General features: G+C 48.5%; 1 protein-coding gene across 5 annotated transcripts; it reads right to left on the reverse strand.

Annotated features, from left to right (window-relative positions):
• Positions 1–83,140: 83,140 nt before the first annotated feature.
• LOC140413105 (protein phosphatase EYA3-like) lies at positions 83,141–206,872 on the reverse strand. 5 transcript variants are annotated; one of them, XM_072500876.1, is made up of 19 exons: positions 206,615–206,872; positions 178,347–178,457; positions 176,823–176,872; positions 172,766–172,881; positions 167,738–167,815; positions 148,042–148,108; positions 136,854–136,990; positions 135,614–135,736; positions 134,639–134,733; positions 134,359–134,539; positions 132,254–132,393; positions 118,516–118,599; positions 114,531–114,620; positions 101,427–101,485; positions 94,583–94,743; positions 94,349–94,463; positions 93,193–93,314; positions 89,159–89,259; positions 83,141–84,267 (listed from the first exon to the last, which is right to left on the reverse strand). In XM_072500876.1, exons 2-19 carry the CDS (start codon positions 178,377–178,379, stop codon positions 84,187–84,189), a joined length of 1,833 nt encoding a protein of 610 aa, XP_072356977.1. In that variant the 5' UTR covers positions 178,380–178,457; positions 206,615–206,872; the 3' UTR covers positions 83,141–84,186. The 5 variants fall into 5 exon arrangements, with proteins under 5 accessions (XP_072356977.1, XP_072356979.1, XP_072356981.1 ...); XM_072500878.1 differs by lacking the exon at positions 206,615–206,872 and adding an exon at positions 206,479–206,534; XM_072500879.1 differs by lacking the exon at positions 83,141–84,267 and adding an exon at positions 85,935–86,351.
• Positions 206,873–288,358: the final 81,486 nt, after the last annotated feature.

Genomic DNA, 288,358 nt, shown 5'->3' on the forward strand with positions numbered 1-288,358 from the left:
AAAAAGTAGCACCCAGGAACTAATCACTGATTGTTGTCAGGCAGAATACTGTCCAACCCACAGGATGTCAGCCAGCCAATCGAACTGACTTCTTCCAAAGCTGATTCCTGAGATTCACTTGGCACCGAGTCAGTTTCCTCCTCTCCAAAATACAAAACTTGGACCACGCTGTCCTGACTAGCAAGCCACATCAGCTTGAGTCTGCTACTTAAAGGCATATTCTGATTATGGGTCCATGGACCAAAAATAATGAAATAAAATAAACGTGTAAAATAAAATAAAATAAAAGTAGTAACAGGAAAGACTCTTACATAATGACTGTACAAGACATCAATCAGCAGAGCACCAGATGCCACCTGCAGCTGCTGTGTGCTGTTTGAATCATGGCACTAGTTAAGTTTTAAAAGCCAATAGGAGATTTAGAAGCGAGATCAAAGGCTCCATACCTTCCAGGAGGTTGCGGAGCCATCTGATTTTAGCTGGAATGGTGCCACAACTATCCATGGCACTCTTGGGATGAGGCAGGAACAGCAGCCCATAATTCCTGCCGTGGATTTAGTTAATAAATCCAGAATGTACCTAATATCACACAAGAGTATTAAATTTAGATGGGATTACATTTGCAGTTGAATAACCTCATCCCATTTACTGTCAGGTTTCACCCATGAAAAGCAGTCATTTGGACAGGGTATTAGCAGGCACATGGAGTTGTACCATAGTACGGAGTTGTTCCCATCAGGAGATGATGAGGGAAGACTATAATTTCTTCAGTTGACCAAAAGCAGCATGTTAGTTGCTAACTTTGAGAATAGAGATTGATCACAATGAAAACAGTACTTCATCATAAGACCAACTTACTGTTCACAATTTACATAGATGATTTGGATTTGGGGACCAAGGGCAATGTGTCCAAGTTTGCAGACAACACTAAGATAAGTGGTAAAGCAAAAAGTGCAGAGGATACTGGAAGTCTGCAGAGGGATTTGGATAGGCTAAGTGAATGGGCTAGGGTCTGGCAGATGGAATACAATGTTGACAAATGTGAGGTTATCCATTTTGGTAGGAATAACAGCAAAAGGGATTATTATTTAAATTATAAAATATTAAAACATGCTGCTGTGCAGAGAGACCTGGGTGTGCTAGTGCATGAGTCGCAAAAAGTTGGTTTTCAGGTGCAACAGGTGATTAAGAAGCAAATGGAATTTTGTCTTTCATTGCTATAGAGGGATGGAGTTTAAGACTAGGGAGGTTCTGCTGCAATTGTATAAGGTGTTAGTAGTGAGGCCACACCTGGAGTATTGTGTTCAGTTTTGGTCTCCTTACTTGGGAAAGGACGTACTGGCACTGGAGGGTGTGCAGAGGAGATTCACTAGGTTAATCCCAGAGCTGAAGGGGTTGGATTACGAGGAGAGGTTGAGTAGACTGGGACTATACTCGTTGGAATTTAGAAGGATGAGGGGGGATCTTAGGTTTTAAAGTACTGGTGGACAAGGATAAGAGTGGTCCGAGGATGAATGTGCTAAATTGGGGGAAGGCTAATTATAACAATATTAGGCGGGAACTGAAGAACATAGATTGGGGGCGGATGTTTGAGGGCAAATCAACATCTGACATGTGGGAGGCTTTCAAGTGTCAGTTGAAAGGAATACAGGACAGGCATGTTCCTGTGAGGAAGAAAGATAAATACGGCAATTTTCGGGAACCTTGGATGACGAGTGATATTGTAGGCCTCGTCAAAAAGAAAAAGGAGGCATTTGTCAGGGCTAAAAGGCTGGGAACAGACGAAGCCTGTGTGGCATATAAGGAAAGTAGGAAGGAACTTAAGCAAGGAGTCAGGAGGGCTAGAAGGGGTCATGAAAAGGCATTGGCAAATAGGGTTAAGGAAAATCCCAAGGCTTTTTACACTTACATAAAAAGTAAGAGGGTAGCCAGGGAAAGGGTTGGCCCACTGAAGGATAGGCAAGGGAATCTATGTGTGGAGCCAGAGGAAATGGGCGAGGTACTAAATGAATACTTTGCATCAGTATTCACCAAAGAGAAGGAATTGGTAGATGTTGAGTCTGGAGAAGGGGGTGTAGATAGCCTGGGTCACATTGTGATCCAAAAAGACGAGGTGTTGGGTGTCTTAAAAAATATTAAGGTAGATAAGTCCCCAGGGCCGGATGGGATCTACCCCAGAATACTGAAGGAGGCTGGAGAGGAAATTGCTGAGGCCTTGACAGAAATCTTTGGATCCTCGTTGTCTTCAGGGGATGTCCCGGAGGACTGGAGAATAGCCAATGTTGTTCCTCTGTTTAAGAAGGGTGGCAGGGATAATCCCGGGAACTACAGGCCGGTGAGCCTTACTTCAGTGGTAGGGAAATTACTGGAGAGAATTCTTCGAGACAGGATCTACTCCCATTTGGAAGCAAATGGACGTATTAGTGAGAGGCAGCACGGTTTTGTGAAGGGGAGGTCGTGTCTCACTAACTTGATAGAGTTTTTCGAGGAGGTCACTAAGATGATTGATGCAGGTAGGGCAGTAGATGTTGTCTATATGGACTTCAGTAAGGCCTTTGACAAGGTCCCTCATGGTAGACTGGTACAAAAGGTGAAGTCACACGGGATCAGGGGTGAACTGGCAAGGTGGATACAGAACTGGCTAGGCCATAGAAGGCAGAGGGTAGCAATGGAGGGATGCTTTTCTAATTGGAGGGCTGTGACCAGTGGTGTTCCACAGGGATCAGTGCTGGGACCTTTGCTCTTTGTAGTATATATAAATGATTTGGAGGAAAATGTAACTGGTCTGATTAGTAAGTTTGCAGACGACACAAAGGTTGGTGGAATTGCGGATAGCGATGAGGACTGTCTGAGGATACAGCAGGATTTAGATTGTCTGGAGACTTGGGCGGAGAGATGGCAGATGGAGTTTAACCTGGACAAATGTGAGGTAATGCATTTTGGAAGGGCTAATGCAGGTAGGGAATATACAGTGAATGGTAGAACCCTCAAGAGTATTGAAAGTCAAAGAGATCTAGGAGTACAGGTCCACAGATCACTGAAAGGGGCTACACAGGTGGAGAAGGTAGTCAAGAAGGCATACGGCATGCTTGCCTTCATTGGCCGGGGCATTGAGTATAAGAATTGGCAAGTCATGTTGCAGCTGTATAGAACCTTAGTTAGGCCACACTTGGAGTATAGTGTTCAATTCTGGTCGCCACACTACCAGAAGGATGTGGAGGCTTTAGAGAGGGTGCAGAAGAGATTTACCAGAATGTTGCCTGGTATGGAGGGCATAAGCTATGAGGAGCGATTGAATAAACTCGGTTTGTTCTCACTGGAACGAAGGAGGTTGAGGGGCGACCTGATAGAGGTATACAAAATTATGAGGGGCATAGACAGAGTGGATAGTCAGAGGCTTTTCCCCAGGGTAGAGGGGTCAATTACTAGGGGGCATAGGTTTAAGGTGAGAGGGGCAAAGTTTAGAGTAGATGTACGAGGCAAGTTTTTTACGCAGAGGGTAGTGGGTGCCTGGAACTCACTACCGGAGGAGGTAGTGGAGGCAGGGACGATAGGGACATTTAAGGGGCATCTTGACAAATATATGAATAGGATGGGAATAGAAGGATACGGACCCAGGAAGTGTAGAAGATTGTAGTTTAGTCGGGCAGTATGGTCGGCACGGGCTTGGAGGGCCGAAGGGCCTGTTCCTGTGCTGTACATTTCTTTGTTCTTTGTTTGTTCTTATAGAAACATGTAAGATTATGAAGGGAATAGATAGGATAGATGCGGGCAGGTTGTTTCCACTGGTGGGTGAAAGCAGAACTAGGGGGCATAGCCTCAAAATAAGGGGAAGTAGATTTAGGACTGAGTTTAGGAGGAACTTCTTCACCCAAAGGGTTGTGAATCTATGGAATTCCTTGCCCAGTGAAGCAGTAGAGGCTCATTCATTAAATGTTTTTAAGATAAAGATAGATAGTTTTTTGAAGAATAAAGGGATTAAGGGTTATGGTGTTCAGGCCGGAAAGTGTAGCTGAGTCCACAAAAGATCAGCCATGATCTCATTGAATGGTGGAGCAGGCTCGAGGGGCCAGATGGCCTACTCCTGCTCCTAGTTCTTATGTTCTTATGTACTGACCATTTACTGGAAAAACTTGTCAACTTTATAAATAAATGTGAGGTTTTGCTTCTTCTGAGGAACCAGTCATTTAATAAGTACCCTATTCTTGGATTGTGGCGAGTTATTGGGCGAGATCGTCCGCTTAACCGACAGCGCACTCACGGCTGCGGATTTCCCGACGGTGTGGGGGTGCCCACAATGGGAAACCCCATTGGCCGGCTGCCGGGATGGAGAATCCCGCTGCCAGGGGGACAGCGCCGCACCAGAAAACAGGTACAGCGGGACGGAGAATCCCGCCCCTTATGTTTGATGTTGAATGTTAATAGGAATTTATTTTGTTGCAAAAATATACTTTATTCATAAAATCTCTGAAAGAAACATTATAAAAACATTTCAAGTTATAACAGCAAAGTGCAATGATATTCACATTTTCTCCAGAGATGAAGATGTTCTGAGATGCTTCAATTCAGTAATGAGAACATTACAAACATTGCATTATTTTCACTACAGAGAGTACAATTCTGTTCAAACTACATTCATCGGTCATGTTGAACTCTGCAGTGCTTCAATACAGTTAGAGGGTTAGAATTAAGCTCAGAGGGGTTTTACACGGTTACCAGCCCCTCGGCGTACATTGGCTGAAAGGCCTTACACAGCGGCCTTTCCCTGGCCACCCCACGTTGGAATTTGCAAGTCTTCAAAATTTGGTCGAGGACCACTCTTTGCACTGGAAGATCAACAGGTTTCGGGCAGACCAAAGAGCGTCTTTCACCAAGTTTAAAAAAAAATATTTAGAGTACCCAATTCATTTTTTCCAATTAAGGGGCAATCCACCTACCCTGCACATATTTGGGGTGTGGGGGTGAAACCCACGCAAACACGGGGAGAATGTGCAAACTCCACACGGACAGTGACCCAGAGCTGGGATCGAACCTGGGACCTTGGCGCCATAAGGCTGCAGGGTTAACCACTGCACCTCCATGCTGCCCCTTTCTTTCACCAAGTTGATGGTTCTCCAGCAACAGTTGATGTTTGTCTTGGTGTCCCCCGCTGGGAACAGCCTGTAGAGCACAGAGTCCTGAGTCACAGAGCTGCTCGGGATGAATCTCGACAAATACCACTGCATTTCTCTGCAGACCTTATTTGCAAAGGCACATTTCACAAGGTGTTGCGCGACAGTCTGCTCCCCCTAAATGTCAATTGGAATAGGCACAAGACTAGTCGTACAAATTGTAACATGCCATTGGTCACCAAAATAATTATTTTCTAGTTAACATTCAGGAGTAGTTCCTTACAATAACATTCCGTCATTTAGGACAGACAAAAGCATAGGTGAAGGGGAACAAGTGCTTTGCTGAAAACAATTAATGGAGAAATGCATTTTTAGAAAAAATGAAGTTGTCAGAACATTTGTCTTCAAATTGAAATTTGTAAGAATATGGGGCAGGATTCTCCATCGGCCGACGCTGAAATCGGGAAAGACAATTGGGTGGAGAACCAGTTCTGACGCTGAAACCATGGTGGCGTGACCCATGTAAAGTAAAAATGGGAAAATATGTCATTTGAAACATGGAAGTCTGGCAAAACCTGACCTGAGGATACATGAGAAAATGTAGGGGAAAATCCCACGAAGGGTTAACAGCAGCTGCAAAAGAAGGTTTTGAAATGCAGATAGCCTTTATCAAACAGGCGTTAAGAAAACAGCTTGTGACTGCTCGAGCTGTAAAACTGATGCCTGTCTTTCAAGTCAAAGCAGATTGAACTTTTAGTTAAATGGAAAAAAAAAATATTTCGCACCGTCTTTGAAGTTAATTATTTTAGTAATCAGCTAAAAAAGAATTGTCAGGATCTTCAGTTGGATTGGGTGACAAATGTTTAGGTGTGAAATCCTGCTGACACCAGTTGAATATGGGAAGCTGGAAACAACATGTCCACGAGAACACACATTAACCCCAAATTGGAGTCAGAGTTCTGACAAGCTAAGGGCACTATTTGGTAATAAAGCAACTTTAGAAGTGACAGGAACCAGATGTAACACTCCTCTAGGATCAAAGCACTTTTGAACATCACAAGGGAAAAAACGTAATCAGAATTTGATGAGCTAAAGTCATGCTCAACATGAATACATAGTCGTATTCGACAGCCAGCAGAGTCAGCTCTCATAGCTCGGTACATGGGACGAATAGAACACAGAAACCGAGCGGAACAGCGAGTTCATCTGAGGAAGACCAAAAGCTAAAGAAGAGAGATTGTCAAGGTAGACCTGAAGGTCTTTTCAACCAACCAGGAGAATTCAGAAGCAAGATATTTTTACTTTTCTGTAAAATAAAAAATTTTTTAAAAAATAACTTGAAAGTTTTAACCTGAAACAGTGGTTATTACAAAGTCTACTTTACTTACTTAGCAATGCGGGACCCAGGATCGATGCTACTAAGTGGTAAGTGAAGTGTTAAGTAAGTTTCATAGAATTTACAGTGCAGAAGGAGGCCATTCGGCCCATCGAGTCTGCACCGGCTCTTGGAAAGAGCATCCTACCCAAGGTCAACACCTCCACCCTATCCCCATAATCCAGTAACCTCACCCAACACAAATTTGGATACTTAGTGCAATTTATCACGGCCAATCCACCTAACCTGCACATCTTTGGACTGTGGGAGGAAACCGGAGCACCCGGAGGAAACCCACACACACACACGGGGAGGATGTGCAGACTCCGCATAGACAGTGACCCAAGCCGGAATCGAACCTGGGACCCTGGAGCTGTGAAGCAATTGTGCTATCCACAATGCTACCGTGCTGTCCGTTTTTTTTGAAAAATAGACCTCAGTGCCGTGAGACAGCAGTGCTAACCACTGCGCCACCTAATGGGCCCTACTCATACCCGGGTCAACTTCCAGCCCTTAATATACTTATATAACACCATTGGATTTTCCTGTATTTTACCTGCCAGTGCTTTTTCATGCACCCTCTTCGTTATCCTAATTTATTTTTTAAGGAACCCCCTGCACTTTCTGTACTCCTCTAGGGCTTCTGCTGTTTTGAGCTCACCGTGTTTGCCATGAGCTTCCCTTTTTGCCCCTTATCCAACCCTGGATATCCCTTGGCTTCCAGGGTTCTCTGGACATTTTGCTCCCACCTTTCACTATAACAACATGTTGGCCCTGTACCCTCTCCATTTCCTTTTTGAATGAGGAATCATGTTTTAACATCAGTCAAAAAGCAACCAAATAAATGAGTAGGTAATGCACACTACTGGGTTTGCATTTCTGCAACAATCAGCATAGATGCACAACAATAGTAATTCTGTACTCCTGAGTTTTCACTTCCGGTTCGGTAGCCAATAACTAGATTACTCTTGGTTCAACGTTGACTGCAACTGGATGCAGTGAAACTAGAAACAGGCTTCTGACACAGGAGATGGTCCAACACTGTTTTATTGAACTTCCTGATTGCTGTACATAGTCTGCTGTGAGTTGACACTCTATCAATCTAACTGATAACCTCCTACTGTCTTGACCAGACTAACTCTCTACTTCATGGTGATAATGCTCACTGGCTTGTGCACTCTTACTATCTCAGTAGCTGTGTCCTGTAGAGAGAGGGAGAGTCTTAATGCCCTGTGTGCTTTATAGTGGTGGTGTCCTGTCTGGTGATTGGTTGTTATGTGTCATGTGTGTTCATTGGTTGTCCTGTGTGTCAATCACTGCCTGTCTGCATCTCATTATATACATGAATAGATATTATGACATCTCCCCTTTTTGAAGTAAATTTTGGAACGTGGCGATATATATACATGCATGATTATATACAAGTGGTGAGTGAATGAACGTATGTACATGGGAAGGTGTCTATCGTGCAGATAGAGCAAACTGAACAAAATTTACAAGATTTAAGTCTATAGATTCAGTCTTTGTGGCGGGCGCCGAATTCTTGTCGATCACCTCAGAGGTGGGGGGGGGGACGCCGGAACTTGGACAGGTGGGATTGCTGCCATGTCGGTGGCCTCATGGAGAGGTGGGATCGCTGCCAGATCAGTGGCCTCGTGTTGCAAAATGTCCGGAGGAGGCATGATGACATGCGGAGAAGTGCGGCCAGCGGTGGGCAGAGAACTTTTCGTAGTGCCCTCCTGTTGCGCCGTAGAATGGAGCCATCAGCCATTTGGACAACGAAGGACCTGGGGGCAGCCTGCCTGACAATAGCTGGGGCTGACCAACCTCCCTCAGGCAACTGGACACGAACAACATCGTCTGGAGCCAGCGCAGCTAGATCCTTGGCATGAGCATCATACGTGATCTTCTGCTGGTCCCTGGATCGCTGCACATTCTGCAGCACTGTGAGGCGGTCAAGGTCTGGAACATGGATGGCTGGAACAGTCGTCCTCAGGTTGCGGTTCATGAGCAGCTGCGCTGGAGACAAACCAGTCGACAGAGGGGTTGCCCTGTATGCCAACCGCGCCAGGTCGAAGTCCGAGGCTGAGTCTGCAGCCTTGCACAGCAACTGCTTGACAATATGGACCCCTTTTTCGGCCTTCCCGTTGGATGTGAGGTCCGACAGTTTCACCACTTCCGAGTAGCTGGAGAAGTAGTCGCCCAAGAGCACATAATCATGCCCATTTGCGTGAAAGAGGTCTATCCCCACCTCGGACCGTGGAGAAGTCACGATTTCGTGCTGTTGCAGTGTTTCCTTGGGCTGAGCTGGTTGAAATTTCTGGCATGTTGTGCAGTTGAGGACCACGTTGGCAATGTCCTGGCAGATGCCAGGCCAGTACACTGCTTGCCAAGCACTGCGTTGACATTTTTCGACCCTGAGGTGACCCTCATGAATCTGTCTGAGCACCATGGCTTGCATGCTTTGGGGAATGACGATTCTATCTAGTTTAAGAAGGATCCCCTCGACAACCGTTAACTCGTCCTTAACGTTGAAGAACTGGGGACACTGCCTCTTTTGCCAGCCATGGGCAAGGTGTTGCATCACGTGCTGCAGTAGAGGATCTTTGGCAGTTTCTTCGCGTATCTGGACAACTCGTTCATCAGTGGCTGGGAGGTTGCTGGCACAAAACAGCACCTGTGCCTCGATGTGGCGAATGAAGTCGCCTGGTTCACATGGCATGGTGATGGATCGGGATAGGGCATCCACGACGATCAGCTCCTTGCCCGGGGTATAGACGAGTTCGAAGTCATATCGGCGGAGACGAAGAAGAATTCGCTGCAGCCGAGGTATTATGTCATTTAAATCCTTCTGGATTATGCAAACTAAAAGCCTGTGGTCGGTTTCCACCGTGAACTTCGGCAGACCGTATACGTAGTCATGAAACTTGACTATTCCTGTCAGGAGACCCAGACACTCCTTTTCGATCTGGGCATACCGTTGTTCGGTCGGAGTCATGGCCCTGGAGGCATATGCCACTGGAGCCCAGGACGAGGAATCGTCTCGCTGGAGGAGCACTGCCCCAATGCCGTCCTGGCTTGCGTCTGTGGATATCTTGATATCCTTGGTTGGGTCAAAGAACGGCAGTACTGGGGCTGTGGTGAGTTTCGCCTTCAGCTCAAGCCACTCCGCTTGATGTGCGGGAAGCCACTGGAACACTGTCGACTTTTTAACGAGATATCGGAGGGCCGTGGTGTGGGATGCCATGTTGGGAATGAATTTTCCGAGAAAACTTACCCTCCCGAGGAAGCCGAGGATTGCCTTTTTGTCCTCGGCACCTTGTCGGCGTCAGGTTGCACACCTTGCTGTAAAATGTGGTCACCTAAAAACTTGATAGCGGACCGCCCAAACGAGCTTTTGGCCCTGTTGAGCTGGAGGTCATTTTCATGAATCCTCTGGAAAACCCGTTTGAGGCGAGCAATGTGATCCTCTGGCGTCGTGGACCAGATGATCACGTCGCCCACATAGACTCGCACCCCCTCGATGCCCTCCATCATTTGCTCCATCATGCGATGAAATACTTCTGAAGCGGATATGATACCAAAAGACATGCGGTTGTAGCAATACCTGCCAAACGGAGTGTTAAACGTGCACAGCTTGCGACTGGACTCGTCCAGCTGAATTTTCCAGAAGCCACGGGAGGCGTCCAGCTTGGTAAAGAATTTGGCATGAGCCATCTCACAGGTCAATTCTTCACGCTTCAGGATCGGGTAATGCTCTCGCATGATGTTGCGATTCAGGTCTTTGGGATCAATGCAAATGCGGAGTTCGCCAGAGGGTTTCTTGACGCAGACCATGGAGCTGACCCAGTCTGTGGGTTCCGTGACCTTTGAGATGATGCCCTGGTCTTGGAGCTCTCATAGCTGCATTTTCAGACGATCCTGGAGAGGAGCCGGCACCCGGCATGGTGCATGGATGACTGGGGTGGCATTCGGCTTGAGCAATATCTTGTAGCGATATGGGAGTGTGCCCATCCCATCAAAAACACTGTGGTATTGTGTGAGAATGTCGTCCATCTCAGCCTGGAGATTCGCATTGGGTGAGGCCGTCGCCGGTGTCGAGGACATGACATGAACTCGCTGTACCAGATTTAGGAGTTTGCATGGGCGAGCACCGAGCAGGGATGCCTTGTCAGGCCCGACAATCTTGAATCTCAACGTCGCCTAGATTTTGTTGTGAGAGACACCTAGCTGACACGACCCACTGGCAGCTATGGCATTACCATTGTAGTCAAGGAGCTGGCAGGCTGGTGGAAGAGTGCTAAGTTGGTGTCGGATGCTGTCAAGGTCCGACTGTGATATGAGGTTCGCAGACGCACCAGTGTCCAATTTAAATCGGATGCAAGACTGGTTGACCGTGTTGACGGCACACCACTCGTCGTCACACACTGAGGATTGAAAAGCGGTTGGCAGGCACGGTAGAGACCAACTCGCGTGTGGTGATGATGCCCACCTGATGTGGAGACTCGAGGCAGTCAGCTTCGGGGTCCGTTGATCAGAATCCTGCATGCCTTGTTGTACGCAGCGGACACGTCTGCGCTGCAGCTGGGATCGCTGGCTGTTGTTCGGTGGAGCGGACCTGCAGAAGGCCGCATAGTGGCCAGGCTTTCCACACTGTAGACATCGCCTGCCTTTGGCTGGACATTGCCACTTTAAATGGGCGGAGCCACAATTCGGACACGTCATGACGCTGCCGTCAGCACATTCTGTGCGCCATCGCGCATGTGCTGTGCGGTCGGCCGACGTTCGCGCATGTGCCTCAGGGTCTTCAGCCTCATCATCCACCCGGTCGTGGCGCGCAAGCGTGGGGACCCGAGAAAGGCGCGCGAAGTGGCCACTCTCCTCGATGCTCAGGCCTTGCATTTTCACTATAGCCTGCACCCTTTCTGCCTCGTGGGAGGCCCATTTTGCAGATTCTGCCGCCCTGATGCGGGAGTAGCAATGTCTGGCATGCTCATGGACAACGCACGTTTCGATGGCGACGGAGAGGGTCAACTGTTTGATTTTGAGGAGCTGCTCCCGCAGGGAGGCGGACTGGACCCCGAAAACGATCTGATCCCAGATCATGGAATCAGTCGTCGAGTCATAATTATATGACTGCGCTAGGATGCGGAGATGGGTCAAGAAGGACTGAAAAGGTTCATCCTTACCCTGAAGCCTCTGTTAGAAGATGTACTGTTCAAAGCTCTCATTCACCTCAATGTTGCAGTGGCTGTCGAATTTCAGCAGAGCTTTCTTGAACTTTGTCTTGTCTTCGCCATCGGCAAACGTAAGCGAGTTATAGATGTGGATGGTGTGATCTCCCACAGTTGACAGGAACAGCGCGATCTTTCTGGCATCTGATGCTGCCTCGAGGTCGGAGGCCTCGGTGTACTGGAGGAACCTTTGTTTGAAGAATTTCCAGTTGGCGCCGAAGTTGCCGGAGATCCGGAGTTGCGAAGGAGTCTGGATCCTTTCCATGCCGCTGGATGGCTGCCTGCTGGTTGTTGCAGATGCATTCGAGGTAGGTTGGTACCATGATGTGTTAACTAAGTTGGTTCAACGTTGACTGCAACTGGATGCAGTGAAACTAGAAACAGGCTTCTGACACAGGAGATGGTCCAACACTGTTTTATTGAACTTCCTGATTGCTGTACATAGTCTGCTGTGAGTTGACACTCTATCAATCTAACTGACTTGACCAGACTAACTCTCTACTTCATGGTGATAGTGCTCACTGGCTTGTGCACTCTTACTATCTCAGTAGCTGTGTCCTGTAGAGAGAGGGAGAGTCTTAATGCCCTGTGTGCTTTATAGTGGTGGTGTCCTGTCTGGTGATTGGTTGTTATGTGTCGTGTGTGTTTATTGGTTATCCTGTGTGTCAACCACTGCCTGTCTGCATCTCATTATATACATGAGTGGATATTATGACAGCAAGTAGATGAAATCGCCTATGAAGATATGGGTTATACCGGGGGATAACTTGAAAATATAGATTGACCCGAATAGCACCCACCATGTCTGCATAGGCGTCAGGGAGTGAGAATCCCTGTTCACCATTTAGAATGTCTTCTTGACCCTTTTTGGTATAGGGGAAATTCTAAGAATAGTGGTGAGTTTTTACTTCATGGCGCCCAGCGTGGAGGCCTAGAATATTAGAAGTTTCTAGGTAAAGTGAGCATAGAATATTAGAAGTTTCTGGTTTCCAAACAACGGTTAGATTATGAGAAGTCTCTAACCGGCACAAAGGCTAGAATATTAGAAGTTTCTAGTCTATGTGTGAGTCAAACTTTACCTGCCAAGTTTAGTTTGGAAAGTCATGTGTGATTGACTTTTGTAAGGATATTCTTTGGATCGGGGGACATAAAACTCAGATTGGGTGTGAAAATCAGTAGACTAGAGATACTGACCCTGAGAAAAAGTCTGCAAGACATCTTGGTGATAGCACTAAAAATCTTGCATCCATTACTGGTAAAAGGAGGCCAAAAAATAAATCATCCTTAGAGTCAGGCAGATTGTGAGGGAAAGCCTAGAGAAATAGGGACACCTGGAAATCTTTCGAGACCAATAACCAATCGACCCTGAACTAAATGCCTTAGTGACTTCCGGTTGCGGCTATGCGGAGCTAAGCCGCACGATTCGGCAGCTCCCGCTACCACGGACATTCGGGCTTGCTAGAGGAGCCCCAACGGAACTTTTTTTTGACGCAGCACGTGGGGAAGGGAAGAGAGAGGTCCCCCTCCAACTTCTATGAAACGGACCAGAAGTGCAACGGCCAAAGGAGCGGCACTGGAGCAACGGGAGAAGCGAGGGAAAGAAAACAAAATGGCGGTGGCCAGGGACAAAGGGGAGCTGCATGAGTTCATCAAGCGCTGCTTCGAGGAGCAGCGCGAGGAGATGCGCAAGGAGATGTTGCCGCCTATGCTCTCGGCAATTGAAGGACTCGGGATCACCCAGAAGGCCCACGAAGTTAAGATCCAGGAGGTACAGAAAAGAGTCAGTCAGAACGAGGACGAGCTCATGGGCCTGGCGGTGAGAGTGGAGCAGAACGAGGCGCTACACAAGAGGTGGGCGGGAAGACTCGAAGACCTGGAGAACAGGTCGAGGAGAAAGAATCTGCGGATCCTGGGTCTCCCTGAGGGAGTGGAGGGGGCCGATGCCGGGGCATACGCGAGCACGATGCTCGAGGCGATGATGGGCACGAAGGCCCCTTCGAGGCCGCTGGAGTTGGACAGGGCACATCGGGTGCTAGCGAGGAAGCCCCAGGCAAATGAGCCGCCAAAGGCGATGGTGGTGAGGTTTCACCGGTTCACGGACAGAGAGTGGGTCCTGAGATGGGCCAAGAAGGAGCGGAGCAGTAAGTGGGACAATGCAGAGATCCGAATATACCCGGACTGGAGCATGAAGGTTGCAAAGCGGAGAGCGGGTTTCAACCGGGCCAAAGCGGCGTTGTACCGGAAAGAAGTGAAATTCGGAATGCTGCAGCCAGCCCGACTGTGGGTCACATACAAGGGTCAACACTATTACTTCGAAACGCCTGAAGAGGCGTGGAACTTTGTACAAGCCGAAAAGTTGGACTCTAACTGAGGATTTGTGAGGGTGGGGGGATGTTTGAGGTTTGATGTGTGATGGTTGTTGTATATAGAGGGTCAATCACGCGCAGGAAATGTTACATGGGCTGGAAGAGAGACAAGGCCGCGACAGGAGCTGCGCCAGAGGGGCGGAGCGGGCTTTGGAAAGCATGGTTTTTTTTCCCGCGCGCGGGAAGAAAGGCGGGAAGGGGAACGAAGGAATGCATATTGATTGGGAGACTCCCACACGGGGAGGTCAACGGGACGGCGGGGGAAGCCGGGGTCAGCAGGCATCAGCTGACTTACGGGAGTGACATGGGGGGGAGCAAAAAAGCTAGACGGGGTCTAGAGGGGGGGAGGGGAGGGGGGGGAAGGGTGGGGAAAAAGGGTTGCTGCTGCACTGGCCGAAAGGGAATGGGACACAGAAGAGGTGGTCGGGATGGGGGTCCCCCGTTTGGGGGACTGGAGGGTGAGGGAGACGTGGACACGGGACTGGCCCAGAAAAGGAGATGGCTAGTCGGCGGGGGGTGGGGGGGGGGGGTGGTGGTGAGAGCCCCTCCAATCCGGCTGATAAGGTGGAATGTGAGGGGCCTGAATGGGCCGGTGAAGAGGGCTCGAGTGTTCGCGCACTTAAAGGGACTGAAGGCGGACGTGGTCATGCTCCAAGAGACACACCTGAAGGTGGCGGACCAGGTCAGGTTAAGAAAGGGATGGGTAGGACAGGTATTCCACTCGGGACTGGACGCGAAGAATAGAGGGGTGGCAATATTGGTGGGAAAGCGGGTGTCATTTGAGGCCAAGACTATTGTAGTGGACAATGGAGGGTGATATGTAATGGTGAGCGGTAGGCTGCAATGGACGTGCGTGGTGTTGGTAAACGTATACGCCTCAAACTGGGATGATGCAGGATTCATGAAGCGCATGTTGGGGCGCATTCCGGACCTGGAGATAGGAGGCCTGATAATGGGAGGGGACTTCAATAGAGTGTTGGATCCAGCACTGGACCGCTCCAAATCAAGGACTGGAAAGAGGCCGGCAGCGGCCAAGGTACTTAGGGGGTTTATGGATCAGATGGGGGGAGTGGACCCATGGCAGTTTGCAAGGCCGCAGGCTAGGGAATTTTCTTTCTTCTCCCATGTACACAAAGCCTACTCCCGGATAGATTTCTTTGTTCTGGGTAGGGCGCTCATCCCGAGGGTGGAGGGGACGGAGTATTCGGCTATAGCCGTTTCGGACCATGCCCCGCACTGGGTGGAACTGGAGCTGGGAGAGGAGAGGGACCAACGCGGCTGGATGTGCGACTGCTGGCGGACGAGGTGGTGTGTGGGAAGGTGACGGGGTGTATCGAAAGGTACTTGGAGGCTAACGACAACGGGGATGTGCGGGTGGGGGTGGTATGGGAGGCGTTGAAGGCGGTGATCAGGGGAGAGCTAATCTCCATTAGGGCTCATAGGGAGAAGACAGAGGGTATGGAAAGGGAGAGGTTAGTGGGGGAGATTTTGAGAGTGGGCAGGAGATACGCAGAGGCCCCGGAGGAAAGATTACTTGGGGAAAGACGACGGCTCCAGACGGAGTTTGACTTGTTGACCACAGGGAAGGCGGAGGCACAGTGGAGGAAAGCGCAAGGGGCGACCTACGAGTATGGGGAAAAGGCTAGTCGGATGCTGGCACACCAGCCCCGTAAGAGGATGGCAGCGAGGGAAATAGGGGGAGTCAAAGACGGAAGGGGAGCCACGGTTCGGAGTGCGACGAAAATAAACAAGGTATTTAAGGCCTTTTATGAAGAGCTGTACAGGTCCCAGCCCCCAGCGGGGGAAGAGGGGATGAGACGATTCCTAGATCAACTGAGATTCCCGAGGGTGGAGGAGCAGGAGGTGGCTGGTTTGGGGGCACCAATTGGGTTGGAGGAGCTGAGCAAGGGTGAGGTACCCTCAATAATTATGCTTAGAGATTAAGCTGTAAAGAAGGCTTTATTAGACTAATAACTATGCTACAGCTATGGACGAGAGCTGACTGCTATACAGACCATGAGGCAGGCCTTTATGTATGGCTCCCAGATGGGCGGAGCCAGAGGCGGAGTCCCCAGGGTTCCAAGCCCAGTCTTAAAGGGGACATCACCTTACATGATGATAAGGCAGTAACCGTTCATCACATTCACCCCCTGTTTAAAAAGGAGTCTGGCGGGGGTGAAGTGCCATCATAGGTCCATCCGTCTCGGTGGCCGGATCATCCTCCTCGACCTCCTCAATTAGGGCGGTGGTGCGGCGGGCACGGGCGTCCCGGTTGAGGGCACATCCGGGAGCACAGCGGTCGGAGTTTCGGTCCTGGTCGGGGCAGAGGAACTAGGCAGGGCCGAGGGGTAGCGGAGCCGGCGTCGGCGAGGTGTGTAAAGGGGGGGGCGCACGGTAGGAGCTCACCAACGGGTGGTAGGGCCGGAAGGGGGTGTGTTGTAGGGGGCGACGGGTCCTGCAGGGGAGCGGCGCGGGAAGGGGCGTCTGTGGTGGAGGATCCAGCGGGCGCCAGATCCCGGAGGGAAACCGTATCTTGCCTGCCGTCGGAGTACTCCACGTAGGCGTAACTGGGGTTGGCATGGAGCAGTCGGACCTTTTCAACTAGGGGGTCCGTTTTATGGCTCCTCGCGTGCCTCCGGAGAAGAACAGGTCCCGGAGCCATCAGCCAAGGTGGAAGCGAGACCCCGGAGGTAGACTTCCTGGGGAAGAGAAACAATCGGTCGTGAGGGGTCTCGTTCGTGGCCGTGCAGAGGAGTGACCTAATGGAGTGTAGGGCATTGGGTAGGACCTCCTGCCAGCGGGTGGTTGGGAGATTTCTCGACCGCAGGGCCAGAAGGACAGCCTTCCACACGGTCGCGTTCTCCCTCTCCACCTGCCCGTTTCCCCGTGGGTTATAACTGGTCGATCTGCTCGAGGCGATGCCTTTGCTGAGCAGATACTGACGCAGTTCATCGCTCATGAACGATGTACCCCGGTCGCTGTGGATATAAGCAGGGTAACCGAACAGGGTGAAGATGCAGTGCAGTGCCTTAATCACCGTGGCTGAGGTCATGTCGGTGCAGGGAATGGCGAATGGGAAACGGGAGAACTCATCGATCACGGTGAGGAAATAGGCATAACGGTTGGTGGACAGGAGGGGCCCCTTGAAGTCCACGCTCAGTCGCTCAAAGGGGCCCGAGGCCTTCACGAGCCGAACCTTGTCTGGCCGATAGAAATGCGGTTTGCACTCCGCACAGACCTGGCAGGCCCTGACCATGGTCTTGACCTCCTTGGTTGAGTAAGGTAGGTTGCGGGACTTGATGAAATGGACGAGCCGGGTAAACCCCGGGTGGCAGAGGTCATTGTGGATGGCTTGCAGGTGGTCCTCCTGCGCGTTGGCGCATGTGCCGCGGGACAGGGCATCTGGGGGCTCGTTGAGCTCCCCTGGACGATACTTGATATCGTACGAGTAGGTGGAGAGTTCGATCCTCCACCTCAAAATTTTATCGTTTTTATTTTGCCCCGTTGCGTGTTATCGAACATATAGGCGACCGACCGTTGGTCGGTGACGAGGGTAAACCTCCTACTGGCGAGGTAGTGACTCCAGCGCCGCACAGCCTCCACAATGTCTTGTGCCTCCTTTTCGACTGCAGAGTGTCGAACTTCGGAGGCGGTGAGGGTTCGGGAGAAGGATGCTACTGGTCTGCCTCCTTGATTGACGGTAGCAGCCAGGGCGATGTCTGATGCATCGCTCTCTACCTGGAAAGGGATGGTTTCGTCCACCGCGTGCATGGCGGCCTTGATGATGTCGGCCTTGATGTGGTTGAAGGCCAATTGAGCCTCAGCCGAGAGGGGAAAATTGGTGGTCTTTAGGAGTGGGCGGGCTTTGTCCGCATACTTGGGGACCCACTGGGCGTAATAGGAGAAAAGCCCCAAGCACCGTTTGAGGGCCTTGAGGCTGCGGGGGAGACGGAGTTCCTTAAGGGGGCGCATGCAGTCGGGGTCGGGACCTAGGACCCCGTCTTCCACGACATAGCCGAGGATGGCCAGCCGGGTGGTGTGGAAAATGCATTTGCCCTCATTATAGGTCAGGTTAAGGGCTCGGGCGGTCTCGAGGAACTTTTTGAGGTTAGCGTCATGGTCCTGCTGATCATGGCCGCAGATGGTGACATTGTCCAAGTACGGGTATGTAGCCCGCAAACCGTACTGGTCCACCGTTTGGTCCATCGCCCTTTGAAAGACGGAGACCCCATTTGTGACACCAAAGGGGACCCTGAGGAAGTGGAAGAGCCGGCCGGCTGCTTCGAAGGCAGTATAGGGGCAGTCTTTTGGTCGGATGGGGAGCTGGTGGTAGGCAGATTTGAGGTCGACCGTGGAAAAGACTCGGTATTGGGCGATCCGATTTACCATTTCCGCGATGCGAGGAAGGGGGTACGCATCAAGCTGCGTGAATCGGTTTATGGTCTGGCTATAATCCACGACCATCCGTTTCTTCTCCCCAGACCGGACTACCACCACTTGCGCTCTCCAAGGGCTGTTGCTAGCCTCGATGACCCCCTCTCCCAGTAAACGCTGGACCTCTGACTTGATAAAAGCCATATCTTGGGCACTGTAGCGCCGGCTCCTGGTGGCGACGGGCTTACAGTCAGGAGTGAGGTTAGCGAATAGCGAGGGGGGTGTGACTTTCAGTGTCGCAAGGCAGCACACCATGAGGGGGGGCAAGGGTCCGCCGAACTTCAGTGTCAGGCTTCGGTGGCTGCACTGGAAATCCAGTCCGAGCAGCAGGGGGGCACAGAGGTGAGGGAGAATATAAAATTTGAAACGGGTGTATTTGGCACCCTGGATCGAGAGATCTGCAATACAGTACCCCATGATTTTTACCGAGTGGGACCCAGATGCGAGCGCTATGGTTTGGGATGCGGGATGGGTGCGTAGGGAGCAGCGCCTTACCGTTTCAGGGTGGATAAAGCTCTCCGTGCTCCCGGAGTCGAAGAGGCATGCAGTGTCGTGCCCGTTGACCTGGACCTGCATCATGGAGTTCTGCAGGTGCTTTGGCCCAGTTTGATCGAGGGTGATCGCACCCAGTCGCGGGTAGTCGGAGGCGTCAGCCGAATTGGACTCGTAAAATGGCCGCTGCCGTCGGTCGCACGTGTCGGGTTGAGAAGATGGCCGCCGACAAGATGGCCGCTCCCATGATTCGCACGAGGCTGATGACGCGTCAGAAGAGGGCGTGTCGGGTCGGTGAGCAGCAGCATTGCGAGGCCTGCGGGCCTGAGAGCCTGATTTTCGGGCCGGCTGTTCTTTGTTTTTCTGGCCCCTGGGTCTGGTCAGGCAGACCCTCACAAAGTGCCCTTTCTTCCTGCAGTCGCTGCAGATCGCGGAGCGGGCTGGGCAGCGTGGGCGTGGATGCTGGCCCTGCCCGCAGAAATAGCAAGGCGTGCCCCCATGGTGAGCGGGTCGCCGCGTGGCGCAGGCCTGTAATACGGGTGAGTCTGAGGAAGTCCGGGGGGGGCTGGCAGAGTCCGCGGGGTACGTACCCAAGTTGTGTCGGGCCACCTCCAGCGAGGAGGCGAGCGTTCGCATCTCCTGGAGGTCTTTTGCCCCGTTTTCGAGCAGCCGCTGCCGGATGTAGGTCGAGCAGATTCCGGACACAAAAGCGTCTCTGATGTGCAGGTTCATATGGACTTCCCCTGTCACATCCTGATGGTCACAGTCCCTGGCAAGCGCGGTGAGTTTTTCAACAAACTCGTCGAGCGATTCCCCCGAGCGCTGCCGGCAGGTAGAGAGCAGATGCCGGGCGTGCACCTAATTGACGGGTTTGACAAACCGCTTGCGGAGCAACTCAATCGCCGCATCATAAGTTGTCGCCTTTTTGAGCGTGGCGGAGATTCTGTGACTCACCCGGGCGTGGAGTAGACGCAGCTTGCGTGGCCCCAGGATGGGCGTCTCTGCGGAGTCCAGGTAGGCCTCGAAGCCCCGCAGCCCGTATTTAAAAATTTCCTTTGCCTCCGGGGTTCGTGCTTCCAGATTGAGCTTTTCTGGTTTTAGGCCTGCGTCCATCCTGAATCTAGTTTAGTCTAATAAATTGAGGTACCCTCAATAATGATGCTTAGAGATTAAGCTGTAAAGAAGGCTTCATTAGACTAATAACTATGCTACAGCTATGGACGAGAGCTGACTGCTATACAGACCATGAGGCAGGCCTTTATGTATGGCTCCCAGATGGACGGAGCCAGAGGCGGAGTCCCCAGGGTTCCAAGCCCGGTCTTAAAGGGGACATCACCTTACATGATGATAAGGCAGTAACCGTTCATCACAAAGGGTTTGGGCAGTATGCAGGCGGGGAAGGCCCCAGGACCGGAAAGATTCCCGGTGGAGTTCTACAGGAAGTACGTAGACCTGTTGGCCCCGATCCTGGTGAGGTCCTTTAATGAGGCAAGAGAGGAGGGGACCCTGCTCCCGACAATGTCGGAAGCGACAATTTCTTTGATCCTAAAGCGGGACAAGGACGCACTGCAATGTGGATCATACAGGCTGATCTCGTTCCTCAATGTGGATGCAAAGTTGCTGGCAAAAGTGCTGGCCGCGAGGATTGAGGAATGTGTCCCGGGGGTGATCCATGAAGACCAGACGGATTCGTAAAGGGCAGGCAATTAAACACTAACGTGCGGCGGCTCTTAAATGTGATGATGATGCCATTGGAGGAGGGAGAGGTGGAGATAGTGGCAGCCATGGACGCGGAGAAGGCCTTTGACCGAGTAGAGTGGGAGTACCTCTGGGAGGTGCTGCGTAGGTTTGGGTTCGGGGGAGGGTTTATCAGTTGGGTTAAGCTCCTTTACAGAGCCCCGATGGCAAGTGTAGTGACGAACCGGCGGAGGTCGGAGTACTTTCGACTGTACCGAGGGACGATGCAGGGGTGTCCCCTGTCCCCGCTTTTGTTCGCATTGGCGATCGAACCATTGGCCATGTCATTGAGGGAGTCTAATAAATGGAGGGGGGTGGTCCGAGGGGGAGAAGAGCATCGGGTGTCGCTATATGCGGATGACCTGTTGCTGTACGTGGCGGATCCAATGGAGGGGATGGTGGAGGTCATGCAGACTCTAAGGGAGTTTGGGGAGTTTTTGGGCTATAAGCTCAATGTAGGGAAGAGTGAGCTCTTTGTATCACAGGCGGGGGACCAAGAAAGAGAGATAGGGGACCTACCGCTGAGGAGGGCGGAGGGGAGCTTTCGGTATCTGGGGATCCAGATAGCCAGGAGTTGGGGGACCCGACATAAACTGAATCGGACGAGGTTGGTGTTGCAAATGGAGGAGGATTTCAAAAGATGGGACATATTACCGCTCTCGCTGGCGGGTAGAGTGCAGTCGGTCAAAATGGTCGTCCTTCCGAGGTTTCTGTTTGTGTTTCAGTGCCTTCCCATCGTGATCACTAAGGCCTTTTTTAAGAGAGTAGTAGGAGTATTATGGGGTTTGTGTGGGCGAATAAGACCCCGAGAGTAAGGAGAGGGTTCCTGGAACGCAGTAGGGACCGAGGAGGCCTGGGGAGCTACTACTGGGCAGCAAATGTGGCGATGATCCGCAAGTGGGTTATGGAGGGAGAGGGGGCGGCATGGAAGACGATGGAGATGGCGTCCTGTAAAGGAACGAGCCTGGGGGCGTTGGTGACGACACCGCTGCCGCTCTCGCCAACAAAGTATACCACGAGCCCGGTGGTGGCGGCAACGCTAAGGATCTGGGGCCAGTGGAGACAGCACCGGGGTGCAATGGGAGCATCGGTGTGGTCCCCGATCAGGGGTAACCACCGGTTTGTCCCAGGGAAGATGGATGGGGGGGTTCCAGAGCTGGCATCGGGCGGGTATTGGAAGAATGGGCGACCTGTTCATCAACGGGAAGTTTGCGAGCCTAGGGGCACTGGAGGAGAAGTTCGAGTTACCCCCGGAAAATGCCTTTAGATATATGCAGGTGAGGGCTTTTGTGAGGCGACAGGTGAGGGAATTCCCATTGCTCCCGGCACAGGAAGTTCAAAATAGGATGATCTCGGGGGTATGGGTAGGGGAGGGCAAGGTGTTGGAAATACACCAAGAGATGAAAGAAGAGGGGGAGGGCTAGTAGAAGAGCTGAAGGGTAAATGGGAGGAGGAGCTGGGGGAGGAGTTAGAGGAAGGGCTGTGGGCTGATGCCCTGGGTAGGGTTAATTCCTCCTCCTCGTGTGCCAGGCTCAGCTTGATACAATTTAAGGTGGTTCACAGAGCGCACTTGACGGGGGCGAGGTTGAGTAGGTTCTTTGGGGTAGAGGACAGATATGGAAGGTGCTCAGGGAGCCCGGCGAACCATGTCCATATGTTTTGGCCATGCCCGGCACTGGAGGAGCTCTCGAGAGGAGTGGCGGGAGCAATATCTCAGGTGGTGAAAGTCCGGGTCAAGCCAGGCTGGGGGCTAGCAATATTCGGAGTAGTGGACGAACCGGGAGTGCAGGAGGCGAAAGAGGCCGGCATTCTGGCCTTTGCGTCCCTAGTAGCCCGGCGAAGGATCTTGCTAATGTGGAAGGAGGCGAAGCCCCCCAGCCTGGAGGCCTGGATAAATGATATGGCTGGGTTCATAAAGTTGGAGAGGATTAAGTTCGCCTTGAGAGGGTCTGCGCAGGGGTTCTACAGGCGGTGGCAACCGTTCCTAAACTATCTCGCGGAGCGTTAGAGGAAGGTCGGTCAGCAGCAGCAGCAACCTTGGGGGGGGGGGGGGGGGGGGGGAAGAGAGAGACAGAGAGGGGGGGGGGGTGGGGGGGACTGCCTGGGAGGGTGGATGAGCAAGAGATAACATGAAGGGTTGGGGAAACTGGCACGTACGAGAGAGGGCCAGTGTACAAGGCTGTGTAAATATATCATTTTGCCATGTATATATCTTGCTCTGCGCGACTCTCATTTTTTTTGTTACGGGGGGGGGGGGTTACTGTTTGTAAGGGAGAAAAATTGTGTTAAAAAACTTTAATAAATATATATATTTTTTTAAAAACTAAATGCCTTAGTACCCTTGGATAGGGCCCAGACAGGGTACTTATCCTTAATTTCAGAGTGCATCCGAAAGGGACAACCAGGAACAGAAAGTTAGAAATCCAAAAAAATGGCAATTACGGTAATTCTCTTGCCCTGGAATACAGTCAAGAGAGATGAAGCAATGAAATAAGAGTGGAAGAATTTAAAAGAGTTTTTAAAAATCCTGGAAAAGAGAGACGTAGAAAGACGGAGACGTCTCATTCTTTGTTAGAGTGCCTAAAGTCCTCCAATATAGAGATCCAATCACGATTCTTAAAGTACTGTGTAAATTTGCATTCAAAAAGCAAGCTGAATCACTAATTTTGTTCGGACACAGACAGAAGCATGCAGCTGCTCAAGTGGGCAAAGTGTGCTCCAACCTGGTTAAAATCATTGGCGAGGAAAACATGAAAGAAATAATACAGATTCCTAGTGAACACAAAAGTAAGTCTGAAGTGGCAATAAGAATATAGAAAACAGCTGCAGAAAAATAAAGTAATGGAGAATGATGAGTAATCAGTCCTAGAATCAGATAGCACAGTAAAAACAGTAGGGCTTCAAACAAATGCACTAATTGAAATCGAAGTTGAATGGGAGCAGACGAGACTCATTAAAATATTGCACGTAGGCGGAAAGCAGGTCCACTTAGTGGAAGGAGACTTTACAAATGCCCAAAAGGACATACAGGTTAATCCTTCCAATAGAAAGGGGAAAATAGGGGCAGGAATTTCAGGGGTATTGGCTCATAGATACAACCTGGAGCTACAACTAAAAATGGATGAGGAGGTAGCTCTAAGAGGAGAATTTAAAGAAGGGATAGCTAGAGCTACAATTCTGAGCCACGGGACAATGATTATACTTGTGGTATCACTAAACAATTCCAGACAGCAGTATAGTATGATAGAAGAGACAGAAGTAAATCAAGCGAATATGGAAGGAATCCTGAGACATAGTGTAGGGAGAGATGTTGATATGACATTATTAGGAGACAGAATATTCAAAAATAACTCAAGGGAAGCTCTGAGAGCAATAATAAAGGCATGTGCATTCACCCCTCTGGCTAGGGCAGGTCAGATAATAAAGATTTGGCGACAGCAATGGCCACAAGTCCTTTTAGACACAGCAGGACCAAGACAGCAATCTGAATTTCAATTCAACCAAGTTCCAGAACCCCTGTCAGAGAAAAAAAAACACGTCCCAGTGCCCCAGATAACCAAGGGTATTTGGACCCCTTTGAAAATTTTCCAAAGGGATACCATTCTCAATACCCAGATTTAAGTCAGTTTCGGGAAGAAAATTGGCCTAGGCAATCTGCCACAAATAAAGAAGGAGCTTTTATAGATTATTTTGAACCACAAGAAAGTGAGGAGGAACAAAGCCTAGTTGGGATTATTGCACCCCCTGCATTGGGACAGAAAGAATCATCGTCCTCATCAGAGAATGAGGAAATATTAAAACCTAGGAGAAGAAAAGGGAATAGAAAAAATTCTAAACCATTAGAAATAGGGGATTACTGGAAACAACAACCTTCCACTTATCGACCAATAAATAAAGATTTACCATATTATATGTATAATCCAAAGGCAAAAAAGGTACACCACAGAGACAGGAAGGATGGGAAAGAGAGGTTATATCTAGGAGACTTAAAATAGGAGAAATATTAGGAGGAAGTCAACAAATTGATTCTACAAAATTACTGGGATTACCAAATGTTACCCCCAAAGCTAAAACTTGGCAAATGAGCAAAGGGTATGATACTTTCGGAAGAGCCATGAGTAGAGTAAGGTACAGCACCGAAACACAAGGCCAGATAATAGCAGCATTAAGACCACAAGAAAGGATACAGAATCTCCCAAGATCCCGAATAACTGCACCTACTCCCATAGATGGGGTACGTTTCGCTCCACAGGATAGCCATGTACCAATTGCAATATCCGATGAATATATAGAACCGGTGGAAGATTTTGTACAACATATTACCCCCTATCTTGAAGAAGAACCGGTACAATGACAAATACATTTCTCAGAATATAGGGAACCAGATAGAAGTGCCCCTTTAAGAACGTCGTGCCCCAGAACTGAGAAAGTAGTTCAGTCATTTACCCCAGGCCCAGAAGGACAGGGAGGTATGGTACCGTATTGTAGCCACCTAAAATGGCTGATTCCCTATTAATTTGGCCAAAACCCGATTTAAAATGGCTAACCGAAAAGGCTGATGGGAAAAGCAGCCAACAGGACACAAACGGACAGCTGCAGACAGAATAGCGTATTCGGCTCTGGGGAAGTCGGCCCAGATCGATACTCAAGACTATTAGCAGCACATCAACCCAGACATCTGCAGTTTAATCGGCTATCCCCGGGAACAATTGCAACATATTAGCAATTGAATGCCTGGCCAGACCTGTCGGCGCCTGCAGTGGCAGAAACAAAGACAGGTGAACGACCACGCCCCGATCGAGGAATCGCCCCGTTATTGGACATATCGAACCCAGTGATTGTGAACAAGTCCAATCACTTGGGACTCAGGGTCAAGGGCCGCCCCGAGAGGCGGGAAGCCCCTGGGCCCTATAAAGTGAGGGGCCAAGTTCAGAGCTCTCTCTCTCCCTTCTTCTTCTGCTCGAGAACTTCGCAAGAACATCAACCAGAAACAGTAAGTCTGACTCCAGCGATCGCTACCCGATAAAGACTCCTAGCCATCAACCCGTATCAGCCTTTTTGAATCCCGCGGGCCAGATCCAATTCGATAATCCATTCGTTTCCCTGACCTGGTGGGCCCTTCCTAAAGTTAAGTATTGGCCAGTAGTGATAGGTATCTATATAGATAGTAGGATTATTGTGTAAGCATTAAATGTTGTATATAATAAATGACCGTTGATTTCAATCTTACTAAGCGGTGTGCTGACTTATTAATCATAACTCGAGCTTGAACCACGTGGCGGTATCAGAAAGATACCTGGCGACTCGTGAGCAAAGGTGACAGAATCAGAGGTAATAAAACTATGGCTAAAAAGAGCAACAGTATAAAATAGTAGCAGCAGTAATGAAGACAGCAGGCCCAAAGAAAGATGGGGAGAGTAGAATTGAGTCTTCACAGAGGGTAAAACAGTTAGCAAAGAAAATGGGGGCATCGGGAGAATCCACCCAATTAATTGATTTACATACGGTGGGAGAAATAGTTACAGGCGAAGTCTCAGATTTAATAAATGAATTGGATTTGGGAAATGAGAGAGCTAAATTAGTGAAAGAAATGACAGAGGCAGCATATGCAGGGGAACACTTCACAACATAAGTCGACCAAATATATGAGGTCAATAAGGAAGAGGGGGCCGATGTAGTCAGATTCCTGAGGGAATTAGGACCCAGCTTCTCAACAATACTGCTAACAACCCCCAGAAAAGAAATAGGAAATGAACTGGTCAAATTTGATTTGGCTGGGAAAACAGTTAAAGATAAACAAAAGGGGAACAAAGAAGAGCAGCTGCTGCCCAAAATAATGTTTCAACACAAAACACTCAGACCAGACCGCCGAATCGACAGATACTCGACAGAACGGGACAAAATCTAGTCCAACCAGCAATGCCACAACAAAGGTATAATCTGCAGTCACAAGGACCATCCCCACCACAAAATCTAAATTACTTACCAAGGGAACAATTCCTAGCACTCAGTCGGGAGGAAAGAGACAGATTCATTGATGATAGGAGAAGAAGAGCAGCTGGTCAGGGGAGGGTTGAGCAAGATAGATATCAACCACCAGAGTGGTACTCAGGACCCTTGAGAGGGGGATTCCGAGGAAGAGGCAGAGGAGGCCCCGGTATAAATTGAACGGATTTGGCTTCTCCCCTTAAACAGGCTATCCAAAATCAAACAACAGAAACAGATAAAGGGGAATTAAAAGTAGAATACGGAGGAGGGAAATTTATAGTGGACACAGGGGCTGAGGTATCAATGATAAGGGAAGAAGCTGGAAATCTCACAGGAAAAGAATACTTAGTAGAAGGAGCATTAGGGAATAAGGATATTAGACCAGAAATTAGATTAGGAGTATCAGGAAATGAGAATCTGATGCAGGGAAAGATTTAATAAAAATAGATGCAGGAAAAATTATGATATTAAAACCAATTGATAACCCAGAGGAAGTTCGGGTGAAGCTACCAACTAAAACCACAGGCAAAGTAATCAGTGAAGCTGTAAAATGTAAAGACAAGATCGTTCAGAATCTGGGTAAACATACAGTTGAATTAGAGAAGCATGGCGTCTGGAGCAAAATAAATTGTATCACAACTAAAACACATCGCCCAATTGGATAATAATAGAGGGATCAATATACTCCTTAGGTAACCCATCGGCAGCAAACGAAGAAACGTATTGAGTAAGGAATTGTATATGGGATGGTATGATAATGACAAACTGTAATTACTGTAGAGCAAACCTAGCTGACAACGAGGTAATTCTGAAAGGATTGTGGATAAGTGACAAACCTATAGTCCCAATTAGTGAGGGAGTACATAGTTTAAAAGATGTTGGGATGACCCAGGGACGTAAAATTAGCTTAACAGTGTTTAGAGACTGTGTCATTGCAATGATGCCGTGCCACAGAATAGATCATATCCCCAAACCAATTGGACAAGGGAAAAATAAATGTTTGGTTATGAGTGTCAGGGGATTACTGCACGTACTAGTATTATGTGATGAAGTAGAGTGGGAAAACAGTGAATTAAAACTCATTAGCAGCATTGATAGGACAGATGATAAAGTTAAAATGTCATGTTCGGAACTTACCTTTCATAAAAATATGATCATAATAAAAAATAAAGAAATTGAAGTAAAAGCAGTAGCAATACCCGAAATGTATCAGGATAAGTTTCGACCAGATTGGACCACTGAGCGAGCAAAGGAGGAGGAGTTTGAGATTCTTCGAATCTCACTCATGGTGCAATGATAGAAAGAGGAGGCTTAACAGGCCTTAATTGTATGATGTACATAAATGATAAGGAAAACAAACCAGTTTAAAAAAAGAAAAAAGAAAGAAATGGTGGCAAAGGAAATCCAGAAGTCCTGGAGAGGGCACTTCTGGAGTATCCAAACAAAAATATAAAAAATAAATTAAAGAATAGGGCCCTCTTCACCCTTGACCTGTTCGTTTGATTTTTCAGATGGAAAAAATAATACAGACATACTTGTTCGGACGAAGAAAGAGAACTACATTCCAGAGAAAAATAAGGATCAAGTTTGAAGAAGGAAGGGAAAAAGCTAGGACTAGGAGTAGGCTAGATGAGTTAAAATGTGGGGAGCACTTACAAGCAGCCTGGGATACGTACTAAACTTATCAGATAAATTAAAGATTTTTAGACAGTATTCGGGGAAAACTAATGATACTCAATGGGACCCCGAGAAAGGGTAAATTAAGATAGGAAATACGTTACAAAACAAAACCACTAGTAGGAGTAATAGTCGTTGCATTGCTCTGGAAATTGGGAATTTTAAAATTAAGTCAAAACTTATGTTGCAAATGTTGCAATAAAATTACTCAACGGAAAGACCAAAAAATGATACAATTGGCTGCATATTTGAGAGAATTAAATGACAGAGCCCGGAGGAAAACTTTACGGGTTAGAAACAAATCAAAATATCAAATTATTACTGAGCAGTGAAACCTTCGGTCACACATCTCTAACTGGACATGTGTCCTGGGCATCAGCTGATGGATGATCTGCGGTCTCCACGGGGCACGTACTACGTGGTGGAGTTACTAAGGATCTCGGCAGACAGAATCGACTGACGAGGAACCCCCACATGCTAAATGACAATAGTTTAAATCTTTTGCAGCTTGATGCCACGGCGGGAAATTTGTAACCAATGCAGCAAACAATATTGCATTGGAGAGCTGTAATAGTTATTAAGGAAGAAATGCCATGTAAATTGTTGGAGACTGTTATGTGTGTATGATAATGGGGGTATGTGTGCCGTTCAAGAACTTAATCAGCAATCACCAAGGGTGAGGATTTTTCTGAACTGTGTGACTGTTTTAATAGAGGGGGTAAACATGGGATAAATAAACAAAGTATAATAGTGTAGTTTAGTGTGTTTTCTTGATTTAACTGCACGCAACATCATGAATAATATTGATGTTGTTAACACGCCACATTTTGTATGTAATAACTATTGGTCCCAAGTGCTGGCGCATAAAGCACGCAGATAGAGCCAAGAAGGGATGTGTCGATATTGTACTTTATCTTTTAGTGTTGAAATTGTGATAACTGCTGATAATATGTAAAGTTGTAACACAAACTATTTGTGTGGTTAGGTAATGAGCAATGTGTTAAGATAAGACTTTTTTTTTTTACTGTATATTTAACAATAGGGAGAATTTATTTGGAAGAAGAAAAAGTGATGGTTCGATGTGAGAGAAGAGGATTCAATTGGGTTGTACCCCCAAAAGTTGAATGCATTAAATGTGCCTACTGATGTCCGAGGGGTGGTTTTGCGACCATTGTTGGCTTATTAAGTTGCAAATGATCAAATGCACATATACACTTCATGTGGTAAGGGAAATGATAACAGAAGAAAGGGATTTGAAGGAAACTTGGCAGAAAGTTATTATCTCATGTAAACCAGAGCTGGCAGATGTACATGGTTCAGAACAATGTTAGACATCAATGTGAGGAAGTCAGGAACAGAAGCAGGATCGATTGAACCTTTTAAATTGATGAAGCAAAGGAAACAGTGGATGGTACACAATATCATAATTTACGAATGCAATGAGAAACGGAAAGCAATTTAGACGACGGAAAATGGGGCACTAGACAGCCAGTGATGAACAAAATATCTTTTTGGTTACTGATGGACTGAGTTGGCTGCTATTTCTAAGGGACACGAGGAAGCTTCTACGGTGCTGCTACCCCAAGGAAGTAAAATGCTTTGGAGGTAGTGGGACACACGGATATAGCTGCTGGGTTATCTTCCTGAGCAGCTACAGCTATGGTTCACGGTGATTGGACTTGAGGAAAGAACTAAAAAAAAGAGTCTATCAACTCTCGTCTGAGATATGGATAAATTTACAATTGATTTTGGTGCACAATTTAAAATCATAACATGTACATATAAATGACAAAGATCGGGGATATATGTTAGTCAGTACAATTGGATGGGGGATAATTGACCGAAAGATATAGTTATGTTTCAAATGCCAAGAGGGGGTGTAAAGTAAAAATGGGTAAATATGTAATTTGAACCATGGAAGTCTGGCAAAACCTGACCTGAGGATACATGAGAAAATGTAGGGAAAAATCCCACGAAGGGTTAACAGCAGCTGCAAAAGAAGATTTTGAAATGCAGATAGCCCTTATCAAACAGGTGTTAAGAAAACAGCTTGTGACTGCTCGAGCTGTAAAACCGATCCCTGTCTTTCAAGTCAAGTAAGAAGTCTTACAACACCAGGTTAAAGGTTTGTTTCAAACACTAGCTTTCGGAGCTCAGAAAGCTGGTGTTTTAAACAAACCTGTTGGACTTTAACCTGGTGTTGTAAGACTTCTTACTGTGCTCACCCCAGTCCAACGGCGGCATCTCCATTTCAAGTCAAAGCACATTGAACTTTTAGTTAAATGGAAAAAAAACAATATTTTGCACCTTCTTTGAAGTTAATTATTTTAGTAAGCAGCTAAAAAAGAATTGGCAGGATCTTCAGTTGAATTGGGTGACAAATGTTGAGGTGCGAAATCCTGCTGACACCAGTTGAATATGGGAAGCTGGAAACAACATGTCCACGAGAAAACACGTTAACCCCAAATCGGAGTCAGAGTTCTGACAAGCTAAGGGCACTATTTGGTAATAAAGCAACTTTAGAAGTGACAGGAACCAGATGTAACACTCCTCTAGGATCAAAGCACTTTTGAACATCACAAGGGAAATAATGTAATCAGAGTTCGATGAGCTAAAGTCATGCTGAACATGAATACATAGTCGTGTTAGAAGTAATTCAGATTGAAGGTACCTTGAACAATCAAGAGTAATATAAAGTTACTTTACGATAATGTCATATAAACTTAATAACTGCTAGAAGGAGAATATAAACCCTTAAATCGGGGACGGTCAGCAGAGTCAGATCTCATAGCTCGGTACATGGGACGAATAGAACACAGAAACTGAGCGGAACAGCAAATCCATCTGAGGAAGACCAAATGTTAAAGAAGAGAGATTGTCAAGGTAGACCTGAAGGTCTTTTCAACCAACCAGGAGAATTCAGAAGCAAGATCTTTTTACTTTTCTGTAAAGACAATGATTGCATCTTTTAAAATAAAAAAATAAAAAATAACTTGAAAGTTTTAACCTGAAACAGTGGTTATTACAAAGTCTACTTTACTGACTTAGCAACGCGGGACCCAGGATAGATGCTACCAAGTGGTAAATAGATGAAATCTCCAATGAAGATATGGGTTATACCACTTCCGGTTGCGGCGATGCCCAGCTAAGCCGCACGTTTCGGCGGCTCCAGCTCAAACGGACCTTCGGGGAGCCCCAACGGGGAATTTTTTCAGGACGAAACCCGGTGTCGGGTGAGTTAACAGGGAGTCCCCCCCAACGAAGGAGAAAAATATCGGCGGCGGTGGCTACATCGCGAAGAATCCTCGAGGGTAGGGACAGGAGGAAAAAAGAAGCAAGATGGCGGCGGAGAAAGCCCAGGCGACATGGGGGCCCGATCAAGACGAATTCTTAAGACGGTGTGTGGAGCTACTTAAGAAGGAGGTGCTGACACCGATGCTACAGGCAATTGAGGGGCTTAAGGAGGCACAAAGGACCCAGGAGATGGAGCTCCGCGTGGTGGAGCAGAAGGTGACGGATAATGAAGACGAGATCCTGGGCCTGGCGGTCAAAACACAGACGCACGAGGCACTCCACAAAAAGTGCATTGAAAGGATTGAGGCCCTAGGAAATAGAGCACGAAGGAAGAACCTTCGGATCCTGGGTCTCCCCGAGGGAGTGGAAGGAGCGGACTGCGGGGCTTTCGTAAGCACGATGCTAAGCTCGTTGATGGGAGCTGAGGCCCCTTCGGGCCCCTTGGAAGTGGAAGGGGCTCATCGGGTCCCTGCGAGGAGACCAAAGGTGGGAGAACCACCTAGGGCGACAATCGTGCAATTTCATCGCTTCAATGATAGAGAAGTGGTTCTGAGATGGGCCAAAAAGGTACGGAGTAGTAGATGGGAGATGCGGTGGTACGGGTGTACCAGGATTGGAGTGCGGAGGTGGCGAGAAGGAGGGCGAGTTTTAATCGAGCCAAGGAGGTGCTACACAAGAAGAAGGTGAAGTTCGGGATGCTGCAGCCGGCGCGACTATGGGTCACGTACCAGGAGAGACATCACTACTTCGAAACGGCGGAAGAAGCATGGACCTTTATTAAAGATGAGAAACTGGATCGGAACTGAGGGACTGATCATAGAGGGGAAATGACACTGTCGATGTATATAGGGATGTAAATTGGGAAGGGGGGGGACACTAAGAAATGTGGGCGCCAGTGGGGGGAAAGAAGAGACATAGGCGGGGGATGAGGAATGAGAGTGGGGCGGTAGAGGGAGCTGCGCCACACGGGGCGGGACAACTACAGAGAATATGGGGCCTACTGTCCTTGTTCCCGCGCCAGAAAGGTGATGGCGGGGAGATAGGCGCAAGGTAGATGGGAGTTCCCCACACGGGGGGGTCAAGGAGTGAGCGGGAGAAGCCGGGGTCAGTTGAAGTCAGCTGACTTTCGGAAGTAATATGGGGGGAGCAATCACGCTAGATGGGGATCTAGCGGGGGTGGGGGGGGGGGAGGATAACTGGGTTGCTGCTGCAGAAATCAAAGAGGAACTGGTTAAAGAAAGGGTGGTCGGGGCTGGAATGCGCCACCTGGGGAACGGGTGGGAGCGCGGAATCGGGACGTGGGACTGGCCTAGAGAGGGTGGTGGCTAGTCGACACGGGAAGGGGGCAGGTAGCCCCCTAGTGCGGCTGATCACGTGGAACGTGAGAGGCCTAAATGGACCAATTAAAAGGGCCCGAGTGTTCGCGCACTTGAAAGGACTGAGGGCAGACGTGGCTATGCTTCAGGAGACGCACCTGAAGGTGGCGGACCAAGTTAGGTTAAGGAAAGGATGGGTGGGACAGGTGTTCCATTCAGGGCTGGATGCAAAGAATAGAGGGGTGGCCATACTGGTGGGGAAACGGGTATCATTCGAAGCTAGGAGCATTGTAGCAGATAGTGGAGGCAGATATGTGATGGTGAGTGGCAGACTGGAGGGAACGGAGGTCGTGTTGGTTAACGTATATGCCCCGAATTGGGATGAAGCGGGATTCATGAAGCGGATGCTGGGACGTATCCCGGACCTGGAGGTAGGAACCTTGATAATGGGGGGAGACCTCAACACCGTGCTGGACCCAGGGTTAGATAGATCTAGATCTAGGACCGGAAGAAGGCCGGCAGCAGCCAAGGTGCTTAAGGGGTTTATGGACCAAATGGGGGGAGTGGATCCATGGCGATTTGTTAGACAGAAGGTCAAGGAGTTCTCCTTCTTCTCCCATGTTCACAAAGTGTACTCCCGGATAGATTTTTTTGTTTTGGGAAGGTCGTTGATCTCGAGGGTGGAAGAAACTGAGTATTCAGCCATAGCTATCTCAGATCGTGCCCCACATTGGGTGGACCTGGAACTAGGAGAGGAGAGGGAGCAGCGTGCACTCTGGCGATTAGATGTGGGATTGTTGGCGGATGAGGGAGTTTGTGGAAGGGTGCGGGGATGTATCGAGAGATACCTGGAGGTCAATGACGACGGGGAGGTATGAGTGGGAGTGGTATGGGAAGCACTAAAGGCGGTGGTCAGAGGAGAGCTGATCTCCATCAGGGCCCACAAAGGGGAAACAGAGGCCAAGGAAAGGGAAAGATTACTGGGGGAGATTTTAAGGGTGGATAAAGAATATGCGGAGGCCCCGGAGGAGGGACTATACAGGGAGAGACGACGACTCCAGACGGAGTTTGACCTTCTGACCACTAGGAGGGCGGAGGTGCTGTGGAGGAAGGCACAGGGGATGAGATATGAGTATGGGGAAAAGGCTAGTCGCCTGCTGGCCCATCAGCTGCGAAAGAGGACAGCGGCGAGGGAGATAGGGGGAATTAGAGATGAAAAGGGAGCTACGGTGCGGAGAGCAGGGAAGATAAACGAGGTGTTTAAGACCTTTTACGAAAGACTTTATAGGTCCCAACCCCCGGAGGGAAAAGAGGAGATGCGGCAGTTTTTGGACCAATTAAGGTTCCCGAGGGTGGAGGAGCAGGAGGTGGAAGGCCTGGGGGCACCAATTGGGGTGGACGAGGTTACCAAGGGGCTGGGGAACATGCAGGCAGGGAAGGCCCCGGGACCAGATGGGTTCCCGGTGGAATTTCATAGAAAATATGTGGACTTGCTGGCCCCGCTGTTGGTGAGGACTTTTAACGAGGCCAGGGAAGGGGGGGACTCTACCCCCGACAATGTCGGAGGCGACGATATCGCTAATTTTGAAGCGGGATAAAGATCCGCTGCAGTGCAGGTCCTATAGGCCTATTTCACTACTAAATGTGGACGCCAAATTGCTAGCAAATGTGCTAGCAACGAGGATAGAGGACTGTGTCCCGGGGGTGGTGCACGAAGACCAGACGGGATTCGTAAAGGGGAGACAACTAAATGTCAACGTGCGACGGCTATTAGGGGTGATAATGATGCCCCCAGCAAAGGGGGAGGCAGAGATAGTGGCGGCAATGGATGCAGAGAAGGCATTTGATGGGGTGGAGTGGGAGTATCTATGGGAGGTGCTGAGGAGGTTCGGGTTCGGGGACGGGTTTGTTAGCTGGGTCAAACTCCTCTATGGGGCCCCAACGGCAAGTGTGGTCACGGGTCGGCAAAGATCGGAGTATTTCCGACTATGCAGGGGAACAAGAGAGGGATGCCCGCTATCTCCATTACTGTTCGCGGTGGCAATTGAACCACTGGCCATGGCGCTGAGAGACTCCAGAAAATGGAGAGGGGTGATTAGAGGGGGAGAGGAACACCGAGTGTCACTCTACGCGGATGACCTACTGCTGTATGTGACGGACCCAGTGGGGGGGATGACAGAGGTCATGCAGATATTGAGGAAGTTCGGAGATTTCTCGAGATATAGGCTTAACATGGGAAAGAGTGAACTTTTTGTGATACACCCTGGGGACCAGAGTAGAGGGATAGATGGCCTGCCTTTAAGGAGAGTGGAAAGAAACTTTCGATACCTGGGGATTCAGATAGCCAGGAGCTGGGGAACCTTGCACAGACTTAATCTGACATGACTGGTGGAACAAATGGAAGAGGACTTCAAGAGGTGGGACATGCAGCCACTGTCACTGGCGGGCAGAGTGCAGGCAATTAAGATAATGGTCCTCCCGAGGTTCCTATTTGTATTCCAATGTCTCCCTATACTGATCACTAAGGCCTTCTTTAAAAAAATAGACAGGAGCATCACGAGCTTCGTGTGGGCAGGGAAAGTTCCGAGGGTAAGGAGGGGGTTCTTACAACGTAGTAGAGACAGAGGGGGACTGGCGCTGCCGAATTTGGGCGACTACTACTGGGCCGCCAATGTGACAATGATCCGTAAATGGATGATAGAGGGAGAGGGAGCGGCGTGGAAAAGATTAGAGAGGAAGTCCTGTAAAGGGACGAGTCTAGAGGCGCTGGTGACGGCGCCACTACCGTTCTCACCAAAAAGATTTACCACGAACCGTGGTGGCGGCAACATTAAATATCTGGGGGCAATGGAGGCGACAGAGAGGTGTGCTGGGAGCCTTGGTGGGGTCCCCAATTAGGAACAACCATAGGTTTGCCCCAGGGAGGATGGATGGAGGATTCCAGAGCTGGCACCAGTTGGGAATTAGGAGAGTGGGAGATTTATTTATAGACGGGACGTTTGCGAGCTTGGGAGCGCTGGAGGAAAAGTATAAGCTGCCCCAGGGAAATTTCTTTAGGTATATGCAGGTGAGGGCGTTCACAAGACAACAGGCGAGGGAATTTCCATTGCTCCCGACACAGGGGATCCAGGATAGAATGCTCTCGGGGGTGTGGGTCGGGGAGGGCAAGGTGTCAGAGATATACCGAGAGATGAGGGAAGAGGGGGAGGAGCTGGTGGGCGAACTGAAAGGAAAATGGGAAGAGCTCGGGGAGGAGATAGAGGAGGGTCTGTGGGCTGATGCCCTAAGCAGGGTAAATTCCTCTTCCTCGTGTGCCAGGCTTAGCCTGATTCAATTTAAGGTGCTGCATAGAGCACACATAAGGGGAGCAAGGTTGAGCAGGTTCTTCGGAGTGGAGGACAAGTGTGGGAGGTGCGGTGGAAGCCCGGCAAACCACACGCATATGTTTTGGTTGTGCCCGGCACTGGAGGGGTATTGGAGGGGAGTGACGGGAGTGATCTCGAAGGTGGTGAAGGTCCGGGTCAAACCAGCCTGGGGGTTAGCTTTATTTGGAGTTGCGGATGAGCCGGGAGTGCAGGAGGCGAAAGAGGCCGATGTCGTGGCCTTTGCGTCCCTAGTAGCCCGGCGTAGGATTTTACTCATGTGGAAGGAAGCGAAACCCCCCGGACTGGAGGCCTGGATAAACAATATGGCGGGGTTCATAAAACTGGAGCAGATTCAGTTTGCGTTGAGAGGATCGGCTCAAGGGTTCACCAGACGGTGGCAACCGTTCCTCGACTACCTAGCGGAACGTTAGAGGGAAGATAGATGACCAGCAGCAGGAACCCAGGGGGGAGGGGGGGGAAGGGAGGGAGGGCGGGGGGGGGGGAAGTTTCATTTTATGTTATTTGGTTAGTTTACCATGTTAGTTAGTTACTCTTTATTAGATTGTAGTTATCATGTTACTTGTACTGTTAACTTTTCTTTTTGTTTGATGTGTAAGGGGAAAAAATTGTGAATGAAAAACTTTAATAAAATATATTTTTTTTTAAAAAGAAGATATGGGTTATACCGGGGGACAACTTGAAAATATAGATTGACCTGAATAGCACCCACCTAAGTCTGCATAGGAGTCAGGGAGTGACCCTGTTCACCATTTAGAATGTTTTATTGACCCTTTTTGGTATAGGGGGAATTCGAAGAATAGTGGTGAGTTTTTTACTTCACCCACCATGGGGCAAGGATGTCCACCATTGCCACGGACTGCAGGGCACTCATCTTGCTGCGCACCTCACTGACCAGCCACCTTTGCCCCTGGTTCTGCAGCATGCCACCGGCCGTTATGATTGCCCCCACACCACCCCCGCCCCCACCCTTTGCCATATCCTAACTGGCCACCACCAGCCAGTGGGGCATCAGTGCCCACCCAATTGCAATGCCCACATCATCCCCTTCAGGGGCAACAGGTGGGGGCCGCGGAGTGTACACCTGGCAATGGAAATGCCAGCTGATGGTACCCTGGCAGCAGGGACGGGCGCTAGGGCCAGAGGCTCTCACGGTTCCGGGCCCCGATGGGGCAGGGTCTGCAGTGTCAACCGGGGCCACCGTTTAGCCCAGTTGGGCATGGGGGTACGCACCATGCTAACATGTCCACCTTTCACCCACCACAGACAATGGATATTGGAATACAACCAGCAATGGTGGCCTTCCTCCTAGTCACCGCAGTCCTGGGCAATGCACAGCAGCCGCTCGAGGAGGAGGAGGAAGTAGCAGCAGCGGAGCGTGCCCCACAGGAACAGGAGGCGGCCGCTGAGGATGGAGAACAGGCGGGGTTCGCCACCATCTTTGAGATGCTGGTCTGATTACTAAGTTTGTGGATGACACAAAGGTTGGTGGAATTGCGGATAGCGATGAGCACTGTCAGAGGATACAGCAGGATTTAGATTGTTTGGAGACGTGGGCGGAGAGATGGCAGATGGAGTTTAATCCGGACAAATGAGGGGTAATGCATTTTGGAAGGCCTAATACAGGTAGGGAATATACAGTGAATGGTAGAACCCTCAAGAGTATTGACAGTCAGAGAAATCTAGGTGTACAGGTCCACAGGTTACTGTAAGGGGCAACACAGGTGGAGAAGGTAGTCAAGAAGGCATACGGCATGCTTGCCTTCATTGGCCGCGGCATTGAGTATAAAAATTGGCAAGTCATGTTGCAGCTGTATGGAACCTTAGTTCGGCCACACTTGGAGTACAGTATTCAATTCTGGTCGCCACACTGCCAGAAGGATGTGGAGGCTTTAGAGAGGGTGCAGAGAGATTTACCAGGTTGTAGCCTGGTATGGAGGGCATTAGCTATGATGAGAGGTTGAATAAACTCAGTTTATTCTCACTGGAACGACAGAGGTTGAGGGCAACCTGATAGAGGTTTACAAAATTATGAGGGACATAGACAGCGTGGATAGTCAAGAGACTTTTCCCCAGGGTAGAGGGGTCAATTACTCGGGGGCATAGGTTTAAAGTGCGAGGGGCAAGGTTTAGAGGAGATGTACGAGGCAAGTGTTTTTTTTTTTACACAGAGGGTAGTGGGTGCCTGGAACTCGCTGCCAGGGGAGGTGGTGGAAGCAGGGACGATAGTGACGTTTAAGGGTCATCTTGACAAATACATGAATAGGATGGGAATAGAGGGATACGGACCCAGGAAGTGTCGAAGATTTTAGTTTAGACGGGCAGCATGGTCGGCGCAGGCTTGGAGGGCCGAAGGCCCGGTTTCTGTGCTGTACGTTTCTTTGTTCTTTGTATGCCCGGGTCCAGGGACTGTTGGTCAGGATGCATGTCACATTACAAGCAACTGTAGATGACAGGCTGCTCTTCACAAACTGAAAGGACTTCCACTCGATGAAAGTGCAGCCGGTGTGTGACCATCAGCTGCACATCATGCACGTCTGCGCCCGATACCCAGGCAGTGTGCACAACACCTTCATCTTTGCACAGTCGACGTTTCTGGCCTCTTTGAGCCCCACCGCCATCTGGGTGGTTGGCTCCTGGGCGACAGGGGTATCCGCTGCGCTCTTGGCTGATGATGCCTCCCCGGAGGCCACAGGCTGACGCGGAGACCCGTTACAACAAAGTCCATACAGCAACCAGGGACATGATTGAGCAGTGCTTCGGCACTCTTAGGAAGAGGTTTTTTCAATACATAAAAGGTAAGAGAGACGCAAAAATAGACATTGGCCACTGGAAAATGTGGCTTGAGAAGTAATAATAGAAAACAAAGAAATGGCAGAGGAACTGAATAGTTACTTTGTATCAGTCTTAATGGTGGAAGACACCAGTGGGATGCCAGAGCTCCAGGAGAATCAGGGGGCAGAGGTGAATGCAGTGGCCATCACTAAGGAGAAGGTTCTAGGGAAACTGAAAGGTCTGAATGTGGATAAATCACCTGGACCGGATGGGCTACACCTGAAGTTAAAAACTCACCACTATTCTTAGAATTCTCCCTGTACCAAAAAGAGTTGACATTCTAAATGGTGAACAGGGATTCTCACTCCCTGACTCCTATGCAGGCTTAGGTGGGTGCTATTCAGGTCAAACTATATTTTCAAGTTATCCCCCGGTATAACCCATAACTTCACAGAAGATTTCATCTACTTACCACTTAGTAGTATCGATCCTGGGTCCCGCATTGCTAAGTAAGTAAAGTAGACTTTGTAATAACCACTGTTTCAGGTTAAAACTTTTAAGTTATTTTATTATTTTATTTTCTTTTAAAATATGCAATCACTGTCTTTACAGAAAAGTAAAAAGATCTTGCTTCTGGATTCTCCTGGTTGGTTGAAGAGACCTTCAGGTCCACCTTGACAATCACTTTTCTTTAGCTGTTGGTCTTCCTCAGGTGGATTCACTGTTTTGCTCGGTTGCTATGCTTTATCTTTCCCATGTACCGAGCTGTGAGAGCTGGCTCGGAGCTGACTCTGAGCTGACTCTGCCTCCTCTTTAAATTCTGGTCTTCCTTAGATGTATTTGCTGTTTTCGCTCGGCTGCTTTGCTCTGTCCCTTTCCCATGACCGAGCTATTAGAGCTGACTCTGCTGGCTGTCCCCTTTCTTAGGGTTTACATATCTTTCTAACAGTTATTAAGTTTTTATGACTTTATTGTAAAGTAACTTTTATTTCACTTGGAGTGTAAAAGGTACCTTTAATCTAAATTTTTCTGACACGACTAAGTATTCATTTTGAGCATGACCTCATCTCATAGATCTCGGATTACATTGTATCCTTTGTGATGTTCAAAAATGCATTGATTTCAAAGTGATGTGACTTTTGATTTGTGTCATTTCTATAGTTTTATTATCAAATTGTGTCCCCAGCTCATAATTTTGACTTTGATTTGGGTCTGACGTGCGTTCCCAAAGACACGTTGTCTCCAGCTTTCTTTAATTTACCTGATGTCAGCAGAACTTCACACCTATACATTTGTCACCTAATTCAACTGAAAACCTCATCCATTCTTTTCCAGCTGCTTACTTAGATAGCTAACTTCAAGAAGGTGCAAAACATTGCTTTTAGCTGTATACTAAAATTCACTCGATTGTGACTTGAAAGACCTACTTGTTTTGTTTGCTAAGCCTGTTTGACAAAGGCTATCTGCATTTCACAGCCCTCTCCAGCAGCAGCTGTTGACCCTTCGTGGGAGTTTCCCCTACATTCTCTCATGCACTCTTAGATCAGGTATTGCCAGACTTCCATGGTTCAAATGACATATCTTTCCATTTTTTCAATTACACACCCCAGGGTTCAAAAAGAGTTTGCTGAGGAGATTGTGGAGGCATTGGTGGTGGTCTTTCAGGAATTACTGGAGGCAGGGAGGGTCCCGGAGGACTGGAAAGTGGTTAATGTAACACCGTTGTTTAAGAATGGAGGGAGGCAGAAGATGGGAAATTATAGGCCGGTTAACCTGACTTTGGTCATTGGTAAGATTTTAGAGTTCATTATTAAAGATGAAATTGCGGAGTACTTGGAAGTGCATGATAAAATAGGACTGAGTCAGCATGGTTTTTTGTCAAAGGGAGGTCATGTCGGACAAATCTGTTAGAATTCTTTGAGGAGGTAACAAAGAAATTAGATAAAAGAGAACCAGTGAACGTGATTTATTTAGATTTCCAGAAGGCCTTTGACAAGGTGCCACATAAGAGACTGTTACATAAGTTAAGAGCCAATGGTGTTAAGGGTAAGATCTTGGCATGGATAGAGGATTGGCTGACTGGCAGAAGGCAGAGAGTGGGGATAAAAGGGTCTTTTTCAGGGTGGCAGCTGGTGACTAGTGGTGTGCCTCAGGGGTCTGTGTTGGGACCATAACTTTTCACAATATACATCAATGATCTGGAAGAAGGAACTGAAGGCACGGTTGCTAAATTTGCAGATTATGCAAAGATCTGTAGAGGGACAGGTAGTATTGAGGAAGCAGGAGGCTGCAGAAGGACTTGGACAGGCTAGGAGAGTGGGCAAAGAAATCAGATAGAATACAATGTGGAAAAGTGTGAGGTTATGCACTTTGGAAGGAGGAATGGAAGCATAGACTATTTTCTAAATGGGGTAATGCTTAAGAAATCAGAAGCACAAAGGGACTTGGGAGTCCTTGTTATGATTCCCTTAAGGTTAATGTGCAGGTTCAGTCGGCAGTTAGGAAGGCAAATGCAATGTTAGCATTCATGTCGAGACAGCTAGAATACAAGACCAGGGACTTCTGAGACTGTATAAGGCTCTGGTCAGATCCCATTTGGAGTATTGTGAGCAGTTTTGGGCCCCGTATCTAAGGAAGGATGTGCTGGCCTTGGAAAGTGTCCAGAGGAAGTTCACAAGGATGATCCCTGGAATGAAGAGCTTGCCGTATGAGGAACGGTTGAGAACTCTGGGTCTGTACTCGTTGGAGTTTAGAAGGATGAGGGGGGATCTTATTGAAGCTTTCAGGATACTGCAAGGCCTGGATAGAGTGGATGTGGAGAGGATGTTTCCACTTGTCTGAAAAACTAGAACCAGAGGACACCATCTCAGGCTAAAGGGATGATCCTTTAAAGCAGAGATGAGGAAAAATTTCTTCAGCCAGTGGGTGGTGACTCTGTGGAGCGCTGTGACTGTGGCACCATGTTCTGGGTCTGTGCCACATCAGCCAATGGCTGTGCCATCTTCATCTGGGACTGGGCCACCGCCCTATGTGTCAGTGCCACGTTGGCCAGTGCCTGGCCAATGCTGCTGTTGCTCTCAGCCATAGCCTGCTATGATTGAGCCACGCTCAGGAGCGCCGCTGCAATGTCCAGGTGGCCTTGGCACATGGCTGCCTGTGAGAGGGCAGCCATCCTGGGCCTCAGCCACCCCTGCACAGATTGCCCCAGGCCTTGGACATGCTGATCCATGGCTGAAACCTTTGCCCGCAAGGCCTTTTATTTAATTCATTTACGGGATGTGGGCGTCGCTGGTTAGGCCAGCATTTATTGCCCAATCTTAGGCGTCCTTCAAAAGGTGGTGGTGAGTTGCCTTCTTGAACCACTGCACTCATTGACGTGTAGGTACACCCACTGTGCTGTTAGGGAAGGAGTTCGAAGATGTTGCTCCAGTGACAGTGAAGGATCGGTGATATATTTCCAAGTCAGGATGGTGAATGACTTGGAGGGGAACCTCCAGGTGGTGGGGTTCCCAGGTATGTGCTCCTCTTGTCCTTCTCGATAGTAGTGGTTGTGGGTTTGGTAGGTGCTGTCTAAGGAACCTTGGAGAGTTACTGCAGTGCATCTTGTAGATGGTACATACAACTGCCACTGTTCTTCGGTGATGGAGGGTTTGAATGTTTGTGGAAGGGGGAGCAATCAAGACGGTTGATTTTTCCTGGATGGTGTCAAGGTTCTTGAGTGTTGTTGGAGCTGTACTCTTCCAGGCAAGTGAAGAGTTCCATTATACTCCTGACATGTGCCTTGTAGCTGGTTGACAGGCTTAGGTGGGTCAGGAGATGAGTTACTCGCCATAGGATTCCTAGCCTTTGACCTGCCATGGTAGCCATAGTATTAATCTGGCTATTCCAGTTCAGTTTCTGATCAATGGTAACCCCTCAGGATGTTGAAAGTGGGGGATTCAGTGATGGTAAGGCCATTGAATGTCAAAGGGCAATGGTTCAATCCTCTCTTGTAGGAGATGGTCATTGCCTGGCACTTGTGTGGCGCAAATGTAAATTGCCACTCGTCAGCCCAATCCTGGATATTGTTCAGGTCTTGCTGTATTTGGACAAGGATTGCTTCATTATCTGAGGAGTCACGAACAGTGCTGAACATTGTGTAGTCATCCGCAAATACCCCCACTTCTGACCTTATGATGGAAGGGATGTCATTGGTGAAGCAGCTAAAGATGGTTGGGCCTCCGACACTACCCTGAGGAACACCTGCAGTGATGTCCTGGAGTTGAGCTGATTGACCTCCAACCACCACAACCATCTTCCTTTCTGCCAGGTATGACTCCAACCAGTGGAGAGTTTTTCCCCGATTCCCATTGACCCCAGTTTTGCTAGGGCTCCTTGATGCCATACTCGGTCAAATGCTGCCTTGATGTCAAGGGCAGTCACTCTCATCTCACCTCTGGCATTCAGCTCTTTTGTCCATGTTTGAACCAACGCTGTAATGAGGTCAGGAATTGAGTGACCATGGCGGAAGCCAAACTGAGCATCCGTGAGCAGGTTACTGCTGAGTAAGTGCCGCTTGATAGCATTGTTGATGGCTCCCTTTCTTCACTTTGCTGATGATAGAGAGTAGACTGATAGGGTTGTAATTGGCTGGATTGGATTTGTCCTGTTTCTGATGTACAATGCACACCACGGACGCCACCAGTGTGGTTTTGGCCTGGGTGGTTTGCATGACCGGCATCACCTCCTGCTCCTGCACGTGGTTGGATTCCTCCAACTTCACCTGCAGGTGCTGGATGTTCGCTGACAACCCCTCATGCAGTTTCTGGCTCTGCATCTCCACAATCAACGGGACCGCCTATTCCAGTCCGGAGGGCAGGTAATCCGTGGGGTTGGCCCACCCTGGACAGTCCGCCCCCTCGAGGGTTCCTACTTCCACCAAAACATGCATGTGGTGTGCATCAGAGTGCCGCAGGAGCGTCTTTACTAAATTGCCCAACCGATGTGAGTGCCTCTGGGATGTTGGATAGTGTTGGAGACCGCTGTGATGGACTTTCTGAGTCGTCCCAGACTTGAGATCTGGGATGCCCTGGGATTCGGGTCAATAGCTCCCATCCATGTTGGTATCGTCCTCCTCGCTGGTTGGCACCTGCCGCTCTTATTTTTAAAATGTATTTTATTACAAACACGTGTAAAAACCATAACATATACAACAACACACTCCACAACCTCACAATCCACAGTTTGTACAAACTTTCCCCTTTTTACCCACTCCCCTCCCCAACCCCCGTGACAAATAGTTCCTCAAACATTGTCATGGACAGCCCCCACCGAACATCAAAGCCCTCATCCGACCCCCTCAACTCAAATCTGAACTCTTCCAACTGGAGAAAATCAGACAGGTCTCCCACCCCCGGGCAGCATATCCAACCTTCAATTCAGCAAGATCCTTCGTGAAGGTCACAACGTCAGCCCCCTTCCCCTCCATCAGCTCCGGCATTTCCGATACTCCAAAGATCACCACTATCAGGTCCGGCATGACCCCCACCCCCACAATTTCAGACAACGTCCCAAACACCGCTTCCCAATACCTTTCCAGCTTCTCACAGCCCAGGACATGTGCACATGGTTCGCTGGCTCTCGCCCACACTTCTCGCACTCGCCAGCCACCCTTTGAAAGAACCCACTCATCCTCACCCGAGTCATATGCACCACCTTGAACTGAATCAAGCTCACCCTTGCGCAGGAGGAGGTTGAATTCACCCTAAGCATCGCCTCGCACCACAGACCCCAGTCTATTTCCCCCCCCCGCAACTCCTCCCACTTGCGCTTAATCCCCACCACTTGCTATCCCCGCATCCTGCTCTCCCAACCACCGATATATATCCCCAATCCTACCCTCTCCCAACCCATCCGGGAGCAGCAGTTGCTCCAATATGATATAGCCCTGATTCCTCTTCTTTGGGATAAGTGTGATCAACGCCTGCGTCCGTGTCGCTGGCAGCATCCCTTTCTCTAAATGTCCCCAACAAATGCGATGCCAACTCCGTTGCTAACGCCTGATTAAACTCCGCTGGAAAGCCATTCGGTCCTGCAGCATTTCTGGACTTCATCCCCCTAATGCTATCAATTACCTCCCTCAGCCCCAGCGGCTCCTCCAATGCCTGCCTCATCTCTTTCTCCAACCTTGGAAACTCCAATTCAGGCTGGAACCGTCCCATATCCCCTTCCTCTCCACCTGGCTCCGCCCTGTATAACTTCTCATAGTACCCCAGGAGCACCTCATTTATCTCCCCGGCTCTGACACTTCACTGTTCCCTGGACGCAGCCTGCCTCCTGGGCTAATGGTAAGATTCTTGGCAGTGTGGATGAGCAGAGAGATCTCGGTGTCCATGTACATAGATCCCTGAAAGTTGCCCCCCAGGTTGAGAGGGTTGTTAAGAAGGCGTATTGTGTGTTAGCTTATATTGGTAAAGGGATTGAGTTTCGGAGCCATGAGGTCATGTTGCAGCTGTACAAGACTCTGGTGCGGCTGCATTTGGAGTATTGCGTGCAATTCTGGTCGCCGCATTATAGGAAGGATGTGGAAGCATTGGAAAGGGTGCAGAGGAGATTTACCAGAATGTTGCCTGGTATGGAGGGAAGATCTTATGAGGAAAGGCTGAGGGACTTGAGGCTGTTTTCGTTAGAGAGAAGAAGGTTAAGAGGCGACTTAATTGAGGCATACAAGATGATCAGTGGATTGAATAGGGTGGACAGTGAGAGCCTTTTTCCTCGGATGGTGATGTCTAGCACGAGGGGACATAGCTTTAAATTGAGGGGCGATAGATATAAGACAGGTGTCAGAGGTAGGTTCTTTACTCAGAGTAGTAAGGGCGTGGAATGCCCTGCCTGCAACAGTAGTGGACTCGCCAACACGAAGGGCATTCAAATGGTCATTGGATAGACATATGGACGATAAAGGAATAGTGTAGATCGGCTTTAGAGTGGTTTCACAGGTCGGTGCAACATCGAGGGCCGAAGGGCCTGTACTGTGCTGTAATGTTCTATGTTCCTCAGCTGGTCTCGCCCGCCTTCTCTCCAAATTCATATTGCACCCTCCATGCCCTCCGTAGCTGCCCCACTGTCCTTCCCGTTGTCAACCTATTCAACTGCCCTTGCAACCTCTTCCTCTCCCCCAGCAACTCTTTAGTGGGTGTCCCCGCGAATCTCCTGTCTACCTTGACTATTTCATCCAATAACCGTCCTTGCTCCTCCCTCCTCTTGTCTCTGTGTATCACCTCCATGTGGCCCATGATCGGATACCACAATTCCAGCGTACTCCACCCCCACCACCCCCAGGCTCGCCACAAAGAACTCAATTCTCGAGTGCACCTTATATATATGTGAGAAGTAGGAGCACCCCCCCCCCCCCCCCCAAAACTAGGTTCTTAAACCTCCATGGGGCTATCATTCCCATCCACTCCATAAACCCTCTCAACTCCTTCGCCATGCTCAACCTTCCCATTGACTTGAAGCTCGACCTGTCCACCCTCGGTTCCATCACACAGTTAAAATCTGCATCCATAATTAATTGGTGTGTATCCAGATCTGGGATCACTCCCAGCAAACCCCACATCATCTCAATTCGGCACATATATACATTGACTATATCATTGTGGATAGCACAATTGCTTCACAGCTCCAGGGTCCCAGGTTCGATTCCGGCTTGGGTCACTGTCTGTGTGGAGTCTGCACATCCTCCCCGTGTGTGTGTGGGTTTCCTCCGGGTGCTCCGGTTTCCTCCCACAGTGCAAAGATGTGCAGGTTAGGTGGATTGGCCATGATAAAACTGCCCTTAGTGTCCAAAATTGCCCTTAGTGTTGTGTGGGGTTACTGGGTTACGGGGATAGGGTGGAGGTGTTGACCTTGTGTAGGGTGCTCTTTCCAAGAGCCAGTGCAGACTCGATGGGCCGAATGGCCTCCTTCTGCACTGTAAATTCTATGATACCTGCGTCCCCTCCAGCACCCCACTCACTATCACATACCTTCTCCCCAGGTGCCGTACCTTCTCCCCAGGTGCCGTACTTCCTTGGCCCCACAAACACCATTCTTTAGTTCAACAAAATGGCCACCTCGCCTCGACTTTTGAGTCAAACCCCAATGGAATATCTGTCCCACCCATCCCTTCCTCAGCCTAACCTGGTCCTTCACTCAGAGGTGCATCTCTTGTAAAAAAGATCACCGTCTTCAAAGCGGTGCGCAAAACCCGGGACCCCTTCGTCGGCCCATTTAACCCCCGGACATCCCACATTACAATTCTCACCTTAGGCTTTCGCCTCCGCTCCACTCTACCGTCTGTCATAATATACACCAGTATATCATGGTGCAGACACACGCTGATGGACACACAATGGGACCAATCAACATACATAACACCGCAGTCAATCACCAGTGAGAACACACGCACTATAAAGACAGGGGGCATCAGAGTTCCCGCGCATTCGAGTAGCAGCTAGCTAGGAGCACAGAGCTCACAGCCTGCAACACAGACATTCACCATGTGCTGAGTGCATCAACTGGTTAGGACAAGGCAAAGGTCTTTAGTTAAAGCTAGTATCGTATTTACCCACAGTTCAAGTATGTTTAAATAGTTAACCTTTTAATAAAATAGTGTTGCACTACTTCAAGTGTTGGTGACCTGTATGTGATCCAGAACACCCAACACATCACCGTCTACCATCATCCCGCTCCGACTCTGCCTCCTCGGATGCCATCCTAAATCGGGCCCATCCAAGATGGCCCACCTAGTCATCCATGACCACACTCAGTCTCCAACTCTGCCACATCGTAATCCCCTCTCCCCACCAGACCACTTCTCCAAACCTCCTTTACCACCTCCGTTCACCAGCATTACCTGCCAGCATGACAGCTCCCACTAGAATGCCCCCCTGCACACCCTTCCACCTTCCTTCCCCCCCCCTCCCCCTCACCCCCACCCGTAGATTAAAAAAACAACTAAAGTCACAAACCACCTACTCCAAAAGAAAACCACCACAGATGGGGAGGGGGTGGGGGCGGCTACCCCCTGTCCAAACATCTAACTCTGCAAAATACAATAACATAAATAAACAAAAGAAAAAAGCCCCACCCTCCGGCAACATACAACAACCATAACCTCCGATCTTTACATCTGCAGCTCCTTCATTTCACACCAACTCTCAGTTCTCCCAAAGTTTATGGTCCCTTAGAAAGTCATTTGTTTCTTCTGGAGTTTCAAAATAGTAATCCCGGCATTCAAAAGTGACCCACAGTTTTGCCGGGTAAAACACCCTAAACCAGATCGGCCTTCGGTACAACACTGCCCTGGCCTTGTTGAATCCTGCACGTATCTTCGCCAGCTCCGCATCAATATCCTGCACAGTGGTTAGCACTGTGCTTCACAGCACCAGGGTCCCAGGTTCGATTCCCGCTTGGGTCAATGACTGTGCGGAGTCTGCATGTTCTCCCTTTGTCTGCGTGTGTTTCCTCCGAGTGCTCCGGTTTCATCTCACAAGTCCGGAAAAACGTGCTGTTAGGTCATTTGGACATTCTGAATTCTCCCTCAGTGTACACGGACAGGTGCCAGAATGTGGCGATTAGGGGATTTTCACAGTAAATTCATTGCAGCGTTAATGTAAGCCTACTTGTGACAATAATACAGATTATTATTATATATTCGGATAAGGTTCCCCCCCCATCGGCAGTCTCGCTTCCCCCTGGTCAAGCGCAAGGCTCTTTTCCTTCACCACGAATTTGTGCATCCGCACAATCACCATCCGCAGCGGCTCACCTGCTCTCGGCCTCTGCCTTAAAAGCCTGTGGGCACTGTCCACCTCTGGGACCTTGTCCACCAGCCCAACCAGCATCCTTGACACATATTCCATGGCACTCGTTCCTTCCACACCTTCTGGCAGCCCAACAATCCGTATGTTCTGCCACCTGGACCTGTTTTCTTGCTCCTCCACCTTCACCCTCAGTGACTTGCATACGTCTCTCAGGACTCCCACCTCTGCCTCCAGGGAAACGATCCGGTCTCTCTGGTCAGACAGCACCATCTCCACCTCTCGTATCTTCGCCCCTTGTGCCTAAGGTCCTTCTCTACTTGTTCCATCGATCCTTGTAGAGGTACTACTGCTCCCTGGAAGGCCTTTGACCATTTGACCCATGCATCACCTTCCTCTGCTGTTGAAATTCACCTTTGATGAAGGCCATCAACTGTTCCATCTGAGCCTTTCCCACTGATATCGACACTTGGGCCTCTGGTACTTTTAAAATTGTTGCTACATCACAGGTCTCCTCCAGTTCCTTAGTCAGGTGTTTGACTGTTTTTTGCCGGGTCTGGTAGCAAGCAGACATACCAAACCTGGGGAGAATCTCTCCCTCTACACCTTCTGTATCACTTTCCTGCCGGAGCTACCCACTAATGGGTATAAAGTGCCCAAAACAAAGCCTTTGAGCCGGAGCTGCCCTGTGTGCAACCACTCACTCTATGGTGACCACCTGATGTCCGGCACCTGGGGGTCTGGATGTGGCTGAGGTCGGGAACGGGGGGCACCAGATGTACCCATCCCATCACCAGCAGCTCCTGCAAGACTCAAGACAAGATGCATGATTGCATCGCAGGCCGGTGGGGTGGTAGCAGTGGAGTGTAGGTGGTATGAGGGTGGTGTTGGCAGGGGGTGGGGTGACACACGTGCCAAGGGGAACCGCAGCACAGCAAGGTCTTGTCCGATGCTGACCTCCACCCTAATGGCTGCCCTTTATCCTCGGGGCCCTCAGCTCAGCTGCGGTGAGGGACTGCAGGCCCAGCGGTCCCATCCAGTCTTCTCCCGCTCCCAGCGGCTATGGGTGACCTTCTCCTGGGCCAGGGGGGGGGGGGGGGGGGGTTGGTGGAGAACAGAAAACACACAGTGCTAGATAGCCCAATGCATGTAGCCCAGTGGGTGGGTAGCTGGTGGCCTCAACGGCCAGGGCACTCAGCATGTGTTGCAGGGTGGGGGTTCAGCTGCCCTCCGGGTGGGGAGGGGGAGGGGGGGGGAGAAATGTGGGATGGGGCTGGTCCCAGGGGCACAATGCTGCCTACTCACCCTGGACGCCTTGAGGTTGTGAACATCGGGGCCACACATCTTGCTGCCATCTTGTTGGCTGGGATGGTGTGTGTGGGGAGTGAAGTGTGTACATGTGGTTGCAGCTTGTCAGCCTCCTGAGTGTCAATCTTGGACCTGTCGAAACCCGCTCCGTTTCTCATTGGAATCGATAGTGGCCCACGTGGCGTCAGTGCTAGCCCCTTAACAGTTGCAGAATCGGTCCAGGTGCGGCGCCAGTTTTGCTGTCGTGGAACTCCACGAATCCTGCCCCGGCATCAACACTTAGTCTCAGGAACGGACAATTCCACCTTTGGTTTCATTAGTATTGCTGAAAAAGTTGTGGCCAATCACGATGCACCTACATTATTCGAAAACAAATGTGTCTCCACCAGCTGATAAGACACTTTAGATAAGTCACCAAAATAAAGTACTGAAGGTCAACCACGCACTAATAAAAGCGAAGACACAATACATTATGATACGTTGATTTGGAGAATGACTTGGGTTTAAAAAGCTTGAAAAAACAAAGCCTCGAGGTAATGAAGGTTTCCACGCGAGTATTTCGGGAAGTATGACCGAATAGGAAACCATTGCTTGGTTTCAAGACTAAAGAGGTAGCGGGGAAAAATGTAACTATTTTTGAAAAACAACAATGATTATATCAATCACACATCTGGAGGCCATGTTTCCCGCTGGTCCCATCTATGAAATTGAAACTCAATTTTGTGCCATAGCCATACGCAACTGTCAATACACACAGCTCCAGCTGTGGTGAGTTGACAGTAACAATTGTTAGCAATGATGACCTTCTGTCATTGCTGCTGGCCTGTCAGCATTAATCACAAACATAAATAAAGATAGAGGGTTCTCTGTGTCCATTGCAGCTATCCTCCAGTACTTACACAGAAGTGCAACACAGCCAAATCCAACAGATAAAAGAAAACACATGAGCTGTGGTGCTGAATAAACATATCCACAGGCACTGCAAAACTTTTTTAAATGAATTCACTATTAGTATCGTGCAAATCAGTAATGTTGTACAAAAGTAGAGTGCTGACCTTCTCTGCTGCTGGTAGTGTTCACAGATAATTGACTCTCCCAGCAGATCTTTATGTACTTGGTGGTATACCTCAGTCATGGCACTCATGTCTTGCATTAGCCGCCACCTGCACAGCTCCTTCACTGTCTCCAGGTTGTTTATGCGGGTGAAATATCACTGCTATCTGCTGTCATAGCTCCCACTCTCTGTTTCCATCGTGCTGGTGTACTCACCAATGTCCCGCCGCACTAGTTACCCAGGACTCCACATTTTCACACACCAAAACCCCGGATGATCTGGTGAAAAATACTTAGGTTTTTAAATGCACTTGCAACTACAAAATACTACTCAGAAATGTCTTTAATAGTCTGTTGGCCCTTTAGAATTGAGTCTACAGCAGTTTAAGCCATTTGAACCAGTCTATACCAGTGGTTACATACCACACAAATCTCTTCCAACCCTGCTTCATCTAACCCCATCAGGTCTTCCAATCCTTTCACCCTCATTTGCTTATTTAGCTTCCCCTTAAGCGCAACTATTTTCCTTGCCTTTAAACTAATCCTTGTGGGAGCACAATTCACATTCTCACCAAACTCTGGGTAAAGAAGTTCCATCTGAATTTCCTGTCAAATTTAGTACTGACTATCCTATATTTATGAACTTTATTTTTGAACTCCCAAGCAGTAACATTTCTCTATCCGCTACCTGTCATGATATTCAGGTAAACATCATAGCACAAACATACATACATACTGATGGACAGATCAACGGACCAATCAACACACACACAACACCACAGCCAATCACAGGCAAGAGCATACACAGTACAAAACAGGGAACACAACACTTCCTGGGCATTCCAGCAGGAGACAGCTCAGGGCACAGAGCTCACAGCAAGCCACTCAGACATCCACCATGGGCTGAGTGCCATGACAAGATAGTATTAGAAATAGGTCCACAGATTCTCGGGTTATCATCGAACCTCAGTAACCAGTTTACCACTGTAAATAAATGTTAGTAATAAAACTGAGTTGTACCATTCACAACCGTGTTGGTTCGTCTGTGTAGCAGAGTGCCCAACACATCACTACCCTTTCAAACTCTTTCTCAAATATAGAACACATCTCAGCCTTTTCTGGAGAAAAGAATCTCAACTTGTTCAGCCTTTCTTGACAAGTATATTCACTGGGAATACACCTCATAGCCAAACTAGGGATAATTAGTCAATGGTCTGCTCACTGTTCTGGGGCAGTACGGCTCCCCCCCCCCAGGTTTCATCACTATTCTCACCACTGCAAATTTTCACTGTTTACCAATCACATGGATGCCACCTGCACAGGGGTTTCAAGTGAAAGTTGGTACAAAACACATGGGACTGGATTTAATGAACCCGCTGCGGTGGGAAACATGGCAGCCAGGCCCACTTAATTGCAGGGAGGCCACTGTCAGTCTATCAGCGACAGGAAAGCCTCCCAAAATGAAGTTGAAGGCAGCAACAGGACAATGTGGGCTGTCATCAAGGCTCATTAGTGAGCCTAGACCTCCCCACAGAAGCAATGTTTGTTTCTCACCAGTTCACCAACCATTGATCAGGATCTGCAACAGTAACATTAAACACGGTGCTAAAAACCTATCCAGTATCATATAAAGTCATCATAGTCCCAGATGACCATACGCTGCTTTGCCCTTTGACAGGGAAAGCTGGTTGGTGGTGATTCTCAGGGTGAACACCTGAGGCAAGGGGAAGGTTGAGAAGGTGGGGCCTTCATGAATAACCTCAGCCGGTACAGGAATTGAACCCACGCTGCTGACCGCGCTCTGCATCACAAACCAGCTGTCCTGCCAACTGAGCTAAACCAGTCCACATATCAACCCATAAAATGAGAAAACAATATTGCATTTCAGTTTTAAACATTGTTTCATTACTTGTCAATGGCTGTGTTGTGTTTGGTCTTTTATATCTTACGAAGGAATCCACCAAACACCTTGACTTGTCCAAACCAGATTCTTTATTGAGTCTCGTGTGGTAAGATAGCAATCTGTTAGTTTAATCTAGACGTTGTGCAGTGAAGGTTAATAAGGGACTGCCCCACCCACTCACATAACTGAGTGGCAGTTAACTGTCAATCACTTAAAGCCAAATTGGTATTTTACGGTTTTTCAACTGATTAGAACAGAAATCAGCCAAGGGACAAATTAAAAGGGACTGCTCCTAGTAGGAGCACAGCCCAAAAATAACAAAAGAGAAATGGAAACTTAAAAGCATCAAATCAACATGTGAAAACAAGGATTGATAAAGCAATCCAAACCCCCGCAGTGCTCACCGGGCACGAAAAGCCTCGAGTGTGCCAGTGGACACCGCATGCTCCCTCTCCAGGGACACCCGGCCGCGAATGAAGCCGTGGAAGAGGAGTAGGCAGTCTGGTCGAATGACCCACTGAGTCGCCTGCCACCTGGACCCGTTAATGGCAAGTTTCGCTAGGCCCAGGAGCAGATTCACGAGGAGATCCTCCGCCTTCGCCACCCCTCTCCCGTAGATCAGGAGCGTGGGGCTGAAGTGTGTGATGAACGGTTACTGCCTTATCATCATGTAAGGTGATGTCCCCTTTAAGACCAGGCTTGGAACCCTGGGGACTCCGCCTCTGGCTCCGCCCATCTGGGAGCCATACATAAAGGCCTTCCTCATGGTCTGTATAGCAGTCAGCTCTCGTCCAAATCTCTAAGCATCATTATTGAGGGTACCTCAATTTATTAGGCTAAACTAGATTCAGGATGGACGCAGGCCTAAAACCAGAGAAGCTCAATCTGGAAGCACGAACGCCGGAGGCAAAGGAAATTTTTAAATACTGGCTGCGGTGCTTCGAGGCCTACCTGGACTCCGCAGAGATTCCCATCCTGGGGCCACGCAAGCTGCATCTACTCCACGCCCGGATGAGTCACAGAATCTCCGCCACGCTCGAAAAGGCGACAAATTATGAGGAAGCGATTGAGTTGCTCCGCAAGCGGTTTGTCAAACCCGTCAATGAGGTGCACGCCCGGCATCTGCTCTCTACCTGCCGACAGCGCTCGGGGGAAATCGCTCGACGAGTTTGTTGAGAAACTCACCACGCTGGCCAGGGACTGTGACCATCAGGATGTGACAGGGGAAGTCCATATGAACCTGCACATAAGAGATTCTTTCGTGTCTGGCATCCGCTCGACCTACATCCAGCAGCGACTGCTCGAAAACGGGGCAAAAGACCTCCAGGAGACGCTAACGCTCGCCTCCTCGCTGGAGGTGGTCCGACATAACTTGGGTACGTACCCCGCGGACTCTGCCAGCCCCCCCCGGACTTCCTCAGACTCGCCCGTATTACAGGCCTGCGCCACGCGGCGACCCGCTCACCATGGGGGCACACCGTGCTACTTCTGCGGGCAGGGCCAGCACCCACGCCCACGCTGCCCAGCCCACTCCGCAATCTGCAGCGACTGCGGGAAGAAAGGGCACTTTGCGAGGGTCTGCCTGGCCAGACCCAGGGGCCAGAAAAACAAAGAACAGCCGGCCCGCAAATCACGCTCTCAGGCCCGCAGGCCTCGCAATGCTGCTGCGCACCGACCCGACACGTCCTCTTCTGACACGTCATCAGCCTCGTGCGAATCATGGGAGCGGCCATCTGGTCGGTGGCCATCTTCTCGACCCGACACGTGCGACCAATGGCATCGGCCATTTTACGACTCCGACTACCCGCGACTGGGTGCGATCACCCTCGATCAAACTCGGCCAAAACACCTGCAGAACTCCATGATGCAGGTCCAGGTCAACGGGCACGACACTGCATGCCTCTTCGACTCCGGGAGCACGGAGAGCTTTATCCACCCTGAAACGGTAAGGCGCTGCTCCCTACGCACCCATCCCACATCCCAAACCATAGCCCTCGCATCTGGGTCCCACTCGGTACAAATCACGGGGTACTGTATTGCGGATCTCTCGATCCAGAGTGCCAAATACACCCGTTTCAAATTTCATATCCTCCCTCACCTCTGTGCCCCCCTGCTGCTCCCACTGGATTTCCAGTGCAGCCACCGAAGCCTGATACTGAATTTCGGCGGACCCTTGCCCCCCCTCACGGTGTGCTGCCTTGCGACACTGAAAGTCGCACCCCCCTCGCTATTCACTAACCTCACTCCCGATTGTAAGCCCGTCGCCACCAGGAGCCGGCGCTACAGTGCCCAAGATATGGCTTTTATCAAGTCAGAGGTCCAGCGTTTACTGGGAGAGGGGGTCATCGAGGCTAGCAACAGCCCTTGGAGAGCGCAAGTGGTGGTAGTCCGGTCCGGGGAGAAGAAACGGATGGTCGTGGATTATAGCCAGACCATAAACCGATTCACGCAGCTTGATGCGTACCCCCTTCCTCACATCGCGGAAATGGTAAATCGGATCGCCCACGGTCGACCTCAAATCTGCCTACCACCAGCTCCCCATCCGACCAAAAGACCGCCTCTATACTGCCTTCGAAGCAGCCGGCCGGCTCTTCCACTTCCTCAGGGTCCCCTTTGGTGTCACAAATGGGGTCTCCGTCTTTCAAAGGGCGATGGACCAAATGGTGGACCAGTACGGTTTGCGGGCTACATACCCGTACTTGGACAATGTCACCATCTGCGGCCATGATCAGCAGGACCATGACGCTAACCTCAAAAAGTTCCTCCAGACCGCCCGAGCCCTTAACCTTACCTATAACGAGGGCAAATGCGTTTTCCACACCACCCGGCTGGCCATCCTCGGCTATGTCGTGGAAGACGGGGTCCTAGGTCCCGACCCCGACCGCATGCACCCCCTTAAGGAACTCCCTCTCCCCCGCAGCCTCAAGGCCCTCAAACGGTGCTTGGGGCTTTTCTCCTATTACGCCCAGTGGGTCCCCAAGTATGCGGACAAAGCCCGCCCACTCCTAAAGACCACCACTTTTCCCCTCTCGGCTGAGGCTCAATTGGCCTTCAACCGCATCAAGGCCGACATCATCAAGGCCGCCATGCACGCGGTGGACGAAACCATCCCTTTCCAGGTAGAGAGCGATGCATCAGACATCGCCCTGGCTGCTACCCTCAATCAAGGAGGCAGACCAGTAGCGTTCTTCTCCCGAACCCTCACTGCCTCCGAGATTCGACACTCTGCAGTCGAAAAGGAGGCACAAGCCATTGTGGAGGCTGTGCAGTGCTGGAGACACTACCTCGCCGGTAGGAGGTTTACCCTCGTCACCGACCAATGGTCGGTCGCCTATATGTTCGATAACACGCAACGGGGCAAAATAAAAAACGATAAAATTTTGAGGTGGAGGATCGAACTCTCCACCTACTCGTACGATATCAAGTATCGTCCAGGGGAGCTCAACGAGCCCCCAGATGCCCTGTCCCGCGGCACATGCGCCAACGCGCAGGAGGACCGCCTGCAAGCCATCCACAATGACCTCTGCCACCCGAGGGTTACCCGGCTCGTCCATTTCATCAAGTCCCGCAACCTACCTTACTCAACCAAGGAGGTCAAGGCCATGGTCAGGGCCTGCCAGGTCTGTGCGGAGTGCAAACCGCACTTCTATCGGCCAGACAAGGTTCGGCTCGTGAAGGCCTCGGGCCCCTTTGAGCGACTGAGCGTGGACTTCAAGGGGCCCCTCCCGTCCACCAACCGTTATGCCTATTTCCTCACCGTGATCGATAGTTCTCCCGTTTCCCATTCGCCATTCCCTGCACCGACATGGCCTCAGCCACGGTGATTAAGGCACTGCACTGCATCTTCACCCTGTTCGGTTACCCTGCTTATATCCACAGCGACCGGGGTACATCGTTCATGAACGATGAACTGTGTCAGTATCTGCTCAGCAAAGGCATCGCCTCGAGCAGATCGACCAGTTATAACCCACGGGGAAACGGGCAGGTGGAGAGGGAGAACGCGACCGTGTGGAAGGCTGTCCTTCTGGCCCTGCGGTCGAGAAATCTCCCAACCACCAGCTGGCAGGATGTCCTACCCGATGCCCTACACTCCATTAGGTCACTCCTCTAGACGGCCACGAATGAGACCCCTCACAACCGATTGTTTCTCTTCCCCAGGAAGTCTACCTCCGGGATCTCGCTTCCACCTTGGCTGACGGCTCCGGGACCTGTTCTTCTCCGGAGGCACGCGAGGAGCCATAAAACGGACCCCCTAGTTGAAAAGGTCCGACTGCTCCACGCCAACCCCAGTTACGCCTACGTGGAGTACTCCGACGGCAGGCAAGATACGGTTTCCCTCCGGGATCTGGCGCCCGCTGGATCCTCCACCACAGACGCCCCTTCCCGCGCCGCTCCCCTGCAGGACCCGTCGCCCCCTACAACACACCCCCTTCCGGCCCTACCACCCGTTGGTGAGCTCCTACCATGCGCCCCCCCTTGCATCCCCCCTTTACACACCCCGCCGGCGCCGGCTCCGCTACCCCCGGCCCTGCCTAGTTCCTCTGCCCCGACCCGGATCGAAGCTCCAACCGCTGTGCTCCCGGATGTGCCCTCAACCGGGACGTCCGTGCCCGCCGCACCACCGCCCGAACTGAGGAGATCGAGGAGGACGATCCAGCCGCTGAGACGGATGGACCTATGATGGCACCTCACCCCCGCCGGACTCCTTTTTAAACAGGGGGTGAATGTGATGAACGGTTACTGCCTTATCATCATGTAAGGTGATGTCTCCTTTAAGACCAGGCTTGGAACCCTGGGGACTCCGCCTCTGGCTCCGCCCATCTGGGAGCCATACATAAAGGCCTGCCTCATGGTCTGTATAGCAGTCAGCTCTCGTCCAAATCTCTAAGCATCATTATTGAGGGTACCTCAAAGTGTAAACAAAACAGTCACAACAACGTCACAGGAAAGGTTCCGCGCAAAAGGGAATCATGTTGGCCTGACAAGAGGCAGCTCTGACACACTCCTTGCCCAAAGAGAAGGGGCGCCATCAGGAACCCGTTAACCTTAATGAGCCACTCTGCGGCAGTGTACAGTAATCGGATCCGGGCAACAAAATGCGTCCTGAACCCGAAAGCTCGCAGAGTCCTGAGTAAATACTCATGCCCCACCCTGTCGAACGCCTTCCCCTGATCAAGAGATAGGAAAGTGCTCGATAGGCCAGCCCTCTGGGAATGAAGAAGTTCTTCCCAGACCAGGTGGATATTGTCATAGATTGTGCAGCCCGGGACCGTGTCGAGCTAGTCAGGGTGGATCGTGTGGTCCAGCACAGAACCAAGGCGCAAACACATCACCTTGGCAAAGATTTTATAGTCCGTGCTGAGGAGGGATACAGCTCGCCAATTTTTAATGAGGTAGAGATCCCCTTTCTTGGGCAGCAGGGCAACAACAGCTCTGCGCCACGAAAGAGGCATCTCCTCGGTCACGATATATACCCCAGGACCCCTGTGTAGTCGCTCCCCAGAACGCCCTGAAGAACTCCACGGTCAGCCCGTCCAGCCCTGAGGTTTTGCCCCTTGACAGGCTGTCGAGGGCGCCGATCAACTTGGAAGGTCAGGTTCGATCCCGACTCTGGGTCACGGTCTGTGGGTAGTATGCGCATTCTCCCCGTGTTTGCGTGGGTTTCGCCCCCATACCCAAAGATGTGCAGGCTAGGTGGATTGGCCAAGCTAAATTGCTCCTTAATTGGAAAAAATGAATTGGGTACTCTAAAAATGTTTTAAAAAAGAAAAAAAACTCTTGAAGGACGATTGGGCAATCGAGCCTCCCGGTGGCCTCTGGGTCGACCTGCGTTAGGTCCTCCCACAGAACTCTGCCAGCATCCTCGCTGGACGGATCCAGAGAAAAGAGGTCGGAATAAAAGTCCCTAACCAGGGTCCTGTCCCCCTCTGGATCCGAGACGAGGGACCCGGCGACGGCCAGCAGCAAAGAAATCTGCTAATGGGCCCCGCACCCTTTTTCCAGCAAGTAGAAGAGGGAGCCGCGGTCCATGTACGTCAGGAGACGGATCCACGACGTCACGTATGCACCACGGGTCCCGGCAAATTGCAGGTCGAACAGCGCGCCCTTCTTCTCACTGTACACCAGCCGTAGGGCCGGGTCCTCATCGGGGTCAACGAGCTTTGACTCCAGATCGAAGATCTCTTCTCTTTAGCGACCTTGGATTTCCGCCTCGCCCCCGACCCTTGTGTACCCCTGACAGAAGGCGCGGACGTGAGTCTTGCCCACGACCCACCATATCCTCAAGGAGGGGAAGCCTCCCCACTTCCTTCTCCAGCTGGCCCAGAACTGATGAAGCGAGACCAGGAACCACTCGTCCTCCAGCAGCAGGTTGTTAAAGTGCCAGTACCCGGACCGCATCTGACCACGGGATGGGGCGAGCCCCGCCCACACCAGGTGGTGAGCCGAGCACGGTACCTGCTCCACAGCTGCCGTTGGAACGCTGGGCAAGTACGTCTAGAAATGTAAAGACGGTTGATTCTGGACGCTCCGACCAGAGGCACACAAAAGTGTACACCCTGGAGTCAGGATGGAGAGGTCGCCAGCCTTCCACCAAGTCGAAGCACCCGACCAGGTTCCTCAACTTCACCACCGCTGGCGAGCTGCGCTGGGTACCGGCACAGTCTCGGTCCTGGAGTGTGGAATTAAAATCTCCTCTGAGGACAATGCACTCGTCCACCAGGATGGTGGCGAGAGGAGCGGACACCCTATCAAAGAAAGTCGCCTGTTGCGGTCCATCCTGGGGAGCGCAGACATTCACAAAGTGAAACACCACTCCCCCGTCACGGACCGTTAAGTGCGGCAGATGGCCTGGCACTGGCACCTTGACCCCCAAGATCTCTGGCTGAAAATGTGGGGCCAACAAGACAGCCACCCTGCCTGAACGCAAGGTCAGGTGACTCATGAAGATCCCCCTTGCCACTCCAGGAGCCACTTGGCTTTGTCTCCCGGGGCGGTGTGGGTTTCCTTCAGGTAGCTCACCACATGCTTCCCGTCATGGAGAACCGGGAGGCACTGGAATCTGTGATGCGCGTCCCTGCAGCCGTTCATGCTGAGGCTGGTTATGGTTACATCCATGTGAGCTTTTTATCCCTCACTAAACACTTTTAAATGTGCACGAAGGGAGCAGAGGTGCGCCTGCTCCTCCATTCCCTCAGGATTCTGTCCAGGAAGACAACAGCTCGGTGCTGCTCCTCCTGGTCTTGGTCTGTTTCCCGCGCTGCTATGGCAGAGGCATGGATGGACTCCAGGAACCGCGCCAGACCCGGCCAGCTGTCGAGAGCTAGCCGCACGCAATCTCAGTGACCGTGATGTTATTTTATAAATTCCCAGAGTTCCCCCGAGGGGATGAGGGGAGACTCGGTGCCGGGCAGGAGGGCAACCTCTGCCTTACCGCAGAGAGTGTCAAAATCCTCCTCCTTGTCCGCCACCGAGCAGCCGTCCTCCTCCAGGCAGTCACCGTCTGGACTCGGGTCCTCCGCCACAAAGAGTATGGCGGGTGGCACAGGCCCACCGACTCGCCCCAAGCCTGTCGGGATACCACTCCCAGGATCATTGACATGCAGGTCCCCCGGCGGCTCCTCCTGGGGTTCTGGGTCTGTGAATGGCGGCTGCTCCATCCCCGCCGCTGGGCCACCGGATAGGTTCGGGAACAGGCCCATTAACAGCTCCGGGTTGGTGGCCGGGCAAGCTGGCATTGACAACTAGTTCGGAAGGGGCGGAGGGCCTCCCTCGCCACCATCTACCCACAACCCGACTATAATAGAGTCATCGCTGCCCCCCGCGACAATAAAATGAAGGAGTTCGGGGTGCAAAACTGCACATGGCGGAACGCTTCATCGGGGGTCATGTCTCCGCCCGGCCCCAGACCCCTCCGCTCAGGGGGCAACGACAACTCGGGCGTCTTGGCCTTTTCTCGTCTTCTGGGCCTTTTTCATTTCGGGGCTGGGTGTTAGTCGAGGGGATGTATCTAGATGACACACATCCCTCGCCGGGGAAGGGGGTAACGAGGTCTTCTTCCCCTCCCCTCCTGGAATGCGGCCCTCTGCATTGTCCACCCCTTTCACCCAGCCCCCGGGGTTGTGGCATGGTCGTATCACCCGCTGAACCGGGGCCGCATGCCGTGTCTCCGCCGCCCTCTGGGGCCTGAGTGGCAGCATCACCAGGCCCAGGATGTTCCGGGGCGACGGTGGCGCGATTTGGGGCAGTGGCCCCCGAGCCAGACTGGACGGGCATGGGGACTTTGGGTGTATCAGGGCCAGGTGACCTGGCCCGACACTGTGCCGTCATACATTTGGCCATCCTGGGCGGCCTCTGGTCACACGAAGGCTCCCTCCTCCACCCCCCCCCCCCCCCCCTCACCCCTCACCAGTGTCCACGATGTTGTCAGAGGCCGGGGGGGTGTGGAGCAGCAGGGGGCGGCGGTGCCAACGGTCTTGGTGGTAGTAGCAGAGGCGGCCGCAAAGGCAGGGCAATTACTGCAATATGCCCAGCCCCTTGCAGGTATGGCAGTGCACGTCGGCTGCGGACCAGAAGACCCAGAAGGTCTGCCCTTGGAAGGAGACGTCAACGCCCCCCCTCCCCCTACGACCTTCTCCCAGGCCAGGCGAATGAAGACCTGCCATCGAAAGGAGTAAACGTGCCGCAGGGGGCGTCCTGGAGGCCGAGCGCAAGCGGCGCCACTCCAGACCTGACCTCCCCCAAAAAATGGTGATGGGGATGGAGCTCAGACAGGATGTAGGGTGGGACGTTTGAGAGAATCACATGTTCAGCAATGGCCTCAAGAGTGTCAACCATCTCGTGTGTCCCGCCCACCGTGTGCCTCTTTTCCAAGGCGTGATAGACCGCCCACTAGGCACAAAGAAAAAACACAGCGTTGCCGTACATACGCGAGGCGGCTACAATGGCCGAAGGGCCATCGACCCCAGCCATTGCGTCAACACACGCCTCGATGGTCATTGTGGGGTGGGCGTAACATTTTACCCCCGGCTGTCGGGTAAGCAGCCGAAATGGCGCCGGGGCTGCAGTGGTGGTAGATGGCCTACAAGCCACCACACCCGCATAGGTGGGCTTTGAGGGCAAAGATCGGAACGCCATTGGGGACGCTGTCTACGCCCACTCCGATGGCATCCCGATCTCCGCACACTTCGTCCCGGCTTCAGTCGTGACGTGTGCATACGCGCTATCCCCGCCCCACACCACAGAAAGGCATGGAAATGTACAGAAGGGGGGGGGTAGTGAAAGAGGAGGCATGACGGGGGCGTGGCACCACAGCAATTGGTGACACGGCTGAGGGCGCTGGTATGGCTGGCCCCACCTTGTGCAGATGGTAGATGAGGGAGAGTAAGGAGTGGGGCCAGAACTTCAGCCCCAAAGGGGCACAACAGCAGTCTGGATGGCCCCTAACTCCCTCTCCCTCCGCAGGTGATGATGTGGGTGGCACTAGATCGTCAGCCCTGGTGGGGGCCCAACAAAAAGTCCTTCCAATGCCCCCCCCCCCTTCCCCACAGCAAATGGAACAGTCCCTAGCCCCAGGGGGCACGAGGTCTTCTTTGTGCCACTCCCACCCAGGTTGTTGGGGTAGGAGGACCGAGGGCAGAGCACGATGTTCAACCTGGGAGGGGCTCAGCAACTCCAAGTCCCACCAGGAGTCCCACTCCCACCTCAGAGGCCGAGGTGGGAGAACCGAGCGCAAGGCAGAGTCTTCACCCCAGGAAGGGGCACAGCAGCAGGCTTCCAGGATCCCACTCCCACCTAAAGTGACTGGGGGGGGGGGGGGGGGGCAGCAGAGTCTTCACCCCTGGAAGGGCGCAGCAGCAGGCCTCTTGGGGTCCAACTCACACCTTAGATGCCCAGGAGGGAGGACAAGAGGGTGGGGCAGAGGGAGCAGTGGACAGAGAAGGCAGGGTAGAGGCAGGCAGAAGGCAGCCTGGGGAAAGGGGGGGGGGGGGGGGGGGAGGAAGGAAAGGGAGCACTTCCCCCTGTCCCCTCTGACAGGCAAGCAGCAAAGGACTGCCCGTCCCCCTACCTTGCTCCAGGCGGTAGCAGCAATGGATACAGCAGCAGCAGTAGCAGCAGCAGCAGACACTGGAGCAGCACCTCTGCTCCCACCCACTCACAGAATTGAGTGGCAGTTAACTGTCAATCAATTGGGAGGCAAGAGGTGCTGATTGCAATTGGTTTTTTTTAAGTTACCAGGTGTGTGGGTGTGTCACCCCAGCCCATCTCAGGCCTATTTAAGAAGGGGCTGAGCTTTGCACACTCCCACTGAGACAGAGAAGTCACATTGAAGAGTGAGCTTGAGAGCTGGGAATTTGAAGCTGGGTGGGAGGAGGTGCTTTTTATCCCTCAATTTGTCACTCTCAAATTTCCAGTGAGTGGCCTTGCCCTGCTGCAAGTAACTACAATGGAGAGAGCTTATTGGTGAGTAGCAGGTAAGTCCTTCACGTCGTGTGCGTCTGGGAAGGTAAGTGGTGTGGTGTTGGGTGCTCTGGTGCACAGATGAGCCAACACAGTTGTATGTGGTACAACTCTATTTTATTATAACTCTTATAATACAGTTCGTTCTGGATACTCTGCACGTGCTGTCTCCCTGAGTGTGTTTGGTAACAGATGTGTCCTGGTTCTCCTCTGCAGCTAATACTGACCACCGGGGGTTGTGTCTGTGCTTTTATATCTTTCTGTCATTGGTTGTGGTGTTGTGTGTTCTGATTTGTCTGTTGGTGTGTCTATCATGATGTGTGTGTTTGAATATCATGACATCCCCCCTTTTTACAAAGATAAGTGCCTACATGGTTATAAATATAATTGTGTCGTGAGTGCATCTAAGAGTGTGTGTGTGTGTTGTGTACAGCGTGTGTTTACGACGTAACTATTTACATGGGGCGATGTCGGGTGCGTCACACTAACAAGGTTGTACCATAACAAAACTTGGATGCGAGAGAAAAAAAAACTTGAACATTGGTCCGGTCAGACGATATCTGGAACAATAAACAACAACAGGTTATAATACAGAAGTGTTTGACTTTTTGAACGTATGAACAGCGTTATAAGTCCAGTCTAATGGGTGACCGCCTCAAGAATGGGCTGGTCCTCAAGCCGGTTCAGCTGTGGAGATTTGGGGTCACACTGGTTCACCTTGGACTGTTGGAGGTGATGCTGTTGCCGAAGTCTCAATTTTACCATTTGTTGTACTTCGTGCAGTGCTTGGTTTTTTTCATTCGTGCAAATGTAACATTCAACATCTTTGTTAGTGGTGCCTTGGCTGTGGTTTGGTTCTGGTGGCGATGGAAGGGGCATGATCCGTGGCATCTCCACGAAGTCATCCTTGGGAACCAGTGGAGGATCCGGCGTGTGCGTACGGTTCAGTTGCGAGCGTGGAAGGCGGCACAAAGCCCGCTGATTGCGCCTACGCACCAATCCATCCGCCCTGCATGCCAGGAACAAGGTGGAGTCTGTTTTCTTTTTATGTTTGTGGTGGACGGCATCTTGTAGCCGATGGGTCGTTGCCATCGAAGTAGCACCATCACTAATATCATGCAAGGCGATGACTGTGCCAGATGTGGAAGTTGGCCGAGACCGTGTACGCTGGTTCCGGCCACCTGCTGTGCCGGAAGGGCGACTCCGCAGAGAAACGTCGAAGCATGTCGCCTTGGAGAGAGAATTGTTGCTCGCATCAACGTCTGGCGATGGCGCGAATTGGTGTGTCCATCTTGGACCGCCGGTGCTGGTTGCCACTGCCGACCCAGTGGGACTGCCACGCGATCCATTCCCTGTCGCCATGGCATCCGCCGTCACCCTGAGCGTGCCATCACCGAGGCCGCGACACCGCCCGTCCGGAGCAAGGTCTGGCGTGCGCAAATCAGAGTCGGCGCTTGGCTGCTCCCCATCTGGAGTCCGGTCTGCCTTCCGTCGATGCCCCCCGTCCGGAGTCCCAACAGGTTCACTGGAGGCAGCCGAGATTCCCTGAAGCTGCACTTCTGGAGTCGGAACATGCAGGAATGCACCAACCAGTGGAGAGGGTCGAGCCATCGAGGGTGGAAGCGGTGCGCCGCCACCGCAGTCGTCAGTGGTCCCACCGTGATCGTCGAGTGCCTCGGTACGCACTAGGCGAGGTCTGTCACCTTGCACCTTTTGCATGGGAAGTGGGATGCTGTCGTCACTCGTCTCACATCCCGTGGATAGATCCTCATTAGCAGCTTGCTGTTCACTAGGGTTGGGTAAATTGTCAGAGTTTTCATCTGGTGGTGCACACCATGTCGGTGGACTGTCATTGTCTTGCCGTTGTCCTTCATTTGGGCTTTTCTTCTTTGGAATTTTAAATCTTCCCCCAGACATTGCAGAACCTTGTTTATTACCCCCAAATTCTCCCATATGTATGGTCTCGAATATAGGATCCAATGTTTCTATCGACATTGTACTATTTTCCAAAGAACATTCCGTTTCACTTTTCTTCTCAGGTACCTCATATGTAACTTTGTCTAATGTACATGCCTTCATGGTCTCTGGGTCTGATTTTGCTGGGACTGGCATGGTCACAGTCTCTCTTTTACTGTTCTCAATTGCCCACATTATACTCCCCATACATAACTGCTTAATCACTGGGGTTAGTGTGGTACAATGGATAATCGGGTCGACCTTATCTGCATCTTCACCATTAGTGGAAAGCACACTTGGTTCACTTGAAACTGCTGTGGGTTTTAAATTCGTTATCTGGCTACTCGATGTCGGTGTCCTCAGGATTCTTGCTCCAATGTTCTGCTCAATAATCAGTGGAGTGTGTATAGGTTCAATGCAATTAATGTTCCCCTCAAGGTTTGAAGAGTCATTACTGACTAACTGCTGGTCTCCGAAGTTGGGATTTTGCGGCGTTGTGTTGAAGGGAGACATTTGTCCCTGCTGTAGATATGATTCAGGTTGTGTTATTTCCATTACCTGAGGATCAATGTCTTGTCCATTTTTTCGATCCGTACTAAAACACTGGCAATTCTCAGTCTGCTCCTTGCAAGTTAAACATTCAATTAATTTCGTTAGCAAATCCTCAGCATCCTTCTGTGGCCGTGCAGCATTATTAATCTCTGTTCGGCTATAATGATCCTGAAGGTCAGCGCATAAACCTTTTTTCTTCGGGCTTGGACGAGGCGATTCCTTTGGCTTGTCTTCAGTTGGGCTTGAACAGTCTTCAGCGCTGTGCCCTTCATTGTAGCATGAGAGACCGTCATGGTCATGCTGCTGTGTAGTGGAGCATAGTAGACTTGCATCGTCTGCCGCTGGTTGGTCAGGAGAGGTTGCTAGACCCTCATGGTCTTGTTCCTGCAAGGACTGCACATTGGAGTCTTGCGTTGCTTCTATCGTGGAGGCTGTCCACGAGCTCTCTGTGGAGGCTTGTGACACTGGAGTCACTTCTTGTCCGTGCAAGGACTGCGCTCTGGAGTCTTGCATTTCTGCAATTGTGGAGTCTGTCCACGAGCTTGCTGTGGAAGCTTGTGACACTGGAGTCACTTCTGGTTCATGCGAGGACTGCACTCTGGAGTCTTGCATGTCTTCTTTCATAGAGTCGAGAACGTTGAGCGGGACGTGGACCACGCTCTGTGTGGCAGCAGGGCGCTCTCCGTGTGCTTGCACCGCTCCCTGTCTGTTAATGTCAGGCTGCAGCATCATCCGGTACTGATAAGTTGGAACGTCATATCTGCTGGATTGAAGATCCTCAAATCCGAAAAATGAATCCGCATCTGCGTCGGATTCAATGTGGGGGCCGCCAATGTGCAACACGAAAGGTTCGTCCGAGTCATAGTCGTATAGGACCACGGAGCTATCATTGGGCTCGCGAGGTCCGGAAACACTGTAAAGATCGTCATCGAAGTATTCGAGGTCGGAATCATCGGCTTGTGCGTAGGTAACTGCTTGTCGGAGGGTTCTTCGGAGGTCAAATTCATCTCCTGGGTCAATTTGCGGCACTGTGCTGTCATTCCAGGTGAGGGAAGGTTGTTTTACAGCTTTAACAGATTTTTGTTTTTTTTGATTTGGGACGTTTCCCTTTTAAATTGGATTTGGGACGTTTCCCCTTTAAATTGGTGCAGCCTGGGGCCTCTGACATCCTGACGCTCGGTATGTAGCACGTAGGAAGCGACTGCGCATGCTCAAATCGCTGTTCCTTTACCGATGGCCGTTTTCTTGACTGCGCATGCGCAGCATCTCGCGCATGCGCAAACGAAACTTCCGGTTCTGCGCACTGCTCGCGCAACTGTGCTAGCGTTATACCTTTAGCAAGATGGCCGCCGACCTCGACCCAGCCCTCTCTCAGGCCCGGGATTTCGGCCTCTGGGAATTCGGGCTCCGGGATCCCAGCCACGAGGTGAGTACTGCAGCTTTTCTTACCTTTATTTGCCGATTGGATTGTGTTTTCTTCACAGTACTTGGAGAATTTGTCCAGGACTGCCTGGTAATCGTACCTTTGCTGCCTCCTGAAGAACCTGAACCTTGTGAATATTTCTCTTGCCCTTGCACCGGCGATGGTGAGGAGAAATTCAATTTTTTCGCTATCATCCAGGTCTTGGAGTTCAGCTGCCACCAGGAACAATTCGAACATTTGCCGGAATCGCCGCCAGTTTCCGCGGAGGTCGCCGTGGCACTGGAGCGGCTGCGGAACCGGGAGCTCTATCATTTTGCCTGGGCACTGCTGGTTGTCTGTGTACACTGAGGTATGCCGGCAGGTATCGATCCACTCCTGTACCATGTGGTGTTGGGTGCTCTGGTGCACAGATGAGCCAACACAGTTGTATGTGGTACAACTCTATTTTATTATAACTCTTATCATACAGTTCGTTCTGGATACTCTGCACGTGCTGTCTCCCTGAGTGTGTTTGGTAATAGATGTGTCCTGGTTCTCCTCTGCAGCTAATACTGACCACCGGGGGTCGTGTCTGTGCTTTTATATCTTTCTGTCATTGGTTGTGGTGTTGTGTGTTCTGATTTGTCTGTTGGTGTGTCTATCATGATGTGTGTGTTTGAATATCATGACAAGTGGTATAATCCCTGAGGCCTTCACATCAGGAGCAGAGCTCAGTGGGAGAAATCAGGAGTACAGTCAGAGAGTGAAGGATAAGTATGGGAAGTTTAGGGAGCCTTGGATAACTAGGGTTATTGTGAACCTCGTCAAAAAGAAAAAGGAGGCTTCCTTATGGTCTAGATGGGTGGGGACAGTCGAAATGCTTGAGGAGTATAAAGAAAGTAGAAAGCTATTTAGCGGAAATTAGGAGGGCGAGGAGGGGTCATGAAAAATCCTTGGCAAGTAAGATTAAGGTGAATCACAAAGCTTTTTATTCATATGTAAAAAGCAAGAGGGTGGCCAGGGAAAGATTGGACCACTTAAGAACAGTGGGGGAAATCTATGTGTTGAGCAAGAAGAAATGGGTGAGGTATTGAATGAGTACTTTTGCATCAGTGTTCACCAAAGAAAATGGCTTTGTGGAAGATGATTCTTGGGGATGTGTGGACAGTCTGGATCATGTTGATATCAAAAAGGATGAGGTGTTGGGCGTTTTAAAAGACATTAAAGTAGATAAGTCTCGTTGGCCGGATGGGATTTACCTCGGAATACTGAATGAAGCAAGGAAGAAAATTGACTTGACATCTTTGTATCCTCATTGGCTACAGCTGAGATCCCAGAGGACTGGAGAATAGCTAATGTGGTACCGCTGAAGAAATGTAGCAGGGATAATCCTGGAAACTATAGGCCAGTGAGCCTCACGTTGGTAGTAGGTATATTAATGGAGACAATTCTCAGATACAGGATTTATACCCATTTGGAAACAAATGGACTCATTAGCAAAAGACAGCATTGTTTTTCTGAATGGAAGGTTGTGACTAATGGTGTTCCACAGGGATCTGTGCTTGGGTCTCTGTTGTTTTGTAGTATACATAAACTATTTGGAGGAAAATGTAGCTGGTCTGATTAGTAAATTCATGGAAGTCTCCAAGGTTGGTGGAGTGGCAGATAGTGCTGAGGATTATCAGAGGATACAGCAGGACATAGATAGATTGGAGTTTAATCCAGACAATGAGGTAATGCATTTTGGTAGGTCTAACAGAGGGGAAATATACAGTAAATGGCAACTTTTAGGAATATAGACAGTTGGAGAGATCTGGGCGTGCAGGTCCATAGATCTTTGAAAGTGACAACACAAGTGGACAAGGTAGTCAAGAAAGCATACGGAATGCTTGCCTTCATTGGATGGGGCATCGAGTATAAAAACTGGCAAGTCATGCGACAGTTGTATAGAATCTTGGTATGGCCACACTTCAAATATTGCACAATTCTGGTTGCCACACTACCAGAAGGTGTGGAGGCAGAGGGTGCAGAGAAAGTTTACCAGGATGTTGCCTGGTCTGGAGGGTCTTAGCTATGTGGAGTGGCTGAATAGACTCTGACTATTTTCATTTGAACAATCTAGGTTGAGGGGTGACCCAAAAAAGGTCTACAAGATTATGAGGGGCATGGATAGAGTGGATGGGCAGGCACTCTTTCCCAGGGTGGAGGGGTCAGTCACTAGGGGGGCATAGGTTTAGGGTCCATGGGGCAAATTTTAGAGATGTGCGAGGCAGGTTGTTTTTACACAGAGGGTGGTGTGTGCCTGGAACGTGTCGCCAGGGAGGTTGTGGAAGCAGATACATGAGCGGCATTCAAAAGGCAACTCGACAAATTCAGAGATAGGATGGGTATAGAGGAATACGGCACTAGGAAGTGCTGAGGTTTTGGCCAAGGGTGGTACCATGACCGGTACAGGGTTAGAGGGCCGAAGGGCCTGTTCCTGTGCTGTACTGTTCTTTGTTACAGAGCACGTTATTATGGAGTCTGCTTATTACACCTCCTGAAATCTGCACCTAGCACCGACCATTCACTTGCATGCCTTATTACCCTCTCAATCTTCTCCAAATGGCCAGATGTGTGCCCTTTATATGGGAGTCACTGGTCACATTACCTTGGTGTGTCTGCACCGCCACCTGCTGGTTGGAGGTCGCACACCATCCATCTATGATATAGCCCATAGGCATATCACCACATCCCCTTTCCTCACAAAACATTATGATAATTTTACAGGCAACATTGAACGTTAAACTTTATACATTCATTATATGTGACAAATATTGTGAACAGGTTTTACTAAGGTGTCCATAAACATGCTGTGCCTGACAAGTGTCCGTTCCTTTGCACAGATCTCATTGTGCCTCCCTCACGGAATCACCTCTGTGATCCTTTGAGCTTTTACCAGCCTCTTCGAAGACTGGTTTATGTGCCGGCCTCTTGCTTCTCGTGCTCTTCGCTCTGTGCCTTTGGAAGGCCTGTGTCCATGACTGCCATACTTGTGTTACTAGTTGCTTTCGCTTCCTTGCATGGTGCTGTTTGCTACTTGTGACTGCTTTTGTTGCTGGTTCGTTGGTGGGATGAGCTAGATCTCCCAGTCTCCTCCTCTTTTTCCTCTTAAATCTATCACCATGTTCTCAAAGTTGTGTGTTTTTGCTTTTGTTTTCTTTCGTAGCAGCCTCTGGTGTGGTGCTGGTTGTTGCTGTGTGCTGAGAGGTCTGCAGAGGTTTAGGCGTCGTGTCATCTTTGGGTGGTATGCCCACGTCCACTTGTGTGGCCTCACCAACATGCTGGGATATCTCCGTTTCTGGTGCCTGCATGAACTGGCATTGCCGGTCTCTCCTCTTCCCGAATTGCTGGAGCATTGCTAACTTGCTCTCCATCACTTGAAATAACAATGCTCTCTGGCTGAGTTGCTCAGGCACTGGTCATCTTGATCAAACTCCCCTCCCCTATGTGCGAGTGGTCTGTGGAGTGGCATAATGAAATTGTCATCAGCTCTTCAGGGACAGTCTCCACGTCGCTGTCATCACCATTATCATCTAGGGAGGGGTGGCATTGTTAGTCAAGGACAGTATTACGGTGGCAGAAAGGACGTTTGATGAAGACTCGTCTACTAGGGTAGTATGGGCTGAGGTTAGAAACAGGAAAGGAGAGGTCACCCTGTTAGGGGTTTTCTATAGGCCTCCGAAAAGTTCCAGAGATGTAGAGGAAAGGATTGCAAAGATGATTCTGGAGAGGAGCGAAAGTAACCGGGTAGTTGTTATGGGGGACTTTAACTTTCCAAATATTGACTGGAAACGCTATAGTTCGAGTACATTAGATGGGTCCGTTTTTGTCCAATGTGTGCAGGAGGGTTTCCTGACACAGAATGTAGATATGCCAACAAGAGGCGAGGCCATATTGGATTTGGTACTGGGTAATGAACCAGGACAGGTGTTAGATTTGGAGGTAGGTGAGCACTTTGGTGATAGTGACCACAATTCGATTACGTTTACTTTAGTGATGGAAAGGGATAGGTATATACCGCAGGGCAAGAGTTATATCTGGGGGCAAGACAATTATGATGCGATGAGGCAAGACTTAGGATACATCGGATGGAGAGGAAAACTGCAGGGGATGTGCACAATGGAAATGTGGAGCTTGTTCAAGGAACAGCTACTGCGTGTCTTTGATAAGTATGTACCTGTCCGGCAGGGAGGAAGTGGTCGAGTGAGGGAACCGTGGTTTACTAAAGCAGTCGAAACACTTGTCAAGAGGAAGAAGGAGACTTGTGTAAAGATGAGACATGAAGGTTCAGTAAGGGCACTCGAGAGTTACAAGTTAGCTAGGAAGGACCTAAAGAGAGAGCTAAGAAGAGCCAGGAGGGGACATGAGAAGTCTTTGGCAGGTAGGGTCAAGGATAACCCACAAGCTTTCTATAGATATGTCAGGAATAAAAGAATGACTAGGGTAAGAGTAGGGCCAGTCAAGGACAGAAGTGGGAAGTTGTGCGTGGAGTCAGAGGAGATGGGAGAGGTGCTAAATGAATATTTTGTCAGTATTCACACAGGAAAAAGACAATGTTGTCGAGGAGAATACTGAGATTCAGGCTACTAGACTAGAAGGGCTTGAGGTTCATAAGGAGGTGGTGTTAGCAATTCTGGAAAGTGTGAAAATAGATAAGTCACCTGGGCCGGATGGGATTTATCCGAGGATTCTCTGGGAAGCTAGGGAGGAGATTGCTGAGCCTTGATCTTTAAGTCATCTTTGTCTACAGGAATAGTGCCAGAAGACTGGAGGATAGCAAATGTTGTCCCCTTGTTCAAGAAGGGGAGTAGAGACAACCCCGGTAACTATAGACCAGTGAGCCTTACTTCTGTTGTGGGCAAAATCTTGGAAAGGTTTATAAGAGATGGGGTGTATAATCATCTGGAAAGGAATAATTTGATTAGACATAGTCAACACGGTTTCGTGAAGGGTAGGTCGTGCCTCACAAACCTTATTGAGTTCTTTGAGAAGGTGACCAAACAGGTGGATGAGGGTAAAGCAGTTGATGTGGTGTATATGGATTTCAGTAAAGCGTTTGATAAAGTTCCCCATGGTAGGCTACTGCAGAAAATACAGAGGTATGGGATTCCGGGTGATTTAGCAGTTTGAATCAGAAATCTGCTGGCTGGGAGAAGACCAAGGGTGGTGGTTGACGGGAAATGTTCAGACTGGAGTCCAGTTACTAGTGGTGTACCACAAGGATCGTTTTGGGGCCACTGCTGTTTGTCATTTTTATAAATGACCTGGAGGAGGGCGTAGAAGGATGGGTGAGTAAATTTGCAGATGACACTAAAGTCGGTGGAGTTGTGGACAGTGCGGAAGGATGTTACAAGTTACAGAGGGACATAGATAAGCTGCAGCGCTGGGCTGAGAGGTGGCAAATGGAGTTTAATGCAGAAAAGTGTGAGGTGATTCATTTTGGAAGGAATAACAGGAAGACAGAGTACTGGGCTAATGGTAAGATTCTTGGCAGTGTGGATGAGCAGAGATCTCGGTGTCCATGTACATAGATCCCTGAAAGTTGCCACCCAGGTTGAGAGGGTTGTTAAGCAGGCGTACGGTGGGTTAGCTTTTATTAGTAGAGGGATTGAGTTTAGGAGCCATGAGGTCATGTTGCAGCTATACAACACTCTGGTGCGGCCGCATTTGGAGTATTGCGTGCAATTCTGGTCGCCGCATTATAGGAAGGATGTGGAAGCATTGGAAAGGGTGCAGAGGAGATTTACCAGAATGTTGCCTGGAATGGAGGGAAGATCTTATGATAGGCTGAGGGACTTGAGGCTGTTTTCGTTAGAGAGAAGGTTAAGAGGTGTCTTGATTGAGGCATACAAGATGATCAGAGGATTGGATAGGGTGGACAGTGAGAGCCTTTTTCCTTGGATGGTGATGTCTAGCAGGAGGGGACATACCTTTAAATTGAGGGGAGATAGATATAAGACAGATGTCAGAGGTAGGTTCTTTACTCGGAGTAGTAAGGGCGTTGAATGCCCTGCCTGCAACAGTAGTGGACTAGTCAACACTAAGGGCATTCAAATAGTCATTGGATAGACATATGGACAATAAGGGAATAGTGTAGATGGGCTTTAGAGTGGTTTCACGGCGCAACATCGAGGGTCGAAGGGCCTGTACTGCGCTGTTATGTTCTATGTCTTCCCACTCCTCATCGGTGTTTGGGAGTAGATTATCAGAGCAGTTTCAAAGATTTGAAATGGGTCACCGCATACCTCGAGGCCAGTTTCTCCAAGATCGGGATGACTTATTACGTCTCTGGCTCAATCAATGGCTGATCTTCTGTTGTATCAGCAGCTTCAATTTCTAAATGCACCATCTCCAAACTTCCACTCTCCAGAGTCCAGCGCGGTCTGGGCGTCCCCGTGACCACCTCGTCATTGCTTTCAGACCACCGGAGCCGTGCCGCTGGAAACTCATCTGTGCTGCTGGTGAAGAGATGTACAAGCAGCTCCGTGTTCATCATCCGTCTCACCTTCCATGTCATCACATTCTGCAGCATCGTCAATAACTTCAGGCAGTACGGAATTATTTGTTCACTAAATATAGCGGCACATTCAAAATCAGCCTTTTGTTTCGCTGCCGAAGCTTGGCTTAAAATTCCATCCTGTGGAACTTCAGTGGGACTGAAGAAATTGAAGAACGATTCATTTGATAAAGTTCTTGTCGCTGTTCTTGGATTGCTTCGACCCCTGTACTTTGGTTTCATTCAGATTGTTCTCATTGTTACGTTTTTGCCCTCCCTCCAATTGTGCAGCCGATGATTTGTGGTTCAGCAAAGAATGATTTTGATGGCCGTGGAGTCCAACTCTTACACTTTAGTGATCACCTCATTCGTGAAATACTCATTAGGCCCGAATGTAAACTCAAGTGAAGCTCAATGACTTCCCATGCTCTGTCCATTTAACACTCGCGTCTCGCAGATGCTTTAATACGGGTTCATCATGATCTCATTATGCCACTGAGCCTATGCACTTACTTGAAAACTGTTAACCAGAATTGCAGAATGCTCACCGGCAGTCTCGTCCCCTTGTCCGATTTGTCGTCCCCCACTCAGATTTCTTCTGAATCCTCATGCACCGTGCACACTGTAATGTCTTGCAGGGATCTACTGTGCACAGGTGACCAGTCATCTTCTAGGACACATAGTCGCTCGACTAGATTCAGTGATTCATATGATTTTTTTCTGAGTCCACATCCATGTCCACAATGTGAAAGAGCATTGTGCGCTTCATGCCTGCCACACGAGTTTGCAAACATCGATGGCTCGACTCTTCTTGTTCCAAGTCCATCATCAGCCTTGGCCGATCAGCGAAGTCCCGCTGCACGTTTAGCTTTTGCAAAGCAGATCGGCTGTTCTTTCGGGTCCAAAGTCACAACATATGAAACCATTATTCAGCATTACCTACGATTTTAATATGGACAATCGACCACTTCAAATGGCTGCCCTCACTGAGACCATGTTTCTTCATGACGTGCGTCACAGCACTAATGGCACTGGCTTCTTCTTCCAAGTCGGTGGCAAAATATTTTGAGCAGAGTGCGCCTATTCTCTGTGCAGCTATCTCGATCACCTGGCAAATTTCCACCGCTTTTTCCAGCGCCAAATCTTCCTCCCTCAATAATATCGCCCGAAGCTGAGCAGCTATACTGAAGACAATTTTGTGGCGGATTTCAAGTCACTGAAGTTGCATGACTGAGCCTTCAGCCACAAGTCAGTGACAAAACTCAAATTATTCGCCAGGTCTTTGGGTACACCTAGCGCTCAAATGTTTCATTTTTCTTCGGGGAACAATGTTTATCAAAGTGCTTTATCACTTCATCAAATTTCTTGTGATCCTCCCCATTATCAAACACAAACTAGTTGTACAGTTCGAGCACTTGTGGACCTGTATCCATTAGCAGCAACGCGATTCGCCTTTCATCAGGCTGGGCCTGTAGGTCCACAGCCGAAACATAAAGTTTGAACTGCTGTTTGAACAGCCGCCAGTTCTCACCTACAATACCACACATCTGAATCTGGTGGGAGCCCTCAGTCCATCCATTTCGAGCATTTTCTTACGTGTTGGGTCGCCTCAGGCTGCAGTTCACCAGAGCGGACTTCCAGCCGAATGCCTAATGTTGTCACTGCCGTTACTATCTTTAAATCTTCAGCACTCGTGGTACCATGTTATGTTTGGTCTTTTATACCTTACAAAGGAATCCACCAAACAACTCACTTGTCCAAACCAGATTCTTTATTGAGTCTAGTGTGGTAAGATAGCAATCTGATACAGAGCACGTCATCATGGAGTCTGTTTATTACTCCTCTGGAATCTGCACTGACCATTCACTTGTCTGTCTTATTATCCCCTCATCTTCTCCTGAAGATGCCCAGATGTGTCTCCCTTTTATGAGTTACTGGTCACATGACCTTGGTCTAGAGACCACATGGTGTTTCTGCACCTCCACCTGCTGGTCGAAGGCCGCACATCATCCATCTATGAGATAGCCCATAGGCATATCACCACAGGCTGATTCCTAGTGGCCACCAGAACCACCGTTCAAATTATGCATTAGTCAAGTGAGGTAATGAATTCCACAGGGTCACCACTCTGAAGAACCGTCTCCTTATATCAGTCCAAAATGGTTTACCCTGAATCCTCGGACTGTGATCCTGATTCTGGACACACCCATCAGGTGTAGGAGGTCGAGGCGTTCACCCTTCGCAGCACCTCCATACCACAGCCCCTCTTCCATCAAACGCCCCCCCCCCCCCAGCTTTTCCTCCCACTTCACCTTAACCCCCTCCATGGGTACCCTTTTATCCTCCTCCAGGATCTTCCCATAAATCAGCTCCCCTCCCCCTGCTGACAGTACCGCCTCCAACAGCGAGGAGGCCAGCGTTATCAGGAAGAACGGCGAAACCTTCTTTGCAAAATCTCGAACCTAGAGGTATTAAACCCTTCCCCCTGCCCCAACACGCATTTCTCTCCCAGCTCCTTCTACCTCGCAAATTATCCCCCAAGAAACAGATCCTCCTTTTCTTTAATCCCTCTCTCGTCCCATCTCCGAAACAGAGTATCCATCCTCCCCGGTCCAAACCAATGATTCCCCCTAATTGGCATCCCTCCTGACAGTCCCCAGCTTAAAGTGTTGCCTAAACTGCCTCCAGATCTTCAAAGTGGTCACCACCACCGGACTAGTACTTACCCGGAGCCATGGGGAGCGGCGTCATTGTCAGCACTCAACCCCGACCCCCTCCATCTTAACTCATCGAGACTCATCCCAGCCCCGCACCTTCTCCGCATTCACCACCCTGTAATAGTACAGGAAGTTCAGGAGGCCTAGCCCCCCCTCCCTCCTGTTGCCCTCTCTGCAAGACCACCCTCCTAACCCTGGACACCACCTGCCTCTTTCCCCCCCCCCCCCCCCCCCCCGCCAAATAAACAAGGAGAGCAATTTGTCTACCTCCTTAAAGAAAGATTTCTGCAGTAAGACTGACAGGAATTGAAATAGGAACAAAAATTGCAGTACATTCATTTTAACTGCCTGCACCCAGCCCGCCAATGACAGACAGAGGTTGTCCCACTTTGACAAATCGGCCTTCACCCTCCCCAGCAAACTAATAAAACTCTACCTTCGGAGCCCACCCCAATCCCGCAGCACCACAAGTACCAAGTGGGTTGCTGCCAGATAAAATGGCAGACCCCCCCACTCCCGGCTGGGAAACCAAAAAATATTTGCTCTTGCCTAGTTTCAATTTATACCCCAAGAACCACGCAAATCTCTGGATCAGCCCCATTATCCGCTCCCCCCCCCCCCCCCCCACCGACGTGCTCGGCTCTGAAATGTACAGTAGCAGATCACCAGCATACAAGGATACTCTATGCTCCCTTATCCTCTTATCCCCTTCCTCTACCTCCTTAGGACAATGGCTCTATAGTCAATGCACACAGGGGGGCCATGGGACACCCCTGCCTCGTACCCCAGTGCAAAATACACCAAATTCCTATTATTGGTGCAAAAACTCGCCAGAGGCTCCCTAAACAACAGTTGCATCCTCTTGCCCACCAATATCGTTACCTCCGCAACCCCCCTCCGAGCCCTGCTATTGAACCCAGAATGGAAAACCTGGTTCACTCAATTCTTCCTAAGCCTCACCTGATCACCCTCCGAGTCCCCTGCAGCATCACCAAGTCAGCCTTTTGACTCTTCGCTTCACTCTCCGCATTCCCCCATCCACTTCCTCTTAACCACCCTCCCAGTATCGATCCCATCCCCCTACCATGCTCACTTTTTACTTTTATCCAATGCTGTATATCTCTCCATATCCAGGGTTCACGGGACTTGTTGGTCACACCCTTTTTCTTGATTGGAACATGTTGGGCTGGATTCTCCGATTTTCAGGCTATGTCTAGACGCCGACATGGGAACGGTGGCCTTTTACGACCTAACATTCTCTGTTTGGGGGGCTAGTAGGCAGGCAGCGTATGTACCCGACTCTAGCTGCCGATATGGTTGGAGAATTGCCGGTTATGTGGCCGTGTATGCGGATGGCAGCGGCCTGCAGCGGCCATGCCGTGCAACATGGCGTGGCTGCGCACGGACCCGGCCTGTCAAATGGTGCTCTTCCCCCGCCCCCCCTTGACCGGCTCGCGGACCCCGGACCACCCCCCCCATCCAACAGTGCCCCAGCCCTGCCAAAGTCCCACTGATCAGCTCTCCCCTGACTGTGGCGACGTTGGACTGAGTCCGCAGCCGCCATGCTGAGTACCCGACAAGTAACAGCATGAAAGACCCACGGCGTCGGGAACTCTGTAGTCGGGGGCTGAGCATCGGGGGGTGGGCCCTCTGGTAACGTGCAGAGGCCATCAATACGGTGTGCGGCATACTCCTAAGAGTACGTCGCTTTGGAGGGGGTGAAGCATTGCAAAAGCGGTGCTGACCCCCATTTTTCCACGAATGTTGAATCTCTGACTGATCGCCGAATCCGATTTTGGCGTCGCCGACCAGAGAACCCCGCCCATTGGCTCTGTATGGTCCCGATTTCCTTCTTTCATGTGTCCCACTGTTACCTAAAAGCATCTGATCCCAGTTCACTCTGGCTCAATCGTATCTTATCTTTTTAACTTCGGCCTTCACCCAGTTTAGAACTTTGATCCTAGGCTCATCCTTGTCCTTTTCCACAACAAATCTTGAATCTAATGGATGGAGTGATGATCGCTGTCTATAGAATGCTCTCCTACTGATAATTCAACTACCACTTGCCCAACTGTTACTTTAAAATAAGTCTAGGACCGCCCCTCTCTTGTAAGACCTACTACGTGCTGGCTTAAAATGTTTTCCTAGACTATTTTAAGAATTCCGCTCCCCTAATCACACGTTTATCACACTATGACTAGCCCAGTTAATATTGGGTAAGTTGAAATCCCCCACTATTACTAGCCTATTACTTTACACTTCTCTGAAATTTGCTACATATCTGCTCTCCTATTTCTCAGACTGTTCGGGGGCCTATAGAACACTCCCAACATTGTGGTTGGTCCTTTTTGGCTTTTAGATTCTACCCATAAGGCTTCATTGGATGATCCTTTTGAGATGTCAGAATGGTGGCACAGTGGGTAGCACTGCTGCCGCACAGTTCCAAGAAGCCGGGATCAATTATAGCCTCAGGCGACTGTATGGCATTTGTACATTGTGAGTCTGCGTGGGTTTCCTCCGGGTGCTCTGGTTTCCTCCCACAGACCAAAGATGTGCAGGTTAGGTGGAGTGGCCATGGCAAATTTCCCCTCATATCCAAAAGGTTAGGTGGAGTTACTGGGATAGGGTGGAGGAGTGAGCTTGCGTGGGGTCTCTTTCCAGGGGCTGGTGTGGTCTAAATGGCCTCCTTCTGAATGTTGTTTCTATGATTGTGTCATGCCTCCTTACTGTTCCAATTGTTTTCCTGATCAAAATTGCCATAATCTCCTCCTCTTTTACCTTTTCCCTGTCGCCTGCAGATCTTGTATCATGCAATATTGAGCTGCCAATCCTGCCATTCTCTCAAACATGTTGCAGTGATAGTAATGACATCATACCCCCATGCTTTTAATTTGTGCCCTCAACTCATCTGTCTTGGTTGTCAGACTCCTTGCATTAAAATAATCACCATCCAATCTTGCCAAACTCCCTTGTGACTTGCCTGGTATAGAATGTCTATGACTTCTTGACCCACTTTTGTAACATAGAATTCCCACAGTGCAGAAGGAGGCCATTCGACTAATCATTTCTGCAATTACATTTTGAAAGATTACTCCATCCAAGCTCACTCCCCCCGTCTTATCCCAATAACCCCTTAACTACACATCTTTGTACAAGGGGCAATTTAGCATGGCCAATCCAACTAATCTGCACAACTTTGAACTGTGGAAGGGAACCGGAGCACCCAGAGGAAACCCATACATACACGGGGAGTTCTCAACAATGACTCTGGACCCCTTGAATTCTCATGGCTTCAGGTTAAACATGGACAAGGAAACCTCCTGCTGATTACCACGTACTGGCCACCATCAGCTAATGAATCCGTACTGCTCCATGTTGAACACCACTTAGAGAAACCACAATGTGGCAAGATTGCACGATGCTGCAGAAGACCCATCTGAGGGTGAAGGACCAGGTGAGGCTCAGGAAGGGCTGGGTAAGCCAGGTTTCCACTCTGGGCTCAATAGTAAGGCTCGGAGGGGTAGCAGTGTTGGTGGCCAAGAGGGTGAGGTTCCAGATAGAGGTGGTAGTGGACCAGGGAGTAGATATGTGATTGTAATTGGGGCAGTAGAGGGGGGGGGGGGGGCAGGGGCAAAGGATTTAACTTTACACGGAGGCCCTGAGGGCAGTAGTGAGCAGAGAAGTGATATTGTTTAAGGCCAAGTTGGACAGAGAGGGAGGAGCACCAAAAACTGGTAGGGATGTTGGAGGTGGACAGGAGATTCTGCAGGAGAAGCAGATCTGACCCTTCTGGCAAAGAGGAAGGAGCTTCAGGCTAAGTTTGAGATGGGCAAGGGGGGGCAATCTATGAATATGGGGAGAAGGCCAAGGGGGGCAATCTATGAATATGGGGAGAAGGCGGGGAGTATGTTGGCAGACCAGCTCCGGAAGGAGGCAGCGGCGAGGGAGATAGTCCAGGTGCGGGATAGGACGGAGAAATTGGTGGTAGCTCAATAACGTTTTTGAAGAGTTTTACAAGAAGAGTATATAGTTCAGAGCAACCAGATGAGCGAGGGTGAAGGAGTTCCTGGAAGGATTGGAGTACCTGAGGTTGGGGGAGGAGGATAGGGCTGTGTTGGAGGGGCTGGTGGGGGAATAGGAGGTAAAGGACGCAATTGGGAAGATGCATTTGGGGAAGGCGTCAGGGCCGGAGGGGTTCCCAGTGGAATATTACAAGAAGTTCAAAGACATGTTGGCACAGCTAATGGGTGGGGATGTTTGAGGTGGTGATAGGGAGGTGGGTACTACCACAAACTTTGGGACAGGCTTCGATCTCCCTGTTTTTGAAGACAGACAAGGAGCTGACGCGGTGTGGGTCGTATAGGCCCATATCTTTATTGAATGTGGATGCCAAGATACTGGTTAATGTGCTAGCGGTTAGGTTGGAAGGGTGCCTCCCAAAGGTGATAGGATTCAGGGTACTTTGCTCTGCACTGGGGTACCAGGCAGGGATGTCCTATGTCACCTCTTTTCCCCCCCCCCCCCCCCTGCTAATTGCATTAGCGTTAGGGTCATTGGCCTTAGCTTTAAGGAGTTTGAGACTGTGGAAGAGGATAGTGAAGGGAGGGAGGGGGGAGAACTAAGGACGTGTCGATGCTGTATAGTTTCAGAGATGGGAATCAGGCAAAGTTTCAGAGATGGGAATCAACGATCAATAAAAGACCTGTTCCTGGGGACGTTTTGCAAGGCTGGAGGAGTTGGGAAGAAGTACAGACTGGCACAAGAGTTAGGGTTTAGGTGCTAGCAAGTCTGGGACTCTGTAAGGAAGGAGTTTGAACTTCCCAATAGCGGCAGCCCTCTCGTTGTTGGAGGGTTTTGGAGGAGGACCGGGTGTCCATGGAAAGGATTAAGGCCAAGTGGGAAGAAGAGGTGGGGGAGGTCATGAAGGGTGTTACGAAAGGTGAATGCCTCAATCACATGCGCGAGGTTGGGGCTGATGTAACCGAAGGTCGTGTTTAGGGCGCACCTCATGAAAGAGAGGATGAGCCGGCTCTTTGAGGGGATGGAGGATATCTGCAAGCGGTGGGGAGAGGGTGCACAAACCATGCACATGTTTTGGTCCTGCCCAAAGCTGCAGGGAGGTTTTTAACATGATCACAGGGGTGTTACATGTGGACTTGGAAGCCGGGTCCCCTCGAGGCCAATTTCGGGGTGTCAGACCGGCCTGAGCTGCAGGCAGGTGTAGGGCAGATTTTTTAGTCTTCGTCTCGTTGATTGCTCCCAGGATGGTCCTGCTGGTGTCAAGGTCAGCTTCTCCACCCTGTGCCTCGGCGTGGCCGGGGGGGGGGGGGTTAGTGAACTTGTTGCCAGTGAAGACTGGAGGATGAAAGAGAGAGGAGTTTGGTTTGTTTTTCTGTTACTTTTAACTTATTTTACAATGTACGAGTTGATGTTGATGTATCAGACTGTATATTGATGGGGCAGTTTGTGTGATTGCGTCTTTGTTTTTCTTTTGTTGTTTGATGACAATGAGGAGAACAAAGATATTCACTTCAAGATATCAATGAAATGGGTGTGCAGAGTGTATATTACTATGATACTGTCATTTACAGTTTTGCCTCTTGAGACGCAAGTAGCCAGGGCACTTTTGTTATCAACAAGTGTGTGACATGTCAAAACTCGGATATATAAGCACAATGGATGTTAGGTAGGACTGCAGAAAGAAAGAATACACAAACAGCACATAGTATTTACAAACTGAATGGTGCCAACTGACTGGTGCCAACTGACCAGACTCGAGATTAAATTATGGCAGGAGTATTACGTTTTTTATTTACCAAAATGTCATGGAACCAAGGGTTCCAAAAATATTTCTAAAATAAAATTCTTCTTTCATCAACAGAGGCAAAATGGTAAACACAATTAGGCGAGGGGTAGGTTGTTTTTAGCTGCAGTAAAGATCACAGGAGGAGACAAGGAGTCATCTGTAAGGGTTTGATAGTTCAGCTCCAGCATCGTGCATTGAACTCAAACTGCTGAATGCAAACCACTTATCGTAGGCATAGCACAAAAGTATTCAGCTCAACCTTGGTAAAGGGTTGTAGTTTAATTGTCATTTAATATTTGTGACATTGAACTGGGCCTGATTTATCCTCCTCTTGTGTTGCATTTAATTTGAACTGTAAAATGTGCAGACCGTACTTTGCATCAGGTACATGGGCAATTAATTTTCAAAAACTTAATTTGGAATTCACAGCTTGGAATAAGTTTGCTAATATTTTAAACAAACAGCAATAGGCACAACCAACTGTAGTTTTCTATGTCTTTTTATTCATTCTGAGATGAATTAATACACATTATTACCAGCATCTCAAATATCCAAATTGCACTAACCAGATATTTTTTTATGGGGCGTTTCGACTATAAAAAGTTTATAGCAAAGTCCACTTGTAATATCGTAAAAATATGCCTAAAGAACAATCCGAGAGGAACTGCTAACCACAGGAAATCACTAATATAGTGATTCCATCGCTGACAAAAGAAATAGAAAGATGCAAACTTCTGAGGGACAGAGGAAGAGAAAGATTGTCACATTAAGATCAACATATCATCTCCCTCCTTTACGACCATCAAGTTGTGTTGAATTGAAACGGTTCACACTGCTGCGTTTGGTACTCAATCTGGTGTGGAGTGGCACTGGGAACATTCAGAATTGGCGTACAAGCAGAGAAAGATGTTTATTAAAAAATACACAATTACACTTAAAAAGACCCCCAGCTAAAATGAAGGTCTGTTGAAAACAAAACAAAAAAATAGATAAAACTACTCCTTTAAACTTCTTGTCAAATAAATTTCCAATGCACTTCTGCAGCCGAGCTTGCCAGTAATTAAACACTGGGTTGGTCTGTAGATAATGCTGAAGTATGGATATTCAGGAACATTATACAGCAAAAGTTTCCAAAGAATATTTTGCACAAAAGCCTCAAATATTAATGCCAGCAGAGGTTTCAGTGTATTTAACATGGAGCAGACACTTGCTCAACTTTAGTCCAGCACAGGATCTTCTCCTTTAGACATTAATTTCAAAATTTTGATGTATATTAATCAAATTCTTTTTAAAAAGGCTGATAATTTACCTTCTAGAGTTCCTGCAGAGTGTGTGTATTGGCATATGTCTGCTTTTAAGTTAATGCCGGATGTTAACAAGCAGACTGTTCATAGTTCAACTGGCAACAGTCCTAACTGGTTCGTCCTGGGTTAAAGAAGAATCACGATGAACAAAATTAGTGGTCCACCCTCAAACAAGGTGCAAGGCATCTGTTGCAGTTGCTCAGCTTCTTGTTCCTTCCCAGTTGCTCACAGGTAGTCCAATTCCAGAGCTTGATACAATGATACCAGATCACCATTATTCAATATTCTCCAAAATGGCATATTGTGCTAGAATTAAGAGTATACATATAATTAAGCACATGAAAGAAGTAAACATTGCATAGTAAACGTTTGAGAAAAGATTACAAATAGAAATGGGTGCTACGTGAATAATTATTTTTTTGCTCCCTCCCTCCTTTCAACCATTTGTAAACTTTTCATTTTGCCAATGTAAACCAGAAAACAGAACCTTGTGCACTTGGCATTCCTAAATTATGTCCAGCAGTTGGCAGTCAACCTTGAGACAGTGGTTAACCTGTCTTGAAGAAGCATTACATTTTAATCTGTAAAATTATTCATTAGGTTTATAAAAGTGGGATATAAAAGGGTTAGCGGCAGACAAATTTCATAATAAATTATGCAGGGATCGTTCCCTCCGGGATACCCTGGTTCACTCCTCCATCACCCTCAACCCTCACCTTTTTCCCTCAGCACCTTCCTATGCTTTACCTCCTCCCTGCTCATCATCCAAGGGCCTAAACACTGTTTTCAGGTGAGGCAGCACTTCACGTGCACCTCCTTCAATCTGGTCTATTGCATTCGCTGCTCCCAGTGTGATCTATTCTACATTGGAGAGACTAAATGCAGACTGGGTGACCGCTTTGCAGAACACCTCCGGTCTGTCCACAAGGAGGATCCAGGCCTGCCTGTCGCTTGCCATTTCAACTCACCGTCCTGCTCTCATGTCCGTCCTTGGCTTGCTGCAATGTTCTAGTGAAGCCCAATGTAAACTGAGGACCAGCACCTCATCTTCAGATTCGGCACATTACAGCCTTCCAGATGTACATTGAGTTAAACAACTTCAGACTGTAAATTCTCTCCCCACCCCATTTTTCTCCTATCAATTATTTTTCATTTCGTCCATCGATCAGTTTTCCCCTCACTACTGTCTCCCCTCCTGTCAGGGCCATCTGTTCCCTGTTGTCCTTTGACACACTACTTATTGTTTGTTGTTCTGTCATTAACATTCTGATCCTTACTGCAGTATTTTTCAAAGTGGGGGCCGGGATGATATAAAATGGGTCGCCACATGGTCTCCAAAAATGATCCCCTAACCTTTTTCCCATTTACTCCCTGGGTGAATTCTGACTACAGTGCAGTGTGTGGCTACATGAGGCTGATGTAGAGGCCGGTGCCGTGGACTTTCTGCCTCCCTGGGTCACTCTTATAGTTAGCGCCACTGACACAGCCTCCAGCAGCCACTCCCATTTCTGCAGCAGCTGATCATCCAGGTTAGTCAGCACCTGCAACTGAAGAGTTTAAAAGAAAAAAAAAAAACAATTATCTTTAAATTTACTTCCTGCAGGTACTCCTTCTGCACAACGTTAGTTTCCAGCAGAGCTTCACAATCTTTTTTTTTCCCCGGCCTGCATCTCAAAACCAAGTGACTGCCAACTGGAATAGGTTTCCACAAGTACCCCAGTCAATAAATCAAAACCGGAGTACTTCCTTATTTAGTATCTAGCTCTAGCAGATAATTCCTTTGCGGATCTCCCCACCCCTTCAATTGGTCCATAGTCACAAAGCTGATTTATGTTTGCCCCATTCTGAACTTGGCTCTAGGGAGACGGGTGTGGGTTTGGCAAATCCATACATCCCAGTCAGGGGGGGGGAAATGCATCTGTTTAAGTACAGCTCATAGGAAGCAGAGTCAATGATCACACAAAGCGTTAACGTTCTGAATGGATGCATGTTTAATGTCTGCCACTGTTACCATAGTCAATTAATCTTGAATTTCTGTTACCAATAACATTGTCAGTGTTGATTCAATTTCTGCAACAGTTAATCTTGTTGATATCTGTTGAGTTTCAGTTACTCAACCTTTTGTCAATCAAATCTATGTTTAAAGCTGTGCTGTGTGCATAATTGGATTGATGTATATTTTAAATGGAGTGCCACTCTCCGCTCACTTTCTGAGATCAGTCGCTCTTTCAGTGAGATTGACTCTGCAATCAATGGTGAGTCTCCGTTCTTCCCCATCAGCCGAAAAGCCAGGCGTGTTTCCAAGAATTTCCTCATTTCCCCCTTCAATCACCTCCGGAGTCTGCGATCAAATGTCTCGTACACTGATATGTGTTACAAGTTATTTAAATCTCCAAATAACAAAAAAAATAAAAATACATTTTCATTTACAATTTTTTATATTGAATAATACAGAAGTGCCAACAATGAATGTGATGCTTTAAAAAGTAACTATGGAGAATCTATTGTGAATTTGGTGTGGGTTGCGAGAGGTGGCCATTTTGTAAAATTGGGTCGCTGGAAAAAAAGTTTGAAAAACACTTTAACGTGCCACGCCTTAGCCTCGATCATCAACATTTACATTCCCCTTTTGTCTAGGGTATCTTTGTCAAGCTCCACCTACTGCTGGCCCTCTACCCAGCCCCACCGCTCCACACACCCTCCCCCCAACAATATAAACCTCACCCTATCTCCAGTTCTCTCTAGCTTTCTCCAGACTCTAAGCTTTATCAGTTTTATCTCCTTTCTCTCCACATGCTGTCAGACCTGCTGAGATTGTCCAGCATTTTCTGTTTCATAAAATTAGATGCGACTTAATGAACTTCGCCACGGCCAAAGATTTCACACAGTATAGTGCATGCCAGCTTATATTCTTTAAAGACAGTCCAATTCACCCAACAAGACTAATCTGTCAATGGTTGTGCATCAGTTGTAGCATGATGTTAATAAGGAGTACACCGCACACATTGACAAAATCAAGGATAAAGTGAATTTCATTTCAATGATGATTGCTGATCATGACTGTTGAAAATGAAGAAAGCCCAAAACTAATATTCTATACCGTGTATAACAAGGCAGGTTTTCAGTTGTTTGTAAGAAACGTTATGGAATATAATTTTCCGAATAATAATAATCTTTATTAGTGTTACAAGTAGGCTTATATTAACACTGCAATGAAGTTACTGTGAAAATCCCCTAGTCGCCACACTCCGACATCTGTTCAGGAACACAGAGAATTCAGAATGTCCAATTCACCTAACAAGCATGTCTTTTGGGACTTGTGGGAGGAACCCTGAGCACGCGGAGGAAACCTCCGCACAGACAGTGGCCCAAGCTGGGAATCGAACCCGGGTCCTGGCGCTGTGAAGCAACAGTGCTAACCACTGTGCTATCAAGAACATGGCTCTGCAGAACCCCCCCCCCCCCCAACTAGTTAATAAGAAACAGTGCAGAGGCAAGACATTTTTGCAATCCACTCAATGTTACGGTCTAGTTTTCAAATATCCACTGCAGTATGTACAGAATGTATTGCAAAATCAGTGAAATCAAGATATATGCAACAACCTGAAATGAGCACAGAAAAGTGCATAAATACATGAAAACAAGCCCTTTGACTTCACTTCACAGCAGCTTTCTTACAATGGGTTTCTTCTGTGGAACGGCATTGTGACCGGATAAACTGTTTCAACGTTGTAAATAACAAACGGAAATTTAAGCAATTATCCCTGAACGATAGAGATAGGCAGGTTTATTTTTTCATACGTAGAATTTGAACCCTTATGACTTTGAGTCAGAAAACATTGCTTTCTCTTGATTAGTTTTGAAAAATTTGCCATTCTTTTTGCTGTTGTTTGTGAGCCCTTGGTGTGTGGAAACTGGTTGCTGCATATACCTGTAACATTTTGAAGCACCATTGAGACATCCAGAGGTCAGGATACTGGATACTATATAAATGCAAGTTTGTTCTTTTTCATTCACTGATGATCAAAAAAACAAAACTAATTTTCAATCTTATTTTTAAAAAAGTCTCAACAAGAAACTCTCATCCCACTTTTGAACTAATGCTTCTTTGGGGGATGGTGTATCTCAGGGAAGAGAATGTTTTAACAGAAAATATTTTAGTTTGAAGTTCACCTAGGTAGCATGCATGCAACTTGACAGGAATTCAGCAATTTAAAAAAAATCAAACTAGGCAGAAAAAGTTTAAGAAACAAAATCTGGGAAATGAAAACATTGCATTGCAAGAAAATGGTGTGGAAAACCTGAATTATAACTGAATATAATTACAATCACTCAAAAAGCTATAGCACATTCAAGGTAAAAACACAAATAAAATGCTGAACAATCAAGTTTCAGACAAATGTACTCAGACCAATGGACCAGATGGTTCGCACCATTTCTGAGATCAGGAACATGCAATCGGGTGGTAGTGTTTAGCTTACACGTGTTATACATCAGTTGGTTCGTCGGGTAGTTGTGGTGGGCACGAAGACAAGGTTAAATAAAACACATTTTGCTAGAATTTAAAATACAGCGAATGAACAAAGGTGAAACTGGAACTTTCAGGCAATATAGATTTAAAATGCATTTTGTATACAAGTGGATTCGACTCTAAAAACTATCCCTTTTGAAGAACTCCCCAACAAATAAACATACATTACAACACTTTCAAACGATCGTAGCCAATCCTTTGCTAAACCCTAACCCCGGTCAACTACTCCATCTTTTTCTCGTTTCTTGGACTTATTCCTTTATTTGTGTTGTTACAATTCATAGAAGAATCATAGAATAGAATTCCATACAGTGCAGGAGGTGGCCATTCAGCCAGAGTCCGCACCGACCCTCTGAAAGAGCACTCTCCCTGCAATCCCATAACCCCACCTAACGATTGCACACTAAGGGCCAATTTAGCATGGTCAATCAACCTAACCTGCACATCTTTGGACTATGGGAGGAAAATGAAGCACCCGGAGGAAATCCACGCAGACACGGGAAGAATATCCACAGTCATCTAAGGCCAGAATTGAACCCGGGTCTCTGATACTGTGAGGCAGCAGTGCTAACCACTGTGCCGCCCTGTGTCTACTGCTTTTGTATCAAGCCTTTGTCAATCGTGCAGGATTTACATTCACTGCAAAACATTCCAAGTTGAGCTTACCCGTTTAGCTGCATACTCCTCATCCCGACCATCCCCAATGACTACATATGTAACTTTCTTCCCAAATCTGGACACAATGCGTTCAAAACAGCTTTCTTTGCCTGGAAAAAAACAAATGCATTGCATTGATTTTACGTCCCAGTCAAGGTGGAGGCTTTGTTTACACAGGCCTCATGAATTCTTTCCACCTGTCCTTCAAGACCAACTGCTTCAAATACATTTTCCGTCCAAGAAAATAATGGTTTGCACTTAAGAAATGTTGCTGAAAAGACTCACAGGAGGAGCTATATGGAGTGTGGCAATGTGCTTGAGGTTGTGATGTTAAATTAAGGCTCCATCTATCTATTCAGATCCCTTCTCCCTCAGCATCACGATGAGAAGTGGGGAATGTTCAAATTACTATTCCTCTTTCAAGTACCACTAAAAACAGCTTGCAGTCTGTTGGGCCTGACTGGCATTGAACTGGTTGCCTCATTTACTCAACCCAGACATAAGTAATTCTGTGAAAATCCAATAGTTCAACAGCATCGAACATTTTGCTTGAGAATTGCTTTTCATGCTAACGTTCAGCTGGTGATATGATAGTTCTCTCAGGAAAATGTTCTAAGCAGCACGAAGACGTACTGTGTTTCAGTTTAAACTGGCAAGCAAAATAGATTAAACTTCAAGTCAATGAACAATGCAGATAGGCAGAGTGCACATTTACCAGCTGGTTTTAAACAAAGGCACTCAATGTAATAAAATAAGCCAACAAGATCTTTTTCTAATTTTCAATATGGCAAACTTCTCCAAATTGCAATCCACATTTTTGAAAATATTTTTCTGAAGCAGAAAATCAATGGCTCATGCTGGGAACTGCAATGTATTCACTTCTTCCAAACAATACCAACCTGAAGTCAAAGTCAAATAAGGCTTCATTTACAATGCCAACATGTCTTAACTATTCCCTTATGTCCCTAATCTACTAAGAAATTCATAGAATTTACAGTGCAGAAGGAGGCCATTCGGCCCATCGAGTCTGCACCGGCTCTTGGAAAGAGCACCCTACCCAAGCCCACACCACCCTATCCCCATAACCCAGTAACCCCACTCAACCAACACTAAGGGCAATTTTGGACACTAAGGGCAATTTAACATGGCCAATCCACCTAACCTGCACATCTTTGGACTGTGGGAGGAAACCCACGCACACACGGGGAGAACGTGCAGACTCCGCACAGACAGTGACCCAGCCGGGAATCGAACCTGGGACCCTGGAGCTGTGAAGCAATTGCGCTAACCGCTATGCTACCGTGCTGCCCTAGAGTTCTATGCTGAACTACACTGGAGGTTTAATTCAGTGTATAAAACAAACCTCAGTTCCATTCAAAGCCTGTTCACAACTGTGGTCCAGTGCTTGAACAATATTGCTCCAGAACCTAATGTGCATCATATCTATTACTGTGCATGTGGAATATGTCCTATACCCGACCAACAAGCCAAAGGTCAATGCACCAGCAAATGCAGCATGCATCAAGTGCTGCACACAACAGGCACTTTGCCTTCCTAGGACACTCAAGACAGCAGTACATGTACCTTTGAGTCATACACCTAACTGAACGAGCGCATGAGAACTTGATTGACATGATGGCAGCATTGTTAAGTGACTCCCTCGCTCAACTAGTATAACGCATGATCTAGAAAACCCCAGAATAACATTATATTTCCCTATTAGATATCCTTAGCAGTTTTGGGCATGCAATTGTGCCCAATGTGAGTCATTTTAAGATTGGCCAAACTCATTTTACTGAGATGTTTTTAGCAGCTATCCAAGACATCAAACAGTCTGAGCCAGATTCAAACTCATGGCCCACATATTAACTGAGTTGCCCTGTCCTATGTAGTTCACTTTGTTGGACTATTTGGTATTGATAACTATAATGAGACTAAATGCAAGTCTGAACAAAATATTATCTAAACAAACAGCTATTTTCATCGGCAGCAATAGCTTACTTAAATAATTTTCTCCACACCCAAGATTTCTTTGAACGAATTTGATCTAATTCACTTGAAACTTTACCATCAACAAAATGACAAATGCAACCAAAAACTTATTCCAACAGCAGCTAAAAGATCAGAATTACCCGATGAAAAGTTTAGTAAGTCAGTGATACGTTGGAACATAATACCAGTTGCTGGGATAATCAAATGTGTTGATAAGCCAATTAACTGCAAACAACTTTGAGAACATATATTGACAGATGTTAATAATAATAATTCTTATTGTCACAAGTAGGCTTACTGTAGCCACCTGGGTTGGCCACTTCCAGAGTTAAAATGGAGAATCACAAAGACTAAAGGGAAATTCAGCCAACACAGGCAAAGACTAGCAAGTGCAGAAATCATGTATATTGAAACCTGGAAAAACCAGACAGCACTGAAACCAGCAGCCATATGCATAGTAATGAGCAATTCCAAGGCACAATTGCAACAGTTAAGGTGAATAAAGTGAATAAAGCCAAGCCAGACTCCTCGGCGCCAGCAGGAGCCAAGACAAAGGAAGGCCAACGGATATTTAGGGACCGCCCAGCGATCAGGGAACAACTCCAGTATTGGAGAAATCGATCCCAGTGATCGGAAAGCAGTCCAATCACTTGGAACCAGGTACGGGGTCTGCCCCAAAAGGCGGGAAGCCCCTGGGGACTATAAAGTAGAGCCCCCCCAAGTTCAAATCGTCCTTCTTGACAAGGTCACTCAACAACGTGAAACAACCTCTGGGAGTGAACTGTCCAGCGGCCACGCCACCCAAGTAAGTCTCAAGTCAACGCTCGCTACGAGATAGGCGCTCCTAGCTACCAGTCCATACCAGCTTTTGAATCCTGCAGACTCAGGACCTGAATGAAAGACCATTTGTTCCCCGACCTGGTGGGCCAATTCCGAAGTGAAGTATAGGCCTTTTAGTGATAGGAATAGTCTTTCAAGTAGAGTTTATGCATGAGTAGTGATTTACTGTGTATAATAAATGTGTTTTGATTTGAATCTTACTAATTGGTGTGTTGAGTTATTGATCAGTACTTGAACTTGAACCTCGTGGCAGTATCATAAAGATACCTGGCGACTCTAGAGCAAAGGTTAAACAAACAGAGCAAATTACGAATTAAGAGCCAACCAAAAGTTAGCAACATTACATTAACATTGCAATGAAGTTACTGTGAAAAGCCCCTAGTCGACACATTCCGGCGCCTGTCCTGTTACACAGGGAAAATTCAGAAAGCCAAATCACCTAACAGCACGTCTTTGGGGACCTGTAGGAGGAATCCAGAGCACCCAGAGGAAACCCATGCAGACACAGGGAGAACGTGCAGATTCCACACAGACAGTGACGCAAGCCGGGAATCAAACCTGGAATCCTGGAGCTGTGAAGCAACAGTGCTACCCACTGTGCTCCGTGCCGCCCACGGGTCATATAGGGTCATACAAGAGCTAATACAGGAGTCATTAACAATAGGGCAGGTTATTGGAGGTCAGAAAAAGACCCACAGAAGCTGATGCTCTGCCACCAACGTGCAGCAGCAGCCGTGTACAATCTACAACCTGCACTGCAGCATTCATCAATGCTCCTTAGGTAGCATCTTACAAACCCACAACCACCACCATCGAGAAGGACCAGGGCAGTGCGCTGCGACACATGGGAAGGCCAGCACCTGTTGATAATTATTTTCCTGCCACCAAACATTAAGCCAAGTAAATAAACAGGTGGGGTGCTTCCAGGACCCTATCCAAGTTAGACCATGATTAGTTGTAAAAGTTTACACAACAGTGACATGCTTAAAATATTCTATATATCGATGCTACTTGAAGTGTTACCGGAATTTCCATCAGAATAAAATCATAAGACAACATGAATTCCAATTTATATCAGGCTTTCTTTGCAACAATGTGTGAAGTTTGAAAAATATTACGCAACTAGCCATGCCAGTGGAGGGTTATTTGATTATCTATTTGAAAAACATCCAAAGACATTAACAAAATAACATTGAAACCAAACCCCTTACCTATTTTTGTGGCACTGTAAATATTTTCAATAGGGAAAATGTCACCCAATCCATACAGCAACACTTTAGCCAGAGCTGGAACTAGTTGTGTGGTGGTGACAAGGATGTTAACACAGTTCCGTCTGGAATTTAAAAAAAGACTCCAACTAGTCTTTATTCTCTAAACATATATTACCCTCTTTCCCCTTTCTTTTGAATCTTTTTTGTGATCAAGCTGAAATCAGTCATTTTGGCTGCCAGCTTCAACATCTTATAAAAGCAAGTTACTGCGGATTCTGGAATCTGAAACCAAAGAGAAAATGCTGGAAAATCTCAGCAGGTCTGGCAGCATCTGTAGGGAGAGAAGAGAGCTAACGTTTCGAGTCCAGATGACCCTTTTCTCTCCCAACAGATGCTGCCAGACCGGTAGAGATTTTCCAGCATTTTCTCTTTTAGTTTCAACATCTTGTTCCCTTTTCGTGTCAGCCACCCTTGAGCTCTTTCCACCATGGTCATTAGTGCTTGAATGTGGGCAGTTTTGTATATGGGGTCAACTGCCTACTAGAACCTAGATTGAAAGCTTCAAATTAATCTTACTTATGAACAGTAGACAGATTTCAGCCAATTTTTCCATTTAAAATAATAGGTAGAAAATTATATGCAGCATATGTCCAAATTCCCAATCTGCATTTATGGCAGGCAAGACTTCCCAAGCATGCAAAGGCAGCAAATTATAACTTCTATTTTCTCTTTTTAAAAAAAATAGAATTAGTGTACCCAATTCTTTATTTTCCAATTAAGGGGCAATTTAGCATGGTCAATCCATCTACCCTGCACATCTTTGGGTTGTGGGGGGTGAGACCCACGCAGACATGGGGAGAATGTGCAAACTCCACACAGAGAGTGACCCGGAACCAGGATCGAACCTGGGGCCTCGGCGCCGTGAAGCAGCAGTGCTAACCACTGCCCCACCGTGATGCCCTAGCAAATTATCAGTTCAGTTTATTCCTCGAATATGCTTCCAAACAGAGTTTATTTAAATCTGAATGGGCTTTTATTTGAAATCCTAATCACTTGTTCAGATGTAGAATGCAGCACAACGATGAACAGCAGAACGATTAAATAAACAGTCGGCAAAATTCCAAAACCTTAAGTTTTTATCAATCAATTCAGCTACCTTGACTGGATTAGCAATAATGATTTCAGTGCAGTTGCTAGCCAGGAGTCAGTTAAAATTTCGACATCAGCTCTTAATTGCTGTAAGGAATCCTTCTTGGCTGGGTTGAGCAGCTCTGTTGAAACAATAAAGTGACACTTGTTCATTTTTCTTCATCTCTTTAGCAATGATTGTTGTGGAGTGGAAAAATAATTTTCAAGGCAGCTACACCGAACTTTGTTGTAAGAAACTTACCTCCGACATTTGTACTGTATGTGTTGTACGTTTCTTTCACACGTCGATATCGAAAGGCCAGCTTTCTCATCCAATCAATACCTCCCTGCACACCACCTCCTGAGGAAAGGCTCGAACCAGACACTGATCCATGAAAACCATCAGTGGCAAAGTTGTAGTTCCTGAAACCAGAGAGAAAAAAATAGCTTCCTACAAGATCTTGGTTAAATGTTAAAAAAAAACCTTAATCAACATAGCATGCACAAAGCTATACGATGCACTGGAACAGTGCCTTGAGCCTGTTCCGCTTATAATTTAGGTCATGGCTGATATTTATCTTAACTTCATCTACCTCTTTTAGAATCCCTACAGTGCAGGAGGCCATTCAGCCTATTGAGTCTGCATCGACCCTCCGAAAGAGTATCCTACCTAGGCCCACTCCCCCGCTCCATCCCCGTCCTCACCTAACCTGCACATCTTTGGACACAAAGGGGAAATTTTGGCATGGTCAATCCATCAAACCTTGATTCCATATTTCCTAATGCTTTTAGCTAACAAAAAAATCAATGCCGCTTTTAAATTTCACCCCCAGCCTCAAGAGCCTTTTTCAGGGAGAAGAGTTCCAGATTTCCACTAATCTTTGTGCAAAGAAATTCAACATTTCAGAGAAAGGGGGAACAATGTGACCAACTAGCCTCAGGTGGTTATCAATTTCAACCATAACATTACATTCAAACATATGAATTAACAGGAGGAATCCACTTGGCCCATCGAGCCTGCTCCATTATTCAATAAGATCAAGGTTGATCTGATTGTAAACTCAACCCCACATTCCTGCCTACCCCGATAACCTTTGAGTTTGCTACGCCCAATAAACTTTCACTCCCTTGTTTATCTTCCTCTGCCTTTAAAATATTCAACGGCTTGCTTTTACCAGCTTTTGTGGAAGAGGAGTTCCAAAGACTCACTACCCTAAAAAGAAATTCTTCTCCTGTGACTTAAATGAGCGACCCCTTAATTTTAAAGCGTTCTAGATTCACCCACAAGTGGAAACATCCTTGCCACATCGACCCCTCAGGTCCCTCAGGATCATATATGTATCAATCAAGTCATCTCTTACTCACTTCCGGTTGCGGCGATGCGGAGCTAAGCCGCACATTTCGGCGGCTCCCGCTAGAACGGACTTTTGGGCTCTCCAGAGGAGTCCCAACGGAAATCTTTCGACCAATTCCCGTGTGGGAAGGTGAGAGCAAGGTCCCCCTTCTGTCGTGTATGGAGGGGACCAGAAGTGGAGCGGGGGAAAAAGTGGCTTTGGAGCAGCGGCAGAAACGAGGGGGAAAATACAAGATGGCGGAGGGCGGAGATCGAGCAGCATGGGGGCCGGATCAGCAGGAGTTTCTCAGGCGCTGCGTGGAGGAGCTTAAAAAGGAGGTGCTGGCGCCACTGCTGACGGCGATCGAGGGGCTGAAGGAGACCCAGAAGGCCCAGGAGATAGAGCTCCGGGAGGTGAGGGACAAAACCAACGAGAACGAGGACGAGATCTTGGGCCTGGCGGTGAAGATGGAGACGCACGTGGCGCTGCACAAGTGGTGGGCCACAAGATTCGAAGACCTGGAGAACAGGTCGAGGAGGAAGACTCTCCGGATTCTGGATCTCCCTGAAGGGGTGGAGGGGGCCGATGCCGGGGCGTATGTGAGCACGATGCTCCATTCGCTAATGGGTGCGGAGGCCTCTCCGAGCCCCCTGGAGCTAGAAAGGGCTCACCGGGTCCTGGCGAGGAGACCCAAGTCCGGCAAGCTGCCAAGGGCGATAGTGGTGAGGTTCCATCGTTTCGCGGACAGAGAGAGTGTCCTGAGATGGGCCAAGAAAGAGCGGAGCAGTAGATGGGAGAATGCGGTGATCCGAGTCTACCAGGACTGGAGCGCGGAGGTGGCAAAGAGGAGAGCTGGTTTTAATCGGGCCAAGGCGGTGCTGCATAGAAAGAGGCTGAGATTCGGAATGCTGCAGCCAGCGCGACTGTGGGTCACATTTCAGGATCGACACCACTATTTTGAAACGCCAGAAGAGGCTTGGAACTTTATCCAAACGGAAAAATTGGACTCAAACTGAGGGTCTGTGGTTGTCGGGGAGATGTTGATTGTATACAGGGTTGTAAATATGTTTCCACGGGTGGGACGATGGATGGGGATGGGAGAAGTGATTTGATGGGGAGACTGTGGGGAATGTGGGCGTTTGTGCTGGAGGGAGGTGAGACCCGGGGATGGGGGAATTGGGATAAGGCCGCAACAGGAGCTGCGCAACAGGGGGCGGGGCTGGCTCAGGAAAGCGCGGGCTTTTTCCCGCATTAGGGAAGGGCGGGGGGGGTGGAGGAGCGCAAGGTGGAGGAAGGATTTCCAAACCGGGGGGGGGTCAACGAGAAGGCGGGGGAAGCCGGGGTCAGCAGGAGTCAGCTGACTTACGGACGTATTATGGGGGGGGAGCAAAAGAGCTAGATCCGGATCTAGGGGGGGGGGGGGGGAGGAGAGAGCCCCCCAATCCGGCTGATAACGTGGAATTTCAGCGGCCTAAATGGGCCGGTTAGGGCTCGAGTGTTCGCGCACTTAAAGGGACTGAAGGCAGACGTGGTCATGCTTCAGGAGACAGATCTGAAGGTGGCAGACCAGGTCAGGTTAAGAAACGGATGGGTAGGACAGGTATTCCATTCGGGGCTGGATGCGAAGATAGAGGGCTGGCAATTCTGGTGGGGAAGCGGGTGTCGTTTGAGGCCAAGAACATAGTAGCGGACAATGGAGGTCGATACGTGATGGTGAGCGGTAGATTGCAGGGGACGTGGGTGGTATTGGTAAATGTATACGCCCCGAACTGGGACGATGCTGGATTCATGAAGCGTATGTTGGGGCGCATTCCGGACCTGGAGGTAGGAAGCTTGATAATGGGTGGGGATTTCAACACGGTGTTGGACCCAGCACTGGATCGCTCCAGATCTAGGACTGGAAAGAGGCCGGCTGCGGCCAAGGTGCTTAGGGGGTTTATGGACCAGATGGGGGGAGTGGATCCATGGAGATTTGCCAGGCCTCTGGCCAGAGAATTTTCTTTTTTCTCCCACGTACACAAAGCCTACTCACGGATAAAAAATGTTGTTCTGGGTAGGGCGCTGATCCCAAAAGTGGACGGAACGGAGTATTCGGCCATAGCCATTTCAGACCACGCCCCGCACTGGGTGGAACTGGAGTTGGGAGAGGAGAGGGACCAACGCCCGTTGTGGCGGCTGGATGTGGGACTGCTGGCAGATGAGGTGGTGTGCGGGAGTGCATTGAATATTTGGAGGCCAACGACAACGGGGAGGTGCAGGTGGGGGTAGTATGGGAGGCGCTGAAGGCGGTGATTAGGGGAGAGTTAATCTCCATTAGGGCTCATAGGGAGAAGAGAGAGGGCATGGAAAGAGAGAGGTTAGTGGGGGAGATTTTGAGAGTGGACAGGAGATATGCAGAGGCCCCTGAAGAGGGACTACTCCGGGAGAGGCGAAGTCTCCAGGCGGAGTTCGACCTGTTGACCACAGGGAAGGCAGAGGCACAGTGGAGGAAAGCACAGGGGGCGACGTATGAGTATGGGGAGAAGGCGAGCCGGATGCTGGCACACCAGCTCCATAAGAGGATGGCAGCGAGGGAGATAGGTGGAGTCAAGGATGGAAGGGGAACTACGGTGTGGAGTGCGGTGAAAGTAAATGGGACATTCAAGGCCTTCTATGAGGAGCTGTACAGATCCCAGCCCCCAGCAGGGGAAGAGGGGGTGTGACGATTCTTGGACCAACTGAGGTTCCCGAGGGAGGAGGAGCAGGAGGTGGCTGGTTTGGGGGCGCCAATTGGGTTGGAGGAGCTGATTAAAGGACTGGGGAGCATGCAGGCAGGGAAGGCCCCAGGACAGGATGGGTTCCCGGTTGAGTTCTATAGGAAGTACGTAGACCTGTTAGCCCCGTTGCTGGTGAGGACTTTCAATGAGGCAAGGGAGGGGGGGACCCTGCCCCCGACAATGTCGGAGGCGATGATCTCTTTGATCCTGAAGCGGGATAAGGACCCACTGCAATGTGGGTCGTACAGGCCGATCTCGCTCCTCAACGTGGATGCGAAGTTGCTGGCAAAAGTGCTGGCTACGAGGATCGAGGACTGTGTCCCGGGGGTGATTCACGAAGACCAGACGGGATTTGTAAAGGGCAGGCAGCTAAACACCAATGTGCGGAGGATTCTAAGCGTGATAATGATGCCATCGGTGGAGGGAGAGGCGGAGATAGTGGCAGCTATGGACGCGGAGGAGACCTTTGACCGAGTAGAGTGGGAGTATCTCTGGGAAGTGTTGCGGAGGTTTGGGTTCGGGGGAAGGTTTATTAGCTGGGTTAAGCTCCTATATAGAGCCCCGGTGCGAGTGCGGTTACGAATCGGCGGAGGTCGGAGTATTTTTGGCTGTATCGAGGGACGAGGCAGGGGTGCCCCCTGTCCCCCCTGTTGTTTGCATTAGCAATTGAACCTTTGGCCATGGCATTAAGGGAGTCCAGGGAATGGAGGGGGGTGGTCCGAGGGGGAGAGGAGCATCGAATGTCGCTGTATGCAGATTCTAAGGGAGTTTGGGGACTTTTTGGGCTATAAGCTCAATGTAGGGAAAAGTGAGCTCTTCGTGGTGCAAAGAGGGATAGATGATCTACCGTTGAGGAGGGCAGAAAGAAGCTTTCGGTACTTGGGGATCCAAATAGCTAGGAGCTGGGGGACCCTGCATAAACTTAATTTAACGCGACTGGTGGAGCAGATGGAGGAGGACTTCAAACAATGGGACATGTTGCCACTCTTGCTAGCGGGCAGAGTACAGTCGATTAAAATGGTGGTCCTCCTGAGGTTTCTTTTTGTGTTCCAGTGCCTTCCAATTGTGATCACCAAGGCCTTTTTTAAGAGGGTAGGCAGGAGCATTATAGGGTTTGTGTGGGCAAACACGACCCCGAGGGTAAGGAGGGGGTTTCTGGAGCTTAGTAGAGATAGAGGAGGGCTGGCGTTGCCGAATCTGGGTGGCTACTACTGGGCAGCCAATGTGGCGATGATTCGTAAGTGGGTGATGGAGGGAGAGGGGGCGGCATGGAAGAGGTTGGAGATGGCGTCCTGCAAAGGAACGAGCCTGGGGGCGCTGGTGACAGCACCGCTGCCGCTCTCGCCGACAAGGTACACCACGAGTCCGGTGGTGGCGGCAACGCTAAACATCTGGGGCCAGTGGAGACGGCATAGGGGTGCAATGGGAGCCTCGGTGTGGTCCCCGATCAGGGGTAACCATCGGTTTGTCCCAGGAAGGATGGACATGGGGTTTCAGAGCTGGCATCGGGCAGGGAGTAGAAGAATGGGGGACCTGTTCATTGATGGGACGTTTGCGAGCCTAGGGGCGCTGGAGGAGAAGTTTGGGCTACCCCCGGGAAACGGGTTCAGGTACATGCAAGTGAGGGCGTTTGTGAGGCGACAGGTGAGGGAATTTCCCTTCCTCCCGGCACAGGGGATTCAAGACAGGGTGCTTACGGGTGTATGGGTCGGAGAGGGCAAGGTGTCGGCGATATACCAGGAGATGAAAGAAGAGGGGGAGGCTTTGGTAGAGAAGCTGAAGGGTAAATGGGATGAGGAGTTGGGGAAGGAGATTGAAGAGGGTCTGTGGGCTGATGCCCTGAGTAGGGTTAACTCTTCTTCCTCATGTGCCAGGCTTAGCCTGATACAGTTTAAGGTTATTCACAGAGCACATATGCCGGGGACGAGGCTGAATAGGTTCTTTGGGGTGGAGGACAGATGTGGGAGGTGCTCAGGAAGCCCGGCGAACCACGCCCATATGTTCTGGTCGGGCCCGGCACTGGATGGGTTCTGGAGGGGTGTTGCGAGAACTATATCGAAGGTGGTGAAAGTCCAGGTCAAGCCAAGTTGGGGGCTAGCACTATTTGGAGTGGCGGACGAGCCGGGAGTGTAGGAGGCGAAAGAGGCCGGTATTCTGGCCTTTGCGTCCCTGGTAGCCCGGCGGAGGATCTTGTTAGTGTGGAAAGATGCGAAGCCCCCCAGTGTGGAAGCCTGGATAAATGACATGGCAGGGTTTATCAAGTTGGAGAGAATAAAGTTTGCCTTGAGGGGGTCTGTGCAGGGGTTCTCCAGGCGGTGGCAACCGTTCCTATACTATCTCGCGGATGAAGTTCGGTCATCAGCAGCAGCAACCCAGCAGGGGGGGGGGGGGGGGGTTCCTAGGGGCACTTGAGCAAGAAAATACATAAATGTTTGGGAAAGTCGATATGTGCGGGAGGAATCCAATGTACAAAGTTCTGTATTATGTTGATTTGATATGTTTATGGCTTGCTATGCGACCTTTCTTTTCTTTTTTTTTGTTACGGGGGGGGATTTGTATGGTTGAACATTTTGTTGAAAAATTCTTAATAAACATTTTTTTTTTTTTAAGTCATCTCTTACTCTTCTGAACTCATAGCCTGTCCAACATTTCCAACCTTTTTTTCATTAGGCACTTCACCCAATCCAGTCCAAAGATGTGTAGGTTAGGTGGATTGGCTCTGCTAAATTGCCCTTAAAACGTGTCCAAAATGGGGTAGATGGGGTTACTGGGAAAGGGTGGAGATGTGGGCTTAAGTAGGGTGCTCTTTCCAACGGCTGGTGCATACTCGATGGGCTGAATGGCCTCCTTCTGCATTGCAAATTCTATGATTCTATGATTAGTTCAGTAAATCTTCTCTGAAGTGCTTCCAATGTATTCACATCCTTCCATAAATAAGGCGACCAATATGACATTCTCTCTTAGAACATTAATGCACATAGCATAAGACTTTAAACTGAAATATAAAATTGATTACGTTAAGTCTTGTCCATTGTCATCAGCTGCAACATCTTCCACATGAACTTGATCGCACTCCTATAGAATAAGCAAAACAAAAATCATGAACGCGGAGTTATACAGCGGTCAAGTTTTGATTTCTAGTCTCCACATTAACATTAGAGGCAAAACAGTAAGCCAATCACATAGGTTCTATGCCAATTAGCACCAATAACCCATGAGATTCTAGACATATTTCCCGATGCAAATTATTCTACCTAGTTTGTAAACAAGTCTAAAAGTGGTCCTTTGTTAGCCTTCAAAGAACTGGAATACAGAATTAGATGAAAAAAACAGACTAAGTGATCGAATGTTTATAGATGGTCAAAATATCTTAGTCTTCCTGGGTAAGATGTGCAGGTTAGGTGGATTGGCCATGCTAAATTGCCCCTTAGTGTCAAAAAGGTTAGGTTGGTTACGGGGATAGGGTGTGGGTTTAAGTAGAGTGCTCTTTTCAAGGGTCGTGCAGACTCGATGGGCCAAATGGCCTCCTTGTACACTGTAAATTCTATGATTATATGATTCCTATCAGTCACTAATAAGGACAGGGTCTTATTTTGAATTGACCTTCCATGTTCATTCTCTATCTGCCCTGAAAATGCATAGTCTTTGCTCAGCATGACCTGAATAATCAAGAGGATATTTGAAAACCAGCACTGATCCATAATCTATCATTTTGTAGCAGAAGATATTAGCACAAAATAGATCTGCAAAGGTTTTTGCAAATTATTTTTTCCCCCCGTGCTTCAATCATCAAATGATCAGAGCTTAAAAATATTTTTTTTATTCGATTTTTACCATTTTACACATAAAACAAAACAATGCAAAACGAGAACAGAAGCCCCACCGCCCCCCCCCCCCCCCCACCAATCAACACTTCAATAACTCAAAGAATAGCCCCTCCCCCGCCCAACTGACGGAAACCATTCTTTAAAGTGAAGAATAATAATAATCGCTTATTGTCACGAGTAGGCTTCAATGAAGTTACTGGACAGCCTTGATCTCTTATGGAACCCCTCAAATGCCCCTCTCAAGGTAAACATAACCTTCTCCAAGTACAGGACCTTCATCAGGTCTCCGAGCCAGACTGAGGCACTGGACGGAGACGCCGACCTTGACCCTAACGGGACCCACTTTCGAGGAATCAGTGAGGTGAAGGTTAAAATGTTTGCGACCCTCTCTTGTCTGCAGCTCCAGCAAGCCCAATACCCCAAATTGGCCCCCAGGGGTCTGGACTCCAAATCCAAGTGCACGATCGCCGACATGGTGCTGAAAAAAGACCCCCCAAATTTCTCCAACTTCAGACAGGATCACAGAATATGTATATGGGTGGCGGACCTCTCCCATACTGCTCGTAAGTGTCCTCCACCCCTCAAACAACCGGCTCATCCTCTACCTCGTCAGGTGCCCCCTGTGCACCACCTTTAAATGTATTAACCGCAGCCTCACACAAAAGGTTGAAGCATTCACCCTCCGCAACACCTCACATCACAACCCTCCTCCAGCACCAGCTCCTCCTTCCACCTGGCCTCAACCCCCTCCAGGTCCACCTTATCCCCCTCCAAAATCTTCCCACAAATTGCCAAGATGACCCACCCCTCCAACCCCATCACCGACAACACCACCTCCAACAACGAGGAGGGAGGCGTCACTGGAAACATCGGGAAAACCTTCCTTGCAAAGTCCTACACCTGCAAATACCTAAAGGCCTCCCCCATGGGATCACAAGCTTCTCTGTCAACCCCTCCGAACTCGCAAACTACCCTTCTAAAAATAAGTACTCATTTCCATCATCCCCCGCTCCTCCCATCCCTGAAACCTAGCATCCAGTATCGCCAGCTCAAACACATAATTCTTTAGAATATGGAGCAAGGTAAATGAGCTTGTTGCGCACATTGCAATTGGCTGGTACAATGTTGTGGGCATCACAGACATGTGGCTGCAAGGGGATCAGGGCTGGGATCCAAATATCCAAGGATATGTGTCCTATCGAAAGGACAGGCAGATGGACTAAAGGGGCGGGGTTGCATTGTTAGTAAGGAATGAAGTTACGTCAATAGCAAAGAGTGATATAGGGTTAGAAGACATAGAATCGCTGAGGGTAGAGTTGAGGAATTGCAAAAGTAAAAAGACCCTGATGGGAGTTATGTACAGGCCACCTAGCATTAGTCAGGATGTGGTGCAAAAAATAAATCAGGAGATAGAAAAGGCATGTAAAAAAGGTCAATGTTACAATAATCACGGGGGACTTCAATATGCAGGTGCACTGGGAAAATCAGGTTGGTAGTGGATCCCAAGAAAAGGAATTTGTAGAATGTCTACAAGATGTTTTTTTGGAGCAGCTTGTGACAGAGCCTACAAGGGATCAGGCAATTCTGGATTTAGTGATGTGTGATGAGGCAGACTTGATTAGGGAATGTAAGGTGAAGGAACCCTTAGGGAGCAGTGACCACAATATGATAGAATTTACCTTGCAGTTTGAGAGGGAGAAGCTGGAATCAGATGTAACGGTATTACAATTGAATAAGGGTAACTACAAGGACATGAGGGAGGAGCTGGCCAGAGTTGATTGAAAAAGGAGCCTAGCAGGGAAGACAGTGGAACAGCAATGGCAGGAGTTTTGGGGGATTATTCGGGAAGCACAATAGAAATTCATCCCAAGGAGGAGGAAACATGCTAAGGGGAGGACAAGGCATCCATGGCTGACGAGGGAAGTCAGGACAGCATAAAAGCAAAAGAAAAAGCATACAAACCGGCGAGGATTAGTGGGAAGCCAGAGGATTGGGAAACCTTTGAAGCAGAGGACAACTGAAAAAGCAATAGGGGGGTGAGGGGGGAGAAGATGAAATATGAGTGCAAGCTAGCAATATAAAGGAAGATAGGAAATGTTTTTTTTTCCAATACATAAAAGGTAAGAGAGAGGCAGAAATATACATTGGACCACTGGAAAATGTGGCTGGAGGAGTAAAAATAGAAAACAAAGAAATGGCAGAGGAACTGAATAGATACTTTACATCTGTCTTCACGGTGGAAGACACCAGTGGGATACCAGAGCTCCAGGAGAATCAGGAGGCAGAGGTGAGTGCAGTGACCATCACTAAGGAAAAGGTTCTGGGGAAACGGAAAGGTCTGAAGATGGATAAATCACCTGGACCAGATGGACTACACCCCAGGGTTCTAAACGAGATAGCTGAGGAGATTGTGGAGGCCTTGGTGGTGATATTTCAGGAATCACTGGAGGCAGGAAGGCTCCCAGAGGGCTGGAAAGTAGCTAATGTAACACCGCTGTTTAAGAAGGGAGGGAGGTAGAAGACGGGAAATTATAGGCCGGTTAGCCTGACTTCAGTCATTGGTAAGATTTTACAGTCCAGTATTAAAGATGAAATCGTGTAGTACTTGGAAGTGCATGATAAACTAGGACTGAGTCAGAACGGCTTTGTCAAAGGGAGGTCATGTCTGACAAATCTGTTAGAGTTCTTTGAGGTAGTAACAAGGAATTTAGACAAAGGAGAACCAGTGGAAGTGATTTATTTAGATTTCGAGAAGACTTTTGACAAGGTGCCGCATAGGAGACTGTCAAATAAGTTAAGAGCCCATGGTGTTAAGGGTAAGATCCTGGCATGGATAGAGATTGGCTGATTGGCAGAAGGCAGAGAGTGGGGATAAAGGGTTCTTTTTCAGGATGGCAGCAGGTGACTAGTGGTATGCCTCAGAGGTCTGTGCTGGGACCACAACTTTTCACAATATACAGTAATGATCTGGGACTTCTGGTGGCGTATGCGAGCAGGGCGGCCGCATCAAGAAGACCTCCCGCCGGTGGCCACGATTTGCGGCGCTTTTGGGGATTTCCCCGATTCATTGATCACCCCCCGACTATCGTCTGCCTTTGGGCCCGTCACGGGCAGCTAGCGGGGCCGGTTTAAAAACCGGCGAAGAACCCCGCGCAGGTGTCGGGCGGCAGGGGCTGAGGCCCAGCGCGGAGGTCGGAGCAGCGGGGGCGGTGCCAAAAGGAGGCCGAGGTGGCAGGCCTGAGGCCAGGGTGCAATGTAGGTGGGATGTCCCACATCGGATGGCTCCCACCTAGGATGAAATAAGAAGGCTGAAGTCCGGTCCCAGGGGAACTCTGGGGGAATGTAAAGGAGAAGAGAAAGAAGTTTTAAAGAAGTTTGGTGAAAGTTTTTTTTTCTCCCCCTTTTTTTGTGTGAAGGAAGAAAAATTGCTTTAAATAAAAAAATTCAGATTGTTGAAGGACAGGAGAGTGAAAGGGGGAAGAAAATAAAGGAAAAACAATAAGCCGCTAAAGGATGCGAAGAGCAGCGTTGAAGAAAGGACGAAACACGGGTTCGCCGCTGAATGAGAGGACGAGCGAAAGTGCTAACAAGATGGCGGAAGCCGAACCACATGGTGGGGCCGCACTACTTACGGTGGAGAAGATGACCGAGGTGATGGAGGTGGAGCTGGAAAAACAGTTTGCGAAGCACATGGAGGCCTTGAGGAAGGAGACGGCAGTCGCATTGAAGTCATTGGTGGAGGAGGCAATCGCCCCGGTGATGGTAGCTGTGGCAAAGACATCGGCCGAGGTGAGAGAGCAGGGCGAGAAGATGAAGGAAGTGGAGGAGACCGTGTCACAGCACAGCGACCAGTTCACCTCAATGGGGGACGAGCTGCGGAGGGTGGTGGAGGTCAACAGAGGACTCCGAGCAAAGCTCGAGGACTTGGGAGAACCGCTCAAGGTGGCACAATGTGAGAATTGTGGGCGTGCCCGAAGGGACGGAGGGCCCAAGGCCAACACAATACTTCGCTAAGAAGTTGGCGGAGCTGATGGGGGGGGGGTGAGTGAGAACCCCTCCCGGTTCTCGACCGAGCTCATCGGTCATTAAGCCCAAAGTGAACGAGCCGCCAAGAGCAGTAATTATCTGCTTCCATAAGTTCTGCATGAAGGAGAAGGTATTAAGCTGGGCGAAGCAGAAGCGCGAGGTGCAGTGGGATGATAGTGCAGTTCGTATCTACCAGGACTTGACGGTGGAGTTGGCAAAAAGACGAGCGGCTTTTGGGCGAGTGAAGACGGTATTGTACAAAAAGGGGGTGCGATTTGGTATGGTGTACCCGGCAAAGCTGAGGGTAACGTATAACGCCAAAGACTTCTATTTTGAGGGCAGAAGGCTTGGGACAGACGTGAGGAACGGAACTGGACGAGAGACTGTGGACTGTGTTTGGGCAGCTGGAAAACGTACAAATGTTACAACTTTCTTTTTACTGATGTGTATTGTAATTTACTTCTCTTTGCATTGTTACAGAGTTCAAGTTGATGGTTGGGTTGATTGGCGTTCTGTGTTGCGATGGTTAAATCTTATGCTAGTGAGTTGTATGGGTTGGATTGTTGGTTTTGTTTATTTCTTTCTCTGGGACTGGGTGGAAGGGGACGATATATCATGGCGGGGGGAGCCACTCGCGCTAGCTAACTAAAGTCAGCTAGTGAACAGAGGTGAGGAGAGAGGAGAGCTGCGGAGGTTGGAGCCTGGATAGCAGGCTTCAATGGGCCTACGAGGCGAGCGAGAGGAGGGGAAGGGATTGATGCTGGAAGATGTTTTTTCAAGGGGAAATGTTCTTGGGAGAGGGGGGTGGGTTCGATGTTAACAATGGACAGGGGCAGGTCAGGCTTATGGGGCAAGGCCCGGTGGGATGATGATTGTGGATAAGAAGGGTGGTGGGGGAGACCCCCCAGTTAGGATAGTCACGTGGAACATGATAGGGCTAGGAGGTCCGGTCAAGCGTGCTTGTGCATCTTAAAAGTTTGAACGCCGATGTGGCAATACTGCAGGAGACTGACTTGAGGGTGAAGGACCAGGTGAGACTTAAAAAGGGCTGGGTTGGCCAAGTGTTTCACTCTGGATTTGACGGAAGGGCTCGAGGGGTAGCGGTGCTGGTCAGCAAAAGGGTACGCTTCCAGATGGAGAAGGTGGTGGCAGATCAGGAGAGTAGATATGTGATTGTGACAGGAGCGCTGTAGGGTAGATTAGTGGCGCTGTTAAGTGTATACGGTCCCAATTGGGACGATGTGGAATTCACGAAGAAGGTGTTTGGAGCCATCCCCGACTTGGACACACACAAACTGATTGTGGGGGGGACTGGAACTTGGTGCAGGAGCCAAGGTTGGACAGATCACGGCCGCCCTCGCTGGTCACATCAGGGAGGGGGGCGAAGGCGCTGGCTGGGCTAATGGTGGAAATGGGAGCGGTGGACCCTTGGAGGTTCCTGCACCCAAGGGAACGGGAGTACTCGTTTTTCTCAGCAGTCGATAAGGTATACTCGCGGATCGACTTCTTTGTGGTGGGGAAGGCTTTGCTGACTGGGGTTAAGGGGTCGGAATACTCGGTAATTGCAGTGTCAAATCATGCTCCACATTGGGTGGATATGGTACTGGAGAAAGGGGTAGCGCAGAGGCCGGGGTGGAAACTGGATATGGGGCTTTTGGGGAACCAAGTGTTCTGTGAGAAAATTGAAAAGGTAATTCAGGAATATGTAGGTTTCAACTGTACGGGTGAGGTGTCAAAGGCAATTGTCTGGGAGGCTCTAAAGGGGTGGTGAGGGGTCAGGTAATTTCGTTTAAGGCCAGGGTGGACAAAGAGGAGAGGTTGGAGCGGCAGAGGGTAATAGATGAGATGTTGGAGGTAGATCGAAGTTATGCAGAGGATGGGGACCCAGCCAGGCTGGAAGAGGAAGGAACTACAGGCGAGTTTCGACCGACTGTCCACCAGGAAGGCGGTGCGCCAACTGAGACGAGCAAGGGGTGCAGTTTATGAACATGGAGATAAGGCATGTTAGTAGGTCAGCTCCGGAGGGAAGCAGCGGCAAAGGAAATTCTTCAGGTGAGGGATAGGGCAGGGAAGTTGGTGGTGGCTCCGGAGCTGATTAACAAGGTTTTTGAGGAGTTTTATGAGAGGTTGTACAGGTCTGAGCCATCTGGGGGAGACCGTGAGATGCAGGAATTTCTAAATGGGTTGGAGTACCCGAGGCTAGGGGAGGGGGTCAGGGCTACATTAGAAGGAGCAATAGTGGAGCAGGAGATAAAGGATGCGATTGGGAGGATGCAGTCGGGAAGGTGGCAGGGCCGGATGGGTTTCCGGTGGAATATTATAAAAAATTCAAGGATAAGCTGGTGCCCCTGATGGTGGGGATGTTTGAAGAGGCGATAGGGAAGGGGGTGTTGTCACAAACCTTAGGGCAGGCATCGATTTCACTGTTGCTAAAAAAAGATAAGGATCCGACGGAGTGTGGGTCGTATGTGCGTTTGATAAGGTTCCCCACGGTAGGCTATTGCAGAAAATACGGAGGCTGGGGATTGAGGGTGATTTAGAGATGTGGATCAGAAATTGGCTAGCTGAAAGAAGACAGAGGGTGGTGGTTGATGGGAAATGTTCAGAATGGAGTTCAGTTACAAGTGGCGTACCACAAGGATCTGTTCTGGGGCCGTTGCTGTTTGTCATTTTTATCAATGACCTAGAGGAAGGCGCAGAAGGGTGGGTGAGTAAATTTGCAGACGACACTAAAGTCGGTGGTGTTGTCGACAGTGTGGAAGGATGTAGCAGGTTACAGAGGGACATAGATAAGCTGCAGAGCTGGGCTGAGAGGTGGCAAATGGAGTTTAATGTAGAGAAGTGTGAGATGATTCACTTTGGAAGGAATAACAGGAATGCGGAATATTTGGCTAATGGTAAAGTTCTTGGAAGTGTGGATGAGCAGAGGGATCTAGGCGTCCATGTACATAGATCCCTGAAAGTTGCCACTCAGGTTGATAGGGTTGTGAAGAAGGCCTATGGAGTGTTGGCCTTTATTGGTAGAGGGATTGAGTTCCGGAGTCAGGAGGTCATGTTGCAGCTGTACAAAACTCTGGTACAGCCGCATTTGGAGTATTGCGTACAGTTCTGGTCACCGCATTATAGGAAGGACGTGGAGGCTTTGGTGCGGGTGCAGAGGAGATTTACCAGGATGTTGCCTGGTATGGAGGGAAAATCTTATGAGGAAAGGCTGATGGACTTGAGGTTGTTTTCGTTGGAGAGAAGGTGGTTAGGAGGAGACTTAATAGAGGCATACAAAATGATCAGGGGGTTAGATACGGTGGACAGTGAGAGCCTTCTCCCGCGGATGGAAATGGCTGGCACGAGGGGACATAGCTTTAAACTGAGGGGGAATAGATATAGGACAGAGGTCAGAGGTAGGTTCTTAACGCAAAGAGTGGTGAGGCCGTGGAATGCCCTACCTGCAACAGTAGTGAACTCGCCAACATTGAGGGCATTTAAAAGTTTATCGGATAAGCATATGGATGATAATGGCATAGTGTAGGTTAGATGGCTTTTGTTTCGGTGCAACATCGTGGGCCGAAGGGCCTGTACTGCGCTGTATCGTTCTATGTTCTATGTATAGGCCCATATTATTTCTGAATGTGGACGCAAAAGTATTGGCAAAGGTACTGGCAGGTAGGCTGGCGGAGTGCCTCCCGAAGGTGATAGGTGAGGATCAGACGGGGTTTGTGAGAGGGAGGCAGCTTTTTTCGAACATTACGAGGGTTTGAACGTCGTTATGGCACCGGCGGAAGGGAAGGAAACAGAGATGGTTGTGGCATTGGACGCCGAGAAGTCGTTTGACCGGGTAGATTTGGGGTACTTAATGGCAGTTCTGGAGCGGTTTGGGATTGGACCAAGATTTGTGAATTTGGTAAAGCTACTATACAAGGAGCCGAGGGCGAGTGTCCACACAAACAACATCAGCTCGAGATACTTTTCTCTCCACCGTGGGACGAGGTAGGGATGTCCTATGTCCCCCCTGCCGTTTGCCATCGCATTAAGAAGTTCGGGAGCATGGAAAGGAATAGTGCAGGGGGGATAGAGCATAGGGTGTCCTTATATGCCGACGACTTGCTGTTATACGTGTCGGAACAGAGTGTGTCGATAGGGGGAATATTGGAGCTACTGCGAGTATTTGGGTCTTTCTCTGGGTAAAAGCTGAACCTAGACAAGAGTGAATATTTTCTGGTGTCTTGGCCGGGGGGTGGGGGCAGGGGGGGGCTGCCATTCCGTAGGGCAGGGACTCACTTCAGGTATCTGGGGATGCAGGTTGCCTGGGAGTGGGGGAGGCTTCGCAGGTACATCTCTAGTTTGGTGGGGAGAGTGAAAGCCGATCTGGCAAGGTGGGATGATCTCCCTCTGTCACTGGCGGGTCGAGTATAGGCGGTTAAAATGAATGTGTTGCCGCGATTTCTGTTTATTTTTCAATGCCGACCGATTTTCCTGCCAAAGGCTTTTTTCAGGGAGATTGAGAGAAGGATTACCTCGTTCATATAGAGAGTGAAGGTGGCCAGAGTGAGAAAGATGCTGCTACAGAGGGGAAGGCAGGCAAGGGGTTTGGATCTTCCGAACCTGATGTACTACTACTGGGCGGCGAATGTGTACAAGGTGCGGAGCTGGGTCAGAGGGGTTGATTCCCAGTGGGTCAGAATGGAGGAGAGTTTGTGCAGGGGACTGAAAACACTAGCAACAGCGCTACTCCCGATAGCTCTGGGGAAATACTCAGGGAGTCCGGTAATAATAGCTTCATTGAAAATCTGGAGGCAGTTTCGCCAACACTTCGGGTTGGGGGCAGTGTCAAGGGAAATGCCGATTCGGGGGAACCACTGATTTGACCCAGGAAGGTGGGATGGAAATTTTCAGAAATGGGAAGAGAAGGGGATTAAGACACGAAAGGATTTGTTTCTTAGGGGTCGGTTTGCAGGATTGAAGGAGCTGGAAGCGTATGGGCTGGAGCAGGGAGAAATGTTTCGATACATGCAGGTTCAAGATTTTGCCAGAAAGGAGATACAGAGCTTCCCGGAAGAACCGGCCTCCACATTGCTGGAGGAGGTGCTGACGACAAGGGGACTGGAGAAGGGGGTAGTGTCAGCGGTGTACAGAGCTATTTTGGAAGAGAATAAGGCACCACTGGAAAGGATCAAAGCAAAGTGGGAGGAAGAATTGGGATAGGATATGGAGGAGGGGTTCTGGTGTGAGGTGCTTCAGAGAGTGAATGCTTCCACCTCGTGTGCGAGGTTTGGGCTGATACAGCTGAAGGTGGTATACAGAGCACACCTCACGAGGGCGAGGATGAGCCGATTCTTCGCCCGAAGGCGGATCCTGTTGGGATGGAAAGCAGCCTCTCCACCCTGGCGTGGTGGGGGGGGACCTGTTGGAATTCTTGACTCTTGATAAGGTTAGGTTTGAACTAAGGGGAAGGACGGAGGGGTTCTACAAGTCATGGGCATTATTCATTATGCACTTTCAAGAAGTGGATAGCATCGAACATTAGTTGGGGGGGATGGGTAGGAGGGTTGGGGGGAGGGGGGCTGTGTGTATTAAGGGTGACTATGGGTAAACAGGCGGGCTAATGTTTGGGGGTTGGGTGGGAGGATAGGATAGTTGTTATTGTTATGGGGGTTGACATATTTGTTGCTGATTATTGTTTATTGTTGGTGGGTGTAAATCTGGGAGAAAATGTGAAAAAGGAGAATAAAAAAATATATTTTTAAAAAATAATATGGAAGAAGGAACTGAAGGCACTGTTGCTAAGTTTGCAGATGGTACAAAGATCTATAGAGGGGCAGGTAGTATTGAGGAAGTAACGGGGCTGCAGAAGAATTTGGACAAGCTAGGAGAGTGGGCAATGAAGTGGCAAATGAAATACAATGTGGAAAAGTGTGAGGTTATGCACTTTGGAAGGAGGAATTTAAGCATAGACTATTTTCTAAATGGGGAAATGCTTAGGAAATCAGAAGCACAAAGGGACTTTGGAGTCCCTGTTCAAGATTCTCTTACGGTTAACGTGCAGGTTTAGTCAGCAGTTAGGAAGGCAAATGCAATGTTAGCATTCATGTCGAGAGGGCTAGATTACAAGAGCAGGGATGTACTTCTGAGGCTGTTTAAGGCTCTGGTCAGACTTGAAACGTTAGCTCTTTTCTCTCCCTACAGATGCTGCCAGACCTGCTGAGATTTTCCAGCATTTTCTCTCTGGTCAGATCCCGTTTGGAGTATTGAGCAGTTTTGGGCCCCGTATCCAAGGAAGGATGTGTTGGCCTTGGAAAGGGTCCAGAGGAGGTTCACAAGAATGATCCCTGGAATGAAGAGCTCGTTGTAGGAGGAACGGTTGAAGACTCTGGGTTTGTACTCGTTGGGAGTTGAGAAGGATGAGGGGGGATCTTCTTGAACATTACAGGATATCGTGAGGCCTGGATAGAGTAGCTGTGGGAAGGATGTTTCCACTTTTGGAAAAAACTAGAACCAGAGGACACAATCTCAGACTAAAGGGACGATCCTTTAAAACAGAGATGAGGAGGAGGAATGTCTTCAGTCAGAGGGTGGTGAATCCGTGGAGCTCTTTGTCACAGAAGGCGGTGGAGGCAAAATCACTGAGCGTCTTTCAAACAGAGATAGATAGGTTCTTGATTAATAAGGGGATCAGGAGTTATGGGGAGAAGGCCGGAGAATGGGGATGAGAAAAATATCAGCCATGATTGTAATGAGAGTAGACTCGATGGGCCGAGTGGCCTAATTCTGTGCCTATGTCTTATCATAGATTATCATAGAATTTTCAGTGCAGAAGGAGGCCATTCGGCCCATCAGGTCTGCACCGGCTCTTGGAAAGAGCATCCTACCCAAGGTCAACACCTCCACCCTATCCCCATAATCCAGTAACCTCACCCAACACAATTTTGGATACTTAGGGCAATTTATCACGGCCAATCCACCTAACCTGCACATCTTTGGACTGTGGGAGGAAACCGGAGCACCCGGAGGAAACCCACGCACACACGAGGAGGATGTGCAGACTCCGCACAGACAGTGACCCAAGCCAGAATCGAACCTGGGACCCTGGAGCTGTGAAGCAATTGTGCTATCCACAATGCTACCGTGCTGCCCGTCTTCTGGAGCTGAAATCAGCCACGACTGCGCCCCTAACTTAAAATGCAGCCAAACGTGCCACCATATCTTCAGAGTGGCTACCAACATGAGACTACCCGAGTATTTCCGAGGGACAAACGAGAGTGACGCCGTTGCCAGTGCCCGCAACCTCGTCCCCCTACAAGAGCCTACCTCCATCCTCACCCACATTGCCTCTGGCTGTCTCCCCAACCCCGCACTTTCTTGGCATTGGCCGTCCAATAGTAATACATCAGATTCGAAAGAGCAAACCACCCCACCTGTCACCCTCTCTGAAGCACCAACTTCCAAACGCTCGTCACCTTACCTGCCCAGACCAACAACAAAATCAGTCATTCAAACCCCATAAAAAATACCTTTGGCAAAAAGACCAGTAAAGCACTGGAATAAAAATTTAAACCGTGGCAAGATATTCATCTTTACTGCCTGCACCCACCTGCCAATGGTAGCGGGTGGTGGGGGGCCTTGACCATACTCACCAGGCTCGTAAATTTCAATTTACGGAGCTGGGTCCAGTCCAGAGTTACCTGCATTCCCAGGTATCTGAAGTGAGTGGCGCCACACAAAACGGCAATCCCCCCGCCCCCCCCCCCCCTCCCCCAAGTCAGTTTCCGCACCCAGAGAGGAATCCAAAAACAACACTCGCTCTTCTCTAAATTAAATTTGCACCCCAAAAAGGCCCCAAAATTGCCTGAGCAGCCCCATTATATCCCCTCTGTCGGACCTGGGTTAGAAATATGTAAAAGGTGGTCAGTAAAAAGGCACACCTTATGCTCTAGCTCCCTCTCACTATCTCCCTCCACCTAATGATTCCAACTTCTAATAGTTAAATTTGACATTCTTATGGAGACTTGAACATAAATCTTTTGACATACTAATATTTAGTCACTAATCAATATTTATTTTTAATTTAGAGTACCCAATTTTAGGGGCACTTTAGCGTGGCCAATCCACCTAAACTGCACATCTTTTGGTTGTGGGGGTGAAACCAACGCAGACACGGGGAGAATGTGCAAACTCCACACACAGTGACCCAGGGCCGGGATTCAAACCCCGATCCTCAGCGCCGCAGTCCCAGTGCTAACCACTGCGCCAATACCACCCTCAATATTTATTACCTCCAAGTCATTGAAGAACAAGTGTGTGTCAGCAAGATCAAAAATCATTTCCTCCATTTGTAGTCCTAACGTCAATGCTGATGTTGGATCCTGGAAAATAATCACATCAGTCAACAGAGGCATCATGCATATCATATAAAACGTGTTCCAGTCTTATTTGAGACTCTAAAATAAAGACATTCACAAATTTAGGTGTGCCATTTAGCCGGGTTGGACCATTGGAGCACCACAGAGAGCTTCTGTGCCTCTGGAGCGTAAAGCAATGACTGAGAAAGGAAAGATGATAAGTCACAGTTCCTTTTCCTGACCAGTGTCCAGTGACTCCTGAACAGGAATCGGTTTAACTACAATGTCTGCTATAATATATATTACCAAAAATAAACCAGTCTTCGGTTTACATATAGAAAATTAATGGCCCCCACTTTCCAAATAGGACAATCAATCACTCAGAAATACATGCCAATGATGCGAAAATTAGAGCAAGCATTTAGAAAAAAAAAAAACTTGTGTAATCATACTGACATACTGTAAAACTGGAAACAGTATCAGGAATATTTTGTGAGACTATACTTGAATCTGACACACCAGGCATGTAAAAAGCAATGCTATCAGTTATAATCTGCAACAGCTCCTCCTTACTGCCACTTTAATGCTGACCAGGTTCAAAGTGCTAGTAGATCTGCCTGTACCTGTCTAAAATGGTCAGCTGCCAGTAATCAGCAATTCTTGGCTAACCTCAGCTCTGTTGCATTGCTTAGCATTGGGAATCTAGAGAGCTGGAGACGAGTGCATTTACTAACTTCACCATAATTCCAGAAATTTCTATACAATGAGAAAGTGATGGCCATTTGCAGATCACCTGGTGCCCTGATCACAATATGCTGGAGGATATGTTGTTTAATAGGTAGAAAATCAGATTACAAGGTATTATTTTACTTCAGTGATTTTGTGTATAACTTGATGCTTCTCAAGGAACACAAGGTATCAATGATACCTGCTTCCGTTAGTCAACTGAAGGTAGAGTGACCCGAATAGGGCTTCAGGTCAGCCAACAGTCAACCTGTTTTTCGATATTTAAAAATGTTTTTCCTACATCCAATCAAAGCATTTTCTGTTAATAAAGTTATCTGCATTTTGCAAACAAATACTTTTCTTTTTTCAAAAAATGTACAAAGAACAAAGAAATGTACAGCACAGGAACAGGCCCTTCGGCCCTCCAAGCCCGTGCCGACCATACTGCCCGACTAAACTACAATCTTCTACACTTCCTGGGTCCGTATCCTTCTATTCCCATCCTATTCATATATTTGTCAAGATGCCCCTTAAATGTCCCTATCGTCCCTGCTTCCACTACCTCCTCCGGTAGTGAGTTCCAGGCACCCACTACCCTCTGCGTAAAAAACTTGCCTCGTACATCTACTCTAAACCTTGCCCCTCTCACCTTAAACCTATGCCCCCTAGTAATTGACCCCTCTACCCTGGGGAAAAGCCTCTGACTATCCACTCTGTCTATGCCCCTCATAATTTTGTATACCTCTATCAGGTCTCCCCTCAACCTCCTTCGTTCCAGTGAGAACAAACCAAGTTTATTCAATCGCTCCTCATAGCTTATGCCCTCCATGCCAGGCAACATTCTGGTAAATCTCTTCTGCACCCTCTCTAAAGCCTCCACATCCTTCTGGTAGTGTGGCGACCAGAATTGAACACTATACTCCAAGTGTGGCCTAACTAAGGTTCGATACAGCTGCAACATGACTTGCCAATTCTTATACTCAATGCCCCGGCCAATGAAGGCAAGCATGCCGTATGCCTTCTTGACTACCTTCTCCACCTGTGTTGCCCCTTTCAATGACCTGTGGACCTGTACTCCTAGATCTCTTTGACTTTCAATACTCTTGAGGGTTCTACCATTCACTGTATATTCCCTACTTGCATTAGCCCTTCCAAAATGCATTACCTCACATTTGTCCGGATTAAACTCCATCTGCCATCTCTCCGCCCAAGTCTCCAGACAATCTAAATCCTGCTGTATCCTCAGACAGTCCTCATCGCTATCCGCAATTCCACCAACCTTTGTGTCGTCTGCAAACTTACTAATCAGACCAGTGACATTTTCCTCCAAATCATTTATATATACTACAAAGAGCAAAGGTCCCAGCACTGATCCCTGTGGAACACCACTGGTCACAGCCCTCCAATTAGAAAAGCATCCCTCCATTGCTACCCTCTGCCTTCTATGGCCTAGCCAGTTCTGTATCCACCTTGCCAGTTCACCCCTGATCCCGTGTGACTTCACCTTTTGTACTAGTCTACCATGAGGGACCTTGTCAAAGGCCTTACTGAAGTCCATATAGACAACATCTACTGCCCTACCTGCATCAATCATCTTAGTGATCTCCTTGAAAAACTCTATCAAGTTAGTGAGACACGACCTCCCCTTCACAAAACCGTGCTGCCTCTCACTAATACGTCCATTTGCTTCCAAATGGGAGTAGATCCTGTCTCGAAGAATTCTCTCCAGTAATTTCCCTACCACTGAAGTAAGGCTCACCGGCCTGTAGTTCCCGGGATTATCCTTGCTACCCTTCTTAAACAGAGGAACAACATTGGCTATTCTCCAGTCCTCCGGGACATCCCCTGAAGACAGCGAGGATCCAAAGATTTCTGTCAAGGCCTCAGCAATTTCCTCTCCAGCCTCCTTCAGTATTCTGGGGTAGATCCCATCAGGCCCTGGGGACTTATCTACCTTAATATTTTTTAAGACACCCAACACCTCGTCTTTTTGGATGACAATGTGACCCAGGCTATCTACACCCCCTTCTCCAGACTCAACATCTACCAATTCCTTCTCTTTGGTGAATACTGATGCAAAGTATTCATTTAGTACCTCGCCCATTTCCTCTGGCTCCACACATAGATTCCCTTGCCTATCCTTCAGTGGGCCAACCCTTTCCCTGGCTACCCTCTTGCTTTTTATGTACGTGTAAAAAGCCTTGGGATTTTCCTTAACCCTATTTGCCAATGACTTTTCATGACCCCTTCTAGCCCTCCTGACTCCTTGCTTAAGTTCCTTCCTACTTTCCTTATATGCCACACAGGCTTCGTCTGTTCCCAGCCTTTTAGCCCTGACAAATGCCTCCTTTTTCTTTTTGACGAGGCCTACAATATCACTCGTCATCCAAGGTTCCCGAAAATTGCCGTATTTATCTTTCTTCCTCACAGGAACATGCCTGTCCTGTATTCCTTTCAACTGACACTTGAAAGCCTCCCACATGTCAGATGTTGATTTGCCCTCAAACATCCGCCCCCAATCTATGTTCTTCAGTTCCCGCCTAATATTGTCATAATTAGCCTTCCCCCAATTTAGCACATTCATCCTCGGACCACTCTTATCCTTGTCCACCAGTACTTTAAAACTTACTGAATTGTGGTCACTGTTACCGAAATGCTCCCCTACTGAAACATCTACCACCTGGCCGGGCTCATTCCCCAATACCAGGTCCAGTACTGCCCCTTCCCTAGTTGGACTGTTTACATATTGTTTTAAGAAGCCCTCCTGGATGCTCCTTACAAACTCCGCCCCGTCTAAGCCCCTGGCACTAAGTGAGTCCCAGTCAATATTGGGGAAGTTGAAGTCTCCCATCACCACAACCCTGTTGTTTTTACTCTTTTCCAAAATCTGTCTACCTATCTGCTCCTCTATCTCCCGCTGGCTGTTGGGAGGCCTGTAGTATACCCCCAACATTGTGACTGCACCCTTCTTATTCCTGATCTCTACCCATATAGCCTCACTGCCCTCTGAGGTGTCCTCTCGCAGTATAGCTGTGATATTCTCAGATATTAGCAGATAGCAGATATTATGCAGAAACCGAAGTACAAGAGACTACTCAAAACTAATTCATTGCAAACTTATTTTAGTATTGTTCTACCTCCTATGCTTGATTATTAAATCAGCTTCACATTAAGCTTTTTAATTATTTCCTACCTTTCCAAATTTCTGTGCATATGACCCAGTAAGTAGTGAATGAAAGATGATAATGGTTTCATCCAAGTCCCACACAAACACACGCTGTAAAAAGAACACAGGAAAGAATAATATACACAATGATAAATTGCCATTTAAATCTTCTGAAGCCAAGTTTGAAAAAACATGTGATCCTTTAACCATTTCCCTATACGCAATACAGCAGTTTTATTAGACTTCCTACTTTGAGTCTGATCACCAGGGTTCCATCCTAAACTCTTATACCAAGATGGCAAACAGCAATTCAAGACACAGCAGGATGGTCATGGGCATCCAGTATCAGTCCATACAGCAGTACTCACACTTGCTAGTTGGAAGCTCAAAGATACGAACGCAGTCAGATTAGGGTACAATGCAAGGATCAGATGTGTAATCCTTCTGAAGGTAAAACTTCCTGTTCTTGCTATCCTTCAAATACACATCAGTATGTGAAGAGAAATAAGCTGTTAATGTTAACAGAACTTGCAGCACAGAAGTAGGCCATTCAGCCCATTTTGTGCCTGCTCTTTGAAAGAGCTATCCAATTAGTCTCTCCTAACGGTTCCAATTTTTGTTTGCAAAGTATTATCCAATTCTCTTCTGAAAGTTACTGTTGAATTTGCTTTCACTGTCCTTTCAGACAGTGGATTCCAAATCAGCCCAGTACCAGCCAGTTTTCAACAGGACCGAACCAGACAAATTGTTTGTTGGGATCTTGCATAGAAACATGGAAAATAGGAACAGGAGTAGGCCATTCAGCCATTCAAGCCTGATCTGCCATTCAATATCATAGCTAATCCTCGATCTTAACACCACACCCCCACGCTCTCCCCATACACCTTGACACGTTTCGAGTCTAGAAATCGATTTCCTTCTTAAATATATTCAATGACTTGGCCCTCACAGGCTTCTGTGGTATATAATTCCACAGGTATACCACCGAGTGACGTTTCTCCTCATCTCAGTCCTAATTGGCCTACCCCGCATCCTCAGACTGTGACCTCTTGTCCCCTCATTCGAATCATTGATGTATATTGGGAATAGCTGAGGCCCAAACACAGATCCCTGTGGGACCCCACGAGTCATCCCGTGTCTTATTAAAACAAAAAGATTGCTCACTTGTCTACATAGCGAGCCAATTTATTGTTTTTCAGAGGCACAATAAGATGTTTAAACGTCAATCTTCCTTTTTAAACTATCACAGGAGCCAAACTTTCTCCCATGTCTGTAAATTGCCTCCATGATCAATCCTACTGTACTTTTGCAGGTCTCCTAATGGCAAAAAAGGTTAGTATTGTGGTAATATAATCAGGGCCTAGTTTTAAGACCGATTAAATTGGATATCTTAAATTAAAAAATTGGGCATATTAAAATCAAACAGTCAAACCTCGGGCAGGCCAGACTTGACTCTTGGTTTATATGGGTAATTTTAATAGTATTATCATAAATAAACTTATTGAACCTTTACTTGTGTTTGTCCTTTGCCCATCTTACAACTAAGGGCATCTGGGTAAAACTTTGAGTGATATACTGGTCGCAGTATCTGAGATTTAGCAAATACAACAGAATGCTCGTCAGAAATGAACGTGGATAAAAACTTCCTCCTTCCTATCGTCAAGGTGCTGAGGCGAACTGCAGCTTATCAAATTTTTGCTCTGCTTAGTTGCAAAGCACAAACCACACGTTCTCCAATAAGTTATGTTTCTGCCGCTTATTTAGAAGACAAATATGGCAGCCAATTCACAATTAGCAATGTGCCAGAAACAGCTACATATGAAACTGCTTTGGTCATGTTAACAGAAAGATGATCTGAACTTTGTCAAAAAAGTATCACTGATCTTTTACACCCATCTAAAAAGACAGATAGGTCTTCAATTAGAACATCTCATCCAACAGACAGCATCTTTGACAGTGCAGCAGCAAGATGTCAGCTCACTGATTCAAGCTATGAAGTGTGACAAGATCTTGCTGCCGTCCGACTCAGAATAGAGAAGGCTACTTGGAATTTAGTGCCATTTTTAACAATACAAAATTGCTGTCCATCAATAATTCAGATTATGTTAATTTGGATGTAATATTTAAATAGATCACATTTTACAATAACAGTCACTATTTATTTTTCCTATTTAATTATTCTTGGGATAACTTGGCACGTTTTAGCATCTGAGGCTCTGGACCAAGTGTTGGCAAATGGGATCAGGATTGGCAGATCAGGTGCCTTTTATGTAGCTATGCAGACTTGATGGGCCGAAGGGCCTCTTCTGCACTGTATTTTTCTGTGATTCTGTGAATACAAGATGTTCGGTATTTTTCTCCTGAATATGTTGCTCACTATGCACGTATTTCTCTAAACTTAGAATCCTCACTAACATCGTTTGTACATCTTCAATCCAGAATGTGTAAAAATTATTCACCCCATCAGCCTTGTTAGTTTGAATTTTATGCATTAACACACATTAGTTTTAAACTGGCTCCATATCATGGTATAAAATGGAAATGAAAATGAAACCTGCTCATGTCCTGAAACGTGCAAGTTAAACTCCACAATAAAAGTTTCAATTTTATTTTGACTGGTATACCAAGGAGAGGAAAATATTTTCCAGTAAAACATGAAAGAGTACCTTTTACATTTTCATGCAAAGATCTTTGCAAAACCTCAACATTGAAGAAAAATGTAGCCTCTCTATGTTCTAATAGCATTTACCACATCCCCAATACCTAAATCAGTTGGTGACAAGATAGTTGTTTATGTTTTTCCAAATTGTAATCTTGAAAGGAATTGGGTCAGTAAAACAAGATTTTGCTGCTCAAATGCACTATGTACAACGTTCAAGCTTGGATTGATAAAGTGGCAAGTTACTTTCATGCCACAGGAAGTTTACAGGGGCTGTTTAGCACAGGGCTAAATCGCTGGCTTTGAAAGCAGACCAAGGCAGGCCAGCAGCATGGTTCGATTCCCGTAACAGCCTCCCCGAACAGGCGCCGGAATGTTGCGACTAGGGGCTTTTCACAGTAACTTCACTTGAAGCCTACTTGTGACAATAAGCGATTTTCATTTCATTTTCATTTTCATTTCATTTCAAGTGCCAGGTAATAAGAGAATCCAACCATCTCCCCACGATATTACCAACGCTGAATCCCCCACTATCGACATTAACCAGAAACTGAACTGGACCAGCCATACAAATACTTTGGTTAGAAGAGCAGGTCAGAGGCTGGGAATTCTGCAGTGAGTAACGCATCTCCTGACTCCCCAACGACTTTCAACCATCATCAAGGCATAAGTCAGCAGTGTGATGGAATATTCTCCATTTCCCCTGGATGAGTGCAGCTCCAAAAACACTCAAAAGGCTCGACACTGTCCAGGAAAAAGCAGCCTGCTAGATTAGCACCCTATCCAGCAACTTAAACATTCACTCGCTCCACCATCGATTCACAGTGGCAGCCATGTGTACCATCTACAAGATGCACTGTAGCAACCCACCAAGAGACCTCTGATAGAACCTTCCAAACCTGTGACCTCTACCACCAAGACAAGCAAGGGCAGTAGATGCATGGAAACACCACCACTTACTTGCAAGTTGCTCCAAATGTTGGCCAGCGATACCCACATCCGTGAAAGAATAAAAAAATAGAAACTATACAGTTCAGACTGGGGCATGAACAACCATAATTGATTCTCCCATCCCAACCATGGCGGGCTGGAATGGAGAATCTAGCAGGAGCCAAAAAGTTGCAAACACGCCAATGTAAAATCACACTGCAATTCTTCTAATGGTGGCTCGGTCTTCACGCTAGCTGGTGGCATGAACACAATTTGTATTCATTGGCATCTCATGAATGCTCATTAAAACAGCTGGTCGCCGACATTCTGTCAGGCCTTCTAATCTAGCATCACCCCTGTGCAAAATTACATTGGTTTAGATCTGATTGTTTAAAAATGGCGTGAACAAGGCAGTTCTCAGTTCACAATAGACTTCGAGGTGAGTGCCGCAAAGCCTTTCCGCCATACTGTTGTGCTGCTCCTGATGTGCTATACACCCACTCTGCCAGGGAAGACTGGTTCCAGCCTTCCATTTCCATGTCGTAGTGGTCTTCATGGACAGTACTGCGCTGCTGGACCCATGGACCTTCCTTTGTCAGTACTGCACCAGTGGTTGGGGAGTGCAGGAGTATCTTCCCTCTGGTGCTATGCACCAGTATCGATCTGGACAGTACTATGTTGTGGGACACATGCAGCCACTGGAACTAAAGGTCTGAGATTCGACCAGGGGTGGAGCGCAAGGTATGGCTTTGGGGATAGGTTCTCATGATGGCAGGCAGAGGGCCAAGGAGGTAGATAAAGAACAAAGAACAAAGTACAGCACAGGAACAGGCTCTTCGGCCCTCCAATCCTGCGCCGACCATGCTGCCCGTCGAAACTGAAATCTGCTACACTTCCGGGGTCCATATCCCTCTATTCCCATCCTATTCATGTATTTGTCAAGATGCCCGTTAAACGTCAGTATCGTCCCTGCTTTCACCACCTCCTCCGGAAGCGAGTTCCAGGCACCCACTACCCTCGGTGTAAAAAAACTTGCCTCGTACATCTCCTCTAAACCTTGCCCCTCGCACTTTAAACCAATGCCTCCTAGTAATTGATCCCTCTACCATGGGAAAAAGTCTCTGACGATCTACTCTGTCTATGCCCCTCATAATTTTGTAGACCTCTATCAGGTCGCCCTTCAACCTCCGTCATTCCAGTGAGAACAAACAAAGTTTATTCAACCTCTCATTATCGCTAATGCCCTCCATACCAGGCAACATCCTAGTAAATCTCTTCTGCACCCTCGCTAAAGCCTCCACATCCTTCTGGCAGTGTGGCGACCAGAATTGAATACTGTACTCCAAGTGTGGCCTAACTAAGGTTCTATACAGCTGCAACATGACTTGCCAATTTTTATACTCAATGCCGCGGCCAATGAAGGCAAGCATGCCGTATGCCTTCTTGACTACCTTCTCCACCTGGTGTTGCCCCTTTTAGTGACCTGTGGACCTGTACACCTAGATCTCTCTTGACTGTCAATACTCTTGGGGGTTCTGCCATTCACTGTATATTCCCTACCTGTATGAGATCTTCCAAAATGCATTACCTCACATTTGTCCGGATTAAACTCCATCTGCCATCTCTCCGCCCAAGCCTCCAAACAATCTAAATCCTGCTGTATCCTCAGACAGTCCTCATCGCTATCCGCAATTCCACCAACCTTTGTGTCATTCGCAAACTTACTGAGCAGACCAGTTACATTTTCCTCCAAATCATTTATATATAGTACGAACGGCAAAGGTCCCAGCACTGATCCCTGTGGAACACCACTAGTCACAGCCCTCCAATCAGAAAAGCACCCTTCCATTGCTACTCTCTGCTTTCTTTTTTTTTTTTAAATATGTTTTTATTAAGAATTTTTCAACAATATTTTCCACCTTACAAACAAGCCCACCCCCCCGTAACAAAGAAAAGAAAAAGAACTCGCGTGGCAAGACATGAACATGGCAAGTCAATTAGATACAAAATTTTGTACACTGGATTCTTCCCGTACGTCAGTTTCCGGATCATTCATGTGTTTTCTTGCTCAAATGCCCCCCAGAGAAACCCCCCTCCCCCCCACCCCCCGGGTTGCTGCTGCTGCTGTCCGACCATCATCTAACGCTCCGCGAGATGGTCTAGGAACGGTTGCCACCGCCTGTAGAACCCCTGCGCAGACCCTCTCAAGGCAAACTTTATCCTTTCCAACTTGATAAACCCTGCCATATCATTTATCCAGGCCTCCATGCTGGGGGGCTTCGCCTCCTTCCACATTAGCAAGATCCTTTGCCAGGCTACTAGGGACGCAAAGGCCAGAATGCCAGCCTCTTTCGCCTCCTGCACCCCCGGCTCGTCCACTACTCCAAATAGTGCTAGCCCCCAGCTGGGTTTGACCCGGACTTTCACCACCTTAGATACTGTTCCTGCCACTCCCCTGCAGAACCCCTCCAGTGCCGGGCATGACCAAAACATATGGGCACGGTTCGCCGGGCTTCCTGAGCACCTCCCACATCTGTCCTCCACCCCAAAGAACCTGCTCAGCCTCGCCCCCGTCATATGCGCTCTATGAACCACCTTAAATTGTATCAGGCTAAGCCTGGCACACGAGGAAGAGGAATTAACCCTACTTAGGGCATCAGCCCATAGACCCTCCCCAATCTCCTCCCCCAACTCCTCCTCCCATTTACCCTTCAGCTCCTCTACCAAAGCCTCCCCCTCTTCTTTCATCTTCTGGTATATTGCCGACACCTTGCCCTCCCCGACCCATACGCCCCAAATCACCCTATCTTAAATCCCCTGTGCCGGGAGTAGCGGAAATTCCTTCACCTGCCGCCTCACAAACGCCCTCACTTGCATGTACCTGAAAGCGTTTCCCGGGGGTAGCCCAAACTTCTCCTCCAGCGCCCCTAAGCTCGCAAACGTCCCGTCAATGAACAGGTCCCCCATTCTTCTAATCCCTGCCCGCTGCCAGCTCTGAAATCCCCCGTCCATCCTTCTTGGGACAAACCGATGGTTGTCTCTGATCGGGGACCCCACCAAGGCTCCCGTCGCAACCCTGTGCTGTCTCCACTGCCCCCAGATCTTTAGCGTTGCCGCCACCACCGGGCTCGTGGTATACCTTGTCGGCGAGAGCGGCAGCGGTGCCGTCACCAGCGCCCCCAGGCTTGTTCCTTTGCAGGACGCCATCTCCAACCTCTTCCACGCCGCCCCCTCTCCCTCCATCACCCACTTACGGATCATTGCCACATTGGCTGCCCAATAATAACCACCCAAATCCGGCAACGCCAACCCTCCTCTATCTCTGCTACGCTCCAAGAACCCCCTCCTTACCCGCGGGGTCTTGCTCGCCCACACAAATCCCGTAATGCTCCTGTTTACCCTCTTAAAAAAGGCCTTAATGATCTCAATTGGGAGGCATTGGAATACGAAAAGAAATCTCGGGAGGACCACCATTTTAACCAATTGTACCCTACCTGCCAGCGAGAGTGGCAACATGTCCCACCTTTTAAAATCCTCCTCCATCTGTTCCACCAACCGCGACAAATTAGGTTTGTGCAGTGCCCCCCCAGCTCCTAGCTACCTGAATCCCCAAGTATCGAAAGCTCCTTTCCGCCCTCCTCAACGGTAGGTCATCTATCCCTCTTCCCTGGTCCCCCGGCTGGATCACAAAGAGCTCACTCTTTCCCACATTGAGCTTATAGCCCGAAAAGTCTCCAAACTCCCGTAGGATCTGCATTACCTCAACCATCCCCTCCACTGGATCCGTCACATACAGCAACAGGTCGTCTGCGTACAGCGACACTCGATGTTCCTCTTCCCCTCCCTTCCATTTCCCCAACTCCCTTAACGCCATGGCCAAAGGTTCAATTGCTAATGCGAACAGCAGAGGGGACAGGGGGCACCCCTGCCTCGTCCCTCGATACAGCCGAAAATACTCCGACCTCCACCGGTTCGTGACCACACTCGCCACCGGGGCTTTATACAGGAGCTTAACCCAACTGATAAACCCTCCCCCGAACCCAAACCTCAACACATCCCAGAGATACTCCCACTCTACCCGATCGAAGGCCTTCTCCACGTCCATGGCTGTCACTATCTCCGCTTCTCCCTCCACCGATGGCATCAATATCACATTTAGGAGCCTTCGCACATTAGTATTTAACTGCCTACCCTTTACGAATCCCGTCTGGTCCTCGTGAACCACCCCCGGGACACAGTCTGCAATCCTCATGGCCAACATTTTTGCCAGCAACTTAGCATCTACATTAACGAGCGAGATCGGTCTATATGACCCACATTGCGGTGGGTCCTTATCCCGCTTCAAGATCAAAGAGATTGTCGCCTCCGACATTGTCGGGGGCAGGGTCCCCCCCTCCCTTGATTCATTGAAGGTCCTTACCAGCAACGGGGCTAACAGGTCTACATACTTCCTGTAGAACTCCACCGGGAACACATCCGGCCCCGGGGCCTTCCCTGCCTGCATGCTCCCCAGTCCCTTAACCAGCTCCTCCACCCCAATTGGCACTCCCAAACCAGCCACCTCCTGCACCTCCACCCATGGGAACCTCAACTGATCCAAGAATCGCCACATCCCCTCTTTTCCCCCTGGGGGCTGGGACCTATACAGTTCCTCGTAAAAGGCCTTAAAAGCCTCATTCACTTTCCCTGCACTCCGCACCGTAGTTCCCCTGCCATCTTTGACTCCACCTATTTCCCTCGCTGCCATCCTCTTACGGAGCTGGTGTGCCAGCATCCGGCTCGCCTTCTCCCCATATTCATATATCGCCCCCTGTGCCTTCCTCCACTGTGCCTCTGCCTTCCCTGTGGTCAACAGGTCGAACTCCGTCTGGAGACTTAGTCTCTCCCCGAGTAGTCCCTCATCAGGAGCCTCTGCATAGCTCCTGTCCACCCTTAAAATCTCCCCCACTAACCTCTCCCTTTCCCTGCCCTCTCTCTTCACCCTGTGAACCCTGATGTGGAGATGAACTCTCCCCTGACCACCACCTTCAGCGCCTCCCATACTACTCCCACCTGCACCTCCCCGTTGTCGTTAGCCTCCAGATACCTTTCAATACACCCCCACACCCTCCCGCACACTTCCTCGTCTGCCAGCAGTCCCACATCCAACCTCCACAACCTGCGTTGGTCCCTCTCCTCCCCCAGCTCCAGCTCCAACCAGTGCGGGGAATGGTCTGAAATGGCTATGGCCGAATACTCCGTTCCCTCCACTTTCGGGATCAATGCCCTGCCCAGAACAAAAAAATCTATCCGGGAGTAGGCCTTATGCACGTGGGAGAAAAAAGAAAATTCTCTGGCCAAAGGCCTGGCAAATCTCCACGGATCTACTCCCCCCCCCCCCCATCTGATCCATAAACCCCCTAAGCACCTTGGCCGCAGCCGGCCTCTTCCCCGTCCTAGATCTGGAACGATCTAATGCTGGGTCCAGCACCGTGTTAAAATCCCCACCCATTATCAAACTCCCTACCTCCAGGTCCGGAATACGCCCCAACATCCGTTTCATGAATCCAGCATCGTCCCAGTTTGGGGCATATACATTCACCAGTACCACCTCCGTCCCCTGCAACCTACCACTCACCTTCACGTATCGGCCTCCCTTGTCCGCTACTATGTTCTTGGCCTCAAACGACACCCCCTTTCCCACCAGTATTGCCACCCCTCTATTCTTCGCATCCAGCCCTGAATGGAACACCTGTCCCACCCATCCCTTCCTTAACTAGACCTGATCTGCCACCTTCAGATGTGTCTCCTGAAGCATGACCACGTCTGCTTTCAGACCTTTAGGTGCGCGAACACTCGGGCCCTCTTAACCGGCCCATTTAGGCCTCTCACATTCCACGTGATCAGCCGGATTGGGGAGGGTTAGCTACCTTCCCCCCCCCCCCCCGGCCGACTAGCCATCTCATATCTTAGGCCAGTCCCGTGCTCGCGCCTCCCGCACCCTCCAGTCCCCCAGGCGGGGAACCCCCGCCCCGACCACCTCTTCCATTATCAGTTCTCCCTCGGACAGTGCAGCAACAACCCTAGAATCAACCTCCCGCACCCCCCCCCGCCCAACTCGACCCACATCTAGCTCTTTTGCTCCCCCCATATTACTTCCGTGAGTCAGCTGACTTATAGAATCATAGAAGTTTACAGCATGGAAACAGGCCCTTCGGCCCAACCAGTCCATGCCGCCCAGTTTTTACCATTAAGCTAGTCCCAGTTGCCCGCACTTGGCCCATAACCCTCTATACCCATCTTACCCATGTAACTATCTAAATGCTTTTTAAAAGACACAATTGTACCCGCCTCTACTACTACCTCTGGCAGCCCATTGCAGACACTCACTACCCTCTGAGTGAAGAAATTGCCCCTCTGGGCCCTTCTGAATCTCTCCCCTCTCACCTTAAACCTATGCCCTCTAGTTTTAGACTCCCCTACCTTTGGGAAAAGATGTTGACTATCTACCTTATCTATGTCCCTCATTATTTTATAGACCTCTATAAGATCACCCCTAAGCCTCCTACGCTCCAAGGAAAAAAGTCCCAGTCTATCCAGCCTCTCCTTATAACTCAAGACTTCTGCTGACCTCGACTTCCACCGCCTTCCCGTTGATCTCCCCCATGTGGGAGTCTCTCCTCCTCCTTACCTTCGTCCATCCCCCGCCCTCCTTTTGGCGCGGGAAAAAACCCGCGCTTTCCTGAACCAGCCCCGCCCCCTATGGCGCAGCTCCTGGTGCGGCCATTATCCCAGTTCCCTCATCCCCGAGTCTCACCTCCCTCCAGCACCGTCGCCCACATTCCCCATCATCATCATCTTGTCTACAGAAAAGAAAAAAGGAAATTTTAGGAATTTTAACCAGAACTCTACCCACATCCCCATCCATCATCGCACCCATGAAATATTCTTTACCCATATTTACAACCCCATACACAACCACATCCCCTCAGTTCGAGTCCAGTTTTTCCGTCTGAATAAAGGTCCAAGCCTCTTCTGGCGTTTCAAAATAATGGTGTCGGTCCTGATAAGTGACCCACAGTCGCGCAGGCTGCAGCATGCCGAACCGGACTCTTTTTTTATGCAGCACCGCCTTGGCCCGGTTGAAGCCAGCTCTCCTCTTTGCCACCTCCGCACTCCAATCCTGGTATACTCGGATCACCGCGTTTTCCCATCTACTGCTCCGCACCTTCTTGGCCCATCTCAGCACACTTTCTTTGTCCGCGAAGCGATGGAACCTTACCACTATCGCCCTTGGCGGCTCATCAGCCTTGGGTCTCCTCGCCAGCACTCAGTGAGCCCCTTCCAGCTCCAGGGGGGTCGGAGAGGCCTCCGCAGCGAATGGATCATCGTACTCATGTACGTCCCGGCATCAGCTCCCTCCAGTCCTTCGGGAAGACCCAGAATCCGGAGGTTCTTCCTCCTCGACCTGTTCTCCAGGACTTCAATTATCTCGGCCTATCTCCTGTGCACCGCCTCGTGCGCCTCCATTTTTACCGCCAGGCCCAGGATCTCGTCCTCGTTGGTATTCACTTCATCATTCACCTCACAAAGCTCCACCGCCTGGGTCTTCTGGGTCTCCTTCAGCCCCTCGATCGCCAACAGCATCGGCGCCAGCACTTCCTTTTTCAGCTCCTCCACACATCGCTTGAGGAACTCCTGCTGGTCTGGCCCCTACGCTGCTCGCTCTTCGCCCTCCGCTATCTTGCCTTTTTCCCCTCGTTTTGGTCTCTGCTCCAGGGCCTCTTTCCTCGTCGTTCCACCGCTGATCTCTGCCATATATTGTGAGGGGGGACCTCACTGCACCTTCCCACACGGGATTAAATCGAAGAAAGCTCCGTTGGGGCTCCTCTGGAGAGCCCGAAAGTCCGTTGTCGCGGGAGCTGCCGAAACGTGCGGCTTAGCTCCGCATCGCCGCAACCGGAAGCCCTCTCTGCTTTCTATTACGTAGCCAGTTCTGTATCCATCTTGCCAGCTCACCTCGGATCCTGTGTGACGACGTCACCCAAGACAGCAAACAATGCAAAACAGAGAAAAGGGAGGGAAGCTGAACCCAGGCAAGGCTGCACGAAAATCTCATAAACATAGGGGTCAAAGGGAAATCACACCATTTACTCTAAGGAGATGCACCAAGTCTCCAGATGCGAAAGGCTGGAGGTACAAGTGGGGCATGGGCACCACACAGGTACATAGAACATACATACAGTGCAGGAGGCCACTTGGCCCATCGAGTCTGCACCGACCCACTTAAGCCCTCACTTCCACCCTATCCCCGTAACCCAATAACCCCTCCTAACCGTTTTGGACACTAAGGGCAATTTAGCACGGCCAATCCACCTAACCTGCACGTCCTTGGACTGTGGGAGGAAACCGGAGCACCCGGAGGAAACCCACGCAGACATGGGGAGAACGTGCAGACTCCTCACAGACAGTGACCCAGCGGGGAATCGAACCTGGGACCCCGGCACTGTGAAGCCATAATGCTAGCCACTTGTGCTACCGTGCTGCCCTAATGGGCTCTGCGTGAGGCTGGTTGAATTAAGGAACAAGACCTCTTCTTGAGGTTGCTCGCCTTTTTCCTCTGGGTTTAAATATTATGCCGGAACCTTTAAGCCCACCAACTGATGGCAGGCGGAGGAATCGACTGCTGAGTCGTCAGATTTGGAGGGGACTGTGCATAATTAATGAGGCTCTTTCTTTATCGCTTATTGTCACAAGTAGGCTTCAATGAAGTTACTGTGAAAAGCCCCTAGTCGCCACATTCCTGTTCGGGGAGGCTGGTACAGGAATTGAACCCGTGCTGCTGCCTTGTTGTGCATTACCAGCCAGCTGTTTAGCCCACTCTGTGCTAAACCAGTTCCAAGGGTAGAATCCCATAATTTGGCCAGTGGGAAAGGTACGCCAGAGCAACGTGCCACCACACTCAAGTCAAACTAACAGCACAGTGGTTAGCACTGTTGCTTCACTGCACCAGGGTCCCAGGTTCGATTCCCGGCTTGGGCACTGTGTGCGGAATCTGCATGTTCTCCCCATGTCTGCGTGGGTTTCCTCTGGGTGCTCCGGTTTCCTCCCACAAGTCCCGAAAGACGTGCTGTTCGGTAATTTGGACATTCTGAATTCGCCTTCAGTGTACCCGAACAGGGGCCGGAATGTGGTGACTCGGGGTTTTCAGAGTAACTTCATTGTAGTGTTAATGTAAGCCTACTTGTGGCAATAAAGATTATTAATTATTAAAATGGAGAATTCCGCTTTTATGTATAGTCTTTGGTTGAAAAACTTCAACAACATGGGCGTCATTCTCCGACCCCCCCCCCCCCCGCCGGGTCGGAGAATGGCCGTTGGCCGCCGTAAATCCCGCCCCAGCCAAAGTCTCCGGTACCGGAGATTGGGTGGGGGCGGGAATCGGGCCGCGCCGGTTGGCGGGACCCCCCCGCTCAATTCTCCGGCCCGGTTGGGCCGAAGTCCCGCCCAGAAATTGCTTGTCCCGCCGGCGTAAATTAAACCTGGTATTTACCGGCAGGACCAGGCGGCGTGGGCGGGCTCCGTGGTCCTGGGGGGGGCGCGGGGCGATCTGACCCCGGGGGTGCACCCACGGTGGCCTGGCCCGCGATCGGGGCCCACCGATCTGCGGGCGGGCCTGTGCCGTGGGGGCACTCTTTCCCTTCCGCCTCCGCCACGACCTCCACCATGGCGGAGGCGGAAGTGACTATCCCCACTGCGCATGCGCGGGAAACTGTCAGCGGCCGCTGACGCTCCCGCGCATGCGCCGGGAAACTATCAGCACCCGCTGACACACCCGCGCATGCGCCGCATTTCTGCGCCAGCTGGCGGGGCAACAAACGCCATTTCCGCCAGCTGGCAGGGCGGAAATCCCTCCGGCGTCGGTCTAGCCCCTCAATGTTGGGGCTCGGCCCCCAAAGATGCGGAGCATTCCGCACCTTTGGGGCGGCGCGATGCCCGTCTGATTGGCGCCGATTTGGGCGCCAGTCGGCGAACATCGCGCCGTTGGGGGAGAATTTCACCCCGTGTCTCTATTTTCAGCAATACTCAACTTTATGCATGTTAAAATAACAAGATCAGCAATACTGCCAAAACAAATAGCTTGTCACTTCTAGCTGCCATCCTACAGAAAAAAGTTTGGTCAAAAGTGAAATATACCTCCAGTTCATTATCAGGTGCTGGTGAGGAACAATTCTTCTTTCCTTTTCCCCTGGATTTCCCACTGGGAATTTTACGAGATCGTTCCTCAAGCTCCTTTACTATTGTAGGTGACAGACTTTGAACTGCACCAGAATCCTCTAAACAAAAAGAAAAATTAAGCAAATTTTAACACATTTTATTCCCTCAAAAACACCAACATTTTTATATTTTGCACAATTGCAAAATCTCCGTCCTGTTTTTTTAAAGCTTTTCTCTTTCAATCCAAATTTAGTTGATTCTGTTAAAAATTGATAATTTTTGTTACAATCAAATATTATTTTGAACGATCATCAGTTACCATGTGTAGATTTTTGGACTTTTCATTTCTTTCAAATGTTACAAGAGTACTTCCTTCCAACAGCTTTGCATTTCTTTTGCAATACTGTATTTTTTAAGTAGATTGAAACATAAATCCAACAACATTTTATACCAGATCTTTGCAGGTTCCAGGCTATTAGTCAGTTCTCTTCTAATTCAATAAAATAATGAAATACCACCAAGTTTCTGACAATGAACAAGAATCTGAGAATATTTACTATCTCAACAAAAGTACAGCTTTTAGTTTGGTATTAAGCGAGATAGTAAACATCCTGTTTTCAAAGTTTTTTCTCCACTTTTGGTACATTCTTATGTTTGCTATCACAGATTTTATAGCATGTCAACACCATAATGATTCAGATAGCAGCTTTGGCTGTGAAACCAACGCCTCAGAATAATTCAGGGGGGTGTTAAACAAGGAGGAGCAGCGACTCTCACTAGATGGCTACACTACATCTAAACCAAAAGGCTGCCTGGTCCTCTCTCAAGAGGTTTCATTAGTATTCAAGGTAAATTTGTGTTTTCCAATGTGCTCCTTATGAAACTTACAATTTTACAATGTACAATGAGCATCAGTGGCATCCCTTGAATCTACCTAAAATTTGACACTTATGGTGGTGGTGGGAAATTAAATATAGTTCGAAATTATGTTTTTTGCAAACAATTTCTTAGTGCGAGCCAACAGCCTCAGTTGGACTATTGCATCCATACGCTGCACTTTTGCAAAGATGCAAAGGCACTGGAGAGTGCAGAAAATATTCATTAGAAAGCTTCCAGGGATGAGGAACTTCAATTACAAAGATAGATTGGAGAAGTTGGGAATGGTGGAAGCAAGTTCAATTGAAGCATTCAAGAGGGAAGAGTGTTATGTGAAAAGGAAGAATGGACAGGGTTACTGGAGAAATCAGGAGAAAGGTACCAAGTGAATTTCTCATTCCGAAAGTTGGCGCAGGCTCGAGAGGCCAATTGGCCTCTTTCTACATTGTAACAATTCTGTGAAGTTGGACTTTGATCTCTGTCTACAAGGAACTATTAGTGTGGCAACTAAGTCAGCAAACTGCTGTCCTTGCTCCATACCTAAAGAAACACTGCAATTTTGAATATTAGAAAATGAAGACCTCACAGCAGTCCTTGAATTTGACACAGACGCTTATAAAAACCAAATTGCACATTCTTTCCTGCTGAAAATTGAGCCGAGAGATTCACGGACATGGCATATCCATGGCTGGCTATTGTTAAAAAAAAATAGGAAATAAAGATTTTCTTTCCACCACATTTGGGAGGAAAAAACATTTTTAACTAGTTCGTGCCCTCAAGACCAAACGTCAGGACTCAATTAATAGATATCAGGAAATCAGTAAAAGAAAACTGACTTCAAAAGGTTCCAGTACATACTAATATGCATCTATTTAATAAGAATTTTACTTCCAGTGGGAGCACAGAACTACCGAAGCAAAGGAAAATTTGATCTTAATGTAAACCAAGTGTTCCTCTGCACTCCAAAAGCACTTTTCTTTGGCAAAACCAAGAGTGGTGTATACTTACTTATTTACCTCAATGTCAGTCTGATACTCAATATGTTCCTTGACTGACCCCAAATAATTACTCAAAAAGAAAATGCTAAAATCTTTGCAACGTCATCAGCCCTTTAAGAGGTTTATGCTCCAGCACATTATGTATAAAACATTACAGTTGCATGACAATACTGCAGGTTTTTAAATGGACCAACTTCTAAAATGCATTACCAGATTGGAAACCCTGGTTTGTGGGACTGGAATCCTCGGCTTGTATTTTTTGCATCTGGTAGGTTATAGTTGTTGAGGTGCTGCTGGCAGGTGAAGAGTTTGGAGTTGTGGTTCCATAATTTGAATTTGGAAAATACGGCACATACTGACTCTGCCCATGAGATGGGTAGGTGGAATAATCCTATAGAAATAACATGGTTAGAAGTAATGTTATTCATATAAAATGAGTAAAGTTATTTATATGAAGTGGTTTCTAAATATGGAAGTACACATTACCTACCTGACTAGAACTGCTTGGACTTGCAGCACTGGTGACAACAATAGCAGCAGCAGCAACACTGCCAGAGTAACTACCAGCTCTTGGGAAACTAGTGCCTATCAAAAATAAAATTCAAAGCATTTAAAAAATATATGTAGTGGCATAGACATATGTCGATAGTAACCCCAAGAAAGCATTAAAAATTGCAAGTATAGAATTGATAATAATTAGGATAACTTTATAAGGTAAATACTGCTAATAAATATTTTTAAGGATATTTTTAAATGACATATGGCAAAATCCAGACATGCTGTACATCACTCACTTCTCCGTAAATATCTCTGCATTAAAGGTGGGATTGGGGAGGCACATTAATGAGTGTTTGAGAGGCCTGACATTGTTGTTTGAAGGGGGCGAGAGATCACGTTGGAGAAGTTTAGACATTGTGATAATGGAGCGAGAAGGCATGACTGTTACAGGAAGCTGAAAGCTTCTGTCAAAGACACGGTCACCCACATGGAATACAGAAAAAGGCTAGAAGCTAATGACTCTCTTTTAGTGCTGCGTATAATAATTTTCAATTCAATTCAAGGAATTTCTTCAGCCAGAGGGTGGTGAATCTGTGGAACTCTTTGCCGCAGAAGGCAGTGGAGGCCAAATCACAGTGCCTGTAGGGCAGAGATAGATATGTTCTTGATTAATAAGGGGATCAGGGGTTATAGGGAGAAGGCAGGAGAATGGGGGTGAGAAGCATATCAGCCATGATTGAATGGCAGATCAGACCCAATGGGCCGGATGGCCTAATTCTGCTCCTATGTCTTATGGTCTTAAGTCAGGCTCAGAATTGCATATAGGAGGGAGTGTTATTAAAATATATTAACATATATCACTCACATGGCATGATGCCGCTGAAACAAGATTCTCAATTTTTAAACCTCACCTCCAAACAACGGTCTTCAGAGGGGGTTAATATTGAGGCCTGTGTTATACCTTTACCTTGAACTGGATATGCATAATGTGCTGGACTGGTTTGGTTTGAGCTAAACCCTGTATTATAACTGAGGTATCCAGGATGACTGGGTGACCCATCTTCTGTTTTCACACCAGGCCACAATGCACCTAAGATTAAAATAGCAATTACTGATTAATGACATTTATACACACTTGATTACCTAAAGGAATAAAAATACATTAATGGAAGAATATGATGTAAATCAGATCTCCTTCAAGCCATTAAAGCCATGGGCAGCACGGTAGCATTGTGGATAGCACAATTGCTTCACAGCTCCAGGGTCCCAGGTTCGATTCCGGCTTGGGTCACTGTCTGTACGAAGTCTGCACATCCTCCCCGTGTGTGCGTGGGTTTCCTCCGGGTGCTCCGGTTTCCTCCCACAGTCCAAAGATGTGCAGGTTAGGTGGATTGGCCATGATAAATTGCCCTTAGTGTTCAAAATTGCCCTTAGTGTTGGGTGGGGTTACTGGGTTATGGGGATTGGGTGGAGGTGTGGACCTTGGGTAGGGTGCTCTTTCCAAGAGCTGATGCAGACTCGATGGGCCGAATGGCCCCCTTCTGCACTGTTAATTCTATAAATTAAGGAGACTGTTCTGAAAAACATTACAGAAATAACTTCAGGTTTCAATCTATTGAATCACAGTTATTATTTCTGTACTGCAATAACTTATGGAACATTTCTGAACATAATTCATAGTCAGGAGAAGTTGTACAGAACTAAAAGGGAAAAATCAAATACTCATCCAAGGTAATAAACAGCTGATCCAGAAATCACTCACCGTGTGAAAGGTAACATGATTTTTAAAATAGTTGTTGGCTACTACATATCTTCCCAGTCAGTCATCGGAATCCTCATCAATCTACAAAGCGACTGATTTTTAAAATAAAAGACAATCTCCAAATAATGCAATGATAATCAACTGCCCATATAATCCAAATTTCAGCATATACTGGAATTGACAATGGAAAAATGACATGTATTCACTGCTTCAGCTTTACCTTTTGTCCCTACAGTTTTCTAGTCTATAGCATTTCAAAGGATCTTTGGCTTTTAAAACTTAGCTTCAGATAAGACCAATATTACACAGATCAATCTCAAGGAAAGCCAATGACTGAAGCATCTTCAAAAATTCTGACCCTTTTACGTACATGACAGGCAAAATGGCTCATTCTGTGCTGTAAATTATCTGTGATTCTGTGAAGGGAGGTGCAGAAAAAGCTTACCGAAGGGAGGTAGTCCATAAGGCTGACTTGGTTGTGAATATGTTGTATAAGATGCTGACTGATGCGCGGTTGGGTATCGAGTCTGTCCTGTATAAGAAGCTTGTACTATTGGTGGAGAAAAAAGGTGTGGATATGGCCTAAAGAAAGGTAAAAACTGATTAGTCTGAAGCGCCTTTAAACCGCAACTGATTAGTCGGAAATAAATTTAAAAGGCTCTAACTGTTCTCGCGAAAAACTTTCACATCATTGGATTACTATTTATAAGCTGGAATTATTTCTGGTTAAACAGCATGGGAGGAAAATTGGATTATTACTACAACAGCTAAGCAACTGGACCAATAATGAACTTGGTTCTCATCAGTGAAGAAACAAAATTATTTGAAATGGTTAATAGTGATGACACAAGACTTCCGGTGGCGGCTATGAAGGAGTAAGTCGCACATTTGGTGACTCCCGCTCTGATCGGACTTTTGGACCTTTCCCCTGGACTTTTTTCCGGTTTTAAACGGCAAATTCAAAGGCTGAAGCAATTGGGCACCGTTTCCACGTATCGGTGCATGGAGAAAAGTACCAGAGTGCACGAAAGGGCAGAAACAAGAAGTTAGCCACGAGCTGTGTTGAAGCTGCAGCAGGAGACAGTATGGCCGAGGACCGGACCCCTGGAGTGGCAGCGCAGCGACCAACGGACCCGGTGATGCAGGCCATCCAGGATGGTTTTGCCAGGCAGAAGCGGGAATGTTTGGATCAGATTAAAGAATCAATTGATCGGCTAGAGAGCAGATTGGGTGCCCAGGATCGGCCGATTCAGAAGGTGGAGAAGGCGCTGGCTGAACACGAGGAGCATCAAACAGCGGTGGAGCTGGAGATGCTTCGGGAGCAGCAAAAGAGGCTCCTGGAGAAGGTGGAGGACCTTGAGAACCGGTCCCGCCGGCAGAACTTAAGAATCGTCGGGCTCCCGGAGGGGGCTGAGGGAGCAGACGCTGGGGCATACGTAGCGGGTATGTTAGAAAAGCTGCTGGGAGAGGGGGCATTCCCCCGACCACTGGAGGTGGACAGGGCGTACCGATCGCTTGCTAGGAAACCGCGGGCGGGGAACCCTCAGAAGGCAATGGTGGTGAGATTCCATAGGTTCCTGGTCAAGGAATGCATTCTTCGGTGGGCCAAGCGAACGCGGAGTTGTAAGTGGGACAACAGCATCCTGCGGGTGTACCAGGACCTGAGCGTGCAGGTGGCGAGGAAGAAGGCAGGCTTTAACCAAGCAGGTGAAGTTCGGTCTGCTGCAACCGGCGCGTATCCGGCCCGTCTTTGGGTCACGCATGAGGACCAGCATCACTATTTTGAGTCGCCCGATGAGGCACTGGACTTGGCGAAAAGAAAAAGACTGGTGGGGGTCGGAGAACTCACGGACTTTGAGACAATTTGATGGCCTATATTGGGCCCCTTTTTTCTGTTTTTATTTTTTCCCCTTGGTTTGGGGGTTTTGTTTTCCTGTTTTTAAATTGGTTATGCCTTCTCTTATTGTTTAGTGTCTGTTTTTGAGGCTCTGGTTAAGGGAAAAGGGGGGGGGACTTGGTTTTTCGGTTTTGGGTTCTTTTTCACGGTAGATGTTGGCAATGTCCCTTTTGTTTTTATTGATGTGCACTTTTGTGGGATGGAGACGTGCCTGTCTGAGTTTCAGTGGATGCCGCTTTTGTCTGTGTTTTCTTGCTGTTGGGGATTGTTAGATGAGGGAGTTTGTTTGTATGAGCGGATGGAGGAAGCGAGGGAACAATAGGTGGGAGACTTCTTGGCACCGAGGGGCAGGGGCCACCAAGCTAGCTGGGTGATTCCGGACCTGGATTCGCACAAGCGGATTATGGGAGGGGATTTTAATACGGTTACTGATCCAGGCCTGGACCGGTCATGCTCGAGAACGGTGAATGTGCCAGCAATGGCAAAGGAGCTGAAAGGGTTCATGGAGCAAATGGGGGGGGGGGGGGGGGGGGGGGGGGGGGGATCCATGGAGATTTAGGCAGCCGAGAGTGAAGGAATTTTCTTTTTACTCCCACGTACATAAGGTGTACTCCAGGATCGATTTCTTTCTCCTGTGTAGGGCCCTACTGGCTAGGGTGGTGGACATGGGGTACTCGGCAATCACGATCTCGGACTATGCTCCGCACTGGGTGGACCTGCAGGTGAATATGGGTAGCAAGCAGCGCCCGCAATTGAGGCTGGATGTAGGGCTGTTGGCGGACGAAGCGGTGTGTGAGAGGCTGAGGAAGTGAATGCTGAATTACCTGCAGGTAAATGATACGGGGGAGGTCTCAGCAGCGGTGGTCTGGGAAGCGCTGAAGGCAGTGGTGAGAGGAGAGCTGATCTTGATCCGGGCCCACAGGGACAGGACGGATAGGGCAGAAACAGACCAACTGGTAAAAGAGATTCTACGAGTTGATAGGAGGTATGCGGAGGCTCCAGAGGCAGGGCTTTTAAGAGAACGCCGGACGCTACAGGCGGAATTTGGTTTGTTAACCACAGGGAGGGCAGTGGAACAGCTCAGAAAGGCGAAGGGGGCGATTTATGAGCACGGTGAGACGGCCAGCAGGATACTTGCACAGCAGCTCCCAAAGAGGGAGGCAGCTAGAGAAATAGGGAAAGTTATTGAGGGGGATGGGCTTAGTTCGGGACTCGGCGGGGACGAGCAAGGCCTTTCGGGACTTTTATAGCAGGTTGTGTAGGTCGGAACCCCCTGGGGGGCCGGAGGGGATGAGGCACTTCTTGGAGGGGCTGACTTTCCTGAAGGTGGATGGGGGGCTGGTAGAAGGGCTAGGGCCCCCGATCGGGCTGGAGGAGATAGTGGAGGGTTTGAAGGCCATGCAGTCGGGTATGACCCGGGACCGGACGGGTACCCAGCCGAGTTCTATAAAAAGTTCTCCGGAACATTGGGGCCGGTGCTGATGAAGGTCTTTAACGAGGCCAAGGAAAGTGGGGTTCTGCCCCAGACGATGTCACAGGCCATGATCTCGCTCATCCTGAAATGGGACAAGGACCCGGAACTATGTGGGTCTTACAGGCCGATTTCTTTGTTGAACGTAGATGCCAAACATTTGGCTAAAATTTTGTCCTCCAGGATTGAGGACTGTGTACCGGACGTTATTGTGGAGGATCAGACGGGGTTTGTTAAGGGTGGGCAGCTTGGGGCCAATGTAAGAAGGCTGTTAAACGTGATCATGATGCCCCCGGATGGTAGGGAGGTTGAGGTAGTGGTCACGATGGATGCTGAGAAAGCCTTTGACCGGGTTGAGTGGGATTATTTATGGGAGGTGCTGGAGCGGTTCGGTTTTGGGAGCGGCTTTATTGACTGGGTTAGGTTGCTGTCCGGGCTTCAGTTGCAAGTGTGTGGACAAACAGGACGACTTCGGATTATTTCAGACTGCACCGGGGGACGAGACAGGGATGCCCCCTCTCCCCACTGCTGTTTGCGCTGGCGATAGAGCCGCCGGCAATTGCTCTGAGGGCCTCAAGGGGCTAGAAGGGGCTGGTCTGGGGGGGGGGGGGGGGGGGGGGGGGGGGGGGGGAGAGAGAGAGAGATGGAGCACAGGGTCTCGCTGTATGCGGCTGACCTACTGTTGTATGTCTCAGACCCAATGGAGGGAATGGAAGAAATTGTGGGAATTCGGCCGGTTTTCGGGGTATAAGCTCAATATGGGGAACAGTGAGATGTTAGTGGTCCAGGCGAGAGGTCAGGACAGGCGACTGGGGGAACTGCTGTTCAGAGTGGTAGGGGACAGTTTCAGGTATCTGGGTATCCAAGTGGCGAGGGATTGGACAGGCTACATAAATTGAACTTGGCCCGGCTGGTGGAGCAGATGAAGGAGGATTTCCAGAGATGGGATGCGCTCCAGTTGTCTCTGGCGGACAGAGTTCAATCGGTAAAAATGACGGTCCTCCTGAGATTTCTATTTGTTTTCCAATGCTTCCCCATCTTCATCCCGCGGTCCTTTTTTAAGCGAATCAATAAAATTATTGTGGGGGGGGGGGGGGGGGAGAAAGAGAGCCGGCGTGGGTGCGCATGGAGACGGCTTCTTGTAAGGGCACAAGTCTGGGGGCGCTGGTAACAGCGCCTCTGCAGTTGCCGCCGGCACGATACTCCACCAGTCCAGTGGTGGTGGCGGCCGTGAGAGTCGGGGGGCAGTGGAGGAGACATCTGGGAGCATCGGCATGGTCTCCAATCTGCGATAATCACTGGTTTGCTCCGGGGAGGATGGACGGGGGGAGGGGTTCCGAATTTGGCGGAGAGAGGGGATTGCGAGGACGGGGGACTTGTTTATAGAAGGGAGCTTCCCGAGTATAAGGGCACTGGAGAAGTTTGCATTGGCTGGGGGAAATGAATTTAGATATCTGCAGGTGCGGGACTTTCTGCGGAGGCAGGTACCAACCTTCCCACTCCTCCCGCTAAGGGGGATTCAGGATAGGGTGGTTTCTAGAGGATGGATAGGAGGGGAGCATCTCGGACATATATAAAGAGCTTATGGGTTCGGAGGAGACGCAGACCGAGGGGCTGAAGCAAAAGTGGGAGGAGGAGCTGGGGGGAGAGATAGAGGACCACCTTTGGGCGGACGCGTTGGGTAGGGTCAACGCGACCGCAACATGTGCCAGGCTCAGCCTGATCCAATTTAAGGTCGTTCACTGGGCTCATATGACAGTGGGGTGGAGGACAGGTGTGCGGTGTGTGGGGGGGTGGGGGGCAGCGAACCATGTCCACATATTCTGGGCATGCCTAAAACTGAGGCGACTTTGGCAGGGGTTTGCCGACGTCATGTCCAAGGTATTAAATACAGGGGTGGCAATGAGTCCAGAGGTGGTGATTTTCGGGGTGTCGCAGGATCCGGGAATCCAGGAGGAGAAAGAGGCAGATGTTCTGGCCTTTGCTTCCCTGGTAGCCCGGAGGCGGATATTACTAGCAAGGAGGGACTCAAAACCCCCAAAATCGGAGACCTGGCTATCGGACATGGTTGGCTTGCTCTGCCTGGAGAAAATGAAGTTCACCATGAGAGGGTCACTGTTAGGTTCGTCCGGAGGTGGCAACCGTTCGTCGACTTCATTGCAGAGAATTAATCGTCAGCAGAAGGGGGGAGGGGGGTTAGGCTAGCGTAGATTAGGAGGGTAAGTAATGGTGGGACCTGCAGGAGAGGGAGGCGATATTTGCACTATGTTAATATTTTCCTTGTTTTGTACATTGTTGATTTTGTTGCTGTAACCATGCCAAAGAAATACTTCAATAAAATGTTTATTAAAAATAAATAATGATGACACAACATTGCAGGCTCAGTAAAATACTGGAACCAATCCCTGCACAAGGTAGCAGAATAAACAATATTAACAAAATAAAATCATCCCATCAGAACTTAAGGGTTCAACTAATTTGCAAGGACATGTGATTAACATGCATAAAAAATAAATCTTCCCGGACTACCAGTAGTGGCATGTAGAAGGAAGTCACACATTGGGAGGCTCCTGCTCGAGGCTTGTTTTTTTTTTTTTTTAAGAACTTAATGCCCGGTCGCGGGGCAATTTTTCAACAAATAAGTGCAGGAAGACATAAGGAAGGAGAGGGATGTCCAGAAACCAAAGAAAGTCGCCGTGGAAAAGACGGTGAGTGAAGGTTAACCATCGAGCAAAAGAGTCAGCTCGGCAACTGGGAAGATGGCAGAGGCTAGGTCTCTGGGTGGGGCCACACTGTTCACAGCAGAGAAGATGAACAAGGTGATGGTCGTAGAGTTTAAAAAGCAGTTTGCATAGCACATGGAGGTGATGAGGAAGGAGATGATGGTGGCAATGAAGGTACTGGTGGAGGAAGCAATTGCCCCGGCGAAGGTTGCGGAGTCGAAGGCATTGGCCGAGGTGCGGGACTAGGGTGAGAAACCGAAGGGGGTGGAGGATGCCTTGTCGCAACAGTGATCCACTCACCTCGATGGGTGAGGAGTTGCAGAGGGTGTTGGAGGCCAATAAAGGTCTGAGAACAACGGTGGAGGCCCAGGAAAACAGATCTCAGCGGCAAAATCTGAGAATCGTGGGCCTGCACAAGGGGTGGAGGGCCCAAGGCCAACTGAGTGCTTTGCCAAGATGTTGGCAGAGCTGTTGGGGAAGGGCAAAGATCCCTCCTGGGAGGAACTGATCAGGCTCATCGGTCGTTGAGGCCTAAACCGAAGGCGAATGAGCCGCCAAAAGAGGTGATTATTTGTTTCCATAGGTACCATGTGAAGGAGAAGGTCCTGAGTGAAGCAGAAGCGGGAGGTGCAATGGGCTGGAGCTGATATACGCATATACCAGGACTTAACCGTGGAGTTGGCGAGGAGGCAGGCAGCCTTTGGCTGAGTGACGGCACTGTAGAACAGCGGTGTGCGGTTTGGCGTAGTGTATCCAGCTAAGTTGAGGGTGACCTACAACTCCAAAGGCTTTTACTTTGAGGCGGTGGAAGCATTTGTGAAGGCAGGAAGACCAGGGCGGAAGTGAGAAATGGGACTGAGGATTGGTCTTGGACTGAGGATGGGGGGGATGGAAGATTGTCTATATAGTTCCATTTTTGTTTCATGTTGTTATATGTGTTAAAAGGGGGTGAAATTGCCTGTTTGGGTAAGGTAGGAATTGGGATTTTTTTTGTAATGACGGTTTTCTTTGTTTGTTTGTTTGAAGGGGATTTGTTTTCCTGGCACTGGCAAGTGTGTATGGCCCTAACTGGAATGATGTAGGATGTGAGGAAGGTGCTTGGGCCATTCCAGACTTGGATTTGCACAAGCTAATAGTGGGAGGGGATTGGAATCTGGTACAAAAGCCAAGGATGGATAGAGACGAGTTCACAAGGTTTATTCAGATAGACTTTTTCGAAGTAGGGAAAGCATTGCTGGCGGGGATTAGGGGACTAGAATATTCGACGGTAGCAATAGCGATATCGGATCACGAACCGCATGATCCTGGAGAAGGGGGTAGTGCAGAGGCCAGGGTGGAGAACGATGTGGGGTTGCTCGGGGACCGAAGTTTCTATGAGAAGATCGGAAAGTGAGTGAGGAGTACACGGGCTTTAACTGTACAGGAGTAGTATCACAGTCGGTGGTTTGGGAGGCCCTAAAGTCAGTAGTGAGGGGGGAGGTGATATCATTCAAGGCCAAGGTGGATAAAGAGAGGGAAGAGCGTCAAAGCCTGATAGAGGATTTAAAACAGAGATGAGGAGGAGGAATTTCTTCAGCCGAGGGTAGTGAATCTGTGGAACTCTTTCCCGCAGAAGGCTGTGGAGGCCAAATCACTGAGTGTCTTTAAGACAGAGATAGATAGGTTTTTGATCAATAAGGGGAACAGGGGTTATGGGGAGAAGGCAGGAAAATGGGGATGAGAAAAATATCAGCAATGATTGAATGGCGGAGCAGACTCGATGGGCCGAGTGGCCTAATTCTGCTCCTATGTCTTATGGTCTTATGTTGGAGGTGAACAGGAGATATGAGGATGCAGCAGATCTGGCCCTTTTGGATAGGAGGGAGCTTCATGCTAGCTTTGATCGGTTGTCCACGGGGAAGGCAGCAGGCCAACTGAGGCAGGCGAAGGGAGCAATTTAAGAATATGGAGAAAAGCGCACACTGGCAGGCCAACTTCAGAGGAAGGTGGTGGCAAGGGAAATAGTCTAGGATAGTATAGGACGGGGAAATTGGTGGTGGCCCCGGACTAGGTTAATAAGGTGTTTGAGGAGTTCTATGAAAATGTGTATAGGTCGGAGCCACCGGGGCAGGATCAGGGGATGCGGGAGTTCCTGAACAGATTGGAGTATCCGAGGCTGGGGGAGGAAGATAGGGCCAGACTGGAGAGGTCAATGAGGGAACAGGAGGTAAAGGAGGCAATTGGGAGGATGCAATCGGGGAAGGTGGCAGGGCCAGGTGGGTTCCCAGTGGAGTATTACAAGAAATTTAAAGACAAATTGGTGCCACTGATGATGGGTATGTTCGAGCAGGTGATAAGGATAGGGGTGCTACCACAAACAATGGGGCAAATCTTGATCTCCCTGCTGTTAAAAGATAAGGACCCGACGGTGTGTTGCTCGTATAGACCCATTCGCTACGGAATGTTGATGCCAGGATACTGGTGAAGGTACTGGCAGCTAGGTTGGAGGGGTGCCTCCCGAAGGCGATAGGGGAGAACCAGGTGGGGTTCCTGAAAGAAAGACAGCTTTTTTCAAATATCAGGTTACTAATCATGACGCCGTCTGAAGGTAAGGAGACGGAAGTGATGGTTGCGCTAGATGTAGAAAAGGCACTTGATCGGGTAGAATGGGGGTATTTGATGGCGGTTCGAGAGATTCGGGATTGGGCCGAGATTTACGGAGTGGGTACGGCTATTATATAAAGGAACCGATGGAGAGTGTTCGCACAAACAACATGAGTTTGGGGTACTTTGCTCTGCACCGGGGACCAGGCAGGGGTGTCCTATGTCCCCTCTCTTATTTGCATTGGCGCTAGAGCAGTTGGCTTTCGCTTCAAGGAGCTTGGGACTCTGGAAGGGAATAGTACAGGGAGGGGAGGGAAATGGAATATAGGGTATCTCTGTACACAGACGATTTGTTCTATATATCAGATCCGATTTGTGTCTTTTTCAGGATATAAATTGAACCTGGAAAAGTGTGAATATTTTGTGGTGTCAGTTCTGCCATTTCGTAGGGCAGCAAACCACTTCAAATATTTGGGGCTGCAGGTGGCGCAAGACTGGGGAGGGAAGGGCTCTTTCGCTACAATTTTACGAGCTCGATGGGGAGGTGCAAGCGGATTTGGCAAGGTGGGACAAACTCCCTCTGTCACTGGCAGGTCGGGTGCAGGCGATTGAAATGAACGTGTTGTCGCAATTTCTGTTTTTATTTCAATGCCTGCCAGTATTTTTGGATAAGGCATTCTTTGAGGAAGTGGACATGTTTCACTTTGTTTATTGGGAGGGGGGGGTGGGGGGGGGCGCAGGGTTAGGAAGGTGGTCCTCCTGAATTTATTACATTATTGGGTGGCGAATGCAGAAAAGGTGAGGAATTGGGTTGGGCGGTGGTTGTGTGTGTGTGGGGGGTGGGGGTGGGGGGGAAAGAGCGAGCGAGAGACAGAGAGAGAGAGAGAAAGAAAGATTCCCAGTGGGTTAGAATGGAGGAGGGTCTGTGTAGGGGGTCGCGGTCGAGGACGCTGGCAACGGCGCTGCTCCCAGCTGCCCCAGGCAAGTGCACTGGGATTGTGGTGGTGGTGACGAAACTGAAGATTTGCAGGCAGTTGAGGGAGCACTTTAAGCCTGGGGCTTGGTATGGGGAGATGCTGATCAGGGGGAATCACAGGTTTGAGCCAAGGAGGTTTCGGAGATAGGAGGAGAAGGGGATCAGGGCACTTAAAGATCATTTCATGGGGGGACGTTTTGAGAGGTTGGAAGAGTTAGGAGAGAATATGGACTGGGGCAAGCGAAGGGTTTAGGTACCTGCAGCTCCAAGACTTTGCCAGGAAGGTGGTTCAGAGCTTTCCGATAGCGCCGACTCCCTCGTTGTTGGAAGAGATATTGACGGCATGGGAATGGATAAGGGGTCATTTCGGCGATCTACGGGAGGATTTTGAGGGAGGACAGGGTGTCCGTGGAGGGGATGAAAGCCAAGTGGGAGGAAGAGTTGAGGGAGGTTATGGAAGACGGTATGTGGTGAGAGTTGCTCTGGAGGATGAACACCTCAACCTCATCCGAGAGGTTACAGTTGAAAACAGTGTATAAGGCGCACCTCACGAGGGCGAGGATAAGCTGGCTCTTTGCGGGAGTGGAGGACATACGTGAGCATTGTAGGAGGTGCCCCGCAAAACCATGTACATATGTTTTGATCCTGTCCGAGACTGGAGAGGTATTGGAGGGAGGTTTTCAGTGTCATCTCGGGGGTACTACATGTTCCCCTAGAAGCCATTTTCGGGGCGTCGGACTGGTCCAATCTGCAGGCAGATGCAGGGCAGATGTTTCACTCTTCGCCTCACTGATTGCCTGGAGGCGGGCCCTGTTGGTGGTTAGATTCTCTACCCTGTGCCTCGGTTTGGCGGGGGGACCTACTTGAATTTCTGACTCTTGAGAAGGTGGCGTTTGAGTGGATGGGGATTAAGGAGAGGTTGTACAATTCATGGGGACTGTTTATTATGCATTTTCGAGAACTGGTTGCCATTGAACATTAGGGGGGGGGGGGGGGGTAGGAGTTATGGTTCTTTTGATTGCACTGTTTATTGATCGACTGTTAAATTTTTACCTGGAACGCATAAGCGGATGTTTTGGTCTGTACATTGAGGGGGATGCTGTTTTTCTTGGAAGATTGTTATTGTATTTGTTTGTTTTTTCTTTTGTTGTTTATTTGCTGAAAATGTTGAAAATGAGAATATAAAGATTTGGAAAAAATCTTCCCATCAATGTACTAAAGGTATAAAAAGTTAACAATTAAGTTTTCAGAATTTGTGCAATCATGTTATTGGGAAAGGGCACATGGAAAATGCACAAAAGCTTACAAGGTCCAAGAGAAAAAAGTGCCCTCCCCATTTCACAATAAAAGTGAAATGTAAAATATTTCATTCAAAAATAAAAAGCTTTCTGTGAATTTAGTAAAGCTGTACATTTGAGAGCAGCAAGAAAGTTCAAAGAATTATTTTACACTCATGGAGGTACTGATTTGTCAAATCTATTCCGAATTGTGACAAATTTACTGCACTCATGGTCAATCACTATCGAATCCTTGTGTCAGGTCTCAATTCTCCCACATTTAAAAAAATGAGCTGCATGACTAGAATCTCCATTCCTCACTGAGCTTAATCAACCTATCCGGACAAATTGTTCACCACAGCATAGGGCTTGTATATGGGGAGTTATAAATAACTAGGGAAAACGGATGAAATATTTTTCACCCAAAGAGCATCAGTCTAATGGATTAGGTTAGCAGGGAAGGCCTCTGAAATTGACAGAATGAATGGATTTGAGAGACAATGTGAGAGGGATTGCAGGTTATGGCAAAAAGGCAACAGGAGCGGTTTGATCTCTGAACAACTACGGCTCATGTCTAATGGCCTTTTTTATTGTGTGAAGAAAAATTTGTACGCTCTGTATACCCATTGTCGAAAGCTTTGTTTGGTCAACTGGAGAAATCCATACTAACTTAAAGCCAACAATACTCATTCAAATTGAAACTTACTTTGTAGGAAACATTAGCAAGTTATCTTGATTTGACACCCGTGGACTATAACCTGTGCAGGTTATAACTGCAAAAAGAAACAGGAAATATTCATTTTAATTACCTGGAACCAACACGAGAAAGTTGAAACTTCCTTGTCCTACTTTACCCACATTAAAATTGTTAAATGTACAAAGCATTTGCTTTAGTAAAGGAAGGCAACCAGATTTATCAAATCTTTTAAATACAGCATGAAATGCATTCAACAGTTGGTGCTTCAACTCAAACACAAAGAGCTTACAAACTGTTCATATTTTTAATGCAAACTATCCAAAAATGGTTTACCTGCAATGTAATTTTGGGGTAGCGTGGTGGCACAGTGGTTAGCACTGCAATTCCGGCCTTGGGTGAATATGTGGGGGGGGGGGGAAGAACGTGAGTGGGCATGGGTGGGTAGAATGCTCATTCAAAGAGTTGGTGCAGACTCGATGGGCCAAATAGCCTCCTTCTGTACTGTAGGGATTCTCTGTTATCCAAAAATTTGCCACTGCTGCCCAAATTTTGTATTCAATGCGGAAAACTTAGCATGGGGAGACCATATGGGACCTTGTAGACATTAAGACACGTTGGAGTTTTCAAGGAATTTCATCTTCTGATGATCAATCTCCCTGCTCCAATCGATCCTCTGTAAATGTCTCTGACTCTTAGAGTTAGAGACTTGAGACAGTTCCAATGTAACCTGGATATTTACCCAGAAAATGTTAGATTAAAACGTAGTCCAACTCCCGGGTAACTACAGAACTGTTACCCTACCCACCAGTCACCTCACCGACCCTACTCATTCACTGACTTACGCAACTACTAACATTCAAACTGGACCATTAAACTTACAATGCTGTAATAAAGGGGACATGTTAGGGGATAGACGGGATAAGGCTCTTCAAGAGACACTGAGCTCTGCATTTCTGGAAAAACAGGGCTTGGAAGATCCCGGAAGAAAAAGGGGATTGCATTGAGTCGGGGGAATGCTTGAGCAGAGCACCAATCCTTTGATGGTTGTCGCTCCTTGGAAGACCTGGGCCTAATAGTCTGCACTATTAGTTTTCAGTATTCATTCGCTCTTAAACTTCTTTTTAGGGTGTAATTACCTTCATTTCCCACCCCAAATGTAGCATTTTGCATTCCTCTGCACTGAATAGAACCCGTCACACATCTGTCCACCTGTCCATTTCCTTCTACCATCTTCTGCATTCTTCTTCAGTTGTCAAAGTTCCAATTTGTATTATCAGTAAGCATCAAGTAAAAAATCAAACCACATTTCTGGCCCCTGGTGGGTAATTCTTAAAACGTACAAATAATCTCTCTCGGTAACCAATTTGAAACATAACAGCTCGATCTCTGCTCCCTGCCTTTTGCTGTTAACCCAATTCCTTTAAAGCTCCTGTTGGACATGCTGAATAAGAAATTGTTCCATAATTTGATAATTCTGATCATCCCAACCCTGCAAAGTTAATGCTCTTCCTAATATCCTGTGCCTTTTTCAATATATAAAAGGTAAGAGAGAGGCAAAAATAGACATTGGACCACTGGAAAATGTGACTGGAGAAGTAATAATAGGAAACAAAGAAATGGCAGACGAACTGAATAGTTATTTTGCATCAGTCTTCACGGTGGAAGACACCAGTGGGATGCCAGAGCTCCAGGAGAACCAGGGTGCAGAGGTGAATGCAGTGACCATTGCTAAAGAGGTTCTAGGGAAACTGAAAGGTCTGAAGGTGAATAAGTCACCTGGACTGGATGGACTACACCCCAGGGCCCTAAAAGAGATAGCTGAGGAAATTGTGGAGGCATTGGTGATTATTTTTCAGGAATCACTGGAGGCAGGGAAGATCCCAGAATACTGGAAAGTGGCTAATGTAACGCCCCTGTTTAAGAAGGGAGGGGGGCAGAAGACGGGAAATTATAGACCGGTTAGCCTGACTTCAGTCATTGGTAAGATTTTAGAGTCTGTTATTAAAGATGAGATCGCAAGTACTTGGAAGTGCATGATAAAATGGGACTGAGTCAGCACGGCTTTGTCAAAGGGAGGTCATGTCTGACAAATCTGTTAAGAGATCTTTGAGGAGTGAACAAGAAAGTTAGACAAAGGAGAACCAGTGGACGTGATTTATTTAGATTTCCAGAAGGCCTTTGACAAGGTGCCGCAAAGGAGACCGTTAAATAAGTTAAAAGCACATGGGTGCTTAAGGTGTTAAGGGTAAGATCGTGGCATGGATAGAGGATTAGCTGACTGGCAGAAGGCAGAGAGTGGGGCTAAAGGGGTCTTTTTCAGGATGGCAGCCGGTGACTAGTGGTGTGCCTCAGGGGTCTGTGCTGAGACCACAACTTTTCACAATATACATTAATGATCTGGAAGAAGGAACTGAAGGCACTGTTGCTAAGTTTGCAAATGGTACAAAGATCTATAGAGGGACAGGTAGTATTGAGGAAGTAACGGGGCTGCAGAAGAATTTGGACAAGCTAGGAGAGTGGGCAATGAAGTGGCAAATGAAATACAATGTGGAAAAGTGTGAGGTTATGCACTTTGGAAGGAGGAATTTAAGCATAGACTATTTTCTAAATGGGGAAATGCTTAGGAAATCAGAAGCACAAAGGGACTTTGGAGTCCCTGTTCAAGATTCTCTTACGGTTAACGTGCAGGTTTAGTCAGCAGTTAGGAAGGCAAATGCAATGTTAGCATTCATGTCGAGAGGGCTAGATTACAAGACCAGGGATGTACCTCTGAGGTTGTACAAGGCTCTGTTCAGACCCCATTTGGAGTATTGTGAGCATTTTTGGGCCCCGTATCTAAGGAAGGATGTGCTAGCCTTGGAAAGGGTCCAGAGGAAGTCCACAAGAATGATCCCTGGAATGAAGAACTTGTCGTATGAGGAACGGTTGAGGACTCTGGGTCTGTACTCGTTTGAGTTTAGAAGAATGATGGGGGATCTTATTGAAACTTACAGGATACTGCAAGGCCTGGATAGAGTGAACCTGGAAAGGATGTTTCCACTTGTAGAAAAAACTAGAACAAGAGGACACCATCTCAGACTAAAGGGACGATCCTTTAAAACTGAGATGAGGAGGAATTTTTTTAGCCAGAGGGTGGTGAATCTGTGGAACTCTAACGCAGAAGGCTGTGGAGGCCAAATCACTGACTGTCTTTAAAACAGAGATAGATAGGTTCTTGATTAATAAGGAGATTAGGAGTTATGGGGAGAAGGCAAGAGAATGGGGCCGAGAAAATATCAGCCATGATTGAATGGTGGAGCAGACTCGATGGGCCAACTGGCCTAATTCTGCTCCTATGTCTTATGGCCTTGCTGCCTGAATCTTCACAATGAAATATTACAGAAAATCAAGAGTTATGAAAATCAATTTCTGAACTACCGCTCTAGGGCGGTGAGCAATCATTGCAAATGTCAGAATAACCCATCTGATTAGGGGTTATATTGTTAATGTGGTCTTTGTACTTTTTATGAAGACTTGAGTTTTAGGGAGTGTGAAGCACAGAAATTGACCACTTGGCCCAACTGTTCTACGTCCATCATAATATTCCACACGAGCTAATGCCATTCAGCAATTTTCTCACATGTTGGCATCTTTAAACATGGGGCGAGATTCTCCACTCCCGCGCCGATTGGGAGAATCGCCTGGGCTGCCAAAATTTCCCGGGACGTCGGTCCGACGCCCTCCCGCGATTCTCCCAAGCGGCGGGAACGGCCCCGTCGAGTTCTGCGGGCCACAGGCCGGAGAATCACCGGAGACACCCAAAATGCCGATTCTCCGGCACCCCAGCTATTCTCAGGCCCGGATGGGCCGAGCGGCCAGGCCAAAACGGCGGGTTCCCCCCGGTGCCGTCCACACCTGGTCGCTGCCGTCGGGAACAGCGCGGGAACGCTGGGGGGGGGCCTGCGGGGGGGGAGGGATCCTCTACCGGGGGGGTACCTCAAATGTGGCATGGCCCGCGATCGGTGCCCACCGATCGTCGGGCCGTCCTCTCTGAAGGAGGACCTCCTTCCTTCCGCGGCCCCCGCAAGATCCGTCCGCCATCTTCTTGCGGGCGGACTCAGAGGACGGCAACCGCGCATGCGCGGGTGACGCCAGTTATGCGGCGCCGGCCACGTCATCTATGCGGCGCCGCCTTTACGCGGCGCCGCCTTTACGCGGCGACAAGGCCTGGCGCGTGTAGATGACGCGGCCCCGATCCTAGCCCATTGTCGCGGCCTGAATCGGTCGGGATCGGGGCCGTTTCGCGCCGTCGTGAACCTCAATGGCGTTCACGACGGCGTGGGCATTTCGGCGTGGGAGTGGAGAATCCCGCCCATGGTTTCTGGTTTGAGTGATTTAAGGACAGTAGCGTAAATAAATGAATACATTCTGAATTTCATTATGTTACTCAGAAATGTTGATTATTCTATAATTGGCTTCTTGAAGCTCTATTTTTCCAGAATTCTTTGGTCTGAATCGCAAAACGTGTTGTACAAGAACATAAGAAACAGGAACAGGAGTAGACCATATGGTTCTCGAGTCTGAGCCTGCACAGACATTCAATACAATTATGGTAGGTCCACTTACAGGACTCCACTTACCGCACCCTCCCCATATCAAAGATCTATCTCACCCACCTTGAATATAGTTCAGCCTTGAAAGAGATCAATGGAGCGATATACTAGGGCATTTAGACTTGCAAATCCTTCAACCTAATTTTAAACAGCATGTGAGCAAGATGTCAAAACTCATCAGAAAAATGGTTAAACCAGTGGCAAAAAAAGCTGAAAATTAATTCTTATGACCTCATCGTCATGGTTGGAAAACGTTGAACAATGTGTTTGACAGGCTGCTTTGAGGAGCTAAATTATAACTCGATATATTTTTAATTTTACTTGCTGCACAGGGTTCAATTGACTCCAGCTGACTGGATGTGTCTCACAGGCCAGCTGTATCCAGGTCACACTCATGTATGCAGCAAATGTAACTTGGTTTCCAATGAAAGAGTCACACTGACCAAGCACACATTGTCGCTGTCATCCAAACCTCATTCCCAATCCTTCCCCAGATACACTGCAAAATGAATGGAAAACAACTTGTGTACAGAATCAGTCAGAGGAATAACAGCTGGTTCTTTGCTGAACTTTGTTCCATGGAGACTAGAGCCTATTCCCACCTCTATCATCATTCAACTCAGTCTCAGCCTTCATACGTTTGCTGCTGAATGCCTCATCCAAACATCATCTGTAAATTTGGCTATTTCAATGGCCAGCCTCCCATCCTGTACCCTTCATAAATTTAGTCATCTAAAACTCTGCTGCCTACATCGTAAGTGGCATCAGATTCGGTTCACCTGACATCCTCATGCTCGCTGGCATACACTGCCCCCAAATCTAGCATCCAATTAAACATTTTCATCCATACTTTTAATTCCCTCCATGGCCTTGTTCTGCTCTATCTCTGCAACCTTGTCCAGCCATATAACCCATCACGATTATCCGTATAGATTCAGTTCTGGCCTCTTGTGCACCCTGGGTTTAATCACTGCACCACTGGTGGCTGTGCCTTCAGTTGCCTGGGCCCCAAGTTCTGGAATTCCCTCCCCGAATCGCTCAACGTCTTAAGACACTTCTTAAAACCTACTTCTTCAGCCAAACTTTTGATCGTCTGTCCTAGCATCAGCTTATGAAGCTCAGTGTCAAAAACTTTTTTTTTAAATAAATGTTTATTCAAAATTTTCAACCAAACACTCCAGAAAGAAAAGAAAAACAAAATTATACATAGGAAACCAAACAAGGATACATTAACCCCATTTAACCAATAAATACAAAAGTGGGGAAAACGCTCCCTTTTAACAAAAACATAAAACAACCGCCCCCCCCCCCCCCCCCCACCCCCCAGGTTGCTGCTGTTACGACCTCCACCTAGCATTCCGCGAGAAAGTCTAGGAACGGTTGCCACCACCTGGAGAACCCCTGCACAGACCCTCGCAAGGCAAACCTTATCCTCTTCAACTTAATGAACCCTGCCATGTCATTGATCCAAGCTTCCACGCTCGGGGGCTTTACATCTCTCCACATTAGTAGGATCCTCCGCATTGAAGAAGACACACTTCAAACCATCTTCCTGCCTGCCGGTACACTCCTGCAACTTTGAAACCTTACTCATGACCTCACTACTCTCAACCTCCTGTATACTGGAGCAACAATGCAGGTTCCCAAGCCCCTGCTGAACTAGTTTAAACCCGCCCAATGAGCATTATCAAATTCCCCCCCCCCCAGGATATTGGTACCCCTCTGGTCTAGGTGTAGACCACCCTGTTTGTAGAGGTCCCACCGACCCCAGAGTGAGCCCCAATAATCCAGAAATCTGAAACCCTCCCTCCTGCACCATCCCTGTAGCCACGTGTTCAACTCCTCTCTCTCCCTGTTCCTCGTCTCGCTATCACGTGGCACGGGTAACAACCCAGAGATAATAACTCTGTTTGTCCTAGATCTAAGTTTCCACCCCAGCTCCCTGAATTCCTGCCTTACATCCCTATCCCTTTTCCTACCTATGTCGTTGGTACCTATGTGGACCACGACTTGGGGCTGCTCCCCCTCCCCCTTAAGGATCCCGAAAACACGATCCAAGACATCACGCACCCTGGCACCTGGGAGGCGAGTTTCTCTCGCTCCCACAGAATCTCCTATCTATCCCCTAACGAGTTGTGCAGGGCCCCCCCCCCCCCCCAACTCCTAGCTACCTGGATCCCCAGGTACCGAAAGCTCCTTTCCGCCCTCTTCAACGGAAGCTCGTCTATCCCCCTTCGCTGGTCTCCTGGGTGCACCACAAAGAGCTCACTCTTCCCCACGTTACTTTTTTACCCCGAAAAGTCCCCAAACTCCCTAAGGATCCGCATGACCTCCGCCATCCCCTCCACTGGGTCCGCAACATACAATAACAGGTCATCGGCATGCAGGGACACCCGGTGTTACTCTCCCCCTCGAACAAATCCCCTCCAGTTCCTGAACTCCCTCAATGCCATGGCCAGAGCTCAATTGCCAGTGCAAACAACAATGGGGACAGGGGACACCCCTGCCTCGTCCCCCGGTACAGCTGAAAGTACTCCGACCTCCACCGGTTCGTGGCCACACTCGCCACCGGGTCTTTATATAGTAGCCTAACCCAACTGATGAACCCGTCCCCGAACCCAAACCTCCGCAGCTCCTCTCAAAGATACTCCCACTTCACCCTATCGAAGGCCTTCTCCGCGTCCATCGCCGTCACTACCTCCACTGAAGGCATCATAATTACATTAAGGAGCCTCCACACATTGGTATTCAGCTGCCTACCCTTCACAAATCCCGTCTGGTCCTCATGAATCATCCCCGGGACACAGTCCTCAATTCTTGTGGCCAGAATCTTCGCCAGCAACTTCGCGTCGACATTGAGGAGCGAGATCGGCCTGTACGATTCACAATGTAATGGGTCCTTGTCCTGCTTTAAGATCAGAGATCAGCGCCCTGGACATTGACGGGGGCAAGGTCCCCCCCCTTCCTCGCCTCATTGAAAGTCCTCACTAGCAGCGGGCCCAGCAGGACCACGTACTTCCTATAAAATTCTATCGGGAACCCATCCGGCCCCGGGGCCTTCCCAGCCTGCATGCTCCCTAGTCCCTTAACCAGTTCCTCAGCCCAATCGGTGCCCCTAGCCCAACCACCTGCTCCTCCTCCACCCTCGGAAACCTCAGCCGATCTAGAAATTGGCACAGCCCCCCCTCCCCCGTCGGGGGCTCAGACCTATACAGCTCCTCATAGAAGTCCCTGAATGCCTCGTTTATTCCCACACCGCACCGTGTTCCCCCCCATATCCCTAACTCCACCAATCTCGCTCGCTGCCTCCCTCTTCCGAAGCTGATGTGCCAGCATCCGACTCGTCTTCTCCCCATACTCATACGCCGCCCCCTGCGCTTTCCTCTACTGCGCCTCGGTTTTCCCAATAGTCAGCAAGTTGAATTCCGTCTGGAGGTTCCGTCGCTCCCTAGGTAGTCCCTCCTCGGGGGCCTCTGCATAGCTCCTGTCCATCCTAAATATATCCCCCACCAGTCTCTCCCTCTCTCTCTTCTCCCTATGGGCCCTAATGGAGATTAGCTCTCCCCTGACCACCGCCTTCAGAGCCTCCCAGACTACTTCCACCTGCACCTCCCCATTGTCATTGGCCTCTAAGTATCTTTCGATACACCCCCGAATCCACCCGCACACCACCTCCTCCGCCAACAGTCCCACATCGAGGCGCCACAGCGGGCGCTGGTCCCTCTCCTTCCCCAGCTCCATCCAATGAGCGGGGCATGATCTGAAATGGCTATGGCCGAATATTCCGTGCCCTCCACTCTTGGGATTAGCGCCCTACTCACGATGAAAAAATCTATCCGGGAGTAGGCTTTATGGATGCGAGGAAAAAATGGAAAATCCCCTGGCCACCGGCCTGGCAAACCTCCATGGATCCACTCCCCCCATCTGGTCCATAAACCCCCTAAGCATCTTGGCCGCAGCCGGCCTCTTACCAGTCCTGGACCTAGAACGGTCCAGTGCTGGGTCCAGCACAGTGTTGAAGTCCCCTCCCATTATCAGGCTCCCTGCCTCCAAATCCGGAATCCGACCCAACATGCGCTTCATAAATCCGGCATCATCCCAATTCGGGGCATATACGTTCACCAATACCACCCGCACCCCCTGTAACCTACAACTCACCATCACGTACTGACCTCCATCACCTGCCACAATGCTCAGCGCCTCAAACGACACCCACTTCCCCACCAGATTCGCCACCCCTCTATTCTTCGCGTCCAACCCAGAGTGAAAGACCTGCCCTACCCACCACCCGGGCCCTCTTGACCGGCCCGTTCAGGCCCCTCACATTCTCCCCTCCCCCCCGACTAGCCATCTCCCTTTTTAGGCCAGCCACGGGCCCGCCCCTCCCTTCCCCCATGTGGCGGACCCCTGCCCCGACTCCCTCTCCTAGCTCCAGTTCTCCTTTGGCTAATGCAGCAGCAACCCAGTTCTCCCCCTTTCCACCCCCCTAGCTAGATACTCCTCTAGCCATTTTGCTCCCCCCATGGCACTCCCGTAAGCCAGCTGACTCCTGCTGACCCCGGCCTCTTCCGCCACTCCATCGACCCCCCGTGTGAGAATCCCTCCATCTCCCCCTGGCAATCAGTGTGTGCTCCTCTCCAGTACCGCCCTTCCCCCCAGACCCGCCCCCTTCCTTCCCTAGCACGGGAAAAAGCCCGCGCTTTCCATCCAAGCCGGCCCCGCCCCCTCTGGCGCAGCTCCCTTTTTGCGGCCTTGTCTCAACTCCCCATCCCTGGGCCTCCAAACTCCCCCCCGCGGGGCCCTGTCCTTCCAACACTGACACCCACATCACACAGCCCCCATATCGAACCATTTCGCCCAACCCCACCCAGCACCAAAGAAAACAGAACAGAACATCCCCCAAAACATAGTAACCCCTAGGCACCCCCTCCCATCAAACCCTCAGTTCGAGTCCAACTTTTCAGTTTGGATAAAGGTCCACGCCTCCTCCGGCGTCTCGAAGTAGTGGTGCCGATCCTGAAATGTGACCCACAATCGCGCTGGCTGCAGCACCCCGAACTTCACCCCCTTCTGATGTAGAACCGTCTTAGCCCGGTTGAAGCCGGCCCTCTTCTTGGCCACCTCCGCGCTCCAGTCCTGGTATATTCGGATCTATGTGTTCTCCCACCTACTGCTCCGTTATTTTTTGGCCCATCTCAGGGCACACTCCCTGTCCACAAAGCGGTGGAAACGCACCATTACCGCCCTTGGCGGCTCGTTGGCCTTGGGCCTCCTCGCCAGGACTCTATGAGCCCCGTCCAGCTCCAGGGGCATTGGGAAAGCTCCCGCGCCCATCAGCACGTCGAGCATCGTGACCACATATGCCCCGGCATCAGACCCCTCCACTCCCTCCGGGAGACCTAGAATCCGGAGATTCTTCCTCCTCGACCGATTCTCCATGTCCTCAAATTTTTCTTGCCACTTCTTGTGCAGCGCCTTGTGCGCCTCCACCGCCAGGCCCAAGATCTCATCCTCGTTCTCCGAGGCTTTTTGCCGCACCTCCCGCATCGCCGCCCCTTGGGCCTTCTGGGTCTCCACCAGCTTGTCGATCGACGCCTTCATCGGCTCTAGCAGTTCTGCCTTCAGCTCCGCAAAGCAGTGTTTGAGGAGCTCCTGCTGTTCCTGCGACCATAGCCTCCACGCTGCTTGGTCTCCATCCGCCGCCATCTTGCTTCTCCTCCCTTGCACTTTTCGCTGCACTAAAATCACTTTCTTGACCGCTCCTGGTCCAATCCATACAGTGCCAGGGGAACCGTACTGTCACCTTCTCACGCTGGGAACCGTCGAACAATTGCCGTTGGGGCCCCTCAAAAGCGCCCAAAAGTCAGTTCCTGGCAGGAGCTGCCGAACGTGCGACTTAGCTCAGCAAAGCCGCAACCGGAAGTCCCTCAATCATCATTCACGATAGCTATGATATCCATCTGCTTGCCCTAAATCAAGTAATGGAGGAGGTAGAATTTAGCAAGACTGAATCCATCCTCCCATCTTTCACCAGGAGGTTTGCACTTTAGTGCTCCTCCATTCCCCCTCCCTTTTAGATCAAGTCTGAAGCAAATCAATGTTGGTCCTGTCTGATCCTGAGCTGAGCTTTGATCACAACACCCAGGTCCATTACCTATCCCACGCTCTGTCGCAAGCTCATCACCATCATGGTTAACTCATGCCTTTGTCATTTGAAAAAGCTCCTCACTAGCTTCCCAATTCCATCCTATAACTCCACCTCATCCAGAATTCTACTGCCACCAGCCTATCCGACACAAATTCCACCTCACCCATCACCCCCTATCCTCATCAACCACTCGTGGCTGTCCACCACCTGGCAAAATTTCAAAGCCTCTTTCAAATTCTTTCGCAACCTAAATACAGAACTCAAGTATTGCTGAATAGAGAACATGTTTCCAAAAGCTTCTACTTAGCAACATGAGTGCAAGAATGTCACATTTCAAATAATCCTAGTCAATTTGCTGCAGCTGGTTTTGGAGAATTAAAGGAAATTGATCACCAAAGACATTTGAGAGAGTTTGAAAAACTTTGGATCGCTGCCCAGATCTCCAAGGAATGCAAAGATTCTTGTGAGGTTATCTTATGGTTCATTTTAAACCAAATACTACCTCTAACAAATTCTCTTTAGTATGCTAATCGAAAAGCAGAATACTACAGGTTCTGGGGATCTGAATTAGAAACAGAAAATGCCGGAAATACTCAGCAAGTCAGGCAGCAACCGTGGAGATAGAAAGAGTGTTTCAGGTTGACAACCTTTCATTAGAACTGGGAAAAGTTAGAGATGTAATAGGGTTTGAGCAAGGTGTGGGTGGGACAAGGACAAAGGGAGGTCTATGTGAGTACACAGGAGAGACTGATTGATGGAAGCGTTAGCCAATGGAACGGGTTCAATCCAGAAATAGACACCAGTGAGTTTCAGCTATTAGTTCCACCTGATCAATCATATCAGGCTTTGCTCTCACCAGTTAATATCCTGTTATGGATTGTCGGGATGTGCGCAGCTGTAATAATAATGTATATCGCGCAGCTTCGAGTGAACAGTGCTACAAACATTGTAGCAACTCCATTCCAGCCAGTGGATCTCTCCAGTGTACAAAATGGGGCTATATGCGGCCTCGCCATCGCGTTCCCCAGAGGCCCCTTTTACAATTCGGGTCTCGCACTGAGTGCATTGGGAAACATGCAACCAAAAGAGCTCGCTCTGGGATTTTTTCCCCCCAATTAGTTGAATCACGCCCACATCATACTGTGCAATGTTTATTTCCCAGTCCTTATTTTGCAGTAGCCATGACTCAGTAATCTCTACTATGTCTAGTTGTATGATTGCCTCCAACAGCCCAGTTTTATTACAGGCAGTGTGCACATTGCTGTACAGGCATTTTAACTCATTTCTAATAGGATTTCTTGTTTGTTTAATTGTCCTATTGGATTCCCATTCCATAACAATTTTTAATCCCTTGCTTTTATTGTATCCCTTACTCTATTCTTCCCTGCTGTGTTTACATTCAGGATGTTTACCTATTCTCCCTACCCCACTAACTAGTTTAAAGCCTTTGCCACCTCCCGGTTTACCTGTTTTCTAGGACACAGGCCCCGTGTAAAGGCAGAGCTCACCCATCTGTACAGCTTCTCCCTGGCCCTGACCCGATCCCAGAGTCCCAAGTTAAGACATCCTTCTTTCCCAAACAAGTCCTTCAGTCACATGTTAATCCTGCTGACCTGTCAGATCCTTTGTCAATTTATTTCTGGCTCAGGAAATAATCCAGAGCCTATTACCCTCAAGATCTTTATTAATTTAGAGCCTAGTGCTTGATACTCTTTCAGCAGAACCTCTTTGCGGTCCTACTTAGGTCATTTGCTCCCAATACGAAGCATGGTAACTGGACTCTTTTCCTTTCCAAGTTCCTCTCCAGCCACTGATGTGGATATGACTTGAATGTTAAAGGTTACAGGAACTTCCGGTGGCATCATGTAGGTGGAGGTCACATGTTACGTGGCTCCTGCTAGAGTCTCTGGTTTTTGGACTTTTATACCCGGTTTCAGGGATAATTTGTCGATGAGTTGCCGTGGGAAGTCATAAGGAAGTGGAGGGATATCGAAGCCCCAGAAGAAAGGTGCTAGAAAGAAGGAGCAAGCAAACGTCCGCCGGCAAGTGAGGCTGAGATAGCAGGAGCTGGGTCATCACGTGGGGCCACTTCCCTCCTGCTGGAAACTCTGACCGAGGTGGTGACGGTGGAGTTTGAGAGGCTATTTGCCAAGCATAGGGAGGTGCTTCGGAGGGAGATAATGGCTTTGATGAAAAAATGGGTAAAGATGGCAGTGATGAAGGTGGCGGTCAAGGTGTGGTAGCAAGAAGAGAAGCTAAAGGGGGTGGAGGAGGCCTTGTCACAACACAGTGACCAGTTCACCTCGATGGGCGAGGCCCAGTTCACCTTGATGGGTGAGGATCTGTGAAGGGTAGGTCAAAAAGGCAAAACTTGAGAATCACAGGCCTGCCCCCTGCCCCCCCCCCCCCCCCACCCCGGGCCCCTACCCCACCCCCCGCAGCTAATTGGGCAGGCATCCATCCAGTTGTTACTTAAGAACAAGGATCCGGTGGAATGTGGGTTGTATAGGCCCATATCTCTGCTGAACGTGGACACCAAGATATTGGCAAGGTTGCAGGGGTGTCTTCCAAACGTGATTGGGGTGGACCAGACGGGGTTCGCAAAGGGAAAACAGATGTCGTCGAATGAGAGGAGGCTATTGAATGTGGTGTTTTCTCTTTTTCTCCGGCAGAGGGAAGGGAGATGGAGGTGGTGGTGGATTTGGATGCGGAGAAGGCATTTGATCGGGCGGAGTGGAGTTATTTGATGGTGGTATTGGAGAAATTTGGGATTGGGCTGAAGTTTGTGGTCTGGGTGCAGCTGCTGTATAAGGAGCCGAAGGCGAGCGTGCGCAGAAACAGTATACACACAGGGTATTTTGCATTGCACGGGGGTATGAGGCAGGGATGACCTATGTCCACCCTTCTGTTTGAGTTGGCTATAGCCATTGCATTACATTGCACTATAGCCATTGCACTAAGGAGCTTGGGGTTGTGGAACATAGGGTGTCCTTTTCTGCAGATGACTTGCTGCTGTATATTTCAGAGCCAAGCTCGTCGGTGGAAATTATAATGGGCCTGCTATAGAGATTTGGGACGTTTTCAGGGTACAAATTGAATTTAGGGAAAAGTGAGTCCTTTGTGATCTCCCCTCCAGCAGTGGGAGCAGATGTGAGGGAGCTGCCATTTCATCTGGCGGTGTCTCATTTTATGTATCTGGGGATTGAGCAGGGCTTCCCAAGTTTAATTTCATTAGCTTGGTGGAGAGGGTGAAGGCTGATTTGCTGAGGTGGGACAATCTCCCTTTGTCATTGAAGGGCCAAGTGCAGACAGTAACGATGAATGTTTTGCTGCAATTCTTCCTCTTGTTTCAATGCTTGCCGATATTTTTGCCCAAGGCGATTTTTAGGGGGTGGACAGGATGATCTTGTTTGTTTGGGCCGGGAAAGGTGGCTAGGATTAGGATGATGGTACTGCAGAGGGGATAGCAGGTGGGGTGGAGGGAGCACCAAATTTGATGTATTATTATTGGGTGGTAAATGCAGAGAAGATTCAGGGATGGAGCAGCAGGGAGGGTGGTTTTTTTCAGGATAGAGGCAGGCTCTTGCAGAGGATCGGGATTGCAGGCGCTGGCAACGGCGCCACACCCGATAGCCCCAGGGACGTATTCAGCCAGTCCAGTGGCCACGTTGAAGATCTGGAGGCAGTTCAGGCACATTTTAGGTTTTACAATCGACAACAACCCCACAAAAAAAAACCATTTTATATTGGGAGCTAGGTTGTGAGGGTGGCCAATTAGAGGGAAATCATGGGTTTGAGCCAGGGAGGATGGACACAAGGTTCTGGGGATGGGAAGAGGGGGGGATTAAGGAAATGAAGGATCTGTTTCTGGGAGGGCGATTTACGAGTACACAGTTGGGCAACAGGTTTTGGCTGGCGCAGGCAATAGATTTTTGAGAGGAGGTCTTCCCGACCTTCCCAATAGTGCCCGCCTCTTCAGTGCTGCCCGGCTGGGGGGTGCTGCAGCGGGTAAATGCCTCAACTTTGTCCGCGAGGCTGGGGCTGATACACTGAATGTTGTGCAGAGGGCGCACCTTACAAAGTCTAGGATGAACCGACTGTTCGAAGGGGTGGAGGATGCCGGTGAGCGATGTGGGAGGGGCCCTACGAATCATGTACATATGTTTTGGTCCTGCCTGAAGCTGGAAAGTTTTGGAGGATGGAGTTCAGCGCCATTTCAGGAGTTCTGCATGTGGACATGGAGCCCAGTTCCACACAAGTCAGATTCAAAGTGGTGTTGAAGCGGCTGGCAGGTGCGGAGGTAGATGTTTTATCATAGAATTTAGAGTGCAGAAGGAGGCCATTTGGCCCATCGAGTCTGCACCAGCTCTTGGAAAGAGCACCCTATCCCCATAACCCAGTAACCCCACCCAACACTAAGGGCAATTTTGGACACAAAGGGCAATTTATCATGGCCAATCCATCTAACCTGCACATTTTTGGACTGTGGGAGAAAACTGGGGCACCCGGAAGAAACCCACGCATACACAGGGAGAATGTGCAGACTCCGCACACAGTGACCCAAGCTGGGAATCGAACCTGGGACCCTGGAGCTGTGAAGCAATTGTGCTATCCTACAATGCTACCGTGCTGCCCTACAATGCTACCGTGCTGCCCTACAATGCTACCGTGCTGCCCTTAGCTTCTGCTAAGCTGTTTTAGCTTCTGCCTCATTGATTGCTCGTAGGCGGCGGGGGAGGTCAGCTTCTCCACCCCGAGCCCGGCGTGTCGGGGTACCTGCTGGGGTTTCCAATGCTCAAAAAGGTGAAATTTGCTTCGGTGGAGGGTGGGGGGGTGGGTGTCGGGTTCTACAATTGTTCGGGTTTGTTTATTATGTTCTTTCAGGAGTTGGTTAGTTCACTGTTGTGGGAGGGAGTGGGTTAGGTGGGCTGGGGTGGTGTTTTGTGGGGTTGGTGTGGATTGTAAAACTGTTGAAAATTTGTTGAATAACAATTCTTTTAAAAAAGACGAATGATTATAAAGTAGGAATAAAGATATTTGGGATTCAGGGCTTTCTAAATAGAGAAATACAGTTCAAGGATTACAAATATGCCTTTCACATTCTCACCCACTCTCCATATGCCTCGATTCCAAAGATCAAAAATCTATTTATCTCAGCCATAAATACATTCAATGATGGAACACCCACAACCCTCTTAGCGAGAGAATTCAAAAGAATCACAACGCTTTGAGCGAGGAAATTGCTCCTCTTCCTTGTCCCAAATGATTGGCCTTTTATCCTAAAAACGAGGGAATGGAGAGAATTCTAAAGAGGTGCTGGGACAGAGAAACCGGAGGTATGTGTTCTCAAATCACTGAACTTGGCAGAGCAGGTCACAAATGTGGTTATAAAGATATTTGGGATTCGGGGCTTTGTAAATAGAGGCACAGAATACAGTGCTTGCAAAATAAGTTATGCTTAACTTATATAAAACACTGCTTTTGTCTTAAAAGAAACATTGTGTCTAATTCATTTAAAAAAATATATATATTTATTCAAATTTTCAACGATTTTCAACAAAACACTCCAACCAGAAAAAAAAATAAAGCACAAAATAAGCAAAAATTATACATGAGAATTCCAACAAAATACAATAACCCCCATTTAACAAATAAACACGCCAGTAAGGAAAACGCCCCACTCTATCCTAAACAAAACAGAAAAACCAAACGCGCCCCCCCCCCCCCCCCCCCCCCCCCCCCTCGGTTGCTGCTGCTGTTGACCTCCATCTAACGTTCCGCGAGAAAGTCTAGGAACGGTTGCCACCGCCTGGTGAACCCCTGCACAGACCCTCGCAAGGCTCCCTTTATCCTTTCCAGCATAATGAACCCTGCCATATTGTTAATCCAAGCTTCGACGCTTGGGGGCTTTGCATCCCTCCACATTAGTAGGATCCTCCGCCGAGCTACCAGGGACGCAAAGGCCAGAACACTGGCCTCTTTCGGCTCCTGCACTCCCGGCTCGTCCGATACCCCAAATAATGCTATCCCCCAGCTCGGCTTGACCCGGGTGTTCACCACTTTGGACATAGTCGTCGCAAAGCCCCTCCAGAACCCCTCCAACGCCGGCCACGTCCAGAACATGTAGGTGTGACTTGCTGGGCTCCCCGAGCACATCACAACCCCTGTCCTCAACCCCAAAAAACCTACTCATCCTCGCCCCTGTCATATGTGCCCCATGGACAACTTTGAACTGTATTAGGCTGAGCCTGGCGCAAGAGGAGGAAGAATCAGCCCACAGATCTTCATCCAGCTCCTCCCCAGCTCCTCCTTCCACTTACCCTTCAACTCCTCCACCGAGGCCTCCTCCGCCTCCTGCAGCTCCTGATAGATCGCCGAACCTTGCCTTCTCCAACCCATACAACCGAAATCACCCTGTCCGGAATCCTTCGTGCTGGGAGCAGCGGAAATTCCCTCACATGCCGTCTCACAAACGCCCTCACTTGCATGTACCTAAAAGCATTCCTGGGAAGTAGCCCAAATTTCTCCTCTAGCGCCCCATGGCTCGCAAAAGTCCCATCGATGAATAGGTCCCCCATTCTTTTAATCCCAGCCCGATGCCAGCTCAGAAACCCCACATCGATCCTACCAGGAACGAAGCTGTGGTTCACTCGTATCGGAGACCAGACCGAGGCCCCCACCTCGCCCCTATGTCGCTTCCACTGCCCCCAGATCTTCAGAGTCGTCGCCGCCACCACCGGACCCGTGGCGTACCTTGACGACGGAAGCGACAAAGGTGCCGTCACCAGCACCCCCAGACTCGTACCCACACAAGACGCCACCTCTAGCCTCTTCCACGCCGCCTGCTCTCACTCCATTACCCACTTACGGATCATCACCACATTAGCTGCCCAATAATAGCCACATAGATTCGGCAGCGCCAGCCTCCCCCTGTCCCTGCTACGCTCCAAAACACCCTCTTCACCCTCGGAGTCTTATTCGCCCATACGAATCCCATAATATTCCTGTTTACCCGTTTTAAAAAAGCCTTGGGGATTAGGATGGGCAGGCACCGGAACACAAACAGGAACCTCGGGAGGACAGTCATCTTGACCAACTGCACCCTACCCGCCAGGGAGAGTGGCAGCATATCCCATCTCTTGAAGTTCTCCTCCATCTGCTTCACCAAACCGTGTCAAATTGAGCTTGTGCAGGGCCCCCCAGCTCCTAGCTACCTGGATCCCCAGGTATCGAAAGCTCCTCTCCGCCCTCTTCAGCGGTAGCTCGTCTATCCCCCTTTCCTGGTCCCCCGCATGCACCACAAAGAGCTCACTCTTCCCCACGTTATGTTTATAGCCCGAGAAGTCCCCAAACTCCCCAAGGATCCACATAACCTCCGCCATCCCCTCCACTGGGTCTGCAACATATAACAGGTCATCAGCATATAACGACACCCGGTGTTCCTCCCCCTCCGGACCAATCTCCTGTTGTGTCTAATTCTGAGCATCACACTAAGAAACATAGAAGATAGGAGGAGGTCATTTGGCCCTTCGAGCCTACTCCGCCATTCATCACGATCATGGCTGATCATCCAACTCAATAGCCTAATCCTGCTTTCTCCCCATAGCCTTTGATCCCATCCTCCCCAAGTGCTATGTCCAGCCGCCTCTTGAATATATTCAAAGTTTTAGCATCAACTACTTCCTGTGGTAATGAATTCCACAGGCTCACCACTCTTTGGGTGAAGAAATGTCTCCTCATCTAGTCCTAAATGGTTTACCCAGAATCCTCAGGCTGTGACTCCTGGTTCTGGACACACCCCACTGAAAATGAAAATGGCTTATTGTCATAAGTAGGCTTCAAATGAAGTTACTGTGAAAAGCCCCGAGTCACCACATCCCAGCGCCTGTTCGGGGAGGCTGGTACGGGAATTGAACCGTGCTGCTGGCCTGCCTTGGTCTGCTTTCAAAGCCAGCAATTTAGCCCTGTGCCAAACAGCCCCTGGTACTATTGGTAACTGTACCATTGGTAACATCTTCTCTGCATCTACCGTCTAGTCCTGTTAAAATGTTATAAGTCTCTATGAGATCCCCTCATTCTTCTGACCTCCAGAGAGAACAATCCCAACCTAGTCAATCTCACCTTATATGACAGTCCCGCCATCCCTGGAATCAGTCTGGTAAACCTTCGCTGCACTCCATCGAGAGCAAAACTGCACACAATACTGCAGGTGTGGCCTCACCAAGGCCCTGTACAATTGCAGCAACACATCCCTGCTTCTATATTCGAAACCTCTCGCAATGAAGGCCAACATATCGTTAGCCTTCTTTACCGCCTGCTGCACCTGTTTGCTTACCTTCCGAGTGGTGCACAAGGACAGCCACGTTCCGCTGCACACTCCCCTCTCCCAATTTACAACCATTCGGGTAATAATCGGTTTTCGTGTTTTTGCTTCCAAAGTGAATAACCTCACACTTATCCAAATTATACTGCATCTGTCATTGATTTGTCCACTCACCCAACTTGTCCAGATCATGCTGTAGGATCCCTGCATCCACGTCACAATTCACCCTCCTACCTAACTTGGTATCATCTGCAATCAGTATGTGAAGCTTTTATAGAGAGTGCAGCAAAGGTGTACAAGAATGGTTTGAGGGATGAGATGCATAATTAAGAGGATAGACTAGAGAAGCTAGGGTAATTTTCGTTTGAGAAAATTGAGCTGAGATTTGATGGAGATTTTCAAAATCATGAGGGATCGAGACAGAGGAAATATGGAGAAAATGTTTGGCAGAAGGGTCCAAATTGAGGAGACACTGTTTTAAGGCGACTTGTTTAAAAAAGCAATGGTGACACAAAGAAGGGAGAGGGAGAGCAACAGAAATTCCTCTGGATCCAATCCTTAAACAGGTTTAATCTGTTTTGCAAACTAACAGATTTTAAACAAGTAACTGTGAAGCAGTGACATGCACTGGTAAGATTTTACCTGAACCTGGATATGCATCAACAGATCGGTTCCCTGTTGCAGTTTCAGATTCACTGCTTTGAACCACTTCATTTTTAACTATGTAAAGAACAATGATGAAAAAAGTCAAAGGAGCAGACATATCACTCATCCTGACACATAAAAGCTATTGTTCTCAAATGAAGAAATAATTCACGCACAATGGGATTGCATAGCATGGTAAACAATGAGGAAGGCAACAGGTAGAAGGTTAAACGAAAATGCAACAAAAAATTGCAATTCAGCTATAAAAAGCAACAAAATATAAAAAATATGAAATAAAACATGCAAGGACTAACAAAGCTGAAAAGTTGACAAATAATAATCTTCATTATCACAAGTAGGCTTACATTAACACTGCAATGAGTTACTGTGAAAAGCCCCTAGTCGCCACATTCCGGCGCCTGTTCGGGTACAGAGGAAGAATTCAGAATGTCCAATTCTGAATACAGTATATTAACAGAAAGAAAGTGGTGAGACAATAATGATCAATGAAAAAATGCAAGACAATTTTGAAAACAGGATGAGAATTATTGATGTTAACCAGCACAAGCCCAAATTGGAGGGAATAGATGGAAGGAAAAAAGTTATATGTGCAAATTATAAATTCCATTTGTAAAAAGTAATGTGTGGTCTCGCTATTCAGACCAGAAGATGAAAGTTCAAGTTTCAATTGAGTTATCTAGTTGTAGCCAGGGTAGCAACTAGTGCCCTCAATGTCAGAGCTAAAGCTGGAAAAAGAGAAACATGGCATGACTTCACTCCCAGTAATCAACACTGGAAGTGGACAAAAGGATTTTGAAAGCTAGAGCGGTCAAAAAAGCACTGATACTTTTAAGTAATCATGAGCTTGAGGGGACTTCAGGTGGTGGCCAGGGAGTGAGCGGTCACACATTTGGCAGGTCCCGCTCCAGGTGGCTTTTTTGGACCATTCCCCTGCTTGCTGGGTGGATGTTTTGGTGAAAAAAGGTGACGGAAGAAGTTAACCTCCACTGGTGGATTGATCCACAGACCAGATTTGGGTCGAAAAAAAGGGAGCAGTTGGAGCAAGAGAATCTTCGTGCGACACAGGTCAAGATGGCGGAGGTCTGCCCTGCCTACCTGTCAAATGGTCAACGGAGCAGCTGGTGGACTTCTCAAATGAGAAGTTCAGCCGGCAGAGGAGGGAAGCACAGGAAGATCTAGCCGAGGCAGTGAAACCATTAAAAGCAGGAATTGATTGTGTGGAATAGAGGCTGGAGTCTCGGGGCCAGGCCATCGGAAAGTGGATGAGGTGGTGGGAGCACGAGAAGCAGCTTAGCTCGTTGGCGGCCGAGATTGGAATGATGCGAACGATCCAGAAGCGATTAAAGGTTAAGGTGGATGACCTGGAGAATCGCTCCTGGAGATCGAAATCTAAGAATTGTGGGGATGCCTAAAGACATTGAGGGAGCGGCCACTGGCTCATATGGAGCCAAGATACTGGAGGAGCGGATAGGGGAGGGGGCCTTCGACCGGCCCCTGGAGATCGGCAGCACGCACAGGGTGCTGATGAGGAAGCCGCAGGTGAACCAGCCGAGGCAATCGTGGTGCGTCTTCACCAATTCCTGGATAAGGAGAAGATGTCGAGGTGGGCATGGCAAAGAGGTGCACCTGGGAAGGCAACAAGCTTCAGGTGTACCAGGACCTGGGCACAGACCTGGCGAAGAGGAGGAGAGCCGGGTTCAATCGGGTAAAGGTTGCCCTCTTCAAAAGGGGTGTGAAGTTCGGGATGCTGTACCCAGCCCGCCTCTGGGTGACTTTTAACAGCCAAGAGCATTATTTTGGAACAGCAGAGGCGGCGATCGAATTTTTAAGAGATAATAGACTGGCAGGAGGACCACATTGAACTGTGGAGGACAAATGAGGAGATGTTTGCTTTTTCTGTCTTTTTTATTTTTGTTTGTAGATTGTTGGGAGAACTTTTCTCCTTTGAGATGTTTTGTTGGTTTGATGGCAGGATTTTTGGGGAGCGTTGAGGGCGAGTGTGCCTTTTCATGTTCCATTGTTCTTTGTGTTACGGAGGTATGCAATCGGGGTGGCGGTGTTGGTAAATAAATGGGTGACATTTGAGGTGGGGAACATTGTGGCATATTCGGGAGGGAGGTTGGTGATGGTGATTGGGAAGCTGGAGGGGATGCTAGTGGTTTTGGTAAATGTCTATGCCCAAACTGGGACGATGTGGAGTTTATGAGGCGGGTGCTGGGGAAGATCCTGGACCTGGACACGTACCGGCTGATCATAGGAGGAGCCTTTAACACAGTCATTGAACCAGGGTAGGACCGGTCGAGGCCGAGGTCAGGGAGGGTGTCAGTGGTGGTGAAGGAGCTATGGAGCGATGGGGGTGATGATCCTTGGAGGTTTGAGGGGCCGAGGGCGAAGGAGTTCTCGTACTTCTCCTATGTGCACACGGTGTACTCTCGGATTGATTTTTTTGTGGTGGACAAGACGCAGTTGGTGGGAGTCATCGACTTGGGGTACTCGACGATCGGGGTTTCAGACCACGTGCCCCACTGGGTGGACTTGCAGGTGGATTGGAGGGACCCATCGCCCGTACTGGAGACTGGACATACGGTTGTTAGTGGAAGAGGTGGAGTGCGAGCGGGTGAGGGCCGCCATTCAGGGGTATATGGAACTGAACGATACGGGGAGGTCTCAGCCACCATGCTTTGGAAGGTGCTCAAGAAAGTGGTTAGGGGGCAGTTCATATCTATCCAGGTGCATAGTGAAAAGGTGGAGTGAGCAGAGACGACAAGGTTGGTGGAAGAGATTCTGCGGCTGGACAGGGGGTATTCAGAGGCGGGATTGCTGAAGAGGCAGATGCTCCAGGTGGAGTTCGGGTTGGTGTCCACGGGGAAGGCAGTAGGTTAGTTGTGGAGGGCCAGAAGGGCACTGTATGAGAACAGGAGAAGGCAAGTAAGATGCTGGCCCACCAATTCAGGAAGCAGGAGAAGGCGAGGGAGATTAGAAGGGTGAAGGATGGGAGGGGAAGAGTAGCACCAGACCCGGTGGGAGTGAATGGGGTATTCGAGGAGTTTTAAAGGCTTTATGATTTGGAGCCCCTGGCCCCCGGGGGAAGGGGGGATGGGTACGGTTTGGGCAGGGGTTTGTGGTCTGGGTCCGATTGTTGCATTGGGTGCTGGTAGTTGAGCACAGGGTCTCGCTATACCTGCTGCTTTATAGCTCGGACCCACTGGTAGGCATCGGGGGGGATTATGAGCATTCCGGTTTGGCTGGTTTCCCGGATACAAGCTAAAAATGGGGAAGAGTGAGGTGTTCCCAATCGAGGCCAGGGGGCGGGAGAAGAGGTTGGGAGAGCTGCCATTCAAGATGATGGGGGCGAACTTCAGACATTTGGGTATCCAGTTGTCGCGGGATGGGAGCAGCTGCACAAGTTGAACTTGGCACGGTTGGTGGTACAAATGAGGGGGGGATTTTAGGAAGTGGGATGAGCTGCCACTAGTCGCTGGCGGGGCGGGTGCAGACAGTGAAAATGACAGTGCTGCCGAGGCTCTTATTTGTCTTCCAGAACCTCCCGATCTTCGTCCCAAAATTATTCTTTAAGAAAGTCAATACTTTGATCTCCGAGTTCTTGTGGGCAGGGAAAACCCCATGGGTTAAGGTGTTGTTGGAACGGGGGTGAGCAGGTTAACCTTGTCAAACATAATGAATTATTGGGCAGCAAACATTGCTTGGTGAGAAAGTGGGTCATGAGGGAGTGGTCGGCATTGGGGGCAGAAGGAGACGGCCTCTTGCAGGGGTACGGATTTAGGGGCATTGCTGACGGCACCTCTGTCATTCTTGCTGGCCAAGTACTCCATGAGCCCAGTGGTGGTGGTGGTGGCCCTGCGGATGTGGGGACAGTGGAGGCAGCATCGGAGGCTGCAAGGTGCCTCGGTGTGGGCACCGATTTACGACAATCACAGATTTACACCGGCGGGGTTGGGCGTGAGGTTTCAGGGTGGCGACCGACAGAGATCGAGAGGTTTGGGGGCCAGTTTGTGGGAGGCAAGCCTTGCGAGTTTAGAGTACTTGGAGGGGGCATATGAGTTGCCCAGTGAAACGTGTTAAGATGCTTACAGGCTGTGTGTGAAAGCGGGTGCCGTCCTTTCCCGGTTTGCCACCCTTGGGATTACAGGATAAGATGCTATCGAAGGAAGGATTGGGTGAGGGAAAGGTGTCCGAGATCTGCAAAGACTAATGGACTGGGAGGGAGCCCCAATAGGAGACGTCAAACGGAAATGGGAAGACGAACTTGGGGGGGGGAAATGGAAGCTGGGTTGGGGAAGGAGGCTGAGGAAGGTGAATGTGTCCTCGTCGTGCGAGGCTCAGCCTTATTCATTTTAAGATAGTGCATTGGGCACACATGATGGTGGCCAAGATGAGCAGGTTATTTGAGGGTGTAGAGGACAGGTGTGGGTGGTGCGTGGGGAGGCCCACGAACTGCGTCCACATGTTTTGGGCATGTCTGAAATTGAAGGAGTTCTGGCAGGGGTCCGAGGACGTAATGTCCGAGGTGTTGAGGGTGAATGTAGCCCCGGTTCCAGAAGCAGCGATATTTGGAGTGTCAGAAGACACAGGTGCCCAGGGGGGCGATAAAGGCCAATGTTTTGGCCGTTGCCTCCCTGGTAGCCCGGAGAGATTTTGCTAGAGTGGAGCAACTCGGAGCCACTGAAATGAGGGGTGTGGGTGAGAGACCTGGCAGAGTTCCCAAGGTTGGAGAAAATCAAGTTCGTCTTAAGAGGATCGGTTGACGGGTTTGTCTGGAGGTGGAATCCATTCATTAGCTTCAAGGAGAATTGAGGCGTCAGCAGCAGGAGGGGGAGATAAAGGGGCTAAAATGGGGAAGGCATAACGGGAGGAGGGGAATGGCAGGGGGGTTAGTTATTTATTTATTTACTTTGATGTTCCTGTTTGTTCTTGCTCTTGTGTTTGTTTGTGTTTACTGTTCATATAAATGCCTTAATAAAAGTAATCATGAGCTTGGCTCACCTTCTGTTTCATTTGGCAGAGTGAGGTTACTCGCCAGACTGCTGGCCTCAGACTTTTGCACATCATTTCTATTTGTGTGACTCTGCAGTCTGATTAGGTTCTGCAGCTCTCCAGTCCTGGGGAAATATGAAGGGGAAAAAAGATTTCAATCCTTTCATACACTGTCATTAATCAACCTTAAAATTTTACGTAATTAATTGAAATGTGGTTTTTGAAGCGTCTCCCCAACAACTATTTGTTAAGAATTTAAGAACCATTCTATCTGATGTCCAGCCAGAAAGAGAATGAATTCCATCAACTTTCCCTGGACTAAGTTTTACCAAGCAGCAGTGCATAGGCATTTTCACCTTGTTTAATTGAAATCTAGGTGAAAATTGGAAAAGAACAAAGAAGAAACGTACAGCACAGGAACAGGCCCTTCGGCTCTCCAAGCCTGTGCCGACCATACTGCCAGTCTAAACTAAAATCTTCTACACTTCCTGGGTCCATATCCCTCGATTCCCATCCAAGATAGATGCATATTAGCTTTTAATGCTAAAAATAAACTCAGCAGTTTGGAGTGCTGGGTTAGAAGGAAAGTTAGGTTGTTCGTAACAATGCATGAACACAGTGCATTTCTTTGAATCACAAGGAGAAATGGTTGCTTACATTTTCATAAGTGACCTCTGCACAACATATTCGACATTAATATGTTTGTACTAAAAATATTAAATAGTTAGGCAATTTTTTGCCCATTTTGGCTGCGTTGCATGTTAATATACATCACTCCACATGCCCACACTACATCCATACAGTACCTGAACGGCACAGTAGCACAGTGGTTAGCACAGTTGCTTCACAGCACCTGGAACCTGGGTTTGATTCCCGGATTGGGTCAGTCTGTGCGGAGTTTGCACTCCATGGGTTCCCTACGGGTGCTCCAGTTTCCTACCGCAAGTTCTGAAAGATGTGCTTGTTAGGCGAATTGGACATTCTGAATTCTCCCTCTGTGTACCCGAACAGGTGCCGTAGTGTGGCGACTTGGGGATTTTCACAGTAACTTTTTTGGAGCGTTAATGTAAGCCTACTTGTGACACTAATAAAGATTATTAAAGAGTGTTTCCACGCACAAATAGGGATATGGTGTTTTAATACACACTTTTATTAACAATCTTAAAATTAACTTTATCATAAAGAAAATAGCTTATAATTACCAACTAAACAATGTTTAACAATGAAATGATACACTAATTCCTAACTGCCATCTTTCATCCCCACTCAAGCAAAATCCCGAGTCAAAATCCACCTTTCAATACAGTTAGCCAACCCTGAATACTTGCAGTAAAGAGATGTCGCAGATAAACTGCTTTGAGAGAGAGATCGTTCAGGAAACTAGTTTGCAGATTCTTGCCTGTGTCAATCTACTGTTTAACTCGCCAGACTTTTCAGAAACAGATCAAAACTGAACTCCAAAACTCAACATCTGGCTGCTTCAGCCCCTGGCTCCTACCATTAGCTACATCATCTTACTAAAGGTAAACACAATAGGCGAGATCGACCAGTCATGCAGCACAGCTCGGTCGGTAGATGCCACGAAATCCCTCTTCCGGGATCAACCTGGCTCGCCACACTTCGCGAGATACAACATGATCTCGCGATGTGAATCCTGCCCATTCTGGGCAGGATCATTTTGTGGAAAATCTGTACATTAGAGTGAGACAGCCAGTTTCACTCTCAAATGCATTCCCGAGATCTACCCAAGATGTGGGGTCTAACTCCCTTTCCTTGGGAGACTTTGGGCAAGCGCTATTCTGTGCTGGTCCCCACAAGTGGGAATCGGTACCCCAAGGTGCTTGACCTGGGGGCAGGATGGCATCCTGGCACTACTGAAGCCAACCGGACACTGGCACTGCCAGGGGGTGCCAGCTTAATGTCCATGTGCCACTTCCAGCAGGCAGCCTGGCACCCTCGGAACGATCAGATCGGGCCTGGAGAGTGGATGGGGATGGAAGCACCAGGAAACATCGGTTAATTGCGCACTGGGACTCTGTTCCCATTCGGGTAGATCGCGCAGTCTCTTAATTATCTACTCCCCAGCAACCTTTTTCACATCAACAAAATTCCATTAGCCCAACTTTTACAATGCTTTATTTATCTCTTGTAGCTGAAATCACACAGTGACTGCATTTGGATCCCTTATGTTTTGCATAAATCACAATTACATGAAATGTTCTGGGTTAGATCTTTCCTTTCAATGTCCAATAGCACATCCTTTTCTTCCATTTCGTCACATCCGCCAGATGGTGCTCTGGATTCTATTTGTACAAAGTCCTTTCACTTTTATGAACAGTAGTGTCCATCCCGCTCCCCCAACCCCAGTCAAATAGTCAGCCAATACATGCCACATGACTCAACTGCCTACCATGAGAATTGGCTTCATACGATGCTAGGGGGGGGAGGCTCATCACTCCACTGCCAGGAGATACCAGTACCCCATTGGATATTGGCCATGTATTCAGTGCTCAATGGAATGTCTGGATTGAGGTTTGGAATTATGATATTTTGACTCAAAGGTGGGAATGCCAATACTGAATTGAGGCTTACTTCAACTTAGCTACAGACAAAGTTATTTTAAATCTGACTTTCACATAAAAGTTGCACATGCGCACTTGGCCACCAGTGCACGTGCCTTTCCAGTCTACGGGTGGGTGGCAGGAATTAGTGATTTTGAAATCTTTAACAAGGGTCACTTGTGGAGTGATCTTTCAATGCCAATGTCAACTTTCTTGCTTTATTAAAATGTTGTGTTTATTTCAACGAGTGCAGTGTTTTACCACACAAGCCAGCTAGCTCGGTTGTTGGGGTGGCACAGTAGCACAGTGGTTCGAACTGTATGTGTCACAGGCACCCAGGTTTGATCCCGACCTCGAGTGATTGTCTGTGTGGTGTTTGCACATTCACCCTGTGTCTGTGTGGGTTTCTTCCGGTTTCCACCCACAGTCCAAAGATGTGCAGGTTAGGTGGATTTGTCATGCTAAATTGCCCCTTAGTGTCTAAAGGTTAGGTGGGGTTGAGGAGAGGGCAGAGGATGGGCGGAGGATTGGGCCTGGGGAGGGGGTGGGGGGGTTCTTTCGGAGGGTCGGTGCAGACTTCTGGGCCAAATGGCCTTCTTCTAGAAAAAAAAAAATGGGCGGCATGGTGGCACAGTGGTTTGCACTGCTGCATCACCGCCAGAGTCCTGGATTCGATTCTGACCTCGGGTGACTGTATGTGTGGAGTTTGCACATTCTCCAAGTGTCTGCGTGAGTTTCCTCCAGGTGCTCTGGTTTCCTCCCACAGTCCAAAGATGTGCAGGTTAGGTGGATTGACCATGCTAAATTGCCCTTAGTGTCCAACGGTTAGGTGGAGTTACAGGGATAGAGCAGAGATGTTGGTGCAGACCCGATGGGCCAAATGTTCTCCTTCAGCACTGTAGGGATTCTATGATTCTATAATGGAACTCTTAACCCTCAGGGTTATGGTTCCACGCCCCATATTGGGTGATGGCTTTTTTCCTTAAATATCTTAAGAAATTTTTATTTTTAATTTTTTTTTTTAAATATTTGCTGACGGAAAATATATCTACCCTGCCACTCCCAGGCATCTTGTATTCACTACTGGAACTATTTGGAAATCAGTATTGCTTTATTTAATCATTTGCAAGCATTTACCTTAAATAAAACTGTCAAGAATGAATAAAGGTCCAAACTAAAATCCATCAGTCAAAGTTTGAATACTGTAGATACATATATTAATAGAACCCACAGTTACTAAGCAAACCACATTTATGTTCTTCCATTGACACTGTACCTCCGTATGTATAGGAAGTGTTCTCTCAAATCTTGTGGCACAAATAAGTGTAACCTGAAAATTACTGTTCATTAATATAAACAAGTTTATATACAATACCGTAGCATTCAGTTACTGGTACGGTATTTGAACTGGATGAAGGCAAGCTGCAGATTTTCTTCCTGCAGTTTTAATAACACAATCAGCACATAAGGTATTAAAGATTTTAAATACATAAACCCCTACAAACCTTAAAGTTTGTTCATCTGTGGAATCTAAATCATGGCGTGATTTCTTCACCTGGAAAAGCAAGTGATACAACTAGTTATTCATAAAATAGTTGTACAAAATTTAAATGGACTATGTAATGAATTTTTAAAAGAGTTGGGAGGTATTCCAGGTTACAGTTTCTTCATTCAAGTCACAAATATATCCACCTTGCTAAACATCTCTTTTGCACACAATTTAAAGTAGTTACTCTTCTTGAGAATTTTTGTCACCCCACCCCACAACCCCAGCAAGAATGGAGGACACAAAAGATTTGTAACACCTTGGAAGTTGGATCCTTATCTGTAGTAACTGGGATTAACAGTTGCATTAACAGCTCAAAGTTCAGGCAGGAAGGGGGGGGGTGGGAGAGAAAACGTACGAGCAGGAAAGGGCAAGCGCGAAGGGGGGTGGCTGCAGATGGATGCAAGAATCTCCAGGGACTTAAAAGGTGGACAGAGGAGCAAAGAGGCATCTAGACAAAAAACACAAATACAAAATTCTCCCAAAAGTGGAACAGCACGTCTGGTGTTGAGGGATTCACGATTGTAATGGAAAATCAACACAGTTAACAAACTATAAAGTGGCTTTCTTCAAATCTAACTTTCTTTTGTCCATCTATGTGGATTTTTGCTTTAAAGAGTGTCTAAATACCTCTCTCTCATTTATCAGTTAGTACCATTACTTAAGTTATTGCTTATGTGGGAAGGTGGGGAGTATTGGCTGTATTCCCTAGAGAATACATAAGCAAGTAATGTTTTGTGATTGGCAAAAGAAGCAATGGTAGCATGAGGGGGGAAAAAGATCCAAACCACTCGCTTATTACAAAAGCTTTGTCTTCTGTTGCTGTTATTTCTTTTGCCAATTGCCTTAAATCTGCATTCTTTATCTCCACCACTCTCAGGATCAATTGATACCTTGGGACTCGGATCCTTACCTGCAATAACAGGGATTGTGCTAACCATTTGCTCCATAAAAAAAAAATTGGGGGCAGGCAGATTAAATTGTAATTATCTGTAGAGAAACAAATGCAGGGCTAAGAGAAAAAGGCAGGGGAGATAGACAAGCCAAGAGGTTCATGCTTTGAGTCAGCAAAGACATGATGGGCTGAATGGCCCACTTCTGTGACCATTCTATGAAAGGGACAAATGAAATGAGGGGACAAATGAAATGAGTGGAAGTAGTCAGCAATCTGTAAAGGGTGGCAGAGAGCGGTAGGGAGTGGCAGAGGAGGAAGGGGCAGCACAGGAGAGGATGAGGGAAGGGGCAACTGATGGGAGGGAGGAGTAGACAATACAAAACAGTGGGAGCAGGAAAGAGGGGGAAGGAAGGCTTCGCAGTCACTTCAGATACAGAACTGAAATTACAAGAAATTGCCCACTCAATACCAGTGTAAAATATTGAAATAAAAATAAAATAAAACTTGTCTCACTGAAAATCAAGATTTAACACAATAAAAATCTAGTACATTATGGCTTTGGTCAGAAGTGAGCATCACATAACTTACAGGCCGCTCCTGAGAGTCCTGTGGATCTTCCATTGAAGTCTAGTGCCGTGGTGCTCTTTCCTTTTGCGATATAGGACAATGATGTCTGTTCCTCTTCCAAAGGTATTATGTCTGAAAAAGTTTTCACAGCCTTATATAACCTGGTCACAAAAGCTCATTGGTGTCAGATACTCCCCAACTGTTGATTTATTTCAAAGTGACACGTGAGGCCTGATTTACAGTAAAGCCCATCATTAACTGCACCAAGCGAAAATGTTAAGTGCAGCTGCATGGTTAATCCTAGACCGATCACTTAGTTGGGTTTAAAGGATAAGACGTGGGTTTAAAGGATAAGATGTTCGATAATCAAGGACACCTGTAAAATAATCAGGAAAACAACCACATGCAGCTGACACGCTAGGAGTTCACTCCATATTCTTCCCTCAGATTTGAGATATGTTCACATGTTGCCACTGAATTAAGTAAACTGATACCCAGTAAGTAAACAACAGAAAACCTTTTCATCTGAATATGTGAGCTGCAAGTAAAGAGGCTAAATCCACTGTGCGAAGTAGGATAAAACAAGTGTCATATATAAATTCAATAATTTTAAACCTTGATGCAGATAATACCCAGCCCGTTTTCCCCACACACCCAGAGCTGTTGCTCCTTAAGTTCTGGATACAAGCTGTCCAAACGAAAATAGAAGCATGGGTGCAAGACTGTTGAAAATATTTTTGTTGCATTCCAATAATATGAAAGGACCAACATTTATAGAAAAAAAATCAGATATTTGTTGGCAGACAGAAATCAGATGAGCTCAAGGTGCCCAGTCATTCCCACTACAGACCTCTATTTCAAAATCCAAGATGCAAATAGTGAAGTTTGGGCAAGTAAAAAGGGCAGTTACTTGCATCAGAATATGGTTTTGTAAAGTGCAAGAAATATTACAAATATGAGAAATATTATTTCAAATACCATAAGACATAGGAGCAGAAGTAGGCATTTGGCCCATCGAGTTTGCGCCGCTATTCAACGAGATCATGACTGATTGAATACGATAATCCTCAACTTCACTTTCCTACCTTACACCCATAACCTGATTCCCTTACTGATTAAAAGTCTGTCTATCTCAGCCTTGAAAGTATTTAATGGCCTACACGGTGGCACAGTGGTGAGCACTGCTGACTCAGCGCCAGGAACCTGGGTTCAATTCTGGACTTGGCGACTGTTCGTGAGGTTTGCCATTCTCCCAGTGTCTGCGTGTTTTCCTCTGGGTAGTCCGGTTTCCTCCCACAGTGGGATGCTCTTTTAGAGCATCGGTGCAGACGTGATGGGCCAAATGTTCTCCTTCTGCACTGTAGGGATTTTATGGACCCAGCTTCTACAGACATCTGCGCTAAAGATTTCTAGATTCACTACCCTCTAAGAGAAGAAATTCCTCCTCGCCTGTCTTAAAAGGGTAACCCCAAACTAGATTATGCTCTCTGGTCCTAGACTCTTCCACACGGGCAAACATCCTCTCCACATTTACCCAATCAAGCCCCCTGAGAATCCTATATGTCTCAATAAGGTCATCTCTCATACATCAAACGCCAATGAGTACAGACCCAAGGAGAGTAGATATATCCATGAAAAAACAAACAGAGCCATATTTTCCCTCGCATCAGACAATATACTTTATTTCAAACACTTTAGAGACTGATAATGTTTGATGGGAAATTTGAACTTTGAACTTAACAAAATTAAACCAAAAGATTTAAGACCCTGAGGAACATTGACAGGGCTGATGTGGAGAGGATGTTTCCTCTTGTCGGAGAATCTAGAACTAGGGGTCATTGTTTAAAAGGGACTGCTCATTAAAGATAGAGAGGAGGTTGAGTGGCACAGCGGTTAGCCCTGCTGCCTCACAGCGCTGAGGACACAGGTTCGATCCTGGCCCCGGGTCACTGTCCGTCTGGAGTTTGCACATTCTCCCCGTGTCTGCATGGGTCTCACCCCCACAACCCAAAGACGTTCCTGGTAGATGAATTGGCCACACTAAATTGCACCTTAATTGGGAAAAAAAGAACTGAGTACTCTTTAAAAAAAAATTTAAAAATAGAGGCGGCAAAATTCTTTTCTGCGATGGTCAGGAGTCGATGGAACTCTTCCTCAAAAGGCCGTGGAAGCAGAGCCTTTCAATATTTCTAAGGCTGAGCGAGATAGATTCTTGATTAACAAGCAGGTGAAAGGTTATCAAGGCAGGAATTTGGGACTGAGTTTACAAACAGATTAGCCATGACCTTACTGAATGGTGGAGCAGACCAGAGTAGAGTAACCTACTCCTGCTCCTAATTTGTACATTTAAATTATCGTATTTATGCAATATTTCATGTTTTAAAAACTTTACTGCCCAACAGTTAAACAAAGCACACATTGTGAACTTAATACCATATTTGTAAATACCTATACTGCAGACTTGGAAATTCCAACAAAAGGAAACTGATACTTTTAAACCCTTAGGATACAAAATTCCCCCACAGGATACAGGAACTTGAGGGTTTATTGACTTCTCCTGGGTCCTAACCAAGGTATGCCATAGCGTTTCAATTCACTTTCGTTCTTAGTGTTCCAGCTATTCTGAAGTATGGGGTTCTTCCACTGGCATTCAGCTAAGAAACCTTCCAACTCTCCTTCAATATCTTAATAATTTAAACCCAATGCATATGAAACACTTAAAAAATTAGCAGATGATATTAAACTTGGAAGCATTGTGAACTGTTAGAAGGATAACTTCCAAACAACAGACAAGTTGGTGGAATGTGGAGGGGTGGGGGTGGAAACTACTGGCAGATGAAGCTCAATTGGGAGAAATGGGAAGTGAATCATTTTGGTAGGGAGGACACGGAGAAATAGAAACCTTAGTGTGCGTATACAGTTAGCTACCTCAATCAGGGTTGTGGTAGGACATTCACCATTTAAGCCAAGGCTCCTTGGGAGGAAATAGATGAATTTCCATACCGGGCCACACAAAGCTGACTCGACCTCAAAAGTTCCAGTTTGCCACGTTATCATGTATCCACCTCAATGTCAGACATGTTCACAAAACAAAATAAAACTGATCGAAAGTTTGTGCTGAGTTTTTTTGTTAAGAAAAAGCACAAACCAAATGAGTCACTCGTTAGTCACCAAAATAATTACCCAATCAGGTTCAAGATCTGTAAATTGAACAACAGATACAGAAGCTCCTCAGAAATGACATCGGGAGAGGCACAATTCACAAAATGTGCATCATACAAATCACTTTGTCAAGATGGTGACACACCAAAAATGAAGAAAAACTGCATACAAAGGAAACATTAATTTGATGCAAACAGCATCTATTATCTCAATGACCCATATTATTTAAGATTCCGCACTTTGCAGAACTCCTGGTGATGTAACCCTAACAAACCTGCGGAGTAAAAAGTAAAAATTAATTTTAAATTTTGTACATAAAGTCATAATGATCTGGAATACACTGCCTGAAAACTTGGTGGAAGCAGATTTAATAACCATCAAAAAGGAATCAAGTACCTAAAAATAAAAATATTGCTAAGGCTGGGGTAGCAACAAGGGAGTGGAATTAATAGTTTAGCTCTTTCAAAAGGTTGCCAGACATTGGGGCTGAATGGACTTGCGCACTTTACCAACTCATCGTTCTATTCATTAAGACTGTTTTCAATGCATTTCCATATTTAAAAGATCTATAGTTCAATGGCATTACCATCACTGAATCCCCCACTATCAACATTCTGGGGGTTATCATTAACCAGATACTGAAATGGACTAGCCATATAAATATTGTGGTACAAGTCAAAAGATCATCAGACCATATGACGGCGCTCCTTCTCCCAGCATACAAGCAGAAACTCAAGCGGGAGAACCCAGCTAAGAAGGTCGTGGAGAACTAGTCCAAGGAAACAGAAGAGCTCCTACGTGACTGCTTAGAGACAGTGGACTGGTCCATATTTAAGAACTCAGCAACCAATTTAAATGAGTACAGGCTTCATTCGCAAATGTGTGGGCGACTGCGTGCCAAAGAAAGCAGTACGTACGTTCCCCAACCGGAAACCATGGCTCAATTGCGAGATTGACTCCCTACTGAAGGACAAGTCTGAAGCTTTCAAGTCAGGCGACCCTGACCTATACAAGAAATCCGGGTACGACCTCTGCAAAGCCATCCAAGATGCCAAGAGGGAATATCAGACCAAGCTAAAGTCACAGTCTAACATTACAGACTTTCAGCGGTTGCGGCAAGGCCTAAACAACATAACAGGCTACAAAGCAAAGCCGAGCAGTATCTTCAGCAGCAGCACACCTCTCCCCTATGAACTCAATGCATTCTATGTTCGGTTCGAGCAGAAAACCAACAATCCGCTGTTGAGTGCCCCAGCAGCCGATAACACACCCATACCCACCATCACAGCTTCCGACGTCAGATCGGCCTTCGTGAAAGTGAACCCTCGGAAGGCGATGGGTCCGGACGGGATCCCTGGTCATGCACTGAGAGCCTGCGCAGACCAGCTGGCAGATGTGTTCGCGAACATCTTTAACCTGTCCCTACTCCGCTCCGAGGTCCCCACCTGCATCAAGAAGACCACCATCATACCAGTCCCAAAGAAGAACCAGGCAACGTGCCTCAATGACTGCCATCCGGTGGCCCTGACGTCAGTCGTAATGAAGTGCTTCGAGAGGTTGGTCATGAAGCGCATCACCTTCATACTCCCAGAACGCGCCTTGATCCACTGCAATTCGCATACCGCCGCAGCCGGTCCACAGCAGACGCCATCTCCCTGGCCCTACACTCATCCCTAGAGCATCTCGACAACAAGGACTCCTCCATTAGACTCCTATTTATTGACTACAGTTCCGCCTTCAACACCATAATCCCAGCCAAGCTCAAATGAAAGCTCCAAAACCTAGGACTTGGCTCCTCACTCTGCAACTGGATCCTTGACTTTCTGACCCAGAGACCACAATCAGTAAGAATAAACAACACCTCCTCCACAATAGTCCTCAAAACCGGGGGCCCAAAAGGCTGCATACTTAGCCCCCTACTACAATCCCTGTACACACACGATTGCGTGGCAAAATTTGGTTCCAACTCCATCTACAAATTTGCTGACGATACAACCATAGTGGGCCAGATCTCGAATAACAACGTGTCAGAATACAGAAGGGAGATAGAGAACCTAGTGGAGTGGTGCAACGACAGCAATCTAATCCTCAATGCCAGCAAAACTAAAGAGCTGGTCATTGACTTCAGGAAGCAAAGCACTGTCAGCATCAACAAAGCCGAGGTGGAGATGGTTAGCAGTTTCAAATTCCTAGGGGTACACATCTCCAAAAATCTGTCTTGGTCCACCTACGTCGCGCTACCACTAAGAAAGCACAACAGCGCCTATACTTCCTCAGGAAACTAAAGAAATTTGGCATGTCCACATTAACTCTTACCAACTTTTACCGATGCACCATAAAAAGCATCCTATCTGGCTGCATCACCGACTGGTATGGCAACTGCTCGGCCCAAAAACACAAGAAACTTCAGAGAGTCGTGAACACAGCCCAGTCCATCACACAAACCTGCCTCCCATCCATTGACTCCATCTACACCTCCCACGCTGCCTTGGGAAAAGCGGACAGCATTATCAAAGACCCCTCCCACCCGGCTTACTCACTCTTCCAACTTCTCCCACCGGGCAGGAGATACAAAAGTCTGAGAACACGCACGAACAGACTCGTCAGCTTCTTCCCCGCTGTTACCAGACTCCTAAACAACCCTCTTATGGACTGACCTCATTAACACTACACCCCTGTAAGCTTCACCCGATGCCAGTGTTTATGTAGTTACATTGTGCACCTTGTGCTGCCCTATTATGTATTTTCTTTTATTTCCTTTTCTTTTCATGTACTTAAGGATTTGTTGAGTAGCTCGCAGAAAAATACTTTACTCTGTATCTCGGTACACGTGACAATAAACAAATCCAATGTGTAGGTTTGGTAGATTTTTTTTGAAAACTACTTTATCATAGTTACAAAGCCAGAGTGCAGAGAGTGGACAGGGGCAAACACCTAATCCAGTTCCTTGCCTGCTCCAAAAACCAATTCAAATTGAATCCAATTCATGATCCCCACAAGGGACATACCAGATCCAGGCATTACGCCTGACCTCAAAAACCATCTTAGCAAAAGGCCGAGAAGCGATGCAGCTTTGGTAGATTGGCCATGCTAAATTACACCCTAGTGTCCAGTGATGAGCAGGTTATATGGGGTTATGGGGATATGGCGGGGTAGTGGGCCTAGGTCGGGTCATCTCTCAGGGTCTCCGTGCACGACCATATACCAATGTACTGCCACCTCTGCTGGATCAGTTCTGCCGGTAACAGGGCATATCCAAGAATATTGATGGTGGTGTCTGGGACATTATCTTAAGGTATGATTCCGTGAGTATGACATGTCAGGTTGTTGCTTGACAACAGTTCTCCCAATTTTAGCACAAACCCCCAGAAGTTAGTGAGGACTCTGCCAAGTCAACACAGCAAGGTTTGCAACTGATGTTTACAGTGCTAAGGACGATGATGTTTGACTCGACCAATCATTTCCAAAGATCTGACCTCACCTCATTTAATCCTTCAAAGAAAATTAACAGTAATCTGAAACTGAAGTAAGATTAACACATTTGGTCAACTAGCATTTATCTAATCAAAAATATGGATTAGATATCCTGACACACACGCATTAAAAGTATTAGGGTGCTGATTTTTGCTTATTGGCAAGTGTCTAATTGCAATCACCTGGCAACTGGCAGAAAGCAGACACTCAATGAAATTGGGTTAGTTACAACAGGACAATGTTGTTTTGTTGATTTAAAAAGCAGAATATGAACCGTTTCATTGTAATAATCGGAAGGAGCATTGAACATGAATACTTGTGATGCTCGAATCAATTACTTCAATATTCCATGCACATTAGAAATCGTTGCTTCTCTGTACACATCTGCAAAAGGAGAGATTGGCGCTGTTCCTTGCACTTTTCTTGAATTTGCTGTACAGCGAACATCACCTAGTGTTTCTCAACAGGTGAAAAGCGTACTGTGATTCTGGGAAGAGCTACTCGAGGAAGCTGTTGAAGAGGATCCTTGCGATAATCTTCCCTGGAGGAGAGAGAGAGAAAGAGGGGGGGCTTCCTTTGAAATTACTGTAATCAGATTGGTTTCTCTTCTGGATTATAGTCATAATCACAGCGTCCAAGATCTATCAGCATGTGCTCTTCTTCCAGGTTGAGGGATATGAAATTGTGCAGCTGTGCATCTCTGCCATGTTTCAAAATCACGCACACTATCTATCTCTCATTTGTTATGTTGTGGGTTTTGTGTTCTGCCACTGCCTTCAGCTGGTTGTAGGACTCCGGTTTTTCTTTTTGACTGGAAACATTCGTGCTTACACTCAATTAGATCTTGTATCTCTTGGTCATTTTTGTCAAACCAGTCATGTTTCCTGGCAGAGACTCTTTGCAGGTACTTATTATGGTGAACTTTAAGATCGACCAGGCAATATAGGCACACTGTAGCTCCTGCTGGCTGAAGTTTGACAGTAAGGCACTGACTGAGACGGGCCAACCTAGTGAGATCATTGAAGCTTCGATGTTAATTGTCTTGTGGCACTGCTTCTGTTGCCTCCATTGTTTGTGGGCCAGTGTCATAAATTGGACACGTGGTCATTGGTCCAGTCACTGTCAATGTATCATGGTGGGTGACGTTGACATCTGTGGTCCCTTGTATGAATGATTATCTTGAGTCAGTAATAGGGTCTGAACCATGTGTTTTACCAAAAGGTCTTGTGTTTGTGTTGCTGGTGAAAGGAATTATTGTTTATGATAAAGTCATGCGTTCTAGGCATTTTTTTCACGAGCACGACTCCGTAGGAGTTTGATTTCCTTACTGCTTCGTTGCCAATCACAGCATTGCAGATTTGCATCCTTCACAACTGGGAGTGCTGCTTTGGCTGAGTGAGAGTGCATTTTGGAGTTGGGTGAAAACTGGAAGGTAGGTGGAACTGCGACATTGTGAAACTGGCAGCTGAGCCTACAAGGGAGAGAAGAGAGCAGAGTCGGAGAGAGGAGTTCCAGACATCGCAGCGGAGAGGAGAATAGCTGATCAGTAATTAGACAGATTGCAACTAGGGAGGATAAGGAAGTACTGTCTCTCTCTGAATTTGAGAGTTCCAACTGGGGGAAAAAAACAAAGGACATCACAGGAAGGCTGTGATTTGATTACAATAGGGAAACTGTTACATTTGAAAACCCACTTTATTACAGTTTATAAATTGGTTTCAGACAGAGGTATTAAGGAGATTCAAAAAAAAGTTCATAAAATAAATTAGGATTTACAAACCAAATTTAAAAATAATTAAATAAAATAGACATGGAGAGTCAGGTGATGTGTTGTTTCTGCATGATGTGGGGGCTGGTGGACCCCATTGTGGTTCCCGGTAAGCACGTCTGTAGTTAAGTGTTGGTTGCTTGAGAAACTCTGGTTCAGAGTTGATGAGCTGTAATCTGAGCTTCGGACACAGCGACACATCCAGGAGGGGGAGAAGGAGCTGGACACTGTATTCCAGGAGGCAGTCACACCCCTTAGTATAACTAACATAAATTCGGGCAGTGGTCAGGGACAGGAGGGTGTGACTGCGAGTGAGGCAGACACAGGGATCCAGGAGGTAGGGTTGCAGGAGCCTCAGCCTTTATCCATGTCTAACAAGTTTGAGATTCTTGCTCCCTGTGTGGACAGGAATGAAGATTGCAGGAAGGACGAGCAGACTGACCACAGCACCGTGGTACAAGGAGCCATTCGGGGGGGTGGGTTACTAGCTAAACCACAAGCTAGTTGGCATAGGATCAATAAGATTAAGGAGGAAATGCGTGGCTCAAAGAATGGTGTGGGAGAAATGGGTTTGAATTCATGGGACATTGGGACCAGTACTGGGGAAGAGAGAACCTGTTCCAAAGGGCTGGTCTTAACCTGTTCATTAGAATAATGCTGGGACCCGAGTCCTAGCGAATCGCGTAACTAAATGTGGGGGGGGGGGGGGGGGGGGGCGGGGAAGAGATTCAGTTGTAGAGGAAACTAGAAAACCCAATTTAAAGGAGAAGGTAAGAGTGCAGGTTGGTAATGTGGTAGGTGGTTACCAGAAAATAAAAGTGAGGGACAGAACAGGTGAATGTCTTTATGCACCAAGGAATTATAGAAGAGTAGGGAAATCTAACATTAAAACAAATTTAAAAGCTTTGTATATAAATGCAAGAAGCATTTGTAACAAACTTAATGAGCTAACAGCACAAATAAAAACAAAAGATTATGACTTGGTGGGAATTACTGAAACGTGGTTACAGGGAGACCTTGGGCGAAATTCTCCGGTATCGGCGCGATGTCCGCCGACTGGCGGCCAAAACAGCGCAAATCAGTCAGGCATCGCGCCGCCCCAAAGGTGCGGAATGCTCCGCATCTTGGGTTGCCGAGCCCCAACCTTAAGGGGCTAGGCCCGCACCGGACTAATTTCCGCCCCGCCAGCTGGCGGAAAAGGCCTTTGGTGCCCCGCCAGCTGGCACGGAAATGACATCTCCGGGCGGCACATGCGCGGGAGCGTTAGCGGTCGCTGACGGCATTTCCACACATGCGCAGTGGAGAGAGTCTCTTCCGCCTCCGCCATGGTGGAGACCGTAGCGAAGGCGGAAGGAAAGGAGTGCCCCCACGGCACAGGCCCGCCCGCGGATGGGTGGGCCCCGATCGCGGGCCAGGCCACCGTGGGGGCACCCCCCGGGGCCAGATCGCCCCCCCCAGGACCCCGCCCGCGCCACCTTGTCCCGCCAGTAAGGTAGGTGGTTTAATCTACGCCGACGGGACAGGCATTTTAGCTGCGGGACTTCAGCCCATCCGGGCCGGAGAATCGCGGGGGGCGGGGGCAGGGGCGCCAACCGGCGCGGCGCGATTCCCGCCCCCGCCGAATATCCGGTGCCGGAGAATTCGGCAACCGGCGGGGGCGGGATTCACGGCAGCCCCCGGTGATTCTCCGACGCGGCGGGGGGGTCGGAGAATCTCGCCCCAGGTCTGGGAATTGAATATCAAAGGGGACGCAGTATTTCAGAAAGACAGGATGAAAGGAAAAGGAAGTGGCTTAGCCCTGCTGGTGAGGAAAGGGATCAGTGCTGCAATGAGAAATGACATAAGCACTAGAGATCAAGATGTTGAATCAGTCAGGGTAGAAATAAGAAATAACAGAAATAGGAGTAATCTATAGGTCCCCAAACAGCAGGGGCATAGTGTAAAGCAGGAAATACTGGGGGCTTGCAAGAAAGGTACGGCAATAATAATGGTTGATTTTAATATGCACAAACACTGGAGGAATCAAATTGGCAAGGGAAGTTCAGAGGCACAGTTCATTGACTGCATTAGGGATTGCTTCCTGGAACAGTATGTTGGGGAACCAACCAGGGAGGAGGCTATTCTGGATTTGGTATTGCATAATGAGGAGGGATGAATTAATGGCCTCATTGTTAAGGAGCCACTCGGGAGCAGCACCCATTGTATGGTAGAATTCAAGATCAGTTTGGGGACGAGAAAGTGGAGTCCCACACTGGTGTTCTGGAATTAAACAAAGGAAATTACATAGCCTTGAGGACAGATTTGGCCCATGTAGACTGGGCAGGAAGGCTAAAAGGTCGGACAGCTGATGAGCAGTGGCAATTGTTTAAGGATATACTCAATTCCTCACAACTAAAATGTATCCCAGTGAGGAAGGAGGATGGGAAGAGGGGTAAAAAAAACTCCATGGCTAACCAAGAAGGTCAAGAACATTATAAAGACAAAAAACAAAGTATATCATATTGCAAAGGCCAGTGGTAGGCTGGAGGAATGGGAAACTTTCAAACATAAACAAAGGGATACTAAAAAAAAAATAATCAAAAGAGCCAAGGTAAATTACAGGAAAAAAATTCGCAGAATATCAAAAAGGACAGCAAAAGCATCTATCGGTACATAAAAGGGAAGAGAGTCGCTAAGGTGAATGTTGGCCTCTTGGAAGATGAACTGGTGAGTTAATAGTTGGGAACACAGAAATGGCAAAGATGCTAAATCAATACTTTTCTCAGTTTTCACGTTGGAGGACACTAGTGCCATTCCTATAGGAATGGGCAATTCAGAGGTAATAGAAAGAGTGGAACTTGGAACAATCAGCATCAATAGAGAAACGGTACTCAACAAAGTCTTGCGATTGAGGGCAAACAAGTCTCCAGGACCTGATGGCCAACATTCTAGGGTGTTAAAGGAAGTGGCGGCAGAGAAAGTGGATCCATTGGTTATGATATTCCAAAATTCCATGGACACAGTAAAGGTTCCAGTGGATTGGAAAAATGCTAATGTAACACCCTTATTCAAAAAGGGAGGGAGGCAGAATGTGGGAAATTACAGACTAGTTAGTTTAACAGCTATTGGTGGAAAATTGTTAGAATCCATCATCAAGGATGTAATGTCAAGACATTTGGAAAGCCAAAGCGCTATCAGAGTCAGCATAGTTTTATGAAGGGCAAATCATGTTTGATTAATTTGATTAAGTTCTTTGAATATGTAACAAGCAAATGGGGATAATGGGGATCCTGTAGATGTCGATATCTGGACTTCCAGAAGGCGTTTGATAAGGTGCCGCACAGAAGGTTAATTCACAAGGTAAGATCACATGGGATTAGGGGTAACTTATTAGCTTGGATAGAAGACTGGCTGACAGACAGTAGACAGAGAGGCGAGATAAATGGGTCTTTCTCTGGATGGCAAGATGCAACTAGTGGGATGCCACCGGGTTCGGTCCTTGGGCCGTATCTATTTACAATCTATATTAACGACTTGGGTACAGTGTTATAAGGTTCTATAGCCAAATTCACAGATGACACAAAAATAGGTGAGATAGTAAGTTGCAATAAGGAAATAAGAACCTTACAAATGGATATATGGCATAAGTTAGGAGAGTGGGTCAAAATGTGGCAGATGGATTTTAACACGGATAAGTAAGGTCATGGATTTTAGTTGAATGGAAAGGCAACTTATTATCTAAATGGGGAGAGACTTCAGGGTGCTCCGATGCAAAGGGATCTGGGTGTCCTCATGCACAAATCACAAAAAAGGAGTATGCAGCTGCAGCAAATAATAAGGAAAGCAAATGGAATGTTGACATCTATAGCAAAAGGAATGGAGTATAAAGGCAAGGAAGTGTTGTTGCAACTATAAAAAGCATTGCTATGGCCCCACCTGGAGTTTTGTGCAGAATCTACCTACTACCGACGTGAGGCTCACTCACTGGCCTATAGTTCCCTGGATTATCACTGCTACCTTTCTTAAACAGCGGTACCACATTAGATATTCTCCAGTCCCCTGGGACCTCACCTGTAGCCAATGAGGATGCAAAGATGTCAGTCAAGGCCCCAGCAATTTCCTCCTTCACTTCCCTCAGTATTCTGTTGTAAATCTAATCAGGCCCAGGAGGCTTATCTACCTTAATGTCTTTTAAAACACCCAACACCTCCTCCTTTTTGGTGTCAAGATGACCCAGACTCTCATTCTACCCAAGAATTATCTTTCAAAGTCCTTTTCTTTGGCGAACACTGATGCAAAGTACTCATTTAGTACCTCCCCAATTTCCTCTGGCTTAATACATAGATTTCCCCCCACTGTCCTTAAGTGGTCCAATCCTTTCCCTGGCCACCCTCTTGCTTTTTACAAATGAATAAAAAGCTTTGGGATTCACCTACTTGTCAAGAACTTTTCATGACCCCTCCTAATTTCCCGCTCAAGTACCTTCCTACTTTCTTTATACTTCTCAAAGGTTTTGACTGTCCCTTCCCTTCTAGACCCTTCTTGGAGATTTCAGTGCCAGTTCATGTGATATAGGAGCAGAATTAGGCTATTCGGCCCCTCGAATCTGCTCCGCCATTCTATCATGGCTGATATGTTCCTCATCTGTTACCTACAATGCTACAGACCAAGAGCTGGATTGCAAAATCAGCCAGAGCATCGCCTCCCGAGAACACATGACCTAGGAGCAGGAGTAGGCAATTGAACCTCCCGAGCATACCTTCAATGTGATCATAGGCGATCCCATCCTGGCCTCAACTCCACCATCCTGTCCATTCTCCATAACCCTTCAATCCATTACCAATTAAAAATCTGTCTTAACTCTGCAAATTTGCTCACTGTGCCTGCGTCCACCGACCTCTGGAGTAGCAAATTCCAGATTCACAACCCTTTGGGAGAAGCAGTCCTCAAATCTGTAGCAAGTAATGCATTTTGGTATGTCTAACAGAGGGGAAATATGCGGTAAATGGTAAAACTCTTAGGAATATAGAAAGTCAGAGAGATTTGGGTGTACAGGTCCACAGATCTTTGAGTGGCAACACAAACGGACAAGATAGTCAAGAAAGCATATGAAATGCTTGCCTTCATTGGACAGAGCATCGAGTATAAAAACTGACAAGTCATGTTCCAGTTGTATAGAACCTTGGTACGGCCGCATTTGGAGTATTTCGCACAATTCTGGTCACCGCACTACTAGATATATGTGGAGGCTTTGGAGAGGGTGCAGAGGAGGTTTACCAGGATGTTGTCTGGTCTGGAGGGTGTTAGCTATGCGGAGAGGCTGAATAAAATCGGACTGTTTTCATTAGAACGACGGAGGTTGAGTGGCGACCTGATAGAGGCCGACAAGATTTTGAGGGGCATGGATAGAGTGGATGGGCAGGCACTCTTTCCTAGCATGGAGGAGTCAGTCACCAGGGTGCATAGGTTTAAGGTCTGTGGGGCAAAGTTTAGAGATGGGCGAGGCAGGTTTTTTTTTTTTAAACAGAGGGTGGTGAGTGCCTGGATCGAACTGCCAGGGGAGGTTATGGAAGCAGATACATTAACAACGTTCAAAAGGCATCTTGACAAATACATGGATAGGATGGGTATAGAGGGATACGACACTAGGAAGTGCTGAGGGTTTTGGCCAAGGGTGGTATCATGACCGGTACAGGCTTGGAGGGCCTAAGGGCCTGCTCCTCTGCTGCATTGTTCTTTGATCAATTTGTCAACTGTTGGAATTCAGGCTAGAGACTGTTCAAGGTCGGTGTAGACTCATCCCTTGGTGTTATTTCAAGTGCAGGAGCACATGCACTAATCAGTGACACATGAATCCCTCATTGGGGTGAACGTGGATCTCAATGCACTTACATATCCCACGGGGGAGTTGCTGAGGTGCCAGACAGCTCATACAAACATACGAATTAGAAGGAGTAGGCCATTCGAGCCTGCACCAAGTTAATGGCTGATCTGATTGTTACCTCAACCCCTCATTCCCACCTAACCCCGATAAACTCTCACCATTACCACCACTGCCCCCTCCACTTCTCCGTTAATCAATACTCTATTTAACTCTGCTTTAAACATCTTTAATGGCTCCGCTTCCAATACCTTTTGAGAAGTGAATTCAAGGGACTCAAGACCCTAGGGAAAATAATTCTCACCTTCACCTTAAATGAGTGACCTCCTAGTTCTAAATCCTCCAACAGAGGAGAGATTCTCACCAGATTCGTCCGTCAATACCCCTCAGGATCTTAAAGGTTTCGATCAAGTCATTGCTTACTCTTCTAAACCTTATTGGAATCAAGCCTATTGGAATCAAGCCGAACCTCTCCAACCTTTCTTCACAATACAACCCACCCTTCCTGGTATTAGTCCGGGAAATCTCAACTGATTCTAACACATTCACATATTTCCTGAAATAAGAAACCAATACTGCACACAATATTCCAGATATGGTCTCACCAATACCCTGTACAAAAAAAACTCCATATTTTTGTAATTAATTCCCCTCATAAATGACATTCTATTTGCTTTCTTAATTCCTTGCTTTATCTTTATACTAGTTCTGTGATTCAAGTACTAAGACACCCAGATCCCTCTGCATCTAAGAGCTCTGCAATCTCTCACCATTTAAGTAATAATCTTCTTTCTGCCAAGTTGGACAATTTCACATTTACCAATGTTATACTCCATTTGACAGATTTTATGCCCACTCAGCCTCTGTCCCTTTGGAGCCTTTATACATCCTCCTCACAATTTACTTTCCTATCTATCTTCGTCATCAATAGATTTAGCAGCAATACCTCCAGTCACCTCGCCCAATTTGTTTACATAAATTGTAAAATGTTGAGGTCCCAGCACTGAGCCCTATGGCACACCACTCATCACATCCTGCCAACCCAAAAAGACATATTAAAGCCAATAGTTTCCCATTAGCTAGCCAACCTTCAATCCATGCCAATATGTCACACTCTACACCATGAGCTTTTATTTTGCACAATAAACTTTGATGGGGCACTTATCAAATATCTTCTGGCTAAGCACAGTATATCCCACTGGTCCCCCTATATCAACAGCACATGTGACTCCTTCAAATAACTCCAATAAATCAGTTAAACATGATTTCCCTTTCACAAAACCATGCTGACTCTGCCTGATTGCCTTCTTCCAGGTGCTCTGCTATACCTTTAATAATGGCTAACAATTTCCCTGTGACAGATGCTATGCTAACTGGCCTGAAGTTTCTTGCCTTCTTTCTCCCTCCTTTTTTCAACAAGGAAGTTTTATTTTCTATCTTTCAAACGTGTCCCTGAATCTGGGAACTTTGGAAAATTCAAATCAATGCATCAGCTATCTCATTAGCCACTTCTTTCAAAACTTAAAGGTGAAATCCATCCGTACCTGGGGATTTGTCAGACCCCAAACCCAACAATTTGCTCAATACTATTTCCCTGGTGGTTGTAATTTTCCTGAGTTCCGCCCTCCCCTCCATTTCCCAATTTACAGATACTTCTGAGATGCTACTTGTGTCCCTAGTGAGGATCGATGCAAAATACCCATATAATTCATCCACCATATCCTACTTTCCATTATCTTTTTTTCCAATTAAATGGCAATTTAGTGTGATCAATCCACCTACCCTGCACATCTTTGTGTTGTGGTGGTGAGACCCATGCAGACACGGAGAGAATGTGCAAACTCCACACAGACAGTGGCCCGAGGCCAGGATTGAACCCTGGTCCTCAGCACTGTGATGCAGCAGTGCTAACCACTGTGCCACCCGGCTACTTTCCATTATCAATTTCCGAGATGCACTTGCTATAGGACCATCGCAAGAGTTTGTTAACTCTTTTCTTGCACTTTCAGTGAGGCGGTCACACCACAGGTGAGGACTGAACAGACAGAAGTACAGTAAGGGGGGGGGTGACTGTGTAGGGTAAAGCTAAATCACTGGCTTTGAAAGCAGACCAAGGCAGGCCAGCAGCACGGTTCAATTCCCGTACCAGCCTCCACGAACAGGCGCTGGGATGTGGCGACGAGGGGCTTTTCACAGTAACTTCATTTGAAGCCTACTTGTGACAATAAGCGATTTTCATTTAATTTCATTTCAACATACCATTTGCCTTCTTCACCGCCAACTGCATATGCATACTTACTTTCATTGACCGGTGTACAAGGACATTCAGGTCTTGTGCACATTTCCCTCACTCAATCTACAGCCGTTCAGATAATAATCTGCCTTGCTGGTTTTGCTAAAAGTAGATAACCTCAATTATCCACGTTATACTGCATCTGCCATGCATTTGCCCACTTACTTAATTTGTTCAAATCACACTAAATCGTAACAGCCCCCACCCCCCCCCCCCCCCCCCCCCCCACTTGCGTCATCTACTAATCTGGAGATATTAGTACCCTCAACTACATCATTAATATATAGTCAATAGCAGGGATCCTAGCACTAATCCTGTGGTACCCCACTAGTCACTACCTGCCATTTGGAAAAGACCCGTTTATTCCTACTCTTTGTTTCCTCTGCCAACCAGTTTTCTATCTGTCTCAATACACTATCCATAATCCCATGTGCTTTATTTTGCACGCTAATCTCTTAATTAGAACTTGTCACAAGCCTTCTATCACATCCACTGGCTCTTCCTCATCAACTTTAGCAGTTACATCCTCGAGGATTTCCAGTAGATTTGTCAAGCAGGATTTCTCTTTCATAAATCCATGCCTACTCTATAGCCAATCATCTCACTCTTTTCCAAGTGCTCTGCTATATAATTTATTTATTTTTTATTAAATATTTTATTGAAAATTTTTGGTCAACCAACACAGTACATTGTGCATCCTTTACACAATATTATAACAACACAAATAACAATGACCTATTTTATAAACAAAAAATGAATAAATAATAAATAACAAAAATGAAAACTAGCCCTAATTGGCAACTGCCTTGTCACAAGTAACACTCTCCAAAAATATAATTTAACAGTCCAATATATAATTATCTGTAGCAACGACCTATACATACTATACAGTATATATTAACAACCCTGAGAGTCCTTCTGGTTCCTCCCCCCCCCCCCCCCCCCGATCCTGGGCTGCTGCTGCTGCCTTCTTTTTCCCATTCCGTCCATCTTTCTGCGAGGTATTCGACGAACGGTTGCCACCGCCTGGTGAACCCTTGAGCCGACCCCCTTAGGACGAACTTAATCCGCTCTAGCTTTATAAACCCCGCCATGTCATTTATCCAGGTCTCCACCCCCGGGGGCTTGGCTTCTTTCCACATTAGCAATATCCTGCGCCGGGCTACTAGGGACGCAAAGGCCAAAACATCGGCCTCTCTCGCCTCCTGCACTCCCGGCTCTTGTGCAACCCCAAATATAGCCAACCCCCAGCTTGGTTCGACCCGGACTCCTACTACTTTTGAAAGCACCTTTGTCACCCCCATCCAAAACCCCTGTAGTGCCGGGCATGACCAAAACATATGGGTATGATTCGCTGGGCTTCTCGAGCACCTCGCACACCTATCCTCCACCCCAAAAAATTTACTGAGCCGTGCTCCAGTCATATGCGCCCTGTGTAATACCTTAAACTGAATCAGGCTTAGCCTGGCACACGAGGACGACGAGTTTACCCTGCTTAGGGCATCTGCCCACAGCCCCTCCTCGATCTCCTCCCCCAGCTCTTCTTCCCATTTCCCTTTTAGTTCATCTACCATAGTCTCCCCTTCGTCCCTCATTTCCCTATATATATCTGACACCTTACCATCCCCCACCCATGTCTTTGAGATCACTCTGTCCTGCACCTCTTGTGTCGGGAGCTGTGGGAATTCCCTCACCTGTTGCCTCGCAAAAGCCCTCAGTTGCATATACCTGAATGCATTCCCTTGGGGCAACCCATATTTCTCGGTCAGCGCTCCCAGACTCGCGAACTTCCCATCCACAAACAGATCTTTCAGTTGCGTTATTCCTGCTCTTTGCCACATTTCATATCCCCCATCCATTCCCCCCGGGGCAAACCTATGGTTGTTTCTTATCGGGGACCCCCCCAAGGCTCCAGTCTTTCCCCTATGCCGTCTCCACTGTCCCCAAATCTTCAGTGGAGCCACCACCACCGGGCTTGTGGTGTAGTTCCTCGGTGAGAACGGCAATGGGGCTGTCACCATAGCCTGTAGGCTAGTCCCCCTACAGGACGCCCTCTCTAATCTCTTCCACGCCGCTCCCTCCTCCTCTCCCATCCACTTACTCACCATTGAAATATTAGCGGCCCAATAATACTCACTTAGGCTCGGTAGTGCCAGCCCCCCCTATCCCTGCTACGCTGTAAGAATCCCTTCCTCACTCTCGGGGTCTTCCCGGCCCACACAAAACCCATGATGCTCTTTTCAATCCTTTTAAAAAAAGCCTTCGTGATCACCACCGGGAGGCACTGAAACACAAAGAGGAATCTCGGGAGGACCACCATCTTAACCGCCTGCACCCTCCCTGCCATTGACAGGGATACCATATCCCATCTCTTGAAATCCTCCTCCATCTGTTCCACCAACCGCGTTAAATTTAACCTATGCAATGTGCCCCAATTCTTAGCTATCTGGATCCCCAGGTAACAAAAGTCCCTTGTTACCTTCCTCAACGGTAGGTCCTCTATTTCTCTACTCTGCTCCCCTGGATGCACCACAAACAACTCACTTTTCCCCATGTTCAATTTATACCCTGAAAAATCCCCAAACTCCCCAAGTATCCACATTATTTCTGGCATCCCCTCCGCCGGGTCCGCCACGTATAGTAGCAAATCGTCCGCATACAAAGATACCCGGTGCTCTTCTCCTCCCCTAAGTACTCCCCTCCACTTCTTGGAACCCCTCAACGCTATCGCCAGGGGCTCAATCGCCAGTGCAAACAATAATGGGGACAGAGGGCATCCCTGCCTTGTCCCTCTATGGAGCTGAAAATATGCAGATCCCCGTCCATTCGTGACCACGCTCGCCATCGGGGCCCTATACAACAGCTGCACCCATCTAACATACCCCTCTCCAAAACCAAATCTCCTCAACACCTCCCACAAATAATCCCACTCCACTCTATCAAATGCTTTCTCGGCATCCATCGCCACTACTATCTCCGTTTCTCCCTCTGGTGGGGCCATCATCATTACCCCTAACAACCTCCGTATATTCGTGTTCAGCTGTCTCCCCTTCACAAACCCAGTTTGGTCCTCGTGGACCACCCCCGGGACACATTCCTCTATTCTCATTGCCATTACCTTGGCCAGGACCTTGGCATCTACATTTAGGAGGGAAATAGGTCTATAGGACCCGCATTGTAGGGGGTCCTTTTCCTTCTTTAGGAGAAGCGATATCGTTGCTTCAGACATAGTCGGGGGCAGTTGTCCCCTTTCCTTTGCCTCATTAAAGGTCCTCGTCAGTACCGCGGCGAGCAAGTCCACATATTTTCCATAGAATTCGACTGGGAATCCACCCGGTCCCGGGGCCTTTCCCGCCTGCATGCTCCTAATTCCTTTCACCACTTCTTCTACCTCGACCTGTGCTCCCAGTCCCACCCTTTCCTGCTCTTCCACCTTGGGAAATTCCAGCCGATCCAAGAAGCCCATCATTCTCTCCCTCCCATCCGGGGGTTGAGCTTCATATAATTTTTTATAAAATGTCTTGAACACTCCATTCACTCTCTCCGCTCCCCGCTCCATCTCTCCTTCCTCATCCCTCACTCCCCCTATTTCCCGCGCTGCTCCCCTTTTCCTCAATTAGTGTGCCAGCAACCTGCTCGCCTTCTCCCCATATTCGTACTGTACACCCTGTGCCTTCCTCCATTGTGCCTCTGCAGTGCCTGTAGTCAGCAAGTCAAATTCTACATGTAGCCTTTGCCTTTCCCTATACAGTCCCTCCTCCGGTGCTTCCGCATATTGTCTGTCCACCCTCAAAAGTTCTTGCAGCAACCGCTCCCGTTCCTTACTCTCCTGCTTCCCTTTATGTGCCCTTATTGATATCAGCTCCCCTCTAACCACCGCCTTCAACGCCTCCCAGACCACTCCCACCTGGACCTCCCCATTATCATTGAGTTCCAAGTACTTTTCAATGCACCCCCTCACCCTTAGACACACCCCCTCATCTGCCATTAGTCCCATGTCCATTCTCCAGGGTGGGCGCCCTCCTGTTTCCTCCCCTATCTCCAAGTCCACCCAGTGAGGAGCGTGATCCAAAATGGCTATAGCCGTATACTCCGTTCCCCTCACCTTTGGGATCAATGCCCTACCCAGCACAAAAAAGTCTATTCGCGAGTAGACTTTATGGACATAGGAGAAAAACGAGAACTCCTTACTCCTAGGTCTGCTAAATCTCCACGGGTCTACACCTCCCATCTGCTCCATAAAATCTTTAAGTACCTTGGCTGCTGCCGGCCTCCTTCCAGTCCTGGACTTCGACCTATCCAGCCCTGGTTCCAACACCGTATTAAAATCTCCCCCCATTATCAGCTTTCCCATCTCTAGGTCCGGAATGCGTCCTAGCATCCGCCTCATAAAATTGGCATCATCCCAGTTCGGGGCATATACATTTACCAAAACCACCGTCTCCCCCTGTAGTTTGCCACTCACCATCACGTATCTGCCCCCGTTATCCGCCACTATAGTCTTTGCCTCGAACATTACCCGCTTCCCCACTAATATAGCCACCCCCCTGTTTTTCGCATCTAGCCCCGAATGGAACACCTGCCCCACCCATCATTTGCGTCGCCTAACCTGGTCTATCAGTTTCAGGTGCGTTTCCTGTAACATAACCACATCTGCCTTAAGTTTCTTAAGGTGTGCGAGTACCCGTGCCCTCTTTATCGGCCCGTTCAGCCCTCTCACGTTCCACGTGATCAGCCGAGTTGGGGGGCTTCCTACCCCCCCCCCTTCTCGATTAGCCATCACCTTTTTCCAGCTCCTCACCCGGTTCCCACGCAGCTGTATCTCCCCCAGGCGGTGCCCCCCCGCCCATCCTCTCCCATACCAGCTCCCCCCTCTCCCCAGCAGCAGCAACCCAGTAATTCCCCCCTCCCACCCCCCCCCCCCCGCTAGATCCCCCGCTAGCGTAATTACTCCCCCCATGTTGCTCCCAGAAGTCAGCAAACTCTGGCTGACCTCGGCTTCCCCGTGACCTCGGCTCACACCGTGCGACGCCCCCTCCTTCCTGCTTCTCTATTCCCGCCATGATTATCATAGCGCGGGAACCAAGCCCGAGCTTCTCCCTTGGCCCCGCCCCCAATGGCCAACGCCCCATCTCCTCCACCTCCCCTCCTCCCCCCATCACCACCTGTGGGAGAGAGAAAAGTTACCACATCGCAGGATTAGTACATAAAACCCCTCTTTGCCCCCCACATTCGCCCCACCACTTTGTTCGAACGTTCTTTTTAATAACCCGCTCATTCCAGTTTTTCTTCCACAATAAAAGTCCACGCTTCATCCGCCGTCTCAAAGTAGTGGTGCCTCCCTCGATATGTGACCCACAGTCTTGCCGGTTGCAGCATTCCAAATTTTATCTCCTTTTTATGAAGCACCGCCTTGGCCCGATTAAAGTTCGCCCTCCTTCTCGCCACCTCCGCACTCCAGTCTTGATAAACGCGGATCACCGCGTTCTCCCATTTACTGCTCCGAGTTTTCTTCGCCCATCTAAGGACCATTTCTCTATCCTTAAAACGGAGGAATCTCACCACTATGGCTCTGGGAATTTCTCCTGCTCTCGGTCCTCGCGCCATCACTCGGTATGCTCCCTCCACCTCCAACGGACCCGCCGGGGCCTCCGCTCCCATTAACGAGTGCAGCATCGTGCTCACATATGCCCCGACGTCCGCTCCCTCCACACCTTCAGGAAGACCAAGAATCCTCAGGTTGTTCCTCCTTGCGTTGTTTTCCAGTGCCTCCAACCTTTCCACACATCGTTTCTGATGTGCCTCCTGCGTCTCCGTCTTCACCACCAGGCCCTGTATATCGTCCTCATTCTCGGCTGCCTTTGCCTTCACGACCCGAAGCTCCCGCTCCTGGGTCTTTTGTTCCTCCTTTAGCCCTTCGATCGCCTGTAGTATCGGGGCCAACAGCTCTTTCTTCATTTCCTTTTTGATCTCTTCCACACAGCATTTCAAGAACTCTTGTTGTTCAGGGCCCCATGTTAAACTGCCACCTTCCGACGCCATCTTGGTTTTTGCTTGCCTTCCTTGCCGCTGTTCTAAAGGATCCACTGCAATCTGGCCACTCTCTCCTTTTTCCATCCGTATCCCGGGGGGATTCCCTTCTGGTTTACCGCACAGTGTTTTTAGCCGTCAAAATTGCCGTTGGGGCTCCTATCAAGAGCCCAAAAGTCCGTTTCACAGGGAGCTGCCGAAACGTGCGACTCAGCTGGTCATCGCCGCACCCGGAAGTCCCTATTTTCCCCTTCTTAATTAACTCCTTGGTCATCCTTTGCTGAATTCTAAACTGCTCCCAATCCTCAGGACTGTTGCTTTTATTGGCCAATTCTTCTTCCTTGGATCTAATACTATCTCTAATTTCCCATACAAAGCCATGGTTTGGCCACCTTTTCTGTTTTGCTTTTGCGCCAGACAGGAACAGTTGTTGCAGTTCACCCATGCACTTCTTGAATCTTTGCCATTGCCTATCCAATGTCATCCCTTTCACAGTAGCACAGTGGCTAGTGTCATGTGAGTGTCCCTTGAAGAAAGGTCTCTTATGTGACTTTTAGCACATTGGGCTGTGGCTGTGAAGGGAGAGGGAGTTTCAGTTTGATCGCTGTGGCAAATATTTTCTGTCTTTCTCTATTTTCATTTTAAAAGTTGTTCCAGTAAGCACATTGGGTGTGGTTAACCACCTTGTTAACTTTAATGATATAGCTGTTTTCCGGATGAGTTTAAATCTGCTATTTTGAACGGGATCAGAATTTCAGGAAAAAGACCAGTCCCAGTCAAGTGAGAACACAGTGTGCTGGGCCCTTGAAAGAGGGTTTTTGGTTTATGGGATTTTGTTATTGAATTGGAACAGTTAAGAGGGAATTCATTCAGTGTTTTACATAGATTACTGTGGCTGTGTGGTGTCTTTATGTTTGTAATTGATATATATGTTAGCTACATTCTTAGAATAAACCTTGCTTGGATTAAAGTGTCTAGGAAGTCTGATGAATCACACATGCAGAGAAGGCTTTTGTGCTCATCCTAGCCAAGTTCAACATAAAGGTTGTAGCTTAGGTGAACTTCATAATATTCACTGTTGCTACACAGCTCCTGGGTCCCAGGTTTGATTCCCGGCTTGGGTCACTGTCTGTGTGGAGTCTGTACATTCTCCGTGTCTTAGGAGTTTCCTCCGGGTGCTCCGTTTTCCTCCCACAAGTCCCAAAAGACGTGCTGTTAGGTCATTTGGACATTCTGAATTCTCCCTCTGTGTACTGAAACAGGCGCCGGAATGTGGCGACTACAGGCTTTTCACAGTAACTTCATTGCAGTGTTAATGTAAGCCTACTTGTGGCAATAAAGATTATTATTAATGTTTCCCAATCTATCATAGCCAAATGGTGCCTCATATAGTTTAGTTTCCTTTATTAAAATTCAAGACCCTAATCTCAGAATCAACTACGCCACTCTCAATCTTGATGAAAAATTCTATCATATTCTGATCACTCATCCCCAAGGAGTCTCGCAGAACTAGATTGCCAATGATTCCTTTTCATTGCACAATATCCATCTGGGATGGCCCGTTCTCCAGTAGGCTCCTCAACATATTGGTCCAGAGAACCATCCTGATGACTCCAGGAATTCCTCCTTGACAGTATTGTGACTGATTTGATTTGCCATTTCTATATGCAGATTAAAATCTGCCCATAATTATAGGTGTTCCTTTATCACATGCATCTTTAATTTACTGTTTGTCATTCCCACATTACCACTACAGTTTGGGGGTCTGTATACAACCCCTATTAATGTTTTTTGCCCCTTGGTGTTTCTCAGCTCTACTCATACAGATTCCACATTGTTGGAGTTATTATCCTTCCTCACTACTGTTTTAATTTCCTCTTTAACCAGCAATGCAAATCCACCCCCCCCCCCCTTTTCCTTTTTTCCGAAATACTGAATACTCCTGGATGTTCACTTCCCATCCCTGGTCACCTTGCAGCCATGTCTCCCGTAATCCCGACTATGTCATATCCATTTACATCTATATTTGTATGATTAATTCATCCTGAACATAAGACCTGGAAAATCCAGCACTGACCCTTGGGGCACACCATTCAAAAATTACTCCAAGCCCGTTTGTCAATCAGGTTTCTCACCAAATTCTGAACGATCTTGAATTAACTGTGCCTTAATTAGATATAGCACTTGGGGCTAAAGGGATACGGGGGGGGGGGGGGGGGGGGGGGAGAGAAAGGCAGGATCAGAATATTGAACTTGATGATCAGCCATGATTATAAAAAATGGCAGAGCAGGCTCGAAGGGCCGAATGGCCTCCTCCTGCTTTTATTTTCTATATATGTTTCTCACAAGCCAACCGTGGGACTCAAACATTGCAAAAATCCATATCCACGCATCTACCGCACTTTCATTATTTATTCAATCGGTTACTTAAAAATAAAAACTTGTCACATGACAAATTAAGATGGCCCATCTTTGATCCACGTATAAATTACTAAACACTAACACACATTTATTTTATGGGGTTCCAACAGTTTACGCACAATTGATATTGGAATAACCACTCTACAGTGACTGGTTTCTCCTCCCGCTTTTGAAAAAAGGTGTTGTGTTGGCATAATTTGCATGCAGAAGCATGATGGAAAAGCTTCTTAATAATAATCTTTATTATTGTCACAGGGCTCAACGTTATGGGGAGAAGGCAGGAGAATGGGTGTGAGCAGACTCGATGGGCTTAATAGCCTAATTCTGCTCCTACGTCTTATGGATTACTCCTGCTTCTAATTCATATGTCACGTTTTCAACTCCCCCCCACCCCTTCAATTTCTCACATTTTATTTGGGCCACTTTATTTGCTCATTCTTTTCATGTTGCCATATTATATGATCCTTCATATCGCCTAACTTTTCTATTAATCATAATAATCTTTATTGTCACAAGTAGGCAATGCAATGAAGTTACTGTGAAAAGCCCCTAGTCGCCACATTCCGGCGCCTGTTCGGGTACACAGAGGGAGAATTCAGAATGTCCAAATTACCCAACAACACGTCTTTCAGGACTTGTGGGGGGAAACCCACGCAGACACAGGGAGAAGGAGCGGATTCCATAGAGTGGCCCAAGCCGGGAATCGAACCTGGGACCCGGGGGCTGTGAAGCAACAGTGCTACCCGCTGTGCTATTAATGCAATACCTTCACCTTGATCACTAGAAAATCTGTTGCTTTGTCATTTTCCCTTTTATCAACTGCTGAAATGCTTGCCTGACTTTTGGTTTTCAGTTCTAATGAATAACACTCACCCGAAATGTTGACAAAGAAATAGAAGTAGGCCGCATACCACCCCTTCAGCCTGTTCTGCCATTCAATAAGATCATTGCTAATCCGACCCACCCCACCTTGATCCACATACCCCTGCCTCTCCTTTGGTTACGCATGCTGATTAGGCCACTGTTTATATCAAAATTTCCTGTTTTTAATTTCTACCCAGAGAACTTTTAATTGTTTATTCAAGATCAAAAACAATGCAACATATATTAGAGAAACTGGAAACAATGCCGCATATCAGGAGGCAATTTTACAACAGATATTCTCTTTTGGCAAATATCTACCCGGCAATGTACTCCGAGTAGTGTCCTAGGCCCAACCATCTTCAGCTGCTTCATCAATGACCGTCCTTCCATCATAATGTCAGAAGTGGGGATATTCGGTGATGACCATACAATGTTCAGTACCATTCATGACTCCTCAGATAGTGAAGCAGTCCATGTCAAAATGCAGCAAGATCTGGACAATGGGGCAGCACAGTGGTTAGCACTGCTGCTTCACAGCACCAAGAACCCCCAGGTTCAATTCCAGCCTTGAGTGACTGTGTGTGGAGTTTACACATTCTCCCTGCGTCTGCATGGGTTTCCTCCCTCCCACAGTCCAAATATGTGAAGGCTAGGTGGATTGGCCATGTTAAATTACCCCTTAGTGTCCAAAGATGTGCACTTTAGCTATGGTTATGGGGTTACCGGGATTGGGGGGGGGGGGGGGGGCGGCTTCTTCTTTTGGAGTCGGTACAGATTCAATGGGCCAAACTGCCTCCTTCTGCACTGCAGGGATTTAATGATGGATGTCCAAGCTGGTGCTGACAAATGGCAAGGAATATTCGTGCCACATAAGTGCCAGGCAATGACAATCTCTAACAAGAGAGGATCTAACCATCACCCCAGAACAACAATAGCATTACCATCGCTGAATCTCCCACTATCAACATCATTGGGGTTACCATTGACCAGGAACTGGTTAGCTGTATAAATATCGTGCTGGGCAGCACAGTGGCACAGCGGTTGGCACTGCTGCCTACAGCGCTGAAGACCCAGGTTCGATCCTGGCCCCAGGTCACTGTCCCTGTGGAGTTTGCACATTTTCCCTGTGTCTGCGTGGGTTTCACCCCCACAACCCAACGATATGCAGGGTAGATGGATTGGCCACACTAAATTGCCCCTTTTTAAAAAAATAAATATTGTGGTTACCAGAGAAGGTCAAAGGCTAGGAATCCTGCAGCAAGTACTTCAGCTCCTGGCTCCCGAAAGCACAATTCTAGAGTATCATGGAATACTCTTCACTTGCCTGGATGAGTGCTGCTCCAAGAACACTCAAAAACCACAGCACCATCCGAGACAAAGCAGCTTGCTTGATTGCAGCCCCTTCCGCCAATGGAGTATTGGCGGTTGCGTGCACCATCTAAAAGATCCACCGCATGAATCCATCAAAGATCCTTAGGCATTGCCATTCAAACGCACAATCACTACCATCCAGCTAGGATGATACCTCAAAACACCATCACCTGGAAGTTCTGCTCCAAGTCTCTCACTATCCTAACTTGGAAATATATCGCCATTCCTTCATTGTTGCTGGGTCAAAATCCCGGAACTCCCTCCCTAACAGCACTGTGGGTGCCTGTACCTCAGGTAGTGCAGTGGTTCAAGGCAGCTTACCGCCACCTTCTGAAAGACAACTAGGGATGGGCAATAAATGGTGATCTCGCCAGTGACAACAATTTCCCATAAATTGATTTTCAAAAATTAAAGCAGAATGTATTTAATTGAACTAAAACACTTTCATTGGAGATAACAAATTACCTTGTGTTAAAGACAAATTCAACAAAAACATTTTTAAGAAACAAATTCAAATGGCAAACGTAAAAGGTAAATTGGGGGGGGGGGGGGGGGGGGGGAGGGAACCTGCTGATATCGAACACCCTATGAATAATAGGAATTCTGGAATTACACATAGGGGTCTCAATATCTAAAAACAAGAGTTGGTGGTCTGCAGCTTAACCATGCAGAGAATTGCATAGTGGTTTTAAAGGGATGAATAATTCAGAAGCCCAGACTAATCATCCAAAAATACAGGTTCAAATTTTATCATGAAAGCTATAGAATTTAAATTTAATTAAACAAATGTTGATTTTTCTTCATTCCTACACATACACTATATATATATATATACACTTTCCGAGTTACAATTAATTCAACGTCACATTGCAGTATTGACAGTGAAACATTAGAACAGGAAACTTAATACCTAAAGTTTATGTTTATCCGGTATATTGTTGGACTGCAGGAGTTAACTTCAGTGTTGCTCAAGCACATTTTTTAGCAGGAAGCGTCCCTTGAAAGCTCCAGCGCATGCGCAGCCGCCACTATCAGTACATACTCACTATTTGGCAATCGACAATCGCGGCCTCCGTCCTCGCTGCCCCATCGAGCCTGCTTCACCCAGACCGCACACAACAAAAGAATAAACGACACCAACTGATCAACTATTTGACATGTAAAGAAGCGAGGTGCTAAATTTTCAGCTATAAAGAGGATCTAGAACTGGCAGGCAAAAATCCGCAGACTGCTATGCCCCTGAACTTGGGCCTCATCGGCCGCTACAAGTCAACGGCCGCCATTGCAGCGTCGCACTGAACTCTGGGATTTCCGTTTACCCCGCTCCCTCTGGCATCACGTGGTTCCAGCAGAGCTCCTTCCCGCCACGAAAGAGTAATAATTTTCTGAATGGAACCTTATGGAGATAGTGGAGTTGTCCCAATGCCATCAATGTCGTCAAACCAAAACAAAAAGTACTCAAACATAAAGGCCTCCTTTTAGAGATGTGCAACTAATTTAAAACTATTAACTGTAAAGATGGCCAAAACCTTGATCAAAGCAATAGGTTTTAAAGTGTCTTGATGGAGGAGAGATAGGGGCAGACAGGTTTAAAGAGAAAATTCCATAGTTCCGTGCTTAGTTCAATATTCTTCAAACTTTTTTTCCCGGGACCCACTGTTACCAACCTGCGGGACCCAGGCCAGTCGACCTTTGCGACTAACGCCGACCTACCTCCGCGACCACGTTGACGACCTTCGTGACACATGCCACCTGAACTTCGCAACACACCATTTTTGCTTATCTTTAACACGACAGATCAGCCTGCTTGGTCCTCACAATCTCGCTTGCTTTATCATTCAATATATTTCTGCTAAGGACTTCAGCTGATGATTTAAATTCTCACTACTGTTTTAAACTTTCATTTGCCAGTACTCCCGGCACATAACTCACATGGGCATTTCATCCGGATTTGCATTAGCACAATTAATAAAGCCGTACCTCAAGAAGTCATCTTTATCCTACTTTGTTCTTGATTTCAGTTTTTTTTCAAGTATTTTTATGCAGCAAATTGTCAACAATTTTACAATACAAAACAACTCCACAACCACCCCCCCCCCCCCCACCCAGCCCCACAAACCCCCGCCCCCTCCCTCAACAGTCAATGGTGACCTACTTCCAAAAATGGATGCTGAATAAACCCCAACAATTGTAGAAGACCCCCCTCCCCATCCCCCCCTCAGAGCAAACCTCACCTTTTCCAGGGTCAGAAACTCTAACAGGACCCCCCCCCCCCCGCCACGCTGAGGCACAGGGTGGAGAAGCTGACCTCCACCCCAACAAGACCTGCCTAGGAGCAATCAGAAAGGCGAAGGCTAAAACATCTGCCCCCACACCCACCTGCAGCCAGTCTCATACCCTGAATATGGCTTCCAGGGGACCGGGCTCCACGTCCACATGTAAAACCCCCGAAATGGTGCTGAACACCATCCTCCAAAACCTTTCCTGCTTCCGGCAGGACCAAAACATACGCACATAGTTTGCAGGACCCCTTCCACATCGCTCAGACATCCTCAACAACTAGCTCATCCGAGACTTTGTAAGTTGCGCATGTACATTATTATCAGCTGTATCAGCCCCACCCTCGTGGAGAAAGTCGAGGCGTTTACTCTCCGCAGCACCTCACACCACAGACCCTTCTCCAGCACTATCCCCAACTCTTCCTCCCAACTTAGTCTTAGCCCCCTCCAAAGACACCCCATCCTCCAAACCCCTCCGGTAAATCACCGAGATGACCCCCCCTCTCCAACCCCCCCTCTCCAACGCCCTCATCCACAGAGGCCCTTCCCTCCCTGCTCCAGCCCCGCACCTTCTCTGCATTTGCTGCCCAATAATAATACAACAAATTTAGGAGGCTTAAATCCCCCGCCTGCCGTCCCCTCTGCAGTATCACCTTCCTAATCCTGTCCACCTTCCCCTGCGGTCGTTCCCCTGAGAAACATGTATACCGCTTTGGATACTTGTGGGGGGGACGACTTACCAGGGGTAAGCCATGGGGTACGGGCCTCTGGCACGGAGTCTGTCCCTGTTGCTCAGAAGGGAAGGGGGGAGAGGAGCAGAGCATTAGTAATTGGGGACTCTATAGTCAGGGGCACAGATAGGAGATTTTGTGGGAGCGTGAGAGACTCACGTTTGGTATGTTGCCTCCCAGGTGCAAGGGTACGTGATGTCTCGGATCGTGTTTTCCGGGTCCTTAGGGGGGAGGGGGAGCAGCCCCAAGTCGTGGTCCACATTGGCACTAACGACATAGGTAGGAAAGGGGACAAGGATGTCAGGCAGGCTTTCAGGGAGCTAGGATGGAAGCTCAGAACTAGAACAAACAGAGTTATTATCTCTGGGTTGTTGCCCGTGCCACATGATAGTGAGATGAGGAATAGGGAGAGAGAACATTTAAACACGTGGCTACAGGGATGGTGCAGGCGGGAGGGATTCAGATTTCTGGATAACTGGGGCTCTTTCTGGGGAAGGTGGGACCTCTACAGACAGGATGGTCTACATCTGAACCTGAGGGGCACAAATATCCTGGGGGGGAGATTTGTTAGTGCTCTTTGGGGGGGTTTAAACTAATGCAGCAGGGGCATGGGAACCTGGATTGTAGTTTTAGGGTAAGGGAGAATGAGAGTATAGAGGTCAGGAGCACAGATTTGACGTCGCAGGAGGGGGCCAGTGTTCAGGTAGGTGGTTTGAAGTGTGTCTACTTCAATGCCAGGAGTATACGAAACAAGGTAGGGGAACTGGCAGCATGGGTTGGTACCTGGGACTTCGATGTTGTGGCCATTTCGGAGACATGGATAGAGCAGGGACAGGAATGGATGTTGCAGGTTCCGGGGTTTAGGTGTTTTAGTAAGCTCAGAGAAGGAGGCAAAAGAGGGGGAGGTGTGGCGCTGCTAGTCAAGAGCAGTATTACGGTGGCGGAGAGGATGCTAGATGGGGACTCTTCTTCCGAGGTAGTATGGGCTGAAGTTAGAAACAGGAAAGGAGAGGTCACCCTGTTGGGAGTTTTTTTATAGGCCTCCTAATAGTTCTAGGGATGTAGAGGAAAGGATGGCGAAGATGATTCTGGATATGAGCGAAAGTAACAGGGTAGTTATTATGGGAGACTTTAACTTTCCAAATATTGACAGGAAAAGATATAGTTCGAGTACAATAGATGGGTCGTTTTTTGTACAGTGTGTGCAGGAGGGTTTCCTGAAACAATATGTTGACAGGCCAACAAGAGGCGAGGCCACGTTGGATTTGGTTTTGGGTAATGAACCAGGCCAGGTGTTGGATTTGGAGGTAGGAGAGCACTTTGGGGACAGTGACCACAATTCGGTGACGTTTACGTTAATGATGGAAAGGGATAAGTATACACCGCAGGGCAAGAGTTATAGCTGGGGGAAGGGCAATTATGATGCCATTAGACGTGACTTGGGGGGGATAAGGTGGAGAAGTAGGCTGCAAGTGTTGGGCACACTGGATAAGTGGGGCTTGTTCAAGGATCAGCTACTGCGTGTTCTTGATAAGTATGTACCGGTCAGACAGGGAGGAAGGCGTCGAGCGAGGGAACCGTGGTTTACCAAGGAAGTGGAATCTCTTGTTAAGAGAAAGAAGGAGGCCGATGTGAAGATGAAGTGTGAAGTTTCGGTTGGGGCGATGGATAGTTACAAGGTAGCGAGGAAGGATCTAAAGAGAGAGCTAAGACGAGCAAGGAGGGGACATGAGAAGTATTTGGCAGGAAGGATCAAGGAAAACCCAAAAGCTTTCTATAGGTATGTCAGGAATAAGCCAATGACTAGGGAAAGAGTAGGACCAGTCAAGGACAGGGATGGGAAATTGTGTGTGGAGTCTGAAGAGATAGGCGAGATACTAAATGAATATTTTTCGTCAGTATTCACTCAGGAAAAAGATAATGTTGTGGAGGAGAATGCTGAGCCCCAGGCTAATAGAATAGATGGCATTGAGGTACGTAGGGAAGAGGTGTTGGCAATTCTGGACAGGCTGAAAATAGATAAGTCCCCGGGACCTGATGGGATTTATCCTAGGATTCTCTGGGAGGCTAGGGAAGAGATTGCTGGACCTTTGGCTTTGATTTTTATGTCATCATTGGCTACAGGAATAGTGCCAGAGGACTGGAGGACAGCAAATGTGGTCCCTTTGTTCAAAAAGGGGAGTAGAGACAACCCCGGCAACTATAGACCGGTGAGCCTCACGTCTGTAGTGGGTAAAGTCTTGGAGGGGATTATAAGAGACAAGATTTATAATCATCTAGATAGGAATAATATGATCAGGGATAGTCAGCATGGCTTTGTGAAGGGTAGGTCATGCCTCACAAACCTTATTGAGTTCTTTGAGAAGGTGACTGAACAGGTAGACGAGGGTAGAGCAGTTGATGTGGTGTATATGGATTTCAGCAAAGCGTTTGATAAGGTTCCCCACGGTAGGCTATTGCAAAAAATACGGAGGCTGGGGATTGAGGGTGATTTAGAGATGTGGATCAGAAATTGGCTAGCTGAAAGAAGACAGAGGGTGGTGGTTGATGGGAAATGTTCAGAATGGAGTACAGTCACAAGTGGAGTACCACAAGGATCTGTTCTGGGGCCGTTGCTGTTTGTCATTTTTATCAATGACCTAGAGGAAGGCGCAGAAGGGTGGGTGAGTAAATTTGCAGACGATACTAAAGTCGGTGGTGTTGTCGATAGTGTGGAAGGACGTAGCAGGTTACAGAGGGATATAGATAAGCTGCAGAGCTGGGCTGAGAGGTGGCAAATGGAGTTTAATGTAGAGAAGTGTGAGGTGATTCACTTTGGAAGGAATAACAGGAATGCGGAATATTTGGCTAATGGTAAAGTTCTTGAAAGTGTGGATGAGCAGAGGGATCTAGGTGTCCATGTACATAGATCCCTGAAAGTTGCCACCCATGTTGATAGGGTTGTGAAGAAGGCCTATGGAGTGTTGGCCTTTATTGGTAGAGGGATTGAGTTCCGGAGTCGGGAGGTCATGTTGCAGCTGTACAGAACTCTGGTACGGCCGCATTTGGAGTATTGCGTACAGTTCTGGTCACCGCATTATAGGAAGGACGTGGAGGCTTTGGAGCGGGTGCAGAGGAGATTTACCAGGATGTTGCCTGGTATGGAGGGAAAATCTTATGAGGAAAGGCTGATGGACTTGAGGTTGTTTTCGTTGGAGAGAAGGTGGTTAAGAGGAGACTTAATAGAGGCATACAAAATGATCAGGGGGTTGGATAGGGTGGACAGTGAGAGCCTTCTCCCGCGGATGGATATGGCTGGCACGAGGGGACATAACTTTAAACTGAGGGGTAATAGATATAGGACAGAGGTCAGAGGTAGGTTCTTTACGCAAAGAGTAGTGAGGCCGTGGAATGCCCTACCTGCTACAGTAGTGAACTCGCCAACATTGAGGGCATTTAAAAGTTTATTGGATAAACATATGGATGATAATGGCATAGTGTAGGTTAGATGGCTTTTGTTTCGGTGCAACATCGTGGGCCGAAGGGCCTGTACTGCGCTGTATTGTTCTATGTTCTATGTAAATGAGGAGATCAACCTGTCCACTCCCCTGAAAAATGCCTTGGGCAAAAAGATTGGCAGACATTGAAACAAAACCAGGAATCAAGGCATTACATTCTTCTTTATTGCCTGCACCCGACCCACCAAACAACAGAGGGAGATTGTCCCATCTCAGCAAATCAGCCTTCACCCTCCCCACCAAACTAGTGAAGTTAAAATTCCGAAGCCTGCCCAATCCCGGGCCACCTGCATCCCCAAATAAGACGTCACCAGGCGGAAGAGCAGACCCCCACCCCCACTCCCATTCCTGGAGGGGAGACCACAAAATACTCACTTTTCCCGAAATTCAATTTGTACCCTGAAAACGTTCCAAATCTCTGGAGCAACCCCATTATATTCCCCACCAAAGTGCTCGGCTTCGAAATATATAGCAATAAATCATCTGCATATAAGGACACCATGGGCAGGATTCTCCAATAATGGGTCTATGTCCCCACGCCCATGAAAAACGCACGCGAATCACTCTGGACTTACCTGGAGAAGGTCCAGAGTGATTCTCCTACCTGGAGGGGGCTAGCAGGGCCACGGACTAGTCGTCGCAGCTCTGGCTGCCGATATGGGGCTCTGCACTTTCGGTCGGGGGTCCGCACATGTGCATGGTGGCGGCCCGTGTCGGCCGCCCCGGGTGACATGGCAGACTCACACCGTGGACAGGCGCCAAGAAGATAGGACCCCCCAGATCGATAGCCTGGCCGTCCTGGAGGCCCCCCCCCCCCCCAGTGATTGATCCCCCCGCCCCTCAACAGGGCAGCCAGGGACTGAGTCCACAGCCACCATGCCGAGTGCCCACCAGGTGGAACAATGAGAGAACCACGCTGGTGGGAATTCGGCCAGCTGCACTTGGAGAATCGCCACGGACCTTCTTTCAATGGCCCCCGACTGGTGCCGCGTCAATCGCATACGCCCAATTGGTGGCGATTCTCTGGGGATCGATAATCTCGGGTTTGACGCCCATCCTCTGCCCCCACGCCGAGCGCGATTTCCGTGCGGAGGCTCGGAGAATCCCGCCCTTTGTGTTCCCCCCCCCACCCCCATTATCCACTTCCACATCCCTCAGTGCAATAGCTAAGGGCTCTACAGCTAATGCAAACAGAAGGCGGTATATGGGACATCCTTGCCTTGTACACCAATATAATGCGAAATACCCAGAATTCATGCTGTTGGTGCACATGCTCACCATCCGCTCCTTATATAGCAGCTGCACCCATGCCACAAAGTTCAGCCCAATCCCAAATTTCTCCAATACCAGCATCAAGCAACTCCACTCCACCCGATCAAATTCCTTCTCCGCATCTAACGCCACCACCACCTCCGTCTCTCTCCCCTCCACCGGAGTAAGCACCACGTTCAGCAACTTCCTCACATTCGAGGACATCTTTCTTCCTACAAGTGGAAACATCCTCTCCACGTCCATTCTGTTCAGGCCTCGCAATATCCTGTAAGTTTCAATAAGATCCCCCCTCATCCTTCTAAACTCCAACGAGTACAGACCAAGAGTCCTCAACCTTTCCTCATACGACAAGTGCTTAATTCCAGGGATCATTCTTGTGAACCTCCTCTGGACCCTTTCCAAGGCCAGCACATCCTTCCTTAGATACAGGGCCCCAAACTGCTCACAATACTCCAAATGGGGTCTGACCAGAGCCTTATACAGCCTCAGATGTACATCCCTGGTCTTGTATTCGAGCCCTCTTGGCATGAATGCTAACATTGCATTTGCCTTCTTAACTGCTGACTGAACCTGCACGTTAACCTTAAGAGAATCTTGAACAAGGACTCCCACATCCCTTTGTGCTTCTCATTTTCAAAGCTTTTCCCCATTTAGAAAATAGTCTATGCCTAAATTCCTCTTTCCAAAGTGCATAACCTCACACTATGTTCCAATTCCCCCTATTACCATCTCATGGGTATCCAGATCCGGGATGGCACCCAACGCTCTCATCACAAACCCCACATCATCCCAATTGGGGCCATATACGCTTGCCAGTGCCACCAACCTCCCCTCTAAAGCACCCGTCACTGTCATGTACCTGCCCCCTTGATCAGCCACAGCTGAGGGTGCATGTATGTGCCGGGCGGCCTGCATTCTGAAAGCCGGTCATGGCTGGCATTTTTAAAAGCTGTTTGTGGCTGTTGGGCACTTTTCAGGAATGTCATGACCGATCACTCTCAACACCCTTCCAACACTCGTCCGCGACCCACCCACGGGTCGTGACCCTGAGTTTGCAAATGACTGGCTTGGACTACTGAAGAGATGGTGCCAAATTGGATCAACTGTTATGGGCCAGGGTTTATAGAACCCCAAAGTGTATCATGGAGTTCACCTGACCCACAACTTTTAATAGATTGTGGTTATGGGGAGCACACGGTCCACTCTACAGGTGTGGTACAGCAGAAACAGAAAATTATTTATTAAAGCAAAACAATGTTTATTCTATGAACTCAAGGTAACCTTTTTAAAACATACAGTGAACATCTTAGCAACCATCAATTCAAATACAACCCCCAAAGAATACAACACTAAGTAATTCTTAAAGATTTCCTTTTAACATCCATAAGACTTAAAACACCTTTTACCCGAAGCACATTAGGTTTACACTCACGACTGAGAATATTTATAATTCTGAATTCACCAAATGATCAAGAGATATTCTTTTCATGGCAGAGAGAGCAACGGTACACCTGCTCTGTCTGGCTTCAGCTCCAACACTGAAAACGAAACTAAAACACACCCTGCAGCAAACAGCATAAAACAAAAGTAAAAAGCTGACAGACAGCCCAGCTCCACCCACACTCTGACATCACTGATAAACACCCATTTCCCAAAAATTCATTTCTAAGCACCCATTTCTTAAAGGTACTCTCACATGACAGTTTCCATTGCCCGATGAAAAATTTCAGATGGAGATATGATCCCGATAGCTAGTCTATTGAAGCAATATCTTGAAGGTGCAGAGCTTTCTGCTTTGATTGTCGAGTTTGAGTTGCCAAAGTCCTTTAGAGGCATCTAATTTTGAGAAAAGCTTGGCATTATCCATTTCTGGTGTGATCTCTTCTCTCTTGGGTATGGGATAGTGTTCCCTCATAATATTATTAGTTAGGTCTTTTGGATCTATGCAGATTCTTTGTTCTCCATTTGGTTTGCGTATGCATACTATCGAACTGACTCAGCCTGTCGATTTGGTGACCTTGGAGATTATGTCTAACTGTTTTTTCACACAGGAAAAAAAAAGACAGTGATGTCGAGGAGAATACTGAGATTCGGACTACTAGACTAGAAGGGCTTGAGGTTCATAAGGAGGAGGTGTTAGCAAGTCTGGAAAGTGTGAAAATAGATAAGTCACCTGGGCCAGATGGGATTTATCCTAGGATTCTCTGGGAAGCTAGGGAGGATATTACTGAGTCTTTGGCTTTGATCTTTAAGTCATCTTTGTCTACAGGAATAGTGCCAGAAGACTGGAGGATAGCAAATGTTGTCCCCTTGTTCAAGAAGGGGAGTAGAGACAACCCAGCTCCACCCACTCTCTGACATTGCTGCAGTAGTAAACATCCATTTCTTAAAGGTACTCTCACTACAGATATTTATACACACAACCATTAATAAACACCCATTTCTTAAAGGTACTCTCACATGACACCTGCCCCCAAGAAAAAAAAAACCATCAACTTCAAGATGGTTTCATTTTTCACCTTTTCACTATCCTTTAAGAAATGCACACAGTAAATATACTTTTGGTTTCAAAAAACAACACACGCAAACAGGTATAATAATATAGTCCATTTTTTCCCCGTTTTTCTTTCTCCAACTGAAATCCGTCTCGATTGACAGTCTCTTTGAACAAGAATGTCTCTGCACGATCCATCCATTGCTCTACGCCTCGGCATTTCTCTTTAAAGTCAGATACTTTAGTTCAATCTGATCACAGAGTCCCTTGCAATTCTCCAACACAGTAACATTGGTTATCACAGCTTTCAGGCCGTCAAATGCCTGTTGAAAGTCCACTGTCCATTGAACTTCTTGACGTTTCTTCAGCAAGTCCATCAGTGGAGCAACCACACTACAAAACTTTTGCACAAATGTTCAATCAAATCCACTCATGCCAAGAAATCGCATTATTTCTCTTTGTCTTGAGGGGATCGGAAACTCCTCAATAACTGTTGGTTTCACATCCCGTGTGACCATTCGACCCAGTCCAATTGTATGGCCAAGGAAAGTGACTTGGGCTTTTCCAAATTCACTTTTGGCTAGGTTTATCACCAAACTCGCCTTCTGAAGTCGATCAAATATCTCCATCAGATGTTTTAAATGTTCTTTCCATGTCTGGCTGAAAATTACCAGTTCGTCGATGTATACCGCACAATTGGGTAATCCTGAAATGACTTTGTTAATTAACCATTGAAATGTGGCTGGGGCGTTTTTCATGCCAAATGGCATAACTTTGAATTATTATATACCATCTGGAGTCACAAAAGCTGAAATATCCTTCGCCCTTTCAGCTGAAGGTACCTGCCAGTAACCTTTAAGTAAATCCAATTTGGAAATAAAAGCTGATTGTCCCACTTTCTCAATGTAATCCTCCAAACGTGGGATAGGATAAGAGTCCGTTCTTGTAACTGCATTAACCTTTCTATAGTCCACACCAACCATTCGGTACAGTCTGGTTTAGGTACCATCACTATGGGTGAGCTCCATTGGCTGCAACCCACTTCAATTGTGCCATTTTTAGGCATACTCTCATTCTCTTTGTTAACCTGTGCCAATTTTAAAGGGTTAAGTCTATACGGATGTTGTTTGATTGTAACAGCATTTCCCACATCTACATCATGTATAGCCATTTTAGTACTTCCCAATTTATCTCCACAAATTTGCCCACGTGATATCAATAACTCTTTCAGGTCAGTCCGTTGTTCCTCTGGAAGGGAACTCAGCAATTTATCCCAATTTTTAAGAACATCCTCATTTTCCAATTTACTTTGAGGTATGTCAAATTCACAGTCATCTGGATTTGGTTCGTCACTTTGAGTTAGAATCATTAAAACCTCCTCCTTTTTCTCTCCTTCCCTTTCAAAGTACCTTTTACGCATATTCACATGACACACTCGGTGAGTTTTTCTTCCATCTGGTGTTTTTACCACATAATTCACCTCACTTAATTTCTTTTCAATCTGATAAGGTCCGCAAAACCTTGCTTTTAAAGGTTCACCTACCACTGGTAACAATACTAAAACTTTATCTCCACTGGCAAAACTACAAACTTTGGATTTCTTGTCCGCGACCCGGTTCATCACATTTTGCGCAACTTTGAAATGTTGTCTAGCCAATTCACCTATTCTATTTAATCGTTCCCTAAAATTTGGCACGTAATCCAATAATGTAATTTCTGATTTCTTACTCACCAATTTTTCCTTAATCAATTTAAGTGGTCCTCTTACGTCATGACCAAAAATTAGTTCAGAAGGACTGCATTTGGTTGACTCATTAGGTGCATCCCTAATTGCAAACAGTACGAATGGAATTCCTTTATCCCAATCCTCTGGATAATCTTGACAATAAGCCCTCAAAATTGTTGTTAATGTCTGATGCCACCTTTCTAACGTTCCCTGCGATTCTGGATGGTACGCAGTTGATTTACATTGTTTTATTCCTAAGCTATCCATAACTTTTTTGAATAACCTTGAGGTAAAATTCGATCCTTGATCCGATTGTATTTCTGTGGGTAGTCCATATCTAGTAAAGAATTTAAGTAACTCCTCCACAATCTTTTTAGCTGTAATATTACAGACTGGAATGGCCTCTGGAAACCTAGTAGACACATCCATTATAGTCAAAAGATATTGATTCCCACTTTTCGTTTTAGGAAGCGGTTCTACGCAATCAATTAGCACCCTTGTAAAAGGTTCCTCAAATGCTGGAATGGGCATTAAGAGCGCTGGTTTTATCACTGCTTGAGGTTTCCCTATCACTTGACATGTGTGACATGACTGACAAAATTTAACTATATCTTTATGTAGTCCAGGCCAATAAAAATGTTTCTGGATTTTATCTTGAGATTTCCTTATTCCCAAATGACCTCCCACTGGTACCTCATGTGCAACTCGCAACACCTCCTTTCTATTCCCTACCGGCAATTCTACTTGATAAACTTCTGCCCACTTTTCATCCGCCTGCATACGTAAAGGTTTCCACTTTCTCATCAAGACACCACTTTTACGGTAATAACACTCTGGTATACACTCAGATTCCTCTTCCGTGTATGCTATCTGATACATCTGTTTAATTTCTACATCTTTCTGTTGTGACTCCGCCAATTTTCCTGAACTAAAAATACCCGCCTCATCCTCCACCTGTTCTTGTTCTTTTTCAACCATCTGATCAAAAATCGTTTCTGATAATTGTACTTCAACGTCACCTTCACTCTTTGATTTCTCCTCTTGTCTTAACCTGTGACTTTGCGACCTTGTCACTACACAATCCGGAAAAATCCCAGGATATTCGTCCTTCAACACTTCAGTTGTCTGATTTTCCACTGGCTTATCCACCACAGTAGGCATCACTCCCACCTGCGATCCAGCTACATCATTGCCCAAGATATACTGTATTCCTGGACAAGATAGTTTCTCTATTACTCCTACTACCACTTCACCACTCTTCACTGGACTTTCCAACCTTACCGTATATAATTGAACACTACTCCTCTCACCCTGAATTCCACATATTACCACCTTTTCTGGCAACATTCTTCCCAAACCATATAACTCCTCATCTCTTACCATTAAAGATTGACTAGCTCCCGTATCTCTTAAAATTGTGACTTCTTTACCTGCCCCTCCTGATACACATGAGTAAACTTTACCCACACAAGTAAATTATTTAAAGAGATCCAGCACCTTCTTATCAATCACCCCTTGATCAGGCTGTACAATCGTTTGCACCTCCTTACTTCACTTGGGATTTCCATTACCACTTTCACAAACCCCCCTGTCTTATCCTGTTTTACCACATCAGCCTTCCCACTGCTTTTCTTCAACCACCAACACTGACTTTACATGGCCTAGTTTATTACAGTGAAAACATTTGAAACTTTTCATGTCCCTTCCACCCTCCTGGATTTCTTTTCTAATCTGAGGTACACTCTCCTTATTATCTCTCATCAGATCACCTTTACTTTTACCACTTGAGTATTTCTCATGTCCCCAGTTTCTATCCCTCACAGGCTGAAACTAATGTCGGAAACCAAGCTTTGATTTATGAACTAATTCATAATCATCTGCCATTTCTGCTGCTAACCTCACAGTTTTAACCCTCTGCTCTTCCACGTGAGTTCTCACTACATCAGGAATTGAAGTTTTAAACTCCTCCAAAAGTATAATTTCTCGGAGAGCTTCATACGTTTGGTCTATTTTCAAATCCCCTTATCCACCTATCAAAATTACTCTGTTTGATCCTTTCAAACTCCATGTATGTTTGACCAAATTGTTTCCTTAAATTTCTAAACCTTTGTCTGTAGGCTTCAGGCACTAATTCATAAAAACTGAAGATGGATTTTTTCACCTCCTCATACGTCCCAGATACCTCCTCCGGTAGTGATGCAAACACTTCACTAGCCCTACCTATCAGCTTTGTTTGAATCAGAATACCCACATGTCCTGTGGCCATTTCATTTGTTTAGCTACTGATGTGTTGGGTAAGCTGGGTCTGCGAGGACTGCGTTTACTGTAGCAGAGAGAGAGACAGACTTCCAACACTTGCCGAAATGCAACTCTATTTTATTAAACTCTTAACTATTAAACATGCTTGAAATGTGGGTTGACACTATGCTGAGTTGACTGGAGACCTGAGGCTAACCTGACCAGACTATCTTACTACCACATGGTGGATGTTCTAGTTGTTGCTCACAGGCTCTGACTGTCTCAGAGGCTGCATCCCAAGAGCCCGGGAAAACTAGTGCCCCCTGGTTATATAATGGCCGTGTCCTGTCTGGTGATTGGCTGCTGTGTTCTGTATGTTCATTGGTCATCCTTTGTGTCACTCACTGTCTGTCTGGGCACCATCATATACTTGTGTGTATACTATGACAGCTACCTTCTCAAATGAAATGAAAAAGGCTTCTACCTCCTTCTCGTCAAACCTTGGCAATGCTTGGACATATTTAAATAGATTCCCACCGAGCCTTCGACTTTGACGCTCTTTCTCACTATCCTCATCACTATTATCCAACTGTACGTTTCCCTTTATGTCTGCCAATTTTAACTGACTGTCATGTTTCATGGCCATTTTCTGAAGTTCAAACACTCTCCCTTTATCTTTTTCCCTGATGTGTATTTGCCTTTCTCTTTCTTTTTGTTCTGCTAGGGCTATTCTTTCTTTTCTACTTTCTTCTCCCTCCTTTTCTTTTTCCTCTCTCTCTCTTTCTTTTTCCTCTCTATCTCTTTCTCATTCTTCTTCCTCTCTCTCTCTTTTGTATTCAAACCGCTTTAATTCTTTCACATGTTCCATTTGTTTAAGTTGTAACTGAATTTTTGCCATTTCCAATGAGTCAAACTGTATCTTTGGCAACTTTAAATGCTTAGCCACTGCCATAATTACCTCATCTTTTCGCATTTTGTCAGTTAATGTTAACTGCAATGTTTTTGCCAAATCTAACAGTCTGCTTTTAGTCTCTGTCCATAAGATACTGCGTGTGACCGTCTCCACCCCCAAAAACTTCAGAGCCTTGAAAGAGTCATTGGCCACAACACACTCCCTACTTAAACTAGAAAACCACACCTGAACAGCAACCACAATATGCTCACCCCTCACTGTCTTTAAGTTCACTCAGCCAATCCAATAGATAGACTTTTAACCCCCTCGAGCCCCCAATTTGTTATGGGCCAGGGATTAGAGAACCCCAAAGTGTAGCATGGAGTTCACCTGACCCACAATTTTTAATAGATTGTGGTATGGGCAGCACACGGCCCACTCTACAGGTGTGGTACAGCAGAAATCAAAAAGTATTTTTTAAAGCAAAACAATGTTTATTCTATGAACTCAAGTTAATCTTTTTAAAACATACAGCAAACATCTTAGCAACCATCAATTCAAATATAACCCCCAAAGAATACAACACTAAGCAATTCTTAAAGCTTTCCTTTTAACATCCATAAGACTTAAAACACCTTTTACCAGAAGCACATTGGATTTACATTCACTACTGAGAACATTTATAATTCTGAATTCACCAAATGATCAAGAGATAGTCTTTTCATGGCAGAGAGATCAACAGTACACCTGCTCTGTCTGGCTTCAGCTCCAACACCGAAAACAAAATTAAAACACACCCTGCAGCAAACACCCTAAAACGAATGTTAAAAGCTGACAGACAGTCCAGCTCCACCCACTCTCTGACATCACTGCAGTAGTAAACACCCATCTCTTAAAGGTACTCTCACTACAGATATTTATATACACACCCATTTATAAACACCCATTTCTTAAAGGTATTCTCACATGACACAACTAATATTGGGATGCACCAGATAAAAATTGGGTGATATGTCACTTTTAACCACTTAGATTTTATCCAATTGTTTCATATCCTCTGAAAGTACTGGAGTTCCATGAGTTGTGGCAGGTCTCCAACTATTTTGATTGACCCAAATAAACTAAATTAAACAAGCAGGGACAAATCCCTTAAAGGAATACTGCCTTAAACAGAAACAAAGAACAAAGGAAACTTAAAACATCAAACAAAAATGTGACGTTAAGGGTCAATAAATCACTTCAGATCCTGCGCCGCCAACTGGGCACAAAGGACTCGATGGTGCCCATTGACACCGTTGCTCCCTATCCAGGGACACCCAGCCGCAAATGTAGCTACGGAAGAGGGGCAGACAGTCGGATTTGACGATCCCTCAGTTGCCCGCTGCCTGGACCTGTTTATGGCAAGTTTGGCCAGGCCTAAGAACAGGTTCACGAGGAGGTCCTCCTCCTTCCCCTCTCCTTACAGGGTGTCCGTAGATCAGGGGCGTGGGGCTAAAGTGCAAACAAAACTGCATCAAAAGGTTTTTCAAAAAACTAAAAAAGGGTGCAGCCTAAGACAACTAACATATGTATGGTCCACAGACTCCACCAAGCCTCAAGAAAGGCAGGCATCTTGAATCAATGCAGTCGACAGTTGGATGTAACTGCTGCATGGACCAGGGCTTAGAAACTCCAATGTATATTATGAAATCCACCTGCCCTACAACCTTGATGTTGAATTTGGCTAGGATGCGCACAAAGTGTGATTCAACAGAGTTCCTAGACACTTTAATCAAAATAAGAACTTAGTTAACATATATTTGATTTGATTTGATTTATTATTGCCACGTGTTAGTATACAGTGAAAAGTGTTGTTTCTTGCATGCTGTAGCAACAATGCATACCGTACATAGGGAAGGAAGGAGAGACTGCAGAATATAATGTTACAGTTATAGCAAGGTGTAGAGAAAAGATCAACTTAATACGAGGTTGGTCCATTCAAAAGTCTGATGGTGATAGGGAAGAAACTGTTCTTGAGTCGGTTGGTTCATGACCTCAAACGTTGGTATCTTTTTCCTGACGGAAGAAAGTGGAAGAGAGTATGTCCGGGGTGCGTGGGGTCCTTAATTATGCTGGCTGCCTTTCCGAGGCAGCGGGAATTGTAGACAGAGTCGATGGATGGGAGGCTGGTTTGTGTGCTGGATTGAGCTCCAATCACAACCTTTTGTAGTTTCCTGCGGTTTGGGCAGAGCAGGCTCCATACCAAGCTGTGATACAACCAGGAAGAATGCTTTCTATGGTGCATCTGTAGAACTTGGTGAGAGTCGTAGGTGACATACCAAATTTCCTTAGTCTTCTGAGAAAGTAGAGTCGTTGTTGGGCTTTCTTTTTTTAAGAAAAAAAACATTTTATTGAGGTATTTTTGTTTTTATCACAACAACAAAATAAACAATGTACATGAATATATAAACATTGTGCAAAAGCCGTCTCCCTCCCTTACAGTTCCCATCTTTATTAACCTCCTACTCTAAGCTAAACTAACCCCCCCCCCTTCTGCTGACAATTAATTTTCCGCAAAGAAGTCGACGAGCGGTTACCACCTCCAGGCGAACCCTAACATTGATCCTCTCATGGCGAACTTAATCTCCAGACAGAGAAAGCTAGCCATGTCAGATAGCCAGGTCTCTGACTTCGGGGGCTTTGAGTCCCTGCAGGCTAATAGTATCCGTCATATCCGGAACCCCTCCTTCATACTTCCCGGGGCAAACCGGTGGTTATTACAGATTGGAGACCAAACCGATGCTCATTCTGCTCCCACATGACTCCTCCATTGCCCCCAGACTCTCAGGGCTGCCACCACCATGGGGCTGGTGGGGTACCGTGCCGGCGGGAACGGCAGAGGCGCAGTTACCAACGCCCCCAAACTGGTGCCCTTGCATGAAGCCACCTCCACACACTCCCATGCTGACCCACCCCCACCACCCACTTCCTGATCATGGCGATATTCGCCACCCAGTAATAGCTACTTAAATTTGGCAGCACCAGCCCGCCCTCCCCCCGACTCCGCTCAAGCATTATCTTACTTACTCACGGGGTCTTGCCCGCCCACACAAAGCCAGTGATCACTTTGTTGACCCGTTTAAAAAAGGACCACGGAATAAAGATGGGGAGACACTGAAATACAAACAGGAATCTCGGGAGGACCGTCACCTTCACCGTCTGCACCCTCCCAGCTAGTGACAACAGAAGCGCGTCCCATCTCCGCAAATCGTACTTCATTGGGTCTACTAGTTGGGCCAGATTCAATTTATGCAGCCGGTCCCATTCCCGTGCCACTTGGATACCTAGATACCTAAAGCTTCCCCCTACTAATCTAAATGGCAGCTCCCCCAATCGCCTCTCCTGTCCCCTCGCCTGGACCGCAAACATCTCACTTTTCCCCATATTTAGCTTATACCCCAAAAAACAGCCAAATTCCCCTAGAATCCTCATGATTTCTTCCATCCCCTCTATTGGGTCCGATGCATACAGAAGTAGGTCGTCTGCATAAAGCGAGACTCTGTGCTCCACCACCAACCCCCCCAGACCAGCCCCTTCCAGCCCCTTGAAGCTCCCAGAGCAATTGCCAGCGGCTCTATAGCTAGCGCGAACAACAGTGGGGAGAGGGGGCATCCCTGCCTCGTCCCCCGATGCAGTCTAAAGTAGTCCGATGTTGTCCTATTCATCCATACGTTCGCCACAGGAGCCTGATACAGCAACCTGACCCAATCAATAAAGCCCCGCCAAATCTGAACCGTCCCAGTACCTCCCACAGGTATTCCCATTCTACTCGATCAAAGGCCTTCTCTGCATCCATTGCGACCACTACCTCCACCTCTCTACCTTCCAGGGGCATCATGATCATATTTAATAGCCTTCTTATATTGGCCACCAACTGCCTACCCTTAACAAACCCCGTCTGGTCCTCCCCAATAACGTCCGGAACACAATCCTCAATCCTGGAGGACAAAACTTTGGCCAGCAGTTTGGCGTCCACATTCAACAAGGATATCAGCCTGCAGGAGCCACACAACTCCGGGTTCTTGTCTCGCTTCAGGATCAGCGAAATCGTGGCCTGTGACATCGCCAGGGGCAGCACTCCCCTCTCCTTTGCCTCATTGAACGTCCTCATCAACAACGGTCCCAATATCTCAGAGAACCTTTTATAGAACTCCACTGGGTACCCGTCTAGCCCCGGGGCTTTACCCGACTGCATGGCCTTCAGACCCTCCACTAGCTCTTCCAACCCAATCGTGGCCCCCAGCCCTTCCACCAGCTCCCCGCCCACCTTTGGGAAATTCAGCCCCCCTAAGAAGTGCCTCATCCCCTCCAGCCCCGTAGGGGGTTCCGACCCATGCAGCCTACTGTAAAAATCCTTAAACCCCTTATTCAGCCCCGCTGAATCTCCAACCAGGTTTCCATCTCCATCATTTACTTTCCCTATCTCCCTGGCTGCCTCCCTCTTTCTAAGCTGCTGTGCAAGCATTCTGCTGGCCTTCTCTCCATACTCATAGATCGCCACCCTCGCCTTTCTCAGCTGCACCACCGCCCTCCCTTTGCGGTTAGCAAGCCGAACTCCACCTGTAGCCTCCGCCATTCCCTTAAAAACCCTGCCTGTGGGGTCTCCGCATACCTCCTATCGATCTGGAGTGTATGGGAGTGTATGGAGTGTATGACACAGTGTATGGAATGGCTCAGTAAACCAAGGTTCACCACACTAAGAAAACAAAAAGGGACGGTCAATCGAGAATTAAAGGTGCTATATTTAAATGCGCACAGTGTACGGAACAAGGTAGATGAGCTTGTGGCCCAGATTGTGACTGGCAGGTATGATGTGGTAGGCATCACAGAGACGTGGTTGCAGGGGGTTCAGGACTGGCATTTAAACATCCAGGGAACTAAATAAGTACTTTGCGTCAGTCTTCACAGTAGAAGACATGAGTAATATCCCAACAATTCCGGAGAGTCAGGGGGCAGAGTTGAATATGGTAGCCATCACAAAGGAGAAAGTGTTAGAGAAATGAAGAGGTCTAAAAATTGATAAATCTCCGGGCCCAGATGGGCTACATCCTAGAGTTCTAAAGGAGATAGCTGAAGAAATAGTGGAGGCGTTAGTTATGATCTTTCAAAAGTCACTGGAGTCAGGGAAAGTCCCAGAGGATTGGAAAATCGCTGTTGTAACCCCCCTGTTCAAGAAGGGAACAAGGAAAAAGATGGAAAATTATAGGCCAATTAGCCTAACCTCGGTTGTTGGCAAGATTCTAGAATCCATTGTTAAGGATGAGATTTCTAAATTCTTGGAAGTGCAGGGTCAGATTAGGACAAGTCAGCATGGATTTAGTAAGGGGAGGTCGTGCCTGACAAACCTGTTAGAGATCTTTGAAGAGATAACAAATAGGTTAGACCAAGGAGAGCCAATGGATGTTACCTATCTTGACTTCCAAAAGACCTTTGATAAGGTGCCTCACAGGAGACTGCTGAGTAAAATAAGGGCCCATGGTATTCGAGGCAAGGTACGAACATGGATTGATGATTAACTGTCAGGCAGAAGGCAGAGAGTTGGGATAAAAGGTTCTTTTTCGGAATGGCAACCGGTGACGAGTGGTGTTCCGCAGGGTTCAGTGTTGGGGCCACAGCTGTTCTCTTTCTATATTAACGATCTAGATGACAGGACTGGGGGCATTCTGGCTAAGTTTGCCGATGATACAAAGATAGGTGGAGGGGCAGGTAGTATGGAGGAGGTGGGGAGGCTGCAGAAAGATTTAGACAGTTTAGGAGAGTGGTCCAAGAAATGGCTGATGAAATTCAACGTGGGCAAGTGCGAGGTCTTGCACTTTGGAAAAAAGAATAGAGGCATGGACTATTTTCTAAACGGTGACAAAATTCATAATGCTGAAGTGCAAAGGCACTTGGGAGTCCTAGTCCAGGATTCTCTAAAGGTAAACTTGCAGTTTGGGTCCGCAATTAAGAAAGCAAATGCAATGTTGTCATTTATCTCAAGAGTCTTGGAATATAAAAGCAGGGATGTACTTCTGAAGCTTTAAAGAGCACTAGTTAGGCCCCATTTAGAATACTGTGAGCAATTTTGGGCCCCACACCTCAGGATGGACATACTGGCACTGGAGCGGGTCCAGCGGAGATTCACACGGATGATCCCAGGAATGGTAGGCCTAACATACGATGAACGTCTGAGGATCCTGGGATTATATTCATTGGAGTTTAGGAGGTTGAGGGGAGATCTAATAGAAACTTACAAGATAATGAATGGCTTAGATAGGGTGGATGTAGGGAAGTTGTTTCCATTAGCAGGGGAGACTAGGACCCGGGGGCACAGCCTTAGAATAAAAGGGAGTCACTTTAGAACAGAGATGAGGAGAAATTTCTTCAGCCAGAGAGTGGTGGGGCTGTGGAATTCATTGCCACAGAGGGTGGTGGAGGTCGGGACGTTGAGAGTCTTTAAGACAGAAGTTGATAAATTCTTGATTTCTCGAGGAATTAAGGGCTATGGAGAGAGAGCGGGTAAATGGAGTTGAAATCAGCCATGATTGAATGGTGGAGTGGACTCGATGGGCCGAATGGCCTTACCTCCGCTCCTATGTCTTATGGTCTTATGTTTGATTTTCATACATCCAAATGGCATGGGGAGAATTTATGTGCACCCTTACTGACCAGGATCAGTATGTTTTAGGATGAGAGGGGTGTAAATTTCCCCACCCTCTGATTGTGGGACCAAATTCATTAATTCAGGCAGCAAGCTTTTGTGAGTTTGAAAATAATGAAGGTTGTTCAGTCTCACTCACTTATCCTGAAGATAACACAAAGTTTCACTCCTTCATTTCATTTGCACTCTCACCCACACTGAGATTAAATACAGTTGAAGATGTTATATTGTTGCAGATTGTAATTGACTCAGTCACGTTCGTAACTGACCTGTGGTGTCTTAGACCATTTCAATCTTTTAAGGTTGAGATGACAGTCTTGTAAAGTGAAGTAGGTTGTGAGGTTTCTTGCAGTCACATTTCTAGGAAGCTTGAGGTTGGAGCAGGTTGGGGTGTCCTTCTCACTTTTAAGGTCACCACTTTCAATGTATTGCAGTTAATTACCTTGGCTTCTTGGATGACTTGCAGCGCATGCAATGGCTTTATGGTGGAATGCCATAAGAAGCAAGCAGCTTCTAGCTGACAATAAAATCAGAAAGGAAACATGGCTGTCTTATTATCTGACCTTCATGATTTACGAACGCTGAACTAGTGTCCCTCCTGGACGCAGTGAAGGAGAGGCGATTGGCCTTGTACCCCTGCCCGGGAAGGAGGCTGCCAGCCACCGCCATTCGCCATGTCTGGGCGCAGGTGGCAGAGGTGTTCAGCACCACCAGAACACCGTCCAGACCGTACTTCAGCGCTGAGAAAAACTGCATAACCTCCTCAGGGCGGCCAGGGTGAGTAGCCAGCACTGTGCCCCTGGCACTAATCCCCATCCCACACACCCGTAATCTGGCCCCCTCTTCCCCCACCCAGAGGACGGCCGAACCCCAACCCTGCACCACATGCTGGCTCCCACACCGGCCGCCATGGCCAGGTGCCCTGCCCACTGAGGCCACTAGATACCCACCCCCTGGACTGTTTAACACTATTGTTTTTTGTTTCCCCCCCCCCACTGTCTCCAGGAGAAGGCTGCCTGTTACCGCCAGGAGCGGGAGAAAACTGGAGGGTGACTAATGGACCTGCGGCCCCTTGCCATGGCAGAGCAGCGGGTCCTGGACGTGGTCAATGGCCTGGAGGTCACCGGAGTGGAGATCAGCCAGGGGCAAGGAAATGAGGCCCCACTTAGTTGCGGCTCCCCGTGACATGTGTCAAGATGCCGCCGTCAACACCACCCCCACACCACACTCGCCTCACCCTCACCTCCCACCCTCACCCTCAGCATCACCCCCACACCACTCCCAACCTCACCCCCACACCACCCTCATGCCCCACCACCATCTTGCAGGACCATCTGGTGTTCCCCGCCACCAGCCAGTTCAACAGCTGGATCCCCGGGTACCGAACAGCGATGAGGAGAGCAGTACGGACGCAAGACACCCCGGAGCTGAAGTCCAAGGACGACATAGATTTCCTGTTACAGCTGTTTTCAACAACCACCACAATCCCAGAGACACTCACCTCTGTTGGGACACTATCTGGTGCGCACCATACAACTGATACGGTACATCAGGTAAAGGTAGGAGCTCCCAAGGGGGCGGACGGTCGGAAGGCAGGCCAACCCTTGGAACTAGCTGCCGCCCAGACTGGTTTCGGGCTTCTGGAATGGACAGTCCCAACAATTGTCGAGGTGCAATCGCAGAGCCAGAGACTACATGAGGGGTTGTCGGCGAGCATCTAGCTCCTGCAGGTGCAGGTGGAGGAGTCCAATCGTGTGCAGGATTTGGATTTGGATTTTGTTTATTGTCACGTGTACCGAGGTACAGTGAAAAGTATTTTTCTGTGAGGAGCTCAACAGATCATTAAGTACATGAAAATAAAAGAAAAGAAAAGAAAATACATAATAGGTCAACACAAGGTACACAATGTAACTACATAAACACTGGCACGGGTGAAGCATACAGGGGTATAGTGTTAATGAGGTCAGTCCATAAGAGGGTCGTTTAGGAGTCTGGTGGCAGTGGGGAAGAAGCTGTTTTTGAGTCTGTTCGTGCATGTTCTCAGCCTTCTGTATCTCCTGCCCGGTGGGAGAAGTTGGAAGAGTGAGTAAGCCGGGTGGGAGGGGTCTTTGATTATGCTGCCCACTTTCCCCAGGCAGCGGGAGGTGTAAATGGAGACAATGGATGGGAGGCAGGTTTGTGTGATGGACTGGGCTGGGTTCACGACTCTCTGAAGTTTCTTGTGGTCTTGGGCCAAGCATTTGCCATACCAGGCTGTGATGCAGCCTGATAGGATGCTTTCTATGGTGCATCTGTAAAAGTTGGTAACAGTTAAATTGGACATGCCGAATTTCCTTAGTTTCCTGAGGAAGTATAGGCGCTGTTGTGCTTTCTTGGTGGTAGCGTCGACGTGGGTGGACCAGGACAGATTTTTAGAGATGTGCACCCCTAGGAATTTGAAACTGCTAACCATCTCCACCTCAGCCCCGTTGATGCTGACAGGGGTGTGTACAGTACTTTGCTTCCTGAAGTCAATGATCAGCTCTTTAGTTTTGCTGGCATTGAGGGAGAGATTGTTGTCGCTGCACCACTCCACTAGGTTCTCTGTCACCCTCCTGTATTAGGACTCGTCGTTATTCGAGATCTGGCCCACTATGGTCGTATCGTCAGCAAAATTGTCGATGAAGTTGGAGTTGGAGTTGGTACCAATCATGCGTGCCACCCAGGTCAACACCGCACAGGTGGCGTCCACAGTGGAAGCATTGGGGGTGAGGGTTATGGCTATGGATCAGCATGTCGAAGGCCTGCGGCATTCTGTGCAGGCGCTGGCCGAGGCTCAGGACAGTGTTGCCGCCTCACAGGCAGCCATGTGCGAGAGCAACCTGGAAATTGCAGCGGCATTCCTGAGTGTGGCTGAATCACAGCGGGCCATGGCTCAGAACATTGGTGGCATTGCCCAGGCTCTGGCCGACGTGGGGCACATGCAGAGGGACATGGCACAGTCACTGGCTGATCAGACACAGAAGGGGATGGCACAGTCAATGGGTTATGCAGCGCAGTCCCAGACAGCGATGGTTCACTTCCTATGCTCCTTTGCTGCCAGCATGCAGACCCTGGCCCAGACCAGAGCGGGCCTCCAGGACTGGCAGTGCCAGGTGGTGGGGAGCTTCAGGGGATAGCGTCGCTTCCCCCCCCCCCCCCGCCCCCATCCCATGCAGTAGCCGGGGGGACATTGGGTACCTGAAGGAGGAGGAGGTGATGGGGCCCATGCCAGTGACTCCCACATGAGAGATGCCGAAACACGGCAGCACCTCAGTCTCCCCCCGCTCCTGTCCCTGCCGCATCTGGTGTGCAGTGGGCAGAGCAGGACAGCACCACGCCACCTGGGACACTTGAGCAGCAATCGGGCCCATCCAAGCCCGGTCCCCAGAAGACGGCCACCAACGGGGATCCAGGTCGCAGGGTGGGAATCGCTGCAGGCCACAGGGATCGCAGCAGAGATCCAATGGGAATGGCGAGCTCACATGCGGGGATCACCCAGGTTGACGGTGGAAAGTGCTACCGTGGGCAGGAGTCAGACATTGTCAAACGATACGGAGCACCAGAGATCACACCAGAGCGGGTTGTCATCACCCTCCATCCCATGGACCAGACACGGTGGTACTGCCAACCCAGAGCCCCCATCCCTGTTATGCGCAGGTATGTATCAAAGAAGGGGTTGCGGGTGAGGGGCTGGTGGTGGTGGGGGGGAATGCGGTATCCTTGCCCCTGGCCAGTTCCCCAGCACCCCCCCCTCAGTCGGTGAATCTGGAGACGATCAGAGCGTTGGCCCTGGCGCACACGTCATGTGGCCTCTTGTGACCGCCTGGGCCCATGTCCTACCCAACCTCGCCCTTCCCCACATCCTCCTCAACAGACGAGGCCTGGTGTTCATCCTCCTCCTCCAGCACATCGCCCCTCTGGGCACGATGTTGTGGAGGACTCAGCAGGCCGCCACGATGCGGGTGGCCCTCTCAGCGTCATACCGGAGCACCCCTCCACAGTGGTCCAAGCACCTGAACCGCATCTTCAGGAGGCCGAAGCACCGCTCTATCATGCTGCTGGTTACTGCATGGGAATTATTGTAGTGGGTCTCTGCGTCGGTCTGTGGCCTCCGTATAGGTATCATCAGCCTCGACTGCAGTGGATAACCCCTGTCACCCAGGAGCCAAACTCCCAGCCGGCGGGGCATTTCGAACATGTCCGGAACCATCGAGTGTGTCAAGATGAAGACGTTGTGCACACTGCCCGCGTATCGAGTACAGACGTGCACGATGCAAATCTTTTTTTTTTTTAAATAATATTTTATTGAAAATTTTTGGTCAACCAACACAGTACATTGTGCATCCTTTACACAACATTGTAACAATACAGATAATAATGACCTTTTTTTTAAATTTAAACAAAAACAACAACAAATAAATAAATATTAAATAACAAAAAATAAAAACTAGCCCTAATTGGCAACTGCCTTGTCTCAGGCCACCCCCCCCCCATCCCCCCCCATCCCTCCCCCCCCCCCCCCCCCCCCCCCCAAGTCCTGGGCCGCTGCTGCTGCCATCTTTGTTCTCCCCTATCTATCTTTCCGCAAGATATTCGACGAACGGTTGCCACCGCCTAGTAAACCCTTGAGCCGACCCCCTTAGGACGAACTTAATCCGCTCTAACTTTATGAACCCCGCCATATCATTTATCCAGGTCTCCACCCCCGGGGGCTTGGCTTCTTTCCACATTAGCAATATTCTGCGCCGGGCTACTAGGGACGCAAAGGCCAAAACATCGGCCTCTTTCGCCTCCTGCACTCCCGGCTCTTGTTCAACCCCAAATATAGCCAACCCCCAGCTTGGTTCGACCCGGACTCCTACTACTTTCGAAAGCACCTTTGTCACCCCCATCCAAAACCCCTGTAGTGCCGGGCATGACCAAAACATATGGGTATGATTCGCTGGGCTTCTCGAGCACCTCGCACACCTATCCTCCACCCCAAAAAATTTACTGAGCCGTGTTCCAGTCATATGTGCCCTGTGTAATACCTTAAACTGAATCAGGCTTAGCCTGGCGCACGAGGACGACGAGTTTACCCTGTTTAGGGCATCTGCCCACATCCCCTCCTCAATCTCCTCCCCTAGCTCTTCTTCCCATTTCCCTTTTAGTTCGTCCATCATAGTCTCCCCTTCGTCTCTCATTTCCCTATATATATCCGACACCTTACCGTCCCCCACCCATTTCTTTGAGATGACTCTGTCCTGCACCTCTTGTGTCGGGAGCTGCGGGAATTCCCTCACCTGCTGCCTCGCAAAAGCCCTCAATTGCATGTACCTGAATGCATTCCCTTGGGGCAACCCATATTTCTCGGTCAGCGCTCCCAGACTCGCAAACTTCCCATCCACAAATAGATCTTTCAATTGCGTTATACCTGCTCTTTGCCACATTCCATATCCCCCATCCATTCCCCCCGGGGCAAACCTATGGTTGTTTCTTATCGGGGACCCCCCCAGTGCTCCGGTCTTTCCCCTATGTCGTCTCCACTGTCCCCAAATCTTCAGTGTAGCTACCACCACCGGACTCGTGGTATAGTTCCTTGGTGAGAACGGCAATGGGGCTGTCACCATAGCCTGCAGGCTGGTCCCCCTACAGGACGCCCTCTCTAATCTCTTCCACGCCGCTCCTTCCTCCTCTCCCATCCACTTACTCACCATTGAAATATTAGCGGCCCAATAATACTCACTTAGGCTCGGTAGTGCCAGCCCCCCCCTATCCCTACTACGCTGTAAGAATCCCTTCCTCACTCTCGGAGTCTTCCCGGCCCAAACAAAACCCATGATACTCTTTTCTATCCTTTTGAAAAAAGCCTTCGTGATCACCACCGGGAGACACTGAAACACAAAGAGGAATCTCGGGAGGACCACCATCTTAACTGCCTGCACCCTCCCTGCCATTGACAATGCTACCATATCCCATCTCTTGAAATCTTCCTCCATCTGTTCCACCAACCGCGTCAAATTTAGCCTGTGCAATGTGCCCCAATTCTTAGCTATCTGGATCCCCAGGTAACGAAAGTCTCTTGTTACCTTCCTCAACGGTAGGTCTTCTATTTCTCTACTCTGCTCCCCTGGATGCACCACAAACAGCTCACTCTTTCCCATGTTCAATTTATACCCTGAAAAATCCCCAAACTCCCCAAGTATCCGCATTATTTCTGGCATCCCCTCCGCTGGATCCGCCACATATAGTAGCAGATCATCCGCATATAAAGATACCCGGTGTTCTTCTCCTCCCCTAAGTATTCCCCTCCATCCCTTGGAACCTCTCAGCGCTATCGCCAGGGGCTCAATCGCCAGTGCAAACAGTAATGGGGACAGAGGACATCCCTGCCTTGTCCCTCTATGGAGCCGAAAATATGCCGATCCCCGTCCATTCGTGACCACACTCGCCACTGGGGCCTTATACAACAGCTGCACCCATCTAACATACCCCTCTCCGAACCCAAATCTCCTCAACACCTCCCACAGATAATCCCACTCCACTCTATCAAATGCTTTCTCGGCATCCATCGCCACTACTATCTCCGTTTCACCCTCTGGTGGGGCCATCATCATTACCCCTAACAACCTCCGTATGTTCATGTTCAGCTGTCTCCCCTTCACAAACCCAGTTTGGTCCTCATGAACCACCCCCGGGACACATTCCTCTATTCTCATTGCCATTACCTTGGCCAAGACCTTGGCATCTACATTGAGGAGGGAGATTGGTCTGTAGGACCCGCATTGTAGCGGATCCTTTTCCTTCTTTATAAGAAGCGATATCGTTGCTTCTGACATAGTCGGGGGCAGTTGTCCCCTTTCCTTTGCCTCGTTGAAGGTCCTCGTCAGTAGCGGGGCGAGCAAGTCCAAATATTTTCTGTAAAATTCAACTGGGAATCCGTCCGGTCCCGGGGCCTTTCCCGTCTGCATGTTCCTAATTCCTTTCACCACTTCTTCTACCGTGATCTGTGCTCCCAATCCCATCCTTTCCTGCTCTTCCACCTTGGGAATTTCCAGCCGATCCAAAAACTCCATCATTCTCTCCCTCCCATCCGGGGGTTGAGCTTCATACAATTTTTTATAAAATGTCTTAAACACTTCATTCACTCTCTCCGCTCCCCGCTCCGTCTCTCCATCTTCGTCTCTCACCCCCCTATTTCCCTCGCTGCTCCCCTTTTCCTCAATTGGTGTGCCAGCAATCTGCTCGCCTTCTCTCCATATTCATACTGTACACCCTGCGCCTTCCTCCATTGTGCCTCTGCAGTGCCTGTGGTCAGCAAGTCAAATTCCACATGCAGCCTTTGCCTTTCCCTATACAGTCCCTCCTCCGGTGCTTCCGCATACTGTCTGTCCACCCTCAAAAGTTCTTGCAACAACCGCTCCCGTTCCTTACTCTCCTGCTTCCCTTTATGTGTCCTTATTGATATCAGCTCCCCCCTAACCACCGCCTTCAACGCCTCCCAGACCACTCCCACCTGAACCTTCCCATTGTCATTGAGTTCCAAGTACTTTTCAATGCATCCCCTCACCCTTAAGCACACCCCCTCATCCGCCATTAGTCCCATATCCATTCTCCAGGGTGGACGCCCTCTTGTTTCCTCCCCTATCTCCAAGTCTACCCAGTGTGGGGCATGATCCGAAATGGCTATAGCCGTATATTCCGTTCCCCTCACCCTCGGGATCAATGCCCTACCCAACACAAAAAAGTCTATGCGTGAATAGACTTTATGGACATAGGAGAAAAACGAGAACTCCTTACTCCTAGGTCTACTGAATCTCCACGGGTCCACCCCTCCCATCTGCTCCATAAAATCCTTAAGCACCTTGGCTGCTGCCGGCCTCCTACCAGTCCTGGACTTCGACCTATCTAGCCTTGGTTCCAACACCGTGTTAAAGTCTCCCCCCATTATCAGCTTTCCGGTCTCTAGGTCTGGGATGCGTCCTAGCATTCGCCTCATAAAATTGGCATCGTCCCAATTCGGGGCATACACGTTTACCAACACCACCATCTCTCCCTGTAATTTGCCACTCACCATCACGTATCTGCCCCCGTTATCCGCCACTATAGTCTTTGCCTCGAACATTACCCGCTTCCCCACTAATATAGCCACCCCCCTGTTTTTCGCATCCAGCCCCGAATGGAACACCTGCCCTACCCATCCTTTGCGCAACCTAACCTGATCTATCAGTTTCAGGTGCGTTTCCTGTAACATGACCACATCTGCTTTAAGTTTCTTAAGGTGTGCGAGTACTCGTGCCCTCTTTATCGGCCCGTTAAGCCCCCTCACGTTCCACGTGATCAGCCGAGTTGGGGGGCTTCCCACCCCCCCCCCCCCCTTGCCGGTTAGCCATCATCTTTTTCCAGCTTCTCGCCCAGTTCCCACGCGGCTGTATTTCTCCCAGACGGTGCCCCCCCCGCCCATCCTTTCCCGCACCCACTCCCCCCTTTCCCCAGCAGCAGCAACCCAGTAATTCCCCCTCCCCCCCCCCCCCCGCTAGACCCCCCGCTAGCGTAATTACTCCCCCCATGTTGCTCCCAGAAGTCAGCAAACTCTGGCTGACCTCGGCTTCCCCCCGTGATCACGGCTCGCCCCGTGCGGCGCCCCCTCCTTCCTGCTTCTCTATTCCCGCCATAATTATCATAGCGCGGGAACCAAGCCCGCGCCTCTCCCTCGGCCCCGCCTCCCATGGCCAACGTCCCATCTCCTCTCCCTCCCCACCTCCCCCCATCACCACCTGTGGGAGAAAGAAAAGTTACCATACCGCAGGATTAATCATACAATCCCTCTTCGCCCCCCCCCCCCCCCCCACTCGTCCCACCACTTTGTCCAAACGTTCATTTTCGTAGTCCAATCATTCCAATTTTTCTTCCACGATAAAAGTCCACGCTTCATCCGCCGTCTCAAAGTAGTGGTGCCTCCCTTGATATGTGACCCACAGTCTTGCCGGTTGCAGCATTCCAAACTTTATCTTTTTTTTTGTGAAGTACCGCTTTGGCCCGATTAAAGCTCGCCCTCCTTCTCGCCACCTCCGCACTCCAATCTTGATAGACGCGGATCACCGCGTTCTCCCATTTACTACACCGAGTTTTCTTCGCCCATCTAAGGACCATTTCTCTATCTTTAAAACGGAGAAATCTCACCACTATGGCTGCACGATGCAAATCTGATGGTCACATAATAGCTGTACGTTCATCGAGTTTCTGTAGCGCACCCTGTCATTTGCAGGGGCTTGTAGGGTGACATGCATCCTGTCGATCACCTCCTGAATTCGGGGCATATCGACGATGGCGGCGAAACCCGCTGCCCAGGCATCCTGATGGGCATTGTCCACATTGAAGTGTATGTATTGTGCCGATGGGCATATAGGGCCTCCGTGACGGTGCAGGTGTACCTCGGTGCCTGGAAGGACCCTGTGGCGTAAAGGTTCAGGGTAACTGTCACCTTGAGAGCCACCGGGAGTGGGTGTCCTCTCCCATTTCCCCATTGTGCCAGGTGCGCCATGATCTTGCAGATGTATCGTACTTGTCATACTATGCACCCATGCACATTATGAGGTAAAAACAGGCAGTGACAGGCACCCAGGTTAGCCAATCAACATACAGGACAGAACACAACCAATCACCAGACAGAACACCAGAGGGGGGGCTCCCAACTATAAAACACAAGAGGCATCAGCACTCCGCCTCTTTCCACTGGTGACAACTGTAGTGACAGTCAGGGTGTATATATCAGTCAGCACCATCTACACATGAATCAGAGCTAGCCTGGTCTAGTAAGTTAGAGTTAGTACACTTAAAGTAGTAGAGTGTCAACCCACAGCCAGTTGTGTGCATTGTTACAGAAGTTCAATAAATCGTATTGAACCAACGCCTACGTTTGGAGTATGCTTTACAGTTCATCTGCATCCTGTTGCAGTCTGTGTTACCCCAGGGTGAATAACATGACATGGTACAAGGCGTGGGGTCTTGTCACCTGCATGTCTCTAACAAGGCCATCAAAGCCACACTGTGATTCAATATCGTCAAGCCTGTCAAGGCTTCCCTGCTTGGTGCCCATGCAGGCAAGCTACTCAATCTTGTCCAGTGCGTACATGCCATGTCCTCTGCCAATATGAATCTTCAGGCTGACATTGACAAAATCCTGTCACAATACCCGGATGTGTTCAGTGGGATGGGCATGCTGCCATACTGCTACAAAATCTTACTCAGGCCTGATGCCACGCCTGTGATCCATGCACCACGCCGGGTGCCGGCTCCTCTGAAGAACCGTTTAAAGGCGCAGCTGCAGGAGCTCCAAGACCAGGGTATAACTTCTAAAGTGATGGAACCGACTAACTGGGTCAGCTCGATGGTCTGTGTGAAGAAGACCTCTGGTGAACTGCGCATATGTATAGATCCCAAGGATCTTAACCGAAACATAATGCGGGAACACTACCCGATCCCTAAGCGAGAGCAGCTAACCAGTGAGATGGCACATGCCAAATTCTTCACAAAGCTAGATGCAACGCGTGGCTTCTGGCAGATACAACTGGACGAGCCCAGCAGGAAGCTCTGCACGTTTAATACACCTTTCGGAAGGTACTGTTACAACCGCATGCCGTTTGGTGTTGTTTCAGCCTCTGAAATCTTTCACAGGATCATGGAACAGATGCTAGAGGCATTGAGGGTGTGCGGGTTTATGTTGATGACGTCATTATATGGTCCACGACCCCAGAGGAACACATATCTCGTCTCCAACAAGTCTTTAGACGCATACATGCCATCGGCCTCAAGTTGAACAAGGCCAAATGCTCCTTTGGCATGTCAACAATCACGTTTTTGGGTGATCAAATATCCCAGCAGGGCGTGCAACCGGACTTGGACAAAGTCAAGACCAGCAACACCATGAAGACCCCGGAAGACAAAAAGGCGGTACTCCGCTTCCTGGGTATGGTCAACTTCTTGGGAAAGTTCATTCCCAACCTCGCATCACACACCACGGTTCTCAGGCATCTGGTGAAGAAGTCCACTGCCTTTCAGTGGCTACCCACACATCAAACAGAGTGGCTCGAGTTAAAGGCAAAGCTCACCACTGCTCCGCTACCAGCGTTTTTTGACCCAAAGTGGGAGACAAAAATCTCCACGGATGCCAGCCAGGACGGCATTGGCGCGGTGCTCCTCCAGAAGGATGACTCCTCGTCCTGGGCTCCAATGGCCTATGCGTCCAGGGCCATGACTCCCACTGAGCAAAGGTATGCTCGGATAGAGAAAGAGTGCCTGGGCCTCCTCACCGGTATTGTAAAGTTCCATGATTACGTCTACAGTCTACCAACCTTCACAGTAGAGACTGACCACAGACCCCTAGTCCATATCATTCACAAGAACTTGAATTACATGGCACCCAGGCTTCAGCGCATTCTCCTTTGACTCCGCAAGTATGATTTCAAATTGGTTTACACACCGGGAAAGGAGCTAATCATTGCGGATGCTCTGTCTCGCGCCATCACCTCGCCCTGTGAACAGGTCGACTTCATCCGCAAAATTGAGGCACAGGTGCAACTGTGTGCCAGCATCCTCCCGGCCTCAGATGAATGAGTTGTCAACATTCGAGAAGAGACTGCCAAGGACCCTCTTTTGCAGCGGGTTATACATCACCTTGCAAATGTTTGGCAGAAAGGGCAATGCCCCCAGTTCTTTAATGTCAAGGATGACCTAACAGTTGTAGAGGGGATCCTCCTCGAGCTGGATTGTATCGTTATTCCTCGCAGCCTCCAGAGCTGAGTGCTCAAGCAGATCCACGAGGGACATCTCGGTATCAAGAAATGCAGGCGCAGGGCCCGGCAGGCTGTCTATTGGGCTGGCATCAACGAGGACATATCCCACATGGTCCTTAATTGTGCGACTTGCCAGCGTTTCCAGCCTGCTCAGCCCAAAGAAACACACCAGCAACACGAGATCGTGACCTCTCCGTGGTCTAAGGTGGGAATCGACCTTTTTCATGCCAGTGGGCGTGACTACATGCTTATAATTGACTACTTCTCGAGTTACCCAGAAGTGGTGAAACTGTCCGACCTCACATCAAGGACTGTCATCAAGGCCTGCAAGGAGACATTTGCCAGGCATGGTATTCCACTCACGGTCATGAGCGACAACAGTCCCTGTTTCTACAGCCAAGAGTGGTCCAACTTCGCAAAGCTGTACCAGTTCAAGCCCGCATTACCCGCAATCTAACGGGAAGGTCAAAAAAGGGGTCCATATCGTGAAGCAACTCAGCTTCTGACTTTAACCTTGCGCTCCTGGCGTACAGGGCAACCCCTCTGTCCACCTGTATGTCTCCGGCACAACTCCTTATGAATCGTGACCTGCGGACGACTGTTCCGGACATTCATTTACCTGACCTGGATCACCTCCCAGTGCTGCAAAAGGTGCAGCAATTCAGAAACCGGCAAAAGCTGACATACGATGCTCATGCTACTGATTTGCCTGTGCTCTCTCCGGAAGATGCTGTTCACATCAAGTTGCCAGGTGGAGGCTGGTCAGCTCCAGCTGTTGTTGTTCGCCAGGCTGCTCCCAGGTCGCTTGTGGTTCGCAGGGCTGATGGATCCATTGTCAGGCGCAACAGAAGGGCACTACGCAAACTTGCCTGCCCACCACCGGATCTCACGTTCCCAGCTGTCGTTATGCCTTTTCTGGACACCTCGCTCCACGAGGCCACCAATCTGGCTGCAATCCCACCTGTCAAGGCACCGTCGTCCCCACCCCCACATCTCAGGCGGTCGACAAGGATCCAACGCCAGCCCCAGAGATTGGACTTATAAATATTTCCTTTGTACATATTGTTCTGTATCTGCACGCTAGACACCTTACATGTACATATACATTCACTCTCCATTTGCTGTAAATAGTTATATCTGTAAATATGTTGTATATGCTCGAAGCAACCGACAATTTCTTTTTAAAAAGGGGGATGTCATTATATGCACCATGCACATCATGAGGTAAAAACAGGCAGTGACAGACACCCAGGTTAGCCAATCAACATACAGCACAGAACACAACCAATCACCAGACAGAACACCAGAGTGGGGCTTCCAACTATAAAACACACGAGGCATTAGCACTCCGCCTCTTTCCACTGGTGACAACTGTAATGACAGTCAGGGTGCATATATCAGTCAGCACCTTCTACACGTGAATCAGAGCTCGCCTGGTCTAGTAAGTTAGAGTTAGTACACTTAGAGTAGTAGAGTATCAACCCACAGCCAGTTGTATGCATTGTACAGATGTTCAATAAATCGCCTACGTTTGGTGTATGCTTTATCGTTCATCTGCATCCTGTTGCAGTCCGTGTTACCCCAGGGTGAATAACACGACAGTACTGTCTCCCTATTCAGCAGGAGTCTTCGACGGCATGCCCGGTCTGGCAGTCCTCGAATGACCGGTGCTGCCTCATGCGGAGCCTCCTTTCCACCTCCTCCTCCTCGGCCTGTTGGGCAGCCGGCTCTCCACCCTGGGCGACCGCCTCTGTTCCTCTGGGGTAGGCTCTACTGCTGCAGCTACCTCCTCCTCCTCGAGAAGCATCAGCTCGTACAGCTGCAGGACATCCCCCAGGGCTGCAGTGACTAGGAGGAAGGCCACCATTGCTGGTTGAATTCCAATATCCATTGTCTACAGGAGGTGAAAGGCCGACATGTTAGCCTGGTGCGTAGCCCCGTGCCAATCCAGGTCCACCGGGCTACATGGTGGCCCCGGTTGGCACTGTGGGCTCTGTCCCCGCATCTCCGCACCGTGGGTGCCTCTGGCCCTTGCGCCTGTCCCTGATTCCAGGTGTACCATCAGCTGGCTCTGCGGCCCACATTTGGGCCCCCATTTGGGCTACAGTGGGCGTTCCTCCTGAGTACGTCGCGTGATGCCTCACCAGTGGGTGGCGGCCAGTTGGGTGGTGGGGGGTATGGCAGAGGGTGAGTACCATTCTCTTGACTCTGAAATTTAACGATGTTTGGTTTTATTTGGCTCTATCTTATTAATCATGTTGAATAACACATACTTTACAGATACATTATAGTAGTTAGTAATAACTAATTAGTTATAACTAGGTTGGAACAGACTTGCCTCTGAATCAACTGGTTGTGGGTTGAAGTCCCACTCCAGGCCTTGAGCACTGAAATCAAGGCAGCAATTCCAGCGTAGTACTGAGGATGGGCTGCTCTGTTAGACATGCAAGAGTAGTGCATCTTTCACAGTAGAAGTTAAAACAATGCATCTGACCTCATAGGTGGATGAGGCACAGTGATTAGCATACTTCACAGCGCCAGGGTCCCAGGTTCGATTCCTAGCTTGGGTCACTGTCTGTGCGGAGTCTGCACGTTGTCTGCACGTTGTCTGCGGGGTTTCGCCGGGTGCTCTGGTTTCCTCCCACAAGTCCTGAAAAATATGCTTGTTAGGTGAATTGGACATTCTGAATTCTCCCTCAGTGTACCCGAACAGGTGCCGTAGTGTGGCGACAAGGGGATTTTCACAGTAACTTCATTGCAGTGTTAATGTAAGCCGACTTGTGATACTAATAAAGATTATTATTATTATGGATGTAAATGTTCTCATGGCATTGTTTCAACAAGGAACAGGGGATTTCTCCCTGATGTCCAGACCAATATCCATCCCTCAATCACCATCACAAAAACAAGATATCTGGTCATTATTACAGATCTATGTGTGGGAGTTTGCTGTGTATAAATTGGCTGCCGTGTTACTGACTTTACAACAATAACTTGAAAAGTGCTTAATTGGCTGTAAAGTGCTTTGGGGCATCCAGTGGAGGTGAAAGATTCTATACAAATACAATACATAGTTCAGGATTTTCCATTCCGGGCCTAAATCAGGAACCGGGAATGATTCCCGCTGCAGAGCCCGGTTGGGACTTGCGCTGGATGTCATAATGTGGCCTCATTAATTATGTAATTGGGGGTTTGCACAATGGGGCAGGCTGGATGACGCACATCCCACCACCATATCCGGGCGCCGGGCTATCAACTTCTCTGTTGCGAACCACCCCACTGTGGAAGAACGAGATGGCCCGGCAACCCCAGGGAGCTCCGGCTTCCAGATTCAGTGAGCTTCCTTCAATGTGCTGCTCAATGCAGTGGAGTCCAGAAGGCATCCTGTACACCAAGGATGGAGGAGACAGAGCTATGTGACCAACCCTACATGGGAGGTAGTCATCAGGGTAGTCAGTGCTCATGGCCTCCACCAAAGGAGTGCCGTGTAGAGCTGAAATGGATGAATGAACAGATCTGCGCTACCAGGATAAGTGATCATTCTGTAGAGGTGGCAGAAGAGGATTCTGGGAGAAGTCAATTCAATCATCTCGACTGTACTGTGGGTAGCCGAAGAACTGGTGTCAAGGAGCAGTTAAGCCTGAATCATTACATTAGTGTTTCCTCCTTTGCCTCCTCTAACCAAAAAAAAAGGCACTGTGAGGAGGACAAGCAACGGTAAAGAAGGATATCACGGCCAGCAGGTAAGTGACTGTCTGGTGACTGGTAAGTAGCTTTTATTTTCTATTTTCTGTTCTTTTATTCTTGCTTGGTGTTGTTGTAAAGTTAACTTAAGGGTTAAGTCATGGCAGGAGATCCCAGACCCATGTCATGTTATTCTGTGCGATGTGGGAATTCAGGGACTCTTCCGGTGTCCCTGACTCCTACACATGCAGGAAGTGTGTCCAACTGCAGCTCCTGTCAGACTGCTTGATGGCTCTGGAGCTGCAGGTGGGTTCACTTCGGAGCATCTGCGATGGTGAGGAAATTGTGGATAGCACGTTCAGTAAGTTGGTCACACTGCAGATAAAAATTACTGAGGAAGATAGGGAAAGGGCGACCAACAGATAGAGGAAGAGTAGGAAGAGTAGAAAAAGATGCAGAAGCGGTGGAGGAAAGTTATACTCCACTGGTGGGGTCGGTGGATGGATTCACGGATCAGAAGTGGGTCTAGAAGAAAGGAGCAACAGGAACAAGAAACTCTTCATGCGACACAGGGGAAGATGGTGGAGGGTAAATGGTTGGCTTTACCAGCCCAATGATTGATGGAGCAGTTGGCTGACTTTCTCAACAAAAAATTCAGCCAAAAGAGTAGGGAGGCTCAGGAGGACCTGACGAAAGTGGTAGACCTGCTGAAAGCAGGGATTGACCTTGTGGAGCTGAGGCTGGAGACCCAGAGCCAGACCATCCAGAAGGTGGAGGAGGCAGTTGTTGTATTCTTTGATATAACTGTTGTAATGATGTACATAGAACATATAGTTGTTTAACTGGAAAGATAATTTATTGACAAGCACGTGGAAAAGATAACTGCTGACCTATAATACAGATGATGGCTACTATATGAATTCAGTGAATTCCCCTGGGGCTATTCTAAGTGCGACTATCTTCTTGTATGGATTACTACCAACTGGCGGGTATCTCAAGTCACATGATGGATTTCTGGTTTGAGGTCGCATTGCTAACTATATACAAAACAGTGCACAGGCAGATCACCACATCCCCCTTCCTTTGGAGATATTAACATTTATATTCACATATAACTGTGACTTACGAAAACATGATCTTGTATTTCACACAACATGATATGCCTGATGAATGTGTCCCTGATGTACAGCTTATTGTACATTCACAACGACATCGCCCCATTGATCTTCTGAGCTTTTATCATCTGCCCCATGTCGCTTTTGCCCCCTGAAGCCCAGTTTCCATGCTGGCCTTGTCTGTGTCACCAGCTTTTAAAATTTTCTTGCGTGATGCTTCTTGCTGCATTGTCATGTACTTTCTGGCCTGTCGGCCACATTGCCGATGCCTCCCTCTTAAGTACCTCAGTTGAGACCCACGGTATCCTCCACTCTCCTACTCTTCCTCTTCCTTTTTGTGGGAGGGGTCCTGTGTTGCATCTTTTTATTTCTTGCTTTGGTAGCACCCGTCATGCCACTGGACAGCGCCATGGGAGTAGTTGCTTATGTATCATCTGCTGAGAAGTGTCGGCATACTTATGAGGGACTGTTTGTTCGCGGTCAAGTCTGCACCTTCAGGAGAAGGCAACAGAGCCTTGCACTCTGGTGTCTGGGCTGGATCCACGTCCTCAATGTTGTGTGCTGCTCCTTCATCTCGTGTTTGAGCCCCAATTGGTAGCTCATCGTCACTCGATATGATGATGTATTGGTCATCTTTTGCAGAAGAGCCGATTAGTGGTGCATCCTCGTCTGGTAGGATGATATATGTTTTGTCTGTCGTTGTGGAGCTGCAAACAGATACAGCCATCTGCTCTTCTAGCATGTCTTTTGGTGTAGTGGCCTTGAGTGTTGGGGAGTCCACTCCCAGAACCTTTTCGTGGGCCTGAGATGATGCACCTTATGCCTCTAGAGCCAGTTTCTCCAGAATGGGGATGATGTCTTCAGTTATCAGTCTGTTCACAGTTGAGCTGCTGTCATCTGAAGTGTATTTTTTTTTCCAATTAAGGGGTAATTTAGCGTGACCAATCCACCTAACCTGCACATCTTTTGGGTTGTGGGGGTGAAACCCACGCAGACACGGGGAGAATGTGCAAACTCCAAACGGACAGTGACCCAGGGATGGGATTGAACCCGGGTCCTCAGCGCCATACGCTGCAGTGCTAACCACCGGGTCACCGTGCCAGCCTGGATCAATGAAAAACTGTTCTTCAAGGGACACCTCATCCACTGCGTTGACTGACCCTGTTTGGTCCACTGTAGGACGCAAAATGATTTGTACAGCCACACTTGAACATATTTTTCCATAGGCTGGGCATTACCATGGCCCAAGACAATTACCGCATTGCTAGCAGAAGATGGCGGACCCGTTGTGCCACTTAAATTGGCTGCCCGCACTGATACCACGTTTTTTATTGAACTGCGTCAAAGTGCTGATGGCGCCGGCGTCTTCTACTAGATTGGTGGTAAAAGTCTTTAGCTTGAGCGAACTGATCTGTTGTGCAACCAGCTCACTCGCATGGCAGACCTTGATAGCATTTTCTAATTTCAGGTCTTCTCGTAAAAATCTCGCATAGATTCTATGAAGACAAATCTAAGCATAGTGGGCAGGTTTCTCTGGTCCCATCTGTGGCAGGGCCCGTTGCAAGCAAGAACGGGAAATTTGGCATTCCAGCCAAAACTCTATTCACTGTCAGTGGCACTGGAAAGTCCCAGCCGTGAATGAGGATGGCAGATTTCAGCAAAGAACACTGGAAGTGAAAGGTATAGTGGAAGAAAGTGTCCCTTTAGTCACTTATTACAAAATGCAAGTTCACTTGATCACCGTCGGTTTCTGCCCAGATTGATAAACAACATGATTATTTGTCGCTATTTGCTGCACAATCACAGGAACCATAAGACCATAAGACATAGGAGCGGAAGTAAGGCCATTCGGCCCATCGAGTCCACTCCACCATTCAATCAGGCTGATTTCAACTCCATTTACCCGCTCTCTCTCTCCATAGCCCTTAATACCTCGAGAAATCAAGAATTTATCAACTTCTGTCTTAAAGGCACTCAACGTCCCGGCCTCCACCGCCCTCTGTGGCAATGAATTCCACAGACCCACCACTCTCTGGCTGAAGAAATTTCTCCTCATCTCTGTTCTAAAGTGACTCCCTTTTATTCTAAGGCTGTGCCCCCAGGTCCTAGTCTCCCCTGCTAATGGAAACAACTTCCCTACGTCCACCCTATCTAAGCCATTCATTATTTTGTAAGTTTCTTTTAGATCTCCCCTCAACCTCCTAAACTCCAATGAATATAATCCCAGGATCCTCAGACGTTCATCGTATGTTAGGCCTACCATTCCTGGGATCATCCGTGTGAATCTCTGCTGGACCCGCTCCAGTGCCAGTATGTCCTTCCTGAGGTGTGGGGCCCAAAATTGCTCACGTTATTCTAAATGGGGCCTAACTAGTGCTCTTTAAAGCTTCAGAAGTACATCCCTGCTTTCATATTCCAAGCCTCTTGAGATAAATGACAACATTGCATTTGCTTTCTTAATTACGGACTCAACCTGCAAGTTTACCTTTAGAGAATCCTGGACTAGGACTCCCAAGTCCCTTTGCACTTCAGCATTATGAATTTTGTCACCGTTTAGAAAATAGTCCATGCCCTATTCCTTTTGCCAAAGTGCAAGACCACGCACTTGACCACGTTGAATTTCATCAGCCATTTCTTGGACCACTCTCCTAAACTGTCTAAATCTTTCTGCAGCCTCCCCACCTGCTCCATACTACCTGCCCCTCCACCTATCTTTGTATCAACGACAAACTTAGCCAGAATGCCCCCAGTCCCATCATCTCGATCGTTAATATATAAAGAGAACAGCTGTGGCCCCAACACTGAACCCTGCGGGACACCACTCGTCACCGGTTGCCATTCCGAAAAAGAACCTTTTATCCCAACTCTCTGCCTTCTGCCTGACAGCCAATCGTCAATCCATGTTAGTACCTTGCCTCGAATACCATGGGCCCTTATTTTACTCAGCAGTCTCCCGTGAGGCACCTTATCAAAGGTCTTTTGGAAGTCAAGATAGATAACATCCATTGGCCCTCCTTGGTCTAACCTATTTGTTATCTCTTCAAAGAACTCTAACAGGTTTGTCAGGCACAACCTCCCCTTACTAAATCCATGTTGACTTGTCCTAATCTGACCCTGCACTTCCAAGAATTTAGAAATCTCATCCTTAACAATGGATTCTAGAATCTTGCCAACAACCAAGGTTAGGCGAATTGGCCTATAATTTTCCATCTTTTTCCTTGTTCCCTTCTTGAACGGGGGGTTTACAACAGCGATTTTCCAATCCTCTGGGACTTTCCCTGACTCCAGTGACTTTTGAAAGATCATAACTAACGCCTCCACTATTTCTTCAGCTATCTCCTTTAGAACTCTAGGATGTAGCCCATCTGGGCCCGGAGATTTATCAATTTTTAGACCTCGTAGTTTCTCTGGCACTTTCTCCTTTGTGATGGCTACCATATTCAACTCTGCCCCCTGACTCTCCTGAATTGTTGGGATATTGCTCATGTCTTCTACTGTGAAGACTGACGCAAAGTACTTATTTAGTTCCTCAGCTATTTCCTTGTCTCCCATCACTAGATTACCAGCGTCATTTTGGAGCGGCCCAATGTCTACTTTTGCCTCCCGTTTGTTTTTAATGTATCTAAAGAAACTTTTACTATCATTCTTAATGTTACTGGCTAGCCTACCTTCATAATTGATCCTCTCTTTCCTTATTTCTCTCTTTGTTATCCTCTGTTTGTTTTTGTAGCCTTCCCAATCTTCTGACTTCCCACTACTCTTTGCCACATTATAGGCTTTCTCTTTTGCTTTGATGCATTCCCTAACTTCCTTTGTCAGCCATGGCTGCCTAATCCCCCCTCTGATAACCTTTCTTTTCTTTGGGATGAACCTCTGTACTGTGTCCTCAATTAATCACAGAAACTCCTGCCATTGCTGTTCTACTGTCTTTCCCACTAGCCTCTGCTCCCAGTCGATTTTCGTCAGTTCCTCCCTCATGCCCCTGTAGTTACCTTTATTTAACTGTAACACCTTTACATCTGATTCTACCTTCTTTCTTTCAAATTGGAGATTGAATTCTACCATATTATGATCACTGCCTCCTAAGTGTTCCCTTACTTTAAGATCTTTAATCAAGTCTGGCTCATTACATAACACCTAAGTCCAGAATGGCCTGTTCCCTCGTGGGCTCCATCACTAGCTGTTCCAAAAAGCCCTCCTGTAAACATTCAATGAATTCCTTTTCCTTGGGTCCACTGGCAGCATTATTTACCCAGTCCAGCTGCATATTGAAGTCCCCCATGATCACTGTGACCTTGCCTTTCTGACATGCCCTTTCTATTTCATGGTGCATTTTGTGCCCCTGGTCCTGACCACTGTTAGGAGGCCTGTACATAACTCCCACTATGTTTTTATTGCCTTTGTGGTTCCTCAACTCTATCCACACAGACTCCACATCATCTGACCCTATGTCGTTTAGTGCTATTGATTTAATTTCATTCCTAATTAACAAGGCAACCCCGCCCCCTCTGCCCACCTCTCTGTCTTTTCGGTAGGTTGTGAATCCCTGGATGTTTAAATGCCAGTCCTGAACCCGCTGCAACCACGTCTCTGTGATGCCTACCACATCATACCTGCCAGTCACAATCTGGCCACAAGCTCATCTACCTTGTTCCGTACACTGCGCGCATTTAAATATAGCATCTTTAATTCTCTATTGACCGTCCCTTTTTGTTTTCTTAGTGTGGTGGACCTTGGATTACTGAGCCTTTCCATACACTGTGTCATATTTTGTGGGATGGGGACTATCGTAACCTCTCCTGAGTTCTGTCTTTTCGTGCTTTTTTGTATTCCTAAGCAGCTACGCTTCCCACTGATTACTTCACCTCTTGGTTCCCTGACTTTCCCTTCCCCCTCAATCTCTAGTTTAAAGTCCTATTGACCACCCTATTTACTCTTTTCACCAGAACACTGGTCCCAGCTCGGTTCAGGTGGAGACCATCCCAACGGTATAGGTCCCCCCTGTCCCAAAACTGATGCCAGTGTCCCATGAAAAGGAACCCCTCTTTCCCACACCACTCTTTCAGCCACGTGTTAACTTCCCTTATACCTGTTGGACAGGGTCAAGGGCTGAGGCTCCTGAGTTCCTGACCGCTGGTTCCTTTACCTGCCTGACTTGCAGTCACACCCTGCTGTCCCTGGCCACTGGCAGGATTTAAACTCCTTACTCTGACAGGTGTGACTGCCTCCTGAAACACAGTGTCCAGGTAAGTCTCCCCCTCCCGGATGTGCCTCAGTGTTTGAAGTTCAGACTCCAGCTCATCAACTCTGAGCCGGAGCTCTTCGAGCAGCCAACACTTACTGCAGATGTGGTCACTGCAGCTCACATCTGCCAGCTCCCACATCAAGCAGCTCAAGCACATCACCTGACCAGCCATCACTAATTAATTAATTCGTTTAATTTAAGTTTACGAGTTTAGCTGTGTTTTTTTTAGAATTTGGGGCAGATTTGCTATCAACCAATCAGATCACAGCTTCCCTCTGACATCACTTTTGGGGAAAAAAACTGGAAAACAGGAAGTTACCGTTAGGATTTTATACTCACAGAGACTGCTCCTCCTCCTCCGAACGGCTCCCGAAATTATGCCCGAAGAAATAGAGAGAACAAAACAGTCGGGAAAAAGCACCTTCTCCCACTCTTCACCGAATTACCTCACTGCACCAAATTACCAAATTCTCACTCTGTCTGTGTCTCACTCACTCAGGCTGTGTCTCCTTGACCAGTGCAACGCTTCAATTAATGATCAAAGTATAATTTTCTTAGAAGTGGCATTATGTAGGGCGGCATGTGACACAGTGGATAGCACTGGGATTGCGGTGCTGAGGACCCGGGTTCGAATCGCTGTCATGGATCACTGTTTGCACATTCTCCCCATGTATGTGTGGATTTCACCCCCACAACACAAAGATGTGCAGGGTAGGCGGATTGGCCATGTTAAATTGCCCCTGAATTGTTAAAAAAAAAAATTGGGTATTCTAAATTTAAAAAAAAAGAAGTGGCATTATGTAGTACACTGACCAGCTAGAATGTCCACTGATTATGATTAAGAACAGATAAAGAACGTTTGGAAGAGGTTTTAATTTGCTGAACAAGCCATTGAGAATCCTTATTATGATTTCAAAGTGGATGTCAAACATAATGGCCCAAAGGAATTGTGTCATTAACTGAAAAAGGTGCTATTTAGTTGAATGCGAGCATGGCTTTAACCATGTGAATTTAATTATCACCCTTACAGCGCTGTGCTACTAAGCAGGCTTTCTGTGAAATCCATCAAATGTTGCGCAGCACAGTAGCGCCGAGGTTAGCATTGCAGTCTCACTGCGCCGATGTCCCAGGTTTGATCCCAGCTCTGGGTGACTGTCCATTTGGAGTCTGCACATTCTCCCCATGTTTGCATGGGTTTCGCCCCCAGAACACAAAGATGTGCAAGGTAGGTGGATTGGACATGCTAAATTGCCCCTTAATTGGAAAAAATAAATTGGATACTCTAAATTTTAAAAAAAGGAAATCTATCAAATTTCATTCAGCACATTTTCACATGGTTAGTTCTGCCATTAGTTTATATTCTTCCAACAAATATACTTAATAACAAAATGAGTGAATAAAAATCAGAATGCCTATGATTTCCTGCTTTTACAGTCAAGATTCCCACCTGCAATGTGCTTTCTTAATATTTTCGGAATGATACCATGGTGAGACTTTACCATTCACACAGCATGACATTATTACATCGGGCGGAATTTTCCATTCTGGGAGGAAACCCTGTGGCCGGGGCAGGAAGCAGGAGTGTTTACCGCCGCAGAGGCCGGGAGGAATTCATGCCAAATTACTCAATGCCAGTCTCATTAGAGATGCAGTCGGGGTTTGTTAAGATCCCAGTTGAAGTTATAATTACACCAAAAGATCTCAGAATGGAACCCTGGCTCAAAAGACTGTAACTTGTACTTTCTAAACAAGAAAATGGGGAGGAACAGTGTTACAGGACCGCCAATTATTTTTAACAACAAGAATAAAAATGTGTTAAACATGAGAAGTTGGATTATTATACAATAGTCCTTCACTCCACCCTTAGTTTGACAAATTTAAACACATTTACAGATTAATATGGTTTACAAAGTATATCATAAGCAACAATGGTCTCATTAACATGAAAAGTCCCTAATAACCACACAAGATGACTGTGGTCAAATGCGCACTCTGCTCTGAACCCAAGTTAATGCCTATGGATTTCTCCTCACAATCCCCCCAGATCATTGTCACATAAGAGTTTCCAAACACCACTCCCAAAACCCGCTTTAAAAGCTCCTTTCATAATAATATTTCCCTCAGCGGTTTGCATTCCAAAGTCCAGTTCAGGTTTTACAGATGACTCTTGCAACCCAAGCCTCCGCTCCACTTTTAACATCTTATCCAGTCCAGGATTTTACACCATCTCCTTTTATTTTTTAAAAATAATATTTTATTAAGGTATTTGAAAATTTTTATAACATTAACAAAAACAATAACATCAACATGGTAAAATAAACATTTCCTCCCCCAGCCCAATCTTCAGACACCTCAACCAGACAACAACAATCCCCCCCTCCCCACGCCCCCCCCCCCCCCTGGAATACTGCATCTGCTGACATTTTTAACTTTCCCCGAGAAAGTGGACAACCGGCTGCCACCTCCGGGAGAACTCTAACATTGACCCTCTTAAGGCAAACTTGTGTGTGTGGTTTGCCGGGCTTCCGCCGCACCTCCCACACTTGTCCTCCACTCCGAAGAACCTGCTCAACCTTTCTCCCGTTATGTGTGCTCTATGTAGCACCTTAAATTGAATCAGGCTAAGCCTGGCGCACGAGGAAGAGGAATTTAACCTGCTTAGGGCATCAGCCCACATACCCTCCTCTATCTCCTCCCCGAGCTCTTCTTCCCACTTTCCTTTTACTTCGCCCACCAGCTCCTCCCCCTCTTCTCTCATCTCTCGGTATATCTCTGACACCTTGCCCTCCCCGACCCACACCCCCGAGAGCATTCTATCCTGGCTCCCCTGTGTCGGGAGCAATGGAAATTCCCTCACCTGTTGTCTTGTGAATGCCCTCACCTGCATATACCTAAAGAAGTTTTCGCGGGGCAGCTTATCCTTTTCCTCCAATGCTCCCAAGCTCGCAAACGTCCCATCTATAAATAAATCTCCCACCCTCCTAATTCCTAAATGGTGCCAGCTCTGGAATCCTCTATCCATCCTCCCTGGGGCAAACCTGTGGTTGTTCCTGATTGGGGACCCCACCAGGGCTCCCAGCACACCTCTCTGTCGCCTCCATTGTCCCCAGATATTTAATGTTGCCGCCACCACTGGGTTTGTGGTAAACTTTTTTGGTGAGAGCGGTAGCGGCGCCGTCACCAGCGCCTCTAGACTCGTCCCTTTACAGGACTTTCTCTCCAGTCTTTTCCACGCCGCTCCCTCTCCCTCTATCATCCATTTACGGATCATCGCCACATTGGCGGTCCAATAGTAGTCGCCCAAATTAGGCAGCGCCAATCCTCCTCTGCCTCTGCTACATTGTAAGAACCCCCTCCTTACCCTCGGGACTTTCCCTGCCCACACGAAGCTCGTGATGCTCCTGTCTATCTTTTTAAAGAAGGCCTTAGTGATTAGTATAGGGAGACATTGGAATACAAATAGGAACCTCGGGAGGACCATCATCTTAATTGCCTGCACTCTGCCCGCCAATGACAGTGGCTGCATGTCCCACCTCTTGAAGTCCTTCTCCATTTGTTCTACCAATCGTGTCAGATTAAGTCTGTGCAAGGTTCCCCAGCTCCTGGCGATCTGAATCCCCAGGTATCGGAAGTTTCTTTCCACTTTCCTTAGAGGCAGGCCTTCTATCTCTCTACTCTGGTCCCCAGGGTGTATCACGAAAAGTTCACTCTTCCCCATGTCAAGCCTATATCCCGAGAAATCTCCGAACTCCCTCAATATCTGCATGACCTCTGTCATCCCCCCCACTGGGTCCGTCACATACAACAGTAGGTCATCCGCGTAGAGTGACACTCGGTGTTCTTCTCCCCCTCTAATCACCCCTCTCCATTTCCTGGAGTCTCTCAGCGCCATGGCCAGTGGTTCAATTGCCAACGCGAACAGCAATGGAGATAGCGGGCATCCCTGTCTTGTTCCCCTGTATAGTCGGAAATACTCCGATCTTTGCCGACCCGTGACCACACTTGCCATTGGGGCCCCATAAAGGAGTTTGACCCAGCTAATAAACCCGTTCCCGAACCCGAACCTCCTTAGCACCTCCCATAAGTACTCCCACTCCACCCTGTCAAATGCCTTCTCTGCATCCATTGCCGCCACCATCTCTGCCTCCCCCTCTACTGGGGGCATCATTATCACCCCTTATAGCCGTCGCACGTTGACATTTAGTTGTCTCCCCTTTACGAACCCTGTCTGGTCTTCGTGCACCACCCCGGGACACAGTCCTCTATCCTCGATGCCAGTACCTTTGCCAGCAGTTTGGCGTCCGCATTCAATAGTGCGATAGGTCTATAGGACCCGCACTGCAGCGGATCTTTATCCCGCTTCAAAATTAGCGATATCGTCGCCTCCGACATTGTCGGGGGTAGAGTCCCTCCTTCCCTGGCCTCGTTAAACGTCCTCACCAACAGCGGGGCCAGCAGGTCCACATATTTTCTATAAAATTCCACGGGGAACCCATCTGGTCCCGGAGCCTTTCCTGCCTGAATATTCCCCAGCCCCTTAATAACCTCGTCCACCCCAATTGGTGCCCCCAGGTCTTCCATCTCCTGCTCCTCCACCCTCGGGAACCTCAATTGATCCAGGAACTGCCGCATCTCCTCTTTTCCCTCCGGGGGGTGGGACCTATACAGTCTTTCGTAAAAGGTCTTAAACACCTCGTTTATCTTCCCTGCTCTCCGCACCGTAGCTCCCTTTTCGTCTCTAATTCCCCCTATCTCCCTCGCCGCTGTCCTCTTTCGCAGCTGATGGGCCAACAGGTGACTAGCTTTTTCCCCATACTCATACCTCACCCCCTGTGCCTTCCTCCACAGCACCTCCGCCCTCCTGGTGGTCAGAAGGTCGAACTCCGACTGGAGTCGTCGTCTCTCCCTGTACAGTCCCTCCTCCGGGGTCTCCGCAAATTCCCTGTCCACCCTTAAGATCTCCCCCAGTAGTCTTTCCCTTTCCTTGGCCTCTGTTTTCCCTTTGTGGGCCCTGATGGAGATCAGCTCTCCTCTGACCACCGCTTTTAGTGCTTCCCATACCACTCCCACTCGGACCTCCCCGTCGTCATTGGCTTCCAGGTACCTCTCAATACATCCCCGCACTCTTCCACAAACTCCCTCATCCGCCAACAATCCCACATCTAATCGCCAGAGTGCTCGCTGCTCCCTCTCCTCTCCTAGTTCCAGGTCCACCCAATGTGGGGCATGATCCGAAATAGCTATGGCTGAATACTCAGCTTCTTCCACCCTCGAGGATCAACGACCTTCCCAAAACAAAACAATCTATCCGGGAGTACACTTTATGAACATGGGAGAAGAAGGAGAACTCCCTGGCCCTCGGTCTAAGAAATCGCCATGGATCCACTCCCCCCATTTGGTCCATAAACCCCTTGAGCACCTTGGCCGCTGCCGGCCTTCTTCCGGTCTTAGATCTGGATCTATCTAACCCTGGGTCCAGCACGGTGTTGAAGTCTCCTCCCAATATCAAGTTTCCTACCTCCAGGTCCGGTATACATCCCAACATCCGCCTCATAAATCCCGCATCGTCCCAGTTCGGGGCATATACATTAACCAACACAACCTCCATTCCCTCCAGCCTGCCACTCACCACTGGAGCAGCACGGTAGCCTTGTGGATAGCACAATTGCTTCACAGCTCCAGGGTCCCAGGTTCAATTCCGGCTTGGGTCACTGTCTGTGCGGAGTCTGCACATCCTCCCCGTGTGTGCGTGGGTTTCCTCCGGGTGCTCCGGTTTCCTCCCACAGTCCAAAGATGTGCAGGTTAGGTGGATTGGCCATGATAAATTGCCCTTAGTGTCCAAAATTGCCCTTAGTGTTGGGTGGGGTTACTGGATTATGGGGTTACTGGGTTATGGGGTTACTGGGTTATGGGGATAGGGTGGCGGTGTTGACCTTGGGTAGGGTACTCTTTCCAAGAGCCAGTGCAGACTCAATGGGCCGAATGGCCTCCTTCTGCACTGTAAATTCTATGATCTATGATTACATATCTACCTCCACTATCTACTACAATGCTCCTTGCTTCGAATGCTACCCGTTTCCCCACCAGTATGGCCACCCCTCTATTCTTTGCATCTAGCCCTGAATGGAACACCTGTCCCACCCATCCTTTCCTTAACCTAACTTGGTCCCCCACCTTCAGGTGCGTCTCCTGGAGCATGGCCACGTCTGCCCTTAGTCCTTTCAAGTGCGCGAGCACTCGGGCCCTTTTAATCGGTCCATTTAGGCCTCTCACGTTCCACGTGATCAGCCTCACTAGGGGGCTACCTGCCCCCTTCCCGTGTCGACTAGCCATCACCTTCTCTAGGCCAGTCCCACGTCCCGCTTCCGCGCTCCCACTCGTTCCCCAGGTGTCGCATTCCAGCCCCGACCACCCACTCTTTAGCCATTTCCTCTTTGATTTCCGCAGCAGCAACCCAGTTATCCCCCCCCGGTAGATCCCCCTCTAGCGTGATTGCTCCCCCCATATTACTTCCGCAAGTCAGCTGACTTCAACTGACCCCGGCTACTCCTGCTCACTCCTTGACCCCCCCGTGTGGGGAACTCCCATCTACCTTGCGCCTATCTTCCCGCCATTATCTTTCTGGCGCGGGAACATCTCTGTAGCTGACCCGCCTCTTGTGGCGCAGCTCCCTTTCCCATCCCACTCCCATTCCTCTTCCTCCGCCTATATCCCTTCTTCCCCCCCCCCAACGGCGCCCACATTTCTTAGTGTCTCCCCCCTTCCCAATTTACTTCTCTATTTACATCGACAGTAACATTTACCTGCAATATCAGTCCCTCAGTTCCGATCCAATTTCTCATCTTTAATAAAGGTCCATGCTTCTTCCGCCGTTTCGAAATAGTGATGTCTCTCCTGGCATGTGACCCATAGTTGTGCCGGCTGCAGCATCCCGAACTTCACCTTCTTTTTGTGTAATATCTCCTTGGCTCGGTTAAAACTCGCCCCCCCTTCTCGCCACCTCCGCATTCCAATCCTGGTACACCCGTACCACTGCATTCTCCCATCTGCTACTCCGTACCTTTTTGGCCCATCTCAGAACCACTTCTCTATCTTTAAAGCGGTGAAATCGCACGATTGTCACCCTAGGTGGTTCTCCCGCTTTTGGTCTCCTCGCCGGGATCCGATGAGCCCCCTCCACTTCTAAGGGGCCCAAAGGAGCCTCAGCTCCCATCAACGAGCTTAGCATCGTGCTCACATAAGCCCCGCAGTCCGTTCCTTCCACTCCCTCAGGGAGACCCAGTATCCGAAGGTTCTTCCTTCGTGCTCTGTTTTCTAGGGCCTCAATCCTTTCAATGCACTTTTTGTGGAGTGCCTCGTGCGTCTGTGTTTTGACCGCCAGGCTCAGGATCTCATCCTCATTATCCGTCACCTTCTGCTCCACCACGCGGAGCTCTGTCTCCTGGGTCCTTTGTGCCTCCTTAAGCCCCTCAATCGCCTGTAGCATCGGGGTCAGCACCTCCTTCTTTAGTAGCTCCACACACCGTCTTAGGAATTCATCTTGATCGTGACCCCATGTCGTCTGGGCTTTCTCCGCCGCCATCTTGTTTCTTTTTCCTTTCTGTCCCTATCGTCGAGGATTCCTCGCGCTGCAGCCGCCGCCGCCGATATTTTCCTCTTTCGTTGGGAGGGACTCCCTATTCACTCACCCCACACCGGGTTTCGTCGCGCAAAAATTTCCCATTGGGGCTCTTAAAAGAGCCCGAAGGTCCGTTGGAGCTGGAGCCGCCGAAACGTGCGGCTTAGCTGGTCATCGCCGCAACCGGAAGTGCATTTGCTTTCTTAATTACGGACTCAACCTGCAAGTTTACCTTTAGAGAATCCTGGACTAGGACTCCCAAGTCACTTTGCACTTCAGCATTCTGAATTTTGTCACCGTTTAGAAAATAGTCCATGCCTCTATTCTTTTTTCCAAAGTGCAAGACCTCGCATTTGCCCACGTTGAATTTCATCAGCCATTTCTTGGACCACTCTCTTAAACTGTCTAAATCTTTCTGCAGCCTTCTCACCTCCTCCATACTACCTGCCCCTCCACCTATCTTTGTATCATCGGCAAACTTAGCCAGAATGCCCCCAGTCCCGTCATCTAGATCGTTAATATATAAAGAGAACAGCTGTGGCCCCAACACTGAACCCTGCGGGACACCACTCGTCACCGGTTGCCATTCCGAAAAAGAACCTTTTATCCCAACTCTCTGCCTTCTGCCTGAAAGCCAAGCGTCAATCCATGTTAGCACCTTGCCTCGAATACCATGGGCCCTTATTTTACTCAGCAGTCTCCCGTGAGGCACCTTATCAAAGGCCTTTTGGAAGTCAAGATAGATAACATCCATGGGCCCTCCTTGGTCTAACCTATTTGTTATGTCTTCAAAGAACTCTAACAGGTTTGTCAGGCATGACCTCCCCTTACTAAATCCATGCTGACTTGTCCTAATCTGACCCTGCACTTCCAAGAATTTAGAAATCTCATCCTTAACAATGGATTCTAGAATCTTGCCAACAACCGAGGTTAGGCTAATTGGCCTATAATTTTCCATCTTTTTCCTTGTTCCCTTCTTGAACAGGGGGGGTTACAACAGCGATTTTCCAATCCTCTGGGACTTTCCCTGACTCCAGTGACTTTTGAAAGATCATAACTAACGCCTCCACTATTTCTTCAGCTATCTCCTTTAGAACTCTAGGATGTAGCCCATCTGGGCCCGGAGATTTATCAATTTTTAGACTTCGTAGTTTCTCTGGCACTTTCTCCTTTGTGATGGCTACCATATTCAACTCTGCCCCCTGACTCTCCTGAATTGTTGGGATATTACTCATGTCTTCTACTGTGAAGACTGACGCAAAGTACTTATTTAGTTCCTCAGCTATTTCCTTGTCTCCCATCACTAGAATACCAGCGTCATTTTGGAACGGCCCTATGTCTACTTTTGCCTCCTGTTTGTTTTTAATGTATTTAAAGAAACTTTTACTATCATTCCTAATGTTATTGGCTAGCCTACCTTCATAATTGATCCTCTCTTTCCTTATTTATCTCTTTGTTATCCTCTGTTTGTTTTTGTAGCCTTCCCAATCTTCTGACTTCCCACTACTCTTTGCCACATTATAGGCTTTCTCTTTTGCTTTGATGCATTCCCTAACTTCCTTTGTCAGCCATGGCTGCCTAATCCCCCCTCTGATAATCTTTCTTTTCTTTGGGATGAATCTCTGTACTGTGTCCTCAATTAATCACAGAAACTCCTGCCATTGCTGTTCTACTGTCTTTCCCACTGGCCTCTGCTCCCAGTCGATTTTCGTCAGTTCCTCCCTCATGCCCCTGTAGTTACCTTTATTTAACTGTAACACCTTTACATCTGATTCTACCTTCTTTCTTTCAAATTGGAGATTGAATTCTACCATATTATGATCACTGCCTCCTAAGTGTTCCCTTACTTTAAGATCTTTAATCAAGTCTGGCTCATTACATAACACCTAAGTCCAGGATGGTCTGTTCCCTCGTGGGCTCCATCATAAGCTGTTCCAAAAAGCCCTCCTGTAAACATTCAATGAATTCCCTTTCCTTGGGTCCACTGGCAGCATTATTTACCCAGTCCACCTGCAATTTGAAGTCCCCCATGATCACTGTGACCTTGCCTTTCTGACATGCCCTTTCTATTTCATGGTGCATTTTATGCCCCTGGTCCTGACCACTGTTAGGAGGCCGGTACATAACTCCCATTATGTTTTTTTGGCCTTTGTGGTTCCTCAACTCTACCCACACAGACTCCACATCATCTGACCCTATGTCGTTTAGTGCTATTGATTTAATTTCATTCCTAATTAACAAGGCTACCCCTCCCCCTCTGCCTACCTCTCTATCTTTTCGATAGGTTGTGAATCCCTGGATGTTTAAATGCCAGTCCTGAACCCCCTGCAACCACGTCTCTGTGATGCCTACCGCATCATACCTGCCAGTCACAATCTGGGCCACAAGCTCATCTACCTTGTTCCGTACACTGCGCGCATTTAAATATAGCACCTTTAATTCTCTATTGACCGTCCCTTTTTGTTTTCTTAGTGTGGTGGACCGTGGTTTACTGAGCCTTTCCATACACTGTGTCATATTTTGTGGGATGGGGACTATCGTAACCTCTCCTGAGTTCTGTCTTTTCATGCATTTTTGTATTCCTAAGCAGCTACGCTTCCCACTGATTACTTCACCTCTTGGTTCCCTGACTTTCCCTTCCCCCCCAATCTCTAGTTTAAAGTCCTATTGACCACCCTATTTACTCTTTTCACCAGAACACTGGTCCCAGCTCGGTTCAGGTGGAGACCATCCCAGCGGTATAGGTCCCCCCTGTCCCAAAACTGATGCCAGTGTCCCATGAAAAGGAACCCCTCTTTCCCACACCACTCTTTCAGCCATGTGTTAACTTCCCTTATACCTGTTGGACAGGGTCAAGGGCTGAGGCTCCTGAGTTCCTGACCGCTGGTTCCTTTACCTGCCTGACTTGCAGTCACACCCTGCTGTCCCTGGCCACTGGCAGGATTTAAACTCCTTACTCTGACAGGTGTGACTGCCTCCTGAAACACAGTGTCCAGGTAAGTCTCCCCCTCCCGGATGTGCCTCAGTGTTTGAAGTTCAGACTCCAGCTCATCAACTCTGAGCCGGAGCTCTTCGAGCAGCCAACACTTACTGCAGATGTGGTCACTGCAGCTCACATCTGCCAGCTCCCACATCAAGCAGCTCAAGCACATCACCTGACCAGCCATCACTAATTAATTAATTAGTTTAATTTAAGTTTACGAGTTTAGCTGTGTTTTTTTTAGAATTTGGGGCAGGTTTGCTATCAACCAATCAGATCACAGCTTCCCTCTGACATCACTTTTGGGGGAAAAACTGGAAAACAGGAAGTTACCGTTAGGATTTTATACTCACAGAGACTGCTCATCCTCCTCCGAACGGCTCCCGAAATTAGGCCCGAAGAAATAGAGAGAACAAAACAGTCGGGAAAAAGCACCTTCTCCCACACTTCACCGAATTACCTCACTGCACCAAATTACCAAATTCTCACTCTGTCTGTGTCTCACTCACTCAGGCTGTGTCTCCTTGACCAGTGCAACGCTTCAATTAATGATCAAAGTATAATTTTCTTAGAAGTGGCATTATGTAGGGCGGCATGTGACACAGTGGATAGCACTGGGATTGCGGTGCAGAGGACCCGGGTTCGAATCACTGTCATGGATCACTGTTTGCACATTCTCCCCATGTATGTGTGGATTTCACCCCCACAACACAAAGATGTGCAGGGTAGGTGGATTGGCCATGTTAAATTGCCCCTGAATTGTTAAAAAACAAAAATTGGGTATTCTAAATTTAAAAAAAAAGAAGTGGCATTATGTCGTACACTGACCAGCTAGAATGTCCACTGATTATGATTAAGAACAGATAAAGAACGTTTGGAAGAGGTTTTAATTTGCTGAACAAGCCATTGAGAATCCTTATTATGATTTCAAAGTGGATGTCAAACATAATGGCCCAAAGGAATTGTGTCATTAACTGAAAAAGGTGCTATTTAGTTGAATGCGAGCATGGCTTTAACCATGTGAATTTAATTATCACCCTTACAGCGCTGTGCTACTAAGCAGGCTTTCTGTGAAATCCATCAAATGTTGCGCAGCACAGTAGCGCCGAGGTTAGCATTGCAGTCTCACTGCGCCGATGTCCCAGGTTTGATCCCAGCTCTGGGTGACTGTCCATTTGGAGTCTGCACATTCTCCCCATGTTTGCATGGGTTTCGCCCCCAGAACACAAAGATGTGCAAGGTAGGTGGATTGGACATGCTAAATTGCCCCTTAATTGGAAAAAATAAATTGGATACTCTAAATTTTAAAAAAAGGAAATCGATCAAATTTCATTCAGCACATTTTCACATGGTTAGTTCTGCCATTAGTTTATATTCTTCCAACAAATATACTTAATAACAAAATGAGTGAATAAAAATCAGAATTCCTGCTTTTACAGTCAAGATTCCCACCTGCAATGTGCTTTCTTAATATTTTCGGAATGATACCATGGTGAGACTTTACCATTCACACAGCATGACATTATTACATCGGGCGGAATTTTCCATTCTGGGAGGAAACCCTGTGGCCGGGGCAGGAAGCAGGAGTGTTTACCGCCGCAGAGGCCGGGAGGAATTCATGCCAAATTACTCAATGCCAGTCTCATTAGAGATGCAGTCGGGGTTTGTTAAGATCCCAGTCGAAGTTATAATTACACCAAAAGATCTCAGAATGGAACCCTGGCTCAAAAGACTGTAACTTGTACTTTCTAAACAAGAAAATGGGGAGGAACAGTGTTACAGGACCGCAAATTATTTTTAACAACAAGAATAAAAATGTGTTAAACATGAGAAGTTGGATTATTATACAATAGTCCTTCACTCCCCCCTTAGTTTGACAAATTTAAACACATTTACAGATTAATATGGATTACAAAGTATATCATAAGCAATAATGGTCTCATTACCATGAAAAGTCCCTAATAACCACACAAGATGACTGTGGTCAAATGCGCACTCTGCTCTGAACCCAAGTTAATGCCTGTGGATTTCTCCTCACAATCCCCCCAGATCATTGTCACATAAGAGTTTCCAAACACCACTCCCAAAACCCGCTTTAAAATCAAAGCCCCCCCCCCTCTAACAAGGTCCCTGCAAGACAGATCAACCTTTAACCATCCACACAGCCAATAATTTCACATAGAGCTACTTAAATTTTTACAATCCAGCGCCAGAAATCGCTGCCACAGCACTTCTCCAAGGCTTAAGTGTCTTTTTATTCGCCTCCAGCTTCTTTTCTTTAATAAAGGTCCATACTTCGTCTGGCGTTTCAAAGTAGAAGTCCCGTTCCTCATGTGTGACCCACAGGCAGGCTGGGTACAGCATCCTGAACTTCACCCCCTTCTTAAAGAGGGTCGTCTTTGCCCGATTGAACCCAGCTCGCCTCTTGGCCAAATCCGCTCCCAGGTCCTGATAAATGCGCAACTCACAGTTCTCCCACTTGCTGCTGTTCTTTCTTGGCCCACCGCAAAACGTGTTCCTTGCCCATGAAACGGTGAAAACGTACCACCATGGCCCTCGGATGTTTGTTCGCTCTGGGCTTCCTCACGAGGACTCTATGTGCTCTGTCCAATTCCAGGAGCCGTCTGTCACATAGGCCCTCACATCCGAACCCTCACTGTCTTCAGGGAGGCCAACAATTCTGAGATTCTGCCTCCTGGACCTATTCTTCAGGTCCTTCAGCCTCTCCTGCATTCTTTTCTGGTGGTCGGTCATCATCCCCACCCTTGCTTTCCAGCACAGTTATATACTCCTTGTGCTCGGAAAACTTTTGTTTGACCTCCTGGATCGCTCTCCCATGGGTTTCCTGATTCTGAACCACTTGATCAATCGGAGCTGTAATCGGGTCCAGCGTGACCTTCAGCTTGGCGAAGCAATCCTCAAAAAACTTCACCAGCTGCTCCATCGACCACTGTGCCATCTCCCCACGGCCCTTGCCCTCCGCCATGCTGTCCCGTGTTACCAGCTTTGTTTCAAGTCCCTTATAGGACTTTGTCGTCTCACACGGCCACTTCTGGTCCAATTCTCCATACACCGGAGGGGGATTTCTCCTTACTGTCTCACTCTTCACTGATTTATCCCATAAAATCTGAAAAGAACTGGGGGGAAAAGGTCCAAAAGTCCATTACAGGCGGGAGCTATCAAATGTGCCAGACGATGCTTTGAATGCGAGCATTTACAGGTAATTAAGTCTTTACAGATCCAGAGAGAGGGGTAATCCCAGGTTAAAGAGGTGTGAATTGTCTCAAGCCAGGACAGTTGGTAGGATTTCGCAAGCCCAGGCCAGAGGTGGGGGGAGAATGTAATGCGACATGAATCCAAGGTCCCTGTTGAGGCCGTACTCATGTGTGCGGAACTTGGCTATAAGTTTCTGTTTGGCAATTCTGTGTTGTCGCACGTCCTGGAGGCCGCCTTGGAGAATGCTTACCTGCTTTTAACTGCTTTTACACACAGCCTGAGATCAAGCCACTGACTTCCATAGTTATTTCAACTCACACTCCACAGGCTGTAGTAAAATCTTACAAGCCTGAAAATCACTTCTATAATGACTTCGGCCAGGCCTTTGAGATTATGAGTTCCCTGGTTCGTGGCCCAATCAGGGAACCCCTTTCTCTGTATATAACAGGGAGTGTCAGATCTTCTGCACTCCCAGTGTAGACAGCAAGCTGAATGCACCTGGTTGTTCAGCTGTTGGTTTTGCAAATAAAAGGAATTCTAGTGAAGGGGCTTCTGCCTCCATAGATTTATTACAGTGGCGATGAGGAAAACAGAATGACCCGAAGGAACCTGCTCATTAGCAGCTGCCACATATTGAGGGTAAGCCACTGACAGGCAAAATGCCATTATTCGGGAAGTTGGAATCTTTGACCCTGCAGTGGAAGACTGGGCCCAATATGTAGAGAGGATGAAGTACTTTTTTTTAGAGCTAATGATATAATTCTGGATGAAAAGCAACGGGTCATTCTGCTGACTGTGTGTGGGCCAGCAGCCTTTGCCATTATGCGCAGTCTCACTTTTCCAGAGGTACTGGACATGAAAACTTTCCAGGAATTGATGGACTTAGTAAAAGAAGGAAAAGGAAAGGAAAAGAAAATTGTTTATTGTCACAAGTAGGCTTCTAATGAAGTTACTGTGAAAAGCCCCTAGTCATCACATTCCGGCACCTGTTCGGGGAGGTTGTTATGGGAATTGAACCATGCTGCTGGCCTGCCTTGGTCTGCTTTCAAAGCCAGCGACTTAGCCCTGTGCTAAACAGCCTCTGGTACTATGATCCGAAGCCACCTCTGAGCCTGTGAAGATATCAGTTTTACTCAGCATTCTGAGACACTGCGAGTCAGTCATTATTTAACAAGATTAAGATGATTAACGGAGGCTTGTGAAATTGACCTGATGCTAAATGAGATGCTCTGAAACCGGTTGGTGTGCGGAATAAATAATTTAGTAATACAAAAACGTGTGCTAGCAGAAGTCGAGCTGGATTGCAAACAAGCATCGCAGCTGGCTCTGTCCTTAGAAAAAGCAGCAAACGGAGCACATGAGTTACAGGGTACTCCGATAGAGGTAGACGCCCACACCAGTGAAACTGATTAAGGGACTACTAATCTAACAAAGCTGATGGAGGAGGTTAGGGAGGATCTCAAGAGGTAGGACACGCTCTGGCAGGGAGGGTCCAAGCGGTTAAGGTGAACATTCTGCCGAGGTTCCTGTTCATATTCCAGACACTTCCGATCTTGGTCTCAAAGGCCTTCTGTCGAAAACTGGATATGATTATACATAGAACATAGAACAGTGCAGGCCCTTCGGCCCACGATGTTGTGCCGACCATTTAGCCTAATCTAAGATCAACCTAACCGACACCCGTTCAATTTACTGCTGTCCATGTCCCTGTCTAAGAGTCGCTTAAATGTCTCTAATGACTCTGACTCTACCACCTCCGCTGGCAGTGCATCACGCACCCGCCACTCTCTGTGTAAAGAACCTTCCTCTGACATCTCCCCTATACCTTCCTCCAATCACCTTAAAATCTATGTCCCCTTGTGACAGCCATTTCTGCCCTGGGGAAAAGTCTCTGGCTATCCACTCTATCCATGCCTCTCATCACCGTGTGCACCTCTATCAAGTCACCTCTCTTCCTTCTTCGCTCCAGTGAGAAAAGCCCTAGCTCCTCAACCTTTCTTAATAAGACATGCCCTCCAGTCCAGGCAGCATCCTGATAAATCTCCTCTGTACCCTCTCCAAAGCACCCACATCCTTCCTATAATGCGGCGACCAGAACTGGACACAATATTCCAAGTGTGGTCGAAAAGGAGTTTTATAAAGCTGCAGCAAAACCTCGCAGCTCTTAAACACAATCCCCCTGTTAATGAAAGCCAACACATCATTCGCCACCTTAACAACCCTATCAACCTGGGTGGCAACTTGGAGGGATCTATGTGCATGGACCCCAAGATCCCTCTGTTCTTCCACCAAGGATATTGGGGGCGATTCTCCGAGCCCCGGGCCGGGCCGGAGAATCGCCGCAGCCGCGCCACGATGCCCTGACGCTGGCGCGCGATTCTCCGAGGAGCAGAGAATCGGCACCATTTGCGCCGACACGATTGGCGAGGCGCCGGCCGCTGGAATCGGTGGGGCTACCGATTCTCCGGCCCAGATGGGCTGAGCGGCCACTCCAATACGACAGAGTCCCGCTGGCGCCGTTCACCCCGGTCGCTGCCGGCGGGATCTCTGAGCGAACGGTCGGTGGGGCGGCGTGTGGAGGGGGGGGGTTCTTCACCGGGGGGGGCCTCTGATGGGGTTTGGCCCGTGATCAGGGCCCACCGATCGGCGGGCCGGCCTCTCCCTGCCCGGGCCTACTTTCTGGCGCAGCCGGCCCCTGAACACCGACGCCATGTTGAGTTGGGGCCGGCGCGCTAAAGAAGTCCCCCACGCCTGCGCAGATTGTTGCAGCCCAGCTGCGCATGCACGGGTTGGCGCGGCGCTGCGAAAGGAGGCTAGAGTGGCGTGAACCGCTCCAGTGCCGTGCTGGCCCCCTCGGTTGTACCTGGGCCCGATTCGCGCCGTCGGGAAACGCGACGGCGTTCATGACGGCATGACCACTTGGGCTCCATACTGGAGAATCGCCCCCTTGCCTTTAATCCTGTATTCAGCATTCAAATTCGACCTTCCAAAATTAATCAAAGTAATTTATAAAAACCACAAAGAGCAGCGGTCCCAGAATAGATCCTTGCGGGACACCACTGGCCACCGACCTCCAGGCGGAATACTTTCTATCTACAACCATTCGCTGTCTTCTTTTGGCCAGCCAATTCTGTATCCAGACAGCCAAATTTCCCTGTATCCCATGCCCCCTAACTGAATGAGCCTACCTTATCAAATGCCTTACTGAAATCCATATACACCACATCCACTGCCCGACCTTCATCAATGTGCCTCGTCACATCCTCAAAGAATTCAATGAGGCTTGTGAGGCATGACTTGCCCCTCAAAAAGCCATGCTGACTATCTTTAATCAAACTATGTTTTTCTATATAATCATAAATCCTGGGCGGGATTCTCTGACCTCCTACCGGGTCAGAGAATCGCCGAGGGCTGGCGTGAATCCCGCCCCCGCCGGTTGCCGAGTTCTCTGGCACCAGATATTCGGCGGGGGCGGGAATCGCGCCTCGTCGGTCGGCGGGCCCCCCCCCCGATGATTCTTCAGCCCGCGATGGGCCGATGTCCCGCTGCTGGAATGCCTCTCCCGCCGGCGAGAATCAAACCACCTCCCTTCCCGGCAGGACTAGATGGCGCGGGCGGGCTCCGGGGTCCTGGGGGGGGGGGCGCAGGGCGATCTGGCCCCGGGGGGGTGCCCCCACGGTGGCCTGGCCCGCGATCAGGGCCCACTGATCCGCGGGCGGGACTGTGCCGTGGGGGCACTCTTTTCCCTCCGCCTCGGCTACAGCCTTCACCATGGCCGACATGTAAGAGACAGCCCCCCCCCCCCCCCCCCCCCCCGCGCATGCACAGGGATGACATCAGCAGCTATTGACGCTCCCGCACATGCGCTGACTTCTGCCGCCTGGCCTTTCCCGCCGGCTGGTGGCGCGCCAACCACTCCGACGCGGGGCTAGCCCCTCAAGGTGAGGGCTTGGCCCCTAAAGGTGCGGAGAAATCCGCACCTTTGGGGCGGCCCGACGCCGGCGATGTTCCCGCCACTCCATCCCGCCAGGAGCCCCCACCCCACCGGGTAGGGGAGAATCCCAGCCCCTATCTCTCAGAATCCTTTCCAATATTTTGCTCACCACAGACCTAAGACTGACTAGTCTGTAATTCCTAGGGATTTCCCTATTCCCTTTCTTGACCAGTGAGCCTTACTTCTGTTGTGGGAAAAATCTTGGAAAGGTTTATAAGAGATAGGATGTACAATCATCTGGAAAGGAATAATTTGATAACAGATAGTCAACACGGTTTTGTGAAGGGTAGGTCGTGCCTCACAAACCTTATAGAGTTCTTTGGGAAGGTGACCAAACAGGTGGATGAGGGTAAAGCAGTTGATGTGGTGTATATGAATTTCAGTAAAGCGTTTGATAAGGTTCCCCATGGTAGGCTACTGCAGAAAATATGGAGGCATGGGATTCAGGGTGATTGAGCAGTTTGGATCAGAAATTGGCTCGCTGGAAGAAGACAAAGGGTGATGGTTGATGGGAGATGTTCAGACTGGAGTCCAGTTACTAGTGGTGTACCACAAGGATCTCTTTTGGGGCCACTGCTGTTTGTCATTTTTATAAATGACCTGGAGGAAGGCGTAGAAGGATGGGTGAGTAAATTTGCAGATGACACTAAAGTCGGTGGAGTTGTGGACAGTGAGGAAGGATGTTACAAGTTACAGAGGGACATAGATAAGCTGCAGCGCTGGGCTGAGAGGTGGCAAATGGAGTTTAATGCAGAAAAGTGTGAGGTGATTCATTTTGGAAGGAATAACAGGAAGACAGAGTACTGGGCTAATGGTAAGATTCTTGGCAGCGTGGATGAGCAGAGAGATCTCGGTGTCCATGTACATAGATCCCTGAAAGTTGCCACCCAGGTTGAGAGGGTTGTTAAGAAGGCGTACGGTGTGTTGGCTTTTATTGGTAGAGGGATTGAGTTTAGGAGCCATGAGGTCATGTTGCAGCTGTACAACACTCTGGTGCGGCCACATTTGGAGTATTGCGTGCAATTCTGGTCGCCGCATTATCGGAACGATGTGGAAGCATTGGAAAGGGTGCAGAGGAGATTTACCAAAATGTTGCCTGGTATGGAGGGAAGATCTTATGAGGAAAGGCTGAGGTACTTGAGGCTGTTTTCGTTCGAGAGAAGAAGGATAAGAGGTGACTTAATTGAGGCATACAAGATGATCAGAGGATTGGATAGGCTGGACAGTGAGAGCCTTTTTCCTCGGATGGTGATGTCTAGCACGAGGGGACATACCTTTAAATTGAGGGGAGATAGATATAAGACAGATGTCAGAGGTAGGTTCTTTACTCAGAGAGTAGTAAGGGCGTGGAATGCCCTGCCTGCAACAGTAGTGGACTCGCCAACACTAAAGACATTCAGGTGGTCATTGGATAGACATATGGACAATAAGGGAATAGTGTAGATAGGCTTTCGAGTGGTTTCACAGGTCGACGCAACATCAAGGGCCGAAGGGCCTGTACTGCGCTGTAATGTTCTATGTTCTATGTTCTATGAAAGGGGAACAGCATTCGCCTCCCTCCAATCATCCGGTATTATTCCAGTGGAGAGTGAGGACGCAAACATCGTCGCCAACGGCGCAGCAATGTCTTCCCTCGCTTCCGGTAGTAACCTTGGGTATATCCCATCAGGCCCAGGAGACTTATCGATCCTGATGCTTTTCAAAAGTTCCAGCACATCCACCTTCTTAATATCAACCTGTTCGAGTCTATTAACCTGGTTCACGCTGTTCTCATGAGCAACAAGGTCCCGCTCTCTAGTGAATACTGAAGCAAAATATTCATTTAGGGCCTCCCTATCTCCTCAGACTCTAGGCACAAATTCCCTCCACTATCCCTGATCGGCCCTTCTCTCACTCTGATCATCCTCTTATTTCTCACACAAGTGTAGAACGTCTTGGGGTTTTCTCTAATCCTTCCCGCCAGGGCTTTTTCATGCTCCCTTCTAGCTCTCCTCAGTCCACTTCTGAATTCCTTCCTGGCTACCTTGTAACCCTCTAGAGCCGTGCCAGATCCTTGCTTCCTCAACCTTATGTAAGCTCCTTCTTCCTCTTGACTAGAAGCTCCACTTCTCTTATCATCAAAGGCTTCTTCACCTTACCATTCCTTCCTCGTCTCAGTGGGACAAAACTATCCAGCACTCGCAGCAAGTGCTCCTTAAACGACCCGCACATTACTGTTGTGCATTTCCCCGAGAACAACTGTACCTAATTTGTGCTCCTCAGCTCCTGTCTAATAGCAGTATAATTTCCCCTCCCCTAATTAAATACCTTCCCATACTGTCTGTTCCTATCTCTCTCCATGACTATGTAAAGGTCAAGGAGTTGTGGTCACTGTCACCGAAATGTTCTCCCACCGAGACATCTGACACCTGGCCTGGTTCATTGCCAAGCACTATCATAATATACACCAGTATATCATGGTGCAGACACACACTGATGGACACACAGTGGGACCAATCAACACACACAACACCGCAGCCACTCACCAGTGAGAGCACATGCACTATAAAGGCAGGGGGCATCAGAGTTCCAGCTCATTTGAGTTGCACCTAGCTAGGAGGACAGAGCTCACAGCCTGTAACACAGACATTCACCATGTGCTGAGTGCATCGACTGGTTCGGACAAGGCAAAGGCTTTAGTTAAAGCTAGTATTGTATTCACCCACAGTCTGAGTATGTTTAAACAGTTAATGATTCAATAAAATAGTGTTGCACTCTTCAAAGTGTTGGTGGCTGTATGTGTTCCACTGATCCAGAACACCCAACACATCATGATACCAGGAGTTGTTGCATACTAGCACTTCTTAGACCTACCTGCAAGTGATCTGCCTTCCGCCAGCATTCCGCCATCCTGCACCATGGACAACATCAGCCCGCCGCCGCCACTCCGCATCGCCGGCAACCTCGGGGCCAACTGGGAGATTTTCAAACAGCGCTTCCAGCTCTTCCTCAAAGTCACAGACAAGGAGGGCGCCTCGGATACCAGAAAGATTGCTCTTCTCCTCTCCACAGCCGGGGACCATGCCATCCACATTTTCAACTCTCTTACCTTTGCGGATGATGAAGATAAAACGAAGTTCAAGACGGTCCTCCTCAAGTTTGTCACTCACAGCAGCGTAGAGGTGAATGAAAGTTTTGAGCGCTACGTGTTCCAGCAGCGTTTGCAGGGTAAGGATGATCCTTTGCAATCCTTTCTCGCTCACCTCCGCATTCTTGTGCAGTCTTGCAGCTACGGGCCCACCTCCGACTCCATGATACGCGACCAGATCGTTTTCAGTGTTCAGTCGGACTCCCTACGTCAGCAGCTCCTCAAGGTAAAGCAACTCACCCTAGCGACCGCCATCGAGACCTGTGTCTTACATGAAAACGCCATGAGTCGGTATTCCCATATACAAGCGGCTGAAACGGCGCGGCAAGGTCCCCAGGAGGCAGAACTTGTCCAAGTGATTGAGCACCTCCAGGGCCTCAGCCTGGATGAGGGCGGCCATTTCGCGCACTTTTCGCGGACTCCCGCGCTTGTGCGCACCAAACGAGGGGACGGCGATGCGGAGGAACGTAATGCGCAGACGCGCACCATGCATGACCGAATCGCGCATGCGCAGTGGCGCAGCGAACGTGCTGATGTCACGACGTGCGGCAACTGTGGCTCCGCCTATTTGAAGCGGTAATGCCCTGCAAAATCTCGACAATGCCTACGATGTGGCAGACTTGGCCACTATGCTGCCTTCTGCCGAGCAGCTCAGCCTGCCACTTCATATCGCATCAGCCAGCCTCGCAGGAACGATCGATCCACGGTCACCGAGTCCGATGCGGACCTCCCACACAGCAATGACACCGAGGACCCGAAGGCGCCTTTTTGAGTCGGTGTCGTAACGAAAAACAGGCTGTCCCCGAAGCAAAGACACCAGCCGCTGTCGGTATACAGCATCGATCCAGAGGATGAGTGGTGTGCCACACTGACGGTCAACCGGTCCCAAATATGATTCCAGCTGGACACTGTGCCTCCACCAATCTCATGGCGTGGTCTGACTTCCAAAGCCTTCGTGTCAAACCAGCCATCCTTCCATCCGCCTGCCAGCTATTGGATTATAATGGCAACGTCATTCCTGCTAGTGGCTCGTGCCAACTTGAAGTGACGCACAGGTTACGCAAAGCCATCCTTCCTTTCGAGATCGTGGGCTCCTCGAAAGACTCCCTGCTTGGCACACAGGCATGCAAGCTGTTGAACCTCGTTCAGAGAGTGCACTCTCTCTCTTCTGATGACACGTCTGCCTTCCAGGACGCTGACTTCAGGGCGCAACTCGACGCCATCATCGACCAGCACCGCGACGTCTTCAAAGGCATGGGCACGCTCCCATATACTAACACGATCCTACTCAAACAGAACGCCACGCCTGTGGTGCATGCACCTCGCAGGGCCCCAGCACCCCTTAAGGACCGCCTCAAGCAGCAGCTGCAGGACCTCCAGCTGCAGGACCTCCAGGTCTAAGGAGTGATCTCCAGAGTTACGGAACCAGCTGACTGGGTCAGTTCCATGGCATATGTAAAAAAAGCCTTCCGGCATTACCCCCGGGAAATGCCTTTAGATATATGCAGGTGAGGGCTTTTGTGAGGCGACAGGTGAGGGAATTCCCGTTGCCCCCGGCACAAGACGTTCAAGATAGGGTGATCTCGGATGTATGGGATGGGGAGGGCAATGTGTCGGAAATACACCAAGAGTTGAAAGAAGAGGGGGAAGCGCTGGTAGAAGAGTTGAAGGGTAAATGGGAGGAGGAGCTGGGGGAGGAGATCGAGGAAGGGCTGTGGGCTGATGCCCTGGGTAGGGTTAATTCCTCCCCCTCATGTGCCAGGCTCAGCCTGATACAATTTAAGGTGGTCCACAGAGCGCACTTGACGGGGGCGAGGTTGAGTAGGTTCTTTGGGGTAGAGGACAGATGTGGAAGGTGCTCAGGGAGCCCGGCGAACCATGTCCATATGTTTTGGTCATGCCCGGCACTGGAGGGGTTCTGGAGAGGAGTGGCGGGAGCAATATCTCAGGTGGTGAAAGTCCGGGTCAAGCCAAGCTGGGGGCTAGCAATATTTGGAGTAGTGGACGAACCGGGAGTGCAGGAGGCGAAAGAAGCCGGCATTCTGGCCTTTGCGTCCCTAGTAGCCCGGCGAAGGATCTTGCTAATGTGGAAGGAGGCGAAGCCCCCCAGCCTGGAGGCCTGGATAAATGATATGGCTGGGTTCAACAAGTTGGAGAAGATTAAGTTTGCCTTGAGAGGGTCTGCGCAGGGGTTCTACAGGCGGTGGCAACCGTTCCTAGACTATCTCGCGGAGCGTTAGAGGAAGGTCGGTCAGCAGCAGCAACCTGGGGGTGGGGGGGGTGTGGGGGGCTGTGTGGAGGGGACGTCCTAGGAGGGGGGGGGGGGGAGAGGGGGGACTGCCTGGGAGGGTGGATGTGCAAGAGACAACATGAAGGGTTGGGGAAACTGGCACGTACGGGTGAGGGCCAGTGTACAAAGCTATGTAAATATATCATTTTGCCATGTATATATCTTGCTCTGCGCGATTTCTCGTATTTTTTTGTTACGGGGGGAGGGGGGGGTTGTTATTGTTTGTAAGGGAGAAAAGTTGTGTTAAAAAACTTTAATAAATATATATTTTTTTTAAAAGCCTTCCGGCGAGCTGAGAATTTGCATTGATCCCAAGGATCTGAATCGCAATATCATGAGGGAGCATTATCCAATTCCCAAGCGCGAAGAGATCACATGCGAGATGGCTCGCGCCAAGCTCTTCACCAAATCCAACGCCTCGAAAGGATTCTGGCAAATACAGCTCGACAAATCCAGCAGGAAACTGTGTACATTCAACACCCCTTTTGGCAGATATTGTTACAACAGGATGCCGTTTGGGATCATATCTGCTTCAGAAGTGTTCCACAGGATCATGGAACAAATGATGGAAGGCATTGAAGGTGTTCGCATCTATGTCGATGACATAATCATTTGGTCCACCAATGACATGCAGGAGCATGTCAGTCGCCTCCAGCGCGTATTCAAACGCATATGTGAGCAGGGTCTACGCCTCAACAGAGTCAAATGCTCGTTTTGTCAGATGAAACTCAAGTTCCTTGGGGACCACATCTCCCAGTTGGGTGTGCGGCCGGATGTGGACAAGGTGGCTGCTATCACAGCCATGAAAACGCCAGAGGACAAGAAGGCGGTCCTCCGATTTCTGGGCATGGTCAACCTTTTGGGGAAGTTCATCCCTAACCTCGCCCCTCATACCACGGCTCTCAGGAACCTGGTCAGGAAGACGACAAACTTCCAATGGCTTCCTGCCCACAAGCGCGAATGGAGAGAACTCAAAACCAAACTCACCACGGCCCCGGTCTTAGCTTTCTTTGATCCAGCAAAAGAGACCAAAATTTCGACCGATGCCAGCCAATCCGGCATTGGGGCAGTGCTCCTGCAACGTGATGTGGTCTCATCATGGGCCCCTGTTGCATATGCGTCACGCGCCATGACCCCACAGAACAGGGCTACGCGCAGATAGAAAAGGAGTGCCTGGGCCTTCTGACCGGTGTCGACAAGTTTCACGATTATGTGTATGGTCTCCCTCAATTCACCGTCGAGACCGACCATCGCCCGCTGGTCAATATAATACAGAAAGACTTGAATGACATGCCGCCTCGCCTCCAGCGTATTCTTCTCAAGCTCCGGCGATACGACTTCCAGGTGGTCTACACCCCAGGCAAAGACCTCATCATTGCCGATGCTTTCTCCAGGGCTGTCAACACTCCGTGTGACCCAGCGGGATTCATCTGCCAGGTTGACGCCCATGTGGCCTTCGTGGCCTCCAATCTACCTGCCATGGATGAACGCCTCGTCCAAATTCGCCGTGAGACGGCGGCTGACCCTTTGCTACAACGTGTCATGCGCCACCTAACAGACGGGTGGCTCAAGGGCCAGTGCCCGCAGTTCTATAATGTCAGAGATGACCTGGCGGTAGTAGATGGTGTTCTCCTGAAACTGGACCGCATTGTCATCCCGCATAGCATGCACCAACTCGTCTTGGAACAGCTACACGAGGGCCATCTTGGCATGGACATCACATCGTCTGCAGTCATCCGTGCCTGTAAGGACACCTTTGTTCGACCCGGCATCCCACTACTGTGATGTCGGACAATGACCCCTGCTTCGCAAGCCATGAATCGTCCAACTTTGCTAGGAGGTACAGCTTTGTGCATGTGACATCCAGTCCCCTGTACCCCCAATCCGACGGCAAAGCGGAGCAGGGCATCCACATAGTCAAACGACTCCTTTGCAAGGCTGCCGATGCCGGGTCCGATCTCTACCTCGCCTTGCTGGCCTATCGCTCGGCCCCACTGTCCACTGGCCTGTCGCCAGCCCAGCTGCTCGTGGGTCGCATCCTGAGGACGATGGTGCCGTCCATTCATGTCCCAGACCTCGACCACGTTCCATCCTTCAACGAATGCAGCTGTCTCGTGCACAGCACAAGGCGGCTCATGACTCCCGTGCAGCTAATCTCCCTGCTCTGGCTCCAGATGACAATGACCGCATCCATCTTCCAGATGGTGGCTGGTCTGCAACCGCTGTTGTCCTTCAGCAGGTGGCCCCCCGCTCGTTCCTGGTTCGTCTACTGGTTGGCTCCATCCTGCGCCGCAATCGACATGACCTTCATCTCGTTCCGCGCTCGCTACGTGATCCTCCACCATTGCCACGCCCTCCTGTTGACCCTGACCTGGACTATGCAGAGATTCCGGTCACTCTGCATCCTCCTCACTCTGACGCAGTCCTGCCCGCTCCTCAGCCGGCGGCTCCCGACCCACCCTTGAGGCGGTCAACCAGAATTCATCTCCCACCTCAGACTTAATTTGTGAACTTTGTGGACTTATGGACTTTCTGATTTGTTCTGTTCTTCTGTTTAATCGTTCAAGTGGTTTGTATATAGTATTCATCTCGTTATTCTTGTGACATACTGTTTTTCTGCACCAGACACCTTCCCATGTAAATAGCTTGGTTTTCATGTACACAGTCCTGTAAATATTTTGCGCACAAGTAGTCAGGAACATTCACCACACACTATTTATTACCACGCAGGTACATTTTTTATAAAAGGGGGGATGTCCCAATATACACCAGTATATCATGGTGCAGCCACACACTGATGGACACACAGTGGGACCAATCAACACATACAACACTGCAGCCAATCACCAGTGAGAACACACACACTATAAAGACAGGGGCATCAGAGTTCCCGCTCATTTGAGTAGCAGCTAGCTAGGAGGACAGAGCTCACAGCCTGTAACACAGACATTCACCATGCGCTGAGTGCATCGACTGGGTCGGACAAGGCGAAGGTCTTTAGTTGAAGGTAGTATCGTGTTAACCCACAGTCTGAGTATGTTTAAACAGTTAACGATTCAATAAAATAGTGTTGCACTATTTCAAGTGTTGGTGACCGGTATATGATCCAGAACACCCAACACATCAAGCACCAAATCCGCTGCCAAGCACCAATATGTCCTCCCCCTTAGTCGGCCTATCTACATACTGAATCATGAATCCTCCCTGTACACAATTGACAAAATCTGCTCCATCCAAACCATTTGCACTAAGGAGACGAATTGAACTTATTAAATTTTTCTCACTGTCTGCCCATAAGCAGAGGTGTTGTACTTTTTTGAAATGGATTGTGAGTGTATTTCCCTAACCCTCTGCTTGTGACATCAATGTTTAAAGTGACTCTCCGCAACCTCTCTTTAGGATTAAATCAGAAGTATTGTTTATTCATGCATTCAAACCTGGCGGATGATTGTCACAACCACATAGACACACAAGTGCTCAAGGAGGAAATGGGAAAGAAAAGAGTTTTACAACTTAGAATAACTTAAAAAAAATAAACCATAAGGGCAGCACGTTGGCTTAGTGGTTGGCACGGCTGCCTCACGGCGCTGGGGTCCCAGGTTTGGTCCCGGCTCTGGGTTGCTGTCCGTGTGGAGTTTGCACATTCTCCCCGTGTCGGCGTGGGTTTCGCCCCCACAACCCGGGGATGTGCAGAGTGGGTGGATTGGCCACGCTAAATTGCCCCTTAATTGGAAAAAATAATTGGGTACACTAAATTTATTTAAAAAAAACATAGATATGGATAGTCATTCACGTGATGTCACGGTCCTGCGAGGGTTCATTCACGTAGGAGTTAAGGATCAAATGGGTTCAACTATCTGAAAGCAGGAGTTGCATAATTCCTTTAAAGTCAGTGAATATGCAGCAGGCTGAGGTTGGTGTACAGACACTTGGTCTATACTACAGGCAATGGCAGGAATCTTTCACAGAACCAGGCTTCAAGGATATTTAGCTTTGAGGCAGGTCTTATTTATCAGCCTGCAGTCTAGCTTTACTGCTAACAGGTTGGATGCTAACAGCAGAGTGGGAGTCTAGGAGTGTAACATTAAAACTTTCTAAAGGCCACAGGAGCAGAGGTCATGTGGCGTTGCCTATTGATGAGTCAGTTTCGTATAAACTTTTTTAATATATAAATTTAGAGTACCCAATTTTTTTTTCCAATTAAGGGGCAATTTAGCGTGACCAATTCACCTGGGCTACATATTTTTGGGTTGTGGGGGTGAGACCCACGCAAACAGGGGAAAATGTGCAAACTCCACACTGACAGTGACCCAGGACCAGGATGGAACCCGGGTCCTCACCACTGAGCCCCCATGCCACCCCTCAGTTTCATATAAACAATCAGTTTCTACATCTTGGGTCAAAATCCATTGTTCACCTTGGCTGATAGATGTTTGCTATTAGAGCCTCTGCAGGTATGACCAGTTTCCATGGCACTCTCTTCATTATAAGTCTAGGCTGGGGAGGCGGACTGTCTGCTGCTCACTCATTTTGCCTGTAATGGACACACACAATGATAGGTGTGAGATTCCACAAGGATGAGAGTTGCACCTTGACTGTAATTACTGTTAGAAGATTCCAGAACTGCAGCCAACTTGCAAATTATGTGACCTGCAGCAGCCATATTTTTGGTGCCGCAGTGTTTTGAAATGAGTAGATTAAAACAATTCATGTTCTGTTTCGATCTCAACTGATGTTACAACTGGACAAGTCAGATCCCTAGATGGAACCTGGGATGATGGATCCTAACATTTTTACTTTTTGTTTTGAGAGATCTAGGTGTACAGGTCCACAGGTCACTGAAAGGAGCAACACAGGTGGAGAAGGTAGTCAAGAAGGCATACGGCATGCTTGCCTTCATTGGCCGGGGCATTGAGTATAAGAATTGGCAAGTCATGTTGCAGCTGTATAGAACCTTAGTTAGGCCACACTTGGAGTATAGTGTTCAATTCTGGCCGCCACACTACCAGAAGGACGTGGAGGCTTTAGAGAAGGTGCAGAAGAGATTTACCAGGATGTTGCCTGGTATGGAGGGCATTCGCTATGAAGAGCGGTTGAATAAACTCGGGTTGTTCTCACTGGAACGACGGAGGTTGAGGGGCGACCTGATAAAGGTCTACAAAATTATGAGGGGCATAGACAGAGTGGATAGTCAGAGGTTTTTTCCCAGGGTGGAGGGGTCAATTACTAGGGGGCATAGGTTTAAGGTGCGAGGGGCAAGGTTTAGAGGAGATGTACGAGGCAGGTTTTTCCATAGAGGGTAGTGGGTGCCTGGAACTCGCTACCGGAGGAGGTGGTGGAAGCAGGGACGATAGTGACATTTAAGGGGCATATTGACAAATACATGAATAGGATGGGAATAGAGGGATACGGACCCAGGAAGTGTAGAAGATTTTAGTTTAGACGGGCAGCATGGTCGGCACAGGCTCGGAGGGCCGAAGGGCCTGTTCCTGTGTTGTACTTTTCTTTGTTCTTTGTTCTTTTGTTCCAGTCAATATTCGGGAAGTTGAAATCATCCATGACAACAACTCTGTTGCTTTTGCACCTTTCCAAGATCTGCCGCCCAATCTGTTCCTCCATCTCTCTGCTGCTATTGGGGCGTCTATAGAAAACTCCCAATAAAGTGACTGCTCCTTTCTTGTTTCTGACTTCCACCCATACTGACTCACTAGACAAACCATCCTCAACTAACTACTTTTCTGCAGTTGTGATGCACTCTCTAATTAACAGTACCACTCCCCCTCCTCTTTTACCTCCCTCTCTATTCTTCTTAAAAAATCTAAACCCCCGAACATCTAACAACCATTCCTGCCCCTGTGAAATTCATGACTCCGTAATGGCCACAACACCAAAGCTCCAAGTACTGATCCAAGCTCTAAGTTCATCTCCCTTATTCCTGACACTCCTTGCATTGAAACAGACACACTTTAACCCATCCCACTGAGTGCAACTTTGTTCTATCAACTGTCTATCCTCCCTCACAGACCTACTGCATACTATTTCTGCTTGTTCAACAGCTGCCCTATCCTCTGATCCATTGCTCTGGTTCCCATCCCCCTGCTAAACTAGTTTAAACCCTCCCGAAGAACTCTAGTAAAGGATATTGGTGCTTCTCCAGTTTAGATGCAATCCGTCCTTCATGTACAGGTCACATCTTCCCGAGAAGGTATCCCAATGATCCACATATCTGAAGCCTTCTCTCCTGCACCAGCCCTGTAGCCACGTGTTCAGCTGCACTCGCTCCCTGTTCCTTGCCTCACTTGCACGTGGCACCGGTAGCAATCCTGAGATTACTATTCTGCTTGTCCTGCTCTTTAGCTTCCAACCAAACTCCCTAAAATCACCTTTTAGATCTTCATCCCTTTTCATAGCTAAGTCGTTGGTGCCTATGTGCACCAGGTTAAGTGCCAGAGACCTGGCCGCTAGGGCATTCCCCCGGTAGGTCACCCCCCCCCCCCCCCCCAACAGCATCCAAAACGGTATACTTGTTTTGAAGAGGAACGGCCATGGTGGCTCCCTACAATGTCTGCCCGTTTCTTTTCCTTCCCCTGACTGTAACCCAACTACTCTTGTCCTGCACCTTGGGTGTAACTCCTCTCTTATCACCCCGTTTGCCTCCCGGATGATCCAAAGTTCATCCAGCTCCAGCTCCAGTTCCCTAACGCGGTCTTGGAGGAGCTGGAGTTGGGTGCACTTCCCGCAGGTGTAGTCAGTGGGGACACCAGTGGTGTCCCTCATCCCCCACATCCTGCAGGAGGAGCATGCAACTGCCCTAGCTGCCACCCCATCTGATCTGAATTCCCAAATAGATCTAAAAGAAAAAAAAGATTAAACACCCGTTAGGCCCTTAAAAATAGATATATTTATACAGCTGCTACTCTCTCAAGTGAACCCTGTAAAATTGGTGAATCTGCTACATGATACAAAGATAGCTTGCTGCCCCCAAAATACAAAAAAAACCCGACTCTTACCTTACAGAATGTAGCTGCCCTGTGCACCAACTGGAACTCCGCCCTCCGACTCTGCTCCCAGTCAGCTGCAATCTCTGTAAACTCCCAGCTCCCTTCACGCTCTTTGCGGAAATGTCGGAAATGAACTGAAAGGAGCACCTTGCTCCCTCCTCAGCTAACTCCCTCAGTCACCAAACTCTCACTATAACACTCAAATGCACCCAAATTCAGCACTCAGTGCAAACAAAATCAGCACTGTAAGATGGCTCATCTTGATGCTGTCTGATTCTAGCCTTTGAAAACTGGCCTAATCCAATTAACTAATTAACAAACTGCAGCTGCAAGTAGAGCCTGAGAAAACTCTGTTTAAAGCTGGTATCTCAGACTTTGTATGGGCAGGGAAGGTGCCAAAGATTAAGAGGACCCTCTTGCAGAGACAGAAGGGAGGGTTGGCATTGCCGAACCTGCTACACTATTACTGTGCAGTGAATGTGGAGAAGGTGAAGCGGTGGTGGGAAGGAGGGGAGGGCAGAATGAGTTAGGATGGAGCAAGAATTCTTTAGGGCGTCCAACTTGAGGGCTGTGGTGACAGTGGCATGCCAATGGCGCCAAGGAAATATGCGGACAGCCCAGTGATGCAGTCCAAAGTAAAGGTCTGGAACCAGCTGAGGAGGCATTTTAGAATCGAAGGGATGTTGGTGCTGGCGCCATTGTGCGGAAACCACGGTTTTGAACTGTGGGGAACAGATGGCATGTATAGGAAGTGGAGAGAGTGAGGCTGTTTACGGTGAGGGATCTGTACCTGGAAGAGGGGTTTGCCAGTATGGAGGAACTGAAAGAGAGGGTAGAGCTCCCGAGAGGAAGTGAGTTTAAGTACATGCAGGTAAGGGACTTCATGAGGACGGTTTGGAAAGAGTACCCCAGGTTGCTGAGGTACACCCTGTTGGAATGACTGCTGCTTCCGGATGTAGAAGCGAAGGGCAGGATCGGAGACATATATGGGTGGCTGGGAGAGCAGGGAAGTGAGTAGGTGGTGAAAATTAGGAATAAGTGGGAATGGGAGCTAGGAGGGGAGATAAACTGGGGAGTATGGAGTGAGATGCTGCGACGGGTAAATGCGACCTCCACATGCTCAAGGATGAGCCTGATACAGTTTAAGGACATTCACAGGGGACATATGACTTGGATAAGAATGAATGGGTTCTTCCAGGGAGTGACAGACAAGTGTGAGAAGTGTAGGCGGGGACGAACGAATCTCGCACTTTGTTCTGGGGCTACGAAAAGTTGGAGAGATTTTGGGCGGGAGTGTTCGCAGTGCTAGCAAGGATAGTGGGGGAGGAGGTTAAGCCCGACCCTTTGGGACGATATTTGGGATATTGGAGAAGCTGGAGCAGATGGAGGGGAGGAATGCCGATGTTGTGGCCTTCGCCTCTCTGATTGCCCAGCGAAGAATTCTGTTGGAGTGGCGGTCAACAACGCCAGCGGGGTGGCCGCCTGGCTGGGGGACTTCTACGACTTTCTTCAGCTGGAAAAGGTCAAGTACGAATGAAGGGGTATAGCGGAGGGCTTCGAGGCAAGGTGGGGAATGTTCGTGACCGTGTTTGAGGAGCTGTTCATTGCAGGAGAGGGGAGGGGGAAGGTGAGTGAAAAAGAAAAAAAATTTGTAGCACTTGTATACTTGTGTATCGGGGAGTTTGCTCCCCAAATTGTTTATGTTTTGTAACCTTTTATATAAGTTTGGAATAAAATACATTTTTAAAAAAGGTTTGTAAATTAAACACAAATAACCTTTTATTGTTGAACATTAATATAATTAAACTGACAAAAATGTAGCTCACTACCTAATACCCCTTTCCCAACCCACCCCTTTCCAACTCCTACCACTCTGCACACACACACTGAGAACATAGAGGGAAAGGGTGGTGGAGAAGGAAGAAAATGTTATGATCAAGTAAATAGGATAAAAGATCTCTGACGCACTATGGTGGTTTCAGTTAAAGTCTTTCAGCAGTTCAAGCTTTTGCTTTGATGCTTCATACTTCTAAGCTTGAGAGGGTTTTCTCTGGCAAGGCTGTCTACTTTCTTTGTAGATTCAAGATCATTTCAACTATATAGTAAAGATGTGCCAGGTACTCAATGGTTTTAGAACAATGAAGAAGTCTTTTACTGCAGCAAAGAGGGAGAGAGAGGGAGAGAGAGAGAGGGAGAGAGAGGGAGAGAGAGAGAGGGAGAGAGAGAGCTCTTACCCCTGTCAGGGTCTAATCACATCTGACCAGCTCCCTCAGAAGCATCCCGCAGGAACCAATCACTGACTGTTGTCAGCCAGAACACCGTTCCTGGCGAACCCACAAGTTCATGGCCAACCAATCGAACCTACTTCCTCCAAAGCTGGTTCTAAGATTCCCTCAGGGCAGACGAGTCTGTATTCTCCTCTCCAACACACTGTACTGACTAGCAGGCTGCCTCAGCTTACGTCCACTGCTTCAGGCGCCCTCTGATTTTGAGTCCACGGACCAAAAATAATGAAACAAGGGCAGCACGGTGATGCAGTGGTTAGCACTGCTGCCTCATGGTGCCGAGGTCCCAGGTTCGATCCCGGCTCTGGGTCACTGTCCGTGTGAAGTTTGCACATTCTCCCCGTGTTTGCGTCATTTTCACCCCCACAACGCAAAAGATGTGCAGGGTAGGTGGATTGGCCACGCTAAATTGCCCCACATTGGAAAAATAAATTGGGTACTCTAAATTATTTTTAAAAAGAAATAATGAAATAAACAAAAGAAATGGGAACAAAGGGAAATCAAAAGGAAAGACTTTAAAACTCGATCTTAGCATACTTCTCTTGAATCCCCCATTATCTCTGATTGTCACACTGCTTTTCTGACACCCAGCCTGGGATGAGCAGGAATTTCCTCCAGCTAAATATTGGGAAACTATATTCAAGATGCGGGACACCATCCAGTACAAATCAGAGAATCCCTACAGCGCAGAAGGAAGCCATTCGGCCCATCGGGTCTGCACCGATCCTACCTAGGCCCAATCCACTTAACCTACACACCTTTGGTCTGTGGGAGGAAACCGGGGCACCTGGAGGAAACCCACGCAGACAAGGGAAGAATGTGCAACTCCACACAGACAGTCACCCGAGGTCGGAATCGAACCAGGGTCACTGTTGCTGTGAGGCAGCAGTGCTAACTACTGTGTGACCGTGCCGCTCCAAAAGCAGTCCACTTGATTGGCATCCTTTCCACAAACATTCATTCCCTCCACCACTGACACATTATCAGCCATGTGTACCATCTACATGATGTACTGCACAAACTCACCAAGGCTCCATAGACAGCACCTTTCAAACTCATGACAACAACCACCTAGAAGCACATGGAAGCACCATCGCCTGGAATTTCCCCTCCAAGCCACACGCCATCCTGACTTGGAAATATATCGCCATTCCTTCACTATCATTGGGTCAAACTCGTGGAACTTCCTTTCTAATAGCACAGTGGATGTACCTACACCACAGGGACCGCAGAGGATCAAGAAGGAAGTTCACCACCACTCTCTCAAGGGCAATTGGGGATGGGCAATGGCCATGTCAATGACCCCACATCCAGAATGTCTAAAAAATTATTGTTTTTGATCACTTCATAAAGTTGTTCGCTGCTTACTTTTCCATTCCGCTCCCTGGAATCTGTCTGAAGCTGAGGTAATCCATTTGCAAACTTGGTGCCGTGTTTTAGTCCAACGTTAACTCCTGAAAACGAATCTACTCCATCACCAAGATCTCCATAAATTTTTATTCTAACCCTGCCTCAGCCCATCTGCTTCTGAGGCTCTCCCAGGCTGCTGCTACCTTTAGATTTGGCTATTCCAATGAGCACCTGACCAGCCTCCCATCTTCCACTCTACATACAGGTGTGCTCAACCAAACTCTGGGGCTTGTATCTTACCTCATCCCACGCCCAGTCCACCCAACCCCTTGAGCTTACTGACCTAAACTAGCTTCCAGTTCGACAAAACATCAATTGTTACAGACTCATCCATGTCCTCAAATCCCTCATGGAGTTGGTCACTCACTGTACTTCCCTCACCTCCCCCTGCCACCACCCTGCACCGACCCCACATTCCCTCCCCCAATCCCTTGCTCCGCCCTGCCTTCTCTGTAACCTCTTACAAACCTCTGAGATATCTGCATCCTTTCAATTCTAAACTCTTACACATCCATGATATTAATCACTCCAACATTGCCGGCTGTTTTTTCAAGCTGCCTTGGCTCTGAGCTTCGGAATTCCTTACAAAAGTCTCCTCACACCTCTCTCTCTCTAATACTTTAAAATGTTCCTTAAAACGTACATCTTTGACCAAACATTTGGCCACCTGACTGATAACTCTCTCTGTGGCTCAGTGCTAAATTATTCTTGGCAATATGTCTGTGAAGCACTTTTGGATGCTTTGCTCTGATAAAGGCACTCTATAAATGCAAGTTGTTGTTGTTGTTCTTTATCTCTTTGTGACCGAATTCTCTATTCTGAGTTTTTTTCATCACCTGCAAAATAGTTTCTGTTTCATTTTATATTCCTTTTGAGGTACCCTCAATAATGATGCTTAGAGATTAAACTGTAAAGAAGGCTTTATTAGGCTAATAACTATGCTACAGATTTGGACGAGAGCTGACTGCTATACAGACCATGAGGCAGGCCTTTATGTATGGCTCCCAGATGGGCGGAGCCAGAGGCGGAGTCCCCAGGGTTCCAAGCCTGGTCTTAAAGGGGACATCACCTTACATGATGATAAGGCAGTAACAGTTCATCACATTCACCCCCTGTTTAAAAAGGAGTCCGGCGGGGGTGAAGTGCCATCGTAGATCCATCCGTCTCGGCGGCCGGATCGTCCTCCTCGATCTCCTCAGTTCGGGCGGTGGTGCGGCGGGCACGGACGTCCCGGTTGAGGGCACATCCGGGAGCACAGCGGTCGGAGCTTCGGTCCGGGTCGGGGCAGTGGAACTAGGCAGGGCCGGGGGTAGTGGAGCCGGGGCAGAGGAACTAGGCAGGGCCGGGGGTAGCGGAGCCGGCGCCGGCGGGGTGTGTAAAGGGGGGCGCAAGGGGGGGCGCACGGTAGGAGCTCACCAACGGGTGGTAGGGCCGGAAGGGGGTGTGTTGTAGGGGGCGACGGGTCCTGCAGGGGGGCGGCGCGGGAAGGGGCGTCTGTGGTGGTGGATCCAGCGGGCGCCAGATCCCGGAGGGAAACCGTATCATGCCTGCCGTCGGAGTACTCCACGTAGGCGTAACTGGGGTTGGCGTGGAGCAGTCGGACCTTTTCAACTAGGGAATCCGTTTTATGGCTCCTCGCGTGCCTCCGGAGAAAAACAGGTCCCGAAGCCGTCAGCCAAGGTGGAAGCGAGACCCCGGAGGTAGACTTCCTGGGGAAGCGAAACAATCGCTCATGAGGGGTCTCATTTGTGGCCGTGCAGAGGAGTGACCTAATGGAGTGTAGGGCATCGGTTAGGACCTCCTGCCAGCGGGTGGTTGGGAGATTTCTAGACCACAGGGCCAGAAGGACAGCCTTCCACACGGTCGCATTCTCCCTCTCCACCTGCCCGTTTCCCCGTGGGTTATAGCTGGTCGTTCTGCTCGAGGCGATGCCTTTGCTGAGCAGATACTGACGCAGTTCATCGCTCATGAACGATGTACCCCGGTCGCTGTGGATATTAGCAGGGAAACCGATCAGGGTGAAGATGCTGTGCAGTGCCTTAATCACCGTGGCTGAGGTCATGTCGGTGCAGGGAATGGCGAATGGGAAACGGGAGAACTCATCGATCACGGTGAGGAAATAGGCATAACGGTTGGTGGACGGGAGGGGCCCCTTGAAGTCCACGCTCAGTCGCTCAAAGGGGCCCGAGGCCTTCACGAGCCGAACCTTGTCTGGCCGATAGAAGTGCGGTTTGCACTCCGCACAGACCTGGCAGGCCCTGACCATGGCCTTGACCTCCTTGGTTGAGTAAGGTATGTTGCGGGACTTGATGAAATGGACGAGCCGGGTAACCCCCGGGTGGCAGAGGTCATTGTGGATGGCTTGCAGGCGGTCCTCCTGCGCGTTGGCGCATGTGCCGCGGGACAGGGCATCTGGGGGCTCGTTGAGCTCCCCTGGACGATACTTGATATCGTACGAGTAGGTGGAGAGTTCAATCCTCCACCTCAAAATTTTATCGTTCTTTATTTTGCCCCGTTGCGTGTTATCGAACATATAGGCGACCGACCGTTGGTCGGTGACGAGGGTAAACCTCCTACCGGCGAGGTAGTGTCTCCAGCGCCGCACAGCCTCCACAATGGCTTGTGCCTCCTTTTCGACTGCAGAGTGTCGAATCTCGGAGGCAGTGAAGGTTCGGGAGAAGAACGCTACTGGTCTGCCTCCTTGATTGAGGGTAGCAGCCAGGGCGATGTCTGATGCATCGCTCTCTACCTGGAAAGGGATGGTTTCGTCCACCGCACGCATAGCGGCCTTGATGATGTCGGCCTTGATGCGGTTGAAGGCCAATTGGGCCTCAGCCGAGAGGGGGAAAGTGGTGGTCTTTAGGAGTGGGCGGGCTTTGTCCGCATACTTGGGGACCCACTGGGCGTAATAGGAGAAAAGCCCCAAGCACCGTTTGAGGGCCTTGAGGCTGCGGGGGTGAGGGAGTTCCTTAAGGGGGCGCATGCGGTCGGGGTCGGGACCTAGGACCCCGTCTTCCACGACATAGCCGAGGATGGCCAGCCGGGTGGTGTGGAAAACGCATTTGCCCTCGTTATAGGTCAGGTTAAGGGCTCGGGCGGTCTGGAGGAACTTTTTGAGGTTAGCGTCATGGTCCTGCTGATCATGGCCGCAGATGGTGACATTGTCCAAGTACGGGTATGTAGCCCGCAAACCGTACTGGTCCACCATTTGGTCCATCGCCCTTTGAAAGACGGAGACCCCATTTGTGACACCAAAGGGGACCCTGAGGAAGTGGAAGAGCCGGCCGGCTGTTTGAAGGCCGTATAGGGGCGGTCTTTTGGTCGGATGGGGAGCTGGTGGTAGGCAGATTTGAGGTCGACCGTGGAAAAGACTCGGTATTGGGCGATCCGATTTACCATTTCCGCGATGCGAGGAAGGGGGTACGCATCAAGCTGCGTGAATCGGTTTATGGTCTGGCTATAATCCACGACCATCCGTTTCTTCTCCCCGGACCGGACTACCACCACTTGCGCTCTCCAAGGGCTGCTGCTAGCCTCGATGACCCCCTCTCCCAGTAAACGCTGGACCTCTGACTTGATAAAAGCCATATCTTGGGCACTGTAGCGCCGGCTCCTGGTGGCGACGGGCTTACAGTCAGGAGTGAGGTTAGTGAATAGTGAGGCTGGAGAGCTGTCACGAGCCCCACATTGTTTCATTCTGGGAATGCCACCACATCAAGTGCCAATCAAGCATTTAACAGGGCAGTGGCAGGATTTCCCTGGAATCAAGTCCCACCTGTTCAGAGCTGTCAGGGGTCAGGAACTTCAATCGTCCAGCAGCACCACTTGGGAGGCGGTGGCTGCTGCCGGTAATGCACCCACTCTGGGCACAGAATTACACATTGACCACATGTGAGTAATGTTATGAGACTCTCTGCAGAACCCCTTGCTCCTCCATGCCTTTCCATTGTTGAGGTCTCAATAAAAAACTGAGAGCCTTTGAATAAATGACCTCCAAAACGGGTGCCTGTAAGCAATCCGAATAGGGTTTCCATTTCAGGATTTAAGCATGTTGAGTCCTCCTGCCCACTGCTGAGTGAACACCAGCAGCAGCAGGATGAGACCTTTATGTGAGCTTTCATTGACCAATTATGGGCTCCAATCGCCAGTGGGGCATCAAGGCCACCCTTGCACCTCCCCACCACGGACTCAAATTGGGGCTGGGTGGAAGAAAGAAGCGGGGGTTCCACATAGCACCCTCCCACCCGATTAAATACCCCACCAGCCACCCCCAAACCCAGTATGGAGGACATCACATCCCCCCCTCCCTCAAATCCAGCATTAAGGATATACCACCCCCAAATGCGTCATGGAGGATAACTTACCCCCAAACGCGGCATTAAGGATGCCCACCTCTAACTCGGCATGGAGGATAACTTACCCCCAAACGCGGCATTAAGGATGCACATCTCTAACCCTGAATGGAGGAGAACCCACCCCCAAATGCAGAATTAATGATGTCCACCTCTAACCCGGCATGGAGGAGAACCCACCCCCAAACGCGGCATTAAGGATGCCATGCCCACCTCTAACCCGGCGTGTAGGAGAACCCACCCCCAAACGCGGAATTAGGGATGCCCACCTCTAACCCGGCATGGAGGAGAACCCACCCCCAAATGCAGAATTAAAGATGCCCACCTCTAACCCGGCATGGAGGAGAACCCACCCCCAAACACGGCATTAAGGATGCCCACCACTAACCCAGCATGTAGGAGAACCCACCCCCAAACGCGGCATTAAGGATGCCCACCTCTAACCCGGCATATAGGAGAACCCACCCCCAAACGCGGCATTAGGGATGCCCACCTCTAACCCGGCATGGAGGAGAACCCACCCCCAAATGCAGAATTAAAGATGCCCACCTCTAACCCGGCATGGAGGAGAACCCACCCCCAAACGCGGCATTAAGGATGCCCACCACTAACCCAGCATGTAGGAGAACCCACCCCCAAACGCGGCATTAAGGATGCCCACCACTAACCCGGCATGGAGGAGAACCCACCCCTAAATGCAGAATTAAAGATGCCCACCTCTAACCCGGCATGGAGGAGAACCCACCCCCAAACGCGGCATTAAGGATGCCCACCTCTAACCCGGCATGTAGGTACTCATTAAATTTAGTTTCACAGAAGATGCCTTGTTTGACTGCACTCAAATTGTTTTTGGTATTGAGCAAAACAACA

The sequence above is a fragment of the Scyliorhinus torazame genome, chromosome 1 (assembly GCF_047496885.1).
Source record: "Scyliorhinus torazame isolate Kashiwa2021f chromosome 1, sScyTor2.1, whole genome shotgun sequence".
Lineage (NCBI taxonomy): Eukaryota > Metazoa > Chordata > Chondrichthyes > Carcharhiniformes > Scyliorhinidae > Scyliorhinus > Scyliorhinus torazame.

Coding starts and splice junctions, on each gene's coding strand:
- LOC140413105 (XM_072500876.1), bottom strand. CDS start 178,379: ATGGAAGATCCACAGGACTCTCAGGAGCGGCCT. Junction 93,315..94,348: donor TTATTGCTAATCCAGTCAAG/GTAGCTGAATTG, acceptor TTTAAATTCCAG/ACGGAACTGTGTTAACATCC. Junction 89,260..93,192: donor TTACAGTGCCACAAAAATAG/GTAAGGGGTTTG, acceptor GTTTTTTTCCAG/GCAAAGAAAGCTGTTTTGAA.